The sequence below is a fragment of the Carcharodon carcharias genome, chromosome 31 (genome assembly GCF_017639515.1).
Source record: "Carcharodon carcharias isolate sCarCar2 chromosome 31, sCarCar2.pri, whole genome shotgun sequence".
NCBI lineage: Eukaryota > Metazoa > Chordata > Chondrichthyes > Lamniformes > Lamnidae > Carcharodon > Carcharodon carcharias.
Window position 1 is genome coordinate 31,633,523 of NC_054497.1, and position 263,517 is coordinate 31,897,039.

The 263,517-nt window shown below is 46.2% G+C and overlaps 3 protein-coding genes across 12 annotated transcripts; 1 reads left to right on the top strand and 2 right to left on the bottom strand.

Annotated features, from left to right (window-relative positions):
- Positions 1–63,244: 63,244 nt before the first annotated feature.
- Positions 63,245–90,629, bottom strand: LOC121271633 (WW domain-binding protein 2-like). 4 transcript variants are annotated; one of them, XM_041177723.1, is made up of 9 exons: positions 90,511–90,629; positions 80,637–80,745; positions 79,536–79,671; positions 77,682–77,774; positions 73,165–73,362; positions 72,057–72,155; positions 70,918–70,994; positions 64,881–64,939; positions 63,245–63,436 (listed from the first exon to the last, which is right to left on the bottom strand). In XM_041177723.1, exons 1-8 carry the CDS (start codon positions 90,567–90,569, stop codon positions 64,892–64,894), a joined length of 819 nt encoding a protein of 272 aa, XP_041033657.1. In that variant the 5' UTR covers positions 90,570–90,629; the 3' UTR covers positions 63,245–63,436; positions 64,881–64,891. The 4 variants fall into 4 exon arrangements, with proteins under 4 accessions (XP_041033657.1, XP_041033658.1, XP_041033656.1 ...); XM_041177724.1 differs by having other exon boundaries at positions 64,863–64,939; XM_041177722.1 differs by having other exon boundaries at positions 64,859–64,939.
- LOC121271631 (CD276 antigen-like) lies at positions 90,159–183,678 on the top strand. Of its 7 annotated transcripts, none has more exons than XM_041177715.1 (11): positions 90,159–90,237; positions 98,306–98,451; positions 124,170–124,267; positions 125,093–125,201; positions 130,436–130,624; positions 151,814–151,872; positions 159,163–159,504; positions 165,387–165,686; positions 166,835–166,981; positions 172,930–173,017; positions 182,498–183,678. In XM_041177715.1, the coding sequence occupies exons 5-11, from the start codon at positions 130,596–130,598 to the stop codon at positions 182,586–182,588; spliced, it is 1,056 nt and encodes a 351-aa protein (XP_041033649.1). In that variant the 5' UTR covers positions 90,159–90,237; positions 98,306–98,451; positions 124,170–124,267; positions 125,093–125,201; positions 130,436–130,595; the 3' UTR covers positions 182,589–183,678. The 7 variants fall into 7 exon arrangements, with proteins under 7 accessions (XP_041033649.1, XP_041033651.1, XP_041033647.1 ...); XM_041177717.1 differs by having other exon boundaries at positions 90,170–90,237; positions 98,306–98,341; XM_041177713.1 differs by lacking the exon at positions 90,159–90,237 and adding an exon at positions 90,575–90,711.
- A 14,055-nt stretch (positions 183,679–197,733) lies between these two features.
- On the bottom strand, positions 197,734–242,191 carry LOC121271764. The gene is made up of 5 exons (XM_041178015.1): positions 241,952–242,191; positions 237,875–238,103; positions 236,787–237,778; positions 201,134–201,195; positions 197,734–198,640 (listed from the first exon to the last, which is right to left on the bottom strand). Exons 1-4 carry the CDS (start codon positions 242,189–242,191, stop codon positions 201,178–201,180), a joined length of 1,479 nt encoding a protein of 492 aa, XP_041033949.1. The 3' UTR covers positions 197,734–198,640; positions 201,134–201,177.
- Between the last annotated feature and the right edge of the window lie 21,326 nt (positions 242,192–263,517).

The following is a 263,517-nucleotide window of genomic DNA, read 5'->3' on the forward strand; positions in this document are numbered from 1 at the left end:
TGTGGGTGGTGCTGTGTACTTTACATCACCATGTGGGTTGTACTGAATACTTTACATCACCATGTGGGTGGTACTGTATACCTTAATCACCATGTGGGTGGTACTGTATACTTTGCATCACCATGTGGGTGGTACTGTATACTTTACATCACCATGTGGGTGGTACTGTATACTTTACATCACCATGTGGGTGGTACTGTGTACTATACATCACCATGTGGGTGGTACTGTATACTTTACATCACCATGTGGGCGGTACTGTATACCTTACATCACCATGTGGGTGGTACTGTGTACTTTACATCACCATGTGGGTGGTACTGTATACTTTACATCACCATGTGGGTGGTACTGTATATCTTAATCACCATGGGGGTGGTACTGTATACATTGCATCACCATGTGGGTGGTACTGTATACTTTGCATCACCATGTGGGTGGTACTGTATACCTTACATCACCGTGTGGGTGGTACTGTGTACTTTACATCACTATGTGGGTGGTACTGTATACCTTACATCACCATGTGGGTGGTACTGTATACCTTACATCACCATGTGGGCGGTACTGTATACCTTACATTACCATGTGGGTGGTACTGTGTACTTTAAATCACCATGTGGGTGGTACTGTATACTTTACATCACCATGTGGGTGGTACTGTATACCTTACATCACCATCTGGGTGGTACTGAATACCTTAAATCACCATGTGGGTGGTACTGTGTACTTTACATCACCGTGTGGGTGGTACTGTATACCGTACATCACCGTGTGGGTGGTACTGTATACCTTACATCATCATGTGGGTGGTACTGTATACCTTACATCACCATGTGGGTGGTACTGTATACTTTACATAACCATGTGGGTGGTACTGTATACCTTAATCACCATGTGGGTGGTACTGTATACCTTACATCACCATGTGGGTGGTACTGTATACCTTACATCACCATGTGGGTGGTACTGTGTACTTTACATCACCATGTGGGTGGTACTGTATACCTTACATCACAATGTGGGTGGTATTGTATACCTTACATCACCATGTGGGCGGTACTGTATACTTTGCATCACCATGTGGGTGGAACTTCATACCTTACATCACCATGTGGGTGGTACTGTATATCTTACATCACCATGTGGGTTGTACTGTATACCTTAATCACCATGTGGGTGGTACTGTGTACTTTACATCACCATGTGGGTGGTACTGTGTACTTTACATCACCATGTGGGTGGTACTGTATACCTTACATCACCATGTGGGCGGTACTGTATACCTTACATCACCATGTGGGTGGTACTGTATACTTTACATCACCATGTGGGTGGTACTGTGTACTTTACATCACCATGTGGGTGGTACTGTATACTTTACATCACCATGTGGGCGGTACTGTATACCTTACATCACCATGTGGGTGGTACTGTGTACTTTACATCACCATGTGGGTGGTACTGTATACTTTACATCACCATGTGGGTGGTACTGTATATCTTAATCACCATGTGGGTGGTACTGTATACTTTGCATCACCATGTGGGTGGTACTGTATACTTTGCATCACCATGTGGGTGGTACTGTATACCTTACATCACCGTGTGGGTGGCACTGTATACTTTGCATCACCATGTGGGTGGTACTGTATACCTTACATCACCATGTGGGTGGTACTGTATACTTTGCATCACCATGTGGGTGGTACTGTATACCTTACATCACCATGTGGGTGGTACTGTGTACTTTACATCACTATGTGGGTGGTACTGTATTCCTTACATCACCATGTGGGTGGTACTGTATACCTTACATCACCATGTGGGTGGTACTGTATACCTTACATTACCATGTGGGTGGTACTGTGTACTTTACATCACCATGTGGGTGGTACTGTATACTTTACATCACCATGTGGGTGGTACTGTATACCTTACATCACCATCTGGGTGGTACTGTATACCTTACATCACCATGTGGGTGGTACTGTGTACTTTACATCACCGTGTGGGTGGTACTGTAGACCTTACATCACCGTGTGGGTGGTACTGTATACGTTACATCACCATGTGTGTGGTACTGTATACCTTACATCACCATGTGGGTGGTACTGTGTACTTTACATCACCATGTGGGTGGTACTGTATACCTTACATCACCATGTGGGTGGTACTGTGTACTTTACATCACCATGTGGGTGGTACTGTATACCTTACATCACCATGTGGGTGGTACTGTATACCTTACATCACCATGTGGGTGGTACTGTGTACTTTACATCACCATGTGGGTGGTACTGTACACCTTACATCACCATGTGGGTGGTACTGTATACTTTGCATCACCATGTGGGTGGAACTTCATACCTTACATCACCATGTGGGTGGTACTGTATACTTTGCATCACCATGCGGGTGGTACTGTATACTTTACAACACCATGTGGGTGGTACTGTATACCTTACATCACCATGTGGGTGGTACTGTGTACCTTACATCACCATGTGAGTGGTACTGTGTACTTTACATCACCATGTCGGTGGTACTGTATACCTTACATCACCATGTGGGTGGCACTGTATACCTTACATCACCATGTGGGTGGTACTGTGTACTTTACATCACCATGTGGGTGGTACTGTATACCTTACATCACCATGTGGGTGGTACTGTGTACTTTACATCACCATGTGGGTGGTACTGTATACCTTAATCACCATGTGGGTGTTACTGTATACCTTAATCACCATGTGGGTGGTACTGTGTACTTTACATCACCATGTGGGTGGTACTGTATACCTTAATCACCATGTGGGTGGTACTGTGTACTTTACATCACCATGTGGGTGGTACTGTATACCTTAATCACCATGTGGGTGGTACTGTATACTTTACATCACCATGTGGGTGGTACTGTATACCTTACATCACCATGTGGGTGGTACGGTATACTTTGCATCACCATGTGGGTGGTACTGTATACTTTACATCACCATTTGTGTGGTACTGTATACTTTACATCACCATGTGGGTAGTAATGTGTACTTTACATCACCATGTGGGTGGTACTGTATACCTTAATCACCATGTGGGTGGTACTGTATACCTTAATCACCCTGTGGGTGGTACTGTGTACCTTACATCACCATGTGGGTGGTGCTGTGTACTTTACATCACCATGTGGGTTGTACTGAATACTTTACATCACCATGTGGGTGGTACTGTATACCTTAATCACCATGTGGGTGGTACTGTATACTTTGCATCACCATGTGGGTGGTACTGTATACTTTACATCACCATGTGGGTGGTACTGTATACTTTACATCACCATGTGGGTGGTACTGTGTACTATACATCACCATGTGGGTGGTACTGTATACTTTACATCACCATGTGGGCGGTACTGTATACCTTACATCACCATGTGGGTGGTACTGTGTACTTTACATCACCATGTGGGTGGTACTGTATACTTTACATCACCATGTGGGTGGTACTGTATATCTTAATCACCATGTGGGTGGTACTGTATACTTTGCATCACCATGTGGGTGGTACTGTATACTTTGCATCACCATGTGGGTGGTACTGTATACCTTACATCACCGTGTGGGTGGCACTGTATACTTTGCATCACCATGTGGGTGGTACTGTATACCTTACATCACCATGTGGGTGGTACTGTATACTTTGCATCACCATGTGGGTGGTACTGTATACCTTACATCACCATGTGGGTGGTACTGTGTACTTTACATCACTATGTGGGTGGTACTGTATACCTTACATCACCATGTGGGTGGTACTGTATACCTTACATCACCATGTGGGCGGTACTTTATACCTTACATTACCATGTGGGTGGTACTGTGTACTTTAAATCACCATGTGGGTGGTACTGTATACTTTACATCACCATGTGGGTGGTACTGTATACCTTACATCACCATCTGGGTGGTACTGAATACCTTAAATCACCATGTGGGTGGTACTGTGTACTTTACATCACCGTGTGGGTGGTACTGTATACCGTACATCACCGTGTGGGTGGTACTGTATACCTTACATCATCATGTGGGTGGTACTGTATACCTTACATCACCATGTGGGTGGTACTGTATACTTTACATAACCATGTGGGTGGTACTGTATACCTTAATCACCATGTGGGTGGTACTGTATACCTTACATCACCATGTGGGTGGTACTGTATACCTTACATCACCATGTGGGTGGTACTGTGTACTTTACATCACCATGTGGGTGGTACTGTATACCTTACATCACAATGCGGGTGGTACTGTATACCTTACATCACCATGTGGGCGGTACTGTATACTTTGCATCACCATGTGGGTGGAACTTCATACCTTACATCACCATGTGGGTGGTACTGTATATCTTACATCACCATGTGGGTTGTACTGTATACCTTAATCACCATGTGGGTGGTACTGTGTACTTTACATCACCATGTGGGTGGTACTGTGTACTTTACATCACCATGTGGGTGGTACTGTATACCTTACATCACCATGTGGGCGGTACTGTATACCTTACATCACCATGTGGGTGGTACTGTATACTTTACATCACCATGTGGGTGGTACTGTGTACTTTACATCACCATGTGGGTGGTACTGTATACTTTACATCACCATGTGGGCGGTACTGTATACCTTACATCACCATTTGGGTGGTACTGTGTACTTTACATCACCATGTGGGTGGTACTGTATACTTTACATCACCATGTGGGTGGTACTGTATATCTTAATCACCATGTGGGTGGTACTGTATACTTTGCATCACCATGTGGGTGGTACTGTATACTTTGTATCACCATGTGGGTGGTACTGTATACCTTACATCACCGTGTGGGTGGCACTGTATACTTTGCATCACCATGTGGGTGGTACTGTATACCTTACATCACCATGTGGGTGGTATGTATACTTTGCATCACCATGTGGGTGGTACTGTATACCTTACATCACCATGTGGGTGGTACTGTGTACTTTACATCACTATGTGGGTGGTACTGTATTCCTTACATCACCATGTGGGTGGTACTGTATACCTTACATCACCATGTGGGTGGTACTGTATACCTTACATTACCATGTGGGTGGTACTGTGTACTTTACATCACCATGTGGGTGGTACTGTATACTTTACATCACCATGTGGGTGGTACTGTATACCTTACATCACCATCTGGGTGGTACTGTATACCTTACATCACCATGTGGGTGGTACTGTGTACTTTACATCACCGTGTGGGTGGTACTGTATACCTTACATCACCGTGTGGGTGGTACTGTATACGTTACATCACCATGTGGGTGGTACTGTATACCTTACATCACCATGTGGGCGGTACTGTATACTTTAAATCACCATGTGGGTGGTACTGTATACCTTAATCACCATGTGGGTGGTACTGTGTACTTTACATCACCATGTGGGTGGTACTGTATACCTTAATCACCATGTGGGTGGTACTGTGTACTTTACATCACCATGTGGGTGGTACTGTATACCTTACATCACCATGTGGGTGGTACTGTATACCTTAAATCATCATGTGGGTGGTACTGCATACCTTACATCACCATGTGGGTGGTACTGTATACTTTACATTACCATGTGGGTGGTACTGTATACCTTACATCACCATGTGGGTAGTACTGTATACTTTGCATCACCATGTGGGTGGTACTGTGTACTTTACATCACCATGTGGGTGGTACTGTATACCTTACATCACCATGTGGGTGGTACTGTATACCTTAAATCACCATGTGGGTGGTACTGTATACCTTACATCACCATGTGGGTGGTACTGTATACCTTACATCACCATGTGGGTGGTACTCTGTACTTTACATCACCATGTGGGTGGTAATGTATACCTTACATCACCATGTGGTTGGTACTGTATACCTTACATCACCATGTGGGTGGTACTGTATACTTTACATTACCATGTGTGTGGTACTGTATACCTTAATCACCATGTGGGTGGTACTATGTACTTTTCATCACCATGTGGCCGGTACTGTATACTTTACATCACGATGTGTGTGGTACTGTATACTTTACATCACCATGTGGGTGGTACTGTATACCTTATTCACCATGTGGGTGGTACTGTGTACTTTACATCACCATGTGGGTGGTACTGTATACCTTACATCCCCATCTGGGTGGTACTGTATACCTTACATCACCATGTGGGTGGTACTGTGTACTTTACATTACCGTGTGGGTGGTAATGTATACCTTACATCACCGTGTGGGTGGTACTGTATACCTTACATCACCATGTGGGTGGTACTGTATACCTTACATCACCATGTGGGCGGTACTGCATACCTTACATCACCATGTGGGCGGTACTGTATACCTTACATTACCATGTGGGTGGTACTGTATACTTTAAATCACCATGTGGGTGGTACTGTATACTTTACATCACCATGTGGGTGGTACTGTATACCTTACATCACCATCTGGGTGGTACTGAATACCTTAAATCACCATGTGGGTGGTACTGTGTACTTTACATCACCGTGTGGGTGGTACTGTATACCTTACATCACCGTGTGGGTGGTACTGTATACCTTACATCATCATGTGGGTGGTACTGTATACCTTACATCACCATGTGGGCGGTACTGTATACTTTACATAACCATGTGGGTGGTACTGTATACCTTAATCACCATGTGGGTGGTACTGTATACCTTACATCACCATGTGGGTGGTACTGTATACCTTACATCACCATGTGGGTGGTACTGTGTACTTTACATCACCATGTGGGTGGTACTGTATACCTTACATCACAATGTGGGTGGTACTGTATACCTTACATCACCATGTGGGCGGTACTGTATACTTTGCATCACCATGTGGGTGGAACTTCATACCTTACATCACCATGTGGTTGGTACTGTATACCTTACATCACCATGTGGGTTGTACTGTATACCTTAATCACCATTTGGGTGGTACTGTGTACTTTACATCACCATGTGGGTGGTACTGTGTACTTTACATCACCATGTGGGTGGTACTGTATACCTTACATCACCATGTGGGCGGTACTGTATACCTTACATCACCATGTGGGTGGTACTGTATACTTTACATCACCATGTGGGTGGTACTGTGTACTTTACATCACCATGTGGGTGGTACTGTATACTTTACATCACCATGTGGGCGGTACTGTATACCTTACATCACCATGTGGGTGGTACTGTGTACTTTACATCACCATGTGGGTGGTACTGTATACTTTACATCACCATGTGGGTGGTACTGTATATCTTAATCACCATGTGGGTGGTACTGTATACTTTGCATCACCATGTGGGTGGTACTGTATACTTTGCATCACCATGTGGGTGGTACTGTATACCTTACATCACCATGTGGGTGGCACTGTATACTTTGCATCACCATGTGGGTGGTACTGTATACCTTACATCACCATGTGGGTGGTACTGTATACTTTGCATCACCATGTGGGTGGTACTGTATACCTTACATCACCATGTGGGTGGTACTGTGTACTTTACATCACTATGTGGGTGGTACTGTATACCTTACATCACCATGTGGGTGGTACTGTATACCTTAAATCTTCATGTGGGTGGTACTGTATACCTTACATCACCATGTGGGTGGTACTGTATACCTTACATTACCATGTGGGTGGTACTGTGTACTTTACATCACCATGTGGGTGGTACTGTATACTTTACATCACCATGTGGGTGGTACTGTATACCTTACATAACCATCTGGGTGGTACTGTATACCTTACATCACCATGTGGGTGGTACTGTATACTTTACATCACCGTGTGGGTGGTACTGTATACCTTACATCACCGTGTGGGTGGTACTGTATACCTTACATCACCATGTGGGTGGTACTGTATACCTTAGATCACCATTTGGGCGGTACTGTATACTTTACATCACCATGTGGGTGGTACTGTATACCTTAATCACCATGTGGGTGGTACTGTGTACTTTACATCACCATGTGGGTAGTACTGTATACCTTAATCACCATGTGGGTGGTACTGTGTACTTTACATCACCATGTGGGTGGTACTGTATACCTTACATCACCATGTGGGTGGTACTGTATACCTTAAATCATCATGTGGGTGGTACTGCATACATTACATCACCATGTGGGTGGTACTGTATACTTTACATTACCATGTGGGTGGTACTGTATACCTTACATCACCATGTGGGTGGTACTGTATACTTTGCATCACCATGTGGGTGGTACTGTGTACTTTACATCACCATGTGGGTGGTACTGTATACCTTACATCACCATGTGGGTGGTACTGTATACCTTAAATCACCATGTGGGTGGTACTGTGTACTTTACATCACCATGTGGGTGGTACTGTATACCTTACATCACCATGTGGGTGGTACTGTATACCTTACATCACCATGTGGGTGGTACTGTGTACTTTACATCACCATGTGGGTGGTACTGTATACCTTACATCACCATGTGGGTGGTACTGTATACTTTGCATCACCATGTGGGTGGAACTTCATACCTTACATCACCATGTGTGTGGTACTGTGTACTTTACATCACCATGTGGGTGGTACTGTATACCTTACATCACCATGTGGGTGGTACTGTATACCTTAAAGCACCATGTGGGTGGTACTGTGTACTTTACATCACCATGTGGGTGGTACTGTATACCTTACATCACCATGTGGGTGGTACTGTATACCTTAAATCACCATGTGGGTGGTACTGTATACCTTACATCACCGTGTGGGTGGCACTGTATACTTTGCATCACCATGTGGGTGGTACTGTATACCTTACATCACCATGTGGGTGGTACTGTATACTTTGCATCACCATGTGGGTGGTACTGTATACCTTACATCACCATGTGGGTGGTACTGTGTACTTTACATCACTATGTGGGTGGTACTGTATTCCTTACATCACCATGTGGGTGGTACTGTATACCTTACATCACCATGTGGGTGGTACTGTATACCTTACATTACCATGTGGGTGGTACTGTGTACTTTACATCACCATGTGGGTGGTACTGTATACTTTACATCACCATGTGGGTGGTACTGTATACCTTACATCACCATCTGGGTGGTACTGTATACCTTACATCACCATGTGGGTGGTACTGTGTACTTTACATCACCGTGTGGGTGGTACTGTATACCTTACATCACCGTGTGGGTGGTACTGTATACGTTACATCACCATGTGGGTGGTACTGTATACCTTACATCACCATGTGGGCGGTACTGTATACTTTAAATCACCATGTGGGTGGTACTGTATACCTTAATCACCATGTGGGTGGTACTGTGTACTTTACATCACCATGTGGGTGGTACTGTATACCTTAATCACCATGTGGGTGGTACTGTGTACTTTACATCACCATGTGGATGGTACTGTATACCTTACATCACCATGTGGGTGGTACTGTATACCTTAAATCATCATGTGGGTGGTACTGCATACCTTACATCACCATGTGGGTGGTACTGTATACTTTACATTACCATGTGGGTGGTACTGTATACCTTACATCACCATGTGGGTAGTACTGTATACTTTGCATCACCATGTGGGTGGTACTGTGTACTTTACATCACCATGTGGGTGGTACTGTATACCTTACATCACCATGTGGGTGGTACTGTATACCTTAAATCACCATGTGGGTGGTACTGTGTACTTTACATCACCATGTGGGTGGTACTGTATACCTTACATCACCATGTGGGTGGTACTGTATACCTTACATCACCATGTGGGTGGTACTCTGTACTTTACATCACCATGTGGGTGGTAATGTATACCTTACATCACCATGTGGTTGGTACTGTATACCTTACATCACCATGTGGGTGGTACTGTATACTTTACATTACCATGTGTGTGGTACTGTATACCTTAATCACCATGTGGGTGGTACTGTGTACTTTTCATCACCATGTGGCCGGTACTGTATACTTTACATCACGATGTGGGTGGTACTGTATACTTTACATCACCATGTGGGTGGTACTGTATACCTTATTCACCATGTGGGTGGTACTGTGTACTTTACATCACCATGTGGGTGGTACTGTATACCTTACATCACCATCTGGGTGGTACTGTATACCTTACATCACCATGTGGGTGGTACTGTGTACTTTACATTACCGTGTGGGTGGTAATGTATACCTTACATCACCGTGTGGGTGGTACTGTATACCTTACATCACCATGTGGGTGGTACTGTATACCTTACATCACCATGTGGGCGGTACTGCATACCTTACATCACCATGTGGGCGGTACTGTATACCTTACATTACCATGTGGGTGGTACTGTATACTTTAAATCACCATGTGGGTGGTACTGTATACTTTACATCACCATGTGGGTGGTACTGTATACCTTACATCACCATCTGGGTGGTACTGAATACCTTAAATCACCATGTGGGTGGTACTGTGTACTTTACATCACCGTGTGGGTGGTACTGTATACCTTACATCACCGTGTGGGTGGTACTGTATACCTTACATCATCATGTGGGTGGTACTGTATACCTTACATCACCATGTGGGCGGTACTGTATACTTTACATAACCATGTGGGTGGTACTGTATACCTTAATCACCATGTGGGTGGTACTGTATACCTTACATCACCATGTGGGTGGTACTGTATACCTTACATCACCATGTGGGTGGTACCGTGTACTTTACATCACCATGTGGGTGGTACTGTATACCTTACATCACAATGTGGGTGGTACTGTATACCTTACATCACCATGTGGGCGGTACTGTATACTTTGCATCACCATGTGGGTGGAACTTCATACCTTACATCACCATGTGGTTGGTACTGTATACCTTACATCACCATGTGGGTTGTACTGTATACCTTAATCACCATGTGGGTGGTACTGTGTACTTTACATCACCATGTGGGTGGTACTGTGTACTTTACATCACCATGTGGGTGGTACTGTATACCTTACATCACCATGTGGGCGGTACTGTATACCTTACATCACCATGTGGGTGGTACTGTATACTTTACATCACCATGTGGGTGGTACTGTGTACTTTACATCACCATGTGGGTGGTACTGTATACTTTACATCACCATGTGGGCGGTACTGTATACCTTACATCACCATGTGGGTGGTACTGTGTACTTTACATCACCATGTGGGTGGTACTGTATACTTTACATCACCATGTGGGTGGTACTGTATATCTTAATCACCATGTGGGTGGTACTGTATACTTTGCATCACCATGTGGGTGGTACTGTATACTTTGCATCACCATGTGGGTGGTACTGTATACCTTACATCAACGTGTGGGTGGCACTGTATACTTTGCATCACCATGTGGGTGGTACTGTATACCTTACATCACCATGTGGGTGGTACTGTATACTTTGCATCACCATGTGGGTGGTACTGTATACCTTACATCACCATGTGGGTGGTACTGTGTACTTTACATCACTATGTGGGTGGTACTGTATACCTTACATCACCATGTGGGTGGTACTGTATACCTTAAATCTTCATGTGGGTGGTACTGTATACCTTACATCACCATGTGGGTGGTACTGTATACCTTACATTACCATGTGGGTGGTACTGTGTACTTTACATCACCATGTGGGTGGTACTGTATACTTTACATCACCATGTGGGTGGTACTGTATACCTTACATCACCATCTGGGTGGTACTGTATACCTTACATCACCATGTGGGTGGTACTGTGTACTTTACATCACCGTGTGGGTGGTACTGTATACCTTACATCACCGTGTGGGTGGTACTGTATACCTTACATCACCATGTGGGTGGTACTGTATACCTTAGATCACCATGTGGGCGGTACTGTATACTTTACATCACCATGTGGGTGGTACTGTATACCATAATCACCATGTGGGTGGTACTGTGTACTTTACATCACCATGTGGGTGGTACTGTATACCTTAATCACCATGTGGGTGGTACTGTGTACTTTACATCACCATGTCGGTGGTACTGTATACCTTACATCACCATGTGGGTGGTACTGTATACCTTAAATCATCATGTGGGTGGTACTGCATACATTACATCACCATGTGGGTGGTACTGTATACTTTACATTACCATGTGGGTGGTACTGTATACCTTACATCACCATGTGGGTGGTACTGTATACTTTGCATCACCATGTGGATGGTACTGTGTACTTTACATCACCATGTGGGTGGTACTGTATACCTTACATCACCATGTGGGTGGTACTGTATACCTTAAATCACCATGTGGGTGGTACTGTGTACTTTACATCACCATGTGGGTGGTACTGTATACCTTACATCACCATGTGGGTGGTACTGTATACCATACATCACCATGTGGGTGGTACTGTGTACTTTACATCACCATGTGGGTGGTACTGTATACCTTACATCACCATGTGGGTGGTACTGTATACTTTGCATCACCATGTGGGTGGAACTTCATACCTTACATCACCATGTGTGTGGTACTGTGTACTTTACATCACCATGTGGGTGGTACTGTACACCTTACATCACCGTGTGGGTGGTACTGTATACCTTAAATCACCATGTGGGTGGTACTGTGTACTTTACATCACCATGTGGGTGGTACTGTATACCTTACATCACCATGTGGGTGGTACTGTATACCTTAAATCACCATGTGGGTGGTACTGTGTACTTTACATCACCATGTGGGTGGTACTGTATACCTTACATTACCATGTGGGTGGTACTGTATACCTTACATCACCATGTGGGTGGTACTGTGTACTTTACATCACCATGTGGGTGGTACTGTATACCTTACATCACCATGTGGGTGGTACTGTATACCTTACATCACCAAGTGGGTGGTACTGCATACTTTACATCACCATGTGTGTGGTACTGTACACCTTAATCACCTTGTGGGTGGTACTGTGTACTTTTCATCACTATGTGGGTGGTACTGTATACTTTACATCACCATGTGGGTGGTACTGTATACTTTACATCACCATGTGGGTGGTACTGTATACCTTAATCACCATGTGGATGGTACTGTGTACTTTACATCACCATGTGGGTGGTACTGTATACCTTAATCACCATGTGGGTGGTACTGTATACCTTAATCACCATGTGGGTGTTACTGTATACCTTAATCACCATGTGGGTGGTACTGTGTACTTTACATCACCATGTGGGTGGTACTGTATACCTTAATCACCATGTGGGTGGTACTGTGTACTTTACATCACCATGTGGGTGGTACTGTATACTTTACATCACCATGTGGGTGGTACTGTATACTTTACATCACCATGTGGGTGGTACTGTGTACTTTACATCACCATGTGGGTGGTACTGTATACCTCAATCACCATGTGGGTGGTACTGTATACCTTAATCACCATGTGGGTGGTACTGTGTACCTTACATCACCATGTGGGTGGTACTGTGTACCTTACATCAGCATGTGGGTGGTACTGTGTACTTTACATCACCATGTGGGTTGTACTGTATACTTTACATCACCATGTGGGTGGTACTGTATACCTTAATCACCATGTGGGTGGTACTGTATACTTTGCATCACCATGTGGGTGGTACTGTATACTTTACATCACCATGTGGGTGGTACTGTATACTTTACATCACCATGTGGGTGGTACTGTGTACTTTACATCACCATGTGGGTGGTACTGTATACCTTACATCACCATGTGGGTGGTACTGTATACCTTACATCACCATGTGGGCGGTACTGTATACCTTACATTACCATGTGGGTGGTACTGTGTACTTTAAATCACCATGTGGGTGGTACTGTATACTTTACATCACCATGTGGGTGGTACTGTATACCTTACATCACCATCTGGGTGGTACTGAATACCTTAAATCACCATGTGGGTGGTACTGTGTACTTTACATCACCGTGTGGGTGGTACTGTATACCTTACATCATCATGTGGGTGGTACTGTATACCTTACATCACCATGTGGGCGGTACTGTATACTTTACATAACCATGTGGGTGGTACTGTATACCTTAATCACCATGTGGGTGGTACAGTATACCTTACATCACCATGTGGGTGGTACTGTATACCTTACATCACCATGTGGGTGGTACTGTGTACTTTACATCACCATGTGGGTGGTACTGTATACCTTACATCACAATGTGGGTGGTACTGTATACCTTACATAACCATGTGGGCGGTACTGTATACTTTGCATCACCATGTGGGTGGAACTTCATACCTTACATCACCATGTGGGTGGTACTGTATACCTTACATCACCATGTGGGTTGTACTGTATACCTTAATCACCATGTGGGTGGTACTGTGTACTTTACATCACCATGTGGGTGGTACTGTGTACTTTACATCACCATGTGGGTGGTACTGTATACCTTAATCACCATGTGGGTGGTACTGTATACTTTACATCACCATGTGGGTGGTACTGTATACTTTACATCGCCATGTGGGTGGTACTGTGTACTTTACATCACCATGTGGGTGGTACTGTATACTTTACATCACCATGTGGGCGGTACTGTATACCTTACATCACCATGTGGGTGGTACTGTGTACTTTACATCACCATGTGGGTGGTACTGTATACTTTACATCACCATGTGGGTGGTACTGTATATCTTAATCACCATGTGGGTGGTACTGTATACTTTGCATCACCGTGTTGGTGGCACTGTATACTTTGCATCACCATGTGGGTGGTACTGTATACCTTACATCACCATGTGGGTGGTACTGTATACTTTGCATCACCATGTGGGTGGTACTGTATACCTTACATCACCATGTGGGAGGTACTGTATACTTTGCATCACCATGTGGGTGGTACTGTATACCTTACATCACCATGTGGGAGGTACTGTGTACTTTACATCACTATGTGGGTGGTACTGTATACCTTACATCACCATGTGGGTGGTACTGTATACCTTACATCACCATGTGGGTGGTACTGTATACCTTACATTACCATGTGGTTGGTACTGTGTACTTTACATCACCATGTGGGTGGTACTGTATACTTTACATCACCATGTGGGTGGTACTGTATACCTTACATCACCATCTGGGTGGTACTGTATACCTTACATCACCATGTGGGTGGTACTGTGTACTTTACATCACCGTGTGGGTGGTACTGTATACCTTACATCACCGTGTGGGTGGTACTGTATACCTTACATCACCATGTGGGTGGTACTGTATACCTTAAATCACCATGTGGGCGGTACTGTATACTTTACATCACCATGTGGGTGGTACTGTATACCTTAATCACCATGTGGGTGGTACTGTGTACTTTACATCACCATGTGGGTGGTACTGTATACCTTACATCACCATGTGGGTGGTACTGTATACCTTAAATCATCATGTGGGTGGTACTGCATACATTACATCACCATGTGGGTGGTACTGTATACTTTACATTTCCATGTGGGTGGTACTGTATACCTTACATCACCATGTGGGTGGTACTGTATACTTTGCATCACCATGTGGGTGGTACTGTGTACTTTACATCACCATGTGGGTGGTACTGTATACCTTACATCACCATGTGGGTGGTACTGTATAACTTAAATCACCATGTGGGTGGTACTGTGTACTTTACATCACCATGTGGGTGGTACTGTATACCTTACATCACCATGTGGGTGGTACTGTATACCTTACATCACCATGTGGGTGGTACTGTGTACTTTACATCACCATGTGGGTGGTACTGTATACCTTACATCACCATGTGGTTGGTACTGTGTACCTTACATCACCATGTGGGTGGTACTGTATACTTTACATCACCATGTGTGTGGTACTGTATACCTTAATCACCATGTGGGTGGTACTGTATACTTTACATCACCATGTGGGTGGTACTGTATACTTTGCATCACCATGCGGGTGGAACTTCATACCTTACATCACCATGTGGGTGGTACTGTGTACTTTACATCACCATGTGGGTGGTACTGTATACCTTACATCACCATGTGGGTGGTACTGTATACCTTAAATCACCATGTGGGTGGTACTGTGTACTTTACATCACCATGTGGGTGGTACTGTATACCTTACATCACCATGTGGGTGGTACTGTATACCTTACATCACCATGTGGGTGGTACTGTGTACTTTACATCACCATGTGGGTGGTACTGTATACCTTACATCACCATGTGTGTGGTACTGTGTACTTTACATCACCGTGTGGGTGGTACTGTATACCTTACATCACCGTGTGGGTGGTACTGTATACCTTACATCACCATGTGGGTGGTACTGTATACCTTAAATCACCATGTGGGCGGTACTGTATACCTTACATCAGCATGTGGGTGGTACTGTGTACTTTACATCACCATGTGGGTTGTACTGTATACTTTACATCACCATGTGGGTGGTACTGTATACCTTAATCACCATGTGGGTGGTACTGTATACTTTGCATCACCATGTGGGTGGTACTGTATACTTTACATCACCATGTGGGTGGTACTGTATACTTTACATCACCATGTGGGTGGTACTGTGTACTTTACATCACCATGTGGGTGGTACTGTATACTTTACATCACCATGTGGGCGGTACTGTATACCGTACATCACCATGTGGGTGGTACTGTGTACTTTACATCACCATGTGGGTGGTACTGTATACTTTACATCACCATGTGGGTGGTACTGTATATCTTAATCACCATGTGGGTGGTACTGTATACTTTGCATCACCATGTGGGTGGTACTGTATACTTTGCATCACCATGTGGGTGGTACTGTATACCTTACATCACCGTGTGGGTGGCACTGTATACTTTGCATCACCGTTTGGGTGGCACTGTATACTTTGCATCACCATCTGGGTGGTACTGTATACCTTACATCACCATGTGGGTGGTACTGTGTACTTTACATCACCGTGTGGGTGGTACTGTATACCTTACATCACCGTGTGGGTGGTACTGTATACCTTACATCACCATGTGGGTGGTACTGTATACCTTAAATCACCATGTGGGCGGTACTGTATACTTTACATCACCATGTGGGTGGTACTGTATACCTTAATCACCATGTGGGTGGTACTGTGTACTTTACATCACCATGTGGGTGGTACTGTATACCTTAATCACCATGTGGGTGGTACTGTGTACTTTACATCACCATGTGGGTGGTACTGTATACCTTACATCACCATGTGGGTGGTACTGTATACCTTAAATCATCATGTGGGTGGTACTGCATACATTACATCCCCATGTGGGTGGTACTGTATACTTTACATTTCCATGTGGGTGGTACTGTATACCTTACATCACCATGTGGGTGGTACTGTATACTTTGCATCACCATGTGGGTGGTACTGTGTACTTTACATCACCATGTGGGTGGTACTGTATACCTTACATCACCATGTGGGTGGTACTGTATACCTTAAATCACCATGTGGGTGGTACTGTGTACTTTACATCACCATGTGGGTGGTACTGTATACCTTACATCACCATGTGGGTGGTACTGTATACCTTACATCACCATGTGGGTGGTACTGTGTACTTTACATCACCATGTGGGTGGTACTGTATACCTTACATCACCATGTGGGTGGTACTGTATACCTTACATCACCATGTGGGTGGTACTGTATACTTTACATCACCATGTGTGTGGTACTGTATACCTTAATCACCATGTGGGTGGTACTGTATACTTTACATCACCATGTGGGTGGTACTGTATACTTTACATCACCATGTGGGTGGTACTGTATACCTTACATCACCATGTGGGTGGTACTGTATACTTTACATCACCATGTGGGTGGTACTGTATACCTTACATCACCATGTGGGTGGTACTGTATACCTTACATCACCATGTGGGTGGTACTGTATACTTTACATCACCATGTGGGTGGTACTGTATACCTTACATCACCATGTGGGTGGTACTGTATACCTTACATCACCATGTGGGTGGTACTGTGTACTTTACATCACCATGTGGGTGGTACTGTATACCTTACATCACCATGTGGGTGGTACTGTATACCTTACATCACCATGTGGGTGGTACTGTGTACTTTACATCACCATGTGGGTGGTACTGTATACCTTACATCACCATGTGGGTGGTACTGTATACCTTACATCACCATGTGGGTGGTACTGTATACTTTACATCACCATGTGGGTGGTACTGTATACCTTACATCACCATGTGGGTGGTACTGTGTACTTTCATCACCATGTGGGTGGTACTGTATACTTTACATCACCATGTGGGTGGTACTGTATACTTTACATCACCATGTGGGTGGTACTGTATACCTTACATCACCATGTGGGTGGTACTGTATACTTACATCACCATGTGGGTGGTACTGTGTACTTTACATCACCATGTGGGTGGTACTGTATACCTTTACATCACCATGTGGGTGGTACTGTATACCTTACATCACCATGTGGGTGGTACTGTATACTTTACATCACCATGTGGGTGGTACTGTGTACTTTACATCACCATGTGGGTGGTACTGTATACTTTACATCACCATGTGGGTGGTACTGTATACCTTACATCACCATGTGGGTGGTACTGTGTACTTTACATCACCATGTGGGTGGTACTGTATACTTTACATCACCATGTGGGTGGTACTGTATACCTTACATCACCATGTGGGTGGTACTGTATACTTTACATCACCATGTGGGTGGTACTGTATACTTTACATCACCATGTGGGTGGTACTGTATACCTTACATCACCGTGTGGGTGGTACTGTATACTTTACATCACCATGTGGGTGGTACTGTATACCTTACATCACCATGTGGGTGGTACTGTATACTTTACATCACCATGTGGGTGGTACTGTATACCTTACATCACCATGTGGGTGGTACTGTGTACTTTACATCACCATGTGGGTGGTACTGTATACCTTACATCACCATGTGGGTGGTACTGTATACCTTACATCACCATGTGGGTGGTACTGTATACTTACATCACCATGTGGGTGGTACTGTGTACTTTACATCACCATGTGGGTGGTACTGTATACTTTACATCACCATGTGGGTGGTACTGTATACCTTACATCACCATGTGGGTGGTACTGTATACCTTACATCACCATGTGGGTGGTACTGTGTACTTTACATCACCATGTGGGTGGTACTGTATACCTTACATCACCATGTGGGTGGTACTGTATACTTACATCACCATGTGGGTGGTACTGTATACTTTACATCACCATGTGGGTGGTACTGTATACCTTACATCACCATGTGGGTGGTACTGTATACCTTACATCACCATGTGGGTGGTACTGTGTACTTTACATCACCATGTGGGTGGTACTGTATACCTTACATCACCATGTGGGTGGTACTGTATACTTTACATCACCATGTGGGTGGTACTGTATACCTTACATCACCATGTGGGTGGTACTGTATACTTTACATCACCATGTGGGTGGTACTGTATACCTTACATCACCATGTGGGTGGTACTGTATACTTACATCACCATGTGGGTGGTACTGCATACCTTACATCACCATGTGGGTGGTACTGTATACTTTACATCTCCATGTGGGTGGTACTGTATACCTTACATCACCATGTGGGTGGTACTGTATACCTTTACATCACCATGTGGGTGGTACTGTGTACTTTACATCACCATGTGGGTGGTACTGTATACCTTACATCACCATGTGGGTGGTACTGTATACCTTAAATCACCATGTGGGTGGTACTGTGTACTTTACATCACCATGTGGGTGGTACTGTATACCTTACATCACCATGTGGGTGGTACTGTATACCTTACATCACCATGTGGGTGGTACTGTGTACTTTACATCACCATGTGGGTGGTACTGTATACCTTACATCACCATGTGGTTGGTACTGTATACCTTACATCACCATGTGGGTGGTACTGTATACTTTACATCACCATGTGTGTGGTACTGTATACCTTAATCACCATGTGGGTGGTACTGTATACTTTACATCACCATGTGGGTGGTACTGTATACTTTGCATCACCATGCGGGTGGAACTTCATACCTTACATCACCATGTGGGTGGTACTGTGTACTTTACATCACCATGTGGGTGGTACTGTATACCTTACATCACCATGTGGGTGGTACTGTATACCTTAAATCACCATGTGGGTGGTACTGTGTACTTTACATCACCATGTGGGTGGTACTGTATACCTTACATCACCATGTGGGTGGTACTGTATACCTTAAATCACCATGTGGGTGGTACTGTGTACTTTACATCACCATGTGGGTGGTACTGTATACCTTACATCACCATGTGGGTGGTACTGTATACCTTACATCACCATGTGGGTGGTACTGTGTACTTTACATCACCATGTGGGTGGTACTGTATACCTTACATCACCATGTGGGTGGTACTGTATACCTTACATCACCATGTGGGTGGTACTGTATACTTTACATCACCATGTGTGTGGTACTGTATACCTTAATCACCATGTGGGTGGTACTGTGTACTTTTCATCACTATGTGGGTGGTACTGTATACTTTACATCACCATGTGGGTGGTACTGTATACTTTACATCACCATGTGGGTGGTACTGTATACCTTAATCACCATGTGGGTGGTACTGTGTACTTTACATCACCATGTGGGTGGTACTGTATACCTTAATCACCATGTGGGTGGTACTGTATACCTTACATCACCATGTGGGTGGTACTGTATACCTTAATCACCATGTGGGTGGTACTGTGTACTTTACATCACCATGTGGGTGGTACTGTATACCTTAATCACCATGTGGGTGGTACTGTGTACTTTACATCACCATGTGGGTGGTACTGTATACTTTACATCACCATGTGGGTGGTACTGTATACCTTAATCACTATGTGTGTGTTACTGTATACTTTACATCACCATGTGGGTGGTACTGTATACTTTACATCACCATGTGGGTGGTACTGTGTACTTTACATCACCATGTGGGTGGTACTGTATACCTCAATCACCACGTGGGTGGTACTGTATACCTTAATCACCATGTGGGTGGTACTGTGTACCTTACATCACCATGTGGGTGGTACTGTGTACCTTACATCAGCATGTGGGTGGTACTGTGTACTTTACATCACCATGTGGGTTGTACTGTATACTTTACATCACCATGTGGGTGGTACTGTATACCTTAATCACCATGTGGGTGGTACTGTATACTTTGCATCACCATGTGGGTGGTACTGTATACTTTACATCACCATGTGGGTGGTACTGTATACTTTACACCACCATGTGGGTGGTACTGTATACTTAAATCACCATGTGGGTGGTACTGTATACTTTACATCACCATGTGGGTGGTACTGTATACCTTACATCACCATGTGGGTGGTACTGTGTACTTTACATCACCATGTGGGTGGTACTGTATACTTTACATCACCATGTGGGTGGTACTGTATACCTTACATCACCATGTGGGTGGTACTGTATACTTTACATCACCATGTGGGTGGTACTGTATACTTTGCATCACCATGTGGGTGGTACTGTATACCTTACATCACCATGTGGGTGGTACTGTATACTTTGCATCACCGTGTGGGTGGTACTGTATACTTTGCATCACCATGTGGGTGGTACTGTATACCTTACATCACCATGTGGGTGGTACTGTATACTTTGCATCACCATGTGGGTGGTACTGTATACCTTACATCACCATGTGGGTGGTACTGTGTACTTTACATCACTATGTGGGTGGTACTGTATACCTTACATCACCATGTGGGTGGTACTGTATACCTTACATCACCATGTGGGTGGTACTGTATACCTTACATTACCATGTGGGTGGTACTGTGTACTTTACATCACCATGTGGGTGGTACTGTATACCTTACATCACCATCTGGGTGGTACTGTATACCTTACATCACCATCTGGGTGGTACTGTATACCTTACATCACCGTGTGGGTGGTACTGTATACCTTACATCACCATGTGGGTGGTACTGTATACCTTACATCACCATGTGGGTGGTACTGTATACCTTACATCACCATGTGGGTGGTACTGTGTACTTTACATCACCATGTGGGTGGTACTGTATACCTTAATCACCATGTGGGTGGTACTGTTTACTTTACATCACCATGTGGGTGGTACTGTATACTTTACATCACCATGTGGGTGGTACTGTATACTTTGCATCACCATGTGGGTGGAACTTCATACCTTACATCACCATGTGGGTGGTACTGTGTACTTTACATCACCATGTGGGTGGTACTGTACACCTTACATCACCATGTGGTGGTACTGTATACCTTACATCACCATGTGGGTGGTACTGTGTACTTTACATCACCATGTGGGTGGTACTGTATACCTTACATCACCATGTGGGTGGTACTGTATACCTTAAATCACCATGTGGATGGTACTGTGTACTTTACATCACCATGTGGGTGGTACTGTATACCTTACATCACCATGTGGGTGGTACTGTATACCTTACATCACCATGTGGGTGGTACTGTATACTTTACATCACCATGTGTGTGGTACTGTATACCTTAATCACCATGTGGGTGGTACTGTGTACTTTTCATCACCATGTGGGTGGTACTGTATACCTTACATCACCATGTGGGTGGTACTGTATACTTTACATCACCATGTGGGTGGTACTGTATACCTTACATCACCATGTGGGTGGTACTGTATACCTTACATCACCATGTGGGTGGTACTGTGTACTTTACATCACCATGTGGGTGGTACTGTATACTTACATCACCATGTGGGTGGTACTGTGTACTTTAAATCACCATGTGGGTGGTACTGTATACTTTACATCACCATGTGGGTGGTACTGTATACTTTACATCACCATGTGGGTGGTACTGTATATCTTAATCACCATGTGGGTGGTACTGTATACTTACATCACCATGTGGGTGGTACTGTATACTTTACATCACCATGTGGGTGGTACTGTATACTTTACATCACCATGTGGGTGGTACTGTATACCTTAATCACCATGTGGGTGGTACTGTGTACTTTACATCACCATGTGGGTGGTACTGTATACCTTAATCACCATGTGGCTGGTACTGTGTACTTTACATCACCATGTGGGTGGTACTGTATACCTTACATCACCATGTGGGTGGTACTGTATACCTTAAATCACCATGTGGGTGGTACTGCATACCTTACATCACCATGTGGGTGGTACTGTATACTTTACATTACCATGTGGGTGGTACTGTATACCTTACATCACCATGTGGGTGGTACTGTATACTTTGCATCACCATGTGGGTGGAACTTCATACCTTACATCACCATGTGGGTGGTAATGTGTACTTTACATCACCATGTGGGTGGTACTGTATACCTTACATCACCATGTGGGTGGTACTGTATACCTTAAATCACCATGTGGGTGGTACTGTGTACTTTACATCACCATGTGGGTGGTACTGTATACCTTACATCACCATGTGGGTGGTACTGTATACCTTACATCACCATGTGGGTGGTACTGTATACCTTACATCACCATGTGGGTGGTACTGTGTACTTTACATCACCATGTGGGTGTTACTGTATACCTTACATCACCATGTGGGTGGTACTGTATACCTTACATCACCATGTGGGTGGTACTGTATACTTTACATCACCATGTGTGTGGTACTGTATACCTTAATCACCATGTGGGTGGTACTGTATACTTTACATCACCATGTGGGTGGTACTGTATACTTTACATCACCATGTGGGTGGTACTGTATACTTTACATCACCATGTGGGTGGTACTGTATACCTTAATCACCATGTGGGTGGTACTGTGTACTTTACATCACCATGTGGGTGGTACTGTATACCTTAATCACCATGTGGGTGGTACTGTATACCTTACATCACCATGTGGGTGGTACTGTATACTTTACATCACCATGTGTGTGGTACTGTATACCTTAATCACCATGTGGGTGGTACTGTGTACTTTTCATCACTATGTGGGTGGTACTGTATACCTTACATCACCATGTGGGTGGTACTGTATACCTTACATCACCATGTGGGTGGTACTGTATACTTTACATCACCATGTGTGTGGTACTGTATACCTTAATCACCATGTGGGTGGTACTGTGTACTTTTCATCACCATGTTGGTGGTACTGTATACTTTACATCACCATGTGGGTGGTACTGTATACTTTACATCACCATGTGGGTGGTACTGTATACCTTACATCACCATGTGGGTGGTACTGTATACCTTACATCACCATGTGGGTGGTACTGTGTACTTTACATCACCATGTGTGTGGTACTGTATAACTTACATCACCATGTGGGTGGTACTGTGTACTTTACATCACCATGTGGGTGGTACTGTATACTTTGCATCACCATGTGGGTGGTACTGTATACTTTACATCACCATGTGGGTGGTACTGTATACCTTAATCACCATGTGGGTGGTACTGTATACCTTAATCACCATGTGGGTGGTACTGTATACTTTGCATCACCATGTGGGTGGTACTGTATACTTTACATCACCATGTGGGTGGTACTGTATACCTTAATCACCATGTGGGTGGTACTGTGTACTTTACATCACCATGTGGGTGGTACTGTATACCTTAATCACCATGTGGCTGGTACTGTGTACTTTACATCACCATGTGGGTGGTACTGTATACCTTACATCACCATGTGGGTGGTACTGTATACCTTAAATCATCATGTGGGTGGTACTGCATACCTTACATCACCATGTGGGTGGTACTGTATACTTTACATTACCATGTGGGTGGTACTGTATACCTTACATCACCATGTGGGTGGTACTGTATACTTTGCATCACCATGTGGGTGGAACTTCATACCTTACATCACCATGTGGGTGGTAATGTGTACTTTACATCACCATGTGGGTGGTACTGTATACCTTACATCACCATGTGGGTGGTACTGTATACCTTAAATCACCATGTGGGTGGTACTGTGTACTTTACATCACCATGTGGGTGGTACTGTATACCTTACATCACCATGTGGGTGGTACTGTATACCTTACATCACCATGTGGGTGGTACTGTATACCTTACATCACCATGTGGGTGGTACTGTGTACTTTACATCACCATGTGGGTGTTACTGTATACCTTACATCACCATGTGGGTGGTACTGTATACCTTACATCACCATGTGGGTGGTACTGTATACTTTACATCACCATGTGTGTGGTACTGTATACCTTAATCACCATGTGGCTGGTACTGTGTACTTTTCATCACTATGTGGGTGGTACTGTATACTTTACATCACCATGTGGGTGGTACTGTATACTTTACATCACCATGTGGGTGGTACTGTATACCTTAATCACCATGTGGGTGGTACTGTGTACTTTACATCACCATGTGGGTGGTACTGTATACCTTAATCACCATGTGGGTGGTACTGTATACCTTACATCACCATGTGGGTGGTACTGTATACATTACATCACCATGTGTGTGGTACTGTATACCTTAATCACCATGTGGGTGGTACTGTGTACTTTTCATCACTATGTGGGTGGTACTGTATACTTTACATCACCATGTGGGTGGTACTGTATACTTTACATCACCATGTGGGTGGTACTGTATACCTTAATCACCATGTGGCTGGTACTGTGTACTTTACATCACCATGTGGGTGGTACTGTATACCTTACATCACCATGTTGGTGGTACTGTATACCTTAAATCATCATGTGGGTGGTACTGCATACCTTACATCACCATGTGGGTGGTACTGTATACTTTACATTACCATGTGGGTGGTACTGTATACCTTACATCACCATGTGGGTGGTACTGTATACTTTGCATCACCATGTGGGTGGAACTTCATACCTTACATCACCATGTGGGTGGTACTGTGTACTTTACATCACCATGTGGGTGGTACTGTATACCTTACATCACCATGTGGGTGGTACTGTATACCTTAAATCACCATGTGGGTGGTACTGTGTACTTTACATCACCATGTGCGTGGTACTGTATACCTTACATCACCATGTGGGTGGTACTGTATACCTTACATCACCATGTGGGTGGTACTGTATACCTTACATCACCATGTGGGTGGTACTGTGTACTTTACATCACCATGTGGGTGTTACTGTATACCTTACATCACCATGTGGGTGGTACTGTATACCTTACATCACCATGTGGGTGGTACTGTATACTTTACATCACCATGTGTGTGGTACTGTATACCTTAATCACCATGTGGGTGGTACTGTGTACTTTTCATCATTATGTGGGTGGTACTGTATACTTTACATCACCATGTGGGTGGTACTGTATACTTTACATCACCATGTGGGTGGTACTGTATACCTTAATCACCATGTGGGTGGTACTGTGTACTTTACATCACCATGTGGGTGGTACTGTATACCTTAATCACCATGTGGGTGGTACTGTATACCTTAATCACCATGTGGGTGTTACTGTATACCTTAATCACCATGTGGGTGGTACTGTGTACTTTACATCACCATGTGGGTGCTACTGTATACCTTAATCACCATGTGGGTGGTACTGTGTACTTTACATCACCATGTGGGTGGTACTGTATACTTTACATCACCATGTGGGTGGTACTCTATACCTTAATCACCATGTGTGTGTTACTGTATACTTTACATCACCATGTGGGTGGTACTGTATACTTTACATCACCATGTGGGTGGTACTGTGTACTTTACATCACCATGTGGGTGGTACTGTATACCTCAATCACCATGTGGGTGGTACTGTATACCTTAATCACCATGTGGGTGGTACTGTGTACCTTACATCACCATGTGGGTGGTACTGTGTACCTTACATCAGCATGTGGGTGGTACTGTGTACTTTACATCACCATGTGGGTTGTACTGTATACTTTACATCACCATGTGGGTGGTACTGTATACCTTAATCACCATGTGGGTGGTACTGTATACTTTGCATCACCATGTGGGTGGTACTGTATACTTTACATCACCATGTGGGTGGTACTGTATACTTTACATCACCATGTGGGTGGTACTGTGTACTTTACATCACCATGTGGGTGGTACTGTTACTTTACATCACCATGTGGGCGGTACTGTATGCCGTACATCACCATGTGGGTGGTACTGTATACTTTACATCACCATGTGGGTGGTACTGTATATCTTAATCACCATGTGGGTGGTACTGTATACTTTGCATCACCATGTGGGTGGTACTGTATACTTTGCATCACCATGTGGGTGGTACTGTATACCTTACATCACCGTGTGGGTGGCACTGTATACTTTGCATCACCATGTGGGTGGTACTGTATACCTTACATCACCATGTGGGTGGTACTGTATACTTTGCATCACCATGTGGGTGGTACTGTATACCTTACATCACCATGTGGGTGGTACTGTATACTTTGCATCACCATGTGGGTGGTACTGTATACCTTACATCACCATGTGGGTGGTACTGTGTACTTTACATCACTATGTGGGTGGTACTGTATACCTTACATCACCATGTGGGTGGTACTGTATACCTTACATCACCATGTGGGTGGTACTGTATACCTTACATTACCATGTGGGTGGTACTGTGTACTTTGCATCACCATGTGGCTGGTACTGTATACTTTACATCACCATGTGGGTGGTACTGTATACCTTACATCACCATCTGGGTGGTACTGTATACCTTACATCACCATGTGGGTGGTACTGTGTACTTTACATCACCGTGTGGGTGGTACTGTATACCTTACATCACCGTGTGGGTGGTACTGTATACCTTACATCACCATGTGGGTGGTACTGTATACCTTACATCACCATGTGGGTGGTACTGTATACCTTACATCACCATGTGGGTGGTACTGTGTACTTTACATCACCATGTGGGTGGTACTGTATACCTTAATCACCATGTGGGTGGTACTGTATACCTTAATCACCATGTGGGTGGTACTGTTTACTTTACATCACCATGTGGGTGGTACTGTATACTTTACATCACCATGTGGGTGGTACTGTATACTTTGCAACACCATGTGGGTGGAACTTCATACCTTACATCACCATGTGGGTGGTACTGTGTACTTTACATCACCATGTGGGTGGTACTGTACACCTTACATCACCATGTGGGTGGTACTGTATACCTTACATCACCATGTGGGTGGTATTGTGTACTTTACATCACCATGTGGGTGGTATTGTATACTTTACATCACCATGTGTGTGGTACTGTATACCTTAATCACCATGTGGGTGGTACTGTGTACTTTTCATCACCATGTGGGTGGTACTGTATACTTTACATCACCATGTGGGTGGTACTGTATACTTTACATCACCATGTGGGTGGTACTGTATACCTTACATCACCATGTGGGTGGTACTGTATACCTTACATCACCATGTGGGTGGTACTGTGTACTTTACATCACCATGTGTGTGGTACTGTATACCTTACATCACCATGTGGGTGGTACTGTGTACTTTACATCACCATGTGGGTGGTACTGTATACTTTGCATCACCATGTGGGTGGTACTGTATACTTTACATCACCATGTGGGTGGTACTGTATACCTTAATCACCATGTGGGTGGTACTGTATACCTTAATCACCATGTGGGTGGTACTGTATACTTTGCATCACCATGTGGGTGGTACTGTATACTTTACATCACCATGTGGGTGGTACTGTATACCTTAATCACCATGTGGGTGGTACTGTGTACTTTACATCACCATGTGGGTGGTACTGTATACCTTAATCACCATGTGGGTGGTACTGTGTACTTTACATCACCATGTGGGTGGTACTGTATACCTTACATCACCATGTGGGTGGTACTGTATACCTTAAATCATCATGTGGGTGGTACTGCAAACCTTACATCACCATGTGGGTGGTACTGTATACTTTACATTACCATGTGGGTGGTACTGTATACCTTACATCACCATGTGGGTGGTACTGTATACTTTGCATCACCATGTGGGTGGAACTTCATACCTTACATCACCATGTGGGTGGTACTGTGTACTTTACATCACCATGTGGGTGGTACTGTATACCTTACATCACCATGTGGGTGGTACTGTATACCTTAAATCACCATGTGGGTGGTACTGTGTACTTTACATCACCATGTGGGTGGTACTGTATACCTTACATCACCATGTGGGTGGTACTGTATACCTTAAATCACCATGTGGGTGGTACTGTATACCTTACATCACCATGTGGGTGGTACTGTATACTTTACATCACCATGTGTGTGGTACTGTATACCTTAATCACCATGTGGGTGGTACTGTGTACTTTTCATCACTATGTGGGTGGTACTGTATACTTTACATCACCATGTGGGTGGTACTGTATACTTTACATCACCATGTGGGTGGTACTGTATACCTTAATCACCATGTGGGTGGTACTGTGTACTTTACATCACCATGTGGGTGGTACTGTATACCTTAATCACCATGTGGGTGGTACTGTATACCTTAATCACCATGTGGGTGTTACTGTATACCTTAATCACCATGTGGGTGGTACTGTGTACTTTACATCACCATGTGGGTGGTACTGTATACCTTAATCACCATGTGGGTGGTACTGTGTACTTTACATCACCATGTGGGTGGTACTGTATACTTTACATCACCATGTGGGTGGTACTGTATACCTTAATCACCATGTGTGTGTTACTGTATACTTTACTTCACCATGTGTGTGGTACTGTATACTTTACATCACCATGTGGGTGGTACAGTGTACTTTACATCACCATGTGGTTGGTACTGTATACCTCAATCACCATGTGGGTGGTACTGTATACCTTAATCACCATGTGGGTGGTACTGTGTACCTTACATCACCATGTGGGTGGTACTGTGTACCTTACATCAGCATGTGGGTGGTACTGTGTACTTTACATCACCATGTGGGTTGTACTGTATACTTTACATCACCATGTGGGTGGTACTGTATACCTTAATCACCATGTGGGTGGTACTGTATACTTTGCATCACCATGTGGGTGGTACTGTATACTTTACATCACCATGTGGGTGGTACTGTATACTTTACATCACCATGTGGGTGGTACTGTGTACTTTACACCACCATGTGGGTGGTACTGTATACTTTACATCACCATGTGGGCGGTACTGTATACCGTACATCACCATGTGGGTGGTACTGTGTACTTTACATCACCATGTGGGTGGTACTGTATACTTTACATCACCATGTGGGTGGTACTGTATATCTTAATCACCATGTGGGTGGTACTGTATACTTTGCATCACCATGTGGGTGGTACTGTATACTTTGCATCACCATGTGGGTGGTACTGTATACCTTACATCACCGTGTGGGTGGCACTGTATACTTTGCATCACCATGTGGGTGGTACTGTATACCTTACATCACCATGTGGGTGGTACTGTATACTTTGCATCACCATGTGGGTGGTACTGTATACCTTACATCACCATGTGGGTGGTACTGTATACCTTAATCACCATGTGGGTGGTACTGTTTACTTTACATCACCATGTGGGTGGTACTGTATACTTTACATCACCATGTGGGTGGTACTGTATACCTTAATCACCATGTGTGTGTTACTGTATACTTTACATCACCATGTGTGTGGTACTGTATACTTTACATCACCATGTGGGTGGTACAGTGTACTTTACATCACCATGTGGTTGGTACTGTATACCTCAATCACCATGTGGGTGGTACTGTATACCTTAATCACCATGTGTGTGTTACTGTATACCTTAATCACCATGTGGGTGGTACTGTGTACTTTACATCACCATGTGGGTGGTACTGTATACCTTAATCACCATGTGGGTGGTACTGTGTACTTTACATCACCATGTGGGTGGTACTGTATACTTTACATCACCATGCGGGTGATACTGTATACCTTAATCACCATGTGGGTGGTACTGTGTACTTTACATCACCATGTGGGTGGTACTGTATACCTTAATCACCATGTGGGCGGTACTGTGTACTTTACATCACCATGTGGGTGGTACTGTATACTTTACATCACCATGTGGGTGGTACTGTATACCTTAATCACCATGTGTGTGTTACTGTATACTTTACATCACCATGTGTGTGGTACTGTATACTTTACATCACCATGTGCGTGGTACAGTGTACTTTACATCACCATGTGGTTGGTACTGTATACCTCAATCACCATGTGGGTGGTACTGTATACCATAATCACCATGTGGGTGGTACTGTGTACCTTACATCACCATGTGGGTGGTACTGTGTACCTTACATCAGCATGTGGGTGGTACTGTGTACTTTACATCACCATGTGGGTTGTACTGTATACTTTACATCACCATGGGGGTGGTACTGTATACCTTAATCACCATGTGGGTGGTACTGTATACTTTGCATCACCATGTGGGTGGTACTGTATACTTTACATCACCATGTGGGTGGTACTGTATACTTTACATCACCATGTGGGTGGTACTGTGTACTTTACACCACCATGTGGATGGTACTGTATACTTTACATCACCATGTGGGCGGTACTGTATACCGTACATCACCATGTGGGTAGTACTGTGTACTTTACATCACCATGTGGGTGGTACTGTATACTTTACATCACCATGTGGGTGGTACTGTATATCTTAATCACCATGTGGGTGGTACTGTATACTTTGCATCACCATGTGGGTGGTACTGTATACCTTACATCACCGTGTGGGTGGCACTGTATACTTTGCATCACCGTGTGGGTGGCACTGTATACTTTGCATCACCATGTGGGTGGTACGGTATACCTTACATCACCATGTGGGTGGTACTGTATACTTTGCATCACCATGTGGGTGGTACTGTATACCTTACATCACCATGTGGGTGGTACTGTGTACTTTACATCACTATGTGGGTGGTACTGTATACCTTACATCACCATGTGGGTGGTACTGTATACCTTAATCACCATGTGGGTGGTACTGTGTACTTTACATCACCATGTGGGTAGTACTGTATACCTTAATCACCATGTGGGTGGTACTGTGTACTTTACATCACCATGTGGGTGGTACTGTATACTTTACATCACCATGTGGGTGGTACTCTATACCTTAATCACCATGTGTGTGTTACTGTATACTTTACATCACCATGTGGGTGGTACTGTATACTTTACATCACCATGTGGGTGGTACTGTGTACTTTACATCACCATGTGGGTGGTACTGTATACCTCAATCACCATGTGGGTGGTACTGTATACCTTAATCACCATGTGGGTGGTACTGTGTACCTTACATCACCATGTGGGTGGTACTGTGTACCTTACATCAGCATGTGGGTGGTACTGTGTACTTTACATCACCATGTGGGTTGTACTGTATACTTTACATCACCATGTGGGTGGTACTGTATACCTTAATCACCATGTGGGTGGTACTGTATACTTTGCATCACCATGTGGGTGGTACTGTATACTTTACATCACCATGTGGGTGGTACTGTATACTTTACATCACCATGTGGGTGGTACTGTGTACTTTACATCACCATGTGGGTGGTACTGTTACTTTACATCACCATGTGGGCGGTACTGTATGCCGTACATCACCATGTGGGTGGTACTGTATACTTTACATCACCATGTGGGTGGTACTGTATATCTTAATCACCATGTGGGTGGTACTGTATACTTTGCATCACCATGTGGGTGGTACTGTATACTTTGCATCACCATGTGGGTGGTACTGTATACCTTACATCACCGTGTGGGTGGCACTGTATACTTTGCATCACCATGTGGGTGGTACTGTATACCTTACATCACCATGTGGGTGGTACTGTATACATTGCATCACCATGTGGGTGGTACTGTATACCTTACATCACCATGTGGGTGGTACTGTATACTTTGCATCACCATGTGGGTGGTACTGTATACCTTACATCACCATGTGGGTGGTACTGTGTACTTTACATCACTATGTGGGTGGTACTGTATACCTTACATCACCATGTGGGTGGTACTGTATACCTTACATCACCATGTGGGTGGTACTGTATACCTTACATTACCATGTGGGTGGTACTGTGTACTTTGCATCACCATGTGGCTGGTACTGTATACTTTACATCACCATGTGGGTGGTACTGTATACCTTACATCATCATGTGGGTGGTACTGTATACCTTACATCACCATGTGGGTGGTACTGTGTACTTTACATCACCGTGTGGGTGGTACTGTATACCTTACATCACCGTGTGGGTGGTACTGTATACCTTACATCATCATGTGGGTGGTACTGTATACCTTACATCACCATGTGGGTGGTACTGTATACCTTACATCACCATGTGGGTGGTACTGTGTACTTTACATCACCATGTGGGTGGTACTGTATACCTTAATCACCATGTGGGTGGTACTGTATACCTTAATCACCATGTGGGTGGTACTGTTTACTTTACATCACCATGTGGGTGGTACTGTATACTTTACATCACCATGTGGGTGGTACTGTATACTTTGCAACACCATGTGGGTGGAACTTCATACCTTACATCACCATGTGGGTGGTACTGTGTACTTTACATCACCATGTGGGTGGTACTGTACACCTTACATCACCATGTGGGTGGTACTGTATACCTTACATCACCATGTGGGTGGTATTGTGTACTTTACATCACCATGTGGGTGGTATTGTATACTTTACATCACCATGTGTGTGGTACTGTATACCTTAATCACCATGTGGGTGGTACTGTGTACTTTTCATCACCATGTGGGTGGTACTGTATACTTTACATCACCATGTGGGTGGTACTGTATACTTTACATCACCATGTGGGTGGTACTGTATACCTTACATCACCATGTGGGTGGTACTGTATACCTTACATCACCATGTGGGTGGTACTGTGTACTTTACATCACCATGTGTGTGGTACTGTATACCTTACATCACCATGTGGGTGGTACTGTGTACTTTACATCACCATGTGGGTGGTACTGTATACTTTGCATCACCATGTGGGTGGTACTGTATACTTTACATCACCATGTGGGTGGTACTGTATACCTTAATCACCATGTGGGTGGTACTGTATACCTTAATCACCATGTGGGTGGTACTGTATACTTTGCATCACCATGTGGGTGGTACTGTATACTTTACATCACCATGTGGGTGGTACTGTATACCTTAATCACCATGTGGGTGGTACTGTGTACTTTACATCACCATGTGGGTGGTACTGTATACCTTAATCACCATGTGGGTGGTACTGTGTACTTTACATCACCATGTGGGTGGTACTGTATACCTTACATCACCATGTGGGTGGTACTGTATACCTTAAATCATCATGTGGGTGGTACTGCAAACCTTACATCACCATGTGGGTGGTACTGTATACTTTACATTACCATGTGGGTGGTACTGTATACCTTACATCACCATGTGGGTGGTACTGTATACTTTGCATCACCATGTGGGTGGAACTTCATACCTTACATCACCATGTGGGTGGTACTGTGTACTTTACATCACCATGTGGGTGGTACTGTATACCTTACATCACCATGTGGGTGGTACTGTATACCTTAAATCACCATGTGGGTGGTACTGTGTACTTTACATCACCATGTGGGTGGTACTGTATACCTTACATCACCATGTGGGTGGTACTGTATACCTTAAATCACCATGTGGGTGGTACTGTGTACTTTACATCACCATGTGGGTGGTACTGTATACCTTACATCACCATGTGGGTGGTACTGTATACCTTACATCACCATGTGGGTGGTACTGTGTACTTTACATCACCATGTGGGTGGTACTGTATACCTTGCATCACCATGTGGGTGGTACTGTATACCTTACATCACCATGTGGGTGGTACTGTATACTTTACATCACCATGTGTGTGGTACTGTATACCTTAATCACCATGTGGGTGGTACTGTGTACTTTTCATCACTATGTGGGTGGTACTGTATACTTTACATCACCATGTGGGTGGTACTGTATACTTTACATCACCATGTGGGTGGTACTGTATACCTTAATCACCATGTGGGTGGTACTGTGTACTTTACATCACCATGTGGGTGGTACTGTATACCTTAATCACCATGTGGGTGGTACTGTATACCTTAATCACCATGTGGGTGTTACTGTATACCTTAATCACCATGTGGGTAGTACTGTGTACTTTACATCACCATGTGGGTGGTACTGTATACCTTAATCACCATGTGGGTGGTACTGTGTACTTTACATCACCATGTGGGTGGTACTGTATACTTTACATCACCATGTGGGTGGTACTGTATACCTTAATCACCATGTGTGTGTTACTGTATACTTTACATCACCATGTGTGTGGTACTGTATACTTTACATCACCATGTGGGTGGTACAGTGTACTTTACATCACCATGTGGTTGGTACTGTATACCTCAATCACCATGTGGGTGGTACTGTATACCTTAATCACCATGTGGGTGGTACTGTGTACCTTACATCACCATGTGGGTGGTACTGTGTACCTTACATCAGCATGTGGGTGGTACTGTGTACTTTACATCACCATGTGGGTTGTACTGTATACTTTACATCACCATGTGGGTGGTACTGTATACCTTAATCACCATGTGGGTGGTACTGTATACTTTGCATCACCATGTGGGTGGTACTGTATACTTTACATCACCATGTGGGTGGTACTGTATACTTTACATCACCATGTGGGTGGTACTGCGTACTTTACACCACCATGTGGGTGGTACTGTATACTTTACATCACCATGTGGGCGGTACTGTATACCGTACATCACCATGTGGGTGGTACTGTGTACTTTACATCACCATGTGGGTGGTACTGTATACTTTACATCACCATGTGGGTGGTACTGTATATCTTAATCACCATGTGGGTGGTACTGTATACTTTGCATCACCATGTGGGTGGTACTGTATACTTTGCATCACCATGTGGGTGGTACTGTATACCTTACATCACCGTGTGGGTGGCACTGTATACTTTGCATCACCATGTGGGTGGTACTGTATACCTTACATCACCATGTGGGTGGTACTGTATACTTTGCATCACCATGTGGGTGGTACTGTATACCTTACATCACCATGTGGGTGGTACTGTATACCTTAATCACCATGTGGGTGGTACTGTTTACTTTACATCACCATGTGGGTGGTACTGTATACTTTACATCACCATGTGGGTGGTACTGTATACCTTAATCACCATGTGTGTGTTACTGTATACTTTACATCACCATGTGTGTGGTACTGTATACTTTACATCACCATGTGGGTGGTACAGTGTACTTTACATCACCATGTGGTTGGTACTGTATACCTCAATCACCATGTGGGTGGTACTGTATACCTTAATCACCATGTGGGTGTTACTGTATACCTTAATCACCATGTGGGTGGTACTGTGTACTTTACATCACCATGTGGGTGGTACTGTATACCTTAATCACCATGTGGGTGGTACTGTGTACTTTACATCACCATGTGGGTGGTACTGTATACTTTACATCACCATGCGGGTGATACTGTATACCTTAATCACCATGTGGGTGGTACTGTGTACTTTACATCACCATGTGGGTGGTACTGTATACCTTACATCACCATGTGGGTGGTACTGTATACTTTGCATCACCATGTGGGTGGAACTTCATACCTTACATCACCATGTGGGTGGTACTGTGTACTTTACATCACCATGTGGGTGGTACTGTATACCTTACATCACCATGTGGGTGGTACTGTATACCTTAAATCACCATGTGGGTGGTACTGTGTACTTTACATCACCATGTGGGTGGTACTGTATACCTTACATCACCATGTGGGTGGTACTGTATACCTTAAATCACCATGTGGGTGGTACTGTGTACTTTACATCACCATGTGGGTGGTACTGTATACCTTACATCACCATGTGGGTGGTACTGTATACCTTACATCACCATGTGGGTGGTACTGTGTACTTTACATCACCATGTGGGTGGTACTGTATACCTTGCATCACCATGTGGGTGGTACTGTATACCTTACATCACCATGTGGGTGGTACTGTATACTTTACATCACCATGTGTGTGGTACTGTATACCTTAATCACCATGTGGGTGGTACTGTGTACTTTTCATCACTATGTGGGTGGTACTGTATACTTTACATCACCATGTGGGTGGTACTGTATACTTTACATCACCATGTGGGTGGTACTGTATACCTTAATCACCATGTGGGTGGTACTGTGTACTTTACATCACCATGTGGGTGGTACTGTATACCTTAATCACCATGTGGGTGGTACTGTATACCTTAATCACCATGTGGGTGTTACTGTATACCTTAATCACCATGTGGGTAGTACTGTGTACTTTACATCACCATGTGGGTGGTACTGTATACCTTAATCACCATGTGGGTGGTACTGTGTACTTTACATCACCATGTGGGTGGTACTGTATACTTTACATCACCATGTGGGTGGTACTGTATACCTTAATCACCATGTGTGTGTTACTGTATACTTTACATCACCATGTGTGTGGTACTGTATACTTTACATCACCATGTGGGTGGTACAGTGTACTTTACATCACCATGTGGTTGGTACTGTATACCTCAATCACCATGTGGGTGGTACTGTATACCTTAATCACCATGTGGGTGGTACTGTGTACCTTACATCACCATGTGGGTGGTACTGTGTACCTTACATCAGCATGTGGGTGGTACTGTGTACTTTACATCACCATGTGGGTTGTACTGTATACTTTACATCACCATGTGGGTGGTACTGTATACCTTAATCACCATGTGGGTGGTACTGTATACTTTGCATCACCATGTGGGTGGTACTGTATACTTTACATCACCATGTGGGTGGTACTGTATACTTTACATCACCATGTGGGTGGTACTGCGTACTTTACACCACCATGTGGGTGGTACTGTATACTTTACATCACCATGTGGGCGGTACTGTATACCGTACATCACCATGTGGGTGGTACTGTGTACTTTACATCACCATGTGGGTGGTACTGTATACTTTACATCACCATGTGGGTGGTACTGTATATCTTAATCACCATGTGGGTGGTACTGTATACTTTGCATCACCATGTGGGTGGTACTGTATACTTTGCATCACCATGTGGGTGGTACTGTATACCTTACATCACCGTGTGGGTGGCACTGTATACTTTGCATCACCATGTGGGTGGTACTGTATACCTTACATCACCATGTGGGTGGTACTGTATACTTTGCATCACCATGTGGGTGGTACTGTATACCTTACATCACCATGTGGGTGGTACTGTATACCTTAATCACCATGTGGGTGGTACTGTTTACTTTACATCACCATGTGGGTGGTACTGTATACTTTACATCACCATGTGGGTGGTACTGTATACCTTAATCACCATGTGTGTGTTACTGTATACTTTACATCACCATGTGTGTGGTACTGTATACTTTACATCACCATGTGGGTGGTACAGTGTACTTTACATCACCATGTGGTTGGTACTGTATACCTCAATCACCATGTGGGTGGTACTGTATACCTTAATCACCATGTGGGTGTTACTGTATACCTTAATCACCATGTGGGTGGTACTGTGTACTTTACATCACCATGTGGGTGGTACTGTATACCTTAATCACCATGTGGGTGGTACTGTGTACTTTACATCACCATGTGGGTGGTACTGTATACTTTACATCACCATGCGGGTGATACTGTATACCTTAATCACCATGTGGGTGGTACTGTGTACTTTACATCACCATGTGGGTGGTACTGTATACCTTAATCACCATGTGGGCGGTACTGTGTACTTTACATCACCATGTGGGTGGTACTGTATACTTTACATCACCATGTGGGTGGTACTGTATACCTTAATCACCATGTGTGTGTTACTGTATACTTTACATCACCATGTGTGTGGTACTGTATACTTTACATCACCATGTGCGTGGTACAGTGTACTTTACATCACCATGTGGTTGGTACTGTATACCTCAATCACCATGTGGGTGGTACTGTATACCTTAATCACCATGTGGGTGGTACTGTGTACCTTACATCACCATGTGGGTGGTACTGTGTACCTTACATCAGCATGTGGGTGGTACTGTGTACTTTACATCACCATGTGGGTTGTACTGTATACTTTACATCACCATGTGGGTGGTACTGTATACCTTAATCACCATGTGGGTGGTACTGTATACTTTGCATCACCATGTGGGTGGTACTGTATACTTTACATCACCATGTGGGTGGTACTGTATACTTTACATCACCATGTGGGTGGTACTGTGTACTTTACACCACCATGTGGATGGTACTGTATACTTTACATCACCATGTGGGCGGTACTGTATACCGTACATCACCATGTGGGTGGTACTGTGTACTTTACATCACCATGTGGGTGGTACTGTATACTTTACATCACCATGTGGGTGGTACTGTATATCTTAATCACCATGTGGGTGGTACTGTATACTTTGCATCACCATGTGGGTGGTACTGTATACCTTACATCACCGTGTGGGTGGCACTGTATACTTTGCATCACCGTGTGGGTGGCACTGTATACTTTGCATCACCATGTGGGTGGTACGGTATACCTTACATCACCATGTGGGTGGTACTGTATACTTTGCATCACCATGTGGGTGGTACTGTATACCTTACATCACCATGTGGGTGGTACTGTGTACTTTACATCACTATGTGGGTGGTACTGTATACCTTACATCACCATGTGGGTGGTACTGTATACCTTACATCACCATGTGGGTGGTACTGTATACCTTACATTACCATGTGGGTGGTACTGTGTACTTTACATCACCATGTGGGTGGTACTGTATACCTTACATCACCATCTGGGTGGTACTGTATACCTTACATCACCATCTGGGTGGTACTGTATACCTTACATCACCGTGTGGGTGGTACTGTATACCTTACATCACCATGTGGGTGGTACTGTATACCTTACATCACCATGTGGGTGGTACTGTATACCTTACATCACCATGTGGGTGGTACTGTGTACTTTACATCACCATGTGGGTGGTACTGTATACCTTAATCACCATGTGGTTGGTACTGTATACCTTAATCACCATGTGGGTGGTACTGTTTACTTTACATCACCATGTGGGTGGTACTGTATACTTTACATCACCATGTGGGTGGTACTGTATACTTTGCATCACCATGTGGGTGGAACTTCATACCTTACATCACCATGTGGGTGGTACTGTGTACTTTACATCACCATGTGGGTGGTACTGTACACCTTACATCACCATGTGGATGGTACTGTATACCTTACATCACCATGTGGGTGGTATTGTGTACTTTACATCACCATGTGGGTGGTACTGTATACCTTACATCACCATGTGGGTGGTACTGTATACCTTAAATCACCATGTGGATGGTACTGTGTACTTTACATCACCATGTGGGTGGTACTGTATACCTTACATCACCATGTGGGTGGTACTGTATACCTTACATCACCATGTGGGTGGTACTGTATACTTTACATCACCATGTGTGTGGTACTGTATACCTTAATCACCATGTGGGTGGTACTGTGTACTTTTCATCACCATGTTGGTGGTACTGTATACTTTACATCACCATGTGGGTGGTACTGTATACTTTACATCACCATGTGGGTGGTACTGTATACCTTACATCACCATGTGGGTGGTACTGTATACCTTACATCACCATGTGGGTGGTACTGTGTACTTTACATCACCATGTGTGTGGTACTGTATACCTTACATCACCATGTGGGTGGTACTGTGTACTTTACATCACCATGTGGGTGGTACTGTATACTTTGCATCACCATGTGGGTGGTACTGTATACTTTACATCACCATGTGGGTGGTACTGTATACCTTAATCACCATGTGGGTGGTACTGTATACCTTAATCACCATGTGGGTGGTACTGTATACTTTGCATCACCATGTGGGTGGTACTGTATACTTTACATCACCATGTGGGTGGTACTGTATACCTTAATCACCATGTGGGTGGTACTGTGTACTTTACATCACCATGTGGGTGGTACTGTATACCTTAATCACCATGTGGCTGGTACTGTGTACTTTACATCACCATGTGGGTGGTACTGTATACCTTACATCACCATGTGGGTGGTACTGTATACCTTAAATCATCATGTGGGTGGTACTGCATACCTTACATCACCATGTGGGTGGTACTGTATACATTACATTACCATGTGGGTGGTACTGTATACCTTACATCACCATGTGGGTGGTACTGTATACTTTGCATCACCATGTGGGTGGAACTTCATACCTTACATCACCATGTGGGTGGTAATGTGTACTTTACATCACCATGTGGGTGGTACTGTATACCTTACATCACCATGTGGGTGGTACTGTATACCTTAAATCACCATGTGGGTGGTACTGTGTACTTTACATCACCATGTGGGTGGTACTGTATACCTTACATCACCATGTGGGTGGTACTGTATACCTTACATCACCATGTGGGTGGTACTGTATACCTTACATCACCATGTGGGTGGTACTGTGTACTTTACATCACCATGTGGGTGTTACTGTATACCTTACATCACCATGTGGGTGGTACTGTATACCTTACATCACCATGTGGGTGGTACTGTATACTTTACATCACCATGTGTGTGGTACTGTATACCTTAATCACCATGTGGGTGGTACTGTGTACTTTTCATCACTATGTGGGTGGTACTGTATACTTTACATCACCATGTGGGTGGTACTGTATACTTTACATCACCATGTGGGTGGTACTGTATACCTTAATCACCATGTGGGTGGTACTGTGTACTTTACATCACCATGTGGGTGGTACTGTATACCTTAATCACCATGTGGGTGGTACTGTATACCTTACATCACCATGTGGGTGGTACTGTATACTTTACATCACCATGTGTGTGGTACTGTATACCTTAATCACCATGTGGGTGGTACTGTGTACTTTTCATCACTATGTGGGTGGTACTGTATACTTTACATCACCATGTGGGTGGTACTGTATACTTTACATCACCATGTGGGTGGTACTGTATACCTTAATCACCATGTGGCTGGTACTGTGTACTTTACATCACCATGTGGGTGGTACTGTATACCTTACATCACCATGTGGGTGGTACTGTATACCTTAAATCATCATGTGGGTGGTACTGCATACCTTACATCACCATGTGGGTGGTACTGTATACTTTACATTACCATGTGGGTGGTACTGTATACCTTACATCACCATGTGGGTGGTACTGTATACTTTGCATCACCATGTGGGTGGAACTTCATACCTTACATCACCATGTGGGTGGTACTGTGTACTTTACATCACCATGTGGGTGGTACTGTATACCTTACATCACCATGTGGGTGGTACTGTATACCTTAAATCACCATGTGGGTGGTACTGTGTACTTTACATCACCATGTGCGTGGTACTGTATACCTTACATCACCATGTGGGTGGTACTGTATACCTTACATCACCATGTGGGTGGTACTGTATACCTTACATCACCATGTGGGTGGTACTGTGTACTTTACATCACCATGTGGGTGTTACTGTATACCTTACATCACCATGTGGGTGGTACTGTATACCTTACATCACCATGTGGGTGGTACTGTATACTTTACATCACCATGTGTGTGGTACTGTATACCTTAATCACCATGTGGGTGGTACTGTGTACTTTTCATCATTATGTGGGTGGTACTGTATACTTTACATCACCATGTGGGTGGTACTGTATACTTTACATCACCATGTGGGTGGTACTGTATACCTTAATCACCATGTGGGTGGTACTGTGTACTTTACATCACCATGTGGGTGGTACTGTATACCTTAATCACCATGTGGGTGGTACTGTATACCTTAATCACCATGTGGGTGTTACTGTATACCTTAATCACCATGTGGGTGGTACTGTGTACTTTACATCACCATGTGGGTGGTACTGTATACCTTAATCACCATGTGGGTGGTACTGTGTACTTTACATCACCATGTGGGTGGTACTGTATACTTTACATCACCATGTGGTTGGTACTCTATACCTTAATCACCATGTGTGTGTTACTGTATACTTTACATCACCATGTGGGTGGTACTGTATACTTTACATCACCATGTGGGTGGTACTGTGTACTTTACATCACCATGTGGGTGGTACTGTATACCTCAATCACCATGTGGGTGGTACTGTATACCTTAATCACCATGTGGGTGGTACTGTGTACCTTACATCACCATGTGGGTGGTACTGTGTACCTTACATCAGCATGTGGGTGGTACTGTGTACTTTACATCACCATGTGGGTTGTACTGTATACTTTACATCACCATGTGGGTGGTACTGTATACCTTAATCACCATGTGGGTGGTACTGTATACTTTGCATCACCATGTGGGTGGTACTGTATACTTTACATCACCATGTGGGTGGTACTGTATACTTTACATCACCATGTGGGTGGTACTGTGTACTTTACATCACCATGTGGGTGGTACTGTTACTTTACATCACCATGTGGGCGGTACTGTATGCCGTACATCACCATGTGGGTGGTACTGTGTACTTTACATCACCATGTGGGTGGTACTGTATACTTTACATCACCATGTGGGTGGTACTGTATATCTTAATCACCATGTGGGTGGTACTGTATACTTTGCATCACCATGTGGGTGGTACTGTATACTTTGCATCACCATGTGGGTGGTACTGTATACCTTACATCACCGTGTGGGTGGCACTGTATACTTTGCATCACCATGTGGGTGGTACTGTATACCTTACATCACCATGTGGGTGGTACTGTATACTTTGCATCACCATGTGGGTGGTACTGTATACCTTACATCACCATGTGGGTGGTACTGTATACTTTGCATCACCATGTGGGTGGTACTGTATACCTTACATCACCATGTGGGTGGTACTGTGTACTTTACATCACTATGTGGGTGGTACTGTATACCTTACATCACCATGTGGGTGGTACTGTATACCTTACATCACCATGTGGGTGGTACTGTATACCTTACATTACCATGTGGGTGGTACTGTGTACTTTGCATCACCATGTGGCTGGTACTGTATACTTTACATCACCATGTGGGTGGTACTGTATACCTTACATCACCATCTGGGTGGTACTGTATACCTTACATCACCATGTGGGTGGTACTGTGTACTTTACATCACCGTGTGGGTGGTACTGTATACCTTACATCACCGTGTGGGTGGTACTGTATACCTTACATCACCATGTGGGTGGTACTGTATACCTTACATCACCATGTGGGTGGTACTGTATACCTTACATCACCATGTGGGTGGTACTGTGTACTTTACATCACCATGTGGGTGGTACTGTATACCTTAATCACCATGTGGGTGGTACTGTATACCTTAATCACCATGTGGGTGGTACTGTTTACTTTACATCACCATGTGGGTGGTACTGTATACTTTACATCACCATGTGGGTGGTACTGTATACTTTGCAACACCATGTGGGTGGAACTTCATACCTTACATCACCATGTGGGTGGTACTGTGTACTTTACATCACCATGTGGGTGGTACTGTACACCTTACATCACCATGTGGGTGGTACTGTATACCTTACATCACCATGTGGGTGGTATTGTGTACTTTACATCACCATGTGGGTGGTATTGTATACTTTACATCACCATGTGTGTGGTACTGTATACCTTAATCACCATGTGGGTGGTACTGTGTACTTTTCATCACCATGTGGGTGGTACTGTATACTTTACATCACCATGTGGGTGGTACTGTATACTTTACATCACCATGTGGGTGGTACTGTATACCTTACATCACCATGTGGGTGGTACTGTATACCTTACATCACCATGTGGGTGGTACTGTGTACTTTACATCACCATGTGTGTGGTACTGTATACCTTACATCACCATGTGGGTGGTACTGTGTACTTTACATCACCATGTGGGTGGTACTGTATACTTTGCATCACCATGTGGGTGGTACTGTATACTTTACATCACCATGTGGGTGGTACTGTATACCTTAATCACCATGTGGGTGGTACTGTATACCTTAATCACCATGTGGGTGGTACTGTATACTTTGCATCACCATGTGGGTGGTACTGTATACTTTACATCACCATGTGGGTGGTACTGTATACCTTAATCACCATGTGGGTGGTACTGTGTACTTTACATCACCATGTGGGTGGTACTGTATACCTTAATCACCATGTGGGTGGTACTGTGTACTTTACATCACCATGTGGGTGGTACTGTATACCTTACATCACCATGTGGGTGGTACTGTATACCTTAAATCATCATGTGGGTGGTACTGCAAACCTTACATCACCATGTGGGTGGTACTGTATACTTTACATTACCATGTGGGTGGTACTGTATACCTTACATCACCATGTGGGTGGTACTGTATACTTTGCATCACCATGTGGGTGGAACTTCATACCTTACATCACCATGTGGGTGGTACTGTGTACTTTACATCACCATGTGGGTGGTACTGTATACCTTACATCACCATGTGGGTGGTACTGTATACCTTAAATCACCATGTGGGTGGTACTGTGTACTTTACATCACCATGTGGGTGGTACTGTATACCTTACATCACCATGTGGGTGGTACTGTATACCTTAAATCACCATGTGGGTGGTACTGTGTACTTTACATCACCATGTGGGTGGTACTGTATACCTTACATCACCATGTGGGTGGTACTGTATACCTTACATCACCATGTGGGTGGTACTGTGTACTTTACATCACCATGTGGGTGGTACTGTATACCTTGCATCACCATGTGGGTGGTACTGTATACCTTACATCACCATGTGGGTGGTACTGTATACTTTACATCAACATGTGTGTGGTACTGTATACCTTAATCACCATGTGGGTGGTACTGTGTACTTTTCATCACTATGTGGGTGGTACTGTATACTTTACATCACCATGTGGGTGGTACTGTATACTTTACATCACCATGTGGGTGGTACTGTATACCTTAATCACCATGTGGGTGGTACTGTGTACTTTACATCACCATGTGGGTGGTACTGTATACCTTAATCACCATGTGGGTGGTACTGTATACCTTAATCACCATGTGGGTGTTACTGTATACCTTAATCACCATGTGGGTGGTACTGTGTACTTTACATCACCATGTGGGTGGTACTGTATACCTTAATCACCATGTGGGTGGTACTGTGTACTTTACATCACCATGTGGGTGGTACTGTATACTTTACATCACCATGTGGGTGGTACTGTATACCTTAATCACCATGTGTGTGTTACTGTATACTTTACATCACCATGTGTGTGGTACTGTATACTTTACATCACCATGTGGGTGGTACAGTGTACTTTACATCACCATGTGGTTGGTACTGTATACCTCAATCACCATGTGGGTGGTACTGTATACCTTAATCACCATGTGGGTGGTACTGTGTACCCTACATCACCATGTGGGTGGTACTGTGTACCTTACATCAGCATGTGGGTGGTACTGTGTACTTTACATCACCATGTGGGTTGTACTGTATACTTTACATCACCATGTGGGTGGTACTGTATACCTTAATCACCATGTGGGTGGTACTGTATACTTTGCATCACCATGTGGGTGGTACTGTATACTTTACATCACCATGTGGGTGGTACTGTATACTTTACATCACCATGTGGGTGGTACTGTGTACTTTACACCACCATGTGGGTGGTACTGTATACTTTACATCACCATGTGGGCGGTACTGTATACCGTACATCACCATGTGGGTGGTACTGTGTACTTTACATCACCATGTGGGTGGTACTGTATACTTTACATCACCATGTGGGTGGTACTGTATATCTTAATCACCATGTGGGTGGTACTGTATACTTTGCATCACCATGTGGGTGGTACTGTATACTTTGCATCACCATGTGGGTGGTACTGTATACCTTACATCACCGTGTGGGTGGCACTGTATACTTTGCATCACCATGTGGGTGGTACTGTATACCTTACATCACCATGTGGGTGGTACTGTATACTTTGCATCACCATGTGGGTGGTACTGTATACCTTACATCACCATGTGGGTGGTACTGTATACCTTAATCACCATGTGGGTGGTACTGTTTACTTTACATCACCATGTGGGTGGTACTGTATACTTTACATCACCATGTGGGTGGTACTGTATACCTTAATCACCATGTGTGTGTTACTGTATACTTTACATCACCATGTGTGTGGTACTGTATACTTTACATCACCATGTGGGTGGTACAGTGTACTTTACATCACCATGTGGTTGGTACTGTATACCTCAATCACCATGTGGGTGGTACTGTATACCTTAATCACCATGTGGGTGTTACTGTATACCTTAATCACCATGTGGGTGGTACTGTGTACTTTACATCACCATGTGGGTGGTACTGTATACCTTAATCACCATGTGGGTGGTACTGTGTACTTTACATCACCATGTGGGTGGTACTGTATACTTTACATCACCATGTGGGTGATACTGTATACCTTAATCACCATGTGGGTGGTACTGTGTACTTTACATCACCATGTGGGTGGTACTGTATACCTTAATCACCATGTGGGCGGTACTGTGTACTTTACATCACCATGTGGGTGGTACTGTATACTTTACATCACCATGTGGGTGGTACTGTATACCTTAATCACCATGTGTGTGTTACTGTATACTTTACATCACCATGTGTGTGGTACTGTATACTTTACATCACCATGTGCGTGGTACAGTGTACTTTACATCACCATGTGGTTGGTACTGTATACCTCAATCACCATGTGGGTGGTACTGTATACCTTACATCACCATGTGGGTGGTACTGTGTACCTTACATCACCATGTGGGTGGTACTGTGTACCTTACATCAGCATGTGGGTGGTACTGTGTACTTTACATCACCATGTGGGTTGTACTGTATACTTTACATCACCATGTGGGTGGTACTGTATACCTTAATCACCATGTGGGTGGTACTGTATACTTTGCATCACCATGTGGGTGGTACTGTATACTTTACATCACCATGTGGGTGGTACTGTATACTTTACATCACCATGTGGGTGGTACTGTGTACTTTACACCACCATGTGGGTGGTACTGTATACTTTACATCACCATGTGGGCGGTACTGTATACCGTACATCACCATGTGGGTGGTACTGTGTACTTTACATCACCATGTGGGTGGTACTGTATACTTTACATCACCATGTGGGTGGTACTGTATATCTTAATCACCATGTGGGTGGTACTGTATACTTTGCATCACCATGTGGGTGGTACTGTATACTTTGCATTACCATGTGGGTGGTACTGTATACCTTACATCACCGTGTGGGTGGCACTGTATACTTTGCATCACCATGTGGGTGGTACTGTATACCTTACATCACCATGTGGGTGGTACTGTATACTTTGCATCACCATGTGGGTGGTACTGTATACCTTACATCACCATGTGGGTGGTACTGTGTACTTTACATCACCATGTGGGTGGTACTGTATACTTTACATCACCATGTGGGTGGTACTGTATACTTTGCATCACCATGTGGGTGGAACTTCATACCTTACATCTCCATGTGGGTGGTACTGTGTACTTTACATCACCATGTGGGTGGTACTGTACACCTTACATCACCATGTGTGTGGTACTGTATACCTTACATCACCATGTGGGTGGTATTGTGTACTTTACATCACCATGTGGGTGGTACTGTATACCTTACATCACCATGTGGGTGGTACTGTATACCTTAAATCACCATGTGGGTGGTACTGTGTACTTTACATCACCATGTGGGTGGTACTGTATACCTTACATCACCATGTGGGTGGTACTGTATACCTTACATCACCATGTGGGTGGTACTGTATACTTTACATCACCATGTGTGTGGTACTGTATACCTTAATCACCATGTGGGTGGTACTGTGTACTTTTCATCACCATGTGGGTGGTACTTTATACTTTACATCACCATGTGGGTGGTACTGTATACTTTACATCACCATGTGGGTGGTACTGTATACCTTACATCACCATGTGGGTGGTACTGTATACCTTACATCACCATGTGGGTGGTACTGTGTACTTTACATCACCATGTGTGTGGTACTGTATACCTTACATCACCATGTGGGTGGTACTGTGTACTTTACATCACCATGTGGGTGGTACTGTATACTTTGCATCACCATGTGGGTGGTACTGTATACTTTACATCACCATGTGGGTGGTACTGTATACCTTAATCACCATGTGGGTGGTACTGTATACCTTAATCACCATGTGGGTGGTACTGTATACTTTACATCACCATGTGGGTGGTACTGTATACCTTAATCACCATGTGGGTGGTACTGTATACTTTGCATCACCATGTGGGTGGTACTGTATACCTTACATCACCATGTGGGTGGTACTGTATACCTTACATCACCATGTGGGTGGTACTGTATACTTTACATCACCATGTGGGTGGTACTGTGTACTTTACATCACCATGTGGGTGGTACTGTATACTTTACATCACCATGTGGGTGGTACTGTATATCTTAATCACCATGTGGGTGGTACTGTATACTTTGCATCACCATGTGGGTGGTACTGTATACTTTGCATCACCATGTGGGTGGTATTGTACTCATTCCCATGTTAAACCTTTAGGTACCAGATTCTTCTACTACAGTCTCGGCCCCGTGCTCTGGAATTCCCTCCCTGCACCTCTCGGCCTCTCTACCTCACTCTTCTCCTTCAGAACACTGCTTAAAACCCACCCCTCTGACCCAGCTTTTGACCATCAATCTCCTTATGTGGCTTGGGGTCATGGTTTGTTTAAAATGTGAAACATCTTTCATAATGTTAAAGGTGCTTTATAAACAAGATGTTGGGGGGTCTGCAAATTCCAAAGAAATGAAGGTGACTTCTCAGTACAGAATATAAAATAATTACTGAGAGCAGGGCCAAGTTGTACACTGTAAAGACACTTTGTGGGCAGAATCACGAGTTGCTCTAAAACTGTTCCATTCTGAGCACGTTGTCTGCGACCTTTATGTAATCTGTTTCAACACCAGAAGATGGTGTAATGTTACACTACATGTGCTTCATTCTTACCAAATAGGGAGGGTGTTACATTCCCAATCATTAGAGGACTATTCGATCATGAACATCACACCCGAATCATAATAGTAACTTAAACAAGACATTTTATGGTACTTTTAACTTTGTGAACAGATGGTGCAGGGACCCAGCAGCTTGAGGGAAGACCAGAAATGGGGCATTTCCTGCATTCTATCAGTAACAGAGGTCAACATGGCTTGGACCCAGGAACACTGGAGCAGAGGCAGCAGGACCAGTCTGACCCCCACCCTGGGAAGGGTAGGTGGGGGTGTGTGTGGTGGGGTTTCAGGGGAAGGGGCTGACCTGGAGGATCAGAGGGCGGGTGGGGGGGGTGCAGGGGGGCAATTGCAGCTTTCAGGGGTGAAACTGAAGGCCTGGTGATATCAGTGAGCTGGGCAATCAGGCAGGGCTGCAGCAGAATCAGATCTTGAGGTGTGTTCGATCATGGGGTTTGTCATTTACCTCCCCGTAGTTGCTAGGTTACCCGAGGCCTGGACTGGCAGCACTCCCACAGCCCCCGGCCCCAAACTCCAATCCTGTCCATCCCATTCAAATCAGAAGTGGACCCTTTGGGGCTGGGAGTCAAATTTTTAAGGCTTTTACCCCCCCGGCCCCCCGAACCAAACCTGCCCTTGTTTTTGGGTTAACATTCCCCCCCTTTTATCTCCAAATTAGCCAGAATCCTTTACATGCACCCTGGTTGCTCAGCTTCAGTTTGTGGAATGCGAATGACAGAACCTAAACCATAGGTAGAAACTGCAGAGGCACTGGCTGTAATTTTCCCAGTTTCAGGGGATGATGCCAGAGTCAGGAGAATTGTTCAGGGAAGGATGTAAACTCAAGCCCAGCAACCACAGGCCAGTCAGTTTAATCTCAGTTGTGGGGAAGCTTCTAAAAATTATAATTTGGGACAAAATTAATAGTCACTTGGGCAAATGCATATTAATTAAGAAAAGCCAGCTTGGATTTGTTAGGGTTAAATCATGTTTACCTAACTTGCTGGAGTTTTTTGATGAGGTAACAGAGAGGATAATGCTGTTGATGTGGCACCCATCCAAAAGGCATGTGTTAAATTTTCACAAAACAGATTTGAGCCAAGTTATAACACATGGAATAAAAGGGACAGTCTCGACATAGATAAGAAATCGGCTGAGTGACAGGAAACAGAGAATAGTGGTTAATGGATGTTTTTCAGACTGGAGGAAGATTTGCAGTGGAGTTCCCCAGAGGTCAGTGTTAGGAACCTTCCTCTTCCTGATAAATATTCATGGCCTGGATCTTGGTGTACACGGCACAATTTCAAAATTTGCAAATGATACAAAGCTTGGAAGCATTGTGAACAGTGAGGAGGATAGTGTAGAGCTTGTTTTAGCATGGCTTATAATAAATACCAAGCTTCCCAAATCCCAGAGGGAAACTTGAAACAGATGTCAAAACAGTTTTTGCAATTTGTATAGTATGAGGAGAGGTTCTGAAATCATGAAATGATGTCCCTGACTATTTGTGATGATTTTATAGTAGGGTAAACATTTATTAAAAGAATAAAGAAGAAAAACACAATTACACTTAAATGCAAGAATAGCTTCACACAGTAAAGAGTACTTTAAAACAATTCCACAAATCTTAACTTAACTACCCTCAGAGCTAACATTCCCCTATTCTGTTCAGCAACTATCCTTATAGATTCTAAAATCTATAGAGTTCTAGTAATTCTTACCAAGTAGTGCTTTTTCCTTGAGGTGTCCTTTGAGGCTGACAGCAACTGGCTCTTCCAGTCTGGCCTTGTTCATATTGTCTTCTGGGGGATCTGACCAGCTATCCTGCTGTCTCGTGGGACATCGAAGCAACTGCCCCCTCCCATAGGCTTCAGTATTTCCTTAAATGTGTTCCTTCCCTTTGATCTCTCTACTGGCTCAATCAGTCTCTTCAGAAATCATTTCTTCCCAGAATTGATTGTACTTGTTCTTTAATTTAGCTCTTGGACTTGTAAAAACAAACTTACCCTATCTTTACCTTACTTACACCTTTTATAACCTGTATATATCCCCCATTGAACTAAAACAACTTAATTCAATATTAATCATGTTATTGTTTTATGTAAAAGTCTGATTGAAGTTCCTCTTGGATCATTACCATATCAAAGCCACTTCTTACAATTGGCTTTTAGACTCTTGCAGTCGGTCTGGCTCTTAATCCAATTACCATATTTACACTCCCATCAGCCTGTCTTCCAGTATATGAGAAATATGATGGATTTTAACAGAAAAAATTACAATTTCTTGTTTTCTTGACAAAATTCAAAAGGATACAGACAGGTTGGTGGAATGGGCAGATAAGTGGTAGATAAAATTTAATGCAGAGGAGTGTGAAGTGATTCATGTAGGTAGGATGAACGTAGAGAGACAATGGGTGGAATCATCCCAAATTTGCTAACGGACAGGAAAAAGAATGTTTTACCCGCTGGCCGCAATGACGGCTTTTCTTGCCATATCTTCCCAATCCCGCCTCATTAACCATGCATTCCCGGGAAACGTGCCATTTCAGTGGTAGACGGACTCTCATTTGTCCACCACCCTGTCACCTTTGCCACTTCCTCATGCCAGGCACCATATTTAAAGTGCAGCCATGTACACAGATCTCAGTGCCTCCAGCCAGGGACGGCTGCACAGAAGACATGGCCCTGAAGGGCAAGAAGATTGCAGCTGCCCCCCCTCGATTTAGTGATACATCTCTGGAATGCCTTTTGGATGCTGTGGGGCTCACTGTGATGTCCTCTGCCTGCCGCAGGAAGGCAGTAATATCACCAGTCTGGCTTGGGAGGTGGTGGCAACGGTGGTCAGTGCCAATGCCCTGCAAAAGAGGTCAGTCACCCAGTGCCGTGAGAGGATGAACGATCTCCTCCGTTCCACCAGGTAAGTCACTCTTCTCATCACTCTCCACTCACACACTCACAAACCCATCACACACCCACAGGGATCTCACTCACTGCCAGTTCAAGGGACATCACCATTCACTCTCTCACACACACCTTCACTGTCCTCACCCCATCCATGGCACCACTCACCACCCACACATGCCAGGAATAATTATCATCTGGCCTGGCAGGAATCCTGCTTATACTCTCTCTATCTGTATGCAGGACAAACTGGCAAACAACAAGAGGGAGAGGTCACAGGCTGGTGGAGGAATGCCTGACATCAAGGTTCTAACAGGCTTTGAAGTCAGAGCCATCCAGCTGGGCGGTGAGGATCTGGACTGTTCCTGTGCTGATGGTGAGGTTGGTGCTGCTCTACCAAGTGAAGATCCAGCAGTGCAACATCCATCAGATAACCATGCTGTGAGTGATGTGTCCTGTTCCACAGGCCACTGCCATGCGCTAATTATCTCCCCTTGCCACCAGTGCAGAGACACACACCTCAGTGGGACCTAGCTTTAGGTTAGCCTTGGGTCACAATCTGGTGAGCACATTGCACTGTCTGATCCACAGCAGGCAGAGGCTGGGTCTTCCCAGGTCCCCGGCACTCAGGGTGTTGCTGGAGGACAGAAATCTACTGAATCTGAGTCAGACGATGAGCCTCTGGACTCGGCCATGTCACAGCTGCTGGAGCTGTAAATGCAAGCTCGAGAACATCAGGAAGGGATGTCTGTTGTGCTCCTGAAATTGCAAGGCATGAAGAGGTCTGTCCATCTTCAGTCTGAGGTGATAGCGCCGGCATTGTCAATGCACCGAGGTCAACACTGGCAGGATGACAGTCGCCATGGAGACTTTGGTCCAGGACATTGGTTCTGCACTGCTGCATGGGCTGAAATCCATTGTCAACCCCAGAGTTGGCCTGTCAGTGTGAGAGGGGTGTGGGGAGCTCAATCTCACTCCAGCTTCCCCTTCTCCTCAAGGAGTCAGCCCGGCGCCCTCAGGCACCCATAGGGAGGAGGATCAGCAGATGCAAACCCTTTGGCCATCCACCCAGCTGACCCGGGAGTGTTCAGCCCATCCGAATCCCCTCTTCCTGTGACCCCAGCAGCTCCAGCCCTAAAGGCCGAGGAGGGTGTCACTGCCACACAGCAGGACCCCGAAAACAGGCCAGGGCCCTCCAGGTCTCAGCCCTCCAAAGGACACCCGCCAAGATGGTCACAGACAGGGTGTCACAGTCAGCAGGCTGCCTCCACCTCCTCTGTCGATGCTGGAGGAGTGCCAGGACATAGCAGCAGGGTTAGGAAGATTAAGAAGATGTAGTTGCACAGCCTGGGTATGGGTGGTAATCCCTTTTACATAATGTTCACTGTTGTCAATAAACTCCTAAGAATGTCTCCCTGGTAATGGCTCCTTGTTCTGATGAGCAGTGTTCTTGTCACTCAGATGCGAAACCTTGGTTCCTGCACAAGGTAAAGGCAGGTGTCTCAGTCCAGGGCCTCTTCCCTGTGCAGTGTGTAACCTTCAGGCCACAGAGATGGTCCAGCCTCACACTCCCTGGAAACATTACTGATGCCTGCACCTCGGCAGTGCTAGTCATTGCTGCCAGAATGTCCGTGGGCAGGCATCACAGAGTTCTGTCACTCTCTCTGGGTGCTCTCAGCATCTTTAAGGTAGGGCTGACCCCCCATCTCTTCAGTATCTGTGACCGGTGATACTGTGCTCCTGAAGGGCTCAGGTGCTGAAGGCGGATAAAGGGTCAGATGTGTCTGAAGTTTCATGGCTGTGTCTCTATGATATGGCCCTGATCATGGAGCGCAAGCGAGCTGCCCTCGGCCAGACAGGAGTCAGACATTCTCAGAGGCTGTGTGAAGATCTTGGGAGTGTCCTCACTGCATGTTGTCATCATCCTCCTGAAATCGAGTGACTATTAGGGCCTCCACTGCGTCTCCATGACAGGATCATTCTCACAGAGGGTATGTGAGCTGCCATCAGCCAGAATGCGATCAAACGTTCACAACACAATGTGAGGATCTATGCTGTCTCCTCACTGCATGTCAGCATCATCCTCCACAAATCTAGTCATTATAAGGGCCTCCCGAGTGTGCCTGCCTCGTCTGGCCAGTCCGAGGGCCTCAACCCTATCATCATCACCTTTGAGGACCCCCTCACCCTCATTCCCGTCAACGCCATTCTCATCGGAGGAGACGTGCAGCTCCTCCATCTCCTCCTCAGCCAGCTCCTCTCCCCCATTGCAGCGCCAGGTTGTAAAGGGTGCAGCAGATAATGACGATGTGTGACACCCTCTGCGGACTGTATTGCAGGGCATTGCCAGACCGGTCCAGGCACCGGAACCTCATCTTCACCATCCCGATGGTCTGCTGCACCAAGGTGTGAATTGTAGCGTGAACCTCATTATCCCGTCGCTCTGCTGCAGTCTGAGGCTGCTGCCTGGGTATCATCAGTCACACCCTCTGCAGGTAGCCCTTGTGCCTGAGGAGCCAGCCCTGCAGCCTGTCTGGACCCTGGGAGACATTAGGGATCTGAGACCGACTGAGAATGTAGGAGTCGTGGACACTCTCTGCGAACCATGCACAGACCTGCAGGATGTGTTTGTGGTGGTCACACACCAGCTGACCATTCAGCGAGTGGAAGCCCTTGTGGTTGACATAGTTGACCACTTGTTGCCACAGAGATCTGAGTGCCACATGAGTGTAGTCGATGGCACCCTGCACCTGTGGGCAACCTGAGATCTGGCCAAATCCCAGCGCTCTTGCTTCCTGGCTTTCCTAATCCCAGGCAAAATGCAGAAAGTTGCGTGCCCTCGCAAAGATGGTGTTCATGACCTCATGGAGGCATTTGTGGGTGGCGGCTTGCGATATCCCAGGCAAAATGCAGAAAGTTGCGTGCCCTTGCAAAGATGGTGTTCATGACCTCATGGAGGCATTTGTGGGTGGCGGCTTGCGATATCCCACAGATGTCACTGTGGAGCTCGGAAAGGAGTCACTGACATAAAAACTGACCACCGCCGTCACTTTCACGGCCACTGGTATTGGATGCCTTTCATGTCCCAGTGGCACCAAATCCTGCAGCAGGTGGCAGGTGTGACCGACCAGTTCCCTAGACATGTACAATCTTCAGCAACACTAGTTCTTGGTCATCTACAGGAATGAAAGATGGCATCTATAGACCATGGGCCTATCTAGGCGCCGACCAGCGATGGCACACTGTGGCTTTTCACCAGCATGTGCGGGAGTTCCAACTGCCCCTTCTTCCTGAGGGAGCTGCTCCTCTCTATGCCCAGCCAGGTGCCTCCATCGCTTTCTTCTCCCTCATCTTCACTCTGTGTACGCCACGAGACACACAGCTAGGTCACCAAGCTCCATGCTCCTGATGTACTCCTCCTGCAAGATGAATGAGAGATATGCATGGGTTAGCTTGTGTGTACTAAGAACCTCTCTTGGTTGAGTCTGAAGGCCTCTTAACACATCCCAGAGAGTATTGGCAAACACTTGGATGGCCAGAGCTCAGTGCGCTGCATGGCTGCCTGAAACCCCACCCACCTCCGCCCTATCCCACCTGACCAATTGGCAGCAGCTTTACCCATTGGACTGCAGGCTGTGCTCTCAGCTCAGGCACAGACATTCTCCTAACCCGCACTGCAAGGCTGCACTGTTAGCTTGAACCATGGGAGAGTCTGGTCCAAACCAGGATGTTGACATTGCCAAGGGGCTGTGACCACTTCCAGCAGTGACTGCTCCATGGTCAGCTTTAGGAAGGAGATTGTACAACGTGTGTTGTTGTTCAACTGTTCTGCAGTCCACTAAAATGCTCATTAGTTTGCAGCCTGTGCCCAAGGGGTGAAAAGCTCTGGAGCACTTGGTGGTACCATAGGCATCTGCATTGCTTGAGTAGGTAGATAAGTTAGAGGCCCGGTTCTGATCATATCAGTGTGGCTGTACCTGAACTGTCACTTTATATAAGGTTTTCCTAATGTGTAGCCCCTTCCCTCCATACTCCTGCACATCCTTGTGCGCTACCCACATTACTATGCACTCAACTCTGAGTTCCCCTTGAAGTGCAGCTTGCGAAGTGCACACCTAATAAAGATGAAAGACATCAGTGTGCAATCACACCGACGTGTTCAGATGATCCAGGTGAGGGGGGTATGATTCCGATGAACAATGATATGTGCAAATCTATTACAATGAAGTTCCCGATGTCCAGCAACAGGAAATGGAGCCCACCATTGACAGGCAGAGCAGATGGTTACAAACTAGTTTCACGACAGCGTGAAACCAATTTCTGGCCTTCCTGCCATATTGTCCTCTCAACGCTGTCACGATGCCTGACACCAATGAGAGTGGACAATTCCACCCAGTATAAAGAGTACAATTCTGAAGGGAGTGCAGGAGCAGGATGACCTGGGTGTATATGTGCATAAATCAGAAGGTGGCAGGATAGGTTGAGAGAGTGGTTAATAAAGCACATGGCATCCTAGGCTTTATTAATAGTGGCATAGAGTACAAGAGCAAGGAGATCATGTTAAACTTGAATCGTACACTGTTTCGGCCTTAACTGTAGTATTGTGTTCAGTTTAGTTTAGGAAGGACATGAAGGCATCATAAAAGCTTCACAAAAATGGTTCCAGGAAATGAGGAACTGCAGTTATATAGATTGGAGAAGTTGGGACTGTTCTCCTTGAAGAAGGGAAGGTTGAGAGGAGATTTGATAGGGGTATTAAAAAGGGGTCTGGAAAAAGTGGTTAGGGAAAATCTGTTCCCATGGTGGGAAGATTGAGAACAAGAGGACACAGATTTAAGGTGGTTGGCAAAAGAATCAATGGAGACATGAGGAAAAACATTTTCACGCAGCATATGGTTTGGGATCAGAATGCACTGCCTGAGAGTGTGGGGAAGGCAACTTCAGTGGAGGTATTTAAGAGGGAATTGGGTTATTATCTGAAAGGGAAGAATGTGCAGGGCTATGGGAAGAGGGAAGGGAGTAACACTTGGTCAATTACTCCTTCAGAGAGCTGGTGCAGACACAAAAGGCCAAATGGCTGCCTCCTCTGCTGTAGCCATTCTACGATTGTGTGTCGGGATAAGGGGCCAGTCATTTAGGATGGAAATGAGGAAAAATTTCTTCACTCAGAGCGTTGTGAATGTTTAGAATTCTCTACACCAGAAGACTGTGAGTGTTATTGTTGAATATGTTCAATAATGGAGTCACGGGATATGAGAATGGGGAGGGGGAGGGGCAGTGAAGTTAAGAAGCCCAATGTTCTAAACTTTCTACCAAATCAATCAGGTGAGATGGCAGAAAGATAGCTCAGCAGTGGAGGGTAACATTAATACATTGGTTATGAGAATCAGTTGTGTGCAATAGAAGCCAACAAGCACCCAAGAAATTGGAATAAGAATAGATCATACAGCCCCTTGAGCTTGCTGCATCATTCAATAAGATCATGGCTGTTCTTTGATCTTAACTTCAGTTTCCAGTGGAATTCTGCAGTCTCTACACTTTACTGTAGCCCTCTCTGCTGTGCTTTTGATGCCCTTTTACCAATGCCAAGGCTGGGTTTGGGTTAATCTATTGTGTTATACACCATTCCAGAGTACAAATCCATGGACGGTGGCAACTTTCCAGTACCTCATTCCTGGATTTGTCAGTGTAGTAGGTCATGGCACCTCAGCCTAATCCTGTCTTCACCTGTTGTCCATTTCTACATATTTCCTGGCAGGTTATCGTGCACAGGAATGAGAATACCAACATTTTGAAGTACAGTTAAGGAATTGTCCTGAAATAGTCACCCGATATATTGTTGTACTGGTCTGACCTTAATCTTCTCCTGGGATAATTGGAAGACATTGGTGACTCATCATTACCTTACATCCCTGTACTGCAAGAGGTAAAAGTTCAGCCACTATGCACCAAGGCTCTGGACTTCTCTTCCTAAACATCTTGCCTCACTAAAAGCTCTCCTGCTTTCAATAAAGCTTTCTTCAGCCACTTCATTTTCTTCCCTCCAAACACCCCTCAACAATTCTTTCAGTGTACCACTTTCATTAGTAAAATGCCCAGAGATGTTGGTCTATGTGAGGAGTGTCATATCAGTCTAAATTTTACAGACCATGTGCCCCTATGATCCACGATATAGAAAAACACCCTTAATGACAGCACAGGATGTTTTACTCCATCGAGCAGGAATGAGCTACCTATTTTATAAAATCAGCTTTGCTACAAAAGAGAAACTTCACACACTAACTGCGTAAATGTCTTTATTTAGGTGCCTATGAAAGCATTTATTAACAAGTTGTAAAGTTTTACTGAAGCATACATACAGACTTATACACAATTAATGAACACATTCATGTTTATAAATCTAGCAGTTATCAATCAATTCTCTAGTTAATAAAAAAAAGTACAAGTTAAAAAAAGCAATGCATTAAACTCCCAGAACCTCATTCACCGACCCAACTTTACCCAGTTCAAATTTAAGAGAGTGGGTTGTGTTAAGCTGCTGCATCTCCTGTTTGTTTCATTGCAACTTGCACTGGATATAAATGATATATAAACTCCACAGTTTTGCCATTTGAAATAATTTGAACCAATGTTTATGCATTTTCTTGCACTAATCAACACATGGACAACCCAAAGATCAGTCCAAGCAAACAACTTTTGTATAAGTATCAGCAAGATGAAAAACATAAATGATCAGCTTCCCACCAAACCAGCTGGAGTTCACAGAAATTCTGTACTTCAAGATGCAGGGAAGGAAAGTGGAGTATAGTCAAGTGTTCTACAAATTTATTTCCTATATTACCAAGCGTATTGAATTTTCTAGAATATTTTTCTTTCATACAATATTACTAAGGACTACCAACTATTTTACATTACATTTTACACAACATCATTTTCACATTCTCAAAGAATGTTTCTTTTACATTGAGGGACATAAAATTGTCAACTGTATCTTTTTTTAAGTTTGTTTTTCAAAACCCTGGCACTCCACCACCCCCCCACCCCACAGCACCCCCCCAACCCCCCCACCCCCCCTCCAGTCAAAGAAGCTGGAGGAAACCAAGTGTAATACAGGAGAAGCACATTGGAAACAAAGAGCTGCTGGAATTTCCCCCCACTTTCAAACTTTCAAAGCCAGGTTAATTTTGTTTATATGCAATTGAGCTGCTGACAATTTTAAACAGTCCCCCAGAAAGCCCCATTTACACCATTTATTTTCTCAAAGTGAACTCTGGCAACAAATAATTGTGGCTGTCCTCATCCAAGAGACACATTTGTGGTGTCAGCACAGAGAGTATGTTCTTGATTTCCAGCAGTGGCTTCCGAGGCAACAGGACATTATCTCCAGCAACTTTCTTGTTCCGTTTTGAGGCTTTAGGTTGAGGACAGGCCCCAATATGGAGTTAGTGACAACCAGACCGACTTTAAAACCAGTGTAAATAGGATGCAAAGCAGAGAAGCTTCAACATGCATCGTGCAAATTTCCTGCTATACGGTTACTTTTACCACATATGCAAGAAAGATCAGTGAAATATTTATCTTTTTGTAAACTATAAAAAAGACATACTTTTAAACCAGCATCCTCTTTAATAGTCATGAGATCCATTGAAGTCTACAAACTGATGAACTCATTCAGCTCCTGGCAAATTCTCACATTTTAGACAATGCCTGCCCTTTCATTCCTCAACTCCCCAACCCAAATTAATTGCAACAGTTGAAGAAAGAATACAGGAGAATTCTCCCCTAAATTCTGGCAAAAGTGTACAAGTGTGTGCGCCTGATTTTGTTAGACTAGTCATAACAACATGTAACTTCAGCTAAATAGACCACTCACCAACTATTACAATGGGGAAATTTGGAGAAAAAAAAGGATTAGTTCTACCCATGGAAGTGCTTTACAGGCCAAGCTAGTTAAGAGGGTGCAGTGATGTGGTTATGTTAGTGTTTGTACCCTGGTCTGGTGGGTTAGAAGAGCTACTGAACTAGTTTTGTGGGGCAGGCATTTTATTATTTTAATAAATAACTTGTCAATACACAAGGACAAAACATCACGATTAAAAATAATCTTTCATTAACTTTAAATATAGGCAGTGACTTTAAAAAAAAATTGACCAATGTTAAATCAGTTTGGTCACTTGCTCCATAGCCATTGGGCCCTGCCTTTAACAGTCTGTACAGCACTGAACTCCCATTTGGCTGTACACCTGATGCTTCGCTTTCTCTCAACATTACAGAAGCTTTTCAAACTGAAGCTTTTAACAGGTCTTATTGCTTCTTCATTCAGTCCTGTTTGCCTTATTCACAGACTGACATTAAAAGCAAAAAGGCCACACTGTAGGCCAAAAGTAGAGTAACCCTCTGAGTGCAATGCATCATAAAGACTTCAGGCTTTGTTCACAGTTTCTCAGTAGAATGTATAAATACAAAATAATTTTATGATTTGAGAAAGATTATTTTAGATAATTTCCCTCCAGTATTTAATCGGATTTTTATATAAGATGCCATGAAGAAATGCTGCTTTTAAGAAGTGATCAGCACTCACAGCTCAGTAAAAGCCACAGAGAAGGGTTAAGCCATGCCCAAGGGCCTTTTGCTTTATAGCCACAAATGGTTGGTTAATGGTACATAGACTTAATAGACTTATGGTAGTGAAGGATTAACAGTTACAGTACAATTCTCTCATTTAACCATTTTGCTCTGGGATAATTACATTACCTAGTTGAATTCAATCAAGCCTCCATTAGTTTCACTGGCTCTCTCTCTCTCATGTTGCACTCTCCCAAATACTACAGCAATCCAAGGGACCATATGGCTACTAATAAATATGGGGATTCTGTTTATCAAGTGGTGTTAAACTGATAGCTGGGAAATGAAGGAAAAATCTTAGCTGCCTAACTACTGGAATAACCAAAACAAAAAACAAAAATAGCTGGAAAAACTCAGTAGGTCTGACAGTATCTGCGGAGAGGAACACAGTAGACGTTTCGAGTCCGTATGACCCTTCATCAGAAGTTCTGGTGAAGAGCCATACAGACTCGAAACGTTAACTGTGTTCCTCTCCGCAGATGCTGTCAGACCTACTGAGATTTTCCAGCTATTTTTGTTTTTGTTTCAGATTTCCAGCTTCCACAGTATTTTGCTTTTATCTTACTGGAATAACTAGTTGATTTGGTGCTAATTTCTGTGCAATGATCTTCAGCATTGTCCTGCTGGTTAGTCACAGGGCAATGTGGACAAGGGAGATCTCTCCTTTCACCTGGAGGCCTCAATACGAAGCATTGTGCTGCCAGGTGAACACAGAACAGAAACAAAATGCTTCTGCTGAACCCAGATAAAGGAGTTCAGATATCAAAGCAGCTCTGCAATCTGAGTGAGTATGAAGACTCTCAAAGATTCCAGGTTGATCGGTCAAAGAATCTAGCTTCTGGAAACTTGGAAGTATTTTTCACCATAACCTCCCCCATTGAAACAAAGGTTCACGAGGTTGAAGCAGGAGAAAGATTAGGTTACTCAGCAGAGCAGGGAAGACAGAATGAAATAAAAGGAGGCAACTCCATTATCCCTGGATCAGATTCAATTGGTGAGTTAATTTATTCAAAATATTTTAAATTACACATCATCTCTGTGCCCCGTTTGTCTTGACCAATACTTTTAAAGCTTGAAGAACAAGTGCATTGTAGGGATTGGAATATCAGTAAGCACACAGCTATTTCCTTTATAACTTGTTAGATTGTGGAGAAGTCAGGATATTCAATTTTCCTGCAAAAAACAGGGAAAACTATAAGTTAGGGATTAGTTCACTCTTAAAAAGGGACCAAATGCTGCTTCTAATTCCTTGCAAATTACAGTATGCTTCTGGAACACAACAACTCAAACACAGCTTCCTCAGGAAATTTAATCCACAAAATCAGGGAGAAGCCATGTTATATGGCAAGAGAACTTCTCAAAATGAATGCAAGAGCCAGACAATGATGGACCACATTTCAACTGGTACCAACAGGAGCCACAGGTGCAACCTAATACTGTCAACTAAGAGTTTTAGGGAAGAACAAATCCTCAAACTAGAATCACATGAACTGTGGCAAAATATCAACAATAAAATTATGGATTCCATCTTTCCAATCTTGTATCTAAAGGGAGCATTTAGAGCTTTCTTTAAAAAAAAACACTGGGTTAAAGTATTAATGGATAAAGGTTGTGGTGGAGGCAATACAAGGTGACAAACAGTGAAGCGTATTCCTTTAAATATGTTTACAGAGTCGCTCTCTAACTAAATAGCCCAAACACAATACTGTAGCTCTGATACCCAGGTTTCAAATGCCTGTACGCAATTTCTTCTTCCATTTTAATAGTACCTCCATCGTACTGGACCAAACCCAGTATTTGAGATTATAGAAACAAAATGAAAAAGATTTTTCCCATTCCCCTTAAGAAATACATTATAAAATGATTTTTGTTTTAAGCAAAGCAGTTCACACAAACATTCCAGGGATGATTCCTTCATTCCTCTCCTGCCAAACTTTCAAAGTATTTCTCAGTAATATTCCTAACATGGTTAGTCTCCATTATTTTCTGCTAGAAGAAATATTTTGTTTAATATATAGGACATTGAAAAGATCTAAACCATTCCAACTTGCTATACCAAAACATTCTAAAGTCTAGAAACGATGTGCTGCATGATTACTGGCCAATGAGCATTATGACAAAGTTACTCTATTTTCTTTTTAAAGAGGCATTATTTAAAACAATTGATTTTGTAGGAATCTTTATCTGCTTGCATCACACAAAGTAAATCTTATAATTAAACTCTTAGTATATTTTGATGACTATTCACTACAAGTTGCATTTTTTTAAAATTATTTAAGGGGTGCAATTCATCAACACTTACTGGCTGCTGGCTCCAGATAGTTACAGGACACTAGCAATATTTCAAAACTGGGGGCTGGTCATATTAGGTCAAAATTTTTGCTTCGCAAGGTGATGAGGAATTCCCAGTTTTCCAGTGGAAAAGATCCTGTAGGGTTTCAGTGCACAGGTAAATCATTCCGATTTTCTGCGCAAAGACATCTAAGATATCAAGAGCCTGCAGTCCCAGGTGTTGGAAAGAGCCAGGCAAGTGGCTGATTATCGAATACAAATGCAGATTCTAACAACAGAATTTTTAGAAAATAAACAATTCACAAACGATTGGAAGAATCAGCACTTCAAACAGGCTCAGTTGTTCTTCTTCTCTTCTGCTGGTGTGTAAGGTGGGGGCTGATCCTACAACAGAAAATACTTGTGTTACTGTTGAATTTGAATACTGAGGTGACACACAATGGCCCTGGATGGAGTACCCTCTGGTTATATTAACATATTAGAAAGCAATAGTTAATGTGATCATACCAGCAGCTCTTTATTCGTTGCCGGGATGTGGCGGGGGAGCGGGGGGGGGGGGGGGGGGGCGGTGTGTGTGTGTGTGTGTATGTGTGTGTGTGTCTGTGTGTGTGTGAGGAGGACGAGGAGTTAAAGATGCCCCATTGAAAAGCCAAGTGTCCTCACACTAAAAGGAAATGCCATTCCAGACACTGAGCTTGATGAGAGGACCTGTGCAGTAAACAAATACTTCACTTGGGCAGGGCTGGGGAACAGTCCTTCATGAATCCAGGTACACACAGGCCAGGATTTTTCGGACGGTGTGCGGGGGGTGTGCCCGACACGCCAGTATGTAAAATGATATCGGGCGTGAGTCCTGACGACATTGTGCTATCTCGCAATGTTTTGTTCAGCGAGCGTGTGCACCGATAACTGACAGGCCTATTAAGGCCACTAACAATTAATTCATGTCAAGTTAACGCTGCCTGTCCAACCTTACGTTTGGCGGGCAGGCGAAAAGGCCAAGCGGCCTTCATGTTTTTTTCAGGAAATCTCATCCACGAGCGGGGTGAGGTTCCCTAAAGCTTTATGAATTAATTAAAAAGTTTTCCTGAAAAATAAAAACATGTCCCATCGCATGTGACACCGTTTCATTAAATTTTTCATTGGTTTTATTATTTTCAAAAGTGCTTCAATCTCCCCGAGGCAGCTCCGTGCCTCAGGGAGATTGAAGTGCTAGAGCTCTGGCCCCGACTCTTCCCCCCCCCACCCCTACCCCGCTCATGTATTACGCTGGACGGGCCTTAATTGGCCAGCTTGTGTAAAATGCCAGCGCGGAGCTGATCGTGGGCTGCGGCCAGCTCCACAAACTCCCCCGTCCGACATGGGAAAAATTCAGCCCATGGGCATCTTCAACAAATGTGCCTTTAAAAGGATCACTATAGGCCGCCTCAAAGATCTCTGTCAGGCCACATGTAGACCTGGCTCTCCTTGATGCAGCTAACACTGGCTGCTGTAGGACAAATCGGTATTGCGGATGGAGCTTCAAACAAGCAGTAAAATCACCCCCAACGCCACCTTTACCACACTTTGGAGGTTTAGGAGCCCATTTAGCAACATGAAACAGTATTTAGGACAGTTTCTTATGACAATATGTCTGGCTGGTTTAGACCTGGTAATGTGTGATCAGATAGGATTAATGATCTCATTGTAAAGGATCCTCTCGGCAAGAGTGATTATAATATAATGAATTTCACATTCAATTGGAGCGTGGGAAACTCAGATCTGAAACTAGTGTCTTAAACTTAAGTAAAGCCAATTACAAAGGTACGAAGACCGAGTTGGCTAAAGTAGACTAAGAAAAGTTGGTAGAGAAGTGGCAGACATTTAAGATAGTTCATAACTCTCAACAAAAATATACTATAGCTAATTAAGGAAGTTAAGGATGGTATTAAATTAAAAGAAAAGATGTACAATGCTGTGAAGATTAGTGGTAGGCCCGAAAATTGGGAAATTTTTGTTTAGAAACTGGCAAAAGAAGACCAAAGGGAGAAATTAAGAGGGAAAACTAGCAAGAAATATAAAGAGACAGTAAGTGCTTCTACAAGTACATAAAAAATGGGTAGCTAAAGTAAATGCTGGTCCCTCAGCAGATGAGATTGGGAAATTAATAATGAGAAACAAGGAAATGGCAGAAAGCTTGAACAAATATTCATGTCAGAAGACAAAAAGCATCCCAATAATAACAGGGGAGGAGGACGTTTTGTTCATTCATGGGATGTGGGCTTCGCTGGCTGGGCCAGCATTTATTGCCCATCCCTAGTTGCCCTTGAGAAGGTGGTGATGAGCTGCTTTCTTGAACCGCTGCAGTCCACATGGTGTAGGTACACCCACAGTGCTGTTAGGGAGAGTGTTCCAGTATTTTCACCCAGTGACAGTGAAGGAATGGCAATATAGTTCCAAGTCAGGGTGGTGAGTAGCTTGGAGGGGAACTTGCAGGTGGTGGTGCTGCCATCTATCTGCTGCCCTTGTCCTTCTGGATGGTAGTGGCTGTGGGTTTCGAAGGTGCTGTTGAAGGAGTCTTGATGAGTTTCTGCAGAGCATCTTGTAGATGGTACACACACTGCTGCTACTGTGCGTCGGTGGTGGAGGGAGTGAATGTTTGTGGATGTGGTGCCAATCAAGTAGGCTGCTTTGTCCTGGATGGTGTTGAGCTTCTTGAGTGTTGTTGGAGCTGCACTCATCCAGGCGAGTGGAGAGTATTCCATCACACTCCTGACTTGTGCCTTGTAGATGGAGGCCAAGCTTTCAGGAGTCAGGAGGGAGTTACTCTCTGCAGGATTCCCAGCCTCTGACCTGCTCTCGTAGCCACATTATTCATCCGGCTAGTCCAGTTGGGTTTCCCCCAGGATGTTGATAGTGGGGGAGTTCAGCGATGGTAATGGCATTGAATGTCATAGGGCGATGGTTAGATTCTCTCACGCTTGGCATGATTATTGCCTGATATTTTTGTAGTGCAAATGTTACTTGTCACTTCGTCAGCCTAAGCCTGGATGTTGTCCAGGTCTTGCTGCATTTAGACATGGACTGCTTCAGTTTGAGGAGTCGTGAATGGTGCTGAACATTGTGCAATCATCAATGAACATCCCCACTTCTGACTTTATGATGGAAGGAAGGTCATTGATGAAGCAGCTGAAGATGGTTGGGCCTAGGACACTACCCTGAGGAACTCCTGCAGTGATGTCCTGGAACTGAGATGATTGACCTCCAACAATCACAACCATCTTCCTTTGTGCTAGGTATAACTCCAACCAGTGGAGAGTTTTTCCCCGATTCCCACTGACTCCTGTTTTGCTGGGGTTCCTTGATGCCACACTCAGTCAAATGTTGCCTTGATGTCAAGCACAGTCACTCTCACCTCTGGAGTTCAGTGGTTTTGTCCATGTTTGAACCAAGGCAGTAATGAGGTCAGGAGCCGAGTAGCCCTGGCAGAACCCAAACTGAGCATCAGTAAGCAAGTTATTGCTAAGCAAGTGCTGCTTAATAGCACTGTTGATGCCCTCAACCATCACGTTACTGACGACCAAGAGTAAATTGATGGGGCGGTAATTGATTGAGTTGGATTTGTCCAGCTTTGTGTGTATAGGACATACATAGGCAAATTTCCACGTTGCTGGGTAGATGCCAGTGTTATAGTTGGACTGGAACAGCTTGGCAAGGGGCCCAGCAAGTTTTGGAGCACAAGTCTTCCGTACTATTGCTGGAATATTGTTAGGGCCCATAGCCTTTACAATATCCAGTGACTTCAGCCATTCCTTTATATCACATGGAGTGAAATGGAATTGGCATCTATGATGCTGGGGACCTCTGGAGGAGGGAGAGATGGATCATCCACTCAGTACTTCTGGCTGCAGATTGTAGCAATCAGCACTTTTGCACTGCTGTGCTGGGCTCCTCCATCCTTGAAGATGGAGATATTTGTGGAGCCTCCTCCGATGAGTTGTTTAATCATCCACCACCATTCACGACTGGTTGTGGCAGGACTGCAGAGCTTCGATCTGATCTGTTGGTTGCGGAATCGCTTGGCTCTGTCTATCGCTTGCTGCTTATGTTGTTTGGTACGCAAGTAGTCCTGTGTTATAGCTTCACCTCATTTTTAGGTATACCTGGTGCTGCTCCTGGTATGCCCTCCTGTACTCTTCATTGAACCAGGGTTGATCCCCTCGCTTGATGGTAATGGTAGAGTGGGGGATATGCCAGGCCATGAGGTCACAGAATGTGGTTGAGTACAATTCTGCTGCTGCTGATGGCCCACAGCACCTCATGGATGCCCAGTCTTGAGTTGCTAGATTTGTTTGAAATCGATCCCAGTTACCACAATGGCAGTGCCACACAACAATGGAGGGTAATTCCCAATGTGAAGACAGAACTTCATCTCCACAAGGACTGTGCGGTCGTCTCTCCTACCGATACTGTTATGGACAGATACATCTGCGGCAGGCAGGTTGGTGAGTAGGGGGTCAAATATGTTTCTCTCTCTTGTTGGTTCCCTGGTCACCTGCCATTGACCTAGTCCAGCAAGTATGTCTTTTAGGAATTGAAAACAATCACGATCATTAGAGAAAATGTACTCCATTAACTAATAGGACTAAGGATTGAAAAGTCCCCTGGTCCTGATGGTCTGCATCCTAGGGTCTTAAAAGGAGTCACTGCAGAGATAGTGGATACATTGATTATAATCTTCCAAAATTCCCTATGTTCTGGAAACGTCACAGGGGATTGGAAAGCCGCAGATGTTACACTTACATTCAAGAAAAGAGAGAAACAAGAAGCAGGAAATTATAGGTCAGTTAGTCTGACATTTGTCATTGGAAAAATGCTGGATACATTATTAAGTAGTAGCAGTACTACCAGTAGTAGCACTTAGAAAATCATAACACAAGCAGAATCAACATGGTTTTATGAAACAGAAATATTGTTAGACAAAATTTATGGGATTCTTTAAGGAGGTAACAAGCAGGCTGGATAAAGGGGAACCAGAAGATATGCTGTACTTGGGTTTCCAAAAAGGCATTTGATGGGGTGCAACATAAAAGGTTACTACACAGAGCTCATGATGTTGTAAGCAATAAATAGAAGATTGGTTAACTAACAGGAAAATGATCAGGCTAAATGGATCGTTTTCAGGTTGGAAAACTAAGTGGTGGAGTGCCACAGGGATCAGTGCTGTGGCCTCAACTATTTATAATCTATATGAATAACTTGGATGAAAGGACCACCTGTATTGTAGCCAAATTTGCTGATGATACAAAGAGAGGTAGGAAAGCAAGTTGTGAGGAAGATACAAAGTTTGCAAAGGGATAGAAATAGGTTAAGTGAGTGGGCCAAAAAATTGGCAGATGGAATATGATTTGGGAAAATGTGAGGTTGAACACTTTATTAGTAAGTGGAGAAAAGCAGAACATTATTTAAATGGAGAGTAGCTGCAGAATGCTGCGGTACAAAGGGATCTGGGTGCCCTTGTACATGAATTTCAAAAAATCAGCAAGCAGTACAGCAACTAATTGGGAAGTCAAATGGAATATAAAAGTAGGGAAATCTTGCTACATCTGTACAGGGTACTGGTGAGACCACACCCGGAGTAATGCATACAGTTTTGGTCTCATTTAAGGAGGGATAGACTTGCACTGGAAGCAGTTCAGAGGAGGTTCATCGGTTGATTCCTGGAATGGAGGTGTTAGTTTTTGAGGAAAGGTTGAGCAGGTAGGGCCTATACTAATTTGAGTTTAGAATAATGAGAGGTGATCTTACTGAAACATAAAAGATTCTGAAGGGATTTGACACGGTAGATGCTGAGAGGATGCTTCCCCTCACAGGCGAATCTAGAATCTCCAATAAAGATGATAAAGAGGAAGAATTTCTGTGAGGGTTGTTGGGATTCACTGCCCAGGACAGCAGGGGAGATTGGGTCATTAAATATATTGAAAGCTATGTTAGACAGATTTTCGATCTACAAAGCAGTCCAAGGTTATTGGGGGTGGGGGAGTGGCAGGCTGGAAAAGTGGAGTTAAGGCCACAATCAGATCAGCCATGATTTTACTGAATGGAGGAACAGGCTCAGTGAGCCAAATGGCATAACTCCTGCTCCTATGTTCCACACACTAAATCTTATCAAGATAAGATGTCAGTCAGCACCAATTTAAATAATGAAAAGCAACTTTTACACGACTGAATTGCAGACCCAATTCTGGGGTAAATGCAGCTGTACACTGCTAATGGCCTGTGATAGGTTCTTCCATTGATCACCTTGGGGGAAGGAGCTACAATGAAAGAAACAGAAGTCATAGGAAGGCTCAACCTTTAAGACAGCAGCAATGAACTCTTACCATTGGCATGTAGACACTGTGAGGATTGGATGGATTGTAGTAAGCACTAGAAGCTGCTTCTGCTGCTTTAGCTCCACCTGAAAGTGAAAAGATACAACAATTTAAAGTGGCATTTTTCTCCAAATCTTTCCCTCTATTGATGCCTCTTCTTCCTGCCCTACTCAAAGAAATGATCCTAAATTATCTTCTCTTCCCTCTCAAAATACCATTCCTGACCTTTTCCCCTAAATACTACAATCAGAGTCTGCTGCTACTTAAGTGATTCTGGCCAGAATAGCGGGCAGTAGCTAGAATCATTTCCATTAGAAGGCAGATAGGTAGTAATGATGCTGAAGGAAGAATCAGAAAACTCAATGCACCACAAATTGCTTACTACCAGCTCAATGGTAATACATGTGAAGGCTTTCTACAGAACCACCTTGCATTTTAACAGTGGGATTAGATAGAATTTGCTACCAACTTCTTCAACAGCACTTTCCGAACTGTGACTTCTATCACCTAGAACAAGGGAATGGGAACACCGCCAACATCAAGCTTTGCTCAAAATTGCAAACCATCCTGACTTAGAAAGATCACCTCATTCCTTCACTGTCACTGGCTCAAAGTCTTGGAACACCCCATTAATAACACTGTGAATGTACCTGCACCACAAAAAGACTGTAGCAGTTCATGAAAGTACTACTCAAGGGCAACTGGGGGTGAGCAATACATTTTGATGATGCCAGCGTTACTAACATCCCAAGGAGGAACATTTGGCCCAAGAGGTCCATGCTAGTGTTTATGGTCCACACAGCCTCCTCTGATCCTCTTCATCCAACCCAACCAGCTTCACCATCTATCCCTTTCTCCCTCATGTGCATATTTGGCTTCCATGTAAATCAATCTATGCTATTTGCCTCAATCATTCCCTGTGGTAACGAGTTCAACATTTTAACCACTCTGGCTGAAGGTTTCTTGATTTCCTGTTAGATTTATTGGTGACTATCTTAAATTTCTGACCCCTAGTTTTGGACTCCCAAGTTTCCAAAGAAAATGTAGGCTTTCCCTGAGTTTCATTAAACAAACAGTCAACGATGCACATCAACTAAATGAACTATAGATCACATTCTGGAAATATTTAAGGTATGCGGTGTACCTACCAGGCAATCCAGGTTCGACCACACTAACTGGAGGAGGTCCAGGATAGGGAGGTGGAGGTGGCATATACATATCCATTGCAGGAGCAGATGGATAGACTCCTGAAATTACACATTAGGTATACAGATTACAATCAATTCTCATGCCACCCAAGGGGGTCTCAACTGCAGCAATCATTACAAAAACAAAATGAGTAAAAGAATTTCATTCCATTAGATTATGCTGGCATCAGTGGGGAACAGCCTGGGAAGAGCTATCCAGGGAGACAATGTAATAAGATTGCCATCATGCATCTGGAATCACTCAAGCCATTGATTATATCTTTGTTAATGTTTATCCATTCTCCTCACATGAATGGGTTCAGGAACTCCCAACCAGGTCTTCCCCATGAGTTTATTACTATTTTGTGTTTCTAGTTAAAAATATAGCAAAAGAATGTTATGGTTGATAAATCTATTAACACAAAGTAATTTGAAGCAATCTTTATAAACTAAAAAAAAGCAGTAATTTTCTTGAGGCAGGAGGTTTAAGACAATGTGATATGGAATACTAGAAGGTGGTTATGGAATTGGCTTCCTATGGAGACGGTAGAAGCAGATAAATGGTGATTCATCAAATGCAAATTCAATAAATTTCTCTCAGAAAATAATATTTTGGGATACAGTAGGAGTAACTTGAGACATGACAAATGTAACATTCTTAGGGTCAAAGTTACCTATTTGTCCCATGTTCCTAGAGCTCTCCAACACTAGTGGCTTTCCTTACCTCATGACTCTCCACTGCCTTCTCAAGGGTAATTATGGATTAGCAACAGCAATGCCCACATCTCATGAAAGAATATAAAAAAATGACTGGGTCTGTTGTAGACTAATTGATCCAGATCAATTTCCATGATAGTCAACAACGTTATTGCTGTAAACATTACAGCATGGGTAGATGGCAAACTAGATGGACCTTGATGTTTTATGATATCACAATTCCTATATTCCTCCCATTAAGTTTTCGCAATAGGAAAGAATGTGCTTGATAATGTTATTCCTGTTCTGATACCGAATGAAGTTGACTGCGCTTTAGTTTATTACCAGTAAGTTAGGAAGTTCTTTCTCCTACCTGGCTGTGGTACAGGTGCTCCATAATGGTATCCCATTGGTGCAGGTGGAGGCCCATAACCTCCATTCATGGGAGGCGGTTGATATGGGTATGGGCCATTTGCAGGGTATGGGCCATTTGCTGGAGCAAATCCAAAGGCCATATCAGCCATTGGTTCATATCCGTAAGCAGTGTTATGCACAGGAGTGCCTCTGGAAGCTAACAGGGAAAAAAAGAGGCTGAATTAGATTTTGCAAAGACAACCTGTATGTTATTGTAGCATAGAATCAAATATGCCCTAGATTGTGAGAGCATATCTTGTAACAACAAGTTAGCAGTGTATTCTAACACTTCTGCGTACACATACAAAACAGTATCTCATGCAGCCTCCCTTTTCAAAAAGGATCGAGTACAAAGCCCTATTTACAGTTCTTTTATATTGAAGGAGATGATTAGTGAAATGTTACCAAAAGGTTCTCGAGTGCAAAGTTGTCATGAATACATCTGGATTAATTCATTGCCTCACTGTTCCCACCATGTGTACTTCCACTTGACCATGATACAGCTTAAAACACTCTTCACAAACATAATACAAGTATGCAAGACATTGCACTGCCAGACATTCAGTCTGGTTGTTTTAGTACAAAAGCTTCACAGGCTAGGTTAAAGTAACAATGCCATTGTCCAGTGACAATACTAGAGTGGCAATTTCAAGCCTGTCCTGCAAGTTTCAGACAGGATCATAAGCACAATTAAGAACATAAACAACAGGAGGAGTGGGCTATGCAGGCCCCTCGAGCCTGCTCCACTATTCTATAAGATCACACCTGATTTTCTATCTCAACTCCACTTTCCCGCCCTATCTCCATATCCCTCGATTCCCTAAGTGCCCAAATATCCTATCCATCTCGTTCTCAAACATACTCAGTAACTGAGCATCCATAGTTCTCAAGTAGAGAATTTCAGAGTGACAACCCTTTGAGGAAAGGAGTTTCTCCTCATCTCAATCCTTCTAATCCTCAGACTGTGACCCCTAGTTCTAGTCCTACCAGTCAAGGAAAACAGCCCCTCAACTGTTACCCTGTCAAGATCTCTAATAAATGTATTCATTTCAATAAGATCACCTCTCATTCTTCTAAATTCCATTCTACTCAATGTTCCCTGGACCCATCTCTCCTCGGAGATCAAGCCCCATCCAAGGAGAGCAGTTGATAAGAGATAAACACGTTTTGGTCTCTCAAGGGATCATGGGATTTGGGGAGCAGAGGGAACGTTTGAGTTGAAGGTGAAGATCAGCCACGATCATATTGACAGATGATACAAAGATAGGTGGAGGGACAGTTAGTATTGAGGAGGCGGGGAGGCTGCTGAAGGATTTGGGCAGGTTAGGAGAATGGGCAAAGAAGTGGCAGATGGAATACAACGTGGGCAAGTGTGAGGTCATGCACTTTGGTAGGAAGAATAGAGGCATGGACTATTTTCTAAATGGGGAAAGAATTCAGAAATCTGGAGTACAAAGGGACTTGGGAGTCCTAGTCCAGGATTCTCTTAAGGTTAACTTGCAGGTTGAGTCGGTAGTTAGGAAGGCAATGCAATGTTGGCATTTACTTCAAGAGGACTAGAATATAAAAGCAGGGATGTGCTGCTGAGGCTTTATAAGGCACTGGTCAGACCACATTTAGAATATTGTGAGCAATTTTGGGCCCCATATCTCAGGAAGGATGTGCTGGCCCTGGAGAGGGTCCAGAGGAGGTTCACGAGAATGATCCCAGGAATGAAAGGCTTAACATATGAGGAACGTTTGAAGACTCTGGGTCTATACTCAATGGAGTTTAGAAGGATGAGGGGGGATCTGATTGAAACTTACAGAATACTGAAAGGCCTGGATAGAGTGGACGTGGGGAAGATGTTTCCATTAGTAGGAGAGACTAGGACCCAAGGGCACAGCCTCAGAGTAAAGGGAAGGCCTTTTAGAACAGAGATGAGGAGAAACTTCTTTAGCCAGAGAGTGGTGAATCTATGGAATTCATTGCCACAGAAGGCTGTGGAGAACAGGTCATTGACTGTATTTAAGACCGAGATAGATAGGTTCTTGATTGGTAAGGGGATCAAAGGTTACTGGGAGAAGGCGGGAGAATGGGGTTGAGAAACTTATCAGCATGATTGAATGGCGGAGCAGACTCGATGGGCCGAATGGCCTAATTTCTGCTCCTAGGTCTTATGGACTGACGGGACAGGCTCGAAGGGCTGCATGATCTACTCCTGTTCATATTTTACATTTTTATGTAAAAAGGGAAAAGTCACATTTCTCATTTTTGGGGTGGGGACGATGTGATTTTATTTTGCGTCTGGGTCCATGATACTCCCATGTGCCATGCAAATACCAATACAGAAACCTGGTGCTATCGAGTAGACGCCTTTTCCACAGTAATCCACTCTATCAGGGCAAACAACAAGGTGTCCACAAATAAAGAAATTTTTATTTTAAACATTTTATGAACATATTCAAGTAAAACACATTTTACTTAGAACCTTAGAAGGTCATTGGTTGGACTTAAAAATGTATTTAAATTAACTCACTGGAGGCAGTGGCTACACAAATATCCCATCCTCACTGATGGAGGAGCCCAACACATTGGTGCAAGAGATAAAGCTGAAGCATTCGCAACAATCTTCAACCAGAAGTGCTGAGTGGATTATACATCTCGGCCTCCTCCGGAGGTCCCCAGCATCACAGATGCCAGTCTTCAGCCAATTCGATTCACTCCATGTGCTAAAGAAACAGCTGAAAGCACTGGATACTGCAAAGGCTATGGGCCCTGACAATATTCCAGCAATAGTGTTCCAGAACTTGCTGCGCCCCAAGCCAGGCTGTTCCAATATAGCTACAACACTGGCATCTATCCAGCTATGTGGAAAATTGCCCAGGTATGTCCTGTACACAAAAAGCAGAACAAATCCAACCCGGCCAATTACCACACCATCAGTCTGCTCTTGATTATCAGTAAAGTAATGGAAGGGGTCATCAACAATGTTATCAAGCAGCACTTGCTTAGCAATAACCTGCTGACTGACACCCAGTTTAGGTTCTGCCAGGGCCACTCAGCTCCTGACCTCATTACAGCCTTGGTTCAAACTTGGACAAAAGAGCTGAACTCCAGAGGTGAGGCAAGAGTGACTGCCCTTGACATCAAGGAGCCTGAGCGAAACTGGAGCCAACGGGAATCAGAGGGAAAACTCTCTGCTGGTTAGAGTCATACCTAGCACAAAGGAAGGTGGCTGTGGTTGTTGGAGGTCAGTCATCTCAGCTCCAAGACGTCAGTGCTGGAGTTCCTCAGGGTAGTGTCCCTGGCCTAACCATCTTCAGCCGCCTCAATGACCTTCCTTCCATCATAAGGTCAGAAGTGGGAATGTTCACTGATGACTGCACAATGTTCAGCACCATTCGCGACTCCTCAGATACTGAAGCAGTCAATGTCCAAATGCAGCAAGACCTGGACAATATCCAGACTTGGGCTGACAAGCGGCAAGTAACATTCGCACCACACAAGTGCCAGGCAATGACCATCTCCAACAAGAGAGAATCCAACCATCGCCCATTGATATTCAATGGCATTACCATCACTGAATCCCCCACTATCAACATCCTGGGGGTTACCATTGACCATGGACTAACCATATAAATACTGTGACTACACGAGCAGGTCAGAGGCTAGGCGTCCTGAAGTACTTGCAACAATCTTCAACCAGTAACTCATCTCCTGACACCCAAAAGCCTGTCCACCATCTACAAGGCACAAGTCAGGAGTGTGATGGAATACTCCCCACTTGCCTGGATGAGTGCAGCTCCCACAACACCCAAGTAGCTCGACACCATCCAGGACAAAGCAGCCACTTGACTGGCACCAAACCCGCAAACATTCACTCCCTCCACCACCGACACACAGTAGCAGCAGTGTGTACCATCTACAAGATGCACTGCAGGAATTCATCAAGGCTCCTTCGACAGCACCTTCCAAACTCACGACCACTACCACCTAGAAGGACAAGGGCAGCAGACACATGGGAACACCATCACCTGCAAGTTCCCTTCCAAACCACTCACCATCCTGACCTGGAAATATATCGCCGTTCCTTCACTGTCGCTGGGTCAAAATCCTGGAACTCCCTCCTAACAGCAATGTGGGTGTACCTACACCACATGGACTGCAGCGGTTCAAGAAGGTAGCTCACCACCACCTTCACAAGGGAAATTAGGGATGGGCAATAAATGCTGGCCCAGTCAATGAAGCCCCACATCCAGTGAATGAATAAAAAAAGAAAATGAAATTTCAGACATTATCGCCAAAAGACACTGATTTTAGCTTGAAGAGGTCCTATTTACCTGCACCCAATTTGTGGACCCATTTCCACTTCAGGACCTGGGGTTGTGTTTGATATTATGAAGATACTTCCATCCAAGTTATCATCCCGCATGATCACAAATGACTTTAAAAAAATAAGATGGACGGGATTCAATGCTGCCATCTGTAACTTACCTTGTTGAGCTACTTTGAACATCAGTTGTCCAAATTCAATGGCTCCACCGCTATTAAAAACCATTTTGAATGAGGCCTGTCCTTCCCAACCACCTGGAAATCAAAGATATTAAATTATGACTAGGACAAAAGACTTTATTTGAACTTTAGCCAACATATAATACTTTTTGAAAACAGTCGGTTTTTTTTGCTGCCTTCGATAGATAGCACAGACACATGAATCACTTTCTAAAATGTCAAAATAAAAAGGGGATGTCACTGTGCTCAATGGCACCTCAATGGGAATCAGCTAACTCAGTACACAAACCTGGGACCTCCTACTCTAGCTGATACAACACTCTGCTACCCATATCCTAGCTTGCACTTTCAGGTCTCGCTGTAGGACTTGATGACCAAAGGTGTGTTCATAACATGGTTCAACAGGTTAATAACCAGCCTCCCAATCCTCACTATTCCCAAAGAAAAAATGTATGTGTGAAGATTTGAAACAAACACACTTGCACTAAGTTCCATTCACCTGTTATCAGGCTGCTCATTGGCCTATATTGGCTCCCGATCCAGCAACTCTATTGTAAAAATATTCATTCTTATTTTCGAACCCCTCCATAGTCTTGCCCTTCTCGATCTCTCTAACCTGTTCCAGCCTCAGAGATCACTCCACTCCTCCAATTGTGGCCTCTTGCTCATCCCTGATTTTCTTCAGCTGCATAGCCCTAATCTCCGAAATTCACTCCCTAAACTTCTCCGTCTTTTTCTCCTCCTTTAAGACACTCCTCAAAATGTACCACTTCGGTCACCTGCCTAAATATCTAGGTGGCTCAGTGTCACACCTTGGAATGTTTTACTGTATTATATAAACGCAAGTTGTCATTGTTTTGCATGCCTTAATACCATACCCACAGGAACACGGAAGAACCATCTACAGTTTGTATAGAGAAAGTGTCATTTTTCTGAGACCCGGTTGTCATAACTTATTCAAAACCTTTGGCCTGCCAAAAACAGGCCTTGCTGCTGAATTCTGTGTCTTTCCAAACACACTCAGCTGACTCAGATTGCTTGCACCCTTGGCATCTTATTTGACCCCGAATTGAGCTTTAACCTTTTAATATTCTATCCACCAACATGACCACTTATTTCCACCTCTGCAACATTGCTCATCTTCACCCATGAGCACTGCCCCTCCAACCGGGCTCATGTGCTTCTCCACCATCATGTTACTCAAGTGCCTTCTCATGCTCAGACCAAGCATGGCACTGGCGCACTTCACCCATCACTCACTCTTATCCCTCAATTAGGTACATGACACAAGTGTAATTACAGAATTATATAGAATTTACAGTGCTGAAACAGGCCATTTAGCCCAACTGGTCCATGCTGGAGTTTACGCTCCCAACCACATCCCCACCCCATCTTACTTTATCTAATCCTTTCTGCATATCCTTCTATTCCATTTTCCATCATGCATTTATCTGTGCTGTTCGTCTCAACTACATGTGGTAGTAAGTTCCATGTTCTAACCACTCTAGGTAAAGGATTTTCTCCTGAAATCTTTAATGGATTTATTGCTATCTTTTTTATAGAACGTAAATTTCCCCCCTCCACACCAAGTTTCAGTTTACCTTTTAGTTTTACTTGTGAGATGGGGGAGGAGGAGAGTTTATTCTCCCAGTCAGTTAATCTAATGTATGGCTGACAGTGTCAGAATGTCAGTTAGGACTTTGATTTAATTCATTTACATTTATGAGGCTATCGAGTGCCTTTCCCCTCAACGTGGATGCCCTGAAGTTCCTCCTTCCTCACCAAAAAAAAAACAAACCCATCCTGAACAATACTTCTCAGGATTATCTTACATACCTCCAGGTTCTGCCCGAATAGTTCCCTTAATATAATTAGCAGAGAAAACAGGCTGCTCGATAGAACACCCTTTCACAAGGTAGAAGGGCATCATGAATGACTGCATAGAGTCCTTCCCTTTTGACAAAAAAATCATCTGAAACAAAAACAGAGGGAGTTAGCAATGGGGATCATGACCTTGCTCTTAGGCTTTTCGGTAGCTTTACGCAAACATCATTGAGCATGTTTAAGACAGAAGTCAATAGATTGCTGGATACTAATGACATTAAGGGATATGGGGCTAGCATGGGAAAGTAGCCTTGAGATAGATGATGAGCCATGATCTAAGTGAATGGTGGAGCAGGCTCGATGGGCCGAATGGCCTACTCCTGCGCTGCTATTCCTATGTTCCAACTAGAATATAGGAAAACGAAATGGAGTGGAGTCCATTCTGTCATTTTGGTCTTGGTTCAGGATCCACGCAGACTCTCCACTGCAAGGACACAGACTCAGGATCAGGTTCAGCCGTGATGCTTCTCACCCCTGTGGTTGAATAATGTACTAGCATCTACTGCTACTGCCTAGGTTCAGGTTCTAAGAGTAATATACTGATTGTCTGTAAGCATTCAGCATCAATGTCCAGCCCCATATATCCTTACTTTGTTCCTATGACAAATAATGAAAACATGAAACCTCATGTTAAAACAAAATCCCCATGTCCAATTTTCTCTTCCCCCCCCAGCCCCCTCTTGGAAGCACAGGTCCTTGTTGGGTACAGTACCAAAGATGCTGGCAGCTCTCCAGTACTTTGCCCAAGTGCCCATTCCTCAAGTGCAGGCGTAGGCAGTAAATACTAGCAAATTATTCAATCATGTGGGTAACGAGAACCACAGCAGAGCCTGATCCTGTCTTCCCTGCAGAGATCAATGAACTGAATCCCAGGAGGAATTGGTCTGAATTTTAAGCTGCATTTAAATTGCATTATTCCTGAAGTGAGTGATAGTTGATGCAGATGCTAGCTGCATAAATGACAATCGCTTAGAGCACAACCTGAAGCAAAAGCAGTTTATTCCTGAGCACTGCAATGGTTACAATTTACTGTTACTATGAAAAGGACCTTACCCTGTATGGAGTCAAATACAACGTTCCCTTCTTGGTCCCCTTAAAGAAATCAGACTTAGCAGTCATATCACTGAACGAGAGCTCCACATCTTTGCACTCCTTTAAAAAGCTGCAAAACAAGACAAGGATGAATACTCTGAACCTAACAAACATCACATGTAAATGAGAAATTTACTTTCTTTTCCTCCTCAAGCTTAACTGCTCTAACCACCTGTTTCCAACCTGATATGGCATCTACCTTTCATCGACAATCCACTGGGAGGTGCACCGTGTGGGAAATGCAAGATGGACTTCCCTCCGTGACTGCACAGTACCACATAAAGTTGCTCCAAGAGCAACCTGCTTCAGTGCATAGACATGTGTTAGGTTTTGTTCCCCAAACAGCCTGATGGATAAAACGGTTAGAAATAGCTGCAGGACATTGTTTGATTTTCATTCTGCGCTCAGTTGAGAGTGAGATAGCTCTGAGTTTGCTCGCCAGGCCCCTCCCTTACATGTTCACCTGGACATTCCAGCATCACTCCCCCCACCCAAAAGACACCCTCCTCCCCACCAGCCCAGCGCAGCAACCCCCCTCGCCCCCCAGGACACACTTCTCTCCACACCCCCCAACACACTGCCCCCAGGATGCTCCCATTTTCACCCCCCCCCCCACCCCCCACCCCCACCTTTGCCCATCATCTGTGCCAGCCCATGGCAGTCTATGGAATTCCAAAGCAGGCCTGAAGCATAATGGAGACCATGGAGGATGGTGCGAGCCCCTTGGCAAAGTCTGTGAAGGTCTGAAGCTTCAGCAAAGTTGAAGTCGCTGCGTGAAGACCTCCCACCTTCCAAGAGCATGTGATGCACATGTTCCTCCAGGGTCCGGTAGCTGTCGGGTTCCAGCATCATCATCCCCCGGATGTCTGAAATCTGAGCAAAGCCCTAAAGGCAAGTCCTAATTTCTGCACGTCACGCTTATCCAGATGTGTCCTGGGCCGACATAATGGTAAAGCGGGTATGGGGGGGTGGGGGGGGGGGGAGAGAGACGGGACGGGACGATTCGGGTCAGGCCTTATTTTACATCCCATTAGCAGATGCGAATTGGGTTCACACTGGCCTCCAGCAGGACTCACAATCCGTCATGGCAGACACCATCGGATGATTACACCGGTGTAAACTGCTCCCATTAAATTCTCTTCTTGGCCCCCACCCACCCCCCATGATGCCTGCCAACAGGAGCAGGCGATTCCAGTCTATATCAATCTAAAGTAGTGGTACTCAAAGTGCATTACTTCCTCACTGGTGCCACAGTGATACCAATTGCCAGCAGTTAGATACTCTGAAACGAGTAGGTGTTTTTGGACTAGTTCCCACATTCATTATGTTATGGCATAGCCGATGGTAAATGCTGAGTTGTTCAAATCCCAGAGAGAAACTTAAAACAACTGCTACAACTTGTATAAGATTCTGAGAGAGCTTGACAGGGTAGATGTTGAGAAGATGTTTCCACTAGTGGGGGAATCTCGAACTATGGGACATAGTTACAGAATAAGGGGGACACTCATTTAAAACTGAGATGTGAAGGAATTTCTTCTCTCAAAAGGTAGTGAATGTCTGGTCTTCTCTACCGCAGACAGTTGTTGAGACTAGATCACAAAGTATTTAAAGAGGTAGGTAGACCTTTGAAATATCAGGGAGTTGAGGGCTATGAGGAGTTGGCACGAAAGAGTTGAGGCCTGGGGCAGATCAGTCATGATCTTATTGAATGGCGGGGCAGGCTTGAGGGGCCGAATGGCCTACTCCTGGTCCTATTTCTTATGTTCTGCAATTTGTATAAATTTCAAGATGCGTGCCTTGAATTCAGTACTAATAAGACCACCAGGTCTTATAGTTTTTTTTTTAAACAAAACTAGGTTAAATATTTATTAAGAGAAATTATTTTAAATACATACATAGATCTATAAATTACTATGATAACTTCTAAATTCCCTACTCAATCTGACTCCCAGTTACATTTTCATTGAGGCAACAGTAAGACACACAGATTTTAAAAGACCCAGGCAAAGTGACACACAATATCCTGATCCAGTCGAATCCAAAGTGAATTTTCTTAATTTCAGTTCTTTGAAAACAGCAGCTTGAGGCATAGATGCTGAAGGCTTTTCACACTTGTTAAGATCTTAAAAACTATCCTTACACAGCCTTTGCTCTTTCATACATATTTTCCCCTTTGAATGCAAATACCCATTGTTTCACTATGTTTTTGGATTTTACCTTTCTGATTATAAAAATTGAGCATAGTACTCATTTTACCAGTAATCTTTGGGAAAAATAAACGCACTGTTTTCAAAGGTGTAAAATGTGTCACCAAGCCAGGTGAAGTTTAGAAATAATCTAGTCTAGTTTATTTAAAAATGCAAATGTCCTTTTATACCGTACATTCTAAAACATCCCCCATGTTTATATCAAAGCCTTCAGACCAGCTGCCTTTAATCCAATTAAGTCCCACAGTCTTACACACATAGATACCACTATTTTACAATAAATTCCAATAACGTTATGAGAATTATTTTTTCTTCCTGACAATTACAAGACAGAAATAATTTACTCAAAAAAGTGATCTTGTTGATCTCTGAGCTCCAGCATGAAAAGATTCAGCTCCAGGCAAACTTGGGAGATAAATTGTGCCTTTCCCATTAGACCAGAGCAAGTTCAATCTCTTGGGAATATCCTACAGTTAGCACAGCACAAATCCCTTTTCCACTTTATCAATGGAAAACACTGCAGATCCACATCCAAACAAAACACTGGATGATGTATCAATGACCATTTCATCTCACCCTCAGTTCACACACAAAGTTTCCTGTCTATGCATCACTAACCTGTTTACTTGGCTTTCCTGCATTATAAGGCAAGGGAGTGGGACCAATTGAGTTGCTCCTGCAAAGGGCTGGTACAGATATGACAGGCCGAATGGCCTTTCTGTTCTGCAACCGTTCTATGATTCGAACCTCCTTTACCTTCTCCTAATTCCTCCAGCGCTCCTGTCAGCTTTCCTTCAGTGGTAGCACTCTCATCCGAGTCAGATGTTTGTTCAAGTCCCACTTTAGAGACTAGACTGCAAAATAATACTTGTGTATGACTGAGGGAGTGCTGTTCTGTCAGACATGCTGTCTTTCACATGAGAGGTTAAACTGAGGGCCTGTCTGCCTTCTCACGTGGATGGAAAAGATCTTAGGGTATTATTCGAAGAGCTGGGGAAATTGCCTGATGTCCTGGCTAACATTTATCCCTCACCATCACTTAAACTAAATTATCTGCTTAATTATTTCATTGTTTTGTGGAAATTGGCTGCTATGTTTCCTGAGCTTCAAAGTATTTCATTGGTTGTAAAGTGCCTTGGAAGGTCCTGAGGTTGTGTATGGTACTCTATTAACGCAAATGTCTCTTTTTCGCCATTCCTTCCTCTGCTGAGGAAGGAATCTTACTGGAGTCAAACTCATTCAGAAGAGACAAGAAACATGAATAAAACATCACAGCAGAAGATTGGGTTAGAGTGTGTAGCCCAAATAAGCATTCTTTATATAAATACATGGAGTATAAGGAACAAACTGAATGCTTTGCAGGTACAAATTCAACTTGGAGGGTATGACATTGTGTGCAACTAAGACATAGTTGCAAAATGGTTAGGGCTGGGAACTAGATATGAAAATGAATGAAAGGCGTTGTAGTCCGAGGACCATAGGCTGCTGTCTCATTAGACAGAGACGACTGGTGATGAGTTTAACCTGAGGGTCACCAAACCTCAGGTGAGAGGTGAGGCTGAGAAGGCCTCATAGATAACCTCAGCTGGTACGGGAAGTGAACCCATGCTGTTGGTGTGACTCTGCATTACAAACCAGCTGTCTAGCCAACTGAGCTAACCAAACTAGATATAACCCTAACTTTAATGCAGGTTATATGGTCTACTGGGACGATTGAGAAAAATGATAGAAGGGGAGGAGTAGTTTCAGCGATTAAAGATGAAAACACTTCAACGATGGTAACAAAAAGGTAGGCAGGCAATAACTTCTGATCAAGCTGACTCAATGTTTTGAAGAGATGACTAAAATAGTGAATAGGCAAATGTTATTTATACAGACTTCCAGATGGCATTTTATAGAGTCCCTCAAAAAAAAACTAAGTTGAAACCGTGGAACTGAAGACAAATTGTTGACCTGGTTTGGAAACTGCTGATCAGGAGATAGAGAACAGGAATAATGGGAGGCACTCGAATTGGGAGGAAGGGAGTAGTGCTCTCTCACAAATCTGTGTTGGGGCTTCAGTTATTCATTGTCTTCATTAAGACTTAGATGATGGGACAGAAAATAACACGTTCAAATTTGCCAATGACAAAGATAGGTGGGATTGTAAGCAGTGTAGATGAAAGCGTAAAATTACAGAGAGATATTGGGAGATTAAGTGAATAGGCAACTGGCAAATAGATTTTAATATTGACAAATGTGAGGTTACTGAGATTAGACCTAAAAATATTACAACAGAGCACTTTTTAACTAATGAAAAGCTGGAAACAGTGGAGGTCCAAAGAAATTTGGGGGTTCAGATCATCAAAATACTGTGATGAACACAAAAGAATCAAAAAAGTCTAATGAAATGCTGGCCATTATATCTAGGGACTAGAATCCAAGAGGGTATAGAAGTCCTGAGAGCCCTAGTTAGACCACACCCAGAATTACTGTGAACAATTCTGGGCACCACACCTTAGAAGGACAGATTGACCTGGGAGCATGTGCAATGTAGATTCACCAGAATGAGACCTGGACTCCAAGGGTTAAATTATAAGGGGAGATCACACAAACTGGGGCTGCATTGCCTGGAATTGAAAAGTTAAGGGGTGATTTAATCAAAGTTTTTTTAAGATGTTAAGGGGAACAGATAAAATACATAGAGAGAAACTATTTCCATTGGAGAGCTGAGGGCTGAGGACTGGGGTGGGAGTGGGGGTGGGGGGTGAGGGCAAGTCTCACAATTGGAGCCAGGCACTAAAGCCGTGAAATTAGAAGACACTAATACATACAAAAAGAGAGTGGTTGAAGCTTGGAACTCTCTTCCACAAATGAGAAGTGATGTTACATTTACTATTAAAAATTGCCACCTAAAATTGTTAACCAAAGGTATTTAAGGATATGGGTCAAACAGGTACATGGGAGTTATATGCGAATCAGCCCCGGTCACATTAAATGGTGGAACAAGCTCAAGGGTCTTCTCTTGTCCCTATGATCCATTGGCATTGGTCATCTTTCAATACTTTATCCTGGTCTCCTTTTACACGATTCAGACATGGGAACCTTGGCTTTTGCTGTCCTCCACCCTTTCAATTGCAGGACTTTCACTGAGATCAATGAACTAAGAAACAACACTCTGCATTGCTATTTGCAATATAAATATGCAAGCAGTCTTTTGAACTGGGAAAGGCAGCAATTGAGATTTCTCACAATAGATGACTTCAACTGGGAGTTTATATTAATTCAACATTTCTTTCTAAGGTTTTGTATGTGTTTACCCCAGATACATGCTTGCTCTAACCTGACTGAGGCTGTGTAACACATTGTAACATAGCCAATGCATCATACCATTTCAGAATGTTTTCCAAAATTATTAGCTCATTAACTTGCCATGGCATTAATCTGAACTTTGTCTTTTGAAAGTGGAGAGACTTTCTATTTGAAATGTTTGTATGGAATATTTACTTATATCTGTTGAAGTATTTGCTGATTTTTTGTAACTCATTTCACTACTTAATAGTAATACATTAATTGTCCTGTCTGCAAGCTACTAGTCTTCAATGTCCACTGATTGAATAGCATTGCGCTAGACCACATTAAAAACAGTAAGCGGATTACTGTAAGTAGGGATCAATGTAAATCCTTAGAGTATGCATCTCCCATAAGGTCAGTTTCCAGATCAGAGGGATAAAGTCCATCACTGCAGGAGTTCCTCAGGGTAGTGTCCTAGGCGCAACCATTTCAGCTGCTTCATCAATGACCTTCCATCCATCATAAGGTCAGAAGTGAGATTGTGCAATCACTGAACAATGTTCAGCACCATTTAAAACTCTTCAGATACCGAAGCAGTCCATATCCATATGCAGCAAGATGTGGACAACAATTCAGGCTTGGGTTGATGTGTAGCACGAATGTCACAAGTGCCAATGACCATCATCAACAAGAAAGAATCTAACCATCTCTTGATGTTCAATGGCATTATCATTGCTCAATCCCCCACCATCAAGATTCTGAGGGTTATCACTGACCAGAAACTTAACTCAACCAGCCATAGAAATGCCGTGGTCAGTAACTAATCTCCTGACTCCCCAAAGTCAACCACCCACAGGGCTCAAGTCTGGGAGTGACGGCATACTCCCCACTTGCCTGGATGAGAGCAGCTTCAACAAAAAAAAGTTTGACCTCATCCAGGGCAAAGCAGCTCACTTGATTGGCACCCCATCCACCACTTTAAATATTCACTCCCTCCCCCACTGATGCACAGTGGCAGCAATGTGTACCATCTACAAGACGCACTGCAGCAACTCAAAGTTTTCTTCGACAGCACCTTCCAAACCTGCAACCTCTACCACTTAAAAGAGGAGGGCAGCAGACACATGGGAACACCATCACCTGCATGTTCCCCTCCAAGTACTCACCATCCTGACTTGGAAATATATCGCCATTCCTTTACTGTCACCGGGTCAAAATCCAGGAACTCCCTCCCTAACAGCACATGGGCTGCAGTGGTTCAAGGTGGCAACTCACCACCACCTTCTCAGGGGCGATTGGAGATGAGCAATAAATGCCTCTTATAAGGCACGATCAGCATGTCTGCTCTCCTTGGCTTCAAAGCAACACCTCAGGTTTTGAATTCTGCTCTATGGAATAAGACCTTGTAGCCAAATACACTTTACACTAGGAAATACCGACCATAGGTGAATTACACAGAACCTGTAAAGGGGACACAGGTTAAGTAGTTAGAATTATGCCAGATGCTGGTTAACATAATGTTGCACACTTTGGAAGCAAAAGTGGCAGATGTGATTACAATGAGACCTATGGCAGGTTTTTTGTGGAATCCAATAGACAAGTCATCAAAAGCTTCTTCACTGGTGCAGAAAGAAACCAAAAAAAAATGTGCTGCAGGGCTTCATCACCCAGGGTTTAGAATATAAAATGAAAGTACAGTATAATTATACAGGGTGTTACTCAATCCATGCTGAATGTGCAACATTATGTTAACCAGCATCCGGCATAATTCTAACTACTTAACCTGTGTCCCCTTTACAGGTTATGTTCAGTTCTGACTGCCTCATGTCAAGAACGATATCTTAGCCTTGGAGAAGTTCCTGTAATGATTTACCAGGGTGACACTAGGGATGGAGGGATGTCATTGTGAGAGACTGAGAAAGTTTGGATGATATTCCTGGAAACAGATGGAGTGATCAAATTGCAGTATTAAAATAGTGAAGTGCTGGTCAGGTGGCAACTGTGTAACAAGCAGTTAATGGTCAATGCCCTTTGATTAGAACTGGAAGCTGTTAGAGAGCAACACTTTTTAAACTTAAAATAATGAACAGGATTGACAACATACATAGCAAACAAACTCTGACTTTTAGTAGGAGAATCTAGATCAAGGAGATATAATACTTTTCACTAAGCCAGTTATAAAGGCAATCCAGGGGAAATCACAGACATTGTTCAGAATTTGGAATCAACTGACCCAGAAAGATGTAAATGCAATGTTAATGATGGTGCTTAGAAGATAAATAAATTTAGCTTGGAAGGAAAGGTATTAAGGAATGAAGAGAAAGTCATGGAAATGGGATTAAAATACAGTGCTGCCATGGCAAATCATAATGATAAGGGCCTAAAGATGGCACATGCATTTCTTCCAACCACTTCTAAAAAGAAGCATACTCGGCCTGTAGTATTACACTAATAAATATATTATTCACTGCAGGACAAATCACCTATCCTAAAAACAAGATTCTTCCAACAGTCACTCTCTGCTCTGATAGCTGTAATCAATCATAAAGCACCAAATTCCACCTGGACTTTGTATGAAGGCTCAGATATCAGTGGAAAACTGACCAAGCTTTCCTCTTATTATAATCAACTGAGCTCTATTTATCATTATTTATACAGTAAAGGTGGATTTGTTGCAAGAAGGGGAAACAAAGTGTACATGCTTTTAGCGCATTAAACTCTAACATAACAACTGGCGGTGGGGGGGAGGGAAAGAAGTGGGGAGAATGATGGGAGGTCCTCAAGCCACAGAAAATGACAACCTCCATCATGAGAGCACAAATCATTCATTCCCTCGAGCCCATTCCACTAATCAATTAGAACTTGGAGTCTCTGTACCTCAATTCCAATTCTCAACTTTTGCTCCATACTCCAGCCCTTACCTAACAAAAACCTGTTGATTTAATCTCCAGAGCTCCAGTATCCATAGTCTTTTGAAGGAGTGAGTTGCAGATTTTCACTTTTCTTTGTATGATAAAGTGCTTTCTGATTTCACTCTTAAATGGCCTGGCTCCAATTCCTTCGTCAGAGGAAAAGCGTTTAACTGCATCTAGCCCAATCAAACTTTTTTTTATCAGTTTAAAAGATCTTAATTAGGTCACTCCATGAACATCTAAGCTCAAAAGGAATATAAGGCAGGTTTAAACAATGTACCCTAGCATCACGGGGACAATATACTTTCCAGTGCCCAAAACTGAACACAGTACTCCAGATGGGGTCTGACAAAGACTCTGTTAAACAAAGCATCACTACCTCACCTTTGTATTCTAATCCCCTTAAGATAAAGATCAACATTCCATTAGCCTATTTTGATTACTTTTTGCAGTTGTGAACTTGGTTTTAGTGATTTAGGATTACTAAATCCATTTGCTCCTCTGTATGATTCTGAAGAAGAGTTATACAGACTTGAACCATTAACTCTTTCTCTCTCTCTCTCTCTCTACCAATGCTACCAGGCCTGCTTGGTTTATCCAGGATTTTCTGCTTTTATTTATAGTTTGAGATTTTTGTACAATTTTTTTGAAAAGAAAGAGTTGCTTTGATCTAGAATGCCAATGCACTGGCTGAAAGAGCGGCTGGAGCAGATTCAATAATAATATTCCAAAGGGCGTTGGATGAACACCCAAAAGAAATAAATATTTCCAGGGCTGAGGAGACAGGGTAGGGTATAGCTGGCACCAACATGATGGGCCAAACAACCTATTATATTCAACTTACTTAAAATTCAAAACGCAAAACTAATAGGTCCAAATCCTTTCATTTTGCAACAAATTACTTGATAAAAAATGCAATAAAGTTTGATAAGGACAGTCCCCAGCAACTCTCATACAAAAGCACCATGATGACAACATCACATGATGTTTACATCCTCCCCCCAAGTGGGAGGAACGGGAATGATTGACATAGGCCTCCGCCAATAGCACCCGGGGTTGGTCCGCGAACGACCAATCAGCATTCAGGAGGGAGGGGGTTCAACGTTGATTGACAAGCTGCCACCGGCTCCGGGACCAGAAGCTTTAACACCCCCGCCCCTCCCTAAAGAGGTAAACATCGGAAACTATAATATTCATCGGCACCGACCAGCAGCGGGATTAATCCCACCGGGAAAAAAAAAACCCTTTCCGGAACCGAGGGGGGAACATTCTCGAATTTAAACGCAGATTTTTAAGTCGCGTACGTTGACGGAGGGGGGGGGGGGGGGGCGGTGTTGGGTAACGACCAGGCCGCAGGCGCTTCTGGATTTTAATTTTGTTCCGTTCGCACAACGGCGACAACCGTCCGCGTTAACCGGAGTGGGGTAGAGACCAGCACCTCACCTCTCGCCGTTAGTGATGATGATGCCTCCGCTCTGGGAATGGTTTCTATTCAGCGCCATCTTTATCGTCGCCAGGGAGGCTGCGGCCTGCTGCTTCTGACGTCACCGCGTTTTGCGAGCACGCACAGGAGGCGGGGCCGGGCGAATCCGTCTCCACGGTTACGGGTGACTCACAATGGACGGTCAGGTGCCTCAGAATCAGGTGGGTGTCACCTGACTGCGGATGGATGTTGTTCATGCTGCTTCCTGAGCAGAAGGAGGCCATTCTGCCCATTGAGCCTGTTCCAGGACAGTCAATTATATCATGGCTCTTCTGATTGTGGCCTTAACTCCACTTTCCTGCCTGTCCCCATAACCATAAGATGTCGGGAGCAGAAATAGGCCATTCAGCCCTTCAAGTCTGCTCCACCATTCAGTGAGATCACGGCTGATCTGATAATCTTCAACTGCACTTTCCTGCCTTTTCCACGTAACCCTTGACTCCGTTACTGATTAAAAGCCTTTCCCCTTGAGCCCCTTGTAAATTAAATATTTGTCCAATGAATATTCATCAACCCAGCCTTTACTGATTGGGAAAAGAAAATTCCAAAGATTAATGACCCCCTGAGGGAAGGAATTCCTCCTAATCTTATTTTGGTTTCTCCCATTTTACTTGGGGTCACCAAAATGCTGGTTGGCCTCCCTTCTCCATTTCCTCCTCCTCTCAGTCCTCTTCCAATCCCGCTGTGTTTAAGTCTCTTGCCACCACACCTTTCCATCTGGCCTTAGGTTAAACTGTGCCGTCTAGTTCTAGCTTCCCCAACGAGACAGCATCCTCTTAGCATCTACCCTGTCAACCCCTCTCAGAATCTTATGTTTCAATAAGATGTGCATCTACACCCACACGCTTCCACTGAAGCGAGGGAAATGGATTGTGAAGGGGTGGGTGGCGGTGGTGTGAGAATTATGTAGAAAGATATGTTTGATTTATAGAAACAGGAGGGGGCAATTCAGCTGCAGCTTGCTATGCCACTCAATTAGACCATGGCTGATCCCCACCCTATCTCCAATTACCTGCTTTATGTTTGGGTTAGGAAGAGGAAACCTGAGCACAAAATCCTGGCTAACACCCCAGTGCACTGCCAACACAGTGCTGCATGATCGGAGGTGCTATCCTAGACCCCCTAAAAATTCCCCAGATCCTGGAAAAGCTCCAGCAGAATAGAAAACCACAAATGTAACACCCGTCTTCAAGAAAGGAGGGAGACAGCAAGCAGTAAGCGATAAGCCAGTTAGCCTAATATCTGTCATCAGGAAAATACAGGAATCCATAATTAGGACAAGCAGAGTAAATGTTGTTTTATGAAAGGGAATGTTTATTAGCGTTCTTTGAAGATGTAACAAGCTAGGTTGGTAAAGGAGAACCCATAGATGGAATGTATTTGGATTTCCAAGTGGTAGATAAGGTACTCAGGTATGTCCTGTCTACAAAATGCAGGACAAATCCAACCTGGCCAATTACCGTCTCATTCGCCTCCTTTTGATCTTCAACAAATTGATGGAAAATGTCATTAACATAGTATGATCAAGCAGCACTTACAGAATAATAAGCTGCTGACTGACACTCAGTTTGGGTCCCACCAGGGCCACTCAGCTCCTGACCTCATTGCAGCCTTGGTACAAATGTGGCCAAAAGAGCTGAACTCCAGAGGTGAAGTGAGAGTGACTGCCCTTGACATCAAGGTAGCATTTGACCGAGTGTGGCATCAAGGAGCCCTAGCAAAACTGGATTCAATGGGAATCAAGGGGAAAACTCTCCACTGGTTGGAGTTATACCTAGCACAAAGGAAGATAGTTGTGGTTGCTGGAAGTCAATCATCTCAGTCCCAGGATATCGCTGCAGGTGTTCTTCAGGGTAGTGTCCTAGACCCAACCATCTTCATCTGCTTCATCAATGACCCTCCTTCCATCATAAGGCCAGAAGTGGGGATGTTCACTGATGATTGCACAATGTTCAGCACCATTCGTGACCCCTCAGATACTGAAGCAGTCCATGTCCAAATGCAGCAAGACCTGGACAATATCCAGGCTTGGGCTGACAAGTGGCAAGTAACATTGGTGCCAGACAAGTGTCAGGCAGTGACCATCTCCAGCAAGAGACAATCTCATCATCACCCCTTGACATTCAATGGCATTATCATCGCTGAATCCCCCTCTATCAACATCCTGGGGGTTATTATTGACCAGAAACTGAACTAGACTAGCCTATAAATACTGTGGCTACAAGAGCAGGTCAGAGGCTGGGAATTCAGGAGTATGATGCAATACTTACCTGGATGAGTGCAGCTCAAACAATACTCAAGAACCTCAACACCATCCAGATCAAACAACCTACTTGATTGGCACCCCATCAACTACCTTAAATATTCACTTCCTCCACCTGCAACCCACAGTGGCAGCAGTGTGTACAATATACAAAATGCATTGCAGCAACATGTCAACCCTCCTTCAACAGCACCTTCCAATCCTGTGACCTCGACTACTTAGAAGCATCAGATGCTTGGGAACACCACCATCTGCACATTCCCATCCAATCCTGATGCTTCACTTTTCTTCACTCCACTTTTGCTGGGCCAAAAACCTGGAACTCCCTTCCTGTTGGGAGGGTGTTGGTTAAAGAACGGCGTCTCTTAAATAAGTCCCCATAGTCTTCAGTAGGTCAACAGCAAATCTTTATTATCTATTAAAAATGCAGTAAAGGGTACAGGCATTGAGCTGTCACCATGTCTAGGTCTTTACACGTCTCTGCTCAACACCATACGGACCCTAGATCTGGGTCATGTTCCTTCTCACATCACTGTGAGTCCATGCTCAGTCCCACATTAACGTAATATGTGCCAAACCCTTATGCTGCACTTCCTAACAGCACTGTGGGTCTACCTACACATCTGCAGTGGTTCAAGATGGCAGCTCACTGCCAACTTCTCAAGGGCAGTTAGGGATGGGCAATAAATGCTGGCCCAGCCAGCGAAGTCCACATCCTGTGAAAAAGAAAACATAAAAAACTTACTACACAAGACAAGAGCTCATGGTGTTGGGAATGATATATTGGCATAGAGAGAGGTTAGGTTAACTAAAAACAGTGATTTGAGATAATTGGGTCATCTGCAGGTTGGCAAACTAACTGGTGGAGTGCTACAGGGCTCAATGCTGGAGCCTCAACTATTTACAATCTATATTAATGATTGTACTAAAGGACTGAGTGTACTGTAGCCAAATTTGCTGACAATACAAAGATAGTTAGGAAAGCAAGCTGCGAGGAGGACACAAAGAGTCTGCAAATGGATAAAGATGGTTAAGTGAGTGGGCAACAATTTGGCAGATGAGGTACAATGTGGGAAACTGAGGTTGTCTCATTGGTTGGAAGAATAGAAAAGCAGAATACTATTTAAATGGAGAAAGACTGAGAGAATTCTTGAGATTTAGAGGAATTACAAAAAATTAGCATGCAGGTACAACATGTAATTAAAATGGTAAATGGAATGTTAGCCTTTAAAAAAGTAGGAAAATCTTACTACAACCGTACAGGTCATTATTGCGACCACGCTTGGAGTACTGCATATAGTTTTAGTCTCCTTATTTAAGGACGGAGATACTTGCATTGGAGGCAGTTCAGAGAAGGTTCTCCAGGTCGATTCCTGGGTTGAAGGTGTTGTCTTATGAGGAATGGCTGAGTAGCATATACTTTCTAGAATTTGGCAGAATGTGTCGTGATCTTATTGAAACATCTAAGCTTCTGAGGGGGCTTAACAAGATGTTTCCCCTTGTGGGGAATCTAAAACTAAGGGACACAGTTTCAAAATGAGTTTCCTATGTCAGGAAGATATAATAATTTTCATAATGTTGTTGGAATTTATTGTAGAATAATAGTGGGATCTGTGGTGTGTGTGTGAGTGTGTGTGTGTGTTAATTGAATTACAGACAGCTGGTCTGGGTGCTTTGATGTATCAGATGGGAAACAAGGTTTGAAATGCTAAGTAGGTAAACATGAGGGAAGTTTTAGAATGTGAGGTATAAAGGGAACATTTGCTTTTTAAAGTAAACCAGACTAGCTTGAATTCAAAAGAGGAGGTGAAATGTTTCACCTAGCCAGGAGAAGTTAAGAAACAGTGTGTTTATTTTTCCCAAAGATTACTGATATAATTAGTACTATGATAGATTTTCATTAAAGTCCAAAGTCATAGTGCAACAATGGGAATTTGCATTCAAAGGGCAACATATGTATAAAGGTTGTGTGCAGGAGAAGGCATTTTAAGATCTAACACAAGTGTGAAAAGCCTCCAGCTTCTGTGCCCAAACTGTTGTCTACAAGAACAGAAAAATTCAGAAGTACGAGAAGCACTTTGAATTCAGGAGTTGGTGTGAAGTATTTTTAAAGCAGTGAGATGGCAAAAATGGCTGTATCCCTGGCTACAACCTTTTTGGAAGTAGAAAATATAACTCTGATTGGATTACAAAAAGTATCTAAGGGTAGGTTAAAAGAATTGGTGGATAAGTTGTAGTTGAGGTTACCTGTAGGGGCAAAGAAAGCAGATGTAATTGAAGTGATAGCACAACATTTAAAATTGGAAGTGATGCCTGACACTATTGAATCGCAGCTGGAGGTAGTGAGACTTCAGTCAGAAATGAAGAGGCTTGAATTTGAGCAAGCAAAGGAATTGAGAAAACTTGAATTGGAGGCAAACAAAAAGGAAAAAGAATTGGAAATGTAAAAACTGGAACTAGAGGCAGCAGGAAGAGAAAGGGCATTTCAAAGGGAACAAGGCAGGAGAAGGAAAGGAACTGTAACTGGAATTCCAGGCAAGAAAGATGGATAGAGAATGAGAGGCAAGGAAAAGAGAGAAGAAACCAGGAAGGGAATACCAGCTTAAAAGGCTAGAAGGTAAAAAAGAGACCTCAGATTGTGAGGAAAATTATGATGATGAAAAAACCTTTAACCTAAAGCCCACTGGGGAGGTGTTTAAATTTGTACAAGTTGTTCCAAAGTTTGAGGAAAGAGAAGTTGAAGCAGTCTTTATTTCATTTGAGAAGACAGCTAAACAAATCAAATGGCCACAGCAAAACTGGACACTGTTGTTACAATTCAGGTTAGTGGGTAGAGCACATGAGGGTTATGCTTCACTGTCAGAAGAAATGTTGGTGAACCATGATGTGGTGAAAAAAGCTATTTTGAGGGCATATGAGTTGGTTCCTGAGGCATACAGGCAGAAATTTAGCAATATGAGAAAACAGCCTGGACGAACTTATTTTCAGCTGGAGAGAGTAAAACAAAGTAATTTTGACTGGTGGATATGGGCAATAAAGATAGAGGCAACATATACAGTTCTTAGATTCAATTCCTTCAGTAGTGAGAACTCATGTGGAGGAACAGAGGGCAGAAACAATAAGACAAGCAACAGAGATAGCTGATGATTATGAGTTAGTTCAAAGAGTGATCCTTTTTTTCATCACCCTTTTAAAGCAGAAAAGGATATCAAGTGGGAAGGTGAAAGAAAGATGGGTAGTCAGGGAAGGGAAGAGAAGGAGTAGGGTGAAAATTTGCAGGAAGTTTTTTCTCAAGAATAAAAAAGGAAGGTGCAGAGGGTAGAAGTGACACTCGAAAAGTGATTTCATTGTAATAAAGTTGGGCACAAAGTCAATGTGTAGGCAATTGCACAGAAAATCTGCTGGAATTATAGGGGTGCAGACAAGTTCTGGAAGTAACAGTATTGTGGGTTCTGAGGTTCAGGCACAGAAAAAAATAGTGGTTTGTGTACAGGTAAAATAGGAAGAATCAGTGATAGGCAAAGAGGTGGGAATGTGTTTACAAGAGAATTCTGAGCAGCATGTTGCAGAAATATTTAAAGAATGTGTATGTGAAGGGGAAGTCTTTCCATGTGGACAGGGTGGAGTAGGTAAAGATGTTAACATTCTAAGAGATACAGGGGCTAGTCAATCCTTAACGTTGTGGGATAGTGACATTTGTTGTTCAGAGGGAATATTGCAGGAACAGGTGATAATAAGTGGGGTTCATAGTGATGGTAAACTAATCCATTGTGAAGGTAAATTTAAAGAGTAACTGGAAAACAGGTGAGGTGATTGTTGGAGTAGTGGAAAGTTGCTCATTGCAGGGGTTCAATTTATTTTGGATAGTGATATAGCTGGGTCCCAGATGTGGATGATGCCTAAGGTAGTTGAGCAGCCTGGAGAAGTGTTTTCAACAGAAGTGTTGCAGTGAGAGCATCCTGGATTGTTTCCAGATTGTGTGATAACAAGATCACAGGCTCATAGGTTGAAACAAGAGGAATAGGAAATCCAAAGGCAGAGAGAAGGTGTGGAAGTCCAATTAGCTGGCACTGTGTTTGATAACATTGTTCAGGAAGAAAAACTGGGAGACAATGCAGCTGAGGTGTTTAGTAGATTTACAGAAAAAGGATTCACAAATAAAAAGTTATATCAGACAGCTTACTCAGAAATCCCAGAATGTTATTACCTTAAGGGTAATGTTTTAATGAGAAAATAGCTGCTGTATCATGTTTTAGCAAACAAGAGCTGGAGGGAGGTGTATCAGATTGTAATACCATTTGGATACAGAAATGAGATTCTGAAAATTACTCATGAAATTCCAATGGGGAGAGATTTAGGAATTAGAAAGACAACAGGTGAAAATACAGAAACATTTTTATTGGCCTGGGTTGCATAGGGATATAGTCAAATTCTGTAGAACATGTCACACATGTCAGGTGATAGGGGAGCCACAAGCAGTGATTAAGTCGGCTCCTTTAATTCCAATTCTAGCATTTGAAGACCCTTTTACTAAGGTCGTGGTTGATTGTGTAGGGGCCCTCCTAAGACTAAAAGTGGAAATCAGTTCTTATTGATAATAATGGATGTTCTACCAGGTTTCCTGAAGAATCAGGGTTCACATTTCATGTTACAGCTGTTTAAGGAAGTAATGAACAGTTTGGGGACAAAACAATTTAAGCCAGCAGTTTATCATCCTGAGTCACAGGGGGCTTTGGAAAGATGGCGTTAAACTTTAAAAGCTATGATGAGGGCATATAGTCAGGATTATCCACAGGATTGAGATTGGGCAATTCCATTCTTGTTATTTGCTATTAGGGATGCTCCTAATGCATTGACTGGTTTTAGTCCTTCAGAACTAGTTTATGGTCATGAGGTAACGGGACCACTGAAATTGATTCATGAGAAATTGGCGGGTCAAAATTCAGAAACTACTCTCCTGGATTATGTACCACATGTCAGAGAAAGATAAGACAGAACGTATGAGTTGGCTAGGGAACATTTAAAGATATCACAGCAAGTGATGAAAGTGAAGGCAGGCAGGAAAGTTACAACTCGTAGTTTTGTTGCTGGGGAGAAAGTGTTAATTATGTTACCAATACTCGGTAACTCAGTTGTTTCACATTTCCATTTGAGATTTGAGCAGGTCAGCATTTACCATCCGCTGTGCCATAACACCCATTTAATATGGAGAAGAGGAAGAATTTCTTCCCACATAGGGTCGTTAATATTTTGAGTTCACTACTCCAGAGGGCAATGGAAGTGGGTCATTGAATATATTCAAGGCTGAGTTAGACAGATTTTTGATCAACTGTAGGTAGTCAAAGGTTATAAAGGTTATGTGGGCCAGGCAGGACAGTGGGGTCAAAGCCACAATCAGATTAGCCATGATCTTAGTGGATTGTGGCAAAGGCTCAAAGGGCCAAATGGTCGACTCCTCCTCCTCCTATTTCTTATGTTCTTATGTCTTACAGATGAGATGTTAAACAAAGGCTCGCTTGTCCTCTCAGGTGAGCATAAAACAGGCTTAGCAAACCCGTGGCCCATGGGCCAGATTGTGGCCCCCGAAGCCATTCTATGTGGCCCCCCGGAGCAGCTGTTCAAAATGTCAGGAAGACAGGTAAGTGAATTTGATTATTCTGCAAGGGGACGCTTCTCCAATCACAGGCTGTTACTCACCTCCTTTTGCTGCTGATAGGCTCACTTGTGAGGATTTCAAGGGGGAAGAAGAGAGGAGGTGCTGTTGGGGCCCAGGGAGAGAAGGTGTGTGTGTGAGGGAGGGAGAGATGGAGAGTGTGGTCTGTGTGTGTGATTATCAGTTAGGGAGAGAATGAGTGTGTGTGTGTGTGAGAGAGAGAAAGTAAGTGTGTGTGAGGGAGTGAATGTATATGTATACGAGAAGGAGAGTCAGTTTGTGTGTGTGAGGGCGAGGGAGAAAGTATGTTTGTGTGTGTTTGTAAGATGGAGAGAGTGTATATGTGTGAGAAAGGGAGATAGTAAGTGTGAGTCTGTGTATATGAGAGAGAGGGAGAGAGTGTTGTGTGAGAGGGAGAGAGTGAGTGTGAATGTGTGTGTGTGAGAGATAGAGAGTAAATATGAATGTGTGTGAGAGAGAGGGAGAAAATGTGAGTGTGTGTAAGTGTGCCTGTGAGAAAAGGAGAGAGACTGCGTGAGTGTGTGAAAGAGAGGGAAGAGAGAGGGAGAGTGTGTGTGTGTGTGTGTGTTTCTGTGAAGGACAGTAAGGGAAAGAGTGAGTGTGAGCGTTTGAAACAGAGTGCACGTGTGTGTGAGAGAGGGAGTGAGTTGGTGTGTGAGAGAAAGAGAGGGAGAGAATGAGTGTGTTTGTGAGAGTGAGTTTGTGTGTGAGAGAGTGTTTGAGTGCATCTATGTGTGAGAGGGAGAAAGTGAGTGTGTGTGTTTCTGTGAAAGAGTGTGAGGGAAAGAGTGTGTGTGAGAGAGAGAGTGAGTGAGTGAAAGAAAGGGAGAGAGTGACTTTTGTGTGTGAGTGAGTGTGAGTGTGTTAAGAGAGTGAGTGTGAGTGTGTTAAGCCAGAGAGGGAGTGTGTGTGTGTATGTGTTTGAGACAGGGAGAGAGTGAGTGTGAGTGTGTGTGTGTTTGAGACAGGGAGAGAGTGAGTGTGAGTGTGTGTGTGTTTGAGTCGGAGAGAGTGAGTGTGAGTGTATATGTGTTTGAGACAGGGAGAGAGTGCGTGTGAGTGTGTGTGTGTTTGAGTCGGAGAGAGTGCGTGTGAGTGTATGTGTGTTTGAGACAGGGAGAGAGTAAGTGTGTGTGTTTGAGACAGGGAGAGAGTGAGTGTGAGTGTATGTGTGTTTGAGACAGGGAGAGAGTGAGTGTGTGTATGTGTGTTTGAGACAGGGAGAGAGTGAGTGTGAGTGTATGTGTGTTTGAGACAGGGAGAGAGTGAGTGTGTGTGTGTGTTTGAGACAGGGAGAGAGTGAGTGTGTGTGTGTGTGTGTGTTTGAGACAGGGAGAGAGTGAGATTTTTTTTAAATTCATTCACAGGTTGTGGGCTTCGCTGGCTGGGCCAGCATTTATTGCCCATCCCTAATTGCCCTTGAGAAGGTGGTGGTGAGCTACCTTCTTGAACTGCTGCAGTCCATGTGGTGTAGGTACACCCACAGTGCTGTTAGGGAGGGAGTTCCAGGATTTTGACCCAGCGACAGTGAAGGAACGGCCTATATATTTCCAAGTCAGGATGGTGAGTGGCTTGGAGGGGAACTTTCAGGTGGTGGTGTTCCCAATTATCTGCTGCTCTTGTCCTTCTAGGTGGTAGTGTTCGTGAGTTTGGAAGGTGCTGTTGAAGGAGCCTTGGTGAATTCCTGCAGTTCTTCTTGTAGATGGTACACACTGCTGCTACTGTGCATCAGTGGTGGAGGGAGTGAATGTTTGTGGATGTGGTGCCAATCAAGCGGGCTGCTTTGTCCTGGACAGTGTCCAGCTTCTTCAATGTTGTAGGAGCTCTGCACTTATCCAGGCAAGTGCAGAGTATTCCATCGCACTCCTGACTTGTGCCTTGTAGATGGCGGACAGGCTTTGGGGAGTCAGAAGGTGAGTTATTCATTGCAGGATTCCCAGCCTCTGAACTGTTCTTGTAACCACAGTATTTATATGGCTAGTCCAGTTCAGCTTCTGGTCAATGGTAACCCCCCAGGATGTTGATAGTAGGGGATTCAGTGATGGTAATGCCACTGAACATCAAGGGGGCGATGGTTGGATTCTGTCTTATTGGATATGGTCATTGCCTGACACTTGTGCGGCACGAATGTTACTTGCCACTTGTCAGCCCAAGCCTGGATATTGTCCAGGTCTTGCTGCATTTGGACCATGGACTGCTTCAGTATCTGAGGGGTCACGAATGGTGATGAACATTGTGCAGTCATCAGCGAACATTCCCACTTCTGACTTTATGATGGAAGGAAGGTCATTGATGAAGCAGCTGAAGATGAATGGGCCTAGGACACTACCCTGAGGAACTCCTGCAGTGATGTCCTGGAACTGAGATGACTGACCTCCAACAACCACAACCATCTTCTTTTGTGCTGGGAATGACTCCAACCAGTGGAGAGTTTTCCCCTTGATTCCCATTGACTCCAGTTTTGCTAGGGCTTCTTGATGCCACACTCAGTCAAATGTTGCCTTGATGTCAAGGGCAGTCACTCTCACCTCAACTCGGGAGTTCAGCTTTTTTGTCCATGTTTGAACCAAGGCTGTAATGAGGTCAGGAGCTGAGTGGCCCTGGCGGAACCCAAACTGAGCATCAGTGAGCAAGTTATTGCTAAGCAAGTGCCGCTTGATAGCACTGTTGATGACCTTTTCCATTACTTTACTGATGATGGAGAGTGGACTGATGGAGCAGTAATTGGCTGGCTTGGATTTGTCCTGCTTTTTGTACAGGACATACCTGGTCAATTTTCCACATAGCCGGGTAGATGCTGGAACAGCTTGGCTAGGGGCGCGGCAAGTTCTGGAACAAGTTTCAGTGCTTTTGCCGGAATGTTGTCAGGGTCGAAAGCCTTTGCGGTATCCAGTGCCTTCAGCCATTTCTTGATATCACGTGGAGTGAATCGAATTGGCTGAAGATCTGCGATGCTGGGGACCTCCAGAGGAGACTGAGATGTATCATGCACTCAGCACTTCTGGCTGAAGATTGTTGCGAATGCGAATGAATCTCTTGCATTGACTTGCTGGGCTCCTCCATCATTGAGGATGGGGATATTTGTGCAGCCACGGCCTCCAGTGAGTTGTTTAATTGTCCATCACCATTCATGACGGGATGTGGCAGGACAGCACAGCTTATATGTGATCCGTTGGTTGTGGGATCGCTTAGCTCTGTGTATCATTTGCTGCTTATGCTGCTTGGCATGCAAGTAGTCCTGTTTTATACTTCACCAGGTTGACACCTCATTTTTAGGTATGCCTGGTGCTGCTCCTGGTATGTCCTCCTGCTCTCTTCATTGAACCAGGGTTGATCCCCTGGATTGATGGTAATGGAGAGTGGGGGAAATGCCGGGCCATGAGGTTATAGATTGTGTTCGAGTACAATTCTGCTGCTGCTGATGGCCCACAGCAACTCATGGTTGCCCAGTCTTGAGTTGCTAGATCTGTTCAAAATCTATCCCATTTAGCACGGTGGTGGTGCCACACAACATGATGGAGGGTATCCTCAATGTAAAGGTGGGACGTTGTCTCCCCAAGGACTGTGTGGTGGTCACTCCTACCGATACTGTCATGGACAGATGTATCTGCAGCAGGCAGGTTGGTGAGAATGAGGTCAAGTATGTTTTTTCCTCCTGTTGGTTCCCTCACCACCTGCTGCAGACCCAGTCTAGCAGCTATGTCATTTAGGACTCAGCCAGCTCGGTCAGTGGTGGTGCTACCGAGCCACTCTTGCTGATGGACATTGAAGTCCCCCACCCAGAGTACATTCTGCACCCTTGCCGCCCTCAGTGCTTCCTCCAAGTGATGTTCAACATGGAGGGGCATTGATTCATCAGCTGAGGGCGGGTGGTACGTGGTAATCAGCAGGAGGTTTCCTTGCCCATGTTTGACCTGATGCCATGAGACTTCATGGGGCCCGGAGTCGAGGACTCCCAGGGCAACTCCCTCCTGATTGTAATGCCACTGTGCCACCACCTCTGCTGGGCCTGTCCTGCTGGTGGAACAGGACATACCCAGGGATGGTGATGGTGGTGTCTGGGATATTATCTGTAAGGTGTGTGAGTGAATGTGTGTGTGTGTGTGTGTGTGTGTGTGAGAAAGAGAGATGGAGAGCATCTGTGTGTGAGTGTGAGAGACCCATAAAAGGAGAGAGTGAGTGTGTGTGTGTGAGATAGAGAAGGAGAGAGTGTGTGTGTGAGAGGGAGAGAGTGAGTTGGTGTGAGAGAGAGAGGGAGACATTGAATGTGTTTGTGAGAGAGAGAGGGAGAGAGTGAGTTTGTGTTTGTGAGAGAATGATTGAGTACATCTGTGTATGAGAGGGAGAAAGTGAGTATGGGTTTCTGTGAAAGAGTGTGTGTGTGTGCAAGCGTGTGTGCGTGAGTGTGTGTGTAAGAAAGAGAGAGAAAGGGAGAGTGTATGTTTGTGAGAGAGGTAGAAGAGGGAAAGGAAGCATGCATGTTTGTGAGAGAGGGAGAAAGTGAGTGTGAGTGAAAAGCAGGGAGAGAGTGAGTGACTGTGTGTGTGTGAGAGAGAGTGAGGGAGTGAGAGTGTGTGTGCGTGATGGAGAGAGAGGGAGATTGTGAACGTGTGTGTATGAGAGAGAGGGAGAGAGTGGTGTGTGTAAATGTGAGGGAGAAGGACAGAATGAGTGTGTGTGAGAGAGAGGGAGAGAGTGAGTGTATGTGTGTGTGAGAGAGAGAATGTGTGAGAGTGTGTGAGAGAGAGGGAGAGAGTGAGAGAGTCTGTGTGTGAGAGATTGAGTGAGTGTGTGTGAGAGAAAGGGACAGAGTGAGTGTATGTGTGTGTGTTTGAGAGAGGGAGAGAGTGAGAGAGTCTGTGTGTGAGAGAAAGGGAGAGAGTGAGTGTGTGTGGGAGAAAGGGAGAGAGTGAGTGTGTGTGGGAGAGGGAGTGAGTGAGTGTGTGTGTGGGAGAGGGAGAGGGTGAGTGTTTTTTTAGGGGAAGAGTGAGTGTATGTGTGTGTGGGAGAGAGAGAGCAAGTGTGAATGTGTGTGAGAGAGGGGGAGAGTGAGTGTGAATGTGTGTGAGAGAGGGAGAGAGTGAGTGTGAATGCATGTGAGAGGGAGAGAGTGAGTGTGAATGTGTGGGAGAGGGGGAGAGAAAGTGAGTATGAATGTGTGTGGGAGGGAGAGAGTGACTTCGAGTGTGAATGAGGGAGAGAGTGAGTGTGAATGTGTGTGGGAGAGGGAGAGAGTGAGTGTGAATGTGTGTGGGAGAGGGAGAGAGTGAGTGTGAATGTGTGTGGGAGAGGGAGAGAGTGAGCGTGAATGTGTGTGGGAGAGAGAGTGAGCGTGTGAGTGTGTGTTTGAGAGAGGGAGAGAGTGAGAGAGTGTGTGTGAGAAAGGGAGAGAGTGAGTGTTGTGTGTGGGGGGGAGTGAGTGTATGTGTGTGGGAGAGGGAGAGAGTGAGTATGAATGTGTGAGAGAGAGGGAGAGCGACTTTGAATGTGAGTGAGGGAGAGAGTGAGTGTGAGTGTGCTTAGATAGAGAAAGAGTGTGAGTTTTTGTGTGTTTGAGACGGGGAGAGAGTGAGCGTGTGTGTTTGAGACAGGAGAGAGTAAGAGGGAGAGTGTATGTGTGTGTGTGAGAGAGAGATGGAGAGTGTCTGTGTGTGAGTATGAGAGAGTCCATAAAAGGAGAGAGTGAGTGTGTGTGAGAGAGAGGGGGAGAGAGTGTCTGTGCGAGAGGGAGAGAGTGTGTGTATGTTCGTGTGTGTGAGAGAGTGAGTGTGTGTCTATAAGAGAGGGAGAGAGTGAGTGTGAGTGTGTGTGTGAGAGAGAGAGAAAGTGTGTGTGTGAGAACGTGTCTGAGAGAGAAGGAGAGAGTAAGTGTATGTGAGAGAGTGGGAGAGAATGAGTGTGTGTGAAAGAGAGGGGGAGAGAGAGATTGAGTGTGTGCGGGTGTGTGGGAGAGTGGAAGAGTGAGTGTGAGTGTGTGTGTGCACGTGTGAGGGAGAGAGAGATGGAGAGTGTTTGTGTGTGTGTCTCTATGTGTCTGAGAGTCAGTAAAGGAGACAGTATGTGTTTGTGAGAGAGGGACAGAGTGAGTGTGATGTGTTTGAGACAGGGAGTGAGTGTGAGGGTGTGTGTGTTTGAGAAAGGGAGAGAATGAGTGTGCATGTGTGTGAGAGAGGGAGGGAGTGAGTGAGCTTGTGTGTGTGTGTGCGTGTGTGAGAGAGAGAGAGAAAGGGAGACTGTGAATGAGTGTTTGTGAGAGAGAGAAAGAGTGAGCCTGTGTGTGTGAGAGAGAGGGAGTGAGTGAATGTGAACATGGGAGAGAGTGAGCATGTGTGTAAGAGAGAGGGAGAGAGTGAGTGTTTGTGTGAGAGTGAGTGTTTGTGTGAGAGAGAGGCAGAGAGAATGAGAGAGAAAAGGAGACTGTGAGTGTGTGTTTGTGAGAGAGTGAGTGCACTTGAGAGAGAGAAAGAGAGAGAGAGTGTGTGTGTAAGGGGGATAGTGGTGTATGAGAGAGGGAGGGCATGAGTTGGTGTGAGAGAGAGAGAGGGAGAGAGTGAGCTTGTGTCTGTCTGTTCACCCTCCCTTCTGGGGAGGGTGAGCAGCCAGAGGTCATGGTCCACATTGGTACCAATGACTTAGGTAGGATGGCAGTTGTGGTCCTGCTATCAGAATTTGGGGAGCTAGGTAGAAAATTAGCAAGCAGGACCTCCAATGTAGTAATCTCTGGATTACTCCCAGTGTCACGTGCCAGTGAGTACAGAAATCGCAGGATAAGGCAGGTGAATGCGTAGCTGGAAAAATAGTGCAGGAGGGAGGGCTTTAGATTCTTGGGACACTGGGACTGGCTCTGGGGGAGATGGCACCTGTATAAAACCAGGGTGCACAAATACTGGGAGAAATAGATAACACTAGAATAGAGAATAGTAAGTTAATAGGTGGAGTTGGGGTGAGGGAGAAAGCAACAAAATCTAAATCAAATCTATGCATGTATGTGAATACACGGAGTGTAGTAAATAAGATTGGGGAGTTACAGGCGCAGATTGCCATGTGGAAATATGATGTTGTAGCGATAACAGAGACCTGGCTCAAGGAAGTAGCAGGACTTAGTGTTAAATATTCTTGGGTACAAGGTGTTCAGAAAAGATAGGAAAAGAAGGAAAGGAGGAGGGGTGGTTGTATTGGTTAAGGAGAGCATTGCAGTGATGGAGAAAGAGGATGTTCCAGAGGGTTCAAGGACAGAATTGATTTGCCTAGACCTAAGGAAAAAAAAGAGTGCAATTACATTGCTCGGTGTAATCTATTGACCACCAACTAGTGAGAAGGACGTAGAGGAACAAACCTGCAGGGAAATTACAGAGAGATGCAAGCATGGTAGAGTAGTTATAAAGGGAGGCTTTAATTACCTGAATGTAGACTGGGACAGGGGTAGTGTAAAGGGCAGAGAGGGGCAAAAGTTCCTAGATTGTGTTCAGGAGAATTTTCTACAGCAGTACGTGTCCAATCCAACAAGAAAAGATGTACTGGTTCTTGGAAATGAGGTGGACCAAGTAGATCACGTGTCACTGGGAGAACATTTAGGAAACAGTGATCATTGCATTGTATGTTTTAGGGTGATGATAGAAAAAAGCGATAGGCAATCCAGAGTAAGAATAATTAACTAGATGAGAGCCGACTTTGATGGGGCAAGAACGGAGCTGGGCCAGATAGACTGGAATGAAAGATTTGTGGGGAAAATTATAGCTGAACAATGGGCTACCTTCAAAAAAGAATTGGTTCGGGCACAGTCAAGGTATGTTCCATCGAAAGGGAAAGGTAGGGCAAACACATCCAGAGCTCCCTGGATGAAAAAGTAGATTGCATTAAGATAAAGAAGAAAAAGTGTCCTTATGAGAGGTGTCAGGTCGAAAATATAATTGAGAACCAAGAGGAATACAGAAGGTTCAGAGGGGAGATGAAAAAGCATATCAGAGAAGCGAAGAGAGATTATGAGAAAAGACAGCCAACCAACATAAAGGGGAATCCCAAAGTCTTCCAAAGACATATAAATAGTAAATGGGTGGTAAAAGGAGGAGTAGGGCTGCTTGGGGACCTAAAAGGGAATTTACACATGGACAAAGAGGCTATTAAATGAATACTTTGCGAAGGTCTTTACCAAGGAGGTAGATACTACCCAGGCCATGGTGACAGACGAGGAAACTCTGTCACTAGAAAGGTTCAAAATTGATAAGGAGGAAGTGTTGAATAGACTATCGGTACTTAAAGTTGACAAGGCACCGGGACTGGATGAGATGCATCTAAGGATATCGAAGGAAGTGAGGGTAGAAATTGCAGGGGCACTGGCCATAATCTTTCAGTCTTCACCAGACTCAGGGGAGGTACCAAAGGACTGGAGAATTGCAAACATTATGCTCTTATTCAAAAAAGGTCGTAAGGATAAGCCAGCAATTACAGACCAGTCAGTTTAACTTCAGTTGGTGGGCAAGATTCGAGAAACAATTATTCGGAATAGAATTAGTAATCACATATGGGTTGATAAGGAAGAGCCAGCTTGGATTCCTAGAGGGAAATTGTATTTAACTTGCTGGAGTTTTTTGAAGCGGTAACAGAAAAGATCGATGAGGGCAATGCTGTTGATGTGGTGTATATGGACTTTCAAAAGGCATTTAATACAGTGCCACACAACAGACTTGTGAGAAAAGTTATTGCTCATGGAATAAAAGGGACAGTAGCAACATGGATACAAAATTGGCTGAAAAATAGGAAGCAGAGAGTAATGGCTAATGGATATTTTTCGGGCTGGAGGAAGGTTTGTAGCGGAGTTCCCCAGGGGTCAGGATTGGGACCCTTGCCTTTCCTGGTATATATTAATGATCTAGATCTTGGTGTGCAGGGAACAATTTCAAAGTTTGTGAATGATGCAAAGCTTGGGAGTGTTGTAAACTGTGAGAAGGACAGTGTAGAACTTCAAAAGGACACAGACTAGTTGATGGAGTGGGCAGATAGGTGGCAGATGAAGTTCAATGCGGAGAAGTGTGAGGTGATGCATTTTGGTCGGAAGAACATGGACAGACAACATAAAATAAGGAGTGAAATTCTGAAAGAGGGTGCAGGAGCAGAAAGACCTGGGTGTATATGTGCACAGATCATTGAAGGTGACAGGACAGGTGGAGAGAGCAGTTAATAAAACATATAGTATCCTAGGCCTTATTAATAGGGACATAGAGTACAAGAGCAAGGAGGTTATGCTGAATTTATACAAGACGCTCGTTAGCCCTCAGTTGGAGTATTGTGTACAGTTCTGGGCACCACACTACAGGAAGGATGTGAACACATTGGAGAGAGTGCAGAAGAGGTTTACAAGAATGGTTCCAGGGATGAGGAGCTTCAGTTATGAAGATAGATTGGGGAGGTTGGGACTGTTCTCATTGGAGAGAAGGCTAAGAGGAGATTTGATAAAGGTATTCAAAATCATGAAGGGGTTGGACAGAGTAGATAAGGAGAAGCTGTTCCTGCTTGTAAAAGGATCAAGAGCGAGAGGGCACAGATTTAAAGTGATTTGCAAAAGAGGCAAATGTGTTGTGAGAAAAAACTTTTACACACGCTGAGTGGTTCGGGTCTGGACTGCACTGCTTGGGAGTGTGGTGGAGCAGGTTCAATCGAGGCATTCAGGAGGGCATCAGATGATTAATTGAATAGAAACAATGTGCAGGGTACGGGGAAAAGGCAGGGCAATGGCACTAGGTCATAATGCTCATTTGGAGAGCTGGTGCAAGCATGACGGGCTGAATGGCCTCCTGTACTGTTAAAATTCTGTGAATCTCTGTGAAGAGGGAAAGGGAGAGAGAGAGTGTGTGAGTGTGTCAGGAGTGTGATGGAATACTCCCCACTTGCCTGGATGAGCGCAGCTCCCACACTCAAGAAGCTTGACACTATTCAGGATAGAGCAGCCTGCTTGATTGGCACCACATCCACAAACATTCACTCCCACCCCCACCGACACAAAGTAGCAGCAGTGTGTACCATTTATGAGATGCACTGTAGGAACTCACCAAGGCTCCTTAGACAGCACCTTCCAAACCTATGACCACCACCATCTAAAACGACAAGAGCAGCAGAAAGATGGGAACACTACCGCCTGGAAGTTCCCCTCCAAGTCACTCACCATCCTGACTTGGAAATATATCACCGTTCCTTCACTGTCGCTGGGTCAAAATCCTGGAACTCCCTCCCTAACAACACTGTGGGTGTACCTACACCACATGGACTGCAGCGGTTCAAGAAGGCAGCTCATCACCACCTTCTCAAGGGCAACTAGGGATGGGTAATAAATGCTGGCCCAGCCAGCGAAGCCTAAATCACTTGAGAGAATAAAAAAAAGTGAGAGGGAAAGAGTGAGTGTGAGAGGGAGGGGTGGGGGAGGGGGGGTGTGTGTGCAGAGAGAGAGAGAGTGAGTGTTTGTGTTTGCTTGCATGTGTGAGGCAGAGGGAGAGAGTGTGTGTGGATGTGTGTGGGAGAGAGAGAGAGAGAAGGAATGTATTTGTGTATGTGTTTGTGTGAGGGAGAGCGTGAGTGTGAGCGTGTATGTGAGAGAGGGAGAACGTGAGTGTGTGTGTGTGAGAGAGAGATAGGGAGAGAGTGGGTGTGCATGTGTGTGAGAGTGTGAGTTTGTGTGTGTGAGAGAGGGATAGAGTGAGTGAGTGTGACTATGTGTGTGAAAGAGAGGGAAAGAGTGTGTGTGTATGTGTGCGTGTGAGAGAGAGAGTGAGTAAGGGAGACTGTTGGTGTGTGTTTGTGAAGGAGGGAGAGAGTGAGTGCCTATGTGAAAAAGAGGGAGAGTGAATCAGAGAGAGAGTGAGTGTGTGCGTGTGTGAAAGAGAGGGAGAGTGTGTGTGTGAGAGAGAGAGAATTGGGAGAGTATGAATATGTTTGTGAGTTGAGAGAGAGAGAATAAGTGTGTGTGTGAGCAAGTGAGTGTATGTGAGAGAGTGTGAGAGTGAGTGTGAGAGAGAGGAAGAAAGTGTGTGCGTGAGAGAGAGGAAATGTGAGGGAGAGGGAGTGTGTGTGTGAGAGGAAGAGAGTGAGTGTGTGTGTGAGAGAGGGAGAGAGTGAGTGTGAATATGTGTAGAAGAGGGGGAGATGGAGAGTGTGTATGTGCGTGTGTGAGAGAGTTAGCTAGGGAGAGAATAAGTGTATGTGTGTGAGAGAGGGAGAGAGTGAGTGTGTTTGTGTGTGTATGTGTGTGAGAGAGGGAGAGAGTGAGTGTGTTTGTATGTGAGAGAGTGTATGCAGGTGTGAGAGAGGGAGAGAGTGTGTGTGTTTGTGTGTGAGAGGGAGAGACTGAGTGTGTGTGTGTGTGAGTGCATGTGTGAGAGAGATGGAAAGTGAGTGTGTGTGGGAGAGGGATGGAGAGTGTGTGTGAGGGTGAGGGAGAGAGAGAAAGCAAGAGTGTGAGTGTGTTTTTAAGAGAGGGTGAGTGTGTAAAAGAGAGGGAGAGAGTGAGTGCCTGGGAGAGAGTGATGTGAGTGTGGGAAAGAGAGGGAAAGAGTGAGTGTGAGTGTATATATGAAAGAGAGGGAGAGGGTGTGTGTAATTGTGTGTAAGAGAGAGGTGGAGGGTCAGTGAGTTTGTGTGGGAGAGGGGGAGAGTGAGTATGTGTGTATGTGTGAGAGTGAATAAGGGAAAAGAGTAAGTGTGTTTTTGTGTGTGTGTGAGAGAGAGAGAAAAGGAGAGCGTGAGTGTGTGTTTTTCAGAGAGGGGGAGTGAGTGGGCATGTGTGTGAGGGAGAGAGTGAATGTGTTGTCTGTGAGCAAGTGAGTGGACGGGAGAGAGAGTGCGTATGTGAAAAAGAGAGAGAATGATTGTGTGAGAGAGAGAGAAAGTGAGTGTGTGTATGAAAGAGAGGGCGAGAGTGTGTCTGTGTGAGAGAGAAATGGGAGAATATGAAGTGTGTTTGTGAGAGAGTGGGTGTGTGTGTGAGCAAGTGAGTGTATCTGAGAGAGGGCAAGAGAGTGATTGAGAGAGAGGGAGAGAGTGAGTGTGAATATGTGTGTGTGGGAGAGAGGGAGATGGAGAGTGAGTAAGGGAGGGAGTGAGTGTCTGTGTGAGAGAGGGAGAGAGTGTTTGTGTCTGTGAGAGAGTGTATGTGGGTGTGAGAGAGTGTGTGTGTGTGTGTGAGAGGGAGAGACTGAGTATGTGCGTGAGAGACAGTGATTGAGTGAGATTGCATGTGAGAGAGAAGGTGAGTATGTGTGTGTGTGAAAGAGAGAAAGGGAGAGTGTGTGTGAGCAAGTGAGTGTATGTGAGAGAGGGAGAGATTGATGTGTATGTAAAAAAGAGGGAGACAGTGAGTTTGTGTGAGTGAGAGTGAGTGTGTGTGTGTGCGAAAGAGAGGGAGAGATTGAGTGAGTGTGTGTGTAAGAGAGAGGAAGAGAGTGAATTTGTGTGAGAGGGAGAGGGTGAGTGTGAGTGTGTGAGGGAGAGGGTGAGTATTTGTGTGAGAGTGGGAGAGAGTGTGTAAGAGAGAGGGACAGAGTGAGTGAGTATGATGGGAGAGGGGGGAGAGTGAGCGTGTGAGAGGGAGAGATGGAGAGTAAATGCATGTGCGTGTACATGTATGAGAGAGTGTGTAAGGGAGAGAGTATGTGAGTGTATGAGAGGGAGTGTGAGTGTGTGCGATAGAGGGAGAAAGATTGTGTATGAGAGAGAGTGAGTATGTGTGTGTGTGTGTGAGAGAGAGTGTGTATATGTGTGTGTGAGAGAAGGAGGCAGAGAGTTAGTGTGTGTGAGAGTGACTGTGTGTGTGACAGAGAGAGTGTGAGTGTGTGTGAGAGGGACAGAGTGAGTGCATGTGTGAGAGAGAGGAGTGTGTGTGTTGTGTGTGAGAGAGAGGAAGAGAATGATGTGTGTGTGAAAAAGAGGGAGAGAGTGAATTTGTGTGAGAGAGAGAGTGTATGTATGAAAGATAGGGGGAGATTAAGTGAGTGTGTATGAGAGAGGGGGAGAGCAGGTGTGTGTGAAAGGGAGAGATGGAGAGAGTGTGTGTATGTATCTGTGTGTTTGTGTGTGTGTGTGTGTGTGTGTGTGTGAGAGAGAGTGAGTAAGGCAGAGAGTGAGAGAGGGAGTGTGTCTGTGTGAGAGAAGTAGGGAGTGAGCCTGTGTCTATGTTTGTGAGAGAGGGAAAGTGTGAATGAGTGCATGTGCCTGTGTGTATGAGAGAGAAGGAGAGAGTGAGTATGTGTGTGTGAGAGAGGGAGGCAGAGATTAAGTGTGCGTGAGAGAGAGAAAGGGTGAGTGTCAGTGTGTGAGAGAGAGAAAGAGGGGGAGAGAGTGAGTGTGAGTGTATATGATAGAGGGAGAGAGAGACTGTGTGTGTGTGTGTGTGTGTGTGTGTGTGTGTGTGATAGAGGGAGGCAGAGAGTGAGTGTGTGAGAGAGAGTGTGAACGTGTATGAGTGACAGAGAGAGTGTGTGTGTGAGTTTGAGGGAGAGAATGAGTGTGAAGTGTGTTTGAAAGAGAGAGAGAGTGAGTGTGTGTTTGTGAGCATGGGAGAGACTGAGTGTGTATGTGAAGAAGAGGGAGAGAGTGAGTGTGCGTGTGTGTGGGAGAGAGAGAAAGAGGAAGGGAGAGTGTGAGTGTGTGTGAGAGAGGGATAGGGTGAGAGCGGGAGAGAGTGAGCGTGAGTGTATGTAAGAAAGAGTGACAGAGTGAGTGAATGTGCATGGTAGAGGGGGAGAGCAAGTGTGTGTACGAGAGGGGGAGATGGAGAGTATGTATGTGTGTGCATGTGTGAATGAGTAAGGGAGAGAGTGAGTGAATGTGTGAGAGAGGGAGTGTCTGTGTGAGAGAAGTAGGGAGTGGGTCTGAGTCTGTGTTAGCAAGAGAGGGAGAGTGTGAATGAGTGCACATGCCTTTGTGTGTGTGTGAGGGCGGGAGAGAGTGAGTGAGAGGAAGAGAGTGAGTGAGTGTGTATGAAAGAGACTGAGTGTGAGTGTGTGAGACAGAGGTAGACAGTAAGTGTGAATGTGTGTGTGAAAGAGGGGAAGAGAGTGTGTGTCCATGTTAGAGAGGGAGAAAGTGAGTGTGTGTGTGTTTGAGACAGGGAGAGAGTGAGTGTGTGTGTTTGAGATAGGGAGAGAGTGAGTGTGACTGTGAGAGAAGGAGAGAGTCAGTGTGTGTGAGAGCATGTGTATATGTTTGTATGTGTGAGAGAGGGAGCGATTGAGCCTGTATGAGAGAGAGAGGGAGATTGATTGTGAGTGATTGGGAGAGAAGAGAGAGAGGCTATGTGTGTGTGTCTGTATGTGTGTGTTTGAGACAAGGAGAGAGTGACTGTGACTGTATATGAGAGAGAGAGAGAGGGAGAGAGTGAGTGAATATGTGTTTGTGTGTGTCTGTGAGAGAGGGAGAGAGTGATGTGTATGTGAAAAAGATGGAGAATGATTTTGTGTGAAAGTGAGAGAGTGTGTGTGTGTGTGTGAAAGATAGGGAGAAATTGAGTGTGTGTGTGAGAGAGGAAGAGAGCGAGTTTGTGTGAGGGAGAGGTGAGTGTGTGTGTGTGTGTGAGAGGAGAGAGTCAGTGTGTGTGAGAGTGTGTGTGTGTGTTTGTGTATGTGTGAGAGAGAGTGAGTAAATGTGTGAGACCGGGAGAGAGTGAGTGTGAGTGTGTCTAAGAGAGAGGGTCAGAGTGAGTGAATGTGTATGGAAGAGGGGGAGAGCAAGTGTGTGTATGGGAGGGAGAGATGGAGAGTGTATTTATGTGTGTGTGTGTGTGTGTGTGTGTGTGTGAGAGAGATAGTGTGAGTAAGGAAAAGAGTGAGTGAGATAGGGAGTGTGAGTGTGTGAGAGAAGTAGGGAGTGAGTCTGTGTCTGTGTTTGTGAGAGAGGGAGGGTGTGAATGAGTGCATGTGCCTGAGTATGTTTGTGAGAGTGAGTGAATATATATGTGTGTGTGTGTGTGTGTGAGAGAGAGAGAGAGGCAGACAGAGAGTAAGTGTGAGTGTGAGAGAAAGAAAGAATGAGTGGCAATGTGTGTGAGAGAGAGAAAGAGTGAATGAGTGAGTGTGTGTGATAGAGGGAGAGAGAGAGTGTGTGTGAGAGAGAGAGAAATGGGAGTGTGAATGTGTGTGTCAGTTGAGAGAGGGAGAGAGTGTGTGTGTGAATGAGCGAGTGTATGTGAGAGAAAGTGGGAGTCAGTGTGTGAGAGAGAGGAAGAGAGTGTGTATGTGAAAGAAAGGGAGAGTGTGTGTGTGAGAGAGAGGGACAGAGAAATGGGAAAATGTAAATGTGTGTGTGAGTTGAGAGAGGGTGTGTGCGAGCGAGTGAGTGTATGTGAGAGAGGGTGAGATTGTGTGTGAGAGAAAGAGGAGAGTGAGTGTGTGAGAGAGAGAGGGAAAAAGTGAGTGTGAATATGTGTGTGTGGGAGATGGAGAGTGTGTATGTGTGTGTGTGAGAGAGTGAGTAAGGGAGAGAATGAGTGTATGTATGAGAGAGGGAGAGAGTGAGTGTTAGTGTGTTTGTGTGTGAGAGGGAGAGACTGAATGAGTGTGAGCGTGAGAGTGTGTGTGAGGGAGAGGGTGAGTGTGTATGTTTGTGAAAGAGAGAAATGAAGAGTGTGAGTGTGTGTTTGTGAGGGAGTGAGTCTGTGTGCATGAGTGAGTGTATGTGAGAGAGAGGAAGAAAGTGATGTTATGTGAAAAAGGAGAGAGTGAATTTGTGTTTGAGAGAGTGTGAGTGTATGTGAAAGATAGGGAGAGATTGAGTGAGTGTGTGTGTGAGAGAGAGAGGGAGAGAGTGAGTGTGAGTATGGTTGTATGAAAGAGTGACAGAGTGAGTGAGTGTGCATGGGAAAGGGGGAGAGCAAGTGAGAGGAAGAGATGGGGAGTGTGCGTATGTGTGTGTGTGCGTGTGAGAGAGTGAGTGTGTGAGAGATGGAGTGTGTCTGTGTGAGAGAAGTAGGGACTGTGTCTGAGCCTGTGTTGGTGAGAGAGGGAGAGTGTGAATGAGTGCAGTTCCTGTGTGAGTGTGAGGGAGAGAGTGAGTGTGTGTGAGAGAGCGAGTGTGTGTGTGAGAGAGGTAGGGAGTGAGTGTGAATGTGTTTGTGAAAGAGGGGAAAAGAATGAGTGTGTCCATGTTAGAGAGTGTGTGAGTGGGTGTGTGTGTATGTGAGAGGGAGGGAGAAAGTGAGTGTGTGTGTGTTTGAGACAGGGAGAGTGTGAGTGTGACTGTGTATGTGAGAGAGTGAGTGTGAGAGAGAGGGAGTGTGTGTGTGTGTGTGAGTGAGGGAAAGAGCGAGCGTGTTAGAGAGAGGGAGAGAGAGTTTGTATGTGTGTGAAAGAGAGGGAAAGAGTAAGTGTGTGATAGAGAGAGATTGTGTGTGTGTTTGTATGTGCGTGTGAGAGAGGGAGGCAGGGAGTACATGTGTGAGAGAGGGAGAGAGTGAGAGAGTGTGTGTTTTGTATGTGTGTGTGTGAGAGAGGGAGGCATGGAGTGCGTGTGTGAGAAAGGGAGAGAGTGAGAGTGTGTGATAGATAGAGAGAGAGAGTGTGTGTGTGTGTGAGAGTGTGTGTGTTTGTATGTGTGTGTGAGAGAGGGAGGCAGGGAGTGTATGTGTGAGAGAGGGAGAGACTGAGAGTGAGTGTGAGTGTGTGTGTGAGAGAGAGGGAGAGAGTGGGGTTATGATAAGGCAGGTAGTGATGGCTGGGCTGACCAAATCCCAAAAGCAAACTTAGTCAAGCTATCAGAATGATTTTAGTTTGTATTTTTATCATGAGAAAGTATGTGTACTGAAGTCAGAAGTAAAAATTCCACTACCACTTTTGGAGATTTTAAATATTAACTTAAAATATTTATTAACAAAAGAAGAAAACTTAAACACAAGATTACTGTTACACAGTTAAATTTAGTTTTACAACCTTTTCCGAAATATTTCTACTTAGCTAGACTCACAAATAAACACCCTCTTCCAGGCAACAGTCCCTATAGATTCTTAACCTATAAAACATCCAGTAATATTACTGCAAGACACCCACTGTTGCTATAGAGGAGGTATCTCACAGGGCTTCTTTCTCCCTCTAACTTGACAGTGGAAATCCAAGGTCTGTAACAAAACCTCACTTTCTGAAACAAACAAGCACTTCTCTGGGGTGACTAGAGGCTGCTTACTTCACCAGTCTGTCCTCGCACAATACACTCTACAAGATCACATGGTCTCATCTCTCATACAGCTTTCGATCTTTCCTTAAATATGTGTTTTCCTTTCGTCTTTAGACCCATTGCTCTTAACTTTCTTTTGAAGTTATGTTTCCCAGAATATAAAAATCTTTCATGTTGTCTTTATGGCCATCACTTTCAAGAAAGTAAACTTAATAACTTTGCTTCATTTATGATCTTTGCCAGTTGTAAACTTCCTTTTCTTTCTCCTTGAAATTCAACAACTAAAAATTCAACTCCTCATTTATCTCCTAATGCAAATTCCTATTCATGCTGTATTTACATGTATCCCATCTTAGCTTATTCATCTCCACCTCAAAATACCTGCTTTTATGCCTAACCCTTTGATGATTTAAATCTTGCAGTCTGACTGTCTTAAGTGTAATTAAATCAGCCACACACACAAACATACACGCAGGCCCCATAAGCCTGCTTCACAGTATCCCACAGTAGTATTGGAAAAAATAATATTTTCTTTACAGTGAGTGTGTGTGAAAGAGAGGGAGAGAGTAAGTATCAGTGTGTACAAGAGAGAGTGAGTGTCAATATGTATGTAAAGGAAAGGGACAGACTGTTGTAAGAGAGAGGGAGATAGTGAGTGTGATGTGTGTGTGAAAGAGAGGGAGAGAGAGAGTGTGTGTGTGTGTGTGTGTGTTTCTGGCTCACTCCCAGTCTCAGGATTCTCAGTCACGCTCACCCCACACACCCTCAGTGAGTGACCACCCTGAGACTGGGAGTGAGCCAGACACACACACATTCACTATATAACACTCCAATGTCATTTTTATTCATTACTCGTTTTAAAATGATCAATTTATTGCTTTGACGTTGCTTTAATTTTGCTCAGCAAGTTGTTTCTTTTCTTCACACACAACTTTTAAAAAAAATTTATGTGACTTTCTGAAATCTGCTCATTAACCCCTTGAATGAGAAAAACATGAAAATGTGGCCCCCACTCAAAAAGATAGGACCAGCCTGGTAGAAAATATCCCTGAAAAAAGCAGGGGAGTTGTACCCAATGTCCTGCCCAATATTTATCACTCAACAAACACCACTGTCGCTTGTCATGATAAGTTACTGCTTGCTGAGTTTGCTGTGTGCAAATTGGTTGCTGTGTTTCCAACAACAATAAGATGAGTTTTAAGTAGAAAAGTTTGTCTTGAACCTAACGGCTTTACAAAAGGTTGCCCCACAATGATAATACAAGGAGGGTGGCGGCCTTAATGGAGCTGAGAGTGGGACTTCCGCCCCCCACCCCCCCCCCCCCCCCCCACCCCCCCAACAAACCAGGGAAAGAAAACCCCGCCCTCGAGAGCTGCCAACCAATCTGATTGGCTGGCAACTGAGTAGTCCCAGCGGCGCCAGAACTGAGTTGTGGCTGCTGCTGGGACTACAAGCAATCCCAAGGAGAAGATCCATGGATGCCAGACTGCTGAGTCTGGGGTTCTTGGTTAGAGAGGGAGGCAGCGGGGAGAGGTTTGGGGATCGATTTCTGGAGGCCAGGGGGATACCATCTTGGGGAGGGTGTTCCCCCGATGGGCCTCTTCCTTCCCATCTTTTAACGTGAGGCTATGAAAGAATGGGCTGGCCTCCTTTGTCCCACCTTCTCTAGCCACATGTATTATTGATGCATGGGTGGAAACAGGCCCTGAACTGACCATTAATCCCTGAACTGACCATTAATAAGCAAGTTCAGGGCCTTAATAGGTCTAAGGGAGAGCAGGTTGGCTGATGCCTTATACCCCCCGTATTATGCATACAGCTTGGGGGCTTGGGCAGGAAGGTGGTGGGCTAGCCTGCCATTCAATTTTACATGCCCTCACCCGCTGGCACATTTGCTGGTGCTGATGGGCCACAAAATTTCTCCCAATGACTAACTAAACTTTGAAAGTCCTTTATCGGCTGTGCAGTGGTTTGAGACCGCCTGAGCAGATTCTATACAAACACATGTTCACCCTCTTCTGAGATCCTGGGTAGGAGAGAGTTTAAGATTGGGGTAGTTATGTTGAAGAAGTAAATTTGAAGGCAATTTTTGTGCTTTCATATTCTTGCCACATTGTTTGTGAACAAGATCACCAGATTTTTCAAAGATTATGACATTGTGGTGTAAAAACAGAAAGTGCTGGAAATACCCAATATGCTCAGTGGAAAACAAACAGGTTTATATTTTGTGTGGATCTGTACAATCAGACTGGCATGTTAAGAGGAGAGTACTCTTACAGGATTGAGCAGACGAAAGGTCATAGGTGAAATAGCTTCCTGTTCAGGACAGGAGGATGTTGCTTTCACATAAAAGCAGTTAATTGATTCAATATCACATCAATAGATTTTAAAATCACAGAACAAGTTTTGAAATGACTTCTAAGGCATGAATGTTCTCCTTGTTATCATTTAAATCAAGTGTGATTCAATTATGACTCAAGGATATGAGGAGATGCTGACTGTGAAAGGGAGAATCACAAAGGGTAAAAGGTCTGCAGTTTTGAGGTCAGTATTCGGAGAAGAAGAGTGTTTAGGAGGAAGTTGACATGCTATTTCTGATGACAACATTACGCCTGATTGACGCAGTGCATGAGGCCTGTGAATGGAATTGTTGAGAGTGAGGCAGGATGGTGCTGGTGGATTGAAGTAGCAAGCAAAATGGTTCCCAGGGTTCAATCGGACCAATGTTAGAGGACAGTATGGCAGGTTAGAGGTCATCAGAGCCATTTTATGGTACAGAGAAAACATTTGGGCCCCAAGAAGGCAATGTAGAACGAAACAAATGGACAAATGATGCATTTACTGTGTTACTAGGGATAATGCCTGAGAAAAAGGAATGATGATAATGGAAGAGTGAGCATATGTGAATAGCAGTTGCTGCAAAGCAGAAAATGCACTTGGTGACAAGAATGGAAGATGATATGTTGGTGAGACCACACCTGGGGTACTGTGTACGGCTTTCGTCTCTTATCTAAGGAAGGATATACTTGCCTTAGAAGGAATGTAATGTAGGTTTATTAGATTGATTTCTGGGATGAGGAGATTGTCCTATGAGGAAAAAATTAGTGGATTAGGCCTATATTGTGTAGTGTTTAGAAGAATTAGAGGTGGTCTCAATAAAACAGATAAAATTCTCAAGGGTAGATGCTGGGAGGATGATTCCCTGGCTGAGGAGTCTAGAACGTGGGATCACAGTCTCAGAACAAGGGATTCAGTGAGAAGGAAAAGAGAGGCTTTTAGCAGGTACAAGGGGAACAAATCAGCAGAGGCATTAGTGGAGTACAGAAAGTGCAGGGTGGAGCTTAAGAAAGCATTAGGAGAGCAAAGATGGGATATGAGAAAGTTCTGGCAGGAAAAAGTAGGGAAAATCCCAAGATATTCTATGAGTATATCAATGGGAAGAGGATAACCAGGGAAAGAATAGGGCCCATTGGGGACCAACGGGGCAATCTATAGGTGGAGCCATAGAACATTGGTAGAGTGTTGAACGAATACTTCACATCTGTCTTCACCCAAGAGAATGAGGATGAAGGTATGGAACTCGGAGAGAGAGACTGCGAGGTCCTTGAGCAAATTGATATAGGGAGTGACAAGGTATTGGAGGTGTTGGCAGGCTTAAAATGGACAAATCTCCAGGTCCAGATGATTTGTGTCCCAGACTGCTGAGGGAGGCAAGGGAGGGGATTGCAGGGGCTCTGACACAAGTTTTTAATTCCTCTCTGGCCATGGGGGAGGTGCCAGAGGACTGGAGAACAGCTAATGTGGTTCTGCTATTTAAGATGGGTTGTAGAGATAAGCCAGGGAACTAAGGCCAGAGAGTCTCACATCAGTGGTAGGGAAACTTGGAGAAATTTCTGAAGGAGAGAATCTATCTCCACTTGGAGAGGTAAGCTTTGATCAGGGATAGTCAGCATGGCTTTGTCAGAGGGAGGTCATGCCTAACAAATGTGACTGAATTTTTTGAGGAGGTGACCAGGTCTGTAGATGAGGGTAGTGCAGTTGATGTAGTTTTTATGGATTTCAGCCAAGCCTTTGACAAGGTCCCACATGGGAGACTTATAAAGAAGGCAAATGCACATGGGATACAGGGTAATTTGATAAGGTGGATTCAAAATTGGCTGAGTTGTAGGAGGCAGAGGGTGATGACAGAAGGATGCTTTAGTGACTGGAAGCCAGTGTCCAGTGGCATGCCACAGGGATCTGTGCTGGGTCCTCTATTATTTGTCATTTATATAAACAACATAGATGACTATGTCAGGGGTAGGATTAGCAAGTTTGCGGATGACACAAAGATTGGCTGGGTGGTTAACAGTGAGGTTGAGTGTCTTGGGCTACAGGAAGATACAGACGGGATGGCCAAATGGGCAGATAAGTGGCAGATGGAATTTAACCCTGAAAAGTGTGAGGTGATACACTTTGGAAGGAGTAATTTGACAAGGAAGTATTCAATGAACGGCATGACACTAGGAAGTTCTGAGGAACAAAGGGATCTTGGCGTGTGTGTCCATTGATCTCTGAAGGTGGAGGGGCATGTTAGTGGGGTGGTGAAAAAGGGATATGGAACACTTGCCTTTGTCAATCGAGGCGTAGATTACAAAAGTAGGGAGGTCATGTTGGAGTTGTATAGAGCCTTGGTGGGGCCACAGCTGGAGTACTGTGTGCAGTTCTGGTCGCCACATTATAGGAAGGAAGTGATTGCACTGGAGGGGGTGCAGAGGAGATTCACCAGGATGTTGCCTGGGATGAAACATTTAAGTGTTGAAGAGAGGTTGGATAGACTTGGGTTGTTTTCGTTGGAGCAGAGAAGACTGAGGGGCGACCTGATCGAGGTGTACAAGATTATGAGGGGCATGGACAGGGTGGATAGGGAGCAGCTGTTCCCCTTAGTTGAAGGGTCAGGCACAAGGGGACATAAGTTCAAGGTGAGGGGCAGGAGGTTTAGGAGGGAATGTGAGGAAAAACTTTTTTACCCAGAGGGTGGTGACAGTCTGGAATGCACTGCCTGGGAGGGTGGTGGAGGCGGGTTGCCTCACATCCTTTAAAAAGTACCTGGATGAGCACTTGGCACATCATAACATTCAAGGCTATGGGCCAAGTGCTGATAAGTGGGGTTAGATAGATAGGTCAGGTGTTTCTCACGTGTTGGTGCAGACTTGATGGGCCAAAGGGCCTCTTCTGCACTGTGACTCTGTGATTGGCCACTGAGGACTGAGATGAATAGAAACCTTTTCAATCAAAGCTTTGGAATTCTGTAACCAGAGGGCTGTAGGTGCTTAGTTGTTGAGTATATTTAAGCCAGAGATGGATAGATCTTAAGAGGTAGTATGGGAAGGTAGAGTTGGGGTAGGAGATTAGAAGGGACAAATGGCCTACTCCTGCTCCTACTTTGTATATGCATATGTATATAAGATCTATCAGATGCAAGGGTTCAAAATAACAGGGTTCCCATTGTTATAATGGCCCCGATAATAACTCTCAGCTGTGACCAGAGTGAATGTGATGTTACTCACTCATGGAATATGAAAAGTCTGGGCGTGTTGGAATGAGCTTTGCTCAGCTGGGGAGAGGCACACACACTGTCCACAATTGCAGAGAGAATGGAGGGCTCCAGCTCAAGCAGGATGAGGTTATTTCACAGGGCAGTGTGAAGAACTCATCTTCCATGGATAGGTCGGCTAACTCTATGGAACACCAAACACAGCAATCAACTGAGTCTACACAGGCCTTGACCACTGCCGTGCAGACTCTGGATGTCAACATGTCTAAGTGGAATGGCAGAAATCTTTGCTATGGCCTTACAATGTGTTACTGATCTACCCTAAACTGCTGTCCTGCAGAGTGGTAAGAGTGAAGTGTGATTGGCCCACGAGAGGGATTATCCAAAAGGGAACATGGAAGTGGGAACAATGTTCAAAGAGTTCCCAGTTCTCATTGTTGCAGCCCCCATCCCCACATATGCCTCCGGTTAGTAGTCGACTTGACTGCCTTACGCCCTAATGCAGGTGTCGGTGTAGCATTCTTTGGCAGGGCACTCACGGTCTCCAATGCCTGGAGGTCATCAACCAAGATCATCTGTGCAGCCTACCTCTACCTCTGCTGAACATATAAGGGTTGCACCACATAGCAGTGGTAGGAACAAGAAGAATAACACTTTATTATTTACCAAAGGTATGCACATGGATGTTAATGCAAATGATGAGTTATTTGTTATTTACTAGAATCACATAAAATGTATTGCTTTGCACCTCTTTCCCATATTGCCCATTCTTTGTTGCTGGATGGTAACTCCCCTTTTCCATTTCTCGTTGATGCCTGAGAGGACATGAATTTATGGGGACCAATGGGAGTGGTCTGCAATGGGCTGCTAGACTGTTTTGTGTCAATGGGATGGTTGGAAGGGATGGGTGGGGAAGATTAACCATTCGGTGTTCAATTGATTGGCTACATTGATCCAGTATTAGTGACTCACTGAATGTATCTATAAGGGAATCCCTGGCATCCCATAATGCAATTGCAGGGCAGGAGCCTGGGGATGAGGGGTCAAAGGGAAGGGGTCTGTAGATCACAGGTTGGCCAATCACAGCAACATACTCCTTCTCCTAAGATAAAAGCAAAATACTGCGGATGCTGGAAATTTGAAACAAAAACTGAAAATACTGGAAAAACTCAGCAGCTCTAACAGCATCTGTGGAGAGAGAGACAGAGTTAACGCTTTGAGTTGAAGAGGAGTCAAATGGACTCGAAACATTAACTCTGAATTTCTCTCCAAAGATGCTGTTAGACCTGCTGAGTTTTTCTAGCATTTTCTGTTTTTGATACACTCCTTCTCCTCCTGTCTCATAAGGAGTGTTCTACCTTCTGGAGCCAGTTACTCTTGTCACCTGTTGGAAATCTGAAATCAAAACAAGAAATGCTGGAAATACTCAGCAGGTCAGGCAGCATCTGTGCAGTGAGAAACAGGGTTAACATTTCAGGTCGATGACCTTTTGATAGGCAGTGAAATGTATTTCCAGCATTTTCTGTTTCTACTCCTGCTTCCATGTAGCTGCCATGTTTCTCGAGCCCTGGGAAACCCAGCCAACAACTGTTCAATTTCACTCTGGCACCCAGCTGCACTGTGGGAGCCTGGATTACATTTTCTAGTGGAATGTCCCACCTCTCCACACATGAGGCACCCCATCACCCTTAAAATGGTAACAGGCACATACATACATGGCGGTTTGGAGTTATTTCCCAGTTTTTAACTTTTAATCCCTTTCTTGACACTGCTGCCTGTTTTGGGGGTTCATATCAACCCCAATTCCTTACCAGCCCAACATTACCTCTGCCAATTTGTAACAGTGCCTAACTAGGTTCTGTGCACAAGTCTTGGAGTGGGACTCGAATGCACAGAGTTGGCTCGGGTGAGGGTGCCAATATCACATTTTTAAACTTGCACACTTAGACTTGACTCAATATGAGAATGAATCATAACTCTGCTGCTCACTTTCCCTCCCTGAGCTGCTAAACTATTTTCCCTCAAGAAGAAACGGGAAGTTCCCCGTTGAGATTCTGCACAGTGCAGACTGCAGACATTCAAGCCTCAGGTCCAATCCCCAGTTCATGCTGAGCTTGCTGATCTGGGAGGCGGCCTTTAATGCCAAAGAGACAAAACTTCCACCCTCCCTCCTCCTGCAATGAGATATCTAAAATCTTCCACATCGAAAGGAGCAGCGTGGTCCAGGCCACTCAGCAGTGAAATTAGGGGCACTTCTTCACACAGACAGCAGAAGAAATCTGGAATGGGTTTAGTAAGGGAATCCCAGAGTGTGGGACCTAAAGAGTTAGGATCGGAGGAGTGGTTTGGAGGGAGGGGGTGGATGGGTGCTGGTTGTGGGGCTGTAGGAATTTACAGAGATAATGAAGAATGATACCATGAAGGGATTTAAATACAAAAAATGTATTGGGGGTCTGGGGTCCAATGTAGGGACAGGGTTGATGAGAAAGAGAGGGCTTATAGGTTTCAGTGTTTTGGCTGAAATCAGGACCTTGCTGTCAGTGAGTCTAGGTTCCTTCAGAAGGCACACTGTTAAAAATCCCCCCACTCTAAAAAGAATTGGAAATCACTGAAATTGGTGAGAACTTCTTCCATGTCTTTCGGATCAGATGTTAAGGCGCTGTCTTTTCATTTAGGTGGATGGAAAAGAGCCCATGGCATTATTTTTAAGAAAGGGGATGGGGAGTTCTCCCCAGTGTCCTGGCCAATATTTATCCCTCAATCAACATCACAAAAACAGATTATCTGGTCGTTGTCACATTGCTGTTTGTGGGAGCACAGTGATCACTGTATCTTCGAGATCAGCAGCAAGTGCCATAGCTCTGCTGCTAACCACCAAATCCAACCAGACATGTTTGCTGACATTTTGTACCTCTTTTTTTCCCTTATTTTTCAAATTCCACTTCTACACTTTTCCCTCCAACATTAAATATCTCTTGTCTCCATCCCTACTCCCTAGCTAACTAAGGAAGTCGAGGATGATATCAAATTGAAAGAAACCACGTACAATTCTGTGAAGGCCAGAAAACTGGGAAAATTTTTGGAAACCAGCAAAGGGTGAGTAACAAATAATTAAGAGGGAGAAATTAGAACATGAGAGTAAACGAGAAAGAAATATACAAACAGACAGTAAGAGCTTCTACTAGAATTAAAAGGAAGAGAATAGCTAATACAAATATTTGTCCCTTAGAGGATGAGGCTGGGAATTAATAAGAAACAAGAAAATGGCAGAGCCTTCTGAACAAGTATTTGGTATCTGTCTTCATGGTAGAGGACATGAAAAGCAAACTAAGTATAGTAGAAAGTCAAGGGGCAAAAAGGAGGGAGGAACATAGAACAATCACTATCATGGGAAAAATAGTACTAAGAAAACTAATGGGAAAAACCCCTTGGATTCCCTGTATCCTAGGGAAGGAAGTGACTGTAGAGATAGTGGATGCATTGGTTGTAATCTTTCAAAATTCCCTACCTTCTGGAAAGGTTCCAACAAATGGCAAAGCCACAAGTGTAAAACCTTTATTCAAGAAAGGAGGGGGACAGCAGGAAACTAGGCCAATTAGCCTAACATCAGTCATTGGGAAAATGTTGTTTAATCTATCTTGATCTCTAGCCTATCAGTGACCTTCTATTTTGCTTCACCCCCATCTCCTTTTCAACAGCATAAAACCCATCACATTTCCACCTCTCTTCAGCTCTAAGAAGACTCATATTGGACTCGAAACGTTAACTCTGTTTCTCTCTCCACAGATGCTGCCAGACCTGCTGAGTTTTTTCCAGCATTTTCTGTTTTTATTTCCAATTTCCAGCACCTACAGCATTCTGCTTTTATCTTGCTGCTTATAAAGATCGATGGAGCATATTTTCTTCTGTTCCATTCCACAGGTGGAGAACAGAAGAAGGGAGCCTGGCAAATCTTGGCACTGAATCCTACCCTGGGCTCTCCTGACCACACGGTTCGAAGGGATTCTGGCAGCAAGCAGAAGACAGGCAGGTTGGTTTGGTGTGTTAATTTTACTATCTGCCAGGCAAATGGCGTTTCCTGACTTAAACAAACAGTTTCTTTATGAGACTATATGCTGTGATGCCAAATTGATTGACAGTGCAATTTGTGTACAATATAACAGAGCTAAAACCTCACACTATATTTTTATGAAACTATACATATATATGTATATTTCATTCTGGCTAATTTCTAAAAGTTTTAAAACTGGACAAAGACTTTAAAAGGCTGAAGCTATGTCTGCCTGTAACCCTAAATGAAAGGAACTTTCTGACAGTATCAGAGAAGCTGACACCTCATTATCTCTTAAGAGATGTGAACAACCCTGTGGGCTGCAGAGACCAAATTCAAAGGAAATTAGACAAAAGCCATCCACGTTTCATAAGCCAGGCCTGGCCACTGAAGTCTACCCATCTGCCAGGACAGAGGACCCTGCACCTCCTTTGAAATTTTTAAAGGTTGGAACATTAACAATCTCAAGAACTCAGACAAAGGAATATACACCTTTGTCAAAGCCAAAGTAGAGAAGTGGGAGTCATGTGACATAACCCCCCCCACCCCCCCCACTCTACCCCACCCACTAGCTGGGAGAACCAGTGATACTGTCTTGCTGGACTGCCAATCAGTTTGCCATCTTCCATGTACCAAGCAGCAGCACGGAAAGAGGGCTCTGTCCAGATTTGGATGCCTGGCCCCCATCTACATTGCTTCTACTGGAACTTCTGAACTTCTATACCATTGCCTGCAAGACTTAATTCATCACTGCATACCTACCTCATTGTGGAATACATCTCTACCGGAAAAGTGAATTATCCAGCATCGGTCCTCAGCCTGTTGACCTCTGTGAATGAATACACCATTGGACTTTGATTCTGGACTATGGACTCATGTGAAACAATAATTCTTTACTCTGTGGTCTTTGCCCTGTAAATCTTTCTTTCCCTACCCGCTTCCTTTATTGTATGAGTAAAAAGGAGGATATGTTGTGACCCTCCTTTTGTGTTTGAGTGTCTGCGAACAAGCTAACCTTCTGAGATTACACTTTGTCGAGTTTACTGTTGGGTTATTAGTAGAAATTGGATCACACCAAAACTGAGGGGTTGGGAAATACACCACCGCTTATAAAGGGGGAAATCAAAATCAAAACACATTTCTGTTTACAGATGGGCACTGAGAGGAGAAATTGGGGTTGTTAAACTTAAACCCCTCCTGTCCAGAACAACTGTCATACCCAAAATGTAATGTACCTTTACAAATTTTATAAACAGAGTATATTTTGGGGAAAAAGTCTCTGTCCCAAACATTAAACTGACTCCCTCTCTCCTCTGAACCAGAAAGTTTTGGGTTCAAGTCCCACTCTAGGACAAAAATCCAAGTTGACACTGCACTGTAGTACTGAGGGAGTGTTGTACTTTTGGCAATGGCATTTTTCAGATGAGATGAGGACCCACCTGCTCTTTTGGCTAAGATCCTGTGGTACCAGTTGAAAGAAAAGCATGGGAATCCTTGCCACCCTCCTGATCAATATTTATCCCTCAACCAACATGATAAAAACAGATTAACTGATCATCATCTCATTGCAGATTGTGGGAGCTTGCTGTGCACAAATTGGCTGCCATGTTCCCTACATTACAACAGTGAATACACTTCAATGTGCAGTGAACACATGCAGGATGACCCTCAAATGGTGAGAGGGAGATAGAAGAGCAAATATGTAGATACATTTCTGAGTGCAAAAACAATATGGCAATAATAGTTGGGGACTTCAACTACCCTAATATCAACTGGGACACGAGCAGTATGAAAGGCACAGATGGCACAAAATTCTTGAACTTCCTTCGAGAGAACTTTGTAGCCAGCACATTACAAGCCCAATGAGAGGGGGGCAATTCTAGACTTAGTCTTAGGTAATGAAACAGGGCAAGTGGATGAAGTAGCAGTGGGTGACCATTTTGGAAATAATGATGCTAAATCTAACTGTGTTATGGTCACTGTGGAAAAGGGCAAAGATAGAACAGGAATAACAGTTCTAAATTGGGGGAAGACAAATTTTGTGAAGCTGTGAAATAATCTGGTGGAAGTGGTCTGGACACAGCTTCCTGAAGGAAATTCAGAGACAAATCAGTGAGAGGCATTCAAAAGTGAGATTCTACGGGCACAGTGTAGACATGCCCCACAAAGAGAAAGGGTGTGACTGCTTAAATATAGCACCCCCTGGTTATCCAGAAGCATACAGGATAAGCTACAGCAGAAAAGGAAAGCTTATGACAGTCACAAAAAAAATACTGTAGAAAGCCTAGAGGAGTATAAAAAATACAGGGCTGAAGTAAAAAAAGGAAATTAGGAAAGCAAAGAGAGGATATGAGAAAATATTGGCAGGTAAAATCAAGGAAAACCCAAAGGTGTTTTATCAGTACATTAAGAGCAAGAGGATAACTAAGGCCCTACCCTTCCCTATCAGGGGTGTACATGGTAACTTTTGCGTGGATGCAGAAGATGTGGGTAGGGATCTTAATGAGTACTTTGCCCCTGTCTTCACTAAGGAGGGGGATGATGCAGACATTCTGGTTAAAGAGTGTGAAATATTAGATATAATTAGCATTGTAAGAGAGGAAGTACTGGAGGGACTGACATCCTCAAAGGTGGATAAATCACTAGGGCCAGATGGACTGTATCCCAGTTTGTTAAAGGAAACCAAGGAGGATACAGTGGATGATCTGAGGATCATTTTCCAATCCTCACTAGATACAGGCGAGGTACCAGAGGATTGGAGGGCTGCAAACATTGTACCATTATTTAAAAAGGATGGAAGGAATAGGCCAGATAATTTCGGTAGTGGAAAAATTATTAGAATCAATTCTAAGAGACAGGATAAACTGTCACTTAGAAAGCAATGGATTAATCAGCATGGTTTTGTTTGGGGAAGGTCATGCCTTATTAATTTAATCAATTTTTTTGTGGAAGTAACAAGGAGGATTGATGAGGGTAGTGCAGTGGGAGGCATGATTGGGAAATTTGCAGGTGACACAAAAAGTGGGTGGTGTAGTTGATAGTGAAAGTGATAGCTGTTGTCTTCAGAATGATATCAATGGTTTGGTTGAGTGGGCAGAAAAATGGCAGATGGAATTCAATCCAGAGAAGTGTGAGGTAATGCATTTGGGGGAGGGCAAAAAAATCTAGGGAATATCCAATAACTGGGAGGATATTAAGAGAGGTAGAGGATGTGAGAGTCCTTGGAGTGCATGTCCACAGGTCCCAAAAGGTGGCAGGACAGGTGGATAAGGTGGTAAAGAAAGCATATGGAATGCTTTCCTTTATTGGACGAGATATTGAATACAAAAGCAGGGATGTATTGATGGAACCGGATAAAATGCTGGTTAGGCCACCGCTGGAATTTTGCGTACAGTTCTGGTCACCACATTACAGGAAGGACATAATTGCTCTGGAGAGAGTACAGAGGAGATTTACAAGAATGTTACCAGGGCTTGAAAATTGCAGCTATGATGAAAGATTGGATAGGATTGTTTTCCTTAGAACAGAGGAGGCTGAGATGTACAGGATTATGAGTGGCCTAGATAGAATAGACAGGACTGCCCTGTTTCTCCTAGTGGAGAGGTCAATTACCAGGGGGCACAGATTGAAGGTGATTGGTAGAAGGATTAGTGGGGGACATGAGGGAGGTGGTGGGTGTTTGGAGTTCACTGCTTGGTTTGGTGGTGGAGACAGAAACCCACAACTCATTTAAAAGATATCTGGATCTGCACCTGATCTGCTGTAACCTGTAAGGCTATGGACCAGGCACTGGAAAGTGGATTAACATGGGCGGTTAGATTTTATTTTTTTCTTTTTCAGCTGTCACACAAATGATGGGCTGAATGGCCTTTTTCTGTGCCATAACTTTTCCATGGTTCTATGGTTCACAACCTGGACAATATCCAGGCCTGGGCTGTTAAGTGCCAAATAACATTCGTGGCACACAAGTGCCAGGGAATGACCATCTCAAACAAGAGATAATATAACCATTGCTCCTTGATGTTCATTGGCATTACCATCACTGAATACCCCACTATCTACATCCTGGGGGTTACCATTGACCAGAAACTGAACTGGACTAGCCATACTGTGGTTACAAGAGTAGGCCAGAGGCTGGGAATCCTGTGGTGAGTAACTCACCTCCTGACTCCCCAAAGCCTGTGCATCAGGCACAGGAGTGTGATGGAATACACTCCACTTGCTTGAAACAGTGCAGCTCCAATAACACTCAAGAAGCTCGACACTATCCAGGACAAAGCAGCCCATTTGATTGGCACCCCTTCCACAAACATTCACTCCCTCCACCACTGACGCAAAGTAGCAGCAGTGCGTACCATTTATAATATGTGCTGCAATAATTCACCAAGGCTCCTTCGACAGCACCTTCCAAACCTACAACCGCTACCATCTAGAAGGACAAGGACAGCAGACACATGGGAATACCGCCACCTGGAAGTTCCCCTCCAAGTCACTCACCATCCTGACTTGGAAATATATCACCATTCCTTTACTGTCGCTGGGTCAAAATCCTGGAACTCCCTCCCTAACAGCACTGTGGGTGTACCTACACCACATGGACTGCAGCGGTTCAAGAAGGCAGCTCACCACCACCTTCTCAAGGGACAATTAGGGATGGGCAATAAATACTGGTCCAGCCAACAACACCCACATCCCATGAATGAATAAAATAACTTCTGTCTCTGTAAAGTGCCTTGGGGAGTCCCTATGGTAGAGAAAGGTGCTGTATAAAGTTTATGCCTTTTTCCTTCTTCCATTCTTGTTCAGTTTCTGGGTACTTTCAATATATATTTTTAAATTTTCCCTTTCTGCTATTTACATTCTTTCTCTCCCCTTTATATTGATCAATTATTGAAAACGCAAGGATTGGGCAGCTGACAGTCCTGGGCTTTGTTTTCAGGAGTAACCCAGGGGGTCAGGATGTTTCGCTAGGAAACATTTGGGATTTTCCTGAAACTCGAAATAAACACCTCCCCTCCCCTCTCTCCCTCCCTCTCCTCTCTCCCTCCCTCGCCCTTCGCATGAAAAATGAAAAGGTTTGAATCAAAACCTCGCGTTTGAAAGTTTACGGATGGCTGACGAAAGCTGCTTCAAGTCGGTCGAAGAAAGAAAGTTTTGAAAAGTCCTCGAGAACTTTCGATTGCCAGATTTCAGTGTCGCTTCCCCTGTCTCAGCAGGAGCAGTCCAGGACTTCCTGGATCTGTGGTTCACGACATTCGCTCTCCAGGCACTAGGATATCAGTATCTAAAAAAAATACAGCTTCACATTCGGAACACTCGCCCTTTTTGGAAGTTCCTTGTCACCGAAGACGTGGTGGACTGTGTACATTACAGATGGACCCAGAACGCAGGCGAGCATTAAGGTAAGATATTCAAATCAGAGCCTCGACCTAAGTGACTGGAGTTTTCACTATGAGTTCAGGACACCCCACCGCCGGGGAATTTTAAGTTGCTGGGGTCTTCACCCGGGGGCACTATTATAGATCTTCAAGGAGGTCCTAAAACTGAGCGCAAGAATCGTGAAAGAAATTACAGTATGCTTTTTGAACTTTCATCCCTTCGCCTCTCCGCACCTGATACTTTTTACCTCCCAATGATTCACCTTGGCGAGTGTTCTCCATTCTAATGATTCAGGGAAGTCGACATGACAGCCTGCACCCAGCAGCCACCTAATCTCTACACAATTTATTGTATTGGGATCTGGGATGCAATCTCTGAAGGGTGGTGGAAACAGATTCAATAGTAACCTTCAAAAAGGGAATTCGATTCATATTTGAAGGGGAGAATTTCGCAAGGCTCCGGGGAAAGGGCAGGGGGAGTGGGTCTGATTGGGTAGCTCTTTAAAAGAGCCAGCATGGTTATGATGGGCCGAATGGCCACCTTCTGTGCTGGTCAGGACTGAAAGCAAAACAAGCTCTTTATTGAAAGTGAGCAAGGCAGAATAGTGGTGGGTTAGGGAAAGAAGTGAGATTGTGGTTGAAGGCTCAGACTAGTTGTAGAGAATCGGTGGGAAGAGGTGAAGAGTGCTGGGTACTCTACAGAGATCATCACAGTGAGGCACAAGACAACACTGAAAATTACAAAAGACAGTGACTAAAGGGGAATGCTGGAAGCCCGAAATAAAAGTGAGCCATGGTAGACCAAGACAAGAACCAAAAGACAAAGGTAGGCTAGATCCATATTGAGAAGCCCCCCCACCCTCCAGTATTGTGATAAAATGCCTTTCCCCATACGTGATGGGTGTGTATTTCCCCAGACCGCCCCCCCCCATCACTTGGAAGTTGGGTGAGATAAAGATAGAATGACTTGTTTTAATATAATGCTTTCCACAACCTCCAGCCATCTCAAAGCGCTTTACAGCCAGTGCAGTACTTTCTGAAGTGTAGTCACTGCTGTAATGTGGGAAATGTGACAGACAATTTGTGCTCAGCAAACTCCCACAAACAGCAATGTGATAACAACCAGAAAATCTGTTTTTGTGATGTTGATTGAGGGATAAATATTGGTCAGGACACCAGGGAGAACTCCCCTGGTCTTTGAAATTGTGCCATGGGATCTTTTACATCTACCGGAGCAGGCAGATGGGGCCTCAGTTTAACCTGGCATCCAAAAGACAGCATCTCCAACCAGGCGCAGGGGCCTCGCACTTAACTTACAGACAGAGTTGAGGATACAGCTGCAGAAAACTGGGTTTGAAAAACAATCATTATAGGAAAGTTGTAAGTTGATTGGCTGATGAGTATTTGGCTTAGGGACTGAGTCTAAACAATTGGGAGTTTAACAAATATTAATGACAAGTGAGTAGCTGGTGAGTTGTACCTTCTATTCTTAAGGTTTATTACTACTAGTAGGGTGAATTAAATATTTATACCACTTATCAGTATTAGTAAGGTTTACTAATAGTAGTAAGGTTTATTAGCATTTGTAAAGCTTTATTAGTATTGACAAGGCTTATTACTAGTAATAAGGTTTATTAGCAGTAACAAGGTTATTAATAAATAAAGGCATGGCAGGGCTACTGCAACCCTCGAGTGCACATCCTGTGCTGTGTGGGAATTCCAGGATACTTCCCATGTCCTAGACAACCATTCTTGTAGGAATTGTCATCAGTTGCAGCATCTTGAGCTCTGAGTTTCAGCACTTGAGAAGAAACTGGCATCACTGCAGTCTATCTGTGAGGTTGAGAGCTTCATGGATAGCACATTTATAGATGTGGTCACTCCATAGCCTTAAGAGTATGTAGGAAGAGAGGAAATGGGTGACCATCAGACAGTTAAAAAGGAACAGGCAGGTAGTGTAGGAGACTCTTGAGTGCATCCCACTCTCCAACCAGTACTGAATACTGATGAGAGTGATGGCTCTGGCTGCACTTTCCAGGTGAACCTAGTCCTTGGCACAGCTGTACGGGGGAGGGGGGGGGGGGTGGGGGGGGGGTGGGGGGGGGGGGGCACATGGAAGTCTGGAAGACAAGGAAGTCTGGAAGAACAATGATGATAGATAATTCAATAGTTAGGGGAACAGGTAGGCATTTCTGTGGTGGCTGCTGACATGAATCCAGGATGTTGTGTTGTCTCCCTGGTGCTAGGGTCAAGGATGTCACTGAGCGGCTGCAGAGCTCTGTGAGTAGGGAGAATGAACAGCCAGCAGTTATGGTCCACATTGATAAAAATGATGTAGACAGAAAGAGGGATGAGCTCCTGCAGTCAGAATTTAGGGACCTAGATAGAAAGTTAGCAAGTAGGACCTCAAAACTAGTAATCTCTGAATTATCCTCAGTACCATGCACAAGTGAGTACAGAAATAGGAGGATAAGACAGATGAATGTGTGGCTGGAAAGATGGTGCAGGAGGAAGGGCTTTAGATTATTGGAGGACACTGGGACTGGCTCTGGGGGAAGTGGGACCTGTACAAGCCGGGCGGGTTGCACCTGAACAGAGCCGGGGCTGAGTTCTTGTGCTAGTGATGTTGGGGAGGGTTGAAACTAACTCGGCGGGGGTGTGGGCGCCAGGAGATAAAATCAGCGAGGAATACCAAGGCGCACAAAATACTGGGAGAAACAGATAGCACTAGAATAAAGAATGGTGAGTTAATAGGGGAGGTCAGAGTAAGGGAGAAACTAATGGAGTCTAAATCAGGGTTACAGTGCATGTATGAGAATGCACGGAGTGTGGTAAATAAGATTGGCGGTGAGTTACAGGCGCAGATTGCCTGTAATGTGGAGTTACGATGTTGTGGCTACAACAGAGACCTTGCTTAAGGAAGGCCAGGATTGGGTGTTAAATATTCCTGGATGCAAGGTGTTCAGGAAAGATAGGAAAAGAAGGAAAGGGGGAGGGGTGGCGCTATTGATTAAGGAGAGCATTGCAGTGCTGGAGAAAGAGGATGTCCCAGAGGGGTCAAGGACAGAACCGATTTGGCTCGAGCTAAGGTACAAAATAAGTGCAATCACATTGCTTGGCATGCTCCCTAGACCACCAACTAGTGGGAAGGATGTAGAGGAACAAATCTGTAAGGAAATTACAGAGAGGTGCAAAAATTATGGAGTAGTTATAATGGGGGACATTAATTATCCGAATATAGACTGGGATAGGGATAGTGCAAAGGGCAGAGAGGAGCAAGAGTTCCTAGAGTGTTTTCAGGAGAATTTGCTACAGCAGTATGTGCTCAGTCCAATGAGAAAGGAAGCACTGCTGGGCCTGGTTCTTGGCAATGAGGTGGGCCAAGTAGATGGAATGTTAGCGAGAGAACATTTTGGGGACAGTGTTCATTGTAACATAAGGTTTAGGGTGACTTTGGAAAAGGACAATGAACAACCCAGAGTAAGAATGATTAACTTGGGGAGAGCCAACTTCGATGGGGGAAAGAATGGATTTGGGCCAAATAAATTGAGGTCAAAGGTTGGCAGAGAAATGATAGCTGAACAATGGGCTACCTTAAAAGAACAGATGGTTCGGGCACAGTTAAAGTATAATCCCTCAAAATGGAAAGGTAGGGCAAACAAATCCAGAGCTCCCTGGATGACTAGAAAAGATAGAAATTAAGATAAAGAAGCAAAGTGTGCTTCTGACAGGTGTCAGGTAGAAAATACAATTGAAAATCAGGCTGAATACAGAAGGTTCAGAGGAGAGGTGAAGAAGCAAATAGAAGCAAAGAGGGTGTATGAAAAGAGATTGGCAGCTAAAATAAAAGGGGAATCCCAAGTCTTCAATAGGCGCATACATTGTAAAAGAGTGGGAAAAGGGGGAGTAGGGCTGATTAGGGACCAAAATGGTGATTTACAGATGGAGTCACGTGGCATGGTTGAGATATTAGATGAATAATCTCTGCATCTGTCATTACCAAGGAAGAAGATACTATCCAGGCCACAGTGAAAGAGAAGGAAATTCAGACACCAGAAGGGTTAAAAATTGATAAGGAGGAGATATCGGACATGCTATCTGTACTTAAAGTTGACAAGGCACCACAACCAGATGAGATACATCTGAGGAGACTGAGAGAAATGAGAGTGGAAGTTTCTGAGGCACTGACCATAATCTTCCAGTCTGCCTGAGACTCAGGGATGGTACCAGAGGACTGGAGAATTTCAAACTTATACCCTTGTTCACACAAGGGTGTAAAGATGAGGCTAACAACTGCAGGCCAGTCAATTTAACTTTATTGGTGGGGAAATGTCTAGAAACAATAATTCAGAACAAAATTAATAGTCACATGGACACATGCAGGTTAATTAAGGAAAGCCAGCATGGATTTCTTAAGGGAAAACCATGTTTAACTAACTTGCTGCTGTTTTTTGAAGAGGTAACAGAGAGGATTGATGTGGGAAATGCTGTTGATGTGGTGTATATGGAATTCCAAAAGGCATTCGGTACAGTGCCACACAACAGATTTGTGAGAAAAGTTATAGCTCATGGAATAAAAGGGAAAGTAGCAACATAGATACAAAATTGGCTGAATGACAGGAAACAGTGAGTAGTGGTTATTGGATATTTTTTAGGCTGGGGGAAGGGTTGCCAAGGGTCAGTGTTAGGGCCCTTGCTTTTTCTGATACATACTAATAACCTAGACCTTGGTGTACAGCACACACTTTCAAAATTTGTGGATGATAAGAAACTTGGAAGTATTCTGAACTGTGGAGAGGATAGTGTGAAACTTCGAAAGCTCATAGACAAGTTGGTGGAATGGGTGAACAGGTGGCAGATGAAGTTCAATGCAGAGAAATGTGAAGTGGTTCATTTTGATATGGAGGAACGCTATAAAATACGGGGTACAACTCTAATGAGGGTGCAGGAGCAGAGGGATCTGGGAAAAATGCGCATAAGTCTTTGAAGGTGGCAGGATAGGTTGAGAGCGCGGTTAATAAATCATACTGCATCCTGGGACTTATTACTAGGGGCACAGTACTAGGGTAAGGAGGTTATATTGAACTTACGTAGGGCACTGGTTCGGCCTCAGCTGGAGTAATGTGTCCAGTTCTGGGCTCCACGCTTTAGGAAGGATGTGAAGGCATTGGAGAGAGAGCAGAAAAGATTCACCAGAATAGTTCCAGGGATGAGGAACTTCAGTTATGAAGATAGATTGGAGAAGTTGGGACAGTTTTCCTTGGAGAAAAGAAGGTTAAGAGGAGATTTAATAGAGGTATTCAGAATCATGAGGAGTGTGGAGACAGTAGATAGTGAGAAATTGTTTGTACTGGTGAAATGATCAAGAAAGAGAGTGCACAGACTTAAAGTAATTGGCAAAAGAAGCAAAAGCGATACTAGAATATTTTTTCTTTCACTCAGCGAGTTGTTAGAGTCTGGAACGTACTGCCCGAGAGTGTGGTGGAGGCAGGTTCAATCAAAGCATTCAAAGGGGAATTAGAGTGTTATCTGAAAAGGGAGCATGTGCAGGGTTACAGGAGGCGGAACTTTATGCTGGCGGGATTTTACGCTCCTGTCAAAGTCAATGGACTCTTGATCGTCTCGCCACATTTTACGGCCCTGCCCCCTGACAGGACAGGGCTGTAAAATTCCATGCAGGGAGAATGGCACTGAGTACATTGCTCATTCAGAGAACTGGTGCAGACACAATGAGTCAAATGGCCTCCTCCTGCACTGTAACAATTCTGTGATTCTGAACAGTGTAGCATTCCCTCAGTCCCGCATTGGAGTATCAGCCTTGAATTTTTCTCCACACTCAAGCCCTGAAGTGGGACTTGAACCCAGAACCTTGTGATTTAGTGGCGAGTGTGCCACCAGCAGAGCTGCAGCGTGAGGTAGATGAGCTCTCCTGGGAGGAGTCTGCCTCCTGGATGGTTGGCCTGTCTTTCCTCTTTTGTAATAAAAGAACAATTGCTTTGTGTTCCTTTTGTTGTTGCTTTGTATTTCAAGATTCCAACACATGTCATTTCCTCATTAACTATTGCCATCAGCTTTTTCATGTCTTTGGGGCATAGTATCAATTTAAAAAATACTGCTTAGCCTCTCTTCCCCTCCAAGTGAAAACTAGGGCCATAAAAATGAGATATAAATAAATCCAATAGGGAATTCAAGGGAAACTTCTTTACACAGAAAGTGGTTCGAGTGGTTTTCAACCTTTTTTTGGTTAAGGAACCCTATAATATGTTGTGAAATTCTGTAGAACCCCAACCTTCTCCCTCTCCTCCCCTCCCACCACACACACACACACACAATTATTATATATATAGTATATATATATATATATTAAAACAAAGTAAAACACTATTGAACAAATGAATGATTATTCTTTCTTGAATGTAAGAATCTTAAAAAATTGAAAAAGTTGGTACAATTTTCAAATAATCTGCAAATCGCAGATTGGATTCTGGAAAACCCTGGTTGAGAAACAGCGGATTAAAATGTGGAAGTTGCTACCACAAGGACTAGTTGAGCAAATGCAACATGACTGAAAGGAAATTGAAACCAGGCAGCCGCAGGTGGTCGACATCTGTGGAGAGCAAATTCCATGCCTGACAACTGACGTGTTAAGGGAACCCCTGATCCTGCACTTCTCTCAGGATCACACCCTGCTCTAATAGCTCTAACCACTGCAGAAAAGCCCCAGCACAGCTGTGAATATAAGTGCACTTTAGGAAGGTGGGGGAATTCTGAAGTGAGTAGGAAGAGCTGTAGAAAGAGAGAAAAGGAACATCAGGATAAGGTTTATTTTCATTCCTGGTGACTATTTGAAAACCCCCCTGTAATAAATTACTTTTCTGTTCCAACTCAGGAAATATTTTGAAGTGGGGGAATTCCCATGATCCACTTAATGAAAAGGAATATTCTGTTCTTTGTTTGGTAGATTAGTGATAAGAATTTCGTTATTAGAGACTCTGGCATTATTTTTCATTGTATAGTATAGAAGGAGACCATTCAGCCCATAGAGCCTGCACTGGCTTTTTTGAACTATCTAGTGATTCCAGTTTGTTCCCTATATCCCAATGAATGTTTTCCTTCTTCCAGATTTATCCAATCCCTTTTTGAAAGCTACTATTGAATCTGCCTCCACTACACCTTCATGCAGTGTGTTTCAAATCCTAACCATATATTACATTGAAACAGTTTCCCTCATGTCACCTCTAGTTCTTTTGCCAATCACCTGATATCTGTGTCCTTTGGCTATTGATCCTTAGCCATTGGAAATTTTTCTCTTTATATTACTCGAGCTAAACCTGATTTTAAACACTTCTACCAAATATCCACTTAGACTTGAAGAAAAACTGTAAAAGGTGTAGTGCCCAGAATTGAACAGAATACTCCAGCCAAAGTGTTTTATATATTTCACTTAACTTCCTGTGTTTTGTACCCTATGACTCTATCGTAAAGCTCACACTCCCATCTGCTTTATTAGTTGCTTTGCTAACCTGTCCTGCCAACTTCAAAGATTTGTGCACAAACATCTCAAAATCTCTTTTCTTACCTTCCCTTTAAGATTGTACCGTTTAGCTTCCAATGCCTCTCTGCCTCCTTGCTAGCGAAGTGTAATGCCTCACACTTTTCTGTGTTGAGTTTTATCTGCCATGTGTCCACCCATTCCATCAGCCTGTCCATGTCTTCTTGAAGCTAACTGTTGTGTTCTTCATAGGTTACAATACTTAAAAGTTTCATATCAGCTGCAAATTTCAGAATTGTGTCATGTATACCCAGGTCTATGCCATTGATGTATCTTGAAAACAGCAGTGGCCCTAGCACTGAAAGTTGGGGAAGACCACTGTATACCTCTTTCAGTCTGAAAAACAGCCATTCATCACAACTGCTTTCCATCTTCACCAATTTTATATACCTGCTGCTACTGCACATTTCATCTCATGGGCCTCAGTTTGCTAATAGGTCTAATATGTGGTACTTCATCCTTTTGTAACTTCAAGTTTTGTAACATTAACTGCACTCATCCACCCTTGCTGCTACCTCATCAAAAGACGTGCTCTTTAAATTCATGCTGGCTTTCCTTTATTAGTTCATGTTTGCCCAAGTGGCAGTTAAAGCTTCCCCGCTATCGATGTTGAACTGCCTGGCTTGTAATCATCAGGTTTATTCTTCTCCCCTGTTTTGAACAAGGGTGTAATATTTGCAATCCTCCAGTCCTCCAGCACCATCTCTGTATCTAAGGAGGATTGGAAGATTGTGGCTAGCATCTCTGCAATTTCAACCTCCACTTCACTCAGAAACCTACAAGATATCCCAACTGGATCTGGTGACTTATTCACTAATTACTTACAACTCCATTCTCCATTTTTATCTTATCCAGGATCCTGACAATCTCTGGAGCTTTGGTAAATATCTCTTTCTTGGTAAAGAAAGAGGGGGAGATGTTGGCATAGTGGCAATGTTACTGTGTTAGTAACTCAGAGACCCAGGCTAATGCCCTGGGTAATGGGTTCAAATCCACCATGGCAGCTGGTGCAACTTAAAATTCCATTGATAAACCTGGAATTAAAAGCTAGACTAATGGTGATCGCAAAGCCATTATCAATTGTAAAAACCCATCGGGTTCACTAATACCCTGTAGGGAAGGAAATCTGCCACCCTTACCTGGTGTAGCCTACATGTGACTCCAGACCCACAGCCCTCTGAAATGGTCTAGCAAACCACTCAGTTATATCAAACCACTACGAAATCTAAAAGGAATGAAACAAAACTGAACTGAACTGCCATCAACTTAGGCACCGGAAATAACAATGGCACACCTGGCCTTGCAAAGTCCTCCTTATCAACATCTGGGGGCTTATGCCGAAATTGGGAGAGCTGTCCCACAGATTAGTCAAGCAATAGCCTGACATAGCCATACTCAGAGAATCAGACCTTACAGAAAATTTCCCAGCCATCACCACTATCATCACCAGAGGTGGCAGCACAGTGGTATACAGTCAGCAGAGATTTGCTCTGTGACTCCTCAAATCGACTCTGGACTACATGAAGTCTGATGGCATCAGGTCAAACATGGGATAGAAAACCTCCTGCTGGTTACCACCTATCACCACACCCTCCCACCCCACCCAGCCCCTCAGCAGTTGAATCAGTACTTTGCCACTTGGTGGAAGTACTGAGGGTGGCAAGGGCACAGATTGTACACTGGATGGGGGATTTCAACCATCACCAAAAGTGGCTTGGTAGCACCACTACTGACCAAGCTGGCAGGGTCCTAAAGGATATTGGGTCTTTGGCAGGTGGTGAGGGAACCAACAAGAGGGAAAAACTTACTTGACATTGTTCTCACTGATCCACCTATTGCAGATGCATTTGTCCATGACAATATCGGTAGGAGTGACTCCGCACAATCTTTGGATAGACAAAGCCCCAGCTTTACATTGAGGATACCCTCTATCGTGCTGTTTGGCACTACCACCTTCCTAAATGAGACAGATTTCAAACAGACCTAGCAACTCAAGACTGGGTATCCATGAGGCACTGTAGGACATCAGCAGTAGCAGAATTGTACTCGATCACAATCTGTAACCTCATGGCCTGGCATATCCCCCACTTTACCATTACCATCAAGCCAGGGGATCAACCCTGATTCAATTCTGAGGGCCAGGAGGGCAAACCAGGAGCGGCACCAGACATACCTAAAAATGAGGTGTCAGCCTGGTGAAGATACAACACAGGATTACTTGTGTGCCAAACAGCATAAGCAGCAAGTGATAGATGGAGCTAAGCGATTCCATAACCAACGGATCAGATCTAAGTTCTGCAGTCCTGCCATATCCAGTTGTGAATTGTAGTGGACAATTAAACACTCACTGGAGGAGGGGGTTCCACAAATATCCCTATCCTCAATGATGGGGGAGCCCAGCACATCAATGCAAAAGATAAGGCTGAAGCATTTTCCGCCACCTTCAGTCAGAAATGCCGAGTAGATGATCCATCTGGGCCTCCTCCTGTGGTCCCAACATCACAGATGCCAGTCTTCAGCCAATTCAATTCACTCCAAATAATATCAAAAAACACTTGAAGGCACTGGATACTGCAAAGGTTATAGGCTCTGACAACATTCCAGCAATACTGAAGACTTGAGCTCCAGAACTAGCTGCGTCCCTAGCCAAGATGTTCCAGTACAGCTACAACACTGGCATCTAGCCGGCAATATGGAATACAGCCCAGTTATGTCCTGTCCACAAAAAGCAGGACAAATCCAACCCGGCCAACTACCACTCCATCAGTCTTTTCTCAATCATCAGCAAAGTGATGGAAAATGTCATTGATGGCAATATCAAACAGCACATATTCAACAATAACCTGCTCACTGACACTCAGTTTGGGTTCTGCCAGGGCTACTCAGCTCCTGACCTCATTACAGCCTTGGTCAAACATGGACAAAAGAGCTGAACTCCCAAGGTGAGGTGAGAGTGACGATCCTTAATATCAAGGCAACATTTGACCAAGTGTGATTTCAAGGAGCCCTAGCAAAACTGGAGTCAATGAGAATCAGGGGGAAAACTCTCCATCAGTTGGAGTCATACCTAGCACAAAGGAAGATGGTTGTGGTAGTTGGAGGTCAATCATCTCAGTTCCAGGACATCACTGCAGATGTTCCTCAGGGTGGCATCCTTAGCCCAATCACCTTCAACTGCTTCATCAATGACCTTCCTTCCATCATAAGGTGAGAAGTGGGGATGTTCGCTGATGATTGCACAATGTTCAGGACCATTTGTGACTCCTCAGTGTTATGATCGATGCAACTGGTAAAGCGGAGTTATTTAAAAATCCCAGAGGGAAACTTTAAACAACTGTCATAACCTATAATTTAAAGTGTTATGTTTGACATGCAACTCTAAATTCAGGAATCAGACCACCAGTTCTCAAGAGGTTTTATATTAAACTAGATGAAACATTTTATTACGTTACAACACATTAAACACAGGTACATGTCTACAAATTATTACTATCATAACTTTTAACAAATTCCCAAGCTAATCTCCATTAAGGCAACAGCAACCCATAGACTTAACCAAACACCAGGCAAAGCATTTTCACCTCACAAATTCAAAATGAGGTTCTTTTCACTTTGGTTCCTGTGGAGACAGTTGGAGGCTTACAGCTGCTTTTGATCTCACATTGCCTCTGCTCCACACACACAAAACTACTGAAGTTATACCTAGCACAGCTCACTGAATGTAAATTCTCACTGTATCACCAGCCTCTTCTAACAATAAAACTCCTTTCGTTGTACCAGTTTTATTAGCAATAGAAACATTTTGCTTGGTCTCTGCTCACTAGGTGCCAATATTCATCCCACTTCTTAAATGGTCTATTTAAAAAATGCAATGCACTCTATCCCTCTTACAAATCAAAACTAGTACACATCAAAGTACCCAGACTAGCTGGCTTTAATTAAGACACACCCACCAGCTACACCTCTATTTTAAAAGAAAAATATTTTTCAATGTTATATACATTAATAGCTTCATGACATCAGATACTGAAGCAGTCCGTGTCCAAATGCAATATCTAGACTTGGGCTAATAAGTGGCAAGTAACATTCATACCACACAAGTGCCAGGCAATGACCATCTCCAAGAAGAAATCTAACTGCCTCCTCTTAATGTTCAATGGCATTACCCTTGCTGAATCCCCACTAATCAACATTCTTTGGATAATCATTGACCAGTAGCTGAACTGGATTAGCTATATAAATACTGTGGCTCCAAGAGCAGATCAAAGGCTGGGAATCCTGCAGAGCGTAACTCACATCCGGACTCCCCAAAGCCTGGCCATAATCTACAAGACACAAGTCAGGAGCATGATGGAATATTCCACACTTGCTGTTTTTCTGCTGTGTTAATTTGCCAACTTGTATCGGATGAAAAAAAATATAAAAACTAAAAAATATAAAAACAAAAAACTGCGGACGCTGGAAATCAAAAACAAAAACAGAATTGACCTGGAAAAACTCAGCAGGTCTGGCAGCATCGGCGGAGAAGTAAAGAGTTGACGTTTCGAGTCCTCATGACCCTTCAGCAGAACTGGGTGAATCCAAGGAGAGGGGTGAAATATAAGCTGGTTTAAGGTGGGGGTGGGGGGGTTGGGTGGGGGAGAGAAGTGGAGGGGGGGTGTGGTTGTAGGGAGAAGCATGCAGTGATAGGAGCAGATAACCAAAAGATGTCACAGACAACAGAACAAAAAAACACAGGTGTTGAAGTTGGTGATATTATCTAAACAAATGTGCTAATTAAGAATGGATGATAGGGCACTCAAGGTATAGCTCTAGTGGGGGTGGGGGGCATAAAAGATTTAAAAATAATGGAAATAGGTGGGAAAAGAAAAATCTATATAAATTATTGGAAAAAACAAAAGGAAGGGGGAAGAAACAGAAAGAGGGTGGGGATGGAGGAGGGAGGTCAAGATCTAAAGTTGTTGAATTCAATATTCAGTCTGGAAGGCTGTAAAGTGCCTAGTCAGAAAATGAGGTGTTGTCCCTCCAGTTTGCGTTGGGCTTCACTGGAACAATGCAGCAAGCCGAGGATAGACATGTGGGCAAGAGAGCAGGGTGGAGTGTTGAAATGGCAAGTGACAGGGAGGTTTGGGTCATTCTTGCGGACAGACCGGAGGTGTTCTGCAAAGCGGTCGCCCAGTTTACGTTTGGTCTCTCCAATGTAGAGGAGACCGCATTGGGAGCAATGAATGCAGTAGACTAAGTTGGGGGAAATGCAAGTGAAATGCTGCTTCACTTGAAAGGAGTGTTTGGACCCTCAGAACTGTCGGCGCGACATTAGTCATCTCAATTTCTCTGCTTCTCTCACCCATTCTAACCTGTCTCTCTCTGAACTTACTGCACTCCGTTCTCTCAGGTCCAACCCCAACATTGTCATCAAACCCGCTGACAAGGGTGGTGCTGTTGTTGTCTGGCACGCTGACCTCTACCTCGCAGAGGCTGAGCGTCAACTCGCAGACACTTCCTCCTACCTCTCCCTGGACCATGACTCCACCACTGAACATCAAGCCATTGTTTCCAGGACTGTCACTGACCTCATCTCCTCTGGGGATCTTCCTCCCACAGCTTCCAACCTGATAGTCACCCAACCTCGGACGGCCCGCTTCTACCTCCTACCCAAAATCCACAAACAGGACTGTCCCGGCAGACCGATCGTCTCAGCTTGCTCCTGCCCCACAGACCTCATTTCTCGTTATCTTGATTCCCTTCTCTCTCCCCTTGTCCAGTCCCTTCCCACCTACATCCGTGATTCCTCTGACAACTTACGTCACATCAACAATTTCCAGTTCCCTGGGCCCAACTGCCTCCTCTTCACCATGGACGTCCAATCCCTCTACACCTCCATCCCCCATCAGGATGGTCTGAGGGCCCTTAGCTTCTTCCTCGAACAGAGGCCCGAACAATCCCCATCCACCACTACACTCCTCCATCTGGCTGAACTTGTTCTCACACTGAACAATTTCTCCTTCAACTCCTGTCACTTCCTCCAAAAAAAGGTGTGGCTATGGGTACCCGCATGGGCCCCAGCTATGCCTGTCTCTTTATGGGGTATGTGGAACATTCCTTGTTCCAGTGCTACTCCGGCCCCTTTCCACAACTCTTTCTCCGGTACATCGATGATTACTTTGGTGCTGCTTCATGCTCCCGTCTGGACCTGGAAAAAATTATTAATTTTGCTTCCAATCTCCACCCCTCCATCATTTTCACGTGGTCCATCTCTGACACTTCCCTTCCCTTCCTTGACCTCTCTGTCTCAATCTCTGGTGATAGACTGTCCACCAATATCCATTACAAGCCTACCGACTCCCACAGCTACCTCGACTACAGCTCCTCACACCCCGCTTCCTGTAAGGACTCCATCCCATTCTCTCAGTTCCTTCGCCTCCGTCGCATCTGTTCTGATGATGCCACTTTCAAAAACAGTTCCTCTGACATGTCCTCCTTCTTCCTTAACCGATGTTTTCCACCCACGGTCGTTGACAGGGCCCTCAACCGTGTCCGGCCCATCTCCCGCGCATCTGCCCTCACGCCTTCTCCTCCCTCCCAGAAACATGATAGGGTCCCCCTTGTCCTCACTTATCACCCCACCAGTCTCCGCATTCAAAGGATCATCCTCCCCCATTTCTGCCAACTCCAGCATGATGCCACCACCAAACACATCTTCCCTTTAGCCCCCACCCCCCGGCGGCATTCCGTAAGGATCGTTCCCTCCGGGACACCCTGGTCCACTCCTCCATCACCTCCTACTCCTCAACCCCCACCTATGGCACCTCCCCATGCCCACGCAAAAGATGCAACACCTGCCTCTTCACTTCCTCTCTCCTCACCGTCCAAGGGCCCAACACTCCTTTCAAGTGAAGCAACATTTCACTTGCATTTCCCCCAACTTAGTCTACTGCATTCGTTGCTCCCAATGTGGTCTCCTCTACATTGGAGAGACCAAACGTAAACTGGGCAACCGCTTTGCAGAACACCTGCGGTCTGTCCGCAAGCATGACCCAAACCTCCCTGTCACTTGCCATTTTAACACTCCACCCTGCTCTCTTGCCCACATGTCTGTCCTTGGCTTGCTGCATTGTTCCAGTGAAGCCCAACGCAAACTGGAGGAACAGCACGTCATCTTCCGACTAGGCACTTTACAGCCTTCCGGACTGAATATTGAATTCAACAACTTTAGGTCCTGAACTCCCTCCTCCATCCCCACCCGTTTGTGTTTCTTCCCCCTTCCTTTTGTTTTTTCCAACAATTTATATAGATTTTTTTTTTCCCACCTATTTCCATTATTTTTAAATCTTTTATGCCCCCCACCCCCACTAGAGCTATACCTTGAGTGCCCTACCATCCATTCTTAATTAGCACATTCGTTTAGATAATATCACCAACTTCAACACCTCTGTGTTCTTTTGTTCTTTTGTCTGTGACATCTTTTGATTATCTGGTCCTATCACTGCTTGCTTGTCCCTACAACCACACCACTCCCCCTCCACTTCTCTCGCCCCACTCAACCCCCCCACCCCCACCTTAAACCAGTTTATATTTCACCCCTCTCCTTGGATTCACCCAGTTCTGTTGAAGGGTCATGAGGATTTGAAACGTCAACTCTTTTCTTCTCCGCCGATGCTGCCAGACCTGCTGAGTTTCTCCAGGTAATTCTGTTTTTGGTTTGTATCGGATGAATCTCAACTCCGAATTCGTTCTGGATGAATTGACCAGCCTGTTGGTACTGGGGTGGTGGAATATTTGGAGGAGCCAAACATGTTGAGAAATACCATAACCTGCACTTAAATAGCACCTAGAATGTATGAGAAGGTTTCAAGTTGCTTCACAGGAGCATTAACAAACAAATTCTGTCAACCAGTGACCTCTTTGTATCTATCAATCTCTTTCTTATCCTCCCGTTGTGTTTCACCAACAGATAAGAGCAGAGTGTAGCACACTAAAATGATGTTTTTTCCAACTTTTATATTATTTAGCTGCCATTTACATTGTAATGCCCTTTACTTTTACATAAATATAAAGTAAAATGCTGCAGACGCTGGAAATCTGAAATAAAAACAGAAAATGCAGGAAAAACTCAGCAGGTCTGGCAGCATGTGTGGGCAGAGAAACAGTTAACGTTTCAAGTCCGTATGACTCTTCTTGAGAGCTACAGAGAAGTAGAAATGTGATGGGTTTTATACTGTTTAAGAGGGGGCGGAGCAGGTGGAGCAAGATAGAAGGTCAGGGATAGGTGGGAGCTCAGGAGAGATTGACAAAGATGTCATGGACACAAGACAAAGGGAGTGGTAAAGATTAAAGAAGGTGCTGATAGTGGCATAAAGGTAAGACAGCAGAATGTGTTAATAGCAGAACAAGGCTCAGTGCCCTGTGAAAGCACAACATGGAAACAAGTGACAGATCGCCCTGTTGGGTGGTGCGGTGGGGGTTTGAGGAAAGGGATTAAAAAATAAACAAATCATTAAATATAAAAAATAGATAAATAAATAATTAAACATTGGATTAAGGAAGGAGTCAAGAGGGAGGAGAGAGTTCATGGTCTGAAGTTGTTGAACTAATGTTAAGTCCAGAAGGTGTTGTTCCTCAGTTTGTGTGTGAGCTTCACTGGAACAATGCAGCAGGCCAAGGACAGATATGTGGGCATGAGAGCAGGGTGGAGTGTTGAAATAGCAAGCAACAGGGAGGTCTGGGTAATGCTTGCGGACAGACCAAAGGTGTTCTGCAAAGCGGTCACCCAGTCTGCGTTTGGTCTCTCCAATGTAGTGGAAACCACATTGGGAGCAGCGAATGCAGTAGACTAAGTTGAAGGAGGTGCAACTGCAACAGGCTTCACCTGTTCTAGCTCTCTCTCTTTGCCTTTCCCTCTCAGGCATAGAATTTCTGCCATACAGTGCCCACACATCTTGTGCCTTGTTGCCCAATCTGGTTAGAATAATGTTGGCACAGAGGACTGGTGCAGGATGAAAGAGTTGTGAGTGCTGCCAAGTTAACAGGCACAGACTGCTAGAAGGGAGAGGGTTCCAGAGAGGGGATAAGTATGCTTACAAAGCTAAAGGATATGGCAGCCTTGCAGGGCAGCTATTTAGGTAATGATACTCAGAGTGTGAAAAGAAATAACAAGGAGACGACACTGATGGGAGTAGTCTATGGGTCCCCTAACAGCAGCTATGCTGTAGGACGGAGGATAAATCAGGAGATACTGAGGGCATGTAAAAAAGGCAGCACATTAATCATGGGTGACTTTAACCTTCATGTAGATTGGGAACATCAAACTGGCAGAGGCAGCCACGAGCAAGAATTCACAGAGTGTATTTGGGACAGTTTCCTAGAACAATATGTTGTGGATCCAACCAGGGATCAGGCTATTTTGGATCTGGTAATGTGTAATGAGGCAGCCTTAATAAATGATCTCAGAGTAAAGGATCCTCTAGGAAACAGTGATCATAACCTGGTGGAATTTAGCACTTAGTTTGAGAGTGAGAAACATAGACCAGAAACAACTGTGTTAAACTTAAATAAGGGTAATTACAAAGGAATGAGGGCAGAGTTGGCTGGAGTGGACTGGGAAAGGAGTTTAGCAGAAAAGATGGTTGATGAACAATGGCAGATGTTTAAGAAAATAGTTCATGACTCACAACAAAGATATATCCCAGTGAGGAAGAGGGATTATAGGAAGGGGATAAACCAACCAAGGGCTTAACCAAGCAAGTTAAGGATAGTATCAAAGTGAAAGAAAAAAAACATACAATGTGGCAAAGATTAGTGATAATACAGAGGATTGGGAAAGTTTTAAAAAGCAACAGAAGATGATGCAAAAAATAACAGAGGGAAAAAATAAACTTTGAGGGTAAACTAGCAAGTAATATAAAAAACGGACAGTAAAAGCTTTAAATACACAAAAAGGAAGAGAGAAGCCAAAGTCAATGTAGGCCACTTAGAGAATGAGGCAATAATAATAGGGAACCAGGAAATGGCAGAGGAGTGGGGTGGGGGGGGGGTTAGGGGTGAGGTGGGGGGGTGTGGATTGGGAGGGGTGGGGGTTAGTAGTGGTGGGGCAGTAGTGGGGGTAGTGGTTGGGGGGGTGGTGGGGGTAGTGGTGGGTGGGGGGGGTGGTGGCGGGGGTAGTGGTGATGGGGGGGTCAGCCGGGGTGGTGCTTGCTGTCGGTAACACACCCACCCAACAGCCAGGATCACTGCTGGGTTCCAGGCCACAGGTGAGTGATGGTCGGAGTGGGGTCATGGAGTGGAGACATAGGGAATGGGGCGTTTGGCAGCAAGGGCAGGGGTGTTGCTCTCTGTGGGGTCCCACTTCCACGATGCTGGTTCCCTTGATGTGCCTTTGAATGAGGGACTCTAACTGGGAGCCCATAGGCAGCCTTGTATGGGTTTGCTTGTCCTGCACCCCACACAGTGAGCTCACTGCCAGTGGAGGCAGGATGAGGCACTTAAATAGGCAATGAATTGTCCACTTGTGGATCTCAATTGGCGGTGGGGTGGGATGGCTGTCTGCAGACCTTCCTACCATTGGGGTGACGCCTGCCACCCTCCCACTTGATTACATGCTCCACATCACCACCCCCACCCCACCCCCAACGGCCTTGCCCCCCCCACCACCACCAAAGCTGCCACGGGATGGCATTAAATTCCACCTGATAGAGAGCAGTGAGAACACCCTCCTGCCTGATCACATGGCCTTCCTCCACCCTCCACCCCCCACTCCCACCCACTAGAGGTGAGTTGGGAGGTGGGTGGGGACAGAAGGTAAGGCTGTGCGATCAGGCAGGAGGCTGTGCAGTGGAGGTTCCACCACCACCTCACTGCTCTCTGATTCAGTGTAGGAAGGCTTGCACTCAGCAGCTCTTGGGGCAGGAGATCTGTCCCACAGTATGAAGTTCAGTGGGGGGAGTTGAGCAGCTCCAACAGCCAGGGTTCCTACTGTCAGTTAGGAACTTGATTCCATTGGATATCCCCAGAGATTAGGGCATGGGGGCACCACCAGATTTGGCTCTGGATGACAAGGCCCCCTGCAGCCCAGGTTAAACTCCACTGGCTGGTTCTACAGGGACAGTCCTGTTTGTGGATCTTGGGAAGGGGGTAGAAGCAGGCTGTGCAAGATTGTGGGGGTAAAATCTCCAGAAGGAGTGAAGTGATCTTCCAGCTCTGATGATACTCATCAACCTGAAAATTTAGCTGTTCCTCTCCCCACAGGTGCTGCATGACCTGCTGATATTTCCAGCATTTTCTGTATAATTTATATTTTATACCTGTGTAAAAGTTTATCTCATGTAAAAATCGACCCCAGATTTTTGTCCTAAAAGAATGTTGTTTTTCATACACCTTTTGTAAAAATCGACCTCAGTTTCTCAGGGATCAAAGCCCATAAGTTTCAGAGCCTGGAGATGTTAATGGTTCAATCACATTGTTAATGTATAAATGTTAATAAAACTGAATACTGGTAAATGATTGTAGTCTTAGGGTTTGTAGGGGTTAATGCATGGGGCTGTGTAAATAGCATCTCCCATAATGATGATGTAAGAGAACACATGATGGGGAGTTGGGAGGGAGAACGTTCATGGCTTCAGCAGTGTAACACCTAGTCATGGATAGCTGTACATGGTTTAGTTGTATAAAATAAACCAGTTATTGTTTGGGCATACCAATATCTCAGTAATCATTCTGCAGCTAGATGAACATATGAAATAGGAGCAGAGGTAGCCATTCAGCCCCTTGAAACTGCTCTGCCATTCAATAAGATCATGACTGATCTTCTTGTGTTTCGATTTCCACATTCTCATCTACACCTGATAACCTTTGATTCCCTTGCCTAACAAGAATCTACCTAACTTCACCTTAAGAATATTCAATGTCCCCGCCCCCACCACCTTCTGAGGCAGAGAGTTCCAAAGTCACACAAATTTTTCCTCATCTCTGTCCTAAAAGGGCGACCACTAATTTTAAAACAGTGCCTCCTAGTTCTGGACTCACCCACAAGAGGAAATGTCCTTTCCACGTCCACCTTATCGATACCATTCAGGATCTTATATACTTCAATCAAGTCACCCCTCACTCTTCTAGACCCCAGTGGAAACAAGCCCAATCTGTCCAACCTTTCCTCATAAGACAACCCACTCATTCCAGGTACCAATCTAGTAAACCTCCTCTGAACCGCCTCCTTTACATCCTTCCTTAAATAAGGAGACCAAAACTGTACACAGTATTCGAGGTACGGTCTCACCAATGCCCTGTATATAAAAAAAGTAACAAATGTACAACAATCGCCACTCATCATCGTATTGAATGCTGAATCATTAGTGCTGCCTAGCCAGCAATGCCTGGGTTTAAATTTTAATATTATTTATTCAAATTATTAAACTGATGAGATTATGAATGACAAACCGTGTTGTGATTATTAATTACTTACTGGTAATTATTCAAGCTCATCTTGAATTACCACAGTTCATTACAGTAATTTTTGGATCTTAATTGGGCCCAGATTAAGCACAAGTGTCAATCCTGTGATAACATTACTGTGTAAGAGTCGACCGCATTACCTTTGGCCGAGAAAAATGGTCCCAAAAATGTTACTTTTACACAAGTATATGTAGCATTTAGTAGCAGCTGGCAAGCTGTGTTAGCTCCACATTTTTTAAAACAAGTTTTCAATTTTTGTGCTGAATAATGCTGTAAGTAATCTTAGGTAATTGTCTTTATTCTCTTCTCGCCTAGTCTACCTAGTCTGAGTATCTCACTGCGAAAGGCTACATAAGAATAATTGAAAAGGGCAGTTGATAAATAAGACAAAACATTTCCCAGGAGCTAACTGCCTATCAAACATATATTTGAACAATATTTGTGGCTTAACTGTCAGTCCCAAACAAACCAACTTGCTGCGACAATGCATTAAGAACAAAGAACTAAGAAAAGTACAACACAGGAACAAGCCCTTCGGCCCTCCAAGCCTGCGTCAATCATATTGCCCGTCAAACTAAAACATTTTGTACTTCCGGGGTCCGTATCCCTCTATTCCCATCCTATTCATGTATTTGTCAAGCTGCCTCTTAAGCATCACTATCGTACCTGCTTCCACCACCTCTTCTGGCAGCGAATTCCAGATACTCACTAACGTCTGCGTAAAAAACTTGCCCTGCACATCTCCTCTATAGTTTTCTCCTCTCACCTTAAATCTATGTCCCCTAATAATTGACTCTTCCACCCTGGGAAAAAGCTTCTGACTATCTACTCTGTCCATGCCACTCATAATTTTGTAAACTTCTATCAAGTCGCCCCTCAATGTCTTGTCACTCTAGTGAGAACAATCCGAGTTTCTCCAACCTCTCCTCAAGTCAAACTGGAGTGTGATTTCTGTTCCTGGTTCATTTTTAACGCTTGTGCCAGATCACTTCCTTGGGCTTTCCGCTGCAATGTAACAAACCCAGTTTTAAATATCTAAACACTGCTTTTCCACTGACGTTACGATGGCAAAATGCCAAAGGAAATTCAGGGCTCTTGTAAATGCTGACATTACAGCACCAAACCTCAGAGAAAAATGCTTCATTTTTGTCTCAGTGCATTGTCAATAACATTTCAAAAGTTTTGAAGTAACAGTTCCTTTTACTTTGTCTTAGGGGAACCAGACTGGTGCCTGGGCTGTTTGAATGTGGATTACTTTTGTGTTGGGGAGCAGGTAAATATAAATGTCCATTTTTTAGTGACTAACACAAAGGCCCTTCTTGTTGCCCATATTTCAAGGATGATCAATGGGTGCAATTCACCTTCATCTTTTTTGACCTCCTGCAATACAAGCTACATCTTTCTCCAAGCTGTCAATACACAATCTCACCCAGGCCTTGATCAATTACTAGATGGTTGGAAGTGTGCCTGGGTAAGCTCTGGATATCAACCTATAAGTGTTAAGCAACAGTTTCAGTTCCTAATAAGCAGGTTCAGGAAGGCAGGGAGTGGAATCATTAGGCTCATTGTTGCATCATTGCTACAGGGAGTTACAAACACGCCCATGTTTAGAGCAACTGTACAATAAGAACATATGAATTAGAAGCTGTGGCCTCACCAAGATTCTATACAACTGCAATATGACCTCCCTACTTTTGTAATTGATGCCTCGATTGATAAAGGCAAGTATCCCATATGCCTTTTTCACCACCCCACTAACATGCCCCTCCACCTTCAGAGATCTATGGACACACATGCCAATGTCCCTTTGTTCGTCAGAACTTCCTAGTGTCAAGCCGTTCATGGAACAATTCCTTGTCAAATTATTCCTTCCAAAGTGTATCACCTCACACTTTTCAGAGTTAAATTCCATCTGCCACTTATCTGCCCATTTGACCATCCCGTCTATATCTTCCTGTAGCCCAAGACACTCAACCTCATTGTTAACCACCCGGCCAATCTTTGTGTCATCTGCAAACTTACTAATTCTACCCCCCACATAGTCATCTATGTCGTTTATATAAATGACGAATAATAGGGGACTGAGCACAGATCCCTGTCGTACGCCACTGACACTGGCTTCCAGTCACTAAAGGATCCTTCTGCCATCACCCTCTGTCTCCTACAACTAAAGCCAATTTTGAATCCACCTTATCAAATTACCCTGTATCCCATGTGCGTTTGCCTTCTTAATAAGTCTCCCATGTGGAACCTTGTCAAAGGTTTTGCTGAAATCCACATAAGCTACATCAACTGCACTACCCTCATCTACAGACCTGGTCACCTCCTCAAAAAATTCAGTCACATTTGTTAGGCATGACCTCCCTCTGACAAAGCCATGCTGACTATCCCTGATCAAAGCTTACCTCTCCAACTGGAGATAGATACTCTCCTACAGAATTTTCTCCAATAGTTTCCCTACCACTGACGTGAGACTCACTGGCCTGTAGTTCCCTGGCTTATCTCTACAACCCTTCTTAAATAGCGGAACCACATTAGCTGTTCTGCAGTCTTCTGGCACCTCCCCCGGGGCCAGAGAGGAATTAAACATTTGGGTCAGAGCCCCTGCGATCTCCTCCCTTGCCTCCCTCAGCAGTCTGGGACACAAATAATCCGGACCTGGAGATTTGTCCACTTTTAAGCCTGCCAACACCTCCAATACCTTGTCACTCCCTATATCAATTTACTCAAGAACCTCGCAGTCTCTCTCCCGGAGTTCGATATCTTCATCCTCATTCTCTTGGGTGAAGACGGATGTGAAGTATTCATTCAACACTCTACCGATGTCCTCCGGCTCCACCCATAGATTGCCTCTTTGGTCCCCAATGGGCCCTACTCTTTCCCTGGTTACCCTCTTCCTGTTGATATACTTATAGAATATCTTGGGATTTTCCCTACTTTTACCAGCCAGAGTTTTCTTATATCCCCTCTTTGCTCTCCTAATTTCTTTCTTAAGCTCCACTCTGCACTTTCTGTACTCCACTAATGCCTCTGCTGATTTGCTCCCCTTGTACCTTTTTAAAGGAATTGCAGAGCATTTTACCAACTGCTTTTGGTGGATTTTTCTTCCATTAATTACTGTTTTGCTGTTGGCTTTCACGACTAATAGCAACATCAAGATAAACTCACCAAAATTTAAAAAAAAATTACTAATCCTTGAAGAACTGCTTTTTATTACCTAGTTTTTCTGACTTCATGGGGCCACTAAACCCATTTTCAGGCAGAAGCAGCGTGATTGGACAGTGATGTGATTCAGTGGATAGCATTCTTGTATGTGGCCTCAAGTCCCACTCCAGGGATCTAGGCAAATAATCTTGGCTGACACTACAGTGCAGCACTGAGGGAGTGTTGCACTGTCCCAGGTGCCAGCTTTTAAATGAAACCCTGCCCTCTCAGGTAAACGATAAGCTCCCACAGCTCTGTTTCAGTCAAAGAGGTGAAGGGTTCCCTCCTAAAACTGATTGTTGTTTGTGGGAGCTTACTGTATGCATATTGGTTTCTCCGTTTCCTACATTACAACTGTACTTACACTTCTACAAGAAAAGTGCACCTTCATTGGCTGCAAAACACTCTGGGATGTCCCAAGATTCTGAAGAGTGCTAAAGAAAGCCAAATCCTTTCAATTTCCTTCCATGACTCAACATCATCAGGCACATGTGTAGCTCTTCTTTCTGTGATCATACTTCCAATTCATTCCCAGGATGTGAGTGTCGCTCGGCAAAGCCAGCACTTATTGCCCTTTGGAATTGTCCTTGAGAAGCTCGTGATGTGCTTATTTCTTAAATCAACTGAGTGGCCTGCAAGGACATTTCATAGATTCATAGAATGCTTACAGGACAGAAGGAGCCCGTTCAGCTCATCTTACCTGTGGGAGCTAACTGCAAGAGGATCTACACTAGTCTCACTCTCCCATCCTCTCCCCATAGCTCTGCACATTTTCTCTTTTCAGTGTTTATCCAATTCCCTATTAAAAACCACAATTGACCCTGTCTCCACCACACTTTCAGACAGTGCATTCCAGATCCTAACCACTCGATTGACCCTGTCTCCACCACACTCTCAGACAGTGCATTCCAGATTCTAACCACTCGATTGACCCTGTCTCCACCACACTCTCAGACAGTGCATTTCAGATCCTAACCACTCGATTGACCCTGTCTCCACCACACTCTTGGACAGTGCATTGCAGATCCTAACCACTCGATTGACCCTGTCTCCACCACACTTTCAGACAGTGCATTCCAGATCCTAACCACTCGATTGACCCTGTCTCCACCACACTCTCAGACAGTGCATTCCAGATCCTAACCACTCGATTGACCCTGTCTCCACCACACTCTCAGACAGTGCATTCTAGATCCTAAACACTCGATTGACCCTGTCTCCACCACACTCTCAGACAGTGCATTCCAGATCCTAACCACTCGATTGACCTTGTCTCACCACACTCTCGGACAGTGCATTCCAGATCCTAACCACTCAATTGACCCTGTCTTCACCACACTCTCAGACAGTGCATTCCAGATCCTAACCACTCGATTGACCCTGTCTCCACCACACTCTCAGACAGTGCATTCTAGATCCTAAACACTCGATTGACCCTGTCTCCACCACACTCTCAGGCCATGCATTGCAGATCCTAATGTTTGCTGTGCAAAAATGGTTTTCCTTGTGTCATTGTTTGTTCTTAATTGTTCTACCACTGGGAACAATTTCTTACTACTTACTCTAAATAGATCCCCATGATTTTGAATTCCTATTTCAGATCTCCTCTCAACCTCCTTTTCTCCAAGGTGAACAGTTCCAGCTTCTCCAATCTATCCACATAACTGAAGTCCCTCATCCCTGGAACCGTTCTGGTAAATCTTTCTGCACGCTCTGTAAACCCTTGATATCCTTCCTAATATGCGGTGCCCAGAATTGGACACCATACTCCAGTTGAGACTTTATAAAGGTTTATCATAACTTCCTTGCTTTTGTACTCCCTGTCCCGGATTTCCCTTTTTTGGAGTTGGGAAATTTCCCGACCCGGTGAGCCTGAACTATAAAAATGGCCACCCACAAGTCGGATTTTCAGTTGTGGGGAGGATGGGAGATGGGCTGGAAAACGAGTCGGGGTGGGTGACCCCAGAATGGATGCACAGGTTGCCTGCTGCAGGGGTGCAAGACCTGCCTCTATGCTCTGGAACTGTGCTTAAATAAATAAAAAATAGTAGTAGAACAAAAAACATCCCTCCAGTCCTCAGAACCGCAAACAATCCCTATGCCCCAACAATGCTAAACTAGACCAACCCATGCCCCTCCCATGGCCAGGTCATGCCCCTCTAACCACCCCTCATTGCCCCATACTCCCTATGGCAACTTAGTGCTACTTTACCCATCCCCATTGCCCCATAGTACCTATGCCAACCTTGTGCCAGCTCATGCCAATCCGTGCCCCACCCACCACCCTTTGCCCTTACCCCCTCCATGCCAACTCACCTAGTATCATTGGGCAGTTCCTTGACAGCTTTGACACTTCCTGGACAGATTTGCCAGCTGGACAGATCTTTAAGTTTCTTGACAGCTGGACAGTTCCTTGGCGACTGACAGTTCTCTGACAGCTAGAGAGTTCCAATGAGTTTGTGCACTAAAAGGTGCATAATCATGTTCACTTTTAACAACCTCAAAGGGTACCTTACCTCTCCCAAAGATGTTCCAGGACCCTCTCCAAAGGGGTATTCTAGCTATCTAAATGAATCCATCAAGTTGAGACCTCTTACCTGGCCTATTCAGCGGCACACTCTGGATTTCACACTCCTGGCCCACCAAAATCCCACTTCAGTGGATGGGCAGCTGGTGATTTGAAAGGCCAGTTGTGCAAACCTCGGCCTGACTTTGGTTCTGATCCCGTGAAGATAGGAAATGCCAGGTTCGGGGGCGGGACTTAGAAACTTTGCCCATTTTGCCATGATGGAGAGCCAATGTCCAGGATTTCTGGACCTGCTCATGGCAGGAATTGGTTTGGGTAGGACCGGAAAGTTTGGAGAGTAGCCAAAAATCCATTAAGTTTGGGCAGGAATTTGGACTGGAAAATTCCATCCTGTTTCTCCATTAGTAAAGCCCAGGAACCCATGTGCCTTTTTAACCACTTTCTCAACCTGCTCTGCCATCTTCAACAATTTGTGCATATATTCCCCCAAATCTCTATCTGTTACTGTGCCCCATTTATAATTGTACTCCTTATTTTATATTGCCTCTTTGTTCTTCTGATCAAAATGTATAATTGCAAACTTTCCTGCATTAAATCTAATCTGCCACATGTCCATGCATTCCACTAGCCTGTCTATGTACTCTTGAAGTCTATCACTACCCTCCTCATGGTTCACAGTACTTCCAAGTATTGTGCCATCTGCAAACTTTGAAATTGCCCTCTGCACCCAAACATAGATTAACATATATCAAGAAAAGTAGTGGTTCTGGTGGTGAACCATGGGGAATCCCACCGTATAGTTTCCTCCTGTCATTCAGCAAACTTTGTATCCATACAACCCACGCTGTTCCTTTTACTCCACGGGCTTCAAGTCTCCTGGCAAGTCTATTAAGCGACACCTATGAAATGACTTTTGAAAATCCACGTTCGGGTCCTCAATTGCATTGCCTTCTCTGTTACCTCCTCAAAATGCTCAATCAAGTTACTTAAACATGATTTCCCTTTAACAATTCATGCTGACTTTCCTTAATTCACACTTGTCCAAGTGATTTTTCCCTGGATTATCGTTTTTAAAAGCTTTCTTACCACTGAGGTTAAACTGGTTTGTAGTTGCTGGATTTACCCTTACACCTTTTTTGAACATGGGTGTAACACTGACAATTCTCCAGTTCCTGTCACCACCAGAGGATACCACTATATCTAAGGAGGATTGGAAGATTATGGCCAGTGCCTCCACAATTTCCTTGACTATATTTTTTGCAAAAATATACTTTTTTCATAAAATATCTGAAAGAACTTTACAAAACATTTCACAATGGCCATCACAAAAAGTGCAATCACATTCAAGTTTTTCATATAGATCATGTTGCACCCTGTGACGCTTCAATACAACCAATGAACATTACAGACATTTCAACATGCTCATTACAGGCAGTCAGACAGTGCACTGGTATTCAAGTTATCCACATAGATCATGTTGCACTCTGAGGTGCTTCAGTGCAATTGTGATACATGTAATATTCACTGCATACATTCAATGTGAGTCATACAGCCTGAGGGGTCTATACCTTTCCCAGCTCCTTGGTGCACTATGGCTGAAAGGTCTTAGACAGCAACCTTTCCCCATTGCAACTCTCAGGTGGCTGCCCCAAGCTTTAGTGCGTCCCTCAGCACATAGTCCTGAACCTTGGAATGTGCCAGTCTGCAACACTTGGTCGGGGACAACTCTTTGCAATGAAAGACCAACAAGTTTCGGGCAGACCAAAGAGCGTCTTTCACCGAGTTGATGATCCTTCAGCTGCAGTTGATGTTTGTCTCGGTGTGTGTCCTTGGGAATGGGCCCATACAGCACAGAGTCCTGTGTCACAGAACTACTCGGGATGAACCTTGACAAAAGCCACTGCATCTCTCTCCAGACCTTCTTTGCAAAGGCACATTAAAAGAAGCTAGGTTTGAAATGCTAATTACATAAACATGGCTGAAGTTTTAGAAGGTGAAGTGAGAAGAATTTGCATTTTTAGGTAAATCAAGGTAGTTTGAATTTCAGGGAGATGGTAGGATGTTACACCTGGCCAGAGAAGCTAGGCTAAGCAGTGTGTTTATTTTTCCCAAAGTTTACTGACAATATTAGCACCATGATTAGATTTATAAAGTTACAAGGACATATGGGAACAATGGAATTTGCATTAAAAGAGAGAAACATGTATAAAGGGAAATAAGACTGTGTGTCAGAGAAGGCATTGTAAGATCAAACACAAGTGTGGAAAGCCTCCATAAGCACCTGTCTACACAAACTGAAGCTGGGAAAAGCTACTTTCAATTCTACTGTCCAAGGTATTGTGTTTGACTTGCCTGGATCTGTTCAAATCTATTTTTTACCGTTGCCTTAATGGGGCGTAACTGGAAGCCAAATTAATTAGGGGTTTTGGGAGTTATTATAGTTGTAATTTGTAGACCTATGTATGTGCTTGAAATCTTTTCTTTTGTTAATAAATGTTTAATTTAGTTTTGTAAAAATCTAGAGTCCTAGGTGGACATTAATACTATATTCAGGGCACGCATCTTGAAATAAAATACAAATTGCAAAATCATTGTGACCACGTGATCAAGTATCCCTCGTGGATTTGATCCGCTTGGTACACATCATCTGCCTCTTCGTAACAGCATTCTCTGTTGCATTCCAGCTGATCCTGGTGACTTATCAACTTGAAGCGCAGTCAGCATCTCTAATGCCTCCTCTTTATCAGCCTGTTACTATTCTCCTCATCGTTTATTCCATTTCAGATCATCTGCAAACAGCACCTTCATGTATCCTACATTTTTATTCCCTAGTTCCCTTGACTACCCTTGCAGTCTCAGGAATCGTTGGAGAAAGTGCCCTCCTGTCTTGTGTAGATAGCGCTGTGGGAAAACAGGCTAATGATGAGATCCGTGTGTACTGGCAGAGGGTTGGCCAGTTCGTCCATGCCTTCTACTCAGGGAAAGAACATGCTAACCACAATTACAGCAACAGAGCCAAACTTTTTACAAAGGAATTCCAACAGGGCAACTTTTCCCTCCTCCTGTCTGACCTCCAAGTGAGTGACGATGCTGAATACACTTGTATAATTCAGATGAAACAGCCGACAGAGTACAACGTGGTTCTAACTATTCCAGTCACATTGCAGGTAGCAGGTAACGTTTTACTTTCTCCATCCCCTTATTTTTAATTTTGCTGTTGTAACAGGGGAAAGGACAAGTGGGTATGGAGGTTTCTCTGTTTTGTGCAAGAGTAAGCTTACTTAAGAAATGGGTTGAAGGTTTTCTATGTTCTGTTTAATAGTTGCAACTGACATGGTCTCTTGATAGTTCATGTGTATCGTGCACAGCACACTGTGGTACTGAGATTAGACAGTGTAGCCCAGAACCTCAGGTCTGTTTACTGATCTACAGTGTGTTAAGTAGGTCATTCAGCTCCTTGAGCAAATGTTTCTTTTAACTTTCATTCTGGGAGTATTGTCATGGCTGGCATTTATTGCACATTGTGAATTATCCATTTGATGCAACTTGTGTTAAAACACACTTAAGGCTCAAATGGATGTTCTAATAATTTCCTCTGGGAAAGAAAAGCCATTTGTTCATCCGGCGCTCATCTGGTAAAGCTCTCTTTTGAATGTTGCTATTGAATCTGTTTCCACCACTCTTTCAGGCAGTGTTTTCAGGTCCAAACAACTTGCTGTGTTTTAAAAATAAATCCTCATATCACCTCTGGTTCTTCCAGTCACTTTAAAATTGTGTCACCTGGTTACTGGTCCTTTTGCCACTGGCAACAATTTCTCCCTATCTACTCCCTCAAAACCCTTCATGATTTTGAACACTGCCATCAAATCTCCTCTTTATCTTCTCTGCTCTGAGGAGAACAATCCCCATTTCTCCAGTCTCTCCACATAACTGAAAGTCCCTTATCCCTGATACCATTCTAGTAAATCTCTTCTTTACCCTCTCTAAGGGCTTATGCTAAAGTTGATCACAATACTCCTGCTGAGGCCTAACCAATGTTTTCTAACTGCCCTGTTGTTGTACTCTATTAATAAAGTTTAATGTCTCTGTTGTAAATGTAGGAAACGCTGCAGTCAATGTACACACTGCAAAATCCCATAAACAACAATGAGATAATGAACAGAGAATTTTTTTTTTGGTTATGTTAGTTTAGGGATAAAAATTGACCAGGCCACTGGGAAGAACTCACCTAGTTTCCTTTGACACAGTAGCCATGGGATCTTTTATGCCCACCTAAGAGGGTAGATAGGGCCTTGGCTTGATGTGCCAGCTGAAATATGGCATGTCCAACAGTGCAGCACTCCCTCAATTCTGCTTTGAAGTGTCAGCCTGGATTTTGTGCTCAAGTCTCAGGAGTAGAATTTGAACCCACAGCCTTCAGGCTCAGGGTTGAAGGCATTACCATTGAGTTATAGGTGATACTCATGAAGCATCTGACTGCACTTGCAGTTTTCCCTGTTACCTTCAGTTAGTCACATTGAGAATAGTAGCACAGTGGTTATGTTAGTGGATTAGTAATTCAGAAGCTGGACTAATGATCTGGAGGCTTGAGTTCAAATCTCACCACAGCAACTGGGGATTTTAAATTCAGTTAATGAAACTAATCTGGAATTAAATAGCTAGCATCATTAATGGTGACCATGAAACTACTGGATTGTCATTAAAGACCAATCTGGTTCACTAATGCCCTTTAGGGAAGGAAATCTGCTGTCCTTACCTGATCTGGCCCACACGTGACTTCAGACCCACAGCAAATGTGGTTAACTCTTGATTGCCCTTTGAAATGGCCGAGCAAGCCACTCAGTTGTCAGGAAGGAACTCACCATTCCCGTCTCAAGGACAAATAGGGATGGATAATAAATCCTGGCCATGCCAGCGAATGATTTTTAAAAAGAAGGCTGTATCAGCCATGGTTTGATGGTGGCTTTCTCACTTCTGAGTGATTTCCATAAACTTCATTCCCCTCGATTTCCAACTTTACACCGGTGACTGCTTCCAGCAACTGGTATCAGCAGGTCACTCGCTCTCATTCTTGACTTCTGATTATCAGGCCTCACTAATGTCAGGCGAAAGGCATGAAGTGGACTATATTGGGGTCACAATTCTCTGGGGAACATGTTATGGTTTAGGCTCTGTCTGGTTTGTATAAATAAATGGATAGTGCAAAAAGAAGGAATCAATTGGAAAACTTGGAGGTTGGACACACAACACTTGGGTTTGGAATTCTGGGATGGGAATGCAAAGTCAGGATGTCCCACCCAGCTCTGCTGACAATGTCTGTAATGTCTTAAATTCAATTTAGAAACATAGGAGCAGGAGCAGGTTATTCAGCCCATCGAGCCTGCTCTGCCATTCAAACAGATCATGGCTGACCATCTACACTCTCCCATTTTTCTCCATTACCCCCATGCCACTTGATGTCATGAGTATCCAGAAATCTATCGATTACTGTCTTGAACATGCTCAATGATTGAGCTTCCACAGCCCTCTGGGGTAGAGAATTCCAAAAATTCACCACCCTCTGAGTGAAGAAATTCCCCCTTATCTCAGTCTTAAATGGCCTGCCCCTTATCCTGAGATTATGTCCCCTGGTTCTAGACTCACCAGCCAGGGGGAAACATTCTATCCAGTTATCCTCTTAAAATTGTCTAATTTTCAATGAGGTCACCTCTTACCTGTCAAAACTAGAGAACACAGGCCCAGTTGCCTCAATCTCGCCTCATAAAACAATCCCACAATCCCAGGGGATTGTCTGGGGGGGAGGAAGGATTTTGGAGAGGGAAGGGAGTCCGGTGGGGTGGGGGGGTGGGTGAGGAAGGAGGACAGGGAGTCCAGGAGGAGGAAGGAGCGCAGAGAAGGGGGGGAGTAAGGCTGGAAGAAGGAGTAAGGCTGGAGGAAGGAGTCGGGAAGGGGGAAAAACTAAAGGTGGAGGAAGAAGTAAGGGTGTCTAAAGGAGTCACGAAAGGGAAAGGACTAAGGGTGGATGATAGAATCAGGAAGGGGGCAGGTGTAAGGGTGGATGATAGAATCAGGAAGGGGACAGGACTAAGAGTGGCGGAAGGAGTCAGGAAGGGAAAAGGACTAAGGGAGGTGGAATCCGGCAGCGAGAACCAAGGGTTGTGGGAGGGTGGAGAGTCCAGGGAAGGAAGGGGCTCCAAGGGGGGAAGGGGTCCAGAGAGGGGAAGGGGTTCCAAGGCGGGGAGGGGTCCAGAGGAGGGGATATCCAGGTGAACGTGCAAGCGAGGGCTCCGATGAGTCCATGACTGTCTCCAGGGGAGCGAACTGAGGATGGGTGTGGTATGAGGGAATGGTGAGAATGACCAAGGGCAGAGTGAGACGGGAGTGTGGGAAGGTGAGGGGTCAATGGTAGTGGTAGAAGGGACAGTGAGGGTGGTTGGTGGGGACGCGGAAGCAGACACAGACCCTGGGGGTGGGAAGGAGAAGGTTGGGGAGGTGAATGTGGATGGGAGTGGGGTTTTAGGGAAGGAAGGGAATGTGCACATTCACCTGGACATTCCTGAAGGAAAAGGGTTGCCACAAATGTGGTAGGTCATAGAGGGGAGGCAGCAGATGATGGTGGGGGATGGGGGGCTGGTCAACTGTGATGGGGGAAAGGAAATGGGTGACTGGGGGAGGGGAAAAGACAGGGGAGTGAAAGTAAAACTGAATCAAGACCCTGCTGTCTAAATCGAAAGCGAAACAACAGTTGTAGTGGGTGAGATTAGGTGCTGCATGGGAGTGTGATCAGTGGGTGGTGGAGATACAGGTAGGCTCAGATGGACAACTGAAAGTGAACCCCAGCAGGCAGCATTGGAAATGCTCAGGACAGTGAGATGAGAGTGATTCGGGAATGATCCCCGTGTGTGGGAGAGGCTTGCATGAGGCACTGAAAGGCCCTGTCACAGACACAAACACACACACACACACACACACACACACATTCCTCCCTCCAGAATCACTCATTGACCAGCTGCTCCCTCTGCAGTGACCAAAGATGAGGTTGAGGGGGTCACAGGCAAAGTAGACTCGGAGGGAAAGGACAGCCTCTGAGATTCCTGAGTGGATGACCCAGGGGTGTCCAGCTGCTGCTGCTTCTCCCTTTAGGAGCCCAAGGGCCCCGGCCTGACTCCTTGAGGGGAAGGAGCAGCTGGAGGGACATCGAGGTGCCCCGTTTCCCTCTCGCGTTGTCACTGCAGGAACTCAACCATGGCTCCCACGATGGACTGCAGGTCTCCACATTCTGCTGGACCAGGGTCTCCGTGGCATCCGCCACCCTCCCCATGGAGACCTCCATACGCCCACATGTGGGCACCACTTTATCAGAGAGCGGGTGGCACACTCCAACTCACGAGCCACCCTGAGGGCTTCCAGCAGCTCTTCCAACACGTTCCCCTGCCCTCTGCTGACTCTCCAGGATGAGTTGGAAGGCTGAATCCAGAGGTTTGTCACCTGACTCGGACCTCACAGGCGCCTCTCTCCCAGCATCCTCCGAGCACTGGGGAGCTGGGCTGAACCTGCCTCCTCCTGCTGCAGACACGTGTCTGTGTGGTGACCTCCAGATTGTGAGTCCCAGCCTGCTCTAGACCTAGATCCCACCGAGGTGTGTGTCTCTGCGCTGGTGCAGGGTGTGGGTAGGCGCTGTGATGGGTCTTCCAGGCTGCTTATTTCCAGCTGTTCAATGGAGGAGGTGTCCTCTTGGCTGGAGGTGAGGATGTGGATGGAGCTGAGGGACTGGCTGGCTGAGGGTGTCGGTGCAGAGCTCCCTGTGAACCAAAGTAGAGATAATTAGTGCCTGGCAGCAGAGTCAAAAGCAGCAGAGAGAGAGAGAGAGAGAGAGCACTCACACTCACAGTCACAGTCACGTTGGGAGAGGGATGATGTGGTGCAAGATCCTCACGTGGGTGTTCACCACCGACCTCACTGTCACCACAGGCAGGGTCCACATCCTCACCAGTCAGCGCGAGGGCACACTCCTCAAAGTGAGTGAGGGGCCTAATGTGGGTCACTCCACCCCTGGTCGGGGACCTCTCCCTGCTGTTGTGAGCCAGCTTCTCCTGCATGAAAACAGATGGAGAGAGTGTGAGCAGGACACATGACACTGCGGAGAATGTTTGTGTGGTGATCGGAGCCATGGACAGGATGAGGACGTGAGCTCCAGCGGATATGAGCCTGATGGAGATGTGAGGGTGTGTGTGAGAGTTAGTGGTGTTGTCCCTTGAGGTGTGAGATCCCTGTGGATGTGTGATGTGTGAGTGTGTGAGTTGAGAGTGATGAGAAGAGTGACTTACCCTGGCGAATTGGGGGAGACCATTCATCCTGTAGTGGCACTGGGTGGCTGTCCTCTTTTGCAGGGCATTGGCACTGACCACTGCTGCCACCACCTCCCATGCTGGATGGGTGGTGCAGCTGCCCATCTTGCACACAGAGCAACATCATAGAGGACATCACAGCGGGCCTCCACAGTTTCAAAAGACACTTGAGGGATGCGTCACTGAAGTAGGGGGGGGCTGCAGAGTTTTTGCCTTTCGAGGCTATCCTGTCCTCTGCGCAGCAGTCATGAGCTGGAAGCACCGAGAGGTGTGTATGTGCGGCTGCAATTTAAATATGGTGCCTGGTGTGATGAAGCAGAGGGGCGATGGCAGCAGAACCCATCTGCCATGGAAACAGCATGTTTCCCGGGAATGCATCATTAATACAGCGGGTTTGGGACAATACAGCGTGAGAAGCCACCATTGCGGCCGATGGGTGAAATGTCATTTTACCCGCCTGCTCCTGCACTTAGTGCAAATCTGGGACGATTCTGCCTAATATTCCAGGCGAGGCCTCACCAAGTCTCTGTACAATTGCAGCAAGACATCTTTACCCCTGTCCTCAAATCCCCTTGCAATTAATGGGATGATTTTCTGTTTTGTCCATTGAGAATAACACAATCACATCTTCAGTTAAGGTTTGAAACTGACCCTTGAACTCTGCAACTAACCTCTGGCCTTTATGTTCCTTTTGGTTGGTAATTTTAGCCCATTATACAGAGCCAGTGTTGACTGCAGAACCTGAGCAGAGAGACCTGGATCATGGAGAGCTTGTGAGGGTGATTTGCTCCTCATGGGGTGGTTATCCAGAACCAGTTGTACACTGGACTATTATGAACATCTTTAATGAAAGCAGGACAGTCAAGAATCACATTAGTTGTTCTGGAAAGGAATTGTGCAACATCACCTCCACCCTCTGGATCCAAGCGAAATCAAACTTCGTTACCCTTCGTTGCTCTATATACAACGCCAAGCTCCAGGAGAATAAAACTGCAACCTTATCTTGGAGTAAGTAAAATTAGGCAATACATCCTTCCCCTTGGGGGAAAGAAACCTCAAGCATAGATAATCATGTTTTCATGCTGTGAAGTTCCTGATATGTTGAGATTCCATTGCTCTGTTTGTGGCAACCCAACTGTCCTGAACTTCACGTGTCCAGTAGGAGCGAGTTTCAGTATTATTCAACCCATCAAGGGATATCAGAGGGAAACCTAATCCTGTATTCACCCCAACACTGATTATACAGTGATTACATAGTGGCCTGGAGTGCCTGATTCTACCCCTCCTGCATCCAGGAACATTGAAGTCAGTTGGAGCACCATCCACTACTTTTCTGGCTGAGATCAGCTAACATTGAACAAAGTGAGAAGGTCCCAGGTGAGATTCCTGGTCTGTATAGCCCAGTACCACACTATACAATGGGACTTTCCTAGCCTGTATAGTTCAGTATAATACTACATAGTCACTGAATTCCAAAACGCTATTCATCGTATACAGCATTCGGAGACATTTTGATAACGTGATATGAATGCAGGTATTATTGTTTTACTAATTGAGATCCAGTAGTCCAACCCATGGAGTATTAATTGACTGTACATAGGTACAGGAGTGAGCTTTCAGTCCCTTGAACCTGTTCCGCTGCCAGTCAGTGAGGTCAAGCTGATCAGATAGCCATCAGAATGGCTAGACTTGCTGTGTCCATTTAGTTTCCAGTAGCTTTTACACTACAAGTTGCTGAGAATGGGTAATGGAAACAGAATGGTGCCCCCTACAGGGCATCTAGGACCTGTGAACAGGGCAAGCAACTGTGTATCTCCTTAACCATCAGATTGATGTATTGTGAAATGAACAGCGCAGGGTTTCCGCATTTAACTGTGTTCTTACCCCAAGTTGCTGCATGCTTTGTGCATAAATTCTGGTGAGTGCTCTTAGTCTCACTGTTGGTTTTGACTGTAAATTCTGGCCCATCATTCACTAGTTGCAAATACTGTGTGCTTTGACATTAAAATAAATTTCTAATCGCAAGTGTAAACCCTACTCTGTTACTCACTGCATGCTTTATATCTCCAAACATTGTGCCAAGAAGAGGATAAGAAAATGAAATAGTTCATATTTTCTTATTTCAATATCCCACTTATGTTTTTGTATTTGGACAGATTTCTCTAATGAATGCTATAGGGAGGCCATCGTCCCTGTTAGTGATGTACATCACAGATGGATTATACCAGTCGTCTTAGTTATACTAATCATTGTATGTTCACTGGCGGCTTACATTTTACTGAAGTTCAGATCTTTACTGAGTGGTAAGTGACTTATCTCCTTAGTTTACTTAACTGACACTTAAATACAAGACTAGGTAGCCCAGTGGGGTTAGACAACTCTACATTGACTCGAATTAACTGAGTTTGCCCTGATTGATAGGTGAATGGTTTCCATTCTGCACGTTATAAAGATCTTTAGGCAAACTTTATCAACCAGTATCAACCCAGTGACTGTATGCATAGGAAGTGTAAATACTCCTAAATTCTGCCCCTGTTAGTATTCTGAGCACTCACCGGGTGGGGGTGTGAGAATTGAGGATGGTATAGTGAAGGATGCTTTCTGAGGTCAGTTTATGGCAGATTTGGGCCAGCAAAGAGGTTGAATTTCAGTCCACCTGGTCCACATTCAGTATAATCTTGATATTGATAATAGGGATTAACTACAGAGCAATGTCCCGAGTTTTTAATATTCCTCCCTTCAGTGTGTGGAAGTGCACTCTCTCCCCACCATTACCACGTAGAGGATGGTAATGCTTTTTAAAGCATTCTGTTGGTAGAACGGCTACAGCACACAAGGAGACCATTCAGCCTGTCATGTCTGTGTTGTCCCTCTAAAGGAGCAATTCACCAAGTGCCACTCCCCCGGCTTTTCCCAGTAGCCTCGCACATTTTTCTTTTGCAGGTAGTAATCCAATTCCCTTTTGAATATATCAATCGAACCTGCCACTACCACACTCTCAGTGTATTCCAGAACCCAACCACTCACTGTGTGAAAAGGGTTTTCCTCATGTCACCATTGCTTCCTTTGCCAATTACCTTCAATTTGTGCCTTGTAGTTTTTGATCCCTCCACCAATAGGAACAGTTTCTCCCTATCTACTCTTTCCAGACTCCTCATGATTTTGAATACTTCTATAAAAATCTCCTCTCAGACTTCTTTTTTCCAAGCAGAACAGTCCCAACTTCTCCAATCTATTGACATATGAAGTTCCTCGTCCCTGGAATCATACTCGTGAATCTTTTCTGCATTCTTTCTAATACCTTCACTGTCCTACCTAAAGCGCGATGCCCAGAACTGTATGCATTACTTCAGTTGAGGCTGAACCAGTGTTTTGTCCAGGTTTAAGATAACTTGCTCTTGTATCCTGTGCCCCAATTTATAAAGCCCAGGATAGTGTTTGCTTTATTAACAGCTCTCTCAACCTATCCTGTCACCTCCAATGATTTATGCACATATACACTCAGGTACCTCCTGCATCCCCTTTAGAATTGTACCCTTTATTTAAATTGCCTCTCTGCGCTCTTCCTATCAAAATGAATCACTTCACAATTCTCTGCATTAAATTTCATCTGCCACTTGCCTACCAATTCCAATCGTTCTCATTGTTCATAATGCTTCCAGGTTTTGTATCATCCACCAGTTGTTCTATTTCACGAGGCCAGACGGTTTTTAGGTACTTCCTGCTGTTTGTCACTGATTCTGCCTTCAACTTCTCCTGCATAACAAGATTCACAGTCACATGCAAAATAGAACAAGAATTGGTCCCGTACTACAGAGTACACAATGAACTCCCATTGTTTAATGACATGTATATTGCACATCCAACGCGAACAGAAATCCCCAAAACACTTCAGCAATGTGTATTGCATCCTACCCGGGTGTTGTTAAGATGAATCAATGCTCCTGTGAAGCAGTCTGATGGTTAGCAATAGGTTGCTATATAGAAGAGTTCGTTAGAAACTGTGTAGCTCGTATATTCCATGAAAATCTATTAAACAGTGTCTTGCACCTCTACAACTGACCCATGGCCAAGAAAACCATGGCAATAACTCCAAGTTGGTATTTTTTTCAACTATCCTTCTTGCCAATTTCTTAGATATTTTAAATCTCAGAATTATGCAAAGATGATTAGTTTGTATGTGTGTAACCGGTTTTATTGACAGTGCTTTAAAATGTCTATTCCACGCTTCAGCTCTAGCTTCTAGTTCTTTCTACAGTTTGTTTACTTTTTCCTGAGTCCACATCCAGGCTTAGTCAATCAAGCACAGTGAGCATCAGGAGCATACAGATTTGCATAATCAAACACAGAACAATTGAACACTACACCTCCATTCCTTTTGCCTCTTGATTTTCTAATAAGCTTGGGCTGCTTCTAGAATCTTCTACTGCAAAGACAGATACAAAATACTTGTTCAAAGTCTTTGCCATTTACTTGTTTCCCATTATTAATTCCCCAGTCTCACACTCTATGGGATCAATGCTTGCTTTAGCTACTCTTTTCCTTTTTATATACTTGTAGAAGCTTTTACTGTTTGTTTTTATATTTCTTGCTAGTTTTCTCTCATACTCCCAGTTTTCCCAATCCTCTGGCCTACCAGTAATCTTTGTAGCATTGGATGCCTTTTATTTCAATTTGATATAATTCTTAACTTCTTTATTTAGCCATGAATGGTGCACCTTCTCATAGAATCTTTCTTTCTCAATGGAATACATCTTTCTTGAGAGTTATGAAATATCTCCTTAAATATCTGCACTGCTTCTCTACCATCTTATCTTTTAACCTATTATCGGAGTTCATTTTAGCCAATTCTGTCTTCATACCCTTGTAGTTGCCTTTATTTAAGTTTATGACTCTAGTTTCAGACCTGCATTTCTCACTCTCATGAATGTGAAATTCTATCATGTTATGATCACTCTTACCAAGAGCACATTTTACTGTGAGGCCATTGATTAACCCTGCCTCATTACAAGGCCTAAAATAGCCTGTTACCAGGCTGGTTCCAGAATGTATTGTTCTAAGAAACTGTCCCAAATACACTCTATGAACTCATCCTGCAGGCTACCTTTGCCAAATTGATTCATCTAATCTGTATGAAGATTAAAATATTTCCTTATTGGCCCCCATTATTTCTTGATTTAGACTCTGTCGTATAGTGTAGCTTTTGTCAGGGATGAAATTAAATTTCATCTGCCGCTTGTCTACCCATTCCACTAACCTGTCTATGTCCTTTTGAAGTTCTACTCTATTGTCCTCACAATTCACGGTACTTCCAAGTTTTGTATTGTCCACAAGTTTTGAAATGGTGCCCTGTACACCAAGATCTAGGTCATTATAGTGGTCATCATATATAGTATAGAACTTCCTCCCTAACAGCACTGTGGGTGTACCTACACCACATGGACTGCAGCGGTTCAAGAAGGCAGCTCACCACCACCTACTCAAGGGCAACTAGGGATGGGCAGTAAATGCTGGCCCAGCCAGCGAAGCCCACATCCTATGGATGAAGAAAAAAATGAAGGGAGTTCCAGGATTTTGATCCAGCTACAGTGAAGGAACAGCAATATAGTTCCAAGTCAGGATGGTGAGTGACTTGGAGGGGAAATTCCAGGTGGTGATGTTCCCATCTATCTGCTGCCCTTGTCCTTCTAGGTGGTAGTGGTCATGGGTTTGGAAGATGTTGCCGAAGGAGCCATGGTGAGTTGCTGCAGTGCATCTTGTAGATGGTATGCACACTGCTGCTACTGTGCGTCGGTGATGGGGGGAATCAATGTTTCAGGTGGTGGATGGAGTGCCAATCAAACTTGCCTCATACATAGCCCCAGGTGTCCATTCATGACATGCAAGCTACTAGTCTCATCGGGACTTGGAAAAATTTATTAATTTTACTTCCAATTTCCACCGCTCCATCATTTTCACGTGGTCCATCTCTGACACTTCCCTTCCCTTCCTTGACCTCTCTGTCTCAATCTCTGGTGATAGACTGTCCACCAATATCCATTACAAGCCTACTGACTCCCACAGCTACCTCGACTACAGCTCCTCACACCCCGCTTCCTGTAAGGACTCCATCCCATTCTCTCAGTTCCTTCGCCTCCGTCGCATCTGTTCTGATGATGCTACCTTCAAAAACAGTTCTTCTGACATGTCCTCCTTCTTCCTTAACCAAGGTTTTCCACCCATGGTGTTGACAGGGCCCTCAACCGTGTCCGGCCCATCTCCCACGCATCCTCATGCCTTCTCCTCCCTCCCAGAAACATGATAGGATCCCCCTTGTCCTCACTTATCACCCCACCAGCCTACGCATTCAAAGGATCATCTTCCGCCATTTCCGCAACTCCAACATGATGCCACCACCAAACACATCTTCCCTTCATCTCCATGTTGGCATTCCGTAGGGATCGTTCCCTCCGGGACATCCTGGTCCACTCCTCCATCACCCCCTACTCCTCAACCCCCACCTATGGCACCACCCCATGCCCACGCAAAAGATGTAACACCTGCCCCTTCACTTCCTCTCTCCTCACCATCCAAGGGCCCAAACACTCCTTTCAAGTGAAGCAGCATTTCACTTGCATTTCCCCCAACTTAGTCTACTGCATTCGTTGCTCCCAATGCGGTCTCCTCTACATTGGAGAGACCAAACGTAAACTGGGCGACCGCTTTGCAGAACACCTGCGGTCTGTCCGCAAGAATGACCCAAACCTCCCTGTCGCTTGCCATTTTAACACCACCCTGCTCTCTTACCCACATGTCTGTCCTTGGCTTGCTGCATTGTTCCAGTGAAGCCCAACGCAAACTGGAGGAACAACACCTCATCTTCCGAATAGGCACTTTACAGCCTTCCGGACTGAATATTGAATTCAACAACTTTAGGTCCTGAACTCCCTCCTCCATCCCCAGCCCCTTTCTGTTTCTTCCCCCTTCCTTTTGTTTTTTCCAATAAATTATATAGATTTTTCTTTTCCCACCTATTTCCATTATTTTTAAATATTTTTAAATCTTTTATGCTCCCCCCACCCCCGCTAGAGCTATACCTTGAGTGCCCTACCATCCATTCTTAATTAGCACATTCGTTTAGATATATATCACCAACTTCAACACCTATGTGTTCTTTTGTTCTGTTGTCTGTGACATCTTTTGATGATCTGCTTCTATCACTGCTTGCTTGTCCCTACAACCACACCAACCCCCTCCACTTCTCTCCCCCCACCCAACCCCCCCAAGCCCTCCCACACACACACCTTAAACCAGCTTATATTTCACCCCTTCCTTGGATTCACCTAGTTCTGTTGAAGGGTCATGAGGACTCGAAACATCAACTCTTTTCTTCTCCGCTGATGCTGCCAGACCTGCTGAATTTTTCCAGGTAATTCTGTTTTTGTTTCTACTCTTTCATATATGGATTATATGATTGTGCCCTCAACTAATGTTTTTACATGCATTTCCCAGCAGAGGTCACCAGAGAGTGATCAGGGGCAAGAATCAAGGCCGACCATTTCCACTCAAGCAAAGGGGAACTCAGACCAATTCTTGTGCCTAAAATGTTGTCCCAGAAGAGATCAAATATTTCCCGGCTCTTTTTATTTTGGATAGCTCAATTTCAAATGCATTCATCAATGATTTTTTTCATTGGGAAACATTTTGTGCTGCCTTATTAAAATTGGGTCTGCAGCCGGCCCAGTTATGCTTTGGGTTGCCAACTGTGATTAAATGTATTCCTGGAGGTTCCATCACATGACTTGCCCCCACCCTCCAGCCATTAATCGGCCAACACATCCATCCTTGTGACGTATGGCCTTCCTATGCCAAACGGAAAGAACAAAGACTCATTACCCAATTGGATGATGTTTGACTGTCAGCCAAACAGCCTTTTTTTTTTACCCACTTTCAATATTTTTATATCTGATAATGAGAAATGTTCAAAGAAAATGACAGAAAAACCCAATCTTTTTTAATGTCTGGATGATTTTTCTCCAGGGTTGCACACAGCAGTGTCCTGGAGAACGACCTTTCATTCCTGGAGGCTCCGGGCCGATCCTGGAAGGGGTGACGACCCTAGTTATGCTCCTTGAGAGAGCTCCACGAAGTCCAGGGGCAGATGAAGGGGTGTGCAGTGCTCTGAGCTAGCCAGGCCCCACCTCCTTTCCTGAACTTGAGGAACGCTAATAAACCACCTTCAAATCCACTGCAAGATATATAAAAAAAATAGCTTGTACTTTTTTTTTAGCAGGTAATGTGGCTGGAGAACAGTACGAACTGGCTTCATATAACTTCTCAGGTGCTGAAGTTGAGGCCCAGTAAGTATTCTTGTTTTTAGGTCAGTCTGTTGTTGATGAAGTGGAAATGTTGGTTTAGAAACGCCGTGGGCTGGGTTTTATGGCCCACAGCCAGGTGTGTTTTTGGTGGTGCGGGGAGGATGCATGTAAGAAATGTCAGGTGTCTACACCACCCACCCCTGACCTGGTCCCCATAATACCGGCTGGGCAGGGTGGGTGGGTGAGACATCTACTAAGCCACACGACTGTAGGCTTATTGAGGCCCTTAAACGGCCAGTTATTGGCCATTTAAGGGTCGACTTCCACCTCTGCTGCCATAATCTGCTGGCCAGTGGAAGGTGGAGCAGAGTGGGCAGGCCACTATTCTCACCAAGCTTGGTGACAGGATGGGAAAGAGGTTGTCATCGCCTTTGGGGAAATGTTCTATACACATTGGGGCACACCCTACCTTTGTGCCTCCCTGCCCTGTCCTTCAAAATTGCCCCCAGCCCCCCTCACTCCTCTTCCTAGGCTCCCCGATCCCTCCCCATTCAAACTGGACTCATCTCTCTCTGGTGCTCGTGTACTTTTCATCCTGGGTGCTCCTTGCAGTTCCCACAGTGCCCACTATTCGGTTCTAATTCTGTTAGGACTGCGACTTGCAGCTCTCGAGGGTGGGACCTCCTGTGACTGAGGGGCAGAAGTCCAATCCTCAGCTTGTTCAGGCTTCCCCCAGCATATCATTGCTGCCGAACAGCCTTATTTAAAGTTGCTCGGTTTGGAACTGACATTTCTTGCGGGGAAGTGAGCAGTACACAGCCCTTCTCCCTCCTCACTGTAAAATTCAGTCCTGTAGAACATTGCACTGGGGAATGAACTCAATGCAAAATATCTCCCCAAAAATCTCTCTAACATGAAGGGAATGGCTTAGTGGGTAAAGGAACAATTTGGTGTGTTGCTAAGCCACATAGGTAAGTAAACTCCCAGATTGGATCTCTGAGTTAGTCTAATTTCAGACTGGGTGATGACAGTTGTGCTACAATTAATCTTAGTGTCTCAGATTAAAGATGGAAATAATTTTCCAAATTTTCTCTTCTTGTTCATTATCAACTGAGTTTAACAATATTAGAAAACATTTAATGATTCTCCACAAGTACTAAGAACTGATACAAACAGGATGATTTTCGATAATGCTTTATGTAGATATATATATGTTTGTGTATGGCTATGCCCTTTCCAAGTGTACCAGGTCAACATCATCTGGGAGGATTGATGTAGCTTCACAATCTTCCCTTTGGAGAGCAATGTCAAGCAGTGCAAGGATTTGCTGGCTGATTAACAGTCAGATGGGAACACACCTTCCATGGTGGCGATTATCTTCATACGAAGTGTTAGAGAGGGAGGGTTTTGTGGACTCCCACAGTCCACATGGTGAAGGTTGGGGGGGTTCGAGCTGGGTCAGATCCACTGGACTCAAATATCATGTAAGATGTCGACCAGAAATTAGTGCCAGGACTGTCTGGTGTGGGGCCTGAACCCTGCATTCCTGCTTTCGAAATGGGAATGTTAGCACTAAGCCGAGGGCTCACTCCTGGTGCCGTTGATACAGTTCCGGTTAGGATTGAAGATTCCAGATAGCTTTTCTTTACAATGTGAGATTTTCAGGTCAAAATATTTCTAAAGGACTTTGTGAAAAGGTGTGCCCCAATTTGTTTTGTTTTCCCATACATGTATCAGTAGAAAGTTCCCTCAGCAACATTTGTAAAGTACCTTTAATGAACAGCAAAGTGTGCTCACACTGGAGTAGGAGAGTTAGAAGCAATGGTGGAAACCAGGGTTCCAGACAATGAGTTTTGAAAAGTAGAGAGAGGAGTAGCAAGATGCTGGGATTTAAGGAGGGGGTTCCAGCAAACTAGGTTAAGGATGCGGCAGGACCTGCTGCTGACAGAGGAGGTTGCACAGGAGGCCTGAGTAACTGAACCAGGTGTCATGCCTGGAAAGTAGAGCTGGAGGAGGTTGTAGAGATAGAGTTGGGTGAGGCCACAGGAGGGACTTGTAGACGAGGATATTAAATTCACTGAATTTGGAGCAGGAGTTATTGGAGATCAGTGGGAATGAAGATGATGGGCAGGGGAGTAGGGGCCCCCAGGAATATGGTTGGCAGAGGCTGGGGAATAGTGACATTGAGGAGGAAGGCCTGGGAGGGTGGAGGAGTTCAATCCCAGTATATACACGCAGACACAGCAATATTGGCTATAGGTTTACACATATGATGCAGAGAAAACTAAACATGGCAAAACAAGATCAAGCAGTCTTAGGAAATGGCAGTCTGAAGTAGGAGTAGGATCAGTTGGTGGGTAGTCCTGGCTTGTTTTGTGGTTCAAAGGAGGTTTAACATTAAGGGGTCAGAGCTCAGTTTCTGGATGAGACAAGTAGAATTGGCTGAATCATAAAATCCTGGTTGTGGCTGGCGGACATGGACAGCGGGTGATTACAGGCTGCCCAGCGATCTCTGATTAATTGGTGGAAGTCATCGCTACAGTAAGGGTGATCTAGGATAACCTAGGGTGAATGATGACTGGTGACTGGCAAGAAATGGCTAAAGTTTTTTCAGTGAATGTTGCAGTATGCTGAACCTTCATGCTGAGCGTTATGTTATCTCCTGCAAAGGATGTGCCATGTTTACAGAAGAACATAAGAAATAAGAGCAATAGGAGGCCATTCGGCCCCTCAAGCCTGTTCCACCATTCAATAAAATCATGGCTAATCTGGTTGTGGCCTCAACTCCGCTTTCCTGTCTGCCCCCTATAACCCTTGGCTCCTTTATGGATCAAAAATCTGTCTATATATTGAATCTATTCAATGACCCAGCCTCCACTGCTCTCTGGGGCAGAGAATTCCAAAGTTTAGTGACCCTCTGGGAGAAGGGATTCCTCCTCATCTCTGCCTTAAATGACAGATCCCTTATTCGGAAACTGTGCCCCCAGTTCTAGATTCGCCCATAAGAGGAAACATCCTCTCAGCATCTACCCAGTCAAGCCTCCTCAGAGTCTTTTTCTTTATTCATTCATGGGATGTGGACATCGCTGGCTGGGCCAGCATTTATTGCCCATCCCTAATTGCCCTTGAGAAGGTGGTGGGGAGCTGCCTTCTTGAACTGCTGAAGTCCTGGATATGGGCTCAACCTATAAACTCCTGGGAATAGGCCCAACCTGCACAATCTTTCCTCATTGGACAATCCCTTCACCTCAGAAGTCAGCCTCGTTTCTGTTATCAGAGGGTGTCTTTCCTATTTTCATTCTGGTATCTTGACCTTGTGCTAAAAAATGGAAGAGCAGAAGCTGGGGCAGCAAGTGAACAGTGATGTGCTGGTGTCTGGGGTGGCAACAGCAGGTGGAGTATCCAGGACATAACAATATCATCCCAACACCCTCAGCCTAAATGGGAGCCAAGATCTGAAGTCTGCAGACCAGAAATCTTATAACCAGAAGCTGGTAAAAATAATATACACTTCCTGTTTCTTCACTTGTCCTTTAAAAAAGGTTTACCAAACTTTCTTTTTCTTAAAAATGAATTTCATTTAACTCAGCTAATTAAAGGGTAAGAGGGAGCGCAGCTCTTCCCGGTAATAGTTGGGCCTGTCTGCTGAAAGTTGGACTCTGTTTACTCCAGTTAGAATTCAGGTAGAGCAAACAATTAGGAAGGCAAGTGGTATGTTTGCCTTTACTGCAAGGAGCTTGGAGTATGAGAGTAAGAAAGTCTTGCTGCAACATGTAGGACTTTGGTGAAATCACACCTGGAGCACTATGTACAGTTTTGGTCTCCTTACCCAAGGAGGCACTTAAATAGGTCTGAAGGACTTATCTAGCCCTCTCCAAAGGAAAGGAGTCAGTTGCTTTATTATTACCATCTTCCAGATAGCCTTTTTAGTCAGGTAAAGCCAGATTATAATTTCCTGATTATTATTAGAGTCTGGGTAAAAACTCCTAGGTAATGTTCACCATAATATAAATTCTAAAACATATAAAAGCTTTATAAAGAACTGAACATGCAATTCAAAGTTATGACGGGAACAGTCAATCGCAATGTTAAATAGGCTCTAGGATAAAGATAATACAATCTTCTTTCTAGTAGAGAATCCAATTTTACTTTTCAGTTGTTACAATAAAAATATTTTAAGTAGGATTTCCATTAAATATTAAAGAAACATTTATCTTAGTCCCTGAGCGAATGAGACACCCGCTAAGCTAGTTAAGAGAATTTGACAGCCTCCCAGTTTGCTCCTCTATACTTAAAGAATGTCTTGAGCTATGTAACTAATTTCTTACGCAGAGGGGTGGTCTTGTAATTGTAATTAGGTTCCACTCCCTTATGTTCCAAATTGGGTTTTGATTCTTGTTAATTTCCCCTGAAAAACAGCTCTCTCTTATTCTAAAACAATTTATATAACTACCAGTTTCTGGCAAGTTATGGGCCCCTTTGACTCTAGGGAAGCTACGCTTGCAAGTCTGGTGGTCAAAATTTTTACCTTCGTCTTGGGCCTGCTCCTTAAGATTATAACATGGTTCTAGGTTGTAAAAATCCCTAGCTGAGTGGGATCTCCTTATCAATTCCTACATTGTGTTGTCTTCCTGTGTGCAGTTTTTTTGGGTGCATGTCTTCTTATCAGTTGACTCATTGCTGTAAAAGACACAAGTTTGTACACACCAGATGTGTGCATTGTGAACTCTATTTACCCTTTTACAGAAATGAACTGTCTTAAATTCTTTAAGCTGTTATTTCTAGGAAAAAATAACTCCTTTACCCCTCTAATCCTTCATTATAGTCATATTCCTTTACATGGATTCCTTCACAGATACCATGAGCTGGCCTCCCCATGGCTGGAGAGACTAGAACTAGTGGTCATAGTTTCACATAAAAGCTCAGCCATTTGCAACTGATGATGAGAATTTTTTTCATTGAGAGGATTTGTGAATCTATGTAATCCTCCACACCAGAGAGCTGTGGATGCTTAGTCATTGAGGATATTCAAGGCAGATAGGTACGAACATGTGAATTGGGAGCAGGAGTAGGCCACTCAGCCCCTCGAGCCTGCTCCACCATTCAATAAGGTGTGAATGTAACCTCAACCCCACATTCCTGCCTAACCCCGATAACCTTTCATCCCCTTGCTTATCAAGAATCTATCTTGCTCGACCTTAAAAATATTCAAAGATCCTGTTTCCACCGCCTTTTGAGGAAGAGAGTTCCAAACACTCACTACCCTCTGAGAGAAAAAAATTCGCCTCATCTCTGTCTTAAATGAGAGACCCCTGATTTTTAAACAGTGACCTCTAGTTCTAGATTCTCCCACAAGAGGAAACATCCCCTCCACATCCACCCTGTCAAGACCCCTCAGGATCTTAAAGATTTCAATTAAATTACCTCTTACTCTTCAAAATTCCAGTGTATAGAAGCCTAACCTGTCCAGCCTTTCCTCATAAGACAACCCACCCATTCCTGGTATTAGTTTGGTAAACCTTTTCTGAACTGCTTCTAATGTAGTTACATCTTTCTTTAAATAAGGAGACCAAAACTGTACACAATACTCCAGATGTAGTCTCACTTTTGTATTCAATTCCCCTCACAATAAATGATAACATTCTATTAGCTTTCCTATTACCTGCTGTATCTGCACACTAACCTTTTGTGATTCATGCACTAGGACACCTCACAGCTCTGCAATCTCTCACCATTTAGATAGTAAGCTTCTTTATTCTTCCTTATTCTTGTGAAATGAACAGTTTCACATTTGCCCACATTATACTCCATTTGCCAGATCTTTGCCCACTCACTTAACCTATCTATGTCACTTTGTAGCCTCCTTATATCCTCTTACAGTTTACTTTCCTATCTATCTTTGTGTTGTCAGCAAATTTAACAACCATTCCTTCGGTTCCTTCATCCAAGTCATTTATATACATTGTGAAAAGCTGAGGCCCCAGCACTGATCCCTGTGGCACACCACTCATCACATCCTGCCAACCAGAAAAAGACCCCTTTAAGCCAACTCTCTGCATCCTGTTGGCTAGACAATCTTCCATCCATGCCAATGTTACCCCCAACACCATGAGCTTTAATTTTTGCAATAATTTTTGATGTGGCACTTTATCAAATGCCTACTGAAATCTAAGTGCAGTACATCCATCGGTTCCCCTTTATCCACAGCATGTAACTCCTTCAAAGAGCCAATAAATTGGTTAAACATGATTTCCCTTTTACAAAACCATGTTGACTCTGTCTGATTGCCTTGAATTTTTCTAAGTGCCCTGCTATAACATCTTTAATAATAGTTTCTAACATTTTCCCTCTGACAGATGTTAGGATAGATGTTAGAATAAAGGAGTTATATTTGCTATTTTCCAATCTAATGGAACCTTCCCTGAATCTAGGGAATTTTGGAAACTTAAAACCAATGCATCAACTATCTCACTAGCCACTTCTTTTAAGACCCTGGGAGTTAACAAAGTGAGCGTTGGTCCTGTAGAAAGTGAGTCTGGTGAATTGATAATGGAAAACAAGGAAACAGCAGATGAATTGAATGAATAATCAGTCTTCACTATAGAGGATACAAGTAACATCCCAGAAGCAGCTATAAATCAGGAAATGGAAGGGAGACAGGAACTCAGGAAAATTACAATCACCAGAAAAGTGCTACCGAGTAAATTGTTGGAGCTGCGGGTTGCCAAGTGTCTGAGTCCTGATGGACTCCACCCCAGGGTCTTGAAAGAAGTGGCTAGTGAGATAGTTGGTGCATTGGTTTTAATTTTCCAAAACTTTCTAGATTCAGGAAAGGTTCCATTAGTTTGGAAGACAGCAAATATAACTCCTTTATTCAGAAAGGGAGGGGGTCAGAAAGCAGGAAACTATAGACCAGTTAGCTTAACATCCAAGATAGGGAAAATGTTAGAAGTTATTATTAAAGAACAGGACACATGGATAAGTTCAAGGCAATCAGGCAGAGTCAACATGGTTATGTGAAAGGGAAATCATGTTTAACCATCTTATTGGACTCTTTGAGGAAGTAACATGTGCTGTGGATGAAGGGGAACCGGTGGATGTACTGTACTTAGATTTCCAGAAGGCATTTGATAAAGTGCCACATCAAAGATTATTGTGGAAAATGAAAGCTCATGGTTAGGGGATAACATATTGACATGGACAGAAGATTGGCTGGCTAACAGGAAGCAGAGAGTAATAGGTCTTTTTCAGGTTGGCAAGATGTAACAAGTGGTGTGCCACAGGGATCAGTGCTGAGACCTCAACTGTTTACAATTTATATAAATGACTTAGATGGAATGGTTGCCAACTTTGCTGATGACACAAAAATAGGTAGGAATGTAATTTGTGAAGACATGAGGCTATAAAAAGATATAGAAAGGTTACGTGAGTGGGCAAAGATCTGGAAAATGGAGTATAATGTGAGAAATTGTGAAATTGTCCATTTTGGCAAGAAGAATAAAAGAGAGGCATATTGTCTAAATGGTGAAAGATTGCAGAGCTCTGAGATGCAGAAGGATCTGGGTGTCTGAATGCATGAATCACAAAAGGCTATTGTGCAAGTACAGGAAGTAATTAAGAAAGCTAATAAAATGCTATCATTTATTGAGAGGGGAATTGAATACAAAAGTAGGGAGGTTATGCTTCAGTTATACAGAGCACTAGTGAGACCACACCTGGAGTACAGTGTATTGGTCACCTTATTTAAGGAAGGAAGTAAATGCATTGGCAGCAGTTCAGAGGTTTACCAGACTAATACCTGGAATGGGCGGGTTGTCTTATGAGGAATGGTTGGATGGGTTAGGCCTGTATCTGCTGGAGTTTAGAAAAGTAAGAGGTGACTTGATTGAAACATGATTGAAACCTGTCAGATCCTGAGGGTCTTGACAGGGTGGATGTGGAGAGGATGTTTCCTCTTGTGGAGAATCTAGAACTAGGGGTCACTGTTTAAAAATAAGGGGTCGCTCATTTAAAATGGAGATGAGGTGAAATGTTTTCCCTCAGAGGGTCATGAATCTTTGGAACTCTCTTCCTGAAAAGGCAATGGAAGCAGAGATTTTGAATATTTTTAAGGCAGAAACGGATAGCTTAGGTAGCAAGGGGTGATAGGTTACTGGGGTAGGAGCAATGCAGAGTTGAGGTTACTAATCAGATCAGTCATGATCTTATTAAATGGTGGAGCAGGCTCAAGGGGCTGAATGGCCTACTCCTGCTCCTAGTTTATATGTTCGTATGTACCAGTTCCCTGGTGATTGTAATTTTCCCGAGTTCCTTCCTCCCTTCTATTTCCTGATTTCCAGGTATTTCTGGGATGTTACTTGTGTCCTCTATAGTGAAGACCAAAACAAAATACCTGTTTAATTCATCCACAATCTCCCTGCTTTCCATTATCTATTCCCCAGATGCACTCTCTATAGGACCAATGCTCACTTTGTTAACTCTTATTTAAATACCTATAGCAACTCTTACTATCCATCTCTATATTACTATATTCTTTCCAATCTTCTGACCTGCCACCTGTCTTTGTGTAATGATATGCTTTTTCCTTCAGTTTGATACTGTCTTTAACTTCTTTAGTCAACCATGGATGGTGGGTCCTCCCCTTGGAATTTTCCTTCCTCATTGGAATGTATCTATTCTGTGTATTCTGAAATATCCCTTTACATGTCTGCCACTAAACCTCTGTTGACCTACCCCTTAACCTCATTTGCCAGTTCTCTTTAGCTAGCTCTGCTTTCATGCCCTCATAATTGTCCTTATTAAAGTTTAAGATACTAGTTATGGATGCACTCGTTTCTCCCTCAAAATTCTTGTAAAATTCAATCATATTATGATTGCTGCTAGCTGGGAGCGCCTTCACTAGGAGGTTATCAGTTAATCCTGTCTTGTTACTCAGTACCAGGTCTAGTATAACCTGCTCTCTGGTTGGCTCCAGAATGTGCTGTTCTAAGAAACTATCCCAAAAACATTCTATGAACTCCTCATCTACACTATCTTTGCCGATCTGATATGTAGATTAAATTCCCCCATGATTATCACTGTACCCTTCTGAGCACTAAGTGAATCAAGGGATATGGAGCATTGTTCTAAATCACCTATTCACCTGTCCGTTGGGCCCCTGCACCAAGCCAAAGTTTGCACGGGCCCCTCAAAATCATTGATGATTGACAAGTTAAGGACCTTAACGAGGCCTTTAATTAATGGCGGGTGCGCGTCCCGTTGCATAGCGCGCCCGCTGATCGAAATATCGTGATGCTCGCGCGGCATCAGCACGCGACATTTTAAGCGCTGGCGTGTGGGGTCCACCACTGGCACGCCAGCCAGAAGATTCTGCCCACCCTGCTATTGAATGGTGGGGCAGGCATGAAGGGGCGTACGGCCAACTCTTATTATTTTTCATGTTTTGATGTCCTTAGCTGGATTATCAATGTGACCTGGGATTGCTCTGTGCTTTGGTTCATTTTATCTGTTTGCTTACTTTAGAGAAAAGATGCCACATTCAGGCCAAGGTAGTGTTGAAATTCAACTGTTAACGGAAGGATTAGAGATGAAGAACCTAAAGGAGAAAGACTGAAACATGAGGAATGACCTGTGGACAACGAGTGCAAATGCAATAATATACTCCTTGTGTACCTTTGACTTATTTGGTATACGTTTCATCTGATTGCTTAGAGTGAATATGCTCTAAACTCCATGTAGATAAAACTTTGCTACGAATTGTTTAACATAATGTTTTCTCCTTTTTGAAGCTGAAACCTTGGGCAGGTGGAATAGGTGCTAAACCGGAACATTTTCTAAACAGTGAGAAAATGGAGATTGTAAAGAAACAGAGAGATGTAGGAGTCCAAATATAAAATTACTAAAAGCTAGAACGCAGATACAATGAAGAATTAAACAGGCTAATGAAATGAGCCTGTAGCTCGGGGGGACTGGAACACAGAGGGGTAGATGTTCTGTTCTAGTTTTGATTAGATTCCATTTAGAATATTGTGTTTAGTTCTGGGTACTGTACCTCAGGAAATATATATTAGCCTTGGGGGGACAAGGCCTGTGAGAGGGGGGTGCACAAGGTGCAAAGCACTGGGGGTCCTGGATTCACTTCCCAAAACAACAGCAATCATTGGCCTGTTGTTCGGGGTGGTCTCCATTGCCGGATTGGCTGTCTTGGACACTGACAGGACAACAGAAATCATTGGTCAAGATGATGATGTCAGATTCTTTTCCTGCTTACCTGGTGTGATGAGGAGAGTGCAGTTTGTTGGGCATTAGTGGCAGGTTGTTGTTGTTGTAGAGGTGGAGAACATGGCAGGCACTTCCTTAGACCTGGGGCACAAGGTAAACAAGGTAAAATACCTGCCTCTGCCCAGAAACAGGAGAAGCAGCAGGGCCCGTGATCTCTCTCCCTGTCCATGTGGAGGGGATGAAGTGCAAATTCACCAGAATGATACTGGGATGAAAAGGGTTAAATCATCAGGAGAGGATGCATGGAATAGACTGTCTTTCTTTGAATTGTGACATTAAGTTGATTAAAGGGCTTGAGAGGGTAAAAAAAGCAGTAATTTCCTCTGGTGGGGGGATTCCAGAACCTTAAAATTGGAACGAGGCTGTCCTGTCTGATCTCAGGAAGCACTTCCTTGTATAGAGGCTAGTGGAAATCTGGAGCACCCCCCAACCCCCCCCCCCCCCCCCCCCCCCCCCCCCAAAAAAAAAACTATCGAGGCTGGGGGAGCCAACTGAGAGATTCAAAGCTGAGGCTGATGGATTTTTGTTGGATATAAGGTTATGAAGGGTCATGGGTCCAAGGCAGTTAAATGAAGTTAAGATACAATCAGACATAATCTAATTGAATAGCACAACTGGCTTGAGGTACTGAACGACCCACAACTTGCATTTATAAAGCACCTTTAATGTAATAAAATGTCCCAAAGCCCTTTGGCAGGTGACTAAAAGCTTTGTCAAGGAGTTAAGTTTTAACAGTCTTAAATGCTGAGAGGTGGAGAAGTTTAGCGAGAGTATTTTAGAGCTTAAGGCCAACACAACTGGATGCACAACACCAGTAGAGGAGTGATTAAAATCAGGGATGCTCAAGAGACCAGAACAAGAGTAGCCCAGATACATTGGAGAGTTGTAGGATTGGAGGAGACTACAGAAATATGGAGGGGTGAGGATCAGAATTTGAATGGGAACTAATGAGGGTGAATAAACGTTAATTTGATGGGTGAATGGGACTTGGTGCAAGAAAGTACAAAGCAAGAGTTTTGGATGACCTCAAGTTTATGAAGGGTAGGATTTCAGAGGCCAGCAGGAAGTGCATTGAATAGTCAAGCCTAGAGGCAACAAAAACCTAGCTGAGGGTTTCAGCAGCAAATGAGCTGAGGCAGAGATGGAGTCAGGAATCGGTGCTTTTAGTGATGGTGCAGATATGTGGTCAGCTCATCTTGGGGTCAAATATAACAGCAAGGCTGTAAACAGTCTGGTTCATCTCAGGCAATAGACACGGAAAAGGATGGAGTGGGTTGTCAGCAGGCTTAACAGTTTAGAAACAAAGGCAGGTTTGCAAGCTGTGGAGGTGAGAGAGAGCTGGGTGTCTTCAGCATATGTGTGGAAACCGATGCTGTGTTTTCTCTGGTTCCTAGACTCCACTGTCTTGTACAAGTGGCCCAAGTTTGATGTGTGGCTCGCCAATGAATATTGGGCTGACTACTCGATTGCTGAGGCCATGACAGCTGGGACATTAATCTCACTCAGTGTGCAGCAACAGGGAGGCTGTCTCTGTCCCTAGCACTGAGGCCAATTTTGATGTCCTAGCTGGAGCCCCAACTAAGACCAGCACAAACTAATTGTGTAATAGGCTTCTCATTTGATGACCATATGTGTGTGCTCTGAATGATTGCTGTCATTGTGTTGGAATATGCTTTGTACTTGGTGACTTAAGTTTCATGTATTTATCTGGATTTTTTGTTCACTTTGATGGAGTCGGACAGACAACCTACCTGAAAGTGTTGAACATTGGTGGGATTTGGTGGGTCAGAGATAGTACAAAGAGGATTTGTGAACAATGCTGGGGAAGGTCACTGAAGATCTGTATCACCACGGCACTGACCCAATGAACTGATGTTGCCGGGAAGTAAGCTTTATTCTATAGGGAGCATTCGCCCATTTTGTGGCTTCGCAAGGCTAAATGATGGTTTCTGAGGTCTTGATGATGATGTATTTACCATCTGGAACATTGCCTGTAATTAATCGACATTGACCCTGCAATTGGGAATCTTGTGAACTGGTACCAAATATTGAACTGTTCAGAGGAAACAGAAGCTGTGAACCACATTTAATATTAAACCTTCAATGTTGTTAATTTAAACCAATGACTACGATTGATGATCCAGATGAAAGTATACCTAAGACCAATAGAGAATTCCAACGGACCAACTCATTCTACTTCCCTATTACATAGAATTCTAATAGACACATAGGTTTTCTATTCACTTTCATCTTGTAGAACTCCCAGTGGAGCAAACCCATATTTTACAAGCCACCCAGGAGGATCCCAGATCACATGCCGTGGTTCCCGATTCCCGAATTTGCAGCTTAATCTCCTGGCTGCATCACACCAGATGTGGCAAGTGAACACAGAGTTAAGCAGATTCCCCAGTTCCTCACAGGTAGATTGGACACAGGTAAGGCTGTCTATTCCTATTCACCCCCAAAATGGAAAGCTGATCAATTTTATTAGGTCAGGGTTACGAAGAAGAGGGGTGGAGTTAAGGTGCAGATCAGCCGTGATCTAACTGAGGGGTTGAATGGCCTGCTCCTATCTTCCATTATATAAACTTTGAAGAATTCTGTTGACTCCGTACGATATATCCATCATTATTCCATAACCGTGCCAGACCAGCCTGGCCTGCTCACTTTGTGCCTTGGTAAACCTGGCCTTTGAATTGTATTCCTATCTGGGGAGTGGAGACCAGGTCCATGGGCGTACAAGACAGAAAGGTAAAGTTAATGTTAATAAATCAACTCAAACAGCAATAAGCTAACATTAATGTTAAATGGGTAGCATGGGTAGTAATAATATAAAATAAAATAACAAAATTAGAGAAATAGGAAAAGGGGGAGTGGGTAAACATGCATGAGGCAAGGGAAATATACACATTCATTTATTCCTTGTTCCTTATTTTTCTTTCTCACCAGTTTTCAAAGGGACCAACTTTGTATTTGGCCCATCAATGACATGATTGCTGTGAGCATGGTATGCAGCCCTTCTACCACAGGAGGCATCACGTCTGGCCTCGCCCAACTCCCACTCATGTTCTCCTCCAGCAGAGTCAGTGGATAATGATCGGGACAGGAATCCTGACCATTTTTATTCTTAATGTTCCCCTCTCTACCTCAGGGGCACTGAAGCCAATTCGGTGAAGCCTCTACTGTGGCTACAGGATTTTCCCAGCACTTTAGAGGTTGGGAGGACTGGGAAATGGCAAAGAGAATGCACAGGGTGTGTTCTTTACTCGTTTCTGCTTCCTTGCACCTTTACAGGAGGTGGATTCAGAGAGGTGACGGCAAAAGAGGGGAAATTCCCAGCTCGACAAACTCACCCTTTAAAAATGGTGGCCCGCAGTTACAATCCAGAGTCGTGGGCTGGATTGGAAGTCGGGGACCACTGCTCCCTCCAGCCCCCATCCTTCTCCCCTCCACCCCCCTGTAACAAGTGTGGAGGCAGGATTGGCAGAAGGCCCGTCTCTGTGCTCCAGCACTTTGTTAAATTTAATCTTTTAAAAAGATTAGAACAGAACACAGCCCTCACCCCACACACACTCCGCATCCAGGCCACCTCATGCCCCCCCAGCCCCCCCATGGCCCCTCATACCCCCTATATCCCCCACATCCCCATGGTCCTTCATATCTCCGATGACAGCTTACTGCCAACTCATGCCAAACCATGCAGCCCACCCACCACCCTTTGCCCTTACCCCCTCCATGCCAATCACCTAGTGTATTTTGACAGTTCCAATGAGTTTATGCGCATTTCAGCCACAATCATGGGCCGTGCGCCTTGGATCGGGGAGTCGTGCCGCCATTTTACGAGAGCGAGCCAATCGAGGAGTGCTGCGTGCTCCCTGTGTGTAGGGGGGGTGGGGGGGGGGAATCCCTAAACCAAGAGTACGCTCTTCTGTGCGCATGCTCCGAAAGAGTACACTCATCTCCCTGAAGCTAAGTGCTGCCTCAGGGAGATCCGCTGGACATTTCAAAATCTGAAAAAGAGAAAAAACTATTCCCTGACATGTCCCTTCCTGTGACACTGTCACATGAGTTGGGACATGTCCATAACTTTTACATACACTTTAATTACAGTTTTAAAAACCTACTTGAAACCTGATCCTGCCTGTGGATGAGGTTTCACTTTTTCTAATGCCCACCAAGACTCCTGGCCTGCCTGACAACCTTAAGGTTGGACGGGCAGATCCATTAATTAGCTTAATGACTCTGTCAATGACCTCAATTGGCTATTGATAGCTCGGCGGGCACACAGCTGATTCCGCTGAGCCCCTGCCTTCCTGAAAATTTAAATGGGGCGGGGTAACATCGGGAGTTCTGCCCGACATCACTGCGTGTCATTTTACGCCCCCTGCTCACCAACCGGGAAATCTTGGTCCATGTTTACATTTCATAATCCCAAAGGATTAGAAACCCAAGGGTCAACACAATGGTTTTGTGAAAGGGAAATATGACAAATTTGCCAGAGTTCTTTGAGGATTTAACAAGCAGAGTTGATAAAGGGGAACCGGTAGATATGGTGTATTTGGATTTTCAGAAGGCATTCGATAAGGTGCCACATAAAAGGCTATTGTAGTATTAGGGGTAATGTATTAGCATGGATTGAGGATTGGTTAACATACAGAAGCCGGGACTAATGGGTCTTTTCAGGTTGGATCAGTTCTAGGGCCTCAATTATTTATTATCGATATTAATGACTTGGAGGAGGGGGCAGAGTGTAATGTAACCAAATTTGCTGATGATACAAAAATAGGTTGGGTGGGGGTGGAAAGGGCATGTTGTGATGAGGACATAAGGAATCTGCAAGGGGATATAGACAGGTTGAGTGACTGGGCAAAAACTTGGCAGATGGAGTTTAATGTGTGAGGTCATGCATTTTGGTAGGAAGAATCAAAAGGCAGACTATTATTTAAATGGAGAGAGACTCCAGAATAGTGCAGCACAGAGGGATCTGGATGTTCTCGTGCATGAAACACAAAAAGCATGCAGGTGCAGCAAGTAAATAAGAAGGGAAATGGGATTTGGGTCTGTATTGCTAGGGGGTTGGAGCTTAAAAATAGGGAAGACTTGTTACAACTGTACAGGGTGTTGGTGAGGCCACACCTGGAGTACTGGGTACAGTTTTGGTCCCTGTATTTAAAAAAAGATATACTGACATTGGAGGCAGTTCAAAAGAGATTCACTAGGCTGATTCCTGGGATGAAGGGGTTGACTTATCAAAAACAGCTGAACAGGTTAGGCCTTTATTCATTAGAGTTTAGAAGAATGAGGAGTGATTTATTGAAAAGTACAAGATTCTGAGGGGGCTTGACAGGCTAGATGTTGGGAAGACATTGCCACTAGTAGGGGAATCTCGAACTAGGGGACATAGTTACAGAATAAGGGGACACTCAATTAAAACTGAGATGCGAAGGAATTTCTTCTCTCAGAGAGTAGCGAATGTCTGGAATTCTCTACCCCCGAGAGTTGTGGAGACTAGATCATTGAAAGTATTTAAAGAGGAGGTGGTTAGATTTTTGAAATAACAGGGGAGTTGAGGGCTATGAGGAGCTGGCACGAAAGAGGAGTTGAGGCCTGGGGCAGATCAGCCATGATCTTATTGAATGACAGGGCAGGCTTGAGGGGCCGAATGGCCTACTCCTATTTCTTATGTGTCTTACCTCTCCCAAAGGTGTCCTGGGACCATATCCAAAGGGATACCATACCTCTCCTAGCGAATCCATCATGTTCAGACCAGCTGTTACCTGCTCTAATCTGCACACTCTGGGTTTCATACCCCTGGCCCACCAAAATCCCACTTCAGTGGAGGCAGTTGATGATTTGAATGTCCAGCTGCCTCCATAAACTGCACATGCACTGTGGCCCAACTCCAGTCCCTCCCCTTTAAAACAGGACTGTGTCCGGGAAGGGCCTGAGGGTTTCTGGGCTGGTCTGCCAATTTTAGCCATGACGGAGAAGCTTTGTGTGTGGAGCAATCCATGTGCAAATTGCCCCCAATATTGTGTAGCAATCCTTTCCTTTAGGGCTTTTTGCTCAAGCTCAATTGTATACTGAATAAAATCTGCCACGAACCAACACAATTGGGTGTTTCAAACATAACTTCTCAAAGGCAAAAATTTGCTTTAAAAATTCCTTGATTATTAAAGGGCAGTAACTTGGTGCAGTTTAATTCAACTGAAAACGGGATTCTCACTATAAAGAAATATTTTTAATCTCAGTATGAAACCATCACCTGTAAGGCAACCAACCTTCCACTCAAAATGACTTAAAAAATACACAGACCCATTTACTAATTATAGTGGGTTGTGGTAGTCAGGTCCCTAGCAAATTAAAAAATATATATATATTCAAAATCTTTTAAAATGTGTCCAGTGGTGTCCTTGCACCTAAGAGGCAACTTAATTTTGAGAACATCATCAAAACGCCTGTAAACAAGCACAATTCGTGGAAAGTCCCAGTGGCGTTTGATTCTTCCTGGGGATGGAGCCAGCTTGGTGGGTGGGTCTGGTTTCTAGCACAATGATTTTTTAAACAAATGCAAAAGATTATGGAAACTTGATTTGCATCCGAATGTAGTAAAATGTTTGAAAATCCACCATCTTTAGTGCGTATTTCATCGATTCTAATTGAATTGTGCCAAAAAATCCAGTGCAACTGGGGAAACTCCAGTTTCAATGCTGACTAAACTGGTCAGTATGGGGTACCTGTGCTGGGCTAACTAACAGGCAATGCCTCTTAGTATAATTTTTCAGTGTCCGTCTTAATTTAGTCAGATGTATAAGAAGCAGGAGGTGAGGTACTTGCTTCAAAGACTGTGGCGAGTAACTCACCTCCTGACTCCCCAAAGCCTGTCCACCATCTACAAGGCACCAGTCAGGAATGTGATGGAATACTCCCCACTTGCCTGGATGAGTGCAGCTCCCACAACACTCAAGAAGCTCGACACCATCCAGGACAGAGCAGCCGCTTGATTGCACCACATCCACCACCCTTCAACATTCACTCCCTCCACCACCAACGCACAGTGGCAGCAGTGTGCACCATCTACAAGATAAACTGCAGGAATTCATCAAGGCTCCTTCGACAGCACCTTCCAAACCTGTGACCTCTACCACCTAGAAGTACAAGGGCAGCAGAATTAAAAGTCTAATGATGACCATGAAACCATTATTGATTATTGTAAAAACCCATCAGGTTCACTAATGCCCTTTAGTTAAGGAAATTTGCTGTCCTTACCTAGTCTGGTCTACATGTGACTCCAGACCCACAGCAATGTAGTTGACTCTTAAACGCCCTCCGAAATGGCCTAGAAAGCCACTCAGTTGTAACAAACCGCTACAAAGTCACAAAAAAGGAACGAAACCGGACATTGACCTAGGCATCGGAAACGACAATGGCAATTGCAGCCCTATCGACCCTGCAAGGTCCTCCTCACTAACATCTGGAGACCTAACAGTCATCCTCACGGAATCATACCTGACAGATAATGTCCCAGACACCACCATCACCATCCCTGGGTATGTCCTGTCCCATCAGGAGAACAGGCCCAGCAGAGGTGGTGGCACAGTGGTATACAGGTGGGAGGGAGTTGCCCCTGGGAGTCCTCAAAATTGACTCCGGACTCCATGAAGTCTCATGGCATCAGGTCAAACATGGGCAAGGAAACCTCCTGCTGGTTACCACATACCATCCTCCTTCAGCTGATGAATCAGTGCCCCTCCATGTTGAACACCACTTGGAGGAAGCACTGAGGGTGGCAAAGGCGCAGAATGTACTCTGGGTGGGAGACTTCAAGTGTGGCTTGGTAGCACCACCACTGACCGAGCTGGCTGAGTCCTAAAGGACATAACTGCTAGACCGGGTCAGGGGCAGGTGGTGAGGGAACCAACAAAAGGGAAAAACATACTTGACTTCATCCTCACCAACCTGCCTGCTGCAGATATATCTGTCCATGACAGTATCGGTAGGAGTGACCACCACACAGTCCTTGTGGAGACAAAGTCCCACCTTCACACTGAGGATACCCTCCATCGTGTTGTGTGGCACTACCACCGTGCTAAATAGGATAGATTTCAAACAAATCTAGCAACTCAAGACTGGGCATCCATGAGTTGCTGTGGGCCATCAGCAGCAGCAGAATTGTACTCGAACACAATCTGTAAGCTCATGGCCCAGCATATCCCCCACTCTACCATTACCATCAAGCCAGGGGATCAACCCTGGTTCAATGAAGAGTGCAGGAGGGCATGCCAGGAGCAGCACCAGGCATACCTAAAGATGTGGTGTCAATCTGGTGAAGCTATAACACAGGACTACTTGTGTGCCAAACAGCGTAAGCAGCAAGTGATAGACAGAGCTAAGCAATCCCACTACGAACGGATCAGATCTAAGCTCTGCAGTCCTGCCACATCCAGTCGTGAATGGTGGTGGACAATTAAACAACTCACTGGAGGAGGAGTCTCCACAAATATCCCCATCCTCAATGATGGGGAAGCCCAGCACATCAATGCAAAAGATAAGGCTGAAGCATTTGCTACAATCTTCAGCCAGAAGTGCCGATACATCTCGGCCTCCTCCGGAGGTCCCCAGCATCGCAGATGCCAGTTTTCAGCCAATTCATTTCATTCCATGTGATATCAAGAAACGGCTGAAGGCACTGGATACTGCAAATGCTGTGGACCGTGACAATATTCTGGCAATAGTACTGAAGACTTGTGCTCCAGAACTTGCCACGCCCCTAGCCAAGCTGTTCCAGTACAGCTACAATGCTGGCATCTATCCAGTAATATGGAAAACTGCCCAGGTATGTCCTGTACACAAAAAGGACAAATCCAACCCGGCCAATTACCACACCATCAGTCAATTCTCCATCATGAGTAAAGTGGTGGAAGGGGTCATCAACAGTGCTAGCAAGCGGCACTTGCTTAACAATAACCTGCTCGCTGATGCCCGGTTTGGGTTCTGCCAAGGCCACTCAGCTCCTGACCTTATTACAGCCTTGGTTCAAACATGGACTAAAGAGCTGAACTCCCGAGCTGAGGTGAGAGTGACTGCCCTTGACATCAAGGCCGCATTTGACCGAGTGTAGCATCAAGGAGCCCTAGCAAAACTGGAGTCAATGGGAATCAGGGGGAAAACTCTCCACTGGCTGGAGTTATACCTAGCACAAAGGAAGATGGTTGTGGTTGTTGGAGGTCAATCATCTCAGCTCCAGGACATCACTGCAGGAGTTCCTCAGGGTAGTGTCCTAGGCCCAGCCATCTTCAGCTGCTTCATCAATGATCTTCCTTCCATCATAAGGCCACAAGTGGGGATGTTCGCTGATGATTGCACAAACTTCAGCACCATTCACGACTCCTCAGGTCCTGAAGCAGTCTATGTCCAAATGCAGCAAGGCCTGGACAATATCCAGGTGTGGGCTGACAAGTGGCAAGTAACATTCACACCACACAAGTGTCAGACAATGACCACCTTCAACAAGAGAGAATCCAACCATTGCCCCTTGATGTTCAATGGCATTGCCATCACTAAATCCCCTATTATCAACATCCTGGGGGGTTACCATTGACCAGAAACTGAACTGGACTAGCCATATAAATACTGTGGCTACCAGAGCAGGTCAGAGGCTGGGAATCCTGTGACAAGTAACTCACCTCCGGACTCCCCAAAGCCTGTCCACCATCTACAAGGCACAAGTCAGGAGTGTGATGGAATACTCCCCACTCGCCTGGATGAGTGCAGCTCCCACAGCACTCAAGAAGCTCAACACCATCCAGGACAAAGCAGCCCGCTTGATTGGCACCACATCCACATATATTCACTCCCTTCACCACCAAAGCACAGTAGCAGCAGTGTGTACCATCTACAAGATGCATTGTAGGAATTCACCATGGCTCCTTAAACAGCACCTTCCAAACCCACAACCGCTACCATCTAGAAGGACAAGGGCAGCAGACACACGGGAACACCACCACCTGGAAGTTCCCCTCCAAGTCCTCACCATCCTGACTTGGAAATATATCACCATTCCTTCACTGTCGCTGGGTCAAAATCCTGGAGCTCTCTCCCTCCCTCCCTGTCCCTACACCACATGGACTGCGGTGGTTCAAGAAGGCAGCTCACCACCACCTTCTCAAGGGCAACAGATGCTCACTTTGCCAAACTAACCCACATCGTGTGAACGAATACAAAAACAGTTCCCACTGAAAGTGATGGAATCTGAACATCGATTCCCTTCCTCCCATCTCCACGACCATGAAGAACAGGTACTTAACAGCCAAAGTATCAATATGATTTATTTTACTCAGGACACAATCTACTGTATAGCTCCAATCAAATTTCACAGCTGTACATCCTATAATATTAAACTAATGAATAAGTAACCAAAATATGTTTCTGAACTTTTTTAAAAAAAAGATATATATAGATAGAAAATTCCTCGGTTTGTTTAAATGATTTTAACTTTACAAACTTCTTCAAATGATCCTTCCCAAATAAAATTAAAACAGAACACTCATTCTTCCTACATCCTCACTTTTTCTGACCAATTGTTTTTTTCTGTATTCTTTCATTTTCTCCACAACTGAAGGTGTTGTTCCTTGCTGGGTGAAGGTGTTGTTTCTTGCTGGGTGAAGGTGTTGTTTCTTGCTGGGTGAAGGTGTTGTTTCTTGCTGGGTGAAGGTGTTGTTCCTTGCTGGGTGAAGGTGTTGTTTCTTGCTGGGTGAAGGTGTTGTTTCTTGCTGGGTGAAGGTGTTCCTTGCTGGGTGAAGGTGTTGTTCCTTGCTGGGTGAAGGTGTTGTTCCTTGCTGGGTGAAGGTGTTGTTTCTTGCTGGGTGAAGGTGTTGTTTCTTGCTGGGTGAAGGTGTTGTTTCTTGCTGGGTGAAGATGTTGTTTCTTGCTGGGTGAAGGTGTTGTTCCTTGCTGGGTGAAGGTGTTGTTTCTTGCTGGGTGAAGGTGTTGTTTCTTGCTGGGTGAAGGTGTTCCTTGCTGGGTGAAAGTGTTGTTCCTTGCTGGGTGAAGGTGTTGTTCCTTGCTGGGTGAAGGTGTTGTTTCTTGCTGGGTGAAGGTGTTGTTCCTTGCTGGGTGAAGGTGTTGTTTCTTGCTGGGTGAAGGTGTTCCTTGCTGGGTGAAAGTGTTGTTTCTTGCTCGGTGAAGGTGTTGTTCCTTGCTGGGTGAAGGTGTTGTTTCTTGCTGGGTGAAGGTGTTCCTTGCTGGGTGAAAGTGTTGTTCCTTGCTGGGTGAAGGTGTTGTTTCTTGCTGGGTGAAGGTGTTGTTCCTTGCTGGGTGAAGGTGTTGTTCCTTGCTGGGTGAAGGTGTTGTTCCTTGCTGGGTGAAGGTGTTGTTTCTTGCTGGGTGAAGGTGTTCCTTGCTGGGTGAAGGTGTTGTTCCTTGCTGGGTGAAGGTGTTGTTCCTTGCTGGGTGAAGGTGTTGTTCCTTGCTGGGTGAAGGTGTTGTTTCTTGCTGGGTGAAGGTGTTGTTCCTTGCTGGGTGAAGGTGTTGTTCCTTGCTGGGTGAAGGTGTTGTTCCTTGCTGGGTGAAGGTGTTGTTTCTTGCTGGGTGAAGGTGTTCCTTGCTGGGTGAAGGTGTTGTTCCTTGCTGGGTGAAGGTGTTCCTTGCTGGGTGAAGGTGTTGTTTCTTGCTGGGTGAAGGTGTTGTTCCTTGCTGGGTGAAGGTGTTGTTTCTTGCTGGGTGAAGGTGTTGTTTCTTGCTGGGTGAAGGTGTTGTTCCTTGCTGGGTGAAGGTGTTGTTTCTTGCTGGGTGAAGGTGTTGTTTCTTGCTGGGTGAAGGTGTTGTTTCTTGCTGGGTGAAGGTGTTGTTCCTTGCTGGGTGAAGGTGTTGTTTCTTGCTGGGTGAAGATGTTCCTTGCTGGGTGAAGGTGTTGTTCCTTGCTGGGTGAAGGTGTTCCTTGCTGGGTGAAAGTGTTGTTCCTTGCTGGGTGAAGGTGTTGTTCCTTGCTGGGTGAAGGTGTTGTTTCTTGCTGGGTGAAGGTGTTGTTCCTTGCTGGGTGAAGGTGTTGTTTCTTGCTGGGTGAAGGTGTTCCTTGCTGGGTGAAAGTGTTGTTTCTTGCTGGGTGAAGGTGTTGTTCCTTGCTGGGTGAAGGTGTTGTTTCTTGCTGGGTGAAGGTGTTCCTTGCTGGGTGAAAGTGTTGTTCCTTGCTGGGTGAAGGTGTTGTTTCTTGCTGGGTGAAGGTGTTCCTTGCTGGGTGAAAGTGTTGTTTCTTGCTGGGTGAAGGTGTTGTTCCTTGCTGGGTGAAGGTGTTGTTTCTTGCTGGGTGAAGGTGTTCCTTGCTGGGTGAAAGTGTTGTTCCTTGCTGGGTGAAGGTGTTGTTTCTTGCTGGGTGAAGGTGTTGTTCCTTGCTGGGTGAAGGTGTTGTTCCTTGCTGGGTGAAGGTGTTGTTCCTTGCTGGGTGAAGGTGTTGTTTCTTGCTGGGTGAAGGTGTTCCTTGCTGGGTGAAGGTGTTGTTCCTTGCTGGGTGAAGGTGTTGTTCCTTGCTGGGTGAAGGTGTTGTTCCTTGCTGGGTGAAGGTGTTGTTTCTTGCTGGGTGAAGGTGTTGTTCCTTGCTGGGTGAAGGTGTTGTTCCTTGCTGGGTGAAGGTGTTGTTCCTTGCTGGGTGAAGGTGTTGTTTCTTGCTGGGTGAAGGTGTTCCTTGCTGGGTGAAGGTGTTGTTCCTTGCTGGGTGAAGGTGTTCCTTGCTGGGTGAAGGTGTTGTTTCTTGCTGGGTGAAGGTGTTGTTCCTTGCTGGGTGAAGGTGTTGTTTCTTGCTGGGTGAAGGTGTTGTTTCTTGCTGGGTGAAGGTGTTGTTCCTTGCTGGGTGAAGGTGTTGTTTCTTGCTGGGTGAAGGTGTTGTTTCTTGCTGGGTGAAGGTGTTGTTTCTTGCTGGGTGAAGGTGTTGTTTCTTGCTGGGTGAAGGTGTTGTTCCTTGCTGGGTGAAGGTGTTGTTTCTTGCTGGGTGAAGATGTTCCTTGCTGGGTGAAGGTGTTGTTCCTTGCTGGGTGAAGGTGTTCCTTGCTGGGTGAAAGTGTTGTTCCTTGCTGGGTGAAGGTGTTGTTCCTTGCTGGGTGAAGGTGTTGTTTCTTGCTGGGTGAAGGTGTTGTTCCTTGCTGGGTGAAGGTGTTGTTTCTTGCTGGGTGAAGGTGTTCCTTGCTGGGTGAAAGTGTTGTTTCTTGCTGGGTGAAGGTGTTGTTCCTTGCTGGGTGAAGGTGTTGTTTCTTGCTGGGTGAAGGTGTTCCTTGCTGGGTGAAAGTGTTGTTCCTTGCTGGGTGAAGGTGTTGTTTCTTGCTGGGTGAAGGTGTTGTTCCTTGCTGGGTGAAGGTGTTGTTCCTTGCTGGGTGAAGGTGTTGTTCCTTGCTGGGTGAAGGTGTTGTTTCTTGCTGGGTGAAGGTGTTCCTTGCTGGGTGAAGGTGTTGTTCCTTGCTGGGTGAAGGTGTTGTTCCTTGCTGGGTGAAGGTGTTGTTCCTTGCTGGGTGAAGGTGTTGTTTCTTGCTGGGTGAAGGTGTTGTTTCTTGCTGGGTGAAGGTGTTGTTCCTTGCTGGGTGAAGGTGTTGTTCCTTGCTGGGTGAAGGTGTTGTTCCTTGCTGGGTGAAGGTGTTGTTTCTTGCTGGGTGAAGGTGTTCCTTGCTGGGTGAAGGTGTTGTTCCTTGATGGGTGAAGGTGTTCCTTGCTGGGTGAAGGTGTTGTTTCTTGCTGGGTGAAGGTGTTGTTCCTTGCTGGGTGAAGGTGTTGTTTCTTGCTGGGTGAAGGTGTTGTTTCTTGCTGGGTGAAGGTGTTGTTCCTTGCTGGGTGAAGGTGTTGTTTCTTGCTGGGTGAAGGTGTTGTTTCTTGCTGGGTGAAGGTGTTGTTCCTTGCTGGGTGAAGGTGTTGTTTCTTGCTGGGTGAAGGTGTTCCTTGCTGGGTGAAAGTGTTGTTTCTTGCTGGGTGAAGGTGTTCCTTGCTGGGTGAAGGTGTTGTTCCTTGCTGGGTGAAGGTGTTGTTTCTTGCTGGGTGAAGGTGTTGTTCCTTGCTGGGTGAAGGTGTTGTTCCTTGCTGGGTGAAGGTGTTGTTTCTTGCTGGGTGAAGGTGTTGTTCCTTGCTGGGTGAAGGTGTTGTTCCTTGCTGGGTGAAGGTGTTGTTCCTTGCTGGGTGAAGGTGTTGTTTCTTGCTGGGTGAAGGTGTTGTTCCTTGCTGGGTGAAGGTGTTGTTCCTTGCTGGGTGAAGGTGTTGTTCCTTGCTGGGTGAAGGTGTTGTTTCTTGCTGGGTGAAGGTGTTTTTTCTTGCTGGGTGAAGGTGTTGTTTCTTGCTGGGTGAAGGTGTTGTTCCTTGCTGGGTGAAGGTGTTGTTTCTTGCTGGGTGAAGGTGTTGTTCCTTGCTGGGTGAAGGTGTTTTTTCTTGCTGGGTGAAGGTGTTGTTTCTTGCTGGGTGAAGGTGTTGTTCCTTGCTGGGTGAAGGTGTTGTTTCTTGCTGGGTGAAGGTGTTGTTCCTTGCTGGGTGAAGGTGTTGTTTCTTGCTGGGTGAAGGTGTTCCTTGCTGGGTGAAGGTGTTGTTCCTTGCTGGGTGAAGGTGTTCCTTGCTGGGTGAAGGTGTTGTTTCTTGCTGGGTGAAGCGAGCGGGGTAGATTTTCAGTTTACCACCCAGGATTGAAGCTGGCATTGGTGATGTGTTGCCTGCTGTAGAATCCGCCCAAGGTGGTGAGTCAAAAATCTACCCCATGCCCCCATGGTTGGGCACCAGATACTGTCAGGCAGTCCCTGAACCAAACAGCTTGTTGCATGCGGGAGGTTAAAAGTAGCAGATTCTCAAAAGCTATTTGACTGTCAGGAAATGTTCAAGCCAAGTCTCGTTCTCCAATTGACATTGATAGCAGGTACCTTCCAGTAAGAATGACTGGATAGCAATTAGGAATGGGAATGGTTGCCTGATCTTCCTCTCCCCCACCCAAGTCCAGGAATGCTGGGACTAGTCCTTGTGCTGCCAGAGCTCCACCCGGTAAAAGTTGACTTGAACTGGAGACTTTGCTTGGCCTGAATGAGCCAGTTCATATAGAACCCTGCACCTACCATTGGAGCCATCACAGGGTCTTCAGCGTTTCCTTAGTCAGTAAAGCAACCCCTGTTCAGCATCATTCTAACCTCTGCCAAGATAACGTTAAGACCTTGATAAATGCAGCAACCTTGGTGAAAAGCTTTCATTCTGTTCTGTTTTCAGTCACATAGTTTGCTCTTCAATGCAGGACTGGTGGATGTTGATGTTGAGCATTCTTTACAGGGCTTCCTGTCTGACCTCCGCATACACCATTTCACACGCTGCATTTTGTTTTGGACTAGTTACTGGAGATAAATTCACAGCGGAATAATGGATCTCTTTCTCTGGACGATTCTGGATAAAGAAGCAGATGAGCATCAGTTATTTAACAGGGATGAAATCGGAAGTTAGGGTAAGTGTGCGCAGACGTCAGAGTTTCTCCTCTTGTGTTTGCTGTCTTGTGGTTTTCCACTTTTTAAAGTGGAGGGGTGAAGGAAAGAGGAAAATCTTGGACACAGAAAGTGACGGGATTGGGGGCAGGGGGCTTAAATTCAGCAAGACAAGCTTTTCCCAAAAGTAAAGCAATCCTCCCCCACCCCCCAAAGTCCTGACCCACTTTCTCCCCATAAATATCAGGGCTGTTATTTCTGCTTTTAAACATGAAATTGTTCTCTTTAACTTTGTATTTTAGTAGCATATTTTTAGGAAAACGTCGTTTTATTGTTGTAAAGTCATTGCGTAAGAGTTCAAGATTTCAAAAAGTGGGGGTACCTCTGAGAGTTCGGGTGGAATCATCTCAGATTCCCACAAAGTGCAGTTTGCGGACAGGATAAAAGTGGTTTTACCCACCGGCCGCTATGGTGGGTTTTCGTGCCTTATCGTCCCATTCCCACCTCATTAATTATGCAGCCACAGGAAACACAGCGCCTCGCTGGCAGCAGCCTCTGATTGGCCCACCACACCGTTACCTCATCGCTTCCTCACCCTGGGCGCAATGTTTAAACTGCAGCCGCCCCCACACCTCTCAGTGCTTCCAGCCCAGGAGGGCACCAGTGAGGACATGGCCCCAAAAGCTGAGAAGTGTTCAGCCCCCTGATTCAGTGACGCATCCCTGGGATGCCTTCCGGACACTGTGGAGGCCCACGGCGATGCTCTGTACCCCAGCTCTGGCCACAGGAGGCCCATCAGTCTCAGCACTCCAGCTTGGGAGGTGGTGGCAGTGGTGGTCAGTGACAATGCTGCACACAAGAGGTCAGCCACCCAGTGCAGAAAACGGAGGAATGATCTCAGGGTAAGGCAACCATCTCATCAATCTCAACTCACACACTCACAATCTCATCACACATTCCCTGGTATCTCACTCACTGCCAGCTCACTCTCTCACACACACACCCTCACATCTCCATCTGGCCTCATCTCCTCCGGAGGCTGCCTCCTCAGCCCTCACCATCCTGAGGCTATTTCCACAGATTAGCCCCCACACGCACCCTGGGATACCCCCCTTCCCCTGTACAGCCCTCGCCCTGCAGCCTCTTCCATTACCTGACGCCCCTTCACCCTCTTCCCCAAGCAAGCCCCAGTCCTGCAGCTGTTGAAAAGCCACCCTCGCCTTACAGCTGCTCTGGTAGGCAGAGACCTGCCCCTGGGCTCCCCTAAAGGTGATGTGGTGCTGCCTGTGAAGCCTGGTGCTGATGACCACGAGTGCTGCCTGAAGCAAGGTAGGCAAACAGACCTCAGTCCTGAATGAAGTGCAGCTCACCAGGTGCATGTCACTGATGTACAGTTGTGAAACACGTTGGTGTGATGTGTCCGGATGATTCAGTGTGCGGGAGATGATTCCAGCGACTGACAGTGGAGCAGACGATCGCAAACTTTCACAACAGTGTGAAGCTGATTTTTGGGCTTCTCAGCATATTGTACCCTCACGCTGCTCATCATGAGGTCCGACACCAATGGGGCTGGAAAATTCTGGCCTTAGTTCTTTATCTAGGTTTACTAATGTTCAAAAATGTTAAATCCCCACCCAGTTACTCTTTCCTAACATCAAAGTCATGGTTAGAGTGAGAAATTTCAATCAAATAAAGCCAGCAGAACTTGTTTTATTAAACAGTTTACTCCGAAGTTTATGATTATTACACTATGACTTTAAGATGATAAACTACAGGCTTTTTTAAGTATGCTACTAAAATACAAAATTAAAAAAAACTATTTTATGGTACAAAAGTAGTGATAGCTATGGTTTCCCATGGTATTAACTCAGATTTCTGCCCATGTTGGCTGACTGACATGTCAATGTTATCGATGCCAGAATGTACCAGTCGCAGTCACACACTCCTAACCTGCTGCTAACCTGTGCATTGCTGTTCCACAGTGATTGTTAAAAACATGACAATGAAGCAAATATTAAGACAGTCATTATTTGGTCACACATTCATTTGTGGGGTCTTGCTGTGTGCAAATTGGTGGCTTTAACAACAATTGGCTGCAATTCCAAAGTAAAGTATTAGATGTGAAAGGAGGTCTCGTGGTTCAGTGGGTAGTGTCCCTGCCTCTGAGCCTGAAGCTCTGGGTTGATGGCCAAGGAAGGCAAGTTCATAATACAGCCAAACAGGCTCCTTCCAACACATGCCAATGATAGGCGGTAAGAGTGGGAGAGATTCCTGGTCAGCCATGTGATGGAAAGAACAATGGCACCTCTACCATCACTATCCACAGCTCCAGACTGCAACGTGTGTGTAAAAGTGCAGGTTACCACAGCTCCCTAAGTGAACTATAACACACCACCACCAAATGTCCAGGAGCTATATAAATGCAAACTATTGTAGTTACAAGTCATTTCATCCTTACCTCTCTGGGGGCTGCACTCCTATTTGTTGACACCTGGTTCCCTGTCAATGTGAGAACCCGACCTGGTGGATTGAAATAAAGAGGATTCATAAGAGGGTGAAATGGGATTAACAGAAAATAACAAACCCACTAGACCTCACGATAAAAACAAAACACTGCAGATACAGGAAATCTGAAATCAAAACAGAAAATGCTGGAAATATTCAGCAGGTTAGTCGGCGCCTGTGGGGAGAGAAACAGAGTTAACGTTTCAGATTGCTGACCTTTTATCAGAACCGTGAGATGTTTGAGGTGAACAACTTTGAAACAAGAACAGAGACAGGTAAAAGGATAAGGGTGAGGGGGGGCGGGGAGAAACAAAATGGAGATGTGTGATAGGGTCAAATCAGGAGGAGAGAGGTGAGGGTGGTGATACTGAGACAGTGTAGGAGTGAGGAATTGATCTGGATGAGGTATGGATGTTGCTGCAGAATAGCAGCCAGACTCCACCTGTCATGGAAGATTCTTCATGCATCGCGGGAATTTTAATCAAAGAAATGGCTGGATTTAAGTCTAAAAATCCGACCCCTGACCCAGAGCAGTGCCCTCTGACCCATCCACCTCTGGCTTTAACTGAGGCTGGATGGGGTGAGCTGGCCAGGAAGAGGGTTGGCATTTGAAATAGGATAATGAAGCTGCAGCTTTCACTGTCGTTCAGCTTTTCAACTTCAACTCTGATTGGCCAGTTTTCCCTGGCTAGCTGCGGGTGGGGACTGGGTGGATCCCGCAGGTCAGTGCCTCTACTCCGAGCTCCGGCCACAGCATCCTTGTCTGAGCAATCCCTATCATCACGCACCAGCCTCTCTGCCACCCCCACCAATCCCCCAACCTTCCCCATGAGGTCTTTGAAATCCCCCCCGCCCCCCTCCACTCTAATCTTACCCCTCTCAGACCAGCCATTGAAGCCTTGGATTCCACCCGTCTCCACACCCCAACTACCCCCACCTCCCTCCTCTCTGGAATGCTGAGATTTGCAGCCTCTCGATCAGCCATCCCTCCTAATCGATCCCCCCGCTCCCCATGGCTGAATGATTTCCCCCTCTCCCACTCTGAGATTTCCCCACTGCTCAACCCCAGCCAGACAGGAACTGACCTGTGACATCACCGTCACGCTGCTGAATCCTCCACACCAGACAGCAGAATCCTGACTCCGGATTTCCGAAGCTTTTCAGCACCCCCCCTGCTCCCAGCGGGTCTGGAAAGTAAGAACTCAGCCCTCTGGAAGTTAGATACAGTACTGCAGAGTGGGCGATATCATGATGACTGATTCTTATTCAAGTATTTAATAACTTTGAATTTTGTACCCAGAAATATCAAGGGACACAAATATATTATCGAGGATCATGCAGGATATTGGAAGTCTTGTGGTGCAGTGGGTAGTGACGCTACCTCTGAGGCAAAAGCTCTGGGTTCGAATCCCACCCCACCCCAGGACTTGATGGCCAAGGAAGGTGTGTTTATAATGCGGCGAAACAGGTTGAGAATCAGCCTGAAAATCCTTATAACACACGCCAATGGCAGGTGGTTAAAAAAGGGAGAGATTGCTGGTCAGTCGTGCTTGATGCGGAGTGACACGCTTCACGCTTCACGCTATAGCATCTGGGCCTCAAGGCTACGACCTGATCCAGAAGAAACAAGCTGGGAAAAAGACAAAGCACCCGATCTGTCTGCTACATGCGTCTCAAGACACAGGAAGGCTTCTAATTTTAAGAACAGGGAGAAACAGGGGGCAGGATTTTACCGTCGGTGAGTGGGGGTGGGGCTTGCTCGCCGCAGTGTAAAATGACGCGGGTGATGTCAGGTGGAACTCCCGATGTCACCGCGTCCCATTTACACTTTCAGGAAGGCGGGGGCGCAGAAAAATCAGCTGTGGGCCCGCCGACCTGTCAATGGCCAATTGAAGTAACTAAAGGACCTGCCCATCCGTCCTTAAGCTCGGCGGGCAAACCAGGAGCCCCAGTGCCAAATAGAAACAACACGAAACCTCATCCACTGGCGGGCTGAGGGTTCATGTAGGTTTGTAAAAATTTTAACAAAGTTTTTTTGGAAATTATGAACATGTCCCAACTCAGGCGACATTGTCACATGAGGGGACATGTAAGGGAAATTTTTTTTCTATTTTTAATATTTTTGAATGTCGAGGCGATCTCCCTGAGGCTGCACTTTGTCTCTATCAGGCTCGTGCACGAAAGAGCGCACTCTCGGTTTTAGGCACCGCCCCCCCCGCCCACACAGCTCAGCACTTCCCTGCGGACATCACACTGGGTGGGCCTTAATTGGCCCACCCACGTGAAATGGCGGCGCGCCCCCAATCGGGGTGCCAATCAGAAGCTGCACGCGCCCGGGCATCAACTCCCCGCCCCCCACTCCCCCACCCCCCTCCCCCACCCCTCTCCCCCACCAATGGGGGGGAAATTCTGCCCAGGGTGTCAAAATAAACATGTCTATCCACAGAGAACATTAATGTTTATGAACTGATACCTTCAAAACATCGTCGTGGCATTAATAAGCGGAGGTAATAAATCTGTTATAATGCAGTAAAATAGTCAATTATTGTTTTAAAAATTATGTTTCCATGCATTTCAGAGGATGAAGACTATTTCCGCTTTCTTTAATCAAAGTGTACAGCATTCCTTAATAAACAATGACACACACAAAGGTTCTGCTGGGTTTAGCGCAATTGGCCGAAATCAGAAAAATCTACTCAAAAGCTTGCAGAATTTTACATGGAAATTATATTCAGCACAACTCAAGTTTCCATTACCTTTTCAACTAGTTTAAAAAGTACTGCAGTAGAACACACCCACCACCTCTTCACAAAACCCATGTCACCCAAGGACAAATTGATCTCCATTTTTCTCACTACCGTTTAGACAACGGCAGCAGACACATGGGGAACACCATCACCTGGAAGTTCCCCTCCAAACCATTCACCATCCTGACTTGGAAATATATCACTGTTCCTTCACTGTCACTGGGTCAAAATCCTGGAACTCCCTCCCTAACAGCACTGTGGGTGTACCTACACCACATGGACTGCAGCGCTTCAAGAAGGCAGCTCACCACCACCTTCTCAAGGGTAATTAGGGATGGGCAATAAATGCTGGTCCAGCCAGCGACTCCCACATCCTGAGAATGAATAAAAGAAAATGGAAGACTAAACTAATTGGGTTCATTTGTAGGTGTCTCTAAAAATTAAGCTGATTTTTTTGGGCACAAAAATATTATGAGACATGTTTGAATATATATATTTTTAATATACCAACAACTGGTTGCTCAATTTAAACTAGAAAATGATTCTGCATATTTTTTAATAGTCATTTAAATTGTACAGCTCACAGGTGGTGGATTGACGTTATTTTAAAAATGTTTCTCTTTTGTGATAAACCCCTTTTCAGTTCTACTGATCAGCTGGCACCGAGTTACCACCCTTAAATATATTAAGGAACATTCTTTAAAAGCTAACCGTCTTATAAAAAGTTACATTTTAAAACGTGGCCTGATTGTGCTTGTTCACAACAGATTTTACATTAATCAAATATGTTTGAGCAAAAAATGTGTTTTGAGGAAAAGAAGCACTTTGCAGAATGGGTAATATTGGGGCTGAGATTTGTACCGGGTGTGCTCTCAGTGAGGAAACTCTATCCCAGGCAGGTTCAGAACCTGGACTCTTGTGCTACCCAGAGCTCAGAATCCTGACCCATTCACCAGGAAACACGGAGCAAATAAACAGCTTCATTCAATTTGGAAAATGTTATTATGTTATAAGCAAACAGCTGAAGCCCAATTAATACCAAAAATCCGGAAGATTAGGCGAAAAAAAATGTAAAACAGAAACAGCAAATAACAGAAACTCAGTACCTGAGAGAGAGGAGGGTGAGACTCTGATGGGAACAGAACCTGTTGGGACAGGTTAAAGGCTCCGATGGGACAGGATAAAGACTCTGATGGGACAGGGCAAAGCATCTGCTGGGACAGGTTGAAGGCTCTAATGGGACAGGGTAAAGGCTCTGCTGGGATACGGTAAAGTCTCTATTGGGACAGGGTAAAGGCTCTGATGGGACAGGATAAAGGCTCTGATGGGACAGGATGAAGGCTCTGATGGGACACGATAAAGGCTCTGCTGGGATACAGTAAAGTCTCTATTGGGACAGGGTAAAGGCTCTGATGGGACAGGATGAAGGCTCTGATGGGACAGGACCTGATGGGACAGGGTAAAGGCTCCGATGGGAGAGGTTAAAAGCTCTGATGGGACAGGGTAAAGGCTCCGATGGGACAGGTTAAAAGCTCTGATGGGACAAGATAAAGGCTCTGATGGGACAGGACCTGATAGGACAGGGTAAAGGCTCTGATGGGACATGATAAAGGCTCTATTGGGACAATGCAAAGGCTCTGTTGGGACAGGACCTTTTGGGACAGGGTGAAGGCTCCGATGGGAGAGGTTAAAGACTCTGATGGGACCGGGTAAAGGCTCTGATGGGACAGGATAAAGGCTCTGATGGGACCGGGTAAAGGCTCTGATGGGACAGGATAAAGGCTCTGATGGGACAGGGTAAAGGCTCTGATATGACAGGGTAAAGGCTCTGATGGGACAGGGTAAAGGCTCTGATGGGAGAGGGTAAAGGCTCTGATGGGACAGGGTAAAGGCTCTGATATGACAGGGTAAAGGCTCTGATGGGACAGGGTAAAGGCTCTGATGGGACCAGGTAAAGGTTCTGATGGGACCAGGTAAAGGCTCTGATGGGACCAGGCAAAGGCTCTGATGGGACCAGGCAAAGGCTCTGATGGGACACGATAAAGGCTCTGATGGGACAGGATAAAGGCTCTGATGGGACAGGGTAAAGGCTCTGATGGGACAGGATAAAGGCTCTGATGGGACACGATAAAGGCTCTGATGGGACAGGATAAAGGCTCTGATGGGACACGATAAAGGCTCTGATGGGACAGGGTAAAGGCTCTGATGGGACAGGGTAAAGGCTCTGATGGGACAGGATAAAGGCTCTGATGGGACAGGGTAAAGGCTCTGATGGGACAGGATAAAGGCTCTGATGGGACAGGATAAAGGCTCTGATGGGACAGGGTAAAGGCTCTGATGGGACAGGGTAAAGGCTCTGATGGGACACGATAAAGGCTCTGATGGGACAGGATAAAGGCTCTGATGGGACACGATAAAGGCTCTGATGGGACAGAGTAAAGGCTCTGATGGGACAGGGTAAAGGCTCTGATGGGACAGGGTAAAGGCTCTGATGGGACAGGGTAAAGGCTCTAATGGGACAGGGTAAAGGATCTGATGGGACAGGACCTGATGGGATAGGGTAAAAGATCCGATGGGACACGTTAAAGGCTCTGATGGGACAGGGTAAAGGCTCCGATGGGACTGGATGAAGGCTCGGATCAGACAGGTTAAAGTCTCTGATGGGACAGGTTAAATGCTATATTGGGACACGATAAAGGCTCTATTGGGAAAAGGCAAAGGCTCTGCTGGGACAGGGTAAAGGCTCTGATGGGACAGGGCAAAGGCTCTGATGGGACAGGTTAAAGGCTCTGTTGGGACACGATAAAGACTCTGATGGGACAGGGTAAAGACTCTGATGGGAGAGGGCAAAGGCTCTGATGGGACAGGGTAAAGGCTCTGTTGGGACAGGGTAAAGGCTCTGATGGGACAGGGCAAAGGCTCTGATGGGACTGAATGAAGGCTCGGATCAGACAGGGTAAAGGCCCTGATGGGACAGGACCGGTTGGGACAGGGTAAAGGCTCCGATGGGACCAGGTAAAAGCTCTGATGGGACAGGGTAAAGGTTCCGATGGGACCAGGTAAAGACTCTGATGAGACACGATAAAGGCTCTGATGGGACAGGGTAAAGGCTCCGATGGGTCAAGATAAAGGCTCTGATGGGACGGGGCGAAGGATCTGATAGGACAGGGTAAAGGCTCTGATGGGGCAGGGTAAAGGCTCTGATGGGACAGGGTAAAGGCTCTGATGGGACAGGGTAAAGGTTCTGATGGGACAGGATAAAGTCTCTGATGGGACAGGGCAAAGGCTCTGATGGGACAGGGTAAAGGCTCTGATGGGACAGGGCAAATGATCTGATGGGACAGGATGAAGGCTCTGATGGGACAGGATGAAGGCTCTGATGGGACAGGGCAAAGCCTCTGATGGGACAGGGTAAAGGCTCTGATGGGACAGGGTAAAGCCTCTGATGGGACAGGGTAAATGCTCTGATGGGACAGGATAAAGTCTCTGATGGGACAAGGCAAAGGATCTAATGGGACAGGGTAAAGGTTCTGATGGGACAGGACCTGTTGTGACAGGGTAAAGTCTCCGATGGGACGCGATAAAGTTTCTAGTGGGAGAGGATAAAGGCTCTGATGGGACGGGTTAAAGGCTCTGATGGGACAGGGCAAATGATCTGATGGGACAGGATAAAGGCTCTGATGGGATAGGGTAAAGGCTCTGATGGGACAGGGTAAAGGCTCTGATGGGACAGGGTAAAGGCTCTGATGGGACAGGGCAAAGACTCTGATGGGACAGGGTAAAGGCTCTGATGGGACAGGGTAAAGCCTCTGATGGGACAGGACAAAGGCTCTGATGGGACAGGGTAAAGGCTCCGATGGGACCAGGTAAAGACTCTGATGAGACACGATAAAGGCTCTGATGGGACAGGGTAAAGGCTCCGATGGGTCAAGATAAAGGCTCTGATGGGACGGGGCGAAGGATCTGATAGGACAGGGTAAAGGCTCTGATGGGGCAGGGTAAAGGCTCTGATGGGACAGGGTAAAGGCTCTGATGGGACAGGGTAAAGGCTCTGATGGGACAGGATAAAGTCTCTGATGGGACAGGATAAAGTCTCTGATGGGACAGGGCAAAGGCTCTGATGGGACAGGGTAAAGGCTCTGATGGGACAGGGCAAATGATCTGATGGGACAGGATGAAGGTTCTGATGGGACAGGATAAAGTCTCTGATGGGACAGGGCAAAGGCTCTGATGGGACAGGGTAAAGGCTCTGATGGGACAGGGCAAAGGCTCTGATGGGACAGGGCGATGGTTCTGATGGGACAGGGCGATGGCTCTGATGGGACAGGACAAAGGCTCTGATGGGACAGGGTAAAGTCTCTGATGGGACAGGGCAAAGGCTCTGATGGGACAGGGTAAAGTCTCTGATGGGACAGGGCAAAGGCTCTGATGGGACAGGACAAAGGCTCTGATGGGACAGGGTAAAGTCTCTGATGGGACAAGGTAAAGGATCTAATGGGACAGGGTAAAGGTTCTGATGGGACAGGACCTGTTGGGACAGGGTAAAGTCTCCGATGGGACGCGATAAAGTTTCTAGTGGGAGAGGATAAAGGCTCTGATGGGACAGGTTAAAGGCTCTGATGGGACAGGGCGAAGGCTCAGTTGGGACAGGGCAAAGAGTCTGATGGGCCCAGGTAAAGGCTCTGATGGGACAGGGTAAAGGCTCTGATGGGACAGGGTAAAGGCTCTGATGGGACAGGACCTGATGGGACAGGGTAAAGGCTCTGATGGGACAGGATAAAGACTCTGATGGGACAGGATAAAGGCTCTGATGGGACAGGACCTGATGGGACAGGGTAAAGGCTCTGATGGGACAGGATAAAGACTCTGATGGGACAGGATAAAGGCTCTGATGGGACAGGACCTGATGGGACAGGATAAAATTTCTGATGGGATAGGACAAAGTCTCTGATGCAACACGTTAAAGGCTCTGATGAGATACGATAAAGGCTCCGATGGGACAGGTTAAAGGCTCTGATGGGACACGATAAAGGCTCTGATGGGACAGGATGAAGGCTCTGATGGGACACGATAAAGACTCTAAAGAGACATGGCGAAGGCTTTGATGGGACAGGTCAAAGACTCTGATGGGATAGGACAAAGGCTCTGATGGGACAGGATGAAGGCTCTGATGGGACAGGATAAAGGCCCTGATGGGACAGGGTAAAGGCTCTGATGGGACAGGGTAAAGGCTCTGATGGGACAGGTCAAAGACTCTGATGGGACAGGGTAAAGGATCTAATGGGACAGGGCGTTGGCTCTGATGGGATACATTAAAGGCTCTGATGGGACAGGGTAAAGGCTCTGCTGGGATACATTAAAGGCTCTGATGGGACAGGGTAAAGGCTCTGCTGGGATACATTAAAGACTCTGATGGGACAGGGTAAAGGCTCTGATGGGACAGGATAAAGTCTCTGATGGGACAGGATAAAGTCTCTGATGGGACTGGATAATGGCTCTAATGGGACAGGGTAAAGGTTCTGATGGGACAGGACCTGTTGGGACAGGGTAAAAGCTCTAATGGGACAGGACCTGATGGGACAGGGTAAAGGTTCTGATGGGACAGAGTAATGGCTCTGATGGGACAGGATAAAGGCTCTGATGGGACAGGGTAAAGGCTCTGATGGGACAAGATAAAGACTCTGATGGGACAGGACCTGATGGGACAGGGTAAAGGCTGTAATGGGACAGGACCTGATGGGACAGGGTAAAGGTTCTGATGGGACAGAGTAAAGGCTCTGATGGGACAGAGTAAAGGCTCTGATGGGACAGGGTAAAGGCTCTGATGAGTCAGGGCACTGTCTATGGTGGGACACAAAAAAGGCTCTGCTGGGATACACTAAAGGCTCTGTTGGGACAGGGTAATGGCTCTGATGGGACGCGATAAAGGTTCTAGTGGGAGAGGATAAAGACTCTGATGGGACAAGATAAAGGCTCTGATGGGACAGGGTAAAGGCTCTGATGGGACAGGATAAAGGCTCTGATGGGACAGGGTAAAGGCTCTGATGGGACAGGTTAAAGACTCTGATGGGACAGGGTAAAGGCTCTGATGGGACAGGGTAAAGGCTCTGATGGGACAGGACCTGATGGGACAGAGTAAAGGCTCCGATGGGACAGGACCTGATGGGACAGAGTAAAGACTCTGATGGGACAGAGTAAATGCTCCGATGGGACAGGACCTGATGGGACAGAGTAAAGACTCTGATGGGACAGGGTAAAGGCTCCGATGGGACAAGATAAAGGCTCTAATGGGACAGGACCTGATGGGACAGGGTAAAGGCTCTGATGGGACAGAGTAAAGGCTCTGATGGGACAGAGTAAAGGCTCTGATGGGACAGGACCTGATGGGACAGGGTAAAGGCTCTGATGGGACACGATGAAGGCTCTGATGGGACAGGATAAAGGCTCTGATGGGACACGATGAAGGCTCTGATGGGACAGGGTAAAGGCTCTGATGGGACAGGATAAAGGCTCTGATGGGACAGGGTAAAGGCTCTGATGGGACAGGATAAAGGCTCTGATGGGACAGGGTAAAGGCTCTGATGGGACACGATGAAGGCTCTGATGGGACAGGATAAAGGCTCTGATGGGACACGATGAAGGCTCTGATGGGACAGGGTAAAGGCTCTGATGGGACAGGATAAAGGCTCTGATGGGACAGGGTAAAGGCTCTGATGGGACAGGGTAAAGGCTCTGATGGGACAGGGTAAAGGCTCTAATGGGACAGGACCTGATGGGACAGAGTAAAGGCTCTGATGGGACAGGAGCTGATGGGATAGGGTAAAAGATCCGATGGGACACGTTAAAGGCTCTGATGGGACAAGATAAAGGCCCTGATGGGCCCAGGTAAAGGCTCTGATGGGACAGGATAAAGGCTCCGATTGGACAGGTTAAAGGCTCTGATGGGACAGGTTAAAGGCTCCGATTGGACAGGTTAAAGGCTCTGATGGGACAGGTTAAAGGCTCTGATGGGACAGGGTAAAGGCTCTGCTGGGATACGGTAAAGGCTCTGATGGGACAGGATAAAGGCTCTGATGGGACAGGATAAAGGCTCCGATGGGGCAGGGTAAAGGTTCCGATGGGGCAGGGTAAAAGCTCTGATGGGACAGGATAAAGGCTCCGATGGGGCAGGGTAAAGGCTCCGATGGGGCAGGGTAAAAGCTCTGATGGGACAGGGTAAAGGCTCTGATGGGACAGGGTAAAGGCTCTGCTGGGATACGGTAAAGGCTCCGATGGGACAGGGTAAAGGCTCTGATGGGACAGGACCTGATGGGATAGGGTAAAAGATCCGATGGGACACGTTAAAGGCTCTGATGGGACAGGATAAAGGCTCCGATGGGACAGGTTAAAGGCTCTGATGGTTCAGGGCAAAGTCTATGGTGGGACACAATAAAGGCTCTGCTGGGATACGGTAAAGGCTCTGATGGGACAGGGTAAATGCTCTGATGGGACAGGATAAAGGAGGATAAAGGCTCTGATGGGACAGGATAAAGGCTCCGATGGGACAGGATAAAGGCTCTGATGGGACAGGGCAAATGATCTGATGGGACAGGATGAAGGCTCTGATGGGACAGGGTAAAGGCTCTGATGGGACACAATAAAGCCTCTGATGGGACAGGGTAAAGGCTCTGATGGGACAGGGCAATGGCTCTGATGGGAAGAGCAAAGGCTCTGATGGGACAGGGTAAAGTTTCTGATGGGACAGGGCGATTGCTCTGATGGGACAGGATAAAGGCTCTGATGCGACAGGGTAAAGGCTCTGATGGGACAGGGCAAATGATCTGATGGGACAGGGTAAAGGCTCTGATGGGACAGGGTAAAGGCTCTGATGGGACAGGACAAAGGCTCTGATGGGACAGGGTAAAGGCTCCGATGGGACCAGGTAAAGACTGATGAGACACGATAAAGGCTCTGATGGGACAGGGTAAAGGCTCCGATGGGTCAAGATAAAGGCTCTGATGGGACAGGGCGAAGGATCTGATAGGACAGGGTAAAGGCTCTGATGGGGCAGGGTAAAGGCTCTGATGGGACAGGGTAAAGGCTCTGATGGGACAGGGTAAAGGTTCTGATGGGACAGGATAAAGTCTCTGATGGGACAGGGCAAAGGCTCTGATGGGACAGGGTAAAGGCTCTGATGGGACAGGGCAAATGATCTGATGGGACAGGATGAAGGTTCTGATGGGACAGGATGAAGGTTCTGATGGGACAGGATAAAGTCTCTGATGGGACAGGGCAAAGGCTCTGATGGGACAGGGTAAAGGCTCTGATGGGACAGGGTAAAGGCTCTGATGGGACAGGGCAAAGGCTCTGATGGGACAGGGCAAAGGATCTAATGGGACAGGGCAAAGGATCTAATGGGACAGGGCGATGGCTCTGATGGGACAGGACAAAGGCTCTGATGGGACAGGGTAAAGTCTCTGATGGGACAGGGCAAAGGCTCTGATGGGACAGGGTAAAGTCTCTGATGGGACAGGGCAAAGGCTCTGATGGGACAGGACAAAGGCTCTGATGGGACAGGGTAAAGTCTCTGATGGGACAAGGTAAAGGATCTAATGGGACAGGGTAAAGGTTCTGATGGGACAGGACCTGTTGGGACAGGGTAAAGTCTCCGATGGGACGCGATAAAGTTTCTAGTGGGAGAGGATAAAGGCTCTGATGGGACAGGTTAAAGGCTCTGATGGGACAGGGCGAAGGCTCAGTTGGGACAGGGCAAAGAGTCTGATGGGCCCAGGTAAAGGCTCTGATGGGACAGGGTAAAGGCTCTGATGGGCCAGGACCTGATGGGACAGGGTAAAGGCTCTGATGGGACAGGATAAAGACTCTGATGGGACAGGATAAAGGCTCTGATGGGACAGGACCTGATGGGACAGGGTAAAGGCTCTGATGGGACAGGATAAAGACTCTGATGGGACAGGATAAAGGCTCTGATGGGACAGGACCTGATGGGACAGGATAAAATTTCTGATGGGATAGGACAAAGTCTCTGATGCAACACGTTAAAGGCTCTGATGAGATACGATAAAGGCTCCGATGGGACAGGTTAAAGGCTCTGATGGGACACGATAAAGGCTCTGATGGGACAGGATGAAGGCTCTGATGGGACACGATAAAGACTCTAAAGAGACATGGCGAAGGCTTTGATGGGACAGGTCAAAGACTCTGATGGGATAGGACAAAGGCTCTGATGGGACAGGATGAAGGCTCTGATGGGACAGGATAAAGGCTCTGATGGGACAGGGTAAAGGCTCTGATGGGACAGGGTAAAGGCTCTGATGGGACAGGGTAAAGGCTCTGATGGGACAGGTCAAAGACTCTGATGGGACAGGGTAAAGGATCTAATGGGACAGGGCGATGGCTCTGAAGGGATACATTAAAGGCTCTGATGGGACAGGGTAAAGGCTCTGCTGGGATACATTAAAGGCTCTGATGGGACAGGGTAAAGGCTCTGCTGGGATACATTAAAGACTCTGATGGGACAGGGTAAAGGCTCTGATGGGACAGGATAAAGTCTCTGATGGGACAGGATAAAGTCTCTGATGGGACTGGATAATGGCTCTAATGGGACAGGGTAAAGGTTCTGATGGGACAGGACCTGTTGGGACAGGGTAAAGGCTCTAATGGGACAGGACCTGATGGGACAGGGTAAAGGTTCTGATGGGACAGAGTAATGGCTCTGATGGGACAGGATAAAGGCTCTGATGGGACAGGGTAAAGGCTCTGATGGGACAAGATAAAGACTCTGATGGGACAGGACCTGATGGGACAGGGTAAAGGCTGTAATGGGACAGGACCTGATGGGACAGGGTAAAGGTTCTGATGGGACAGAGTAAAGGCTCTGATGGGACAGAGTAAAGGCTCTGATGGGACAGGGTAAAGGCTCTGATGGGACAGGGTAAAGGCTCTGATGAGTCAGGGCACTGTCTATGGTGGGACACAAAAAAGGCTCTGCTGGGATACACTAAAGGCTCTGTTGGGACAGGGTAAAGGCTCTGATGGGACAGGATAAAGGCTCTGATGGGACAGGGTAAAGGCTCTGATGGGACAGAGTAAAGGCTCTGATGGGACAGGAGCTGATGGGATAGGGTAAAAGATCCGATGGGACACGTTAAAGGCTCTGATGGGACAAGATAAAGGCCCTGATGGGCCCAGGTAAAGGCTCTGATGGGACAGGATAAAGGCTCCGATTGTTCAGGTTAAAGGCTCTGATGGGACAGGGTAAAGGCTCTGCTGGGATACGGTAAAGGCTCTGATGGGACAGGATAAAGGCTCTGATGGGACAGGATCAAGGCCCTGATGGGACAGGATAAAGGCTCTGATGGGACAGGGCAAATGATCTGATGGGACAGGATGAAGGCTCTGATGGGACAGGGTAAAGGCTCTGATGGGACACAATAAAGCCTCTGATGGGACAGGGTAAAGGCTCTGATGGGACAGGGCAATGGCTCTGATGGGAAGAGCAAAGGCTCTGATGGGACAGGGTAAAGTTTCTGATGGGACAGGGCGATTGCTCTGATGGGACAGGATAAAGGCTCTGATGCGACAGGGTAAAGGCTCTGATGGGATATGATAAAGTCTCTGATGCAACACGTTAAAGGTTCTGATGAGATACGATAAAGGCTCTGATGGGACACGATAAAGGCTCTGATGGGACAGGGTAAAGGCTCTGATGGGACACGATAAAGGCTCTGATGGGACAGGGTAAAGGCTCTGATGGGACAGGGTAAAGGCTCCGATGGGACAGGGTAAAGGGTCTGATGGGACACGATAAAGGCTCTGATGGGACAGGGTAAAGGCTCTGATGGGACAGGGTAAAGGCTCTGATGGGACAGGGTAAAGGCTCTGATGGGATAGGATAAAAGCTCTGATGGGACAGGGCAAACAATCTAATGGGACAGGGCGATGGCTCTGATGGGGACAGGGTGATGGCTCTGATGGGACAGGACAAAGGGTCTGATGGGACAGGGTAAAGGCTCTGATGAGACAGGATGAAGGCACTGATGGGACAGGATGAAGACTCTGATGGGACAGGGTAAAGGCTCTGATGGGACAGGATGAAGGCACTGATGGGATACGATAAAGACTCTAAAGAGACATAGCAAAGGCTCTGATGGGACAGGACAAAGACTCTGATGGGATAGGACAAAGGCTCTGATGGGATAGGACAAAGGCTCTGATGGGACACGATAAAGGCTCTGATGGGACAGGATGAAGGCTCTGATGGGACAGGATGAAGGCTCTGATGGGACAGGATGAAGGCTCTGATGGGATACGATAAAGACTCAAAAGAGACGTGGCGAAGGCTTTGATGGGATAGGGCAAAGTATCTAATGGGCAGGGCGATGGCTCTGTTGGGACAGGGCGATGGCTCTGATGGGACAGGGCGATGGCTCTGATGGGACAGGGCGATGGCTCTGATGGGACAGGGTAAAGGCTCTGCTGGGATACGGTAAAGGCTCTGATGGGACAGGGTAAAGGCTCTACTGGGATACGGTAAAGGCTCTGATGGGACAGGATAAAGACTCTGATGGGACAGGGTAAAGGCTCTGATGGGACAGGATAAAGACTCTGATGGGACAGGATAAAGGCTCTGATGGGACAGGGTAAAGGCTCTGATGGGACAGGGTAAAGGCTCTGATGGGATAGGATGAAGGCTCTGATTGGATACGATAAAGGTTCTGATGCAACACGTTAAAGGCTCTGATGAGACACGATAAAGCCTCTGATGGGACAGGGTAAAGGCTCTGATGGGACAGGGTAAACTTTCTGATGGGACACGATAAAGGCTCTGATGGGACAGGGTAAAGGCTCTGATGGGACACGATAAAGGCTCTGAGGGGACACGATAAAGGCTCTGAGGGGACACGATAAAGGCTCTAATGGGACAGGGCAAAGGTTCTGATGGGACAGGACCTGTTGGGACAGAGTAAAGTCTCCGATGGGACGTGATAAAGTTTCTAGCGGGAGAGGATAAAGGCTCTGATGGGACAGATTAAAGGCTCTGATGGGACAGGGGAAAGGCTCTGATGAGACAGGATGAAGGCACTGATGGGACAGGATGAAGGCTCTGATGGGACAGGATGAAGGCACTGATGGGATACGATAAAGGCTCTAAAGAGACATGGCAAAGACTCTGATGGGACAGGGAACGGCTCTGATGGGACAGGGCAAAGGCTCTGATGGGACGGGGTAAAGGCTCTGATAGGACAGGACAAAGACTCTGATGGGAGTGTAAAGGCACTGATGGGACAGGGTAAACTTTCTGATGGGACAAGATAAAGGTTCTGATGGGACAGGACCTGTTGGGACAGGGTAAAGTCTCCGATGGGACGCGATAAAGTTTCTAGCGGGAGAGGATAAAGGCTCTGATGGGACAGGTTAAAGGCTCTGATGGGACAGGGTAAAGGCTCTGATGGGACAGGGTAAAGGCTCTGATGGGACAGGGTAAAGGCTCTGATGGGACAGGGTAAAGGCTCTGATGGGACAGGGCAAAGACTCTGATGGGACAGGGAACGGCTCTGATGGGACAGGACAAAGACTCTGATGGGTTAGAACAAAGGCTCTGATGGGATAGGGCAAAGGCTCTGATGGGACAGGGTAAAGGCTCTGATGGGATAGGACAAAGGCTCTGATGGGACAGAGTAAAGGCTCTGATGGGACAGGGCAAAGGATCTGATGGGACAGGGTAAAGGATCTGATGGGACAGGGTAAAGGCTCTGATTGGATACGATAAAGGTTCTGAAGCAACACGTTAAAGGCTCTGATGGGACAGGATGAAGGCTCTGATGGGACAGGATAAAGGCTCTGATGGGACAGGGTAAAGGCTCTGATGGGACAGGATGAAGGCTCTGATGGGATAGGGCAAAGACTCTGATGGGATAGGACAAAGGCTCTGATGGGATAGGACAAAGGCTCTGATGGGATAGGACAAAGGCTCTGATGGGATAGGACAAAGGCTCTGATGGGGCAGGGTAAACGCTCTGCTGGGACAGGATGAAGGCTCTGTTGGGACAGGACAAAGGATCTGATGGGACACGATAAAGGCTCTAATGGGACAGGGTAAAGGCTCTGATGGGACAGGGTAAAGGCTCTGATGGGACAGGATGAAGGCTCTGATGGGACAGGACAAAGGCTCTGATGGGACAGGATGAAGGCACTGATGGGATACGATAAAGACTCTAAAGAGACATGGCAAAGGCTTTGATGGGACAGGACAAAGGCTCTGATGGGATAGGACAAAGGCTCTGATGGGATAGGACAAAGGCTCTGATGGGATAGGACAAAGGCTCTGATGGGATAGGATAAAGGCTCTGTTGGGACAGGGCAAAGGATCTAATGCGACAGGGCGATGGCTCTGATGGGACAGGGCAAAGACTCTGATGGGACAGGGAACGGCTCTGATGGGAAGAGCAAAGGCTCTGATGGGACAGGGCAAAGACTCTGATGGGACAGGGCAAAGACTCTGATGGGACAGGGAACGGCTCTGATGGGAAGAGCAAAGGCTCTGATGGGACAGGATAAAGCCTCTGATGGGATAGGACAAAGGCTCTGATGGGACGGGGTAAAGGCTCTGATGGGATAGGACAAAGGCTCTGATGGGACGGGGTAAAGGCTCTGATGGGATAGGACAAAGGTTCTGATGGGACGGGGTAAAGGCTCTGATGGGATAGGACAAAGGCTCTGATGGGACAGGACAAAGGCTCTAATGGGACAGGGCGATGGCTCTGATGCGACAGGGTAAAGGCTCTGATGCGACAGGGTAAAGGCACTGATGGGATACGATAAAGTCTCTGATGCAACACGTTAAAGGCTCCGATGGGACACGATAAAGGCTCTGATGGGACACGATAAAGGCTCCGATGGGACACGATAAAGGCTCTGATGGGACATGATAAAGGCTCCGATGGGACACGATAAAGGCTCTGACGGGACAGGGTAAACGATCTGTTGGGAGAGGGTAAAGGCTCTGATGGGACAGGGTAAAGGCTCTGAAGGGACAGAACAAAGGCTCTGATGGGACAGGATGAAGGCACCGATGGGACACGATAAAGACTCTAAAGAGACATGGCGAAGGCTTTGATGGGACAGGACAAAGGCTCTGATGGGATAGGACAAAGGCTCTGATGGGACAGGATGAAGGCTCTGATGGGATAGGACAAAGGCTCTGATGGGACAGGATGAAGGCTCTGATGGGTCAGGGTAAAGGCTCTGATAGGACAGGATGAAGGCTCTGATGGGACAGAATGAAGGCTCTGATAGGACAGGATGAAGGCTCTGATAGGACAGGATGAAGGCACTGATGGGATACGATAAAGGCTCTAAAGAGACATAGCAAAGGCTCTGATGGGACAGGGCAAAGACTCTGATGGGACAGGGAACGGCTCTGATGGGAAGAGCAAAGGCTCTGATGGGAAGAGCAAAGGCTCTGATGGGAAGAGCAAAGGCTCTGATGGGAAGAGCAAAGGCTCTGATGGGACAGGATAAAGCCTCTGATGGGATAGGACAAAGGCTCTGATGGGATGGGGTAAAGGCTCTGATGGGATAGGACAAAGGCTCTGATGGGACGGGGTAAAGGCTCTGACGGGACAGGGTAAAGGCTCTAATGGGACAGGGCGATTGCTCTGATGCGACAGGGTAAAGGCACTGATGGGATACGATAAAGTCTCTGATGCAACACGTTAAAGGCTCCGATGGGACACGACAAAGGCTCTGATGGGACACGATAAAGGCTCCGATGGGACACGATAAAGGCTCTGATGGGACACGATAAAGGCTCTGATGGGACAGGATAAAGGCTCTGATGGGACAGGGTAAAGGCTCTGATGGGACAGGACAAAGGCTCTGATGGGACAGGATGAAGGCACCGATGGGACACGATAAAGACTCTAAAGAGACATGGCGAAGACTTTGATGGGACAGGACAAAGGCTCGGATGGGATAGGACAAAGGCTCTGATGGGACAGGATGAAGGCTCTGATGGGATAGGACAAAGGCTCTGATGGGACAGGATGAAGGCTCTGATGGGACAGAATGAAGGCTCTGATGGGACAGGATGAAGGCTCTGATGGGACAGGATGAAGGCTCTGATGGGATACGATAAAGGCTCTAAAGAGACATAGCAAAGACTCTGATGGGACAGGGAACGGCTCTGATGGGAAGAGCAAAGGCTCTGATGGGACAGGATAAAGCCTCTGATGGGATAGTACAAAGGCTCTGATGGGACGGGGTAAAGGCTCTGTTGGGACAGGGTAAAGGCTCTGATGGGACAGGGTAAAGGCTCTAATGGGACAGGGCGATGGCTCTGATGCGACAGGGTAAAGGAACTGATGCGATACGATAAAGTCTCTGATGCAACACGTTAAAGGCTCTGATGGGTCAGGGTAAAGACTCCGATGGGACACGATAAAGGCTCTGATGGGACAGGATAAAGGCTCCGATGGGACACGATAAAGGCTCCGATGGGACACGATAAAGGCTCTCATGGGGCAGTGTAATAGCTCTGATGGGACAGGATGAAGGCTCTGATGGGACAGGACGAAGGCTCTGATGGGACAGGATGAAGGCTCTGATGGGACAGGATGAAGGCTCTGATGGGACAGGATGAAGGCTCTGATGGGACAGGATGAAGGCTCTGATGGGACAGGGTAAAGGCTCTGATGGGACTGGACCTGATGGGAGAGGGTAAAGGCTCTGATGGGACAGGATGAAACCTCTGATGGGATAGGACAAAGGCTTTGATGGGACAGGGCAAAGACTCTGATGGGACAGGATGAAGGCTCTGATGGGTTTGGACAAAGGCTCCAATGGGGCAGGGTAAACGCTCGGATGGGACACGATAAAGGCTCTGATGGGACAGGGCGATGGCTCTGATGGGACAAGGTAAAAGCTCTGATGGGACAGGGCGATGGCTCTGATGGGACAAGGTAAAGGCTCTGATGGGACAGGGCAAAGGCTCTGATGGGACAGGGTAAAGGCTCTGATGGGACAGGGTAAAGACTCTGATGGGACAGGGTAAAGGCTCTGATGGGACAGGATGAAGGCTCTGATGGGACAGGGTAAAGGCTCTGATGGGATAGGACAAAGGCTCTGATGGGACGGGGTAAAGGCTCTGATGGGTCAGGGTAAAGTTTCTGATGGGACAGGGTAAAGGCTCTGATGGGACACGATAAAGGCTCCGATGGGACAGGGTAAAGGCTCTGATGGGACACGATAAAGGCTCCGATGGGACAGGGTAAAGGCTCTGATGGGACAGGGTAAAGGCTCTGATGGGACACGATAAAGGCTCCGATGGGACAGGGTAAAGGCTCTGATGGGACAGGGCGATGGCTCTGATGGGACAGGGTAAAGGCTCTGATGGGACACGATAAAGGCTCCGATGGGACACGATAAAGGCTCCGATGGGACACGATAAAGGCTCTGATGGGACAGGGTAAAGGCTCTGATGGGACACGATAAAGGCTCTGATGGGACAGGGTAAAGGCTCTGATGGGACAGGGTAAAGGCTCTGATGGGACAGGATGAAGGCTCTGATGAGACAGGATGAAGGCACTGATGGGACAGAATGACGGCTCTGATGGGACAGGATGAAGGCACTGATGGGATACGATAAAGGCTCTAAAGAGACATAGCAAAGGCTCTGATGGGACAGGATGAAGGCTCTGATGGGATACGATAAAGGCTCTGATGCAACACATTAAAGGCTCTGATGAGACACGATAAAGCCTCGGATGTGTCAGGGTAAAGGCTCCGATGGGACACGATAAAGGCTCTGACGGGACAGCATAAAGGCTCTGATGGGACAGGGTAAAGGCTCTGGTGGGACAGGGTAAAGGCTCTGATGGGATAGGACAAAGGCTCTGATGGGACAGGACAAAGACTCTGATGGGACAGGGCAAAGGCTCTGATGGGACAGGATGAAGGCACTGATGGGATGTAATAAAGGCTCTAAAGAGACATGGCGAAGGCTTTGATGGGACATGACAAAGGCTCTGATGGGACAGGATGAAGGCTCTGATAGGACAGAATGAAGGCTCTGATGGGACAGGATGAAGGCTCTGATGAGACAGGATGAAGGCTCTGATGGGACAGAATGAAGGCTCTGATGGGACAGGATGAAGGCACTGATGGGATACGATAAAGGCTCTAAAGAGACATAGCAAAGGCTCTGATGGGACAGGGCAAAGACTCTGATGGGACAGGGAACGGCTCTGATGGGAAGAGCAAAGGCTCTGATGGGACAGGATAAAGCCTCTGATGGGATAGGACAAAGGCTCTGATGGGACGGGGTAAAGGCTCTGATGGGATAGGACAAAGGCTCTGATGGGATAGGACAAAGGCTCTGATGGGTCAGGGTAAATGCTCCGATGGGACACGATAAAGGCTCTGATGGGACACGATAAAGGCTCCGATGGGACACGATAAAGGCTCCGATGGGACACGATAAAGGCTCTGATGGGACAGGGTAAAGGCTCCGATGGGACACGATAAAGGCTCTGATGGGACACGATAAAGGCTCCGATGGGACACGATAAAGGCACTGACGGGACAGGGTAAACGATCTGTTGGGACAGGGTAAAGGCTCTGATGGGACAGGGTAAAGGCTCTGATGGGACAGGACAAAGGCTCTGATGGGACAGGATGAAGGCACCGATGGGACATGATAAAGACTCTAAGGAGACATGGCGAAGGCTTTGATGGGACAGGACAAAGGCTCTGATGGGATAGGACAAAGGCTCTGATGGGATAGGACAAAGGCTCTGATGGGATAGGACAAAGGCTCTGATGGGACAGGATGAAGGCTCTGATGGGATAGGACAAAGGCTCTGATGGGACAGGGTAAAGGCTCTGATGGGATAGGACAAAGGCTCTGATGGGACAGGATGAAGGCTCTGATGGGATAGGACAAAGGCTCTGATGGGACAGGATGAAGGCTCTGATGGGATAGGACAAAGGCTCTGATGGGACAGAATGAAGGCTCTGATGGGACAGGATGAAGGCTCTGATGGGACAGGATGAAGGCTCTGATGGGACAGGATGAAGGCTCTAAAGAGACATAGCAAAGGCTCTGATGGGACAGGGCAAAGACTCTGATGGGACAGGGAACGGCTCTGATGGGACAGGGAACGGCTCTGATGGGACAGGATAAAGCCTCTGATGGGATAGGACAAAGGCTCTGATGGGACGGTGTAAAGGCTCTGATGGGACGGGGTAAAGGCTCTGATGGGATAGGACAAAGGCTCTGATGGGACGGGGTAAAGGCTCTGATGGGATAGGACAAAGGCTCTGATGGGACGGGGTAAAGGCTCTGATGGGTCAGGGTAAAGTTTCTGATGGGACAGGGTAAAGGCTCTGATGGGACAGGGCGATGGCTCTGATGCGACAGGGTAAAGGAACTGATGCGATACGATAAAGTCTCTGATGCAACACGTTAAAGGCTCTGATGGGTCAGGGTAAAGGCTCCGATGGGACACGATAAAGGCTCCGATGGGACACGATAAAGGCTCTGATGGGACACGATAAAGGCTCTGACGGGACAGGGTAAACGATCTGTTGGGACAGGGTAAAGGCTCTGATGGGACAGGATGAAGGCTCTGATGGGTTTGGACAAAGGCTCTGATGGGACAGGGTAAAGGCTCTGATGGGACAGGATGAAGGCTCTGATGGGACAGGATGAAGGCTCTGATGGGACACGATGAAGGCTCTGATGGGACACGATGAAGGCTCTGATGGGACAGGGTAAAGGCTCTGATGGGACAGGGTAAAGGCTCTGATGGGACAGGGTAAATGCTCTGATGGGACAGGATAAAGGCTCTGATGGGACAGGGCGATGGCTCTGATGGGACAGGGTAAAGGCTCTGATGGGACGGGATGAACGCACTGATGGGACAGGATGAAGGCTCTGATGGGTTTGGACAAAGGCTCCGATGGGGTAGGGTAAACGCTCGGATGGGACACGATAAAGGCTCTGATGGGACAGGGCGATGGCTCTGATGGGACAGGGCAAAGGCTCTGATGGGACAGGGTAAAGGCTCCGATGGGACACGATAAAGGCTCAGATGGGACACGATAAAGGCTCTGATGGGACATGATAAAGGCTCTGATGGGACAGGGTAAAGGCTCTGATGGGACACGATAAAGGCTCTGATGGGACACGATAAAGGCTCTGTTGGGACAGGGTAAAGGCTCTGATGGGACAGGGCAAAGGCTCTGATGGGACAGGATGAAGGCTCTGATGGGTTTGGACAAAGGCTCTGATGGGACAGGGTAAAGGCTCTAATGGGACAGAGTAAAGGCTCTGATGGGACAGAGTAAAGGCTCTGATGGGACAGAGTAAAGGCTCTGATGGGACAGGATGAAGGCTCTGATGGGATACGATAAAGGCTCTGATGCAACACATTAAAGGCTCTGATGAGACACGATAAAGCCTCTGATGTGTCAGGGTAAAGGCTCCGATGGGACACGATAAAGGCTCTGACGGGACAGCATAAAGGCTCTGATGGGACAGGGTAAAGGCTCTGGTGGGACAGCGCAAAGGCTCTGATGGGACAGGACAAAGACTCTGGTGGGACAGGGCAAAGGCTCTGATGGGACAGGATGAAGGCTCTGATGGGACAGGATGAAGACTCTGATAGGACAGAATGAAGGCTCTGATGAGACAGGATGAAGGCTCTGATAGGACAGAATGAAGGCTCTGATGGGACAGAATGAAGGCTCTGATGGGACAGGATGAAGGCACTGATGGGATACGATAAAGGCTCTAAAGAGACATAGCAAAGGCTCTGATGGGACAGGGCAAAGATTCTGATGGGACAGGGAACGGCTCTGATGGGAAGAGCAAAGGCTCTGATGGGACAGGATAAAGCCTCTGATGGGATAGGACAAAGGCTCTGATGGGACGGGGTAAAGGCTCTGATGGGATAGGACAAAGGCTCTGATGGGTCAGGGTAAAGGTTCTGATGGGACAGGGTAAAGGCTCTAATGGGACAGGGTAAAGGCTCTAATGGGACAGGGCGATGGCTCTGATGCGACAGGGTAAAGGCACTGATGGGATACGATAAAGTCTCTGATGCAACACGTTAAAGGCTCTGATGGGTCAGGGTAAAGGCTCCGATGGGACACGATAAAGGCTCTGATGGGACACGATAAAGGCTCCGATGGGACACGATAAAGGCTCCGATGGGACACGATAAAGGCTCCGATGGGACACGATAAAGGCTCTGACGGGACAGGGTAAACGATCTGTTGGGACAGGGTAAAGGCTCTGATGGGACAGGGCAAAGGCTCTGATGGGACAGGACAAAGGCTCTGATGGGACAGGACAAAGGCTCTGATGGGACAGGATGAAGGCTCTGATGGGACAGGGTAAAGGCTCTGATGGGATAGGACAAAGGCTCTGATGGGACAGGATGAAGGCTCTGATGGGATAGGACAAAGGCTCTGATGGGACAGGACGAAGACTCTGATGGGACAGGATGAAGGCACTGATGGGATACGATAAAGGCTCTAAAGGGACATAGCAAAGGCTCTGATGGGATAGGGCAAAGACTCTGATGGGACGGGGTAAAGGCTCTGATGGGACGGGGTAAAGGCTCTGATGGGATAGGACAAAGGCTCTGATGGGACGGGGTAAAGGCTCTGATGGGATAGGACAAAGGCTCTGATGGGACGGGGTAAAGGCTCTGATGGGTCAGGATAAAGTTTCTGATGGGACAGGGTAAAGGCTCTGATGGGACAGGGCGATGGCTCTGATGCGACAGGGTAAAGGAACTGATGCGATACGATAAAGTCTATGATGCAACACGTTAAAGGCTCTGATGGGTCAGGGTAAAGGCTCCGATGGGACACGATAAAGGCTCCGATGGGACACGATAAAGGCTCTGATGGGACACGATAAAGGCTCTGACGGGACAGGGTAAACGATCTGTTGGGACAGGGTAAAGGCTCTGATGGGACAGGGCATAGGCTCTGATGGGACAGGGTAAAGGCTCCGATGGGACAGGGTAAAGCCTCTGTTGGGACAGGGCAAAGGCTCTGATGGGACAGGATGATGGCTCTGATGGGTTTGGACAAAGACTCTGATGGGACAGGGTAAAGGCTCCGATGGGACACGATAAAGGCTCTGATGGGACACGATAAAGGCTCTGATGGGACATGATAAAGGCTCTGATGGGACAGGGTAAAGGCTCTGATGGGACACGATAAAGGCTCTGATGGGACACGATAAAGGCTCTGTTGGGACAGGGTAAAGGCTCTGATGGGACAGGGCAAAGGCTCTGATGGGACAGGATGAAGGCTCTGATGGGTTTGGACAAAGGCTCTGATGGGACAGGGTAAAGGCTCTAATGGGACAGAGTAAAGGCTCTGATGGGACAGAGTAAAGGCTCTGATGGGACAGAGTAAAGGCTCTGATGGGACAGGATGAAGGCTCTGATGGGATACGATAAAGGCTCTGATGCAACACATTAAAGGCTCTGATGAGACACGATAAAGCCTCTGATGTGTCAGGGTAAAGGCTCCGATGGGACACGATAAAGGCTCTGACGGGACAGCATAAAGGCTCTGATGGGACAGGGTAAAGGCTCTGGTGGGACAGGGCAAAGGCTCTGATGGGACAGGACAAAGACTCTGGTGGGACAGGACAAAGACTCTGGTGGGACAGGGCAAAGGCTCTGATGGGACAGGATGAAGGCTCTGATGGGACAGGATGAAGACTCTGATAGGACAGAATGAAGGCTCTGATGAGACAGGATGAAGGCTCTGATAGGACAGAATGAAGGCTCTGATGGGACAGAATGAAGGCTCTGATGGGACAGGATGAAGGCACTGATGGGATACGATAAAGGCTCTAAAGAGACATAGCAAAGGCTCTGATGGGACAGGGCAAAGATTCTGATGGGACAGGGAACGGCTCTGATGGGAAGAGCAAAGGCTCTGATGGGAAGAGCAAAGGCTCTGATGGGAAGAGCAAAGGCTCTGATGGGACAGGATAAAGCCTCTGATGGGATAGGACAAAGGCTCTGATGGGATGGGGTAAAGGCTCTGATGGGATAGGACAAAGGCTCTGATGGGACGGGGTAAAGGCTCTGATGGGACAGGGTAAAGGCTCTAATGGGACAGGGCGATTGCTCTGATGCGACAGGGTAAAGGCACTGATGGGATACGATAAAGTCTCTGATGCAACACGTTAAAGGCTCCGATGGGACACGACAAAGGCTCTGATGGGACACGATAAAGGCTCCGATGGGACACGATAAAGGCTCTGATGGGACACGATAAAGGCTCCGATGGGACACGATAAAGGCTCTGATGGGACACGATAAAGGCTCTGATGGGACAGGATAAAGGCTCTGATGGGACAGGGTAAAGGCTCTGATGGGACAGGACAAAGGCTCTGATGGGACAGGATGAAGGCACCGATGGGACACGATAAAGACTCTAAAGAGACATGGCGAAGGCTTTGATGGGACAGGACAAAGGCTCGGATGGGATAGGACAAAGGCTCTGATGGGACAGGATGAAGGCTCTGATGGGATAGGACAAAGGCTCTGATGGGACAGGATGAAGGCTCTGATGGGACAGAATGAAGGCTCTGATGGGACAGGATGAAGGCTCTGATGGGACAGGATGAAGGCTCTGATGGGATACGATAAAGGCTCTAAAGAGACATAGCAAAGACTCTGATGGGACAGGGAACGGCTCTGATGGGAAGAGCAAAGGCTCTGATGGGACAGGATAAAGCCTCTGATGGGATAGTACAAAGGCTCTGATGGGACGGGGTAAAGGCTCTGTTGGGACAGGGTAAAGGCTCTGATGGGACAGGGTAAAGGCTCTAATGGGACAGGGCGATGGCTCTGATGCGACAGGGTAAAGGAACTGATGCGATACGATAAAGTCTCTGATGCAACACGTTAAAGGCTCTGATGGGTCAGGGTAAAGACTCCGATGGTACACGATAAAGGCTCTGATGGGACAGGATAAAGGCTCCGATGGGACACGATAAAGGCTCCGATGGGACACGATAAAGGCTCTCATGGGGCAGTGTAATAGCTCTGATGGGACAGGATGAAGGCTCTGATGGGACAGGACGAAGGCTCTGATGGGACAGGATGAAGGCTCTGATGGGACAGGATGAAGGCTCTGATGGGACAGGATGAAGGCTCTGATGGGACAGGGTAAAGGCTCTGATGGGACTGGACCTGATGGGAGAGGGTAAAGGCTCTGATGGGACAGGATGAAACCTCTGATGGGATAGGACAAAGGCTTTGATGGGACAGGGCAAAGACTCTGATGGGACAGGATGAAGGCTCTGATGGGTTTGGACAAAGGCTCCAATGGGGCAGGGTAAACGCTCGGATGGGACACGATAAAGGCTCTGATGGGACAGGGCGATGGCTCTGATGGGACAAGGTAAAAGCTCTGATGGGACAGGGCGATGGCTCTGATGGGACAAGGTAAAGGCTCTGATGGGACAGGGCAAAGGCTCTGATGGGACAGGGTAAAGGCTCTGATGGGACAGGGTAAAGACTCTGATGGGACAGGGTAAAGGCTCTGATGGGACAGGATGAAGGCTCTGATGGGACAGGGTAAAGGCTCTGATGGGATAGGACAAAGGCTCTGATGGGACGGGGTAAAGGCTCTGATGGGTCAGGGTAAAGTTTCTGATGGGACAGGGTAAAGGCTCTGATGGGACAGGGCGATGGCTCTGATGCGACAGGGTAAAGGCTCTGATGGGACACGATAAAGGCTCTGATGGGACACGATAAAGGCTCCGATGGGACACGATAAAGGCTCTGATGGGACACGATAAAGGCTCTGATGGGACAGGGTAAAGGCTCTGATGGGACACGATAAAGGCTCTGATGGGACAGGGTAAAGGCTCTGATGGGACAGGATGAAGGCTCTGATGAGACAGGATGAAGGCACTGATGGGACAGAATGACGGCTCTGATGGGACAGGATGAAGGCACTGATGGGATACGATAAAGGCTCTAAAGAGACATAGCAAAGGCTCTGATGGGACAGGATGAAGGCTCTGATGGGATACGATAAAGGCTCTGATGCAACACATTAAAGGCTCTGATGAGACACGATAAAGCCTCGGATGTGTCAGGGTAAAGGCTCCGATGGGACACGATAAAGGCTCTGACGGGACAGCATAAAGGCTCTGATGGGACAGGGTAAAGGCTCTGGTGGGACAGGGTAAAGGCTCTGATGGGATAGGACAAAGGCTCTGATGGGACAGGACGAAGACTCTGATGGGACAGGACGAAGACTCTGATGGGACAGGATGAAGGCACTGATGGGATGTAATAAAGGCTCTAAAGAGACATGGCGAAGGCTTTGATGGGACATGACAAAGGCTCTGATGGGACAGGATGAAGGCTCTGATAGGACAGAATGAAGGCTCTGATGGGACAGGATGAAGGCTCTGATGAGACAGGATGAAGGCTCTGATGGGACAGAATGAAGGCTCTGATGGGACAGGATGAAGGCACTGATGGGATACGATAAAGGCTCTAAAGAGACATAGCAAAGGCTCTGATGGGACAGGGCAAAGACTCTGATGGGACAGGGAACGGCTCTGATGGGAAGAGCAAAGGCTCTGATGGGACAGGATAAAGCCTCTGATGGGATAGGACAAAGGCTCTGATGGGACGGGGTAAAGGCTCTGATGGGATAGGACAAAGGCTCTGATGGGATAGGACAAAGGCTCTGATGGGTCAGGGTAAATGCTCCGATGGGACACGATAAAGGCTCTGATGGGACACGATAAAGGCTCCGATGGGACACGATAAAGGCTCCGATGGGACACGATAAAGGCTCCGATGGGACACGATAAAGGCTCTGATGGGACAGGGTAAAGGCTCCGATGGGACACGATAAAGGCTCTGATGGGACACGATAAAGGCTCCGATGGGACACGATAAAGGCTCTGACGGGACAGGGTAAACGATCTGTTGGGACAGGGTAAAGGCTCTGATGGGACAGGGTAAAGGCTCTGATGGGACAGGACAAAGGCTCTGATGGGACAGGACAAAGGCTCTGATGGGACAGGATGAAGGCACCGATGGGACATGATAAAGACTCTAAGGAGACATGGCGAAGGCTTTGATGGGACAGGACAAAGGCTCTGATGGGATAGGACAAAGGCTCTGATGGGATAGGACAAAGGCTCTGATGGGACAGGATGAAGGCTCTGATGGGATAGGACAAAGGCTCTGATGGGACAGGGTAAAGGCTCTGATGGGATAGGACAAAGGCTCTGATGGGACAGGATGAAGGCTCTGATGGGATAGGACAAAGGCTCTGATGGGACAGGATGAAGGCTCTGATGGGATAGGACAAAGGCTCTGATGGGACAGAATGAAGGCTCTGATGGGACAGGATGAAGGCACTGATGGGCCAGAATGAAGGCTCTGATGGGACAGGATGAAGGCTCTGATGGGACAGGATGAAGGCTCTGATGGGATACGATAAAGGCTCTAAAGAGACATAGCAAAGGCTCTGATGGGACAGGGCAAAGACTCTGATGGGACAGGGAACGGCTCTGATGGGAAGAGCAAAGGCTCTGATGGGACAGGATAAAGCCTCTGATGGGATAGGACAAAGGCTCTGATGGGACGGTGTAAAGGCTCTGATGGGACGGGGTAAAGGCTCTGATGGGATAGGACAAAGGCTCTGATGGGACGGGGTAAAGGCTCTGATGGGATAGGACAAAGGCTCTGATGGGACGGGGTAAAGGCTCTGATGGGTCAGGGTAAAGTTTCTGATGGGACAGGGTAAAGGCTCTGATGGGACAGGGCGATGGCTCTGATGCGACAGGGTAAAGGAACTGATGCGATACGATAAAGTCTCTGATGCAACACGTTAAAGGCTCTGATGGGTCAGGGTAAAGGCTCCGATGGGACACGATAAAGGCTCCGATGGGACACGATAAAGGCTCTGATGGGACACGATAAAGGCTCTGACGGGACAGGGTAAACGATCTGTTGGGACAGGGTAAAGGCTCTGATGGGACAGGATGAAGGCTCTGATGGGTTTGGACAAAGGCTCTGATGGGACAGGGTAAAGGCTCTGATGGGACAGGATGAAGGCTCTGATGGGACAGGATGAAGGCTCTGATGGGACACGATGAAGGCTCTGATGGGACACGATGAAGGCTCTGATGGGACACGATGAAGGCTCTGATGGGACAGGGTAAAGGCTCTGATGGGACAGGGTAAAGGCTCTGATGGGACAGGGTAAATGCTCTGATGGGACAGGATAAAGGCTCTGATGGGACAGGGCGATGGCTCTGATGGGACAGGGTAAAGGCTCTGATGGGACGGGATGAACGCACTGATGGGACAGGATGAAGGCTCTGATGGGTTTGGACAAAGGCTCCGATGGGGTAGGGTAAACGCTCGGATGGGACACGATAAAGGCTCTGATGGGACAGGGCGATGGCTCTGATGGGACAGGGCAAAGGCTCTGATGGGACAGGGTAAAGGCTCCGATGGGACACGATAAAGGCTCAGATGGGACACGATAAAGGCTCTGATGGGACATGATAAAGGCTCTGATGGGACAGGGTAAAGGCTCTGATGGGACACGATAAAGGCTCTGATGGGACACGATAAAGGCTCTGTTGGGACAGGGTAAAGGCTCTGATGGGACAGGGCAAAGGCTCTGATGGGACAGGATGAAGGCTCTGATGGGTTTGGACAAAGGCTCTGATGGGACAGGGTAAAGGCTCTAATGGGACAGAGTAAAGGCTCTGATGGGACAGAGTAAAGGCTCTGATGGGACAGAGTAAAGGCTCTGATGGGACAGGATGAAGGCTCTGATGGGATACGATAAAGGCTCTGATGCAACACATTAAAGGCTCTGATGAGACACGATAAAGCCTCTGATGTGTCAGGGTAAAGGCTCCGATGGGACACGATAAAGGCTCTGACGGGACAGCATAAAGGCTCTGATGGGACAGGGTAAAGGCTCTGGTGGGACAGCGCAAAGGCTCTGATGGGACAGGACAAAGACTCTGGTGGGACAGGGCAAAGGCTCTGATGGGACAGGATGAAGGCTCTGATGGGACAGGATGAAGACTCTGATAGGACAGAATGAAGGCTCTGATGAGACAGGATGAAGGCTCTGATAGGACAGAATGAAGGCTCTGATGGGACAGAATGAAGGCTCTGATGGGACAGGATGAAGGCACTGATGGGATACGATAAAGGCTCTAAAGAGACATAGCAAAGGCTCTGATGGGACAGGGCAAAGATTCTGATGGGACAGGGAACGGCTCTGATGGGAAGAGCAAAGGCTCTGATGGGACAGGATAAAGCCTCTGATGGGATAGGACAAAGGCTCTGATGGGACGGGGTAAAGGCTCTGATGGGATAGGACAAAGGCTCTGATGGGTCAGGATAAAGGTTCTGATGGGACAGGGTAAAGGCTCTAATGGGACAGGGTAAAGGCTCTAATGGGACAGGGCGATGGCTCTGATGCGACAGGGTAAAGGCACTGATGGGATACGATAAAGTCTCTGATGCAACACGTTAAAGGCTCTGATGGGTCAGGGTAAAGGCTCCGATGGGACACGATAAAGGCTCTGATGGGACACGATAAAGGCTCCGATGGGACACGATAAAGGCTCCGATGGGACACGATAAAGGCTCCGATGGGACACGATAAAGGCTCTGACGGGACAGGGTAAACGATCTGTTGGGACAGGGTAAAGGCTCTGATGGGACAGGGCAAAGGCTCTGATGGGACAGGACAAAGGCTCTGATGGGACAGGACAAAGGCTCTGATGGGACAGGATGAAGGCTCTGATGGGACAGGGTAAAGGCTCTGATGGGATAGGACAAAGGCTCTGATGGGACAGGATGAAGGCTCTGATGGGATAGGACAAAGGCTCTGATGGGACAGGATGAAGGCACCGATGGGACACGATAAAGACTCTAAAGAGACATGGCGAAGGCTTTGATGGGACAGGACAAAGGCTCTGATGGGATAGGACAAAGGCTCTGATGGGATAGGACAAAGGCTCTGATGGGATAGGACAAAGGCTCTGATGGGACAGGATGAAGGCTCTGATGGGATAGGACAAAGGCTCTGATGGGACAGGACGAAGACTCTGATGGGACAGGATGAAGGCACTGATGGGATACGATAAAGGCTCTAAAGGGACATAGCAAAGGCTCTGATGGGATAGGGCAAAGACTCTGATGGGACGGGGTAAAGGCTCTGATGGGACGGGGTAAAGGCTCTGATGGGATAGGACAAAGGCTCTGATGGGACGGGGTAAAGGCTCTGATGGGATAGGACAAAGGCTCTGATGGGACGGGGTAAAGGCTCTGATGGGTCAGGATAAAGTTTCTGATGGGACAGGGTAAAGGCTCTGATGGGACAGGGCGATGGCTCTGATGCGACAGGGTAAAGGAACTGATGCGATACGATAAAGTCTATGATGCAACACGTTAAAGGCTCTGATGGGTCAGGGTAAAGGCTCCGATGGGACACGATAAAGGCTCCGATGGGACACGATAAAGGCTCTGATGGGACACGATAAAGGCTCTGACGGGACAGGGTAAACGATCTGTTGGGACAGGGTAAAGGCTCTGATGGGACAGGGCATAGGCTCTGATGGGACAGGGTAAAGGCTCCGATGGGACAGGGTAAAGCCTCTGTTGGGACAGGGCAAAGGCTCTGATGGGACAGGATGATGGCTCTGATGGGTTTGGACAAAGACTCTGATGGGACAGGGTAAAGGCTATGATGGGACAGGATGAAGGCTCTGATGGGACACGATAAAGGCTTTGATGGGACACGATAAAGGCTCTGATGGGACAGGGTAAAGGCTCTGATGGGACAGGGTAAATGCTCTGATGGGACAGGGTAAAGGCTCTGATGGGACAGGGTAAAGGCTCTGATGGGACAGGGCGATGGCTCTGATGGGACACGATAAAGGCTCTGATGGGACAGGGTAAAGGCTCTGATAGGATAGGAGAAAAGCTCTGATGGGACAGGGTAAAGGATCTGCTGGGACAGGGCAAAGGATCTGCTGGGACAGGGCAAAGGATCTAATGGGACAGGGCAAAGGATCTAATGGGACAGGGCAAAGGATCTAATGGGACAGGGCAAAGGATCTAATGGGACAGGGCAAAGGATCTAATGGGACAGGGCGATGGCTCTGATGGGACAGGGTAAACGCTCTGGTGGGGCAGGGCGATGGCTCTGATGCGACAGGGTAAAGGCACTGATGGGATACGATAAAGTCTCTGATGCAACACGTTAAAGGCTCCGATGGGACACGATAAAGGCTCTGATGGGACACGATAAAGGCTCCGATGGGACACGATAAAGGCTCTGATGGGACACGATAAAGGCTCTGATGGGACAGGGTAAAGGCTCTGATGGGACAGGGTAAAGGCTCTGATGGGACACGATAAAGGCTCTGATGAGACACGATAAAGCCTCTGATGTGTCAGTGTAAAGGCTCCGATGGGACACGATAAAGGCTCTGACGGGACAGCATAAAGGCTCTGATGGGACAGGGTAAAGGCTCTGGTGGGACAGGGTAAAGGCTCTGGTGGGATAGGACAAAGGCTCTGATGGGACAGGGTAAAGGCTCTGATGGGACACGATAAAGGCTCTGATGAGACACGATAAAGCCTCTGATGTGTCAGGGTAAAGGCTCCGATGGGACACGATAAAGGCTCTGACGGGACAGCATAAAGGCTCTGATGGGACAGGGTAAAGGCTCTGGTGGGACAGGGTAAAGGCTCTGGTGGGATAGGACAAAGGCTCTGATGGGACAGGGCAAAGACTCTGGTGGGACAGGGCAAAGGCTCTGATGGGACAGGATGAAGGCACTGATGGGATGTAATAAAGGCTCTAAAGAGACATGGCGAAGGCTTTGATGGGACATGACAAAGGCTCTGATGGGACAGGATGAAGGCTCTGATAGGACAGAATGAAGGCTCTGATGAGACAGGATGAAGGCTCTGATGGGACAGGATGAAGGCTCTGATGGGACAGAATGAAGGCTCTGATGGGACAGGATGAAGGCACTGATGGGATACGATAAAGGCTCTAAAGAGACATAGCAAAGGCTCTGATGGGACAGGGCAAAGACTCTGATGGGACAGGGCAAAGACTCTGATGGGACAGGGAACGGCTCTGATGGGAAGAGCAAAGGCTCTGATGGGACAGGATAAAGCCTCTGATGGGATAGGACAAAGGCTCTGATGGGTCAGGGTAAAGGTTCTGATGGGACAGGGTAAAGGCTCTAATGGGACAGGGTAAAGGCTCTAATGGGACAGGGTAAAGGCTCTGATGGGACAGGGTAAAGGCTCTGATGGGACAAGGCGATGGCTCTGATGCGACAGGGTAAAGGCACTGATGGGATACGATAAAGTCTCTGATGCAACACGTTAAAGGCTCTGATGGGTCAGGGTAAAGGCTCCGATGGGACACGATAAAGGCTCTGATGGGACACGATAAAGGCTCCGATGGGACACGATAAAGGCTCTGATGGGACAGGGTAAAGGCTCCGATGGGACACGATAAAGGCTCTGATGGGACACGATAAAGGCTCTGATGGGACACGATAAAGGCTCCGATGGGACACGATAAAGGCTCTGACGGGACAGGGTAAACGATCTGTTGGGACAGGGTAAAGGCTCTGATGGGACAGGGTAAAGACTCTAAAGAGACATGGCGAAGGCTTTGATGGGACAGGACAAAGGCTCTGATGGGACAGGACAAAGGCTCTGATGGGATAGGACAAAGGCTCTGATGGGACAGGATGAAGGCTCTGATGGGACAGGATGAAGGCTCTGATGGGACAGGATGAAGGCTCTGATAGGACAGAATGAAGGCTCTGATGGGACAGGATGAAGGCACTGATGGGACAGAATGAAGGCTCTGATGGGACAGGATGAAGGCACTGATGGGATACGATAAAGGCTCTAAAGTGACATAGCAAAGACTCTGATGGGACAGGGAACGGCTCTGATGGGAAGAGCAAAGGCTCTGATGGGACAGGATGAAGGCTCTGATGGGATAGGACAAAGGCTCTGATGGGACAGGATGAAGGCTCTGATAGGACAGAATGAAGGCTCTGATAGGACAGGATGAAGGCACTGATGGGATAGGACAAAGACTCTGATGGGACAGGATGAAGGCTCTGATGGGAAGAGCAAAGGCTCTGATGGGACAGGATGAAGGCTCTGATGGGATAGGACAAAGGCTCTGATGGGACAGGATGAAGGCTCTGATGGGACAGGATGAAGGCTCTGATGGGACAGGATAAAGGCTCTGATGGGACAGGATGAAGGCTCTGATGGGACAGGGTAAAGGCTCTGATGGGACAGGGTAAAGGCTCTGATGGGACAGGATAAAGGCTCTGATGGGACAGGATGAAGGCTCTGATGGGATAGGACAAAGGCTCTGATGGGACGGGGTAAAGGCTCTGATGGGATAGGACAAAGGCTCTGATGGGACGGGGTAAAGGCTCTGATGGGTCAGGGTAAAGGTTCTGATGGGACAGGGTAAAGTCTCTGATGGGACACGATAAAGGCTCTGATGGGACAGGGTAAAGGCTCTGATGGGACAGGGTAAAGTCTCTGATGGGACAGGGTAAAGGCTCTGATGGGACAGGGTAAACGCTCTGCTGGGACAGGATGAAGCCTCTGATAGGATAGGACAAAGGCTCTGATGGGACACGATAAAGGCTCTGATGGGACACGATAAAGGCTCTGATGGGACAGGGTAAAGGCTCTGATGGGACAGGGTAAAGGCTCTGATGGGACAGGATGAAGGCTCTGATGGGACACGATAAAGACTCTAAAGAGACATGGCGAAGGCTTTGATGGGACAGGACAAAGGCTCTGATGGGATAGGACAAAGGCTCTGATGGGACGGGGTAAAGGCTCTGATGGGTCAGGGTAAAGGCTCTGATGGGACAGGGCAAAGGATCTAATGGGACAGGACAAAGGCTCTGATGGGACAGGGCGATGGCTCTGGTGGGACAGGGTAAAGGCTCCGATGAGAGAGGATAATGTCTCTGATGGGACAGGGCGATGGCTCTGGTGGGACAGGGTAAACGCTCTGGTGGGACAGGATAAAATTTCTGATGGGACAGGGTAAAGGCTCTGATGGGACAGGACAAAGGCTCTGATGGGGTACTTTTTTGAAATTTTCACTGAAAGCTGACAGGTGGAGCCTGTATGTTCCAGGTAGATTGCGAGTTGCTCCATAAAACATTGCGCACAAAGTGGATCAAATCACTCATTAACACCCAAGGATATAAATGCATTAGAAGCATTTCAGAGAAGGTTCATTCGCCTGACACCCAGAATCGAGGCTTTTGCCTTATGGGACAGGTTGGACAGGTTGGGCCTGGAGTTTAGAAGAATGAGAGGTGAGTTTATTGAAACATATAAGATCCTGAGGGGACTTGACAGAGGGGATGCTGAGAGGATGTTTCCTCTTGTGGGTGAGACTAGAACCAGGGGACACAGTTTAAAAACAAGGGGTCTCCCATTTAAGATGGAGATGAAAAGAAATGTTTTTTTTCTCTGAGAATCGTGAACCTTTGTTAGTCTCTTCCCCAGAGATCGGAGGAGGTGGGGTCACTGAGTATTTTTAAGGCAGAGGTGGATGGATTCTTGACTCACGAGGGAGTCAAGGTTATCGAGGGCAGGCAAGAAAGTGGAGTTGAGGCCACAATCAGATCAGCTATGAGGGGCCGAATGGCCTACTGCTACTCCTAATTCGTACGTATGTCCGTAATCATCGACCCACGAGGGAGTTTAATTTTGAAAAAGGTTTACTCACTTTGCCACTTCTCCGAGAGGTTGCTCCAGCTGAGACAGTGAAGCAGGTGGCAGGTGGCTGATCCTGGGATCCCTGACACGCTCGGGACCGTTGACCTCTGGGAGCTCGAGCCCGCAGGGGCACAGTCACAGGTTGTAGCACCTTCGCTGCAGCCGCTCCTGCCTGGCCCACTTGGCTGTTGGGCACCGTGGTGGGTGAAGGGTGAGGGGGTAGCGAGACAGCAAGAGCGCCAGGAACGGGGGTGATGCTGGCCTGTCTGGTGGAGCTCCCATGAGGCTTTGTCTCCTCACTCCCACTGATCTGAGGGAGAGCAGACTGCAGGAGGTGGGAGACCCTTTGAAAGCCCTTGTCCACATGATCCACCAGACAATCCATCTGGTCTACCAGTCTCTCCAAGGTAGAGCAGATGTTGGAGCCCAATGTCTGGATGGTAGCTGTCTGAGTTTCTATCAAAGCCTCAATGGTTGGTGAGAGGGCCTCTTGCTGAGGGGGTTCGGCTATAGTCTCCCTGGAGGTGGTTGCACTTTCCAGGGTAGATTGCAAAGTGGAAACCACGTGCGATACAACACCACACATGGCGGAAGTGGACTCCTCCATACTTTCAGACATGGCGCTCAGAGTCTTTGGCAAGCCCTCCAGCACCTCGTACAGCCGGTGGTGAGCTTCCAGCATCTTCCTTTTCATCGCGGGGTCCCGGAGGTCAGTATCTCGGTCCCACTCCGCAGAGCTGGGAGAGGACATGGCCCTGCGGCGAGATGTCACCTGGGGAGTCCCTGTCACCGGTGGCTGCTCTGGCTCCCTCTTGCTGTGCGTCTCAGCAGCTTCAGCTGGCCCCTCTAATTCGCTTCCTACTGGCTCTGGGGAGCGAATCTCTGCGCCGCTGCTTTGGAGGGATGCAGCGGCTGACTGTACTCCCTCCGGAGGGCTGTCCTCCTCCAAGTTGTCCTCTTCAAAAGCTTCCTGAGGAGGGGGTGACGATGGCTCAGGGGGACCTGCAGAAGAAAAAGGGTCAAGAATCAGGTTTGCAATGATTGGTAGGAATACCCAGGTGGAAAGGTGAAATTTGCAGATTGAGAGCTTGACCATACTGGCTGAAGTCTTGATGCTGACTGGAATCGCTTGTGGTACATGAAGAGGTACGATTGTAAAACAGTCACTATGCTTGGAGAAACCACCAGCCTCACCATCTCCAATGCTGATCGCTCTAGAGGTCCCACTTATATCCATTGCTGACTGCTCCACAGGGGTGAGCGCTACAATGTCAGACGTTCCCCCACCCATCTTGTTTCTTTCTCTCATATTGTGAGCTGCCTTCTCCTGCAAAACAGAAGGAGACAGAGATAGGTAAATAATTGGTGCACTGAAAAATCACCACGTTGGCAGCTACCAAATTGTGATGATGTAACAAATTAAACAAGTAATCCTAATTCGTAACATAGTTACCGACAATCACTAAAATAATGTATAAAATAATAAAAAGGATTGCACAGTTTTTAACATTTCAGATGACAAATAATTACAATATGTTGCAAAATACAGTTCTCAGTAATTTACAGAATAAAAATGAAAGGGTTTATATTGAAGATCCTGTGTTGTCAGTTTGCGTTTATTAACTTCCCAATCATTTACATAATATTTATGAGTTTTATAAAGTAAGGGATTGGACTATTCATTCCATATTTTACTTGTGGTATTTTTTGTCCTTAATTCCATCACATATTTACTTCTGTCTGGTTGTGATAAGAGACAGTGGGAATGGGAGGTCGGATTCAACAGGTTGCTGGTGGAGTCTAGGCAGAGTTGTTCCTTTGCCTCTCGGCAGGGGGGACACATATTCGGTTGTTTGATTGAAGAGTTTGTTTGAGAGATTTATCGGTGAGTTCTGAGCGGCCAGTGCCTGAGTATGAAAATTCCACACGTATGTTGGCTGAGAGGGGGTGAAGCAAACTGTGAAGCCGTGGGATTGTCACAACTGTCATTGAAGGAAGAAGCCATGAGGAGAAGCCCAGGTACAGCCACTGACTGAAGATTTGAACGAGGGTTTTTTGTTCAGGATTTTGGAAGGAATTGATAGAAACATTTTCCTGCTGGTGGCAGCGAATCTGGGACACTGGGCAGAGCCTTAAAATCAGGACTAGGCCACTCCGGAGAGCAATGCTGAAACATTTCTTCACACTGAGGGTGCTAGTGGTTTGGAACCCCCTCCCACAAAAAGCAGCGGACGCCAGTTCAAATAATAATTGAAGATCTAAGAGCAATAGATTTTTCTAGTGCCAGCCTCAAGGGGATTGAGGGATAGAAAGTGGGTGGAGTTAAGTTACAGATCAGCCCTCATCTTATAGAGTAGCAGAACTGGCCTGAGGGGCTGGACACCTGCATATGTCTCTATGCTCCCAGGTGATAAACATAAGGTAAGGGTGAACAGGGGGGTGGGGGGCTGTGATTGCTGGTGGGGGGGTAGGGGCTGGTGGTGGGTGGGATGGGGGCTGTGATTGCTGGGGGGGGTGGGGGGCTGTGATTGCTGGTGGGGGAGTGGGGGCTGGTGGTGGGTGGGGTGGGGGCTGTGATTGCTGGTGGGGGGTGGGGGGCTGTGATTGCTGGTGGGGGAGTGGGGGCTGGTGGTGGGTGGGGTGGGGGCTGTGATTGCTGGTGGGGGAGTGGGGGCTGGTGGTGGGTGGGATGGGGGCTGTGATTGCTGGGGGGGGTGGGGGGCTGTGATTGCTGGTGGGGGAGTGGGGGCTGGTGGTGGGTGGGATGGGGGCTGTGATTGCTGGTGGGGGGTGGGGGGCTGTGATTGTTGGGGGGGTGGGGGGGTGATTGCTGGGGGGGTGGGGGGGCTGTGATTGCTGGGGGAGTGGGGGCTGTGATTGCTGGTGGGGGGGTGGGGGCTGGTGGGGGTGTAGGGGCTGTGATTGCTGGTGGGGGTGTAGGGGCTGTGATTGCTGGGGGGTGTAGGGGCTGTGATTGCTGGTGGGGGTGTAGGGGCTGTGACTGCTGGGGGGTGTAGGGGCTGTGATTGCTGGTGGGGGTGTAGGGGCTGTGATTGCTGGTGGGGGTGTAGGGGCTGTGATTGCTGGTGGGGGGATGGGGTGGGGGCTGTGATTGCTGGGGGGTGTAGGGGCTGTGATTGCTGGTGGGGGGATGGGGTGGGGGCTGTGATTGCTGGGGGGTGTAGGGGCTGTGATTGCTGGTGGGGGTGTAGGGGCTGTGACTGCTGGGGGGTGTAGGGGCTGTGATTGCTGGTGGGGGTGTAGGGGCTGTGATTGCTGGTGGGGGTGTAGGGGCTGTGATTGCTGGTAGGGGGGGTGGGGGCTGTGATTGCTGGTGGGGGTGTAGGGGCTGTGATTGCTGGTGGGGGTGTAGGGGCTGTGATTGCTGGTGGGGGTGTAGGGGCTGTGATTGCTGGTGGGGGTGTAGGGGCTGTGACTGCTGGGGGGTGTAGGGGCTGTGATTGCTGGTGGGGGTGTAGGGGCTGTGATTGCTGGTGGGGGGATGGGGTGGGGGCTGTGATTGCTGGTGGGGGGATGGGGTGGGGGCTGTGATTGCTGGTGGGGGGATGGGGTGGGGGGATGGGGTGGGGGGCTGTGATTGCTGGGGGGTGGGGGGGCTGTGATTGCTGGTGGGGGGATGGGGTGGGGGGCTGTGATTGCTGGTGGGGGTGTAGGGGCTGTGATTGCTGGTGGGGGGATGGGGTGGGGGGCTGTGATTGCTGGTGGGGGTGTAGGGGCTGTGATTGCTGGTGGGGGGATGGGGTGGGGGCTGTGATTGCTGGTGGGGGGATGGGGTGGGGGGCTGTGATTGCTGGTGGGGGGATGGGGTGGGGGCTGTGATTGCTGGTGGGGGTGTAGGGGCTGTGATTGCTGGGGGGTGGGGGGGCTGTGATTGCTGGTGGGGGTGTAGGGGCTGTGATTGCTGGTAGGGGGGATGGGGTGGGGGGCTGTGATTGCTGGTAGGGGGGGGGTGGGGGGGCTGTGATTGCTGGTGGGGGTGTAGGGGCTGTGATTGCTGGTGGGGGTGTAGGGGCTGTGATTGCTGGTGGGGGTGTAGGGGCTGTGATTGCTGGTAGGGGGGGGGTGGGGGGCTGTGATTGCTGGTGGGGGTGTAGGGGCTGTGATTGCTGGTGGGGGTGTAGGGGCTGTGATTGCTGGTAGGGGGGGGGGTGGGGGGCTGTGATTGCTGGTGGGGGTGTAGGGGCTGTGATTGCTGGTGGGGGTGTAGGGGCTGTGATTGCTGGTGGGGGTGTAGGGGCTGTGATTGCTGGTGGGGGGATGGGGTGGGGGCTGTGATTGCTGGTGGGGTGTAGGGGCTGTGATTGCTGGTGGGGGTGTAGGGGCTGTGATTGCTGGTGGGGTGTAGGGGCTGTGATTGCTGGTGGGGGTGTAGGGGCTGTGATTGCTGGTAGGGGGGGTGGGGGCTGTGATTGCTGGTGGGGTGTAGGGGCTGTGATTGCTGGTGGGGGGGGTGGTGGGTAGATCTCTGGCTTGTTGTTGGGGGGGTGGGGGGTGTTTGCTGGTTGGTGGTGGAGGAGGGTGATTGTTTGTGGGGGTCTGGTGGTGGAGGTGGGGGGCTGGTGTGGGGGGGTAGATCTCTGGCTTGTTGCTGGGAGAGGGGGGAGGTGATTGTTTGTGGGGGGGGGATAGATCTCTGGCTTGTTGCTGGGGGAGGGGGAGGTGATTGTTTGTGGGGGGGGTGGGGATAGATCTCTGGCTTGTTGCTGGGGGAGGGGGGAGGTGATTGTTTGTGGGGGGGGTGGGGGGCTGGTGTTGGGGATGTGGGTTTGGAGGAGGGTAGATCTCTGGCTTGTTGCTGGGAGAGGGGGGGAGGTGATTGTTTGTGGGGGGGGGGGGATAGATCTCTGGCTTGTTGCTGGGGGAGGGGGGGAGGTGATTGTTTGTGGGGGGGTGGGGGGCTGGTGTTGGGGGGGTGGGTTTGGAGGGGGGTAGATCTCTGGCTTGTTGCTGGGGGAGGGGGGGAGGTGATTGTTTGTGGGGGGGTGGGGGGCTGGTGTTGGGGGGGTGGGTTTGGAGGGGGGTAGATCTCTGGCTTGTTGCTGGGGGAGGGGGGGAGGTGATTGTTTGTGGGGGGGGGTGGGGGGCTGATGGGGGGGGGGGGGGGTAGATCTCTGGCTTGTTGCTGGGGGAGGGGTGGGGGGAGGTTTTACTCACCCGGGCTGATCGAGTGAGATCATTGAATCTCTTCCTGCACTGGATCCAGGTCCTGGGGGTGATGCTCAGTCTGCTGACCTCCTCGGCCACCTCCAGCCAGCCTTTCTTGGACAAGCTGCTGTGAACCTTCTTCCCGGCGCTGGGGAAGAGGATTTTACCCCGGGCTCTGACCGCAGCCACCAGCACCTCCAGGGAGGTGTCCGAGAACCTTCGGGCCACTTTGCCCCTCCTCGCGGCCATGTCGCCGGCGGGACGGGAGCGGGAGCGGGCGGGGAGCGGGCGGGGAGCGGGCGGGCGGGCGGGCGGGCGAGCGACGTTAAGATTCGGCGAGAGCAGAGGCACATTCAGCCTTTCAAATATCCTGGGACGCGACTACCGCCGGAAATTGCGCGAGGAAAAGTGGGCGGGGCGCGGCCGGCCAATCACGGGCAAGGGCTGGGAAAATCCGGCCGGCCGGCCGCCCGCCCCCGAGAGCAGCGCCGGGATCCCCGCTACGCCGCAGCCAGCGGCCCCCACGCCCGCCCACCCGCCCACTCGCCCCGGTTAAAATCGCTGCCCGCATCAGGCGCCAGTCCCGCCCGATTTCCCGCGGGGACGGACAAAAGTCTGACCTGTCCGCCTGCCCAATACAACATGTCTCTCGGTCGGCTCAACTATTCCCGTTCAAAGTCACCAAAATAAACCCACCCCCCCACCCCGCCCCGCTCCACAAGCCGCCGCCCCCTTAATGACACATTCCCACCCCCCGGGGAAACGCACCTTTCCGCAGCTTCCTGACAGACAGCATCCCCGCCAGCAGCAGAATTACAGCCTGGGCCAGCGAGGGGCAGAGCTCCGGACTCCAGGCCAGGGCTGGGGCGATGCTGGCGTCTTCCAGACCTGAAACCCAAACAACACAATCCAGTCAGTTACCGGGAGGCTCATCAGGAGAGACCACCACAAGACAAAAGCTTCTTCTGGGGCTGGGGGAATCCAGACCCCGCCTAGTCCCGGGAAACTTCCCACTTTCAAAAACTTTTACCAACTCAGCTGCTTCTGTCCGGGTACATTTTCCAGACGGTGCCTCACAGCCGACAGGAAACCCAACTCAGGGTAAAAGGGGGAAATAATCATACAAACGGGCTATACACATTCCAAATCATCGCCCCCCCTTTCCAATTCTAATCCTTCCTTAACATCAGAGGCTATTCACTTAAGAGGAAATTATCTTGGAGAGATTGGGTCCGTTTAGCATTTGGAGCCAAAACATTTAATCTCATTTCTACTCGGATTCCCGCCGCCACTTGAAGTTTCACTCGACCCAGCTCTTCAGTTGAGTTTTTAAATTGTTCAGCCTGCCAGTGAGATTAACATTCATTGCTTCAAATCGACCAGACTTCATCGGCAAAAAGAGAGACAGGTAATAATGGACAGCAACCCCAATATCTGAACAGCGAAAATAGACGGTATGGGTACTCCGGTAGTCTGAAGGTCCTAACCCTAAACCCGAAGGCTCTACACCCAAATTGTTAAACCGCCTGTCAGCTTCTCGCAGGCTCTGCTTTTGTGTAGATGAAGTTAACAATCTGGACAGTGTGAAATTCTAGAAGCAGCCCCTCCCCCGCCGAGGTTAACCAGAGGGAATGCTTAAACCTGGTCTCTGTGTTGGTGACATTCACAACCTGACCTTAGCCTTCCTTAACATGGCCTTAACCTTCACTTAACCCGACCGAGTGTTGCAGACTGGCACATTCCAAAGTCCAGGACTACGTGCTGAGGGACGCACTAAAGCTTGGGGCAGCCGCCACAAAGGAGCAATAGGGAAGGGTCGCTGCCTAAGACCTTTCAGCCATAGGGCACCAAGGGGCTGGGAACTGTATAGACACCTGTACCTTGGTCAGGGAATGTATATTATAAATATCACTTGCAATTGCACATGCTGTCTGGAAAGAACTGGAAGTGTAATCAGTAATGTAACTTCACAAAATTTTATGAATAAAGTTTATTTCTGGGGAAAAAATGTCTGAGTGATCAAAATCAGGGAAGCGCAAGAGGTCAGAATTAGAGGAGCAAAGACATCTCAGAGGTTTGTAGGATTGGAGAAGTGACAGAGATCAGGAGGGAGAGGCCACAGAGGATTTTGAAAACAGAGATAATAATGTTAAAAGTGAGGCATTTCTTAACTGAGAACCAAAGTAGATCAGCAAGCACAAGGTGATGAGTCAATGTGACCTGGCGCGATCTTGGATAGAGGCAACAGGTTCAGCTCTGTTCAAGTTTATCCTAGAATTGTGGAATTAAAAAATTTAAATTAAAAAATTATTGTGCCAGCTCTTTGGCAGAGCTTAGTCCCATCCCTTACTCTTTTCCCATAGCCCTGTAATTATTTTCCCCTTCCAGTAATTATCCAATTCAATTTTCAATGTTATTACCCAATCTGCTTCCACCACTTTTTCATATGGTATGTTCCAGATCAAAAGAAGTTACTGTGCAAGTAATATCTCTGCTTTGGCGAGAAGGATACTACAAATAAACCAAAGTTGCCTCCTAATTTTTTGAATGAAAAACTGAATTAATCATGAGAAATCTACCAGGCTATATTTTCCATACACACTTGTGTAAAAGTCAAATTTTTTGAGACCAGTTCTTTAGGTTTAAAGTCAAGAGGTCACCTTTTTAAGCGAGTGATAAGCGTTGCTTGATTTGGGCCAAAGTGAAATCCACAAAAGACTGTCACAATGGAATAAAGTCAGAATCAAGAACACTAAAAATTCAGACTAATTATCATCTAATTATCATTCATAATTGAATCATGGGTGAGTCTGCGAGGTGCCCTCGGTGTTGCTGTATGCTGCATAAGCCATTTCCCCTTCCTTTAATAATTTGAATAAATAAAATAAAACTTAAAAATAGGAAGATTTTAAGTATGTACTTTTTAAAAACTTGATCATGTGATGTGGGCATCACTGCCAGCATTTATCAACCATCCCTAATTACCCTCGCTGTTGGTCTGGAGTCACACGTAGGCCAGACCAGGTAAGGGTGACAGATTTCCCTTCTCTGAAGGACATTAGTGACCCAGACGGGTTTTTACAGCAATTGTTTTGTGGTCATCAACAAAAACTTTCAATTCTAGATTTTTATTAAATTCCTGGTGGGATTTGAACCCCAGTCCCCAGAGTATTACTAGTCCAGTGACAATACCACTATATCAGTACCACCTCCTCAGTGCTCAACCAGTACTCGAATTAAATCATTGACTCCTCCAGGGTATACTTTGGTTCTGAAATCTTTGGACCTTAAACCCTGAAAACCTCAAGTCCACTTTTACACAAGGTGTATGAAAAATTACATTTTTTAGGCCAAAAATCAGGGGATCAACTTTTATCCAATTATATACGGTAGTTCAATACCTCAGCTAAGATGAAGGTTATGTTTAGGCATCATTTATAAAAAATAATCCACATTTGAGCTTCTCTTCCTATTCTGTCGCTTCTTTAGTCCTTCAGTCATTAACAGCAGAGTGACATCACCAATTTAAAAGTTTATTTTCCTCATCGGAGTTAAATGGGAAATAATGAAGAAATGTTCTCATAAACCAGTTAACTTCTACATAAACCAAAAACGCATTAAGAGCCACTATATCTGCATACCCTCCCTCAACAATCAAACATTAATCTACATGGACATCTGAAAAACAAGTTTCCACAACCTCTTTGAAACAAGAGTCTAAAACAGGTGGTAAGATAAAGAGAGCCAACCAGCTTCAGTAGAGAGAGAAATGACAAGTGAACACAGAGTAAAACCCTGTTAATTAGGAATCTACGCTTCAATAGCTTGTGATAAAGGATTGTCAACCTGAAATGTCAACACTATTTCTGTCTCCACAGATGCTGCCAGACCTGGTGAGTATTTCCAGCATCTACAGTACTTTATTGGTTATGCAAACTTTTGGGAAATGAAAGATGCTATATAAATGTGAGTTCTTTCTTTCTGGAAGAGGAGTTCGACTGAAATGTTAATCTGACTTTTCTCTCCTGACTCAGCTGCTGCAGATTTCCAGCATTTTCTGTTTTTGCTTCAAATTTCCAGCTTTTATTTGTTTCCTTTGCACTTTTGGTTATCATTTTGCTCGGCTTGATCCTTGTTGCTTCTCAAAGTGCTGTTTTGCTACCTATGCACGATGTACTGATGGCCTACATCCTATGCAGCCCAACTCTAGTTGAAGATTCTTCACTGTTAGCAGAGCTTCAATAACCCCTGGTTGAAATTGTAACTCTAGAATTACAGATCTGAAGAGAGGGCTGGTCTGCTCTCTGTTCTCAGCTTTTGATTGATATGATATCCACATTGGAAAAAAGTTGGTTATTTTTGGTTGGGTAAGTGGTGCAGGTTCTCCGTCAGTTCCTGTAATCTGATGATGCGGTTTGGGTTACAGCAAGCGCATGGAGGAAATTCAGAAGCACATAAGAAATAGAACAAGAATCAGTGATTTGGCCCTTTGAGCCTGCTCTGCCGCTCAGTAAGATCATGACTGATCTTCTATCTGAACTCCATCTTCCTGCATAACATAGGAACATAGGAACAAGAGTAGGCCATTCAGCCCTTCGGGTCTGCTCCACTATTCAATAAGATCATGGCTGATCTGGTTGTGGTCTCAGCTCCACTTTTCTGTCTGCCCCCCATAACCCATGGCTCCCTTGCCAAACAAAAATCTATCTAACTTAGCCTTGAGTAAATTCAAAGACCCAGCCTCCACTGCTTTCCGGGAAAGAGCGACACAGGCCACGACCCTTTGGGAGAGAGAAAGAAATCTCCTCATCTCTGTCTTAAAAGGGAGTCCTCTTATTTTTAAACTATGTCCCCTAGTTCAGGTCTCTCCCACAAGTGGAAATATCCTCCAGGCACCCATCCTATCAAGCCCCCTCAGGATCCTAGATGTTTCAATAAGATCACCTCTCATTCTTCTAAACTCCAATGAGTACAGGCCCAACCTGCTCAACCTTTCCTCATAAGACAAACCCTTCATCCCATGAATGAGTCTTCACTGAACTGCTTCTAAAGAAATTATATCTTTTTTTTAAATAAGGAGACCAAAGCAGCACACAGTACTCCAGATGTGGTCTCACCAAGACCCTGTACGGCTGTAGTAAAAGTAAAGTAAAGTAAATAAAAATCTATCAAACTTCTGTCTTGAACATGCTCAATGACTGAGCATCCACAACCCTCTGGGGTAGAGAATTCCAAAGATTCACAATCATTTGGCAAAAGAAATTTCTCCTTATCTCAGTTCCAAATGGCTGACTCCATATTCAGAGACTTTTTCAGAGACAGCTAAGGGAAATATCCTTTCAGTATATACCCTGTCACGTCCCCAAAGAATTTAACTTGTTTCAATCAGATCACCTCTCATTCTCCTAAATTCTAGGGAATATGGACCCAGTCTACACAATTTCTCCTTACAGGACAATCGCCTCATCCCAGGAATCAGTCTATCCAACCTAAGTTGCACTTTCTCCAAGGCAAGTATATCTCTTAAGTCAGGAGAGTAAAACTGTATAAAGTACTCCAGTCTCAACAGGGTTCTCTATAAAATTGCAGTAAGGCATCTTGACTCTTACACTTTAATCCCTTTGCAATAAAGGCTAACATACCATTTTCTTGCCTAATGGCTTGCAGCTCCTGCATGCTAACTTTCTGTGATTTGTGTACAGACACCCAAGTCCCTCTAAACACCAACATTCCCCAGTCTGTCACCTTTTGAAAAATATTCTGTCTTTCTATTTATTCCTACCAAAATGGATAACTTCACACTTCTCCACATTATATTCCATCTGCTATATTCTTGCTCACACTTTTCACCCACCTCAATCCTTTTGTAGCCTCCTTGTAACTCCTCACAGCTTACTTTTCCACCTAGCTTTGTATCACTAGCGAACTTGGATCTATTATGCTCAATCCCTTTATCCAAGTCAGTGACGAAAATTGTAAATAACTGAGACTCGAACTTTGATCCTTGCCGTTTCCAGCCAACGCAAAAATGACCTGTTTGTTCCTACTCTCTGTCTTCTGTCCATTAAACAATGCTCAATCCATTCTAATGTAACACCCCTAATCCCTTTATTCCTACCGTTGTGTAATAACCTCCTGTGTGGCACCTTATTTAAATGATTTATGGAAATTCAAATGTACTACACCCAGTGTTTCTCCCTTTCCTACCCTGCTAGTTACAACCTCCAAATACTCTAAATGACTTGTCAAACATGCTTTCCGTTTCATAATTTCATACCGACCCAGCCTATTCAGGTTATGACTTTCCAAGTGCCCTATTACTACATTCCGAATAATAGGTTTAGCATTTTCCTAATGACTGATGTTAGGCTCACTGGCCTGTAGTTCCCTATATTTTCTATCCCTCCTTCCTTGAACATAGGGTTATATTAGTGATTTCCAACTCAAGCTCTAGTACCTAAGGGAGTTTTGAAGATTAAAGGCAATGCATCCACTATCTCTGCAGCTGCCTCTTTAGAAACCTGAGGAGATTTGTTGACTCTTCATCCCACTAATTTCGCCAGCACTATTTCTTTATTAATATCAATTTCTTTAAGTTTCTCATTCTTGCTAGGACCTTTATTTGTGTTTTCTGCCCTAGGGACAGATCACAAGTATTTGCTTAATGTATCTGTCACTTCCTGATTCCCAATTATCAATTTCCTTTGTTTCTGCCTCTAACAGGCCCAGGTTTACTGCTACTCTTTCTTTTTACACACCAGTAGAAACTTGTACAATATCTCTTTTTGTCTCTTGATAGTTTTGTCTCATATTCTGTCTTTTCTTTCTTGATCAATTACTCAGTCATCATTTTCAGAATTCCAAAATTGTCCCAATTCTCAGGCTTGCTACTCTTTTTCACATCATTGGAAGCCATTTCCTTTAATCTAACACTACCTTTAAATTGTTTCATTAGCCATGGCTGGATGACTTTTCCTGTAGGGTTTTTATTCCTTAAATCTATTGGAATTTATGAATTACTTCTGTAAATATATACCATTAATTATTGCACCATTTAAACTTATTTGATGTAGTTTCCCAATCTACTTTAACTAACTCACTCCTCCTATCTGTGTAGTTTGTTTTGTTCGGATTTAAGACCTCAATATCTGACCTAACTAAATCACTCCCAACCAAATAAAATTCCATCATGTTATGATCACTCTTTCCTAGGGGTTATTAATTTATCCTTTTTCATTGCACAATACTGCATCTAAGATAAGCTGTTTCCTAGTTGGTCCCTCAATATACTGACCTAGAAAACTATCTTGTATACTTCCATGCACTTCTCTCCTCATTATTACTGCTAATTTGGTTTTCCCAATCTGTATGACGATTAAAGTTCCCATTGATTACTTTATTAACCTTGTTATATACCCCATAATTTACTGATTTATACTCTGCCTAACACTACAATAACTGTCAGGGGCAATGCTTTGTTGAAGGTACATGTGAGCAGGGCAGCAATCTGGAATGTACTGTGCATTGAAAGAAACAGGCTGTTCACAACATTGTGAAATTTCAGCACCTTTAAAATATACTTTAAGCTACCCATGAGTAAAATATTTGTGCATAGAGATATTTGTAGCCCACCTGGTACAAAGAAAATATAGAGGAAACGTTGCTTAGGGGGCCAATAAGCCTCTCCCACAAATGTTTCCTTGTTTCTTAGCTCCATCCAAATTAACCATACGTCTTGATTTTCTGACCTAAGATACTTTCTCTTTACCCTCTTTATCCCATCCCTTTCTTATCAGGGCTAACCCTGCCCTTTTCCATTTTGCCAATTTCTTCTAAAAGTCAAGCATCCTGGAAGATTTAGTTCCCAACTTTGGTCCCTCTGCTAACTACATCTCCGTGAGGGCTTTTAGATCAAATTCTTTGATTTCTGTCTCTCCTATTCATTCATCCATTTTGTAGTGAATGCTTTGCGCCTTCAGATATAGTGCTTCTAGCTTGAACTTTTTTCAATTGTTCTCTGGTGTTATCTTAGTCACTAATGTCTAAAGCCACTTTTACCCTATTGCCTTCAATCGATTGGCAAATGCAACAAGTCAATGGTTGATCAAAGCAAACATCCAGCTAACAGGACAGTACATCAGAATTGCTCGATTAAAGAAGTCCATCGAGATCACCAGCTATCAACCTGGTCATTTCAAAATACACTGATAAATAATGGAATTGGTGTCTAATCATGGTATTCAAATCTCTGTGAATTAGCTGATCTACAACAGACCCAGAAATTATACAGGGGAAAACCTCTGTGGTTGAGAGCTTTGGGAAGCAGAGGTACACAATTATCTTTCCCTCCCAAGCATGCTATATTTGCCACATGTCATGTTTCAATGTACTTATATTCTCAAATGCTATTTTCTGAAAAAAAGATGTCAAATTTGTCTTTAAATGAATGAATATTAATTGCTTCCATTGTTTCCTTAGGGAATCTGTTCCATAGGTTGGCTACACATTGAAATAATGGTCCTGATATTTACGGACAGGGCTCGCAAAAGGGTGAAAGTGTCTAAGGAACGTGTCTTGGCCATTGGCCTGGAGACTTGGCCAAATTTAACAGCAGGAGCTCATTAAAATCCTTCTCCTGTTTCTCTGTTTGGCAGTTGGTTGAATGAACAGGCTGAGCGGCTATCAGGCAGGAAGGAATGGTCCCCAACAGTTTGGAGAGGCGGTTGGCTGGAGATTAGGACTTGAGGAGAGGGGAGAGGTAGGACATTGTGAGTGGGCAAGAGGAGAGAAGACCTGTTTTAGGGTTGGGGGAAGAGAGAGACCAATATGGGAAAGGGAAAGGCTGGAGATCAGTGTTTGGGGCAGGGGAAGATCAGCTACGACTGTGAATTTAAAAAAAAAAATTCATTCATGGGATGTGGGAGTCACTGGCTGGACCAGCATTTATTGCTCATCCCTAATGGCCCTTGAGAAGGTGGTGGTGAGCTGCTTTCTGGAACCGCTGCAGTCCATGTGGTGTAGGTACACCCACAGTGCTGTTAGGGAGGGAGTTCCAGGATTTTGACCCAGCGACAGTGAAAGGACAGTGAAATGGAGAATACATTGAGGTTTGATGGGATGGGGAAAGAGAGGCTGTGAGTGGCAGGAAGGGAGCAAAGGAACCAGTGAGAGAACTCCTATTCCACCAGGCAGACAAGGGGTGTGGTAAAAATCACATCCTTTCTGGAGCTACCAGCTGCCCACTCTCTTTTGCTGTCTGTTTCTCGAGCCCTGGGAAGCCTGGACATTGGCTGTTGAATTTAAACCAGGCTCCCTATTGAACTGTGGGAGCCTAAGTTAAGTTAGTTAATGAAATGCCCCGTCTCTCCATAACTGATATGAAAACTGCTGTCATGCGGCAGGTTGGACTTGTGATCCTCATGTTTTCTTTTTAATCCATGGACTCTTTTCCTGCCCATCTTGGGTGTAGTGCCGAGGGTGGAGGGGGGGAGGGGGGGAGGGGGGTGCAGGTTAATATCAAGGCCAAAATTTCCACAAATTAGTTTTGAATTTACCTCACCTTCTGTTCTCTGAATCTCCCTTTGATTCTTCAGGAGTGAAATTAGGAAACACTTTTACACACAAAGCCTGGTCGGAGTTTGTACTCGGCTGCAAACAGCAATTACTAATTTTACAACTGAGATTGTTGGATTGTTGTTGAACAAAGGTATTAAGGGATAGGGGGCAAAAGCAGGTTTATGAAGTTAGGTCTCTATATACCTGATCAATATACACACCAAACACGATCTCCTCACACAGTGGAATAACCTCGAGGGACTAAATGGCCACCTCCAGTATTGTCACCTTCACTAAACTTGGTATCCACCTCCTAAACTCCCCCTGTTTCTCCACTCCACTTGAAATCATCTTCTATTTCCTGTCTGTCCCATTTCCTATGCTTCTTTTTGATTATTCCATGGATAACTGGCATCACCAATCAGAAACAAACTAATGGAGGTGCCTCTTTGTTCTTAAAAGGAGGAACCAACAAAAAGAGGTCAAATTTGTGTCAAAAGTAGGAAAAACTATAAACTAAAAAACTATATCGAACTGTACAGTCATTGGCCAAGTCAATCATGACCCCTGGGCTTCAGTGTCCATCTCTTGTGGAAAGACTGAAGTTTATAAACGGACAGCACACATTCCCTCTCCAGGGGCACCTGAGTGTGGATGTAGCTGCAGGAGAGGAGGGAAGTTGAAACATGTGCTGCCTGGACCTGTGGATGACCTTGGCCAGGCACAGGAGCAGACCCACAATGAAGTCCTCCGACTTACCCACTCCCCTCCTCTGAGCCAGATGGGCCAAAGATAAAGAGGAGTGAGCGCCGAAAGTGCAGATAAAGTTGAAGTGCAGCCTCTTCAAGCGGTGATGAGGGGCTCTTCTCCTGTTCTTACTCCTGAAATGTATTATTTCACAACTTATTATATCAAACTGCATCTGCCGCTTAGCCGCCCACCCTGCCAGCCACAGTCCACCAGCACTCTTTCACGCTCTTTCCCATAATCTGCCCTAATCCTAAAATTGATGGTAGCAGCAAATTTTAATATTGTTCATTCAACTTCCAGATCCAGATCATTTAGGTGTATATTAGATAAGAGCCTCATCATATGGGAAACACCATTTCTCACCCCTTTCCAGTCTAAGAATTGTCCTTATATCCAGTGTCCTTTATATCTTTGTTCCCTGCCCTCCAATCTCTTCTCTATCAGCGTGACCATGGTTTTTATGTGCCAGTTATCTCTGCCTCCAAATCTCTAATCTGGTATCTTATCAAATATTGCACACATATATTTGATGTACTTAGACAATTTTCATTGTGTTTTCTCTTGCAATAAGATACAAATGTCTACCTGCCAGGTTCAATGTGGTTCCATTTCCAAAGACTAAGATCCCATTGCGCCAGCCTGCACAGAAATAAAGACCGGTATCAGAGGCATCAACCCTCTCTATTGTTAAATTTAAACTCTGGTAATCCAGGGCCATTTTTATGGATGCAGCGCTGGGAATCTCTACAGGATGGAAGACTTGCTTGGAGTTGAGGAATGAGTAGACCAGAACCACGGGAGCTTGGCCAGCCTGCTGCTTCAGCCAGTACACATTGGTATAGTCAATATTGGACTGGGTCTTTATGAAACATGTCAGAGTCACAGAGTCTCCCAGTCTAACTGACTGGGATTGAACAGGCTGCAAGACCAGGTGACTACAGTGCACACCTGGAGGGAATAGAGGCACAAAACAGCATGAGAGCCACAAGATACAATATACAATAGTCAGAGTAATTCCCACATTATACTGTAGCAGTGGAAAGTGCTTCATTGGTTCTAAGGCACTTTGGGAATAATCCGGAGGTCATGCAAAGGGCTTTGTAAGTACAATTTTCCTCATTACAGTTGGCTAAAATTCTACCATATATAATTAGGATTTCCTTTGCTGTTCTATTCAATGATCAAGAATGGTTACACTCTCATTTACATAGAAGCGTAGATGCAATAGAGTCATATCTCCTGTTCCAGTTTGAAAACTTACAGCTCTGCAGGAGTATAGCGAGCAGCAAACCCCACATGTTAGGGTGGCAGTGAGACCCCCTGAGCATCGCTGCAGGCTGAAGACTAGTCCTAGTCCAGACTGGGCGATGCGATCTCTACACCAGAAAAACGGGGCGCGGACACATCTCTGGTCCCACTCCTTCCTGTAGACGTCAATGTGTCGGAAAGTTTCAATCTCCATTCCTTCGATCAAAAGGAAAATGCTCAATCAAAGCACCTGTTAACTGACCGAAAAGCGCCTTTGCACAGATACGAGTCACCATTCAAAGCGAGAGCAGGATTTACTGAAAATCGGAAGCTATGTTGGAGGCGCAGTTTGCATCCCTTTAGATCCGAGAGGAGGACAGGAGAGAGAGAGAAACCCTGGGTCAGTGAGAACAGGAGAGAGAGAGAGAGAGAGAGACCCTGGGTCAGGGAGGACAGGAGAGAGAGAGAGAGAGAGACCCTGGGTCAGTGAGAACAGGAGAGAGAGAGAGAGAGAGACCCTGGGTCAGTGAGAACAGGAGAGAGAGAGAGAGAGAGACCCTGGGTCAGGGAGGACAGGAGAGAGAGAGAGAGAGAGAACCTGGGTCAGGGAGGACAGGAGAGAGAGAGAGAGAGAACCTCGCAAGGGGGACAGGAGAGAGAGAGAGAGAGAGAGAGACGCTGGGTCAGGGAGGACAGGAGAGAGAGAGAGAGAGACCCTGGGTCAGGGAGGACAGGAGAGAGAGAGAGAGAGAGAGAGAACCTCGCAGGGGGGACAGGAGAGAGAGAGAGAGAGAGAGACGCTGGGTCAGGGAGGACAGGAGAGAGAGGGAGAGAGAGAGAGACCCTGGGTCAGGGAGGACAGGAAAGAGAGAGAGAGAGAGAGAGACCCTGGGTCAGGGAGGACACGAGAGAGAGAGAGAGAGAAAACCTTGCAGGGAGCACAGGAGAGAGAGAGAGAGAGACCCTGGGTCAGGGAGGACAGGAGAGAGAGAGAGAGAGAGAGAACCTCGCAGGGGGGACAGGAGAGAGAGAGAGAGAGACGCTGGGTCAGGGAGGACAGGAGAGAGAGAGAGAGAGAGAGAACCTGGGTCAGGGGGGAGAGGAGAGAGAGAGAGAGAGAGACCCTGGGTCAGTGAGAACAGGAGAGAGAGAGAGAGAGACCCTGGGTCAGGGAGCACAGGAGAGAGAGAGAGAGAGAGAACCTCGCAGGGGGGACAGGAGTGAGAGAGAGAGAGAGAGACGCTGGGTCAGGGAGGACAGGAGAGGGAGGGAGAGAGAGAGAGACCCTGGGTCAGGGAGGACAGGAAAGAGAGACAGAGAGAGACCCTGGGTCAGTGAGGACAGGAGAGAGAAGGAGACCCTGGGTAAGGGAGGACAGCAGAGAGAGAGAGAGAGAGAGACCCTAAGTCAGGGAGGACAGGCGAGAGAGAGAGAGAGAGACGCTGGGTCAGGGAGGACAGGAGAGAGAGAGAGAGAGAGACCCTGGGTCAGGGAGGACAGGAGAGAGAGAGACCCTGGGTCAGGGAGGACAGGAGAGAGAGAGAGAGAGAGAGAGAGACCCTGGGTCAGGGAGGACAGGAGAGAGAGAGAGAGAGAAAGAGAGACCCTGGGTCAGGGAGGACAGGAGAGAGAGAGAGAGACCCTGGGTCAGGGAGGACAGGAGAGAGAGAGAGAGAGAGTCTGGCAGGGGGGACAGGAGAGAGAGAGAGAGAGAGACACTGGGCCAGGGAGGATAGGAGAGAGAGAGAGAGAGAGAGACACCCTGGGACAGGGAGGACAGGAGAGAGAGAGAGAGAGAGAGAACCTTGGTCAGGGAGGACAGGAGAGAGAGAGAGAGAGAGACACTGGGCCAGGGAGGACAGGAGAGAGAGAGAGAGAGAGAGACACCCTGGGACAGGGAGGACAGGAGAGAGAGAGAGAAAGAGAGATCCTGGGTCAGGAAGGACAGGAAAGAGAGAGAGAGAGAGAGACAGACCCTTGGTCAGTGAGGACAGGAGATAGAAGGAGACCCTGGGTCAGGGAGGACAGGAGAGAGAGAGAGAGAGAGAGAGAGACCCTGGGTCAGGGAGGACAGGAGAGAGAGAGAGAGAGAGAGACTCTGGGTCAGGGAGGACAGGAGAGGGAGAGAGAGAGAGAGACCCTGGGTCAGGGAGGCCAGCAGAGAGAGAGAGAGAGAGACTCTGGGTCAGGGAGGAGAGGAGAGAGAGAGAGAGACACTGGGTCAGGGAGGACTGGAGAGAGAGAGAGAGAGAGAGACCCTGGGTCAGGGAGGACAGGAGAGAGAGAGAGAGAGAGAGACCCTGGGTCAGGGAGGACAGGAGAGAGAGAGAGAGAGAGACCCTGGGTCAGGGAGGACAGGAGAGAGAGAGAGAGAGAGAGAGTCCAGGGGTCAGGGAGGACAGGAGAGAGAGAGACAGAGAGAGAGAGAGACCCTGGGTCAGGGAGGACAGGAGCGAGAGAGAGAGAGAGAGAACCTGGGTCAGGGGGGAGAGGAGAGAGAGAGAGAGAGAGAGACCCTGGGTCAGTGAGAACAGGAGAGAGAGAGAGAGAGAGCCTGGGTCAGGGAGCACAGGAGAGAGAGAGAGAGAGAGACTCTCAGTCAGGAAGGACAGGAGAGAGAGAGAGAGAGACCCTGGGTCAGGAAGGACAGGAGAGAGAGAGAGAGAGAGACCCTCGCAGGGGGGACAGGAGAGAGAGAGAGAGAGAGACGCTGGGTCAGGGAGGACAGGAGAGAGAGGGAGAGAGAGAGAGACCCTGGGTCAGGGAGGACAGGAAAGAAAGAGAGAGAGAGACCCTGAGCCAGTGAGGACAGGAGAGAGAAGGAGACCCTGGGTAAGGGAGGACAGGAGAGAGAGAGAGAGAGAGAGACCCTCGGTCAGGGAGGACAGGAGAGAGAGAGCGAGAGACCCTGGGTCAGGGAGGACAGGCGAGAGAGAGAGAGAGAGAGAGAGACCCTGGGTCAGGGAGGACAGGAGAGAGAGAGAGAGAGAGACCCTGGGTCAGGGAGGACAGGAGAGAGAGAGACCCTGGGTCAGGGAGGACAGGAGAGAGAGAGAGAGAGAGAGAGAGACCCTGGGTCAGGGAGGACAGGAGAGAGAGAGAAAGAGAGAGAGAGACCCTGGGTCAGGGAGGACAGGAGAGAGAGAGAGAGACCCTGGGTCAGGGAGGACAGGAGAGAGAGAGAGAGAGAAAGTCTCGCAGGGGGGACAGGAGAGAGAGAGAGAGAGAGAGAGACACTGGGCCAGGGAGGACAGGAGAGAGAGAGAGACAGAGAGACCCTTGATCAGGGAGGACAGGAGAGAGAGAGAGAGAGAGATCCTGGGTCAGAAAGGACAGGAAAGAGAGAGAGAGAGAGAGAGACAGACCCTTGGTCAGTGAGGACAGGAGAGAGAAGGAGACCCTGGGTCAGGGAGGACAGGAGAGAGAGAGAGAGAGAGACCCTGGGTCAGGGAGGACAGGAGAGAGAGAGACCCTGGGTCAGCGAGGACAGGAGAGAGAGACAGAGAGAGAGACCCTGGGTCAGGGAGGACAGGAGAGAGAGAGAGAGAGAGACACTGGGTCAGGGAGGACAGGAGAGAGAGAGACCCTGGGTCAGGGAGGACAGGAGAGAGAGAGAGAGAGAGAGAGAGACCCTGGGTCAGGGAGGACAGGAGAGAGAGAGAGAGAGACCCTGGGTCAGGAAGGACAGGAGAGAGAGAGAGAGAGAGAGTCTCGCAGGGGGGACAGGAGAGAGAGAGAGAGAGAGAGAGACACTGGGCCAGGGAGGACAGGAGAGAGAGAGAGAGAGAGACCCTTGGTCAGGGAGGACAGGAGAGAGAGAGAGAGAGAGATCCTGGGTCAGAAAAGACAGGAAAGAGAGAGAGAGAGAGAGACAGACCCTTGGTCAGTGAGGAAGGAGAGAGAAGGAGACCCTGGGTCAGGGTGGACAGGAGAGAGAGAGAAAGGGAGAGAGAGACCCTGGGTCAGGGAGGACAGGAGAGAGAGAGAGAGAGAGAGACCCTGGGTCAGGGAGGACAGGAGGGAGAGAGAGAGAGAGAGACTCTGGGTCAGGGAGGACAGGAGAGGGAGAGAGAGAGAGAGACCCGGGGTCAGGGAGGCCAGCAGAGAGAGAGAGAGAGAGAGACTCTGGGTCAGGGAGGAGAGGAGAGAGAGAGAGAGACACTGGGTCAGGGAGGACAGGAGAGAGAGAGAGAGAGAGAGAGACCCTGGGTCAGGGAGGACAGGAGAGAGAGAGAGAGAGAGAGACCCTGGGTCAGGGAGGACAGGAGAGAGAGAGAGAGAGAGAGACCCTGGGTAAGGGAGGACAGGAGAGAGAGAGAGAGAGAAACACCCTGGGTGAGGGAGGACAGGAGAGAGAGAGAGAGAGAGAGAGAGTCCAGGGGTCAGGGAGGACAGGAGAGAGAGAGACAGAGAGAGAGAGAGACCCTGTGTCAGGGAGGACAGGAGAGAGAGAGAGAGAGAGAGAGACCCTCGGTCAGGGAGGACAGGAGAGAGAGAGAGAGAGAGAGAGACCCTGGGTCAGGGAGGACAGGAGAGAGAGAGAGAGAGAGAGAGACCCTGTGTCAGGGAGGACAGGAGAGAGAGAGAGAGAGAGAGACCCTGGGTCAGGGAGGACAGGAGAGAGAGAGAGAGAGAGACCCGGGGTCAGGGAGGCCAGCAGAGAGAGAGAGAGAGAGAGAGACTCTGGGTCAGGGAGGACAGGAGAGAGAGAGAGAGAGAGACCCTGGGTAAGGGAGGACAGGAGAGAGAGAGAGAGAGAGAGAGAGACCCTGGGTCAGGGAGGACAGGAGAGAGAGACAGAGAGAGAGACAAGGGGTCAGGGAGGACAGGAGAGAGAGAGAGAGAGAGACCCTGGGACAGGGAGGACAGGAAAGAGAGAGAGAGAGAGAGACCCTGGGTCAGGGAGGACAGGAGAGAGAGAGTGAGAGAGAGAGAGACCAGGGATTAGGGAGGACAGGAGAGAGAGAGAGAGAGAGAGAGAGAGAGACCCAGGGTCAGGGAGGACAGGAGAGACAGAGAGAGAGAGAGTGACCCTGGGCCAGGGAGGACAGGAGAGAGAGAGAGAGTCCATGGGTCATGGGGGACAGGAGAGAGAGAGAGAGAGAGACCCTGGGTCAGTGAGAACAGGAGAGAGAGAGAGAGAGAGAGAGACCCTGGATCAGGGAGGACAGGAGAGAGAGAGAGAGAGAGAGAGAGACCCTGGGTCAGGGAGGACAGGAGAGAGAGAGAGAGAGAGAGAGAGACCCTGGGTCAGGGAGGACAGGAGAGAGAGAGAGAGAGAGAGAGACCCTGGATCAGGGAGGACAGGAGAGAGAGAGAGAGAGAGAGAGACCCTGGGTCAGGGAGCACAGGAGAGAGAGAGAGAGCCTCAGTCAGGGAGGACAGGAGAGAGAGAGAGAGAGAGAGAGAGACGCTGTGTCAGGGAGGACAGGAGAGAGAGAGAGAGACCCTGGTTCAGGGAGGACAGGAGAGAGAGAGAGAGAGAGAGACCCTGGGTCAGGGAGGACAGGAGAGAGAGAAACAGAGAGAGACGCTGGGTCAGGGAGGACAGGAGAGAGAGGGAGAGAGAGAGAGACGCTGGGTCAGGGAGGACAGGAGAGAGAGATAAAGAGACCCTGGGTCAGGGAGGACAGGAGAGAGAGGGAGAGAGAGAGAGAGACCCTGGGTCAGGGAGGACAGGAGAGAGAGACAGAGAGAGAGACCCGGGGTCAGGGAGGACAGGAGAGAGAGAGAGAGAGAGACCCTGGGACAGGGAGGACAGGAAAGAGAGAGAGAGAGAGAGACCCTGGGTCAGGGAGGACAGGAGAGAGAGAGTGAGAGAGAGAGAGACCAGGGATTAGGGAGGACAGGAGAGAGAGAGAGAGAGAGAGACCCAGGGTCAGGGAGGACAGGAGAGACAGAGAGAGAGAGAGAGACCCTGGGCCAGGGAGGACAGGAGAGAGAGAGAGAGTCCATGGGTCATGGGGGACAGGAGAGAGAGAGAGAGAGAGACCCTGGGTCAGTGAGAACAGGAGAGAGAGAGAGAGAGAGACCCTGGATCAGGGAGGACAGGAGAGAGAGAGAGAGAGAGAGAGAGAGAGACCCTGGGTCAGGGAGCACAGGAGAGAGAGAGAGAGCCTCAGTCAGGGAGGACAGGAGAGAGAGAGAGAGAGAGAGAGAGACGCTGTGTCAGGGAGGACAGGAGAGAGAGAGAGAGACCCTGGTTCAGGGAGGACAGGAGAGAGAGAGAGAGAGAGAGACCCTGGGTCAGGGAGGACAGGAGAGAGAGAAACAGAGAGAGACGCTGGGTCAGGGAGGACAGGAGAGAGAGGGAGAGAGAGAGAGACGCTGGGTCAGGGAGGACAGGAGAGAGAGATAAAGAGACCTTGGGTCAGGGAGGACAGGAGAGAGAGGGAGAGAGAGAGAGAGACGCTGGGTCAAGGAGGACAGGAAAGAGAGAGAGAGACCCTGGGTCAGGGAGGACAGGAGAGAGAGAGAGAGAGAGACCCTGGGTCAGGTAGGACAGGAGAGAGAGAGAGAGAGAGAGAGACGCTGGGTCAGGGAGGAGAGGAGAGAGAGGGAGAGAGAGAGAGAAGCTGGGTCAGGGAGGACAGAAGAGAGAGAGAGAGAGACCCTGTGTCAGGGAGGACAGGAGAGAGAGCGACCCTGGGTCAGGGAGGACAGGAGAGAGAAAGAGAGAGAACCTCGCAGGGGGGTCAGGAGATAGAGAGAGACGCTGGGTCAGGGAGGACAGGAGAGAGAGGGAGAGAGAGAGAGACCCTTGGTCAGGGAGGACAGGAGAGAGAGAGAGAGAGAGAGAGACCATGGGTCAGGGAGGACAGGAGAGAGAGAGCGAGATACTGGGTCAGGAAGGACAGGAAAGAGAGAGAGAGAGAGAGACCCTGGGTCAGTGAGGCCAGGAGAGAGAAGGAGACCCTGGGTCAGGGAGGACAGGAGAGAGAGAGAGAGAGAGAGAGACCCTCGGTCAGGGAGGACAGGAGAGAGAGAGAGAGAGAGAGACCCTGGGTCAGGGAGGACAGGAGAGAGAGAGAGAGAGAGAGAGAGACTCTGGGTCAGGGAGGACAGGAGAGGGAGAGAGAGAGAGAGACCCGGGATCAGGGAGGCCAGCAGAGAGAGAGAGAGAGAGACTCTGGGTCAGGGAGGAGAGGAGAGAGAGAGAGAGACCCTGGGTCAGGGAGGAGAGGAGAGAGAGAGAGAGAGAGAGACCCTGGGTCAGGGAGGACAGGAGAGAGAGAGAGAGAGAGAGACCCTGGGTCAGGGAGGACAGGAGAGAGAGAGAGAGAGAGAGACCCTGGGTAAGGGAGGACAGGAGAGAGAGAGAGAGAGAGAGAGTGAGTCCAGGGGTCAGGGAGGACAGGAGAGAGAGAGACAGAGAGAGAGAGAGACCCTGGGTCAGGGAGGACAGGAGCGAGAGAGACAGACCCTGGGTCAGGGAGGACAGGAGAGAGAGAGAGAGAGAGAGAGACTCTCGGTCAGGGAGGACAGGAGAGAGAGAGAGAGAGAGAGAGACCCTGGGTCAGGGAGGACAGGAGAGAGAGAGTGAGAGAGAGAGAGACCAGGGATCAGGGAGGACAGGAGAGAGAGAGAGAGAGAGAGAGAGAGAGACTCAGGGTCAGGGAGGACAGGAGAGAGAGAGAGAGAGAGAGAGAGACCCAGGGTCAGGGAGGACAGGAGAGACAGAGAGAGAGAGAGAGACCCTGGGCCAGGGAGGACAGGAGAGAGAGAGAGAGTCCATGGGTCATGGCGGACAGGAGAGAGAGAGAGAGAGAGAGACCCTGGGTCAGGAAGGAGAGGAGAGAGAGGGAGAGAGAGAGAGAGACGCTGGGTCAAGGAGGACAGGAAAGAGAGAGAGAGAGAGAAACCCTGGGTCAGTGAGGACAGGAGAGAGAGAGAGAGAGAGACCCTGGGTCAGGTAGGACAGGAGAGAGAGAGAGAGAGAGAGAGAGAGAGACGCTGGGTCAGGGAGCACAGGAGAGAGAGAGAGAGCCTCAGTCAGGGAGGACAGGAGAGAGAGAGAGAGAGAGAGAGAGACGCTGTGTCAGGGAGGACAGGAGAGAGAGAGAGAGACCCTGGTTCAGGGAGTACAGGAGAGAGAGAGAGAGAGAGAGACCCTGGGTCAGGGAGGACAGGAGAGAGAGAGAGAGAGACAGAGAGAGACGTTGGGTCAGGGAGGACAGGAGAGAGAGGGAGAGAGAGAGAGACGCTGGGTCAGGGAGGACAGGAGAGAGAGATAAAGAGACCCTGGGTCAGGGAGGACAGGAGAGAGAGGGAGAGAGAGAGAGAGACGCTGGGTCAAGGAGGACAGGAAAGAGAGAGAGAGAGAGAAACCCTGGGTCAGTGAGGACAGGAGAGAGAGAGAGAGAGAGACCCTGGGTCAGGTAGGACAGGAGAGAGAGAGAGAGAGAGAGAGAGAGACGCTGGGTCAGGGAGGAGAGGAGAGAGAGGGAGAGAGAGGGAGAAGCTGGGTCAGGGAGGACAGAAGAGAGAGAGAGAGAGACCCTGTGTCAGGGAGGACAGGAGAGAGAGAGTCCCTGGGTCAGGGAGGACAGGAGAGAGAGAGAGAGAGAGAGAGACCCTGGGTCAGGGAGGACAGGAGGGAGAGAAAGAGAGAGAGAGAACCTGGGTCAGGGAGGACAGGAGAGAGAGAGAGAGAGAGAGACACAGGGTCAGGGAGGAAAGGAGAGAGAGAGAGAGGGAGACACTGGGTGAGGAAGGACAGGAAAGAGAGAGAGAGAGAGAGACCCTGGGTCAGTGAGGACAGGAGAGAGAAGGAGACCCTGGGTCAGGGAGGACAGGAGAGAGAGAGAGAGAAAGAGAGAGACCCTCGGTCAGGGAGGACAGGAGAGAGAGAGAGAGAGACTCTGGGTCAGGGAGGAGAGGAGAGAGAGAGAGAGACACTGGGTCAGGGAGGACAGGAGAGAGTGCGAGAGAGAGAGAGACCCTGGGTCAGGGAGGACAGGAGAGAGAGAGAGAGAGAGAGAGAGACCCTGGGTCAGGGAGGACAGGAGAGAGAGAGAGAAAGAGAGACCCTGGGTCAGTGAGAACAGGAGAGAGAGAGAGAGAGAGAGACCCTGGATCAGGGAGGACAGGAGAGAGAGAGAGAGAGAGAGAGAGAGAACCTGGGTCAGGGAGCACAGGAGAGTGAGAGAGAGCCGCAGTCAGGGAGGACAGGAGAGAGAGAGAGAGAGAGAGAGAGACGCTGTGTCAGGGAGGACAGGAGAGAGAGAGAGAGACCCTGGTTCAGGGAGGACAGGAGAGAGAGAGAGAGAGAGACCCTGGGTCAGGGAGGACAGGAGAGAGAGAGAGAGACAGAGAGAGACGCTGGGTCAGGGAGGACAGGAGAGAGAGAGAGAGAGAGAGAGACGCTGGGTCAGGGAGGACAGGAGAGAGAGATAAAGAGACCCTGGGTCAGGGAGGACAGGAGAGAGAGGGAGAGAGAGAGAGAGACGCTGGGTCAAGGAGGACAGGAAAGAGAGAGAGAGACCCTGGGTCAGGGAGGACAGGAGAGAGAGAGAGAGAGAGAGACCCTGGGTCAGGTAGGACAGGAGAGAGAGAGAGAGAGAGAGAGACGCTGGGTCAGGGAGGAGAGGAGAGAGAGGGAGAGAGAGAGAGAAGCTGGGTCAGGGAGGACAGAAGAGAGAGAGAGAGAGACCCTGTGTCAGGGAGGACAGGAGAGAGAGAGACCCTGGGTCAGGGAGGACAGGAGAGAGGGAGAGAGAGAGAGAGACCCTGGGTCAGGGAGGACAGGAGGGAGAGAAAGAGAGAGAGAGAACCTGGGTCAGGGAGGACAGGAGAGAGAGAGAGAGAGAGAGAGACACTGGGTCAGGGAGGACAGGAGAGAGAGAGAGAGAGAGAATCTCGGAGGGGGGACAGGAGAGAGAGAGAGAGACAGAGAGAGACGCTGGGTCAGGGAGGACAGGAGAGAGAGAGAGAGAGTGAAACCCTGGGTCAGGAAGGACAGGAGAGAGAGAGAGAGAGAGACCCTGGGTCAGGGAGGACAGGAGAGAGAGAGAGAGAGAGGC

Coding starts and splice junctions, on each gene's coding strand:
- LOC121271633 (XM_041177723.1), bottom strand. CDS start 90,569: ATGGCGCTGAATAGAAACCATTCCCAGAGCGGAGGCATCATCATCACT. Junction 79,672..80,636: donor TGTATTTGACTCCATACAGG/GTAAGGTCCTTT, acceptor TTTTTGTTTCAG/ATGATTTTTTTGTCAAAAGG. Junction 72,156..73,164: donor AGCACCTGTACCACAGCCAG/GTAGGAGAAAGA, acceptor GTGTAATTTCAG/GAGTCTATCCATCTGCTCCT.
- LOC121271631 (XM_041177715.1), top strand. CDS start 130,596: ATGGACCCAGAACGCAGGCGAGCATTAAG. Junction 151,873..159,162: donor ACTTTTGTGTTGGGGAGCAG/GTAAATATAAAT, acceptor TTTATTCCCTAG/TTCCCTTGACTACCCTTGCA. Junction 166,982..172,929: donor GTTCAGATCTTTACTGAGTG/GTAAGTGACTTA, acceptor TAAAAAAAATAG/CTTGTACTTTTTTTTTAGCA.
- LOC121271764 (XM_041178015.1), bottom strand. CDS start 242,191: ATGGCCGCGAGGAGGGGCAAAGTGGCCCGAAGGTTCTCGGACACCTCC. Junction 238,104..241,951: donor ATCTCACTCGATCAGCCCGG/GTGAGTAAAACC, acceptor TCTGTTTTGCAG/GAGAAGGCAGCTCACAATAT. Junction 237,779..237,874: donor CAGCATCAAGACTTCAGCCA/GTATGGTCAAGC, acceptor TTTCTTCTGCAG/GTCCCCCTGAGCCATCGTCA.